We start from the raw sequence: 234,944 nt of genomic DNA, 5'->3' as shown, positions 1-234,944 counted from the left end.
CCACACAAGTTGGCAGGACCCACATTAGACTGGGGCCTGTGGGACCAGCTGACAGCACAACACAGCCAGCCTCCAGGATTCCTCAAAATCCCACTTTGAATCCTATTTTTCTCTCTGCTACTGTAGTTCACTTGATGCTTTTCCCTGTAGATTTTGATCCCTTCTCTTCCTTTCCCTGTATTTCCTTAAGTGGTATTAAGCATCCAGCAGCTCCCAGCCCAGAGCAGATTTGCAGGGAGATACCAGCTTCCACAGAGCAATTCTGCCTTGCTCTGGCAGAGGAAAAATCCCTCCCGCTCCAGCCAGACCTGATATTCTTAGCAGGGGAATGCTAAAATATTGAAGGACATGAATCTCAATCAGTCAAGTAAAAAATGAAGTCCCTGGAGGAGCAGTACAGTTCCTTCCTCAGAGAGCTGCTGATTAGCAAGGTTAATTGTGTACCTGCCAACAGCAGTCAGCACAAGTTTGCCCATGCTTTGTAAGGGACAAGCACCGGTAACAGCATCCTCGCTGTCCTTGGGTATCTAAGCACATGCCAGCAGCTATAGCTCCAGCTCTGCCACTGGACTGGGAATTTGTGAGCGAGAAGATCTGGAGCTGAGGTCAGGCAACTCGGTTCATAGCTGAGCCACACCAGTGCCTCCCACGGCCGCTTCCAGCACATCGCCTCTGCCCTGGGCACTGGCAAGGACAGCGCTGCTGAGCATGAAGATGTGGAGTGGTTCATACGAGATGAAGCCAAGCTTCTGCACATTTACACTTACACGGCTCTTGCACAGTTACAAGAAAATCGCTGTCCAAGTTTAGCGTTCTGAGCAGGGATTTGGCAGGCGAAGTTTTCCTGTGTTGAATCACAGGGTTTAAAAGCTCGGGCCCAGAGAAAGGTCCAAAGAATGAGCAAGGTGACAGCAGCCACTGCCAGGGCATGGCAGCAAGAGATGCTGGCCTCCACCTCCTCCAGGTGCCAGACACTGCCTGAGCAGGACTGCAGCCTTCACCGTGGCCCCGACCACTCGGGTAGGTCAGGAGCAGCTGTGTCCTCATGCACAACCACTGAAAGGCTTCCCCCTTAACATGCCTTTCTACAGGTGTCAGATTTTACTCACAGAAGCAGGATAACTGATTTTTCAGCATAATCTTTTCCTATCAGATAATAGTATTTCTTATCCCAAAATTTCCAAAGGGGATTGTGACAGTATCAATATCATTTTATCTTAAAAGATACAAAAAAGGGCATTTGACCTTCAGATGAGGATTTTCTGTTTGCAATTCAAAGTAACATATTTCTTACTTTCATTTATTTTCTATTATAAACAAATCAAATGCCATTTTGGTATCAAAACAAGACATCACCCAGCTGTGGTGTTTGCACTAACCTGAACTGTCACGTTGAGAGAAACCACAAACCCGACTGTCACACAGAGCAATAAATTCCAGGCACCAGCTACTATACTCAGCGGGTATTTCATGCTCTGAACACCCCAGCACTCACAACTCTGCTATCAGGCATAAGGGAAGAATTTGGAAACTTGCAGCCTCTGGGGATGCGGGAACTGCAGAGCAAAAGCACAGTGGAGACCAGGGAAATGCCCGCTGTATTCAGCCCAGGAGACTTGGAGACCTGAAGTACTTGCACTTGGCTTTGTCAAGGGCAATTGGTCTTGGCATGGAGCAAAGCCTGCAGTAAAAACAGCTCAGCAGGGAAAGCGCTCGAAGGCTGGGTAATGTTTTGGGTTTGAAAGCTGAAGCTGAGAGGGGCTGTTTCAACTGCTTATGGGTCCCAGGGAGCAGGCAAGGGCTGGAGCTGGGTGCTGTAAGGATACGAGGAGCAGAGCAGCCTGTCCCAGGGCCTGCCGCAGGGCTGAGCTGGCCTGTGCGAGAAGGGAAACTGAGGCACACTGTCTTCAGTCAATGGGTAACATGCATTTCTCTTACAGAGGCACATTTTCCAAGCCAGACGCTGAGCTTGTGTCCTTGGAGTCACAATTTGCCCATGCCTTTTTGGAGACACAACTTTTGTGAATATTTCAAAGTACAGGTTATCATGTCCAGCTCATACTATGGTGCAGATTTAGGCAACTGGACAGCTATGGGCCCATTCTACCTCACTGAATTGCCTTTGAAATACCAGAAACATATAAAACTCAGGTTTTTTGAGGCACCCAGAAGAACAGGGACACGTTACAGCCGGCATTTTTAGAGGCTGCACTAAAGCCACTTTGCAAATTCAGGTCCTGAATGGCTGATAGCCCTTCAGAAGCAGGGAAACATTTGCTAAACAGCCGAGTTGTTTGGACTGTGCCTGCCAGCCTGCACCAAGGCACCGTGCTGGGCTGATACCCCTCATTAGCAGCATCAACCCCCCCCAATCTCTGGACTCCAGCTGTGTTTGCATCTGTCACATTGCTGCCAGGGAGCCACCGAGCAGAGCAGAGCAGGCTGTGAGGCACCTACAAAGGAGGTTTCCACCTGGCCAACCTGGCCAGCACAGCACCAAGACCTGTGCAAGAGCTCGTCTTCCAGATCTGATCAACAGCCAGTGCAAGGCAGCACCCAACACATCTCCTGGAGGAAAAGCAAGGTTTCAGAACATCATCCTTTAACAGCAAAATAATAGATAGCAGCAAAAGGGCTGTTTGAAAATATAAATTCTTAAAATATTCTTATAAATAATGAAACTACTGCCTTTTTTTTTTAAAGAATGGATGCAAAAGCACAAGTTGGGTGGCTATCTATTGCTGCCATTCAAGCATATCTTGAATGGCAGCAATGGATTAGTGCTGCCACTCAAGATGAAAACCAGCAGCAAGCTCTACCCTTCAAGAATTAAGTAACCACAAGGCTGAGATAAAATTGGTTAATGAAAGGCCTCTGGGACACCCATAAAGAGTAGACTGGGACACAGCTGAGCTTCTCTTAGTCCAAGCCCATCTCACCACCTTTCTTCTCTGCTTTACATTGACATTTGCTGCACTCAAAGCAGGACTTCTATGTGAGCTGGGCCATCACCCCTCACATTGCTGCAGCATGTCCCAGGCCCTGAGAGCTGGAGATTAGCTGCATCATTGCTCATCACTAAGAGCCCTTCACAGCAGAAACTCCAGGAATTTAATCTATACACCTCAGCCAACTTATCAAAAGTGTTCAAGATGTTTAGGTCATTAAGCAGCAATAGAGAATAATGAAAAAAACCAAGCTTGTACGTCTTTACTATTAACTGCAGTGCGCTGTACAGTTTCAAGTTTCCAAACAAAATGCTGCATAGCAAAGCCAATGGAGGCATGAAAAGTGGAGAGAGTAAGGTCACTGAGAAGGTGAGAACAGACCCACGTCTGTCACTCGGAGCCAATGCATGTACACGACCTCTCCTGCAGCCTCTCTGCTCATTTACTTAGTCAGCTGTTCAGGGTGAATTTAGTGCTGGGGAATTCAAAGCCCAAACAGCAGCCAGAGACCCCAGCACCCCCTGAGGTGGGAGCAGGGCAGGTTTCCCAGGGCTGGCTGTGCCAGTGCCCTTTGCTCCCAACCCAACATAGCCAGGGGTCTTTCTTGAGCACAAGCTGCTAAGCTCACCCCACAAAAAAGCAGAGGTGGCCTGGAGAGATGACCCAGATAGCTTGTATCTGCAATTCAGCCTGCAGCAGTAGTAAGCTAGTGCATATACTTGCTGCACATACTTCAGCAAAGCTTGACCTCTCCCCACTGTGATCCCAAAGCACCGTGAGGCTTCCTTGCCTTCACAGCCCCTGTCACAGTGGGGTAACAGCTCGAGGAGGGCAGCAGTGGCTGCAAGTGGTGCAGCCCAGCACACAGGACCTGTCTGGCCACCAAAATGAAGCCTGCAAAGTCTTCACAGCCCCTGCCCAGGCAAAAGATTTTTGTAGTGTGCCCGGCGCTGCATACCCAGCGCCAGCTAGCACTAATGCAGGCTCAGGCTGCAAGCCGCTGAGAAAAAGTAAACCTCTGTTTTCCCGTGTGAAACTGCAGAAATTCTCTTTTTCTCAAAAGGATACTTAAAAATTTGGGTTTTCATCCTTTTTGTAAACTGAAAGCACGTACTTCTTTGGCTGATGGATCAAAAGTAAACTGGCTTTTACTAAACAAAATGAAAACAAACTCCCTTAAAATGTGGTTCTTCCCTGTAAAACTTGGATTACACTGTAGAAACATGTCTCACAGGGAAAAAAAGACATTATCAAAAAAATTATCAATTCTGTCCAGAATGCTCCAAAACTTTGCCATAGTCAGGGTAACTTCAGTATTCTCATAACATCACGCGTACGCTGAGAAAGGCAAAAGGGTGACACACTATGAAGGCTTTCAAGTAGATAGCTGAGAGCTTAGGTCCTAATCCTGGCCTTGGCACCACATGCCCTGTGCAGGTCGCTTCCCCTCTCCCCCATTTTGCCCCACGACAGGAGCCCTGTGGTCCCCACGTACCCCATGAGCTGCCATGAAAGCCCGCAGCAGCAGAGAGCTGAAGGGTTAACCTGAACATTTGGGTGTTTATTTTAAGACGACCATAAAACCCTGACAGGCCATAATTACAGTGTTGATAAGCAGGGAGAGAATATTTGATGTTTCAAATATCACATGACTAATTGGTGCTGGAACAGCTGTGCATGTAATTTGGGTGATGTGTGCGGCGTGTGTCACCGGCTCCGGCAGCGCGGCAGGGAGGAGGGAGCTTCACGCCAGGGCTGGAGGAGCACTCCTTCCTCGCCTGTGGTCCACGCAGCCATGCATCACCCTGACACCGCCAGCACATGGGGTGACCTTCCCCTTATTATATTGTCAAGCTGAATTAATAGAAGAGTAAAGAAATAAATGCCCATTTCTATTCTTTGATTATCTTCTTGGATTAGGCTTCTCACCAGAGCATCATGGGTACTCCACAGAGATGCTGATATTTTTCAGGCACTGGGCAAGAGACCACTCAGAGAGCCCTCAGAGGATGCCCTGGGCTGTGGAGGGTAAGGTGGAAGGCAAGTTTCTTTTGTTGCAAAAGCCACCATCATTTCCTCATTCAGCACACCAGTTTTGGTTGGGGGTTTTTTTGAGCTAAAAATGGTAGCTGGGGAGGCTGGTGGCCCATGTAGCAAAGAGCTCCAGAAACACCACCACAAAGCCCAGAGGGACAGGGACAATCCCTGGTGGCTCTTCGAGCCTTCCTGTGCCCTTCAGAGTGAGTTGCTTCAAGCCAGAGTGAAACTTCATCCGCGGTTCCTTCTGCATTTCTCTTCACTAGGGGTGTCTTTCCACACCCATCCAGTTGGGATGATAAATGAGTTTAGGCTTTTTTTTGGAAAGGGATGAATATTTCATTGCTGTGATTCTCTCCCTCTGCCCTTTCTCCCACTGACTTTGTCTCTCCAGATTCCCTCCTCCAGCCCTCCTTGGGAAAGGGCTTTCCACCCAGGTTTCAGAAGTGATAGGAAATGCATAAGCTTCTCTATCCTATGTTGCTTAAGAATTACTTTTTTCTCTGTAGTCCAGGGGGACTTGTGAACTATTTTTAAACCAGAGCTTGGTGTGATAAGAGCCTTTAATTACTAGATAAAACGTGTGCATCAGAGAATGAGTTTGACTCTTTTTAAGCTTCTTCAAGGAAAAATGCACTGGGGTATAATTGCGCTCATGACCAAAAATTTCTGACATCTACTGGTGGGAGCTATTTGCCTTACAAAAGGGGGAGAGAGTGCAAGAGAGCAGGCCCAGGAGCTGAGCACCTGGCCAAGGCCAAGTTGGGATGGGGCCAGCTACTTCCCACAAGAAGCTGCCCACAGCCCCAGAGACAGCCCAGTGTTCACCACAGCATGTTTGCCGATGCCATGGCCTCCCAGTACTGACCAGAGAACCCAGTTCACAGCCAGATTTTGGAAAGAGCTCATAGTTCTCCAGGTGCAAACCTGACTCTTTTCACACAATCCAGACCCACATGCAGATGGGGAGAACAAGGCCAACACTGGGGCACTACCTCCAGTATCACAGACACTTTCTCTAGGACAACCTGGCCATCCATTAGGATCTCCATGCACCCACAGCTCCCCTTTCTTCACAAACTTCACCTACACCTCTGGTGTCATCCAGAGACAAGAGCTACTCCCTACACACCTAGAGCTGCCAGTCCACCCACAAAACTCTAGTAGGGCCATATCCTCCTCATAACAGATGGATACAGCCAAAGGCAGTAGACAGACAGGTTGTGACCCATCCACAACATTCTTCATTAGTAAGCAGATTTGACTTTCCAAGGAGCACCTCTGGATTGCCCAACCACCTGCCGGGCTGGCTGGGCCATCCTTGTCTAGAGCCTTTAGCAATTGCTGATTGAGTCAAACCAATGGTCTATAGCTACAACAACTTATGAAGAAATTCATACATTTCTTAAAGCACTATCAGAAGACCTTTTCTACCAACAGCCCCCTCTCTGACTGCAGTCATAGCATAGCAGCATTAAGAGCACCAGATGAAGAACATCTAGGACTCTAAGATCACTCAGGCTTCCCATAGCATGGTACATACCTGATGAGCACCCCTAGGAAGCAGAAAACAAAGCACACACTACAAACAAGGCTAAAACCTTTCAAAGGAGGTATTTTTAAAGTGTGGGACCCTGAGTGCACTAATAAGCCTAACCACCCTAATCATCCTCACCTGGCATCCCACCCACACACCCCTGACCATTGGCCCAGCTGCTGCATTTAAGCTCTGTCCTTGGGTCTGTGCATGTTTGTTTCTGGTCCTGGTGAGTGGATGGGGCTTCATGGCCTCACCATGGACCCTCTGCTAGAGTGTGTTGTTATTCCCATGCAGTCCAGGTGCTGTTCTTCCTGGGGCACTCAGCTCCATGGGTTCTGCCATCCTCAAGCTCATCCCTATCCCGCCCTGGGGAAGTGCTAGGGGTCATGATTTCACCTCTTTCATTTTGCAAAGCTTGGTGTTTTGCTATAATTATGTTTTGGCTACAAACTGCAGAAGAGAGAAATGATTATGGGTGTTACTCTTAGAATTCAGCATGAGAGATGCAGAGCAGCTGTGGCTGAAATGATGAAGTGTTTATATTGCTGTTTTTCTATCACAGGTGTTTCTCTCCTAGTATAAAAAAATATTCACTCACATTACACTAATATGTAAGTGTACATTGATTAAATCTACTGGCACCTGGTCCCACAGCCAAAAGGAAAAACAACTTGCAGTTCATTCTCTATTCATATATTTATAAACTCACCACAGTTGATGTATGATATCATTATTCTATCTATACCACATGCAGAAGTAATGCGGAGGGGTTTATTCCACAAATAATGTTCCATCATGATGTTTTCACCAGTAACTCTCTGTAAGGTAAATCTAGAGGTCTTTACATAGCTTTGGGGAGGGAGAGGGAATTGTTACTGGTTTGTATATTTTTTTTCTGTTCAGGAAGTAGGATACATAATGCTGTACTCACCACATATTTCTTTGCATTGAAAACCAGTAAATTTTTTGTAGGAATCATTCTGGAGTAAATCCACTGTGACTGAAGGTGAGATAATTTAGTACTTCATTTAAAATCCACTAACATTGATTTCTGAATGCTTTTTCCTCCCCCAAGGCTACAAATCAGGAAAAGTCCTGTCAGGGTCTGGCAGCGCACCCATGTCATCAGCATCTCTTCCAGACCTCAGCCGGGATCCGGCAGCTCTGGGGAGAGCCCGTGCACCCAGTGTGGTCGCTGTGGGCTGGGCAGCTCTCCTGGACCTTCCACCCAGGCTTTACAGTCCTCTCTGCAGGTAAGGGGACAACCAACAAAGCAGCTGCTGGTTTGGCTCTGTTTGTCCTGGTCCATAGATATCATGGACTGTATCAACTTCACTCAAAGTAAAAGCACTGCTGTAACTCGCTGGGGCTGAGGATGCTACATCAGATTGTTTTTCCTGCTTCCTCACTTGCAAGATGCTCACTGCTCGAGCTTTTGAGGGCACGCACGTCTCGGCTCCTTGCTGAGGTGGGTGACATCCCTCTTCCAGGCACTGTCTGCTGGTGTGACTGTGGTTCAAGCTGTGCCTGCAAACTGGTGCGCTCTTGGGATACCCCGATCTTCCTCTGGTGTTACAGCCCCCACTGAGCTTTGCTCTCACCAAGGGGCAGATCTGACCAATGCAAGAGGGGAGCAATGTGCCACATGCCTCAGAGCCAGCCCAAGCTCCTGTGAGCAAAATGAAGAGCTGCTTCTCCCCTGACATCAAAGCATCTCTGGGGTGCTGAGCTCTCAGCTCCCCCCGTTACCATGGCACGGGGGCTTGGGGACGTGCCCTGAGCACTGCCCTGCTCCTCCCAGCCTCGCTCACGGGAACCACTCGCTGGTTCATGTGAGCAGGCGGAAAGGAGAGAGGCTCCTTTGGGGGGGTTTCTCTCAGGATTAACCTCTATCTGAGAGGGAGGATATCAAAGGGAAGCAAGTGGGCAGTAGGACAGCTAACATCCAAGACCTGTGGTGGTGGAGAAAAAAAGCTCAGCAAGGAGACAGAGATGACTAATGGTAGTGAAAGATTCGGGGGTGCTGTACTGTCTATAAGAATACGATGGAAAAAGGTGGGTTTACAGGTCCAAAAGCAAACCTCTTTGCATGGTTTGTGTAGCTGCCTAGACAGGAGACAAAAAGGGCAATAGGATGCGGAAGCCTACAGGTTCAAGAAGCGTACCAGGACTTCACATTGAATATTAAATAAGCATCCCCACTAAAAAAGCAGAATTCCTCACAGCTTGTACTTTGCTTTGGTGTCACGTGTCTGGTCCTTGTTTACCAAGGACCAACTTTCCAGGAGCTGCCCTGGTTACACCACCACCCACTGCCATGGGTCAGGGGTTGAGGTAGCGGTTAGACTGGGCTAGCAGCAGGGCTCATTCCTAGTTCTGATTTAATTCACTGAAGTTTGTGCAAGCTTAAGCTAAAAGTTAAGCTCAGGATGGTTTAGGAAAAACCTAGACTAGAGACACAAAGCAAGCATCTTGAAAGCAGAATGAGGTTTAACTACAGCTGATGATCCAACTTTCAAGCAGATAAATTACTTTGCAAAAAGACTAGTACAGCCAAGCCCCTTTTCAATTACAGAAAGCTAACTCAATCAGCTCCTATTCTTTTTAAATAGATCTGCTGGGTTTAAATGAATGTGCATAATATGTGGTCCATTTATTTCCAGGAACATTGCAGTGAAAGTTGCTTTATGGATTCACTGCAAAATCCTGAGTAAAGAAAAAAATCAATAGAAAGCATCCAACTTTCTTAAAAAGAAAAACCATTTTTCTCCCTAAAGTTAAATTCATTTTGCTCTGGCACTTACTGACCTTGATTAAGACACTTTTGATGTTTGTATAGGGGCTTGTCTTCAATCAGGTGGGCAGAAGTTTCTATTCCTTAAGCCACAGGGGTATCTACAGACTTGGAGGGACTTTGGCAGGGGGCAGGGGGCAGGGGGCAGGCACAAAGCTGAAGCTCATCTTTGCAAGTGAAGGGTGACAGCTTTTTTTTTGTTGTTATTTGGGGAGTGGAGTGTGAATGACCCTGTTTTCTGTATTGCAGCATCAGCTCCAGATGCGGTACTCCCCCCAGTCTGGCCAATATATATTTGGTGTGGCTGAATGGGGAAGACTGGCTAGCCCAGTCCAACCTGTGGTCGCCAGACCCTGCTGAGCATGCCTGCAACACTCCGATTTTGAGACATTTGCTAGGGTTTGGGGCTTTTGTGAGGCCAGCAGACCTAGTCATTGAAGCGTTGGTGCAAGTCCTGAGGCAATGAATTCAACAAGAGTCCTGGGAGCAGAATAATCCACTTGGTCTCTCTTGCTTAAATATTTTGCTTTGATTAGGCAAAGAAAAGAGGCCCCAGTGGTTTCCACAGCATCTGTCACAACAGCACTGGGCAACACGTCTGTTGTTGTTCAAGATCTAAGCATGAGTCACTGGCGCTTTGGGAGGTGGGGTGGTTACCAGCAGAAAGCAGAAAGCTCTGCCAGCTCCTTTTTATCTCTTTCAAGGACTAGCTTGGCTCAACCATAGTTATTAGCTAGCAGAGTGGATGGTTTTCATCGTTAGGCAGCTGTAAGCAGGTGGCTGTGCTCACTCAGAAATGAGATAAGACACGAAATGCATGTTTCTGGCGTTTATGTGAAGCTGCTCATTCCCCTCTACGTACACCATACACAGCGTGGCTCCTCGTAAAGGGCTGTGCTATATGAAGATGCAGAGCAATCGTACAGTGAGATAATGCTTTTTCTGTGGGTGGTAGGGTATCTCTCCAAGACAAGGGAAGAAATAGTGAAAGTACCGAACGGAGTCTTTGCTTGTAGCCAGCCTGACATTATCCTGTGTCTGTGTGTACAGAGTGAATGGAAAATGTCATGTAAATGCAAAAGCACCTGTACGTTCACTTCATCCACCTTCAAATGATGACACATGAACCAGATGCAGGCAAGAAGAGCCGTGTGCTTTGCAGAAGACTGGGTCTTCTTAAAATGCTTTCATTTTTTTCAAAGAAAGTCACAAATAACTTCAAGTTGAATAAATATTTGGAGAGAAATATTTTGCTTCAGTTTTTGAGATTTCCTTCACTAGGAAAAAAAAACCCACAAACTCAGTATTTAAAAAAAATACCGCTTAACTTTGATATAGCATTTTTCATTCTCTTTTGTTGGTGTTAGGGAGGAGGTCAAAAGAGAAGCACAAAGGCGCAAATGATTTCCCAAGATGACCTGCAAACCTGACAGCAAAGCTAAATATATAACTCAGACCACTCAAGTCCCTGTCTATATGGAAGTACATTGTCCACAATATATAGCAAGTAACTCTAATTTCTTCCAAGCTCCCAAGCTGTTTTAAATGAAGATATAATTTTTTTTTTTTTAGTAACAAGTGCCTCATATCTGATAGGTAAAACTATCTCTGGGGTTGGTGAGGGTAGATATCTCAGATTAATTATCAGCCAATTCAGAGATTAATGTGGGAAAGTATCTACACTAGCCTTAAAAGTGTGTGACTACTTTATATTAATTGGCAGTCAATTAAATTGTGGTAAAAAGTGCCCAGAGTGGACACACTCAGAGGAAAAGAATTCACTCTGCATGCTGTATATGTTAATTTAAAATCACTGTAACAGTCATTTCAAAGATAAGTCTTTCCCAGAGTGACTGGGGATTAATCTTCACTCGCATTCCAAGGGGGATAAGTACCTTGCTGTTAAACAAAGCCGTTTTTCAGTTTTCCAAGCTAAAAAAAGGAGTTATGACCTTTTGGTCAGAATATGTATCACAATTTTAGTTTTTAAGCGACCACTCTTTGAAGTTCTCCTCTGCAGACTCCCCACCAGACCTTGCAATGTAACTGGAAAACCCTATTCAGGGTGGGGATTTCCCCTCTCCCACACATTAGCTGCCAAAGGCAAGTGAAATACCCGAGGTTAGAGAGGAAACTCTCTTCTCTTCAATGAGACTGCTCCTGCTCCTGAGCACCGAGCACTGAGATTTCGTTTTTCTCATCTTGCTCAGAAAATTGAAAAGCTCAGCGGATAGAACGTGTGAAATAAGAATTAACAGCCAAAGAGGGAACTGTATATATTTTATTGCAAGAACTTTCATTGGGACATTAAGGGTATTTGCTTCACTGCGAACTGTTATTATGTACACAATATGGATTTCTTTTAGACCCTTTTCTTCATTCTTTACCTCAAAAAAAGAGAAGCATTAACAATGCTCCTAGCTATTAGGGAATCACTTTGTGGTGTCTGAAATTAATGTAAATCGAAATCAGTGCTTCGAGTGCTGAGGTGAAGTTCTGAAGTTTTCTATGATGTGAAGCAAAGAAAGAGCTGAAAAAGCACAAAGATACTCATCAAAACAGTCCATTTTAGCTGCACAGCTTTTTCTGTTTTCAAAAGGCAGCAGAGGTGAGATTATCACAGCAGTTAAGAGAAGAAACTGAAGTTTCGTTGAGCTGGCACATCTAGATAAATTAAACCCGGTTGTGAGACGTAAATGAATAAAGAAGACGGCAGAGAGGTGGAGAAGGGAGGGGGCCCTGCTTCCCCTTCCTGCCCCCGAACCCCCATCTCCTGCTTCGATAGGCAGTCCTGGCAAAATGTCTAGGTGAAGTGGTGCCAGGGCACCATGCTAGTGTTTTGTGGCAGCTGATGTTCTCCATCCTGCAGGAAAAGTTCTGCTTCTGTCAATATTTACTGATGTTTTCCACACTGGACAGTGCTGAGGTGACTGGGGCTTGTCCTTCAACATGCAGCAAAGAGGTTAGTAAGTAAGAGTGAGAGTCTTCTCCAGAAGCAACACAGGCACCCTTCATCTCCTTTACATACGTCTGTCTTTAAATTAATGCTAATAGTTTCATTCTGGCCCGGAGCTGCCTGTCTTACCTCCACGGATCAGCTGCTGGTGGTCCTTGAAAACCCTCTGGCAGCATGGCACTAGCTGCACTCTTTCTAGATGCTCACTGCATCTAAACAAACAAAAAATAGAGATTAAAAGGTCACTTTTCCACATGGACAACTGCTGTCCTTGTCATGAGGGTCTTCCATTGATTCAGATGAGGGAAAAGGAGAGAGGGGGTGAAGTATAAAGGTCTGGGAACCAAGTGGAAACAGTCCTTGTTCCCCCATTAACATACGGGACCCAGGGCAAAGCACAGGTTTCTGTCTGCCTTGGTTTCCCATATACAGAATTAATTCAAATGTACCACGTGGTTGTGAAACGCAATAGTCTAAAAAAATGGCAGGAGTTTAAATAGTGCAAATGTGACATAGGCTTTGGGGTCAGAGAAAAATAGGTGGCAACCTGAGTTTTCATGAATGAAAACAGACATTTCCAGAGGATAATCGCTATTAGATGGGGGAGGGATGTTATGAGAAAGTTGCCAGTGCTAGGCAATTTTCTATTCTAAGGCATAGGAGGTTTATAACAGCCCCATGTGCTTTGGTTTAGATCATCTAGTCTGTTTTGCTAGCAAATATCACCATGTGCTGATAAGCTAAATTTCAGCAAACCTTGGTACAGTCAGCAGGGAGCCAGGTTTGTTCTGTACTTTAACTTCATCAAAGCACATTCTTTCTTTCCTTTTTTCTTTTTTTCTTTTTTGACTGAAGTACTGCAAATACTTCTGATCCCAATCTGAATAAATAATCTTGCACAGCAAACACAGTCTGCGGTCCCCGGTACCTGCATTGCACCGTCCCGCGTCCCACTTGTCGGGTACTTTGGAGGAGTCATGACACATCAATCATTGCAAACTCCCTTTGTACCTCCTCAACATCCACATCAATTCCTTGATGTACTGCGCCCGGAGCAGAGTAAACCCGGCACTGTTAGGCACTGGCTTTCCAAGCCGCAGCATCCGAGCCAGTTATCATTCACTCCCAAGTGCTGTAATTTGCCTTAGAAACCTGCACGTCTTAATTTCTGGGCCCCAGCCCGGGTCTTGGTGGAAGTTCACTGCGTGCCAAGGTCACTACAGCCCTCGACAATCCAATGCAGAGGGAAAAGGAGGAAAGGCTCCCTTGTCCGTGGATACAATTAAATTTCTGACACTTTCAAGTTATTCATTTGATCGGAACAGGGCAATTAAACCAGCTGTGCTGGGTCCATTGTTTCGGGAGAGCCTCCTCCTCCTCCTCCAGCAGCATTTCGGAGAGCCTGTGATCATCGGTGGATGCAACCCAAATCCCTGGGGTCTGGCTCCCGCTCAGGATCCTGCCCAGCCTCTGCGGACCTGGCTCACCTCGAAGAATTCAAACGAACAACAGAGCGTGGCCGCGCTGCACCTAATTGATAGTAATGTTAAGAGGCTGATCGTAATTTGAACGCTAATTAAGGGAGATAGTTATTGACTTTAATGGGAGACAGACCAGGCTCTTGCACATCCACTAAATAATGAGAAAGTACTGAGGGTGCTGTCAGCGCTGGGGAAATAATCACAATAATAATGTGCTGAGAAAAATGCAGCTTCCTCTTGGTAAACCTTTAACAGCAGCAAGAACTTCACTAAAGGAGAAAGGACTTTCTGTTCACAGTCCCAGGAAGTTAACTCATGTCTTTCTGTATAATTTACCGTTGTTATAATAGCACTTAACAAACCCCAGCAAACAACAAGTATGGATTCCTTAGGAGGCCACCTACCACTAAGTTATATGGGTAACGGGCACTTTTAAGATGCTTATGTAAAATGTCATTCTCCCCCCACTCACAGCACCGAAAATTCTTTATTTTTAGTAAAAAATTTAGTAGAAAATTCTTTACATTTAGTAGCTTTAGTGTGAGCTGGGGTCCGCCCTCCTCTGATAGTACTACCTAATGCCCCAACACCCAGCAAAATAAAAAGGAAAAGACTGAGCTTCCGTCCCCTTTTCCTCCCATCTCTTTCGGGGATGGGGACTACCATGGCAGGTGCTGCACAAATATAACATAAAAGAAGGTCGCAGCCCGGTGAACTTGGACTCAATACAGAACATGAAACTACTGTCAGATGTAGCAAAAAAGAAGAAAGAGGGGAGCAAGCCAACAGAAAACAGTATGAATATGTATTTATTCACAGAACCCACGTACAGACATAGAGACATGATTTTGGGACAGTTCAACCCAAGCACCAGCCAGCCCCGCTGGCTTGGCCAGAGCTCCCCCCTTGGTGAGAGGAGCAGGGTGATGAACGGTGGAAGAGCCGTGTCTCTCCCTTGGCAACTAGTCTTGTAATTTGGGGCTGGAGGCATGTTGAGAAGGATTTAACATGCAGAGCAGCTCACTGGTCCTGGAACGGGCATCACCACCCCTCCCCGCTCTGGGTAAGTTCAACGCAGGGGCCCGCAGCACGTATTTCTGACAGCACGGGAAGTTTGTTCTCTTTACGTGTGATTGAGAGCATTCACAGTCAGAATGTGGTCTGTGATTTCAGGGAACTGTAGAGGGAACGTTATTTTACAGTGATATTTGGAACTCGGTATTTGGTTTACAAATGTCCTTCCCCAAAATTTAATGCCGTAATATTTCTCTTGACTCTCATTTTTACTTCTATCAATTCATCTTTGATCTATTGCTCCCTTTCTTAATAGCAAAGGGGAAGGGGAGGAGGAAAGCGGTGTTCAAATTCCACTCTATCAAGGTCCTCAGTGTAATAAGAGCTCAAAAATCCATAAAATTGGCCATCGTCTTTCAGCTGCAAAATCCACATCACATGCCAAGTATTGCCACAACAATAAAAACTTCTCCATCTTTATTGCCACAGAGCGTATTGATTCATTGCAATGTTTCCTGGGAACATTTGTATTTATGCACATGACTCTGTGAACATTGACCAGATAGGGTGGAAATTCTCCAAGCCACCTCTTTGGCCGAATGAGATTTTTCAGCTCAGTCATTGAGACTATACTTCGATTTTCAATGCTCATGCTGGCATTTTTATGATAGTGGCTTTGGCTTATTAACAGAGCGTAGTGAAACCAGCTTGTTGTTTTTCCCCTCCTTTTCTTCCCTCCGTTATACCAAGGGACATTTATTACTCTGTGATAAAAGATGCACACCCCTCCCTTACGAGAGGGGCACTGAAGCTGGACGAGATGGCTCCTGCCTCTGTGTATAACTGGGGAAGGGCAGGAACCAGAGTGTAATCATGCAATAAAGCAACAAAATACAGGACGGAAGAAAAAAAGCTTAGATTAAATAATTCTTCGATGTCTCTTATGCCTTCATCTATTTCTCAAAAGGCATTATGTGCAAAGCAGAAAACGGTATTACGGTTTGTATTAATAGAAGAGATGAATCATCTAATGCCATTCCACAGTTGGAACTAATATCAAGGTTCAGGTTTCACAGCTGGCTGTAAGAGAGACAGGAAAAACGTCGTACAGATCAGGAATTGTTCACATTTTGGGGAAGATCCATGTCCAGCCCCAAGGACTGTGACTCTAACTAGTAGTCTGAAATCGAAGCTCTCCCTTTAAAGCCTTCAAACTTAATTCTTGATCTCCTGAGCTCTAAACAGCCAGATAGAGCATTTTCAGGATATGCAAGGAGGGCAGTGTGGGCTCGCTGCCACATAGCCAGCCTCCAAAAACCCGATACTAGCTTTGGAAGGATGATGACAGGCTTCTGGGTGTCCGGAGCACCTCATCCAGCCAGCAGCAATCTCACGGCATCGCTACGAAGGCTGCCAAGAGCCAGGTCGCACACCGAGGGTGCAGCTCTCCAGCACAGCGCGCACCGGGGACTGGCCATCTGCTCTGCGGTGCAGGGACCACCTCCCACAGCCCACCAGGACCCAGGGACCTGGCAGGGTCTCTGTGCACCTCTGTGAGCTTTGGAGGAAGCCCAGGGTGAAAGGTGGTTCTGGAGCAAGGCATGAGTAGGTCCCCTGATAATGTCAGACCTCTTTCCCAAAGATCTGTGATTTTTGGGATGCTCACTCAGGTGGACTAAAGACTGAGGTGGCTCCTCCCCATGAATTCTCTCACATCTCCTAGAGGCTGCCTGGCCCCCTTGCACCATTGCTTGCTCCGTCCCTTGCACCACCGATACTGAATAACCACGTGAAGTGGCACTGAATTGTTGGTACCGGTTTGTCATAATACATTAAAGTACAGCGAAGCAGGAGCTGTTTCATGTGTGGTTCGGCTGTTTCTGCTACAGAGGTGGCAACGTAGGTACAAACTGCTACAGCCATCTGGGTTTAATCCACCTGCATAATCAGTCAGCGTTTTTGGAAAAAGCCTAGATGCAAGCCCACCAGTCCAGGACATTATGACTAATCATGAGAGGGGAAATAGAGGGAATGGCACACATGAGGAGTATGAGTAGTACGGTCTCCAGGGCAAGAGGAACTAATTGCTTGCATCCTAATTCTTTGCAAGGTGTGGAAGTCAATGGGAGGGAAGGATGCCCACGTCTTGCAGAATGAAGGTGCGTAAAGCCAGGGTCACCTTTTACAGTGAAACTTCATAGAAATTAGATGACAGACCATCCATGCTAAGAGTTTCTCCACATCAGAGGTTTTGAATTGCAGCAGAATAATTCCAGCATCTGTAATTAGTGCTTCCATTAAATTCTCGTTGCTCTCATATTAATTTCAGGAGTTTGGAACTGTCAGAAGCATTATTAAGGGATGCTATCCTTGTCAGGAGCTGCAAATAAAAGTTGAGCTCCTGATTAAAAGTTTAAGGCAGTCCTCATTATTTTCTGCATCAGAAGAGTAGTCTTTTTGGGCTACCCTTTCAATCAGTACTGTTTCATTACAGAGGGTCTCTAATTGTTCCTGCCTCAGAGCTATTAAAAAAAAAGACAATTTGCTTTTCACATGCTCCTCAGTGAAGCCAAATACAAAAATTCCCATTTGTGTTCTGAGCCAGAAAGGCACAGGGACACTGGGAAGGTGTTGAAGGAGTCACTGTTGAGTTTTCCAAATTGCCTACCGACTGGACCGACAAAGGCACTGGGAGGTGTAAGTCCCACGCGGATACTTAGCCTTCCTCGACTTCAGCAGCTAACTGCACCATCTCTCTTGCTTCTCACTTTGCTCTGCTAGCAAAGGTAGCACCACCCAGGCACCCCCTCCCACCCTTCCTCCAGGTGCGGTTTAGTCCCACGGGGAAGGGGGATTAACTGTCCCCTCTCATTAAGAACTACTGCATACAAGGACATACATTTTCATGTGAACCAGTATGATTCTTTTGACTTTAAAAATATACCCAGGTTCCTGACTCCAGATCTAGCCATGTCCCCAGCACAGCCCCAGCCACGGAGACCTGGGGAGGGGGGATTGTTAGTTTTGGACAGGGAACAGGCATTGTGTAACAAATTTCCCAGATACGGGAAACTTCTTATGCAAAAAATGGCCACCTTGTGCCATAAGGCTACACTGCCTATATGCAGTCTGCATACATTGAAAAATAGGTATACAGGCTTAGACAGGGAGGCAGGCTGGTGCTGCTGCCCAAGTGTGGCTGCTCTGCGGCTAAAATCAGGGCTCAGGGCTGCTCACCAGAGCAGCTGCAGGGTTTTCAGCTAAATATTTGGCAGGAAATAAAGATTCGGATGGACTTAACCTCATGGGAAACTCCTGTCAAACTTGTGTAATTGTTTTCATTGGAAATTGAAGCTTGAAAAATTAAGAAGTCACAAAATGCCTTATTTTGGATTATAAAGAAAGATTTCACTCCAGAAGGATCTTTTATCTTGGAATTTATGCATTTGTTGTTAAACACAAATTGAAAACATCTTTCAATTAAAGAAATATACATTTGGAGGGTTGAATAAGGTTTCACTAAATCTGATTTTTCCATATTTTTCTATACGTACAGAGTGACAATTCACAGCAATTATTTTTTTCAGTTTGGGCAGTAAACAAAGAAACTGGCTATTAATCCAGTGAGCTGTTGAATGCATTTTATTCTGTCTGATGCTGAACATCTCTGAAGACTGAGTTCTGTATTCCCTTGGTTACTTTTTAATTACATTGCAATAAAATTGCAAGGAATCTAATTTTGCCAGACGAAGCCCAGGGACTCTGAGGAAGGTGATCGGGGTCCAGCTATTTTATACACTAATTACACTAGCACAGGCCCAGGAATGCTGTGCTATTTTTATTCATTCATGAAAAAAAAAAAAGCCCTTTCGTCTAGATCTGAGTGACTGCTATTTCATTCTCAAAAATAGTCAATGCACTCTTCATTCCTCAAAAAACAGCTGCCCTCTTCTGTTTTCAGGGGATATTACCACCTTTCAAAATCCTAATGGGTGTGCTGTTGAAATCAAAATAAAATACCATCACTTTGCCTGCCTCAAAACAACAAACCAATATCAATAAAGCACTGCCACCTTTCTTAAAACCTCTGAAAATGGGGCAATATTAAATAAGAGCTTGAAATATGGGTTTAAGGAGGGAATTATTTGGGCTTTCTAAAAGTATGTCTGCAGTGCCATCAGGAGGTGTGATCACAGCATGGGAAGCTTGCCTGAGCTGAGGCTGAGCCGGCTCGGTTAGGCAGTACAGCCGTCAGGACAGACTGACGCTGGTGCGTGGACGTGGGGATGGGCACCCTGCACACATCTGTCAAGGGACAACTGCATCTTGACAGCTCCGGGGACCCATGAGAGCCACCACAAGGTACAGCCTCCGCAACCATCCCTCTGGCTGCAGCCAGGACTTCAGAGCCTTGACCCAGCTGAAGACTGATGGGACTTCTGCATCCAGAAGGCTCAAACACATGACAACATGTACTCTTCTAAGGGGCTACAAGACTTTTGCAAATTTCACTCTTGATTTTTTTGCTAGCCAATTAGGAAACCATGGCCTGAATCTGCAACGGGTGTGAGGCTGGGTAGTGCTTACCAAGCCGCACATCACAGCCCCCAGCAAAGCTGCTGGACCAGCAGGTAAGTGGGAAAAACGGAGCCCAGAGAGGTGGACACCAACTAATATGAGTTATTTCAGAATTATGAATTACTGTGACCCATTTCTTCCAAAACTGGTCTCAGTTCTGTATTGTTCTCCATTTTTTTTTACTTACTACAGCCATTTCTCCAGGGAACAACGATTAAACACTTGTTAGAGCATTTCAGGAGGGTGGCTCGTGATCTCACAACATGATTGTTCACTTGTCTCCTCTGCCCCATAAAATGCATCAGAAAAATGGCTGAGCTGCCCAGTAAAAGCCATTTTTAGGAGGATCAAGTGCCTCACTGCATTTACATGAACATTCAGCACAGTCAGATTTGCCACTCATGTATTACACCTTGTATATTATTTATATCCTTATGAAATAGCAATGAATCCAGTCACCCCACACTTGCTTTTTCCCCAGAAGGACAGGCAAGATTCCCCTGAGACAGATAAATGTCACGGCTTCACGAAGGTCCCATTAAAGAAAAAGTGGTGGCTCGAATAGGTGAAGACGGAGCAAACAGTTGCTTCCCGTTCTCTGCTCCAAAGGAAGGCTGGGCATGAGCACGCTGATTAAAACTGGCCTCTTGCTGTGTATGTGGAAATCTTTTCCAAGTAATAGAGCCTGCCTGGACTCAGGGCAGCTGGCTTTGTACATGTGCTGCAAATGAACAAGAGTGACCCCCCAAAATACTACATTCCGTCACCAGTTTAACTTCATAACAAGAACCTCCATTGCAGTTGGTGATTCAGGTTTAAAAAAGGTAATAACATAAAGGTAGAAAAAAGAGGAGTGAAGCTAGGTGGACGTACCCCTCCCCAGCTTGGCTCTGGACCAGCACAGCCCTAGCATCTCACAGCTCCTGTTTTGCTTTTCCTTCCACGAGCTTTACACGTGCACCGCTTGACTTTCAACGTTTCCCTGCAGTCTCAGCAATAGATTTCCATGCTTTGAGGGTGTAAAAGTGAAACTATTTGGAAATAGCCTCAAAGCACACAAAGCAGATGAAGACCTAACACACATTTAAGCCTACAAAGCCTTAATTTCTGCAAAGTGACAGGTTGCTTCGGTCATCCAGCAACTCCACAGAAGCAAAACGCTGCAGCCATGATTTTTCTACAGTGCTGTAGGTGGCACCAGCTGTATTGGGTTAAAGGCAGCACTTCCAACATAGATAAGTCATTTCTAATAAACAGAAATTGGAAAAGCCTCCAGCATCAAAACAATATTAAAGACTGAATTCTTCTGGGAAAGACACGTGGTATTTGTCTGGCAAAATTGCTGCCAGCCATCCGACACTATAATTGTAGAACATTAAGTTTTATCCCAAATGCCAAACATAAGTGATGCTCCTGTGTGATGTGACACAACTTCATTTCCTTCTGGAGGGAATCTAGATCATCTTCAGCAGCACCTGCTGAGCACAGGGTGACCGCAACCAGTCTCCAGGAAGACATTCAAATATTTATAATTTGACTGTCGCACTGCAGTATCAAGATGATGGGTTTCTATATGGAGCATGTAGCTTGAGACTGGTAACCAGTGCTGCACCCTAGCAGAGACGGGGACTGTCGTCTTTAATTTTGATGTAGGCAGTTCAGGCAACCCCATCTCTGTGAAGGGAATTGTCCTGGAAAACTCCAGCTATGCTCAAAGGCTACAACTGCCCCACTGCAGTCGCACAACCACATGCTGATGACTCTCCTTGGAGGGGTAAATTTTGTAAAAGACTAACTCACTTGGGTTTCTAAGCCTTGTTTTCAAAGAAGACTTGCAATCAGATTTACAAAAATGCTACAGCAGTTTAAAATGTCTGCTGAGATTTATGAAAACACCCAAACAGCTTAATGTGCCAAATATTTTTAAGTGTTACCCATGACCTATGCCAGTCTTGTGTCCAAGGGTTGGCAGGATCACCCAAGGGGAACTTCAAATTTTCTCTCTCTTTGTTTCTATTCTCATTTCTTCCACTGATTATTACTATTCCCTCTGGGATGTGTACATTATATTCTCTTTTAGGTATTACAGCCTACAATCCAGAGCCAAGGTATATCTTTGGGGCCTGATATTTTGGGCAGGCATGCTCTGATTTGGAAGACCTGTGCTGCATTCACTGTGGGAATATTATGTTGTATGCCGATGATAATAAATGCTGGCTGGCATTTTGTAACCTCAAAGCTCTCATGAACCATTTCAGAGAGCTTGGCTGCTCATCTGTTTACCATGCAGTTTGTTAAGTGGGCAGCCTGACAGTTGCAGTAACACAGCTTCACTTTCTCACAACAGCTTTAGGACACCGTTTCTTAAATCAAGACAAAGTCTTTGACGTTAGTGAGAGGAGAAGGCAATGCTGGCTTTGTTACTGCAATCAGAAATGCAAGTTAAAAGTATGCATGCTAATTGTCAAGACTGTTGCCATATAATTAGCATCTATAGTCTGTACCCAAATTAGAACTCCCTTGGAAGCTTATTATGTTCTAATATATACACAGCACGTATATACATATAGCTGTGGTCTGACCCATCTTTGCATTTCTTAGCAGCTGTGAGAAGCTGTGTGAAGATCAATGCTAATCTAGATTAACAATGTGTCTTCAGAAGTCTGTCCCACGTATTAGACACTAGGCAATGCATGAAAGGACTCCAGGCTGATGCAACTGTCTCTCTATCAAGAAACCTGTTAAAGAGGAGAGATACCACTCCACGCGTCGACATCCACCCTGGACTTCTAGTGCCTCTCTTCATACTCTGTTCACCCACAACCTCCAATGCTTCCTTCAAAGCTTCAGGTATGTAGCTACATCTTAGGTTTTAACAAGTGTTGTCATGTCTTCTGTACTGATATTAGGCTAACACACAGCCCACCCTAAGGACGAGGGTTTAACCTGGCCCTGCTGCATTTTGCCTCTGTGGGAAGAGAGTGCAGGAGAAGGTGCAGTTGTTTCAGTCGTGCATAACGATCCCCAAACCTTCTGCATCCTGCCTGTTGTCTGGGACTGCAGCAGATCAGCCTCAAGGGAAGAAAAATACAAACAGTCAGCAGTATAGCTTGGATTTTATTAGACATTATTTCAAGGGTATAACTGCAAATATAGCAGCTGAACATCCAGCATGTGTCTTGGGACTGTGGGATTGGCAAAAGACAGACTGGTACCATCCACTGCTGCCTCCCATTTCTACCTCCCCAGTTTTGTGTGCCACCACATTCACCCTGGGGTCACTGCAACCTTGAAACGTCTGTCTTGTTTTTATTTATATTCTTCTGTTACCACTTTTCTTTGTACTTTTCAATAACATTCATTAGAAATTACTTGGGCTTTGCGTAATAAAAATCTGTGCTTCACACAAGTAAACAAACTTTGATTTAAAGTTGTTAAACAAGCATTATAAAAGCTGTCCTATTAATTACATTTCTGACCGTGTGACAAGGTAAACCAAAGATAGACTAGTCAAAAACAGACCCCCAAAGACATAGTCACAGAGACCAGTCATAAGAGAAGGCATGAGAAGCACCCAGCTCTCGTGCCTGGGTACCTTGGTGCCAGCTACCAGACAGAGCAGCAGAATGTACAGCAGCCCATAATCCCACCTGACATAAATAAATGCAATACCCCGGAGACAAATTGCATTGTTCCTCTGTCTGAATTTGGACCTGCTAATCCAAATATGCTCCGAGTATCACTGGTACACGAGTAGCAGGTACTCACCAGCTTTTACAAATAGGAGCTACTTGCCTAAGACTCCCACGTATTTGGTAGTTTGGCCATTTCCTAATTAAGCCCAACATGCTGCTGCCAAGATACTGCAAACAGTATTAGAGGCAGCTGCAATAAGGAGCTACTGGAAAATGATCTCTTATAAATAGTGGATAATACCAAGGAGGAAGAGTCCTTAAAGGGATGGCTTCACAGGCATGCACACACATACACGGCAGGTCAAAGCGAAGGACGAATCCCTTAAGGCTACCGAGACTGCAGCGAGCCCTGCCTCGCACAGGAGCTTCCACCCTTTGCTGAAACAATCCCCACCTATACAGGTTCACACAGAGCAAAAATGAGCCGTTGTCATAAATGACATCTCAGCTCCCAAACTCTCTAGTCAGCTGCAATCAAAGATTTTTTGCATCATGCTGTTGTTTTTACAAGTCCCTTAAGTCTGAAGTATTCTTTATAGCCTCCCCGAAGCATCAGGTGTAACCCTTACGTCATCATCTCTTCTGGTGTGCAGGGATTTTGCCATTTGACTTTTCACAGGTTTTTTCACACCCACATTTCATCTTTTAAAATCCAGGGTAATACACAGGCTAATGTAGTGGTTTTCACACTATTGGTCTCATTGCATTTAGCCAAGTACATAGTCTGGCTTCTTCAGGTAAATACTGCATTCCTGCATAAAATTCCACAGACACATCGAATGCAGCATATTTCGTTTATCATGCAACCGTGTTCATTTCTTCTTACAACCCTACACCTTGTTCTTTCATTCACCGTACCTCTTTGTACCTTGATATTGAGGAACAAGCCTTAGATTAATACTTTTTGAACATCTTTATGTGTACAGCAAACAGCTGCCAAAGGCGCTCTCTAGTCTCAGATAATATACTGTGGATAATCTTCCTATCTCTCTTTACACTTGTGTAATTCCACTGACTTTAAATAGATCTGCTCTTGTTTCACGCAGGTAGAGGTGAAGCAAGCCCAGTGGAATAAGGCCAATTGCAAGCGTGTCACTCACTGAAGGATTAGGCCAATGAATTCTAGGTATTATCTGTTACAGCAGCTCATTACTATTCCAAAACAGACAAGCAGCATTCAATTCAAATGCTTTAGGAGAACTAGAAGTAGGAATAGAGAGAATTTATATGAAGTGGACATGAATGAATATGGAAGAGCCTCCAGAACCTGCACTTTGCAAACATGTACCCTCTACAATTCTCCTAAAAGCTGTTGTTTTTCCACCTCTCCACTAAGATTTAATGGCAGAAGCAATATTGAGAGCTCTCTCTGCCAAGTTTAATTATTTTTAAACCATACGCTAAAGTCCGTTTCCTAATGCACTGTAAAGCCATTATATAAACAACAAAAATCAAACTATTATTAATCAAATTGTTTTTAAAATCCAGTAATTTTCCTCAGTCTGTGAACTGAGAAGCTGAACAGAGATGTAGCAGGATCAGCAGCCTGGTATTCAAAGGCCTTGGGTTCAATCTTCCTTTTCAGCCACAGACCTTCTGGGCGAATCACATTTTTGCCAAACTTTACTTCCTCAGCTGTAAAATGTTGCAAGACAACTAAATGAGATCCTTAGACACCAGGGTAATTAGAGAAGTGGAAGGAGGGCTATTTATGCTTTCAAATCATACCATTAGTCTTAGATTTTCATCCATTTTTGTATTATTTCATTTGCTGCCTAATTTAACAAATGTCTGTGACTCTGAATTAGGTTGCCCAGGTATCTCTGCATGTCACTATGGTTTGGCTGTACCAAATTGCTATAGAATTGATACAGAATACAATTACCACATGTAAGTATTAAAAAGGCAGTGCTTTAACATCCAGCAACGGGTACACGCTGCTCTGTAGAGATTTGCTCCTCTCTGGTTCCTAGGATGACTGAAAGTAACCAGTCTGCATGGGCGTAAGACAATGAAGGGCTGGGGTGAGATTTAACATTAAGCTGCACTTAGAAGTTTTTATGACTCTATTTACTATAAATGAGAACACATAAAGCCTCCTGCATTTCATTGTTAGCACAGAAGTCACCTAAGCACTGAGGCAGCTCTCAGCCCAACAAAATGGTGAATCAGGATAATTCCACCATGGTGTCACTATTCTCTGTAATGGTCCAATGCCTTGAATAACAGAGGACAGGGCAGTGCAGGGACACATCCCTGGACACAGTTGCTTATACACTCAGAGCTGTGCCTCAACAGCAGTCACACACCCTGAATGTCTTACATGTGTCACCAGGATACTGCCCTCGAGGTCAACAGCTCACTGCACTAACAGCATGGCTGCAGCACCAACGAAGGGCAACGCTTTTCTCTTACCCAAGTTGAACCCAGCAAACCCCAGATTTTCTCTGCTTCAAGGCTCCAGTTCAGAATGTCCTTCCTGTTTGGAAAGTCATTTATGCTGCATAAGTATATGCTCTTCTGGAGCCCTCAAGTAATGAAAGAGGGAAAGAGCACACTGGCAAAAAATGTTCAAATGTAAGTATCAGGCTCAGCTTCTCCCCACCTTTTTGAAAGTCAGTCTGTGGTTCAGGCTGGGGCTGTTGCAGAGCTTGTGAGGTCTACTCGAGGGGAAAGCACAGCCAGAAACAAAGCCTTTCCCGTACCTTCTGGTTTCCATCCTGTCAGATGCTAAGCACTCCCAAGCCCTCCTGAAGCCAAGACAGCTCAGAGGGAGAATTCAGCTAGCTTTCAGTAAAAGTACACTGACCCCCCTCCAGATTAACAAATTCTACACTGGACTACAGTCCTTTAGCAGTGTATTAAAACATATTACTCACGTAGTCACACTCGATGCTAGGCTAAAATCAATTCAGTCAGACATATCACGAGCAGCAGCAATACCAAACACTAAGGCTGTACAATGATAAGAGCAAGATGATTTATTATATACTGAAGAAGAAAAAAAGAAAAAGAAAAAAAAATCATTTTCATCAACTATTCCCTCATGGGGGTCAGTACAATACAAAGAAAATAAGGATAAATGTACAAACCCAACCTGACAAGAAGGCTCTAGATGAAACACGTTCAAAGCACTTGCAAATGATGTTGCTGGACAGATGCAGAAGGAAATTAAATCAAGTAATTTTTCCCCTGAAAAACACAGACTGAAAAACTGATTTTCTTTTAAAAAATCCACAGTCCTGCCTTTACCTGCAGACACTTCAGGGAAAAGATAAAATTTTAACTGTAATACATTTTTTAAACGAGAGATTCCCAAAAATACTGTTTGACCACATTTATTTGAAAGTGGATTTTATTTTCACTTCCAACTTTATGCAGATGGCAAAGAAGCCAGCCCAGCTCAAAACAATAGGAGCTTAACCACTAACTTCAAAGAAACCAGGTCCATACTTCTCCATTTTCTGTTAATCCTTTGGCAACCATGGCATTTGTTTTTCCACAATCAGCAACACATCAGACAATCAGATGTCCATCTCATCCAGAGCATCCTTGTATATATGGTTGTAAAATTTAAAAAAAAAAAACCCAAAACACAAAACAAAAAATACATATATGAGAAAACATCAGCAGTATGAAATTCCTGAAGGGTTTCAAGGCTTGCTCCTACTCAACTAAAGTCAACGTACTTCAAACTATTTTAGCTGGAGCAGGACCAAATCCTTACAGAACCAGATACACATTCCTCAAAAAGCAAAACCTTAAGAGTGTTGTAACCCAAACATAGGAGTAAAAGACAAATTTTAGCAATGTACCTTGCCTGGCCCTAGCCAACATAATATATTTAGCTAGGGTATTTCATTTACTCCTGACTTGGGCAAGGTTCCCATTGGTTACAGTGAGAATATTACTTAAGTAACATAGTAAAAGGACATCATGCATTAGTAAGCTAAAATGTGAATCCGTGCTTATGGCAATAGCTTTCCCTTCTAATGCCCTATAATGGGCATCTAGAAAAGGAAAAAAAGACAAGAAGCTTTACAGAAAAAAATCTGCATTTTGTTACATTGATGACCATCCTAAGCAACTCCACAGAAGTTTTCAGGGTTCCTTTTGATGCACGTGAAGAAAGCAAAAGTCAAAAATGGACCAATGTTAGGCAAGATTATAACACATTTACTCATTAGTGCAGAATGCAAAATAACAGCTAATGCTTAATACAAACAAAATAGTATCACTTTCATACTCCTCACAAATACATAGATTCCACATAGTTTACTTCCTTGCCTTAAAAGAAATGCTCAAATGTAGTATGAACTTCATGTGTCTCTCAAAATATCACCCAAAGTTACCAAAGGAACCATTGGAGCTAAAAAAAAAAAAAAAAAAAAAATTAGAAATGAACATTTAAGAGCAAGTTGCAAGGAAATCCCCATTTTGTTTGGCATGAAAAGAAACAAAGAAGATCCACTGGTTGGATTTGGGGTTTTTTTGGTTTTTTGGGGTGGGTTTTGTTGTTTGGTTTTTTTTTTTATCAAGGGAAAGAAAACAATACATATGTGGGAGGGAAAACATTTTTACAAATATAATAAATACCTGTTCTGATCCAAAAGCAAAGTGCGATGTAGAGTTTTCTATTTAAACAAAAACAACCTACAGAATAATGCCTTAAATATTAACAAATCAAGTAGTGGTTAGCACAGTAAAATAAATATGAACACATTGATTTATATTTTTCTAGCAGCAAAGGTCATTAACCTACTGGCCAATGTGACAGCTTCACAGAAGTCCTGGTTTTGGGTTTGGTACTTCGTTTAACATGAGAAAAAGATTCAGTGGGTCTGGAAAATGGTACTACAGCTGTACGGTATTCTTCCCCAGCCTGTCTGTGTCAAACAGGGTTGGGCCAGGACATGTTTTCAATATGTGTTTTGAACACTGATTTGGAGAATAGCTTTCACCAAAAAAAAAAAATAAATCAGGATCCACCCAGTTTCTCATGCTGAAAAGTATGAGTTTGGATTGGCCTGAACCCTAATGATATTAGTGAGGTGGGGTGTTTTCTCTTTGCAGTCAACAATTTTCTATGCTGGAGGGAGAGTGGGAAGATCACAAACCCTTAAGCAATGAAGAGGGAGAGGCAAGCTTTGGTCACTTGTCGGGAAGGGCCACAACAGAGCACTGGGGCAAAGCGAGTCTCAGCTGCTTCTCCCAGCAAGAAATATCTTTCCTCCCATGTAGGAAACCTGTCCTACTCTGTCGCTCGAGTCCCACTGTCTGCTTTATACCTGCTATAGAACCCACCACTTTGCAATTCTCAAGATTCACTTCTTGTACTCCCTTGAACTAAACAAAGCAGCTACAGGCCTCTCTGTTCAGGACCATTCCTCAAAACCAAACTCAGACCCGTGCAGAGAGGGGGAGCCTGCAGGAACAGCCCCCTGCACCTTCCTCGCACACCCCCCCGAACGCACTGGTGCACTGGCATGCTGTGGCGCGTTTGCACCAGCTGTTACCAGTAGGTAACCACACATGGAGCAAACTGAGTTTTGATACCTCCAGCAGTCACAGTCGCTGAATGAGGAGCAGATCGCTGTGCTGGGAGCAGGAACCAAAGCAAAGTGGTGAACAGTTGATTTTTGGGGCACACAAAAGCAGACAAAAATGCTTTCTTGGCCCTAGCAATAAGCTAGACAACACCAGTACCTACAGCTCCTCCAGCTCATATTGTACAAAGTGTTGGTTTTCTGCTACTATTCTTGCAGCCTGTGGGAAATGCCATGCTTTCATGTACAGCAAGAGGGATGTTTGACCATAATGCAGGGATTGCTCTGGTGAAACACACTGTGGTAAGGCTCACCCAGCTCCTTCTGTCCCTGCACAGTGGTGTCAGACTAGCAAAACAAAAGATAGAACACAAAGAGAAAACCAGAGCCCTTCTTTGACTGCAAAAGCTGAGGGGAAAAGGCTGACGAGAGATTTTTGCAAGGGGAATGTTCTTCAAGGCCACACAGGGGGTGAGCCAGGGGCAGAAAAACACAGAAGAAACAGACTTACAGGCTGTCAAAACTGCTTAGCGCTTTGCAACCTGGGCACCTGTCCTCCTACCTTCTAATGTGTTCCAGTACACAAACCCTATTTAATTGGGCTTTGCACAGAGGAAGGGAGGGAATCCCATTCAACAGGATGTCCATTGCTCTTCCTGTATCTGCAGGGCAAGGATTAGCATGGAATGATGTAGGGGGTTGCTTTCGACTACTGTGCAAGAGCTCACCTTCCCTGGATTTAGGAAGGCTGTGTTAAGGTTGAATGGCTACCTGATGCTCAGGTAGCTAAAGATAACAATACTTGATTTCTGAGGAGCAGCCAAGTGCAACAAACCTTTTTGAGGTGGACTAGAAAAACGAATAAAAACTATCTGGATTTTTTGTTAGTTTGCTCATTTTTAATTTTTTAAGGCAAGCTGAAAGTCCTTCTGGAATGCAAGAGGCAGGATCAGAATGGCAAAAAAAGTGGGTGTGGGAGCTACCTTCAACATTATGCACTAGGTAAAATTTATCCCTGGTAAAATGCTACTGAAACCAGTGGAGCTGCATCTAATTCAACCTACTGCCTAAAGAGGAGTGAGGGACAAGCCATGATGCTTCCTTTACCCCCTCTCTGCACCTGCCACTGAAGTCAATGAAGCTATACCAGCGTATAGCTGTAGCAGCGCAGTGGTGAATCAGGTCCAACGGAGGTTACTTATATGCTGCACTTGCCGCTGGAGCCAATGTTTGAGAAACACTGTGAACTGGATTCCAATCACAGCTCCTCACATCTTCCCAAATGAGCAGAAAAATAAATGTCAGCCCTACTTCTGCTCTTTATCTTCTTTCTACTTTTGCTAAGGAAAATCAAAACAGACACACACCCTTCGGGTTTGTCTACACTTACAAAGTTGCTTAACAAGTTTCATGAATACTTCTGTGTGGCCAAAAAGCTGTTACTCAAACAATCATCACCCCTGACATTTACATACTACCTAACTTTGGATTTTTGATGGTCCCTAAAACAGTGAAGTTCACATCAAGGAATGGAATTAAAACCCGTTCTGAGATGGGAAAAGAAAGAGAGGAAAAAAATCATCCAATATTGGTAGCTCTAGTCCAAAGGAGCATTTCACCTCTTCTCTATAACCCATTGGGTTTTGTCCAGGGAATGGCATGGAAGCGGGACATACCAGTATCTGCTCCCCAAGGTCCAGGCAGCCCTGCTCTCCTGGAGCAATAGAGCTGCAGGCCAGTGACCAACACTTGCTCTCTTCTACACCAGTATGTAAAGAAATTACAGCTGACAGCTCCTTCCAACCTATTCTCAACCCACCCAGTCTAAAGAAGAATCAGAGCAGAGCATATCTCATCTGAGCAGGTTTGCTTTCCGATTCACTTAATTAAGCCATTGAGACCCCCACAGACTCTCTTCAGGGAGATGAGCTACAGCCATGGTGCATTACAGTGCCCAGCCAACAACAGTGAGAATCTTTTTTCATTGTTAACTGGTAGAAGAGAATATTTCTGGATGTGGCTAATCAGCGGATATCCAATGTCAGATCTTCAGAATGAAATCTGCATCACAGAGGAAGCAGTAAGAGGCATGACCCTCCAAGGAGGAGAGGTACGCACAACCTTTCTACGGGGATGCGGAAAGAACTTACTCTGGGCTGTAATGGGGGCCAAAGCAGCAATTTGTGGACAAGTACACCACCTAATTCACACACTCACAGGCCCCATTCCTGCCCCTCCTTTACAAGCTGCCCAGAGATTCAGTCTGCTGTAAGGGGGTATTCTGGAGCACTGCTCTGTGGTGTGCAAAGAGGGGAGTGGGCTTTGCACATGGTCCACCTGTGTGGTAGAACCACAGAAGTTCCCAGCACTTCTTGGGCTTTGCATATTCATGCAGAAGGCTAGGGAGAAGACATAAAGTCCTCCCTGCCACTCAATACAATAAAGAGCCTTAGATAATTAGCAAACAAACATCAAAAACACTTCATGTCCTGCACAGCGTCATCCTGCCAACTATGATAGAAAAAAAATCTAACCATACCATTAAGTTCGCAGGTGTTACATGTATAGCTCGAGAGCATACTCCTATCAAATGGAGCACAAAGCAGGGCATGTGGCAAACAGCAGGCGAGAGACAAGCTGCTCTATTTGCAAACTACTACCAAGGGCGGCGCATCATTGTACATAGCCTAGGTTCTCCATCTCATTCCTATACCGCTGTTCGGACACCTTGCTTTTATGCTGTTTGCTTTCTAAGTGTTGTCTGAACTCCATCTCCTCACTGGCCCCGGCGTTGCACATGGAACAGTAGAACTGGCCACTGGGGGTGACACACATGGCCAGATCCCGAGGAATCCTCTGGCGTGAGCGGGGATTGAAGTAGGGACCTGAGGAAACAACAGAAAAGCCTGGTTTATCTATAAGAAAGGAAAGCTTGAGGCAGCTCAGTGACAACTTCTAAGTCCAACAAATGTTTAAAAAGAAGCCAAAGATTAGCTTCTTTAACTGATTAGAGTCTGAACCTTATTTTCCCACACGACTTCTCCACTGAGATCCAGATTTACAGGGGTGTAGCACATAGGGGAGCAGTATTTGCTGGTATTTCCTAAAGCAGTAGAGTGGGCTTAGTGCCCCAGTCTTATTAAGAATCAATAGGGCTTTGAAAATTAGGAGTCTAATCATTTAAGTGATGAGTCAAGTCTTTTTTTTTTTCCCCCTTAACCCTCCAATTCCAGAATTAGAACACTCTTTGGATTAGAATAACCTGCCTCAGTTTAAAATTATCACAAAATGATACTTAATAGAACTTCAAAAGATTTATCTTTTCCACATGACAGTGGTTAGAATGACACGATTAAACCAAGCTTCACCAGGAATCAGGGTTTCAGCCAATATGTGCTCATAATACAACTTAAAATGAAAAAGAGAAACAGATGGTGGGCTGGACACTATAAAACACACTTTAAATCATAGTAAAGAGGCAAAGTTAGTATCTAACACCTGAGGAAGGACTCTACTCTAGGAACAGATGGTCTTAGAGACAGGCTAACATGCTCTCGCATTCTGGTCATGGGAGTGCAAGTACAGGTTGATGTGCTACAGTAGGAGTCAAAGCACCTGGCCACTTGCCAAGAAAATAAAGCAGGAAAATTGTCACCACTTAGAGCAGCCTTAGAGACAGACAGATGGTAAATTAAGTTACAAACTGAGAAACCGAACTAACACGCAGGCTGACAAAACAAAGCAACTTTAGCAGCTGGGAAAAAACATGCAGACATGAAGGATCAGCAGAGCTAGGACCAGCTCCTTTCACAACCTGTCTCTGCTAAAACAGACCTCAGAAACAGAAGAAAAATGAGTCTGTTTATTATTTATTATTATTCCAACTATAGAACAGACGCAAGCTCCCAGTTACCTGTGTTGTTTTGAACTGTATACATATTTCTTCTGTTCTGCATCATTTTATATTCATTCCCTTCTTTCCTTGCCCTCCGTTTGCCTAGTTCTGATGCATCCCTGAAGATTAAACAAATATGAACAGCTGCAATTCAGAGTTTTCTGAGAACAAGACTGCCAGAGACACTGCCACATGCTTTCAGCCTGAGCATTAAGTTGAACAATACCTACGAGAATGAGTTATTCTGTGCTTCTGCAAGACGCAGCCGTTTGGCATGGTTTTTCCCTTGGTAGTGAGCCTGTGCCACAGCCGGAGAACTAAACGAGGCATCACAAAGCTTGCAGTAATCATTCTCTGTGGCCAAGATCACTCGGCCACCTGGTTTACTGGATCCCATCTAGCAGCAAAGGGAGAGACAGCATGTGAAACACAAGAAGGTTAAATCATTGAAATATTTGAATCACAGGGACTGAGAGCAGTATCATCATCATCAGGCAACAAGAGAGCTGGAATTAGAGCATATGGATTAGGACACTCTCAAGCGCTCCCCAAACTTTTCTTACACGAACTTCATCTTCCCTGCCTCAGCCTCCAGGAGAATCTGCAAATTCCTTGAGATCTAGGCAAATCCCTGGCCTCAGATGGAGAGGAAAGCAATCTGAACAAACACCCTGTACCTCTGTAGTAATAGCTACAGAGACCTGTTTACTCCACAGCAGTGATTTAACTCCTCTACTCCTGACTGCTGGGAGCTGATGAACAGTAACTTTCACACTGAGGAAGACTCACTGAAAGGTAAAGGTGCTCCTCTCTCCTCTTTACAGTGTACCTAATCTCTCCACAGTATGCTGTCTCCACACAGCTCCCTGACCACACTAACAGATAAAAAAACAACAGCAGAGCTGCCAAACCTCTGATTCTTACCCTTCAGATAAGAGGGCACCTGGATCAAGACTTCAGAGGAAGGACCCAGCCTCACATGCACAGCTCCTGCCATATGAAGGATACCTTGCCGGTCTAGTCAGACCACACACTGATCGGGGCAGCAACCATGTCTCCTCAGTGTGTATCATCCAGAGAAAAGCGCTTTGTAAATAGCGCAGCAGCAGCGATTCATACAGCCATGTCACTGCGGCACTTGCCAAGTCCGGTTTCTTTCAGGTTTCCTTTGATGCTGTTCAAGCTTATAGACACACGCACAGAATTCTACTTCAATGTTACAACATGAATCCTCACATAGCCCCAGAGGGGTCTTTTTCTTGCCATGGACCATTTTCTCCATTTAAAAACGCATCAGATACCCTAGCAGGTACAGCACCTACATCCACTACCTAGGACTGGACCCCATGCCCTCTCGATTCAGTTCCATGAGCGGCAAAGTCATTTTACATGGGACTGAGTCTCCCTCTGGCAGCTCCCTCTGACAGCACGTATAACAGTCTGCCGCTTACGGCAAATGGTCTTTGCTTTTGTACAGACAACAGAGGCTTATGCTTTTGGAAGTGGCAGACATAGCTTTGATCCCTGCAGCCCAGCTGCTGTTCCCTGCACAGTCACATGCAAGAGCCAGGTTAGCTGTAAAGTCCCATGACAATCAGAAGTGATGAATTCTAGAAGAAAACAAAAATCTCTTTTGCCTCTAACGTGCCTGAGACAGAATTAATCTGGATCACTGAGGGAACCATCCATTCACCCTACACACAGGAATGAGCGCTGCAAAAGGCGCAACAAAAGAGGAATTAGACAACAGCCCAGGGCAATGGGTGTAGGCGCACCTAAGCACTTTTTCCATGTAGGCTTCCCTCACACAATGGAGGGATGATTGTGCAGAGCGGATGCCACACCCTCGCATCCAAATCCAGCTCCAACAATGCTGTTTTATACCTGCCCTTAAACAACCATAATCAGCAGCACATCAGACTTACTTAGGAATCAAAGTATTTGCCATGCAGAAATAGAACAGTTCAAGTCCAATATTCTGCTGCAAGGGCAGGTCAATATCTCTGTCTTCAAAGGAAAGCAAACAGCTCGCAACAGGCCATTTCCACCATCCTGTGCCATCACAATGAAAATTCTTTCCCAGCTCCTGCAGTAATCCTCAAAGCGTGCGATCTAGTTATCCTTCCTGGGGGTTAGGTGACAAGTAAGCAGCATGATCTCAGTCACCTTCCCATGCCTTACCTGAGCTGGAAGGGAGACAACCTGAGGTGGGGCAGGCTCAACCGAATTACTCATTCTGGCAGGTGCCGGACAGCTATTGGCAGCATAGTAATTTCGGAGTTTCTTACTGTGGTTTTTACCCTGGAAAGAGAACCCAGATTAATCACTGTCCTAATAATAGTATCTTACACTGAAAGAAAAAGGATCCAGAGACCGAAATGAGAAAGTGGCCATGAAGATGGCACCTCAGGTAAAGGAGCTGTCACTTAGAAAATAACAGCTCTGAACTTGAGAGATGCTGGCATCCCCCCTTTTCTCCAAAATGCTCATCACCAAAATGCCTCATTTTCAACTGATTTTCTCAAATCAGTAAGGTTACAATTAGTTCCTCAAACTGTTTCCATTTCACTTAAAACCAGTATTTTGTATTTTAGGCATAAAACATTCACTGCTTTGCATAGTTTTTTGATGAGCCTGCACACACACATACACACACACTTCTTCATGAGACTGCAAGCATGAGTTAAAACATGAGATTGAATGTAAAAAACCCTGCTTCGTATTTTATTTTCTCTTGGAAAACATATACTATAGTTCTTTTCAGTATTCTGAAAACCTGACAGAGCTACATTAGAGTATGTATATGCATTGTGGATCTATAGTAAGGCATATGCATAAATGCAAGTTATGTACTATAAATGTACTTCTGTCCTCTCATGGCAGAAATACTGCAGAAATCAGACGTTAAAAGTGTAACACTAATTCAACCTACCCCTTCATTGGCAGGATACCACTTTTTCAGGGCTAACAGCAAATCTGAGATCTGGGTCTGGTGTCCTGAGAATATGGACAACCACCCTTTTGGATTCACTGTTGGAGAAAGTCACTATCTCCACATCTCACACAACAATAGCACTAGGCAGAGAGGGTACTAGTAAAATGGGGTAATGTAAGACTAAGACATATTTGATCTCTCAGCAAAGAAGCATATGCAAATAGTCCCTAATCTATTTCAGACAAGTCAACCAGATCAGCTTGAACAAAACTAATTTGGTTTGAGCTGACCTAGCTAATGACAGTGTTTGCATAAATGGCCCCACCAGAGCAGTGTTGTGCATAACCTCAGAAAGGAGACAGTGATAAGCACATGGCAGCAGCCCCCCTTCCTAATCGCACAGCTGGATCCAGCAAAAAACATCTGTCCAGGCCTTACAAAATCACGTCTGTGGAATCAGAAGTTCAATTTTATTGGAAGAGTGTAGAGGTGAAAAATAGGTTGCATAAAACAAATGAAAAATCACAAGTGTCTGCTTTTTCACCCATGCCATCTTGGTACTACTTCTCTGTCCCTGTGGGCAAAGTTTTTGCAAAACACTACAGTGATGACACCTTAAATGAAAGCACTGCAGCATGTCTAGACAACCAGCAAATTCAAGCAGCGTGAAGATATGTCTACAGAGCAGTTTCAGTCCATTAGATGGTGCAGAGGTAGCTCCAGATGAGCTAACTCAAATGCTGCTGCTGGTGTGCAGCCACCTCAACACAGCACTCAAAACCCACTTGAGAAGCTAAGTTAGTCCTCGTGCATTAGCCCACACTTAGCTCTGTGCTACCACAGCAATGCTACTCACAGTGCACGCACTGGCACAGGTAGGTCTACACAAGCTGCAGATGCAGCAGCCCTGAAAGCTGTGCCTCCTGCTACTCTCCTTACCTGGTAATGAGCCTGGGCTTGTTGTGCTGAATTCAGAGTGACATTGCAAAGCTTACAGCACAGAGGCTTACATAGTTCCTCCAGCATAGGGTCCTGCTCCACCACCTTTGCAAGCTCTTCTTCTTGTGTGTGATGAAAGGAAGGCCCCAGTCCCAGAGATTTTGGTGGGGACAGTGGTGAGCTGGCTCTTGGCCTTGTAGCCACTGACATAGGAAGAGATGAAGGCTTCTCAGGATGAGGAAGAAGTCCTGCTTGCTGTAGAAGAATCATTGGCCAGGAAGTCTGTGGGCATGCTACTTCTGAAAGATGAGGAGTCTTCTTCAGATCTAGACCAAAGAGACGCAAATGCTGAAATAAGCAGCGCTAACAGGAACATCAACAAGCCAGGGCACAGTTTCTGTAACTTCACTGTCTCTGCTTTATGCCTTTTCACAATGCCAAGCAGAATAAAGTCAGTTTATAACACTTTGCCCCACAGGAACAGCAGCATCCTGGATAACCAGGGCCAGATTAAAAGATAGATGTATAAGAAGTGGATTGAAGTCCAAAATGTAGTTGTTAGTACCCCCCGGCACCCTCCTGGACAGGTGAAGATTCCTCACCACCCATAGTACCTGACCGACAGCACGCATGCCCCACTGCTCCATGACAGCAAGAAGATGTGACATACCACATGCATAGTACATACAGCTGTGTTAATGGGAACCATTAGCCACATCCTCTTTTGGCAGCCTAAGGACAAGCTCACACTCCAAGACCTAAACAAATATTACAATGTATTACTGCCATTGATGACTTAAAAAGAACCCAAATATTTCAAAGATTTATTTTATATAGGTAGATATAAAATACATATATATACGCACACAGCCCTCTCAAATACTCACAAAGACCTTCCTGAGGTTAACTAGAAGATATTCTACAGTTAACTTTTCTCAAGTAAGTCAACAAAAGCAGAAGAGCGGGAATCAACTTGAGCACACCTTGTTGTACACAGTCAGCTCCCAAGGGCTCTCTTCCATGGTCTTGTTGAATGACCTTGAGCTACTTCTCATTTTTCCTTTACTAACTACAACCGATGCAACATTTAAAGCTATAACTTCTTCTTCTGCAAAATGGAGAGCTTATCCCATATTAACCTTTATTCAATTATTTCTCAGTTAATTCAAGTTCTTAGAACTAACGCTACATTTCCAACAAGGGGTTCTGAGAGGCTTATTTAATTAAAGTTTATAAATCACATCTAAAGCCCGGATGAACATTCCTAGAATAATGTAGAGCAGTGATATTATGAATCAAGGCACAGCTACTTTTGTTAATGTCTTATTAGCTTCTTATCATAACAAATCCTGTTCACTGCTACACTGGGATCGAGAGAAGCATTATCTTGGCCTTTGCAGATCACTTCCAGCTCGGGCTGCATTGGTAGCAACCACGTTTACACTATGGGCTTTGTTCGTTTGTTTAAGCAAATAGTGAGCCACATAACATTTTAAAATAACACTTCTAGAAAATTAGGGAAAGGTAAACAAAATACCACTTAGGAACTTTGTTCTTGAGTCGCTTGTGAAAATAGAATTTGACTTCAAAAGCATTTAGGAACCTGGAAAAGCAGATAGCATTTATCTGGGATAACTTCTGGGATTTTCAATCTGCTAAAATTAGCAGGAGATAAATACCTTGCTACATTCAAGCTATGGAAAATCTCAGTTGATGCCTGCATTTTTAGGTACTGTATTACCTATGAAAGTCTGGCCCCAGAGAGGCCTACATCCTATTAGGGAAAATAAAAAATAACTTAAAAAAAAAAAAGAAAAAGAAAAAGAATATCAGTGGGACTAAAGCGTTCAAGTGACAAAAGCATTTCTGAAATGTTTACCTCTAAAAACAGACCTCCAAATAATACAAGATTGAAGGCAGTTCACTTATGACTAGTAACAAAAGGTAAGGAAAAAAATAAAAGAAAAAAAAAAACCCAAAACAAGAGCACACATTGCCTTGGGGACAAGCTTTTAAGACTTGCAGTAACAGAGCCGCGAGGAGTTTTTATTTTTTAAATAGCCCTCCACCATCAAGACTCTGAAATTCCAGGAGAACTACACCTAATATCATGTCACCATAAAAACAAAATCAAAACTGGTATCATGAAAACTAACTTAAACAAGATAAAATGGGATCCACCACAAAGAAGGATCCTTTTCCTTCTTTGCACAGGAATGGCATGGTGCAAATCATCTATCAGCAGTGTAAATTCTGTAGTGTTACCTAACTTCTCTCCAACTTTCAGTGTACATGTTCCTGGTTAAACAGAACTACAGAAGAAGATTTTGCTATCTTTAGTTTGCTCACGTAGTACTCTGTAGACAGTCTAATTAATTTCAGTGGGGCTATGGATGGAAAAAGTTGGCCTTGCTGGTTAAATAGACTTAAATTGGTTAAACATGGTTAAATTTAACCATGATGGTTAAATATGTCATAACGCAGGCCTATCAAGGCAGTTTAGATCAACTATGCAAGCAGGTAAGCATGCCATCCAATTTCAGAGTTTTATTACACCACCATAATGGGCCTCTTACCTTAAAATGGGAGTAAATTATAGCTAAATACTTCATAGAGCCATATAAAGAGATCTACAGTAAATGGCAATCAGGATCCATCTGCTTAATTTTGCATGAGAGTTTGTTGCATCAAGTCTTCCATACGCAACTGTCACGGATGGGATTTGTCATATACAAGAGAGAACACAGTGCTCACAGGATCTGCATCCACAGGGGAAAAAGTATAATGTAATAGTCTTCAAAAATCTTTAATTGTAAGGTCATTTACTGTTTCTTAAAGTAAGCAGTAGTCTGCAGACAAAATTAAGGCTGCATGGGCAATTTTAAAATTAGAACTTCTTGACTTGGCATATGCAACTCTGATTTTCTTCTAATGGTGATCTTTCATCATTGAAATTGTTCAAATTATGTTGATTTCTTTCTTACAGATATTATTTAAAAGAAAAAAAAGAATCACTCAAATTCATCATATTTACATGTCCCTTTAACCCTCCACTGCTGGTTGCTACAGATACCCTGTCCAGGAGAAAGTAACAGGACATCTTTGACTCCTCCCTTCCCTTCACATGAAAAGTTGCAAAATCTTTACACTAGAAAACAGCAAAAGAATGAGGACCCTCCATCATCAAGAGCTCGTGCGCATAACGGTACATCCTGTGGCAGCGTAAGGACCTGCAGCTCTCCAGGGTGAGCCGAGGAGACATTCTGCCTCAAGGCAGCGTCTCTCAGATCTCAGCCATGTCTCCTCCTACACGCCGTATGGGCTAGGATATACTTCCACTCCGTGCCAGTTGTCCTCAGGTGGATGCAAGGGAGACAGCCACACAGCTCTCCTCATTGCTTTCAGGTTGGGGCATCCCAAGGGCAGCACTGAAGGAGGAGACCCAGCCTCCGTGCCTCGAGTACCACAGCCTGGTAGCAGCCGGGTGCTGCTGGTGGCACAGATAACAGGGAGCAACCTCCCCAGCTGCCAACAGCACAATTCTGGGAAAGGAACTGGTATGGCCTTAAACCTGAGCACCATTGATGGGGAAGGCACATACACAATGTGACCTTCCTTGGCCGTAAGTGTAAAGCAGAGTGAGACGATCTATGTGCCACGTGTTCCCACCAGAAGTGGTTCTTAAACACAGTTGAGGCAACTAGTAACAGTGATAGAAACCTGTACAAATGATGAACAAGTTGTAGGTTTGGGTTTTTTTTCAAGACAGGAAGCATTTCTTCTCAAGTCCACTTGTGTCATGCATCATACACAATTCGACCTTAAGGCGCAGGGCCCATTAACCCTCTGCTGATGAGGATACATATTTAGCAACCCAGAAACAGAGGGCATTTATCATCTCTTACATCAACGGGGTACCAGAAACCACGGTGTAAATCCTGACATCCTAGCAGACATTTCTGCAAAGTTGTGTGCCTTGCAGTCTTGGTGATGGAGTCTAAGAAAAAAAAAAAAGCCCTGCTACCTACTATCTTGGAATAACTGCAACCTGAGCAAGAATTCAAAGCACCAACACACAGTTTTGGAAATGCAGGTATAAAACCAGCGTAGAAGAAAGGCAGACGCAGCCATCCGCATCACCGAAGTAGCTTAAGCACCCCTGAACACGGCAGAAACACTGCGCGCCCCCCGTAAACCGCACCGATAGGGAAAGCCGGCCCCCGACCCTGCTAAAGACCCGGTGCCCCCACCCACCCAGGCCAGGGCCGTGCCCCACCGCGCACACCCCCCGCCCCACGCCAGACCCCTGCGCCCCGCGCAACCCACGCGGCACCTACCGCGGCGGCCCCGACCCCCCGCGGCGCCCCTCGCCGCTTCCCCCGCACAACTTCAGCCGGTCCCCGAGGCCGCAGGAGGGCCGGGGCCGCCGGGCACGGCCGGGACCAGCTGCAGGAAGTGACCGCAGCGCGGCGCGGCGCGGCGGGGCGGGGCGGGGACTGCGCCGGCGGCGGCGGCGGCGGCGGCGCATGGGCTGCGCGGCCGGGCCCGCGGTGGCCCCGGGCCGCAGCCCCGCAGCGCTGCCGGGTGGGCTTATTCCTCCGTGCCTCGGCGGGCGGAGAGCCAGTTCCCGCCTGGAAGGGAGCTCTCCGGAGCTCAGCGGTGCCCCTCGGCGTCACAGTCCTGCACCGCTTGCGCCGGGGCTTTTAGCTTACGCGTGACCCTGGCACACTGCTGGACACCCTCGTTTTGTCCTCCAGCCCCAGCTAGCTGCTGGCTCTTCGGATCCGGCTTCTTTTGAAATAGTCTCACGGAAACCCGCGCTCGTCAAAACAACGCTTTTTGGCATTACGGGCTAAAATGCAGTTGAGAAGTGGCTCCAAATACCTAACTGCTCGGTCAGATCCTGAGTTGCGGTTTTGTACGAGGTTATTTCATCTTTCTTTGCTCTGGCACCTTCTGTTTTCGACAGCAGAAACTACAATTAACCTGAATTTGTATATATAAACATCTTCATATTCATGCTATTCATAGCCAGAGTGAGTTAATTTCCCCTCAAGCCACCCAAGACGGAAGCACAGGCCTCACCCTTATGGTTGGGCCACCCAGTTTCAAAACATATAGGGTTTCTATTGATTTTCTCCCATTTTGTTGGAACAGGAAAGTGCTGAGAACTCCCTACAAGCTGAAACCATCACAAAGACTTTATGGTAGCCATGAGCCAACCCACCTGGGAATCCATCAGTTAGGCCCACTCATTGCTGCTAATTTTTGTGAGACCTTAAAAAAATTCCCATTTATCAGATACATCACTACAGGTTAGAATCACAAACTGTACCGGTGATTTGTAGCAGAAGCAGCGAATGGGCAGTTTACAGCCATGCGCGTTCACGGGAACCACTGCTGCTGTGTGCTGGGTACGTTTTGCAGCGACCCCCGAGGCCGGTGCTCCCACCGATCGCCGGAGTCACCTGCAGCAGCTCAGCCTGCCCACGGCTGCGAATCGAGCCCCGTGCTGGGCCCTGGGGCTTGGGGCAGCGTTTCAAGGAAGAGAATTCACCAACGCCCTCACCACATTCACACCTGGCTCCGAAACTCGCTTACGCTGTCTCTCTTGTTGAGAGGATAAAAATCCCTTCAAAAACAGAGTGATTAACCAAGATGCCCGGCTGATTAGTCACCCAGGTTATCCCTGTTGCCTCCTTCCTGTCACCACCTCAATCCCGTCCTCACTTGTTGTGTCTTGCTGGCTCTCACTAGGCTGAGCCAGGCCAGCACTCTCCTTTCAGACCCTGAAGACCCGGCACACCAGGAGGCATACATTTTACATGTTCTCTCTCTTTGCTTTCTATTTTGTAAGGGTGCCGCTTGGCAGGCCGCTCTCTTTTAGGAAAATACTAGATTCAGGTACGGCGACTCGATCCCAGCAGCAGCTCAAATTTTAAAGAAAACTTCAGGTGTGAGTGGTGATCCAAGGGGGAAAAGGGACACGAGCGCACTGTACTCGGTCAAACCCACCCTTCTGTGCGTGGCGGGCAGCGTGACTGCGGACGCAGAGCCGCGCTCACGAGTTTACAACGATAAACGGGACGGAGGCACCGTCTGCTGGGCCCGCGCCGCAGCGCCAGCCTGTCACGCCCAGCTCGCCTGCGGTAGGACGAGCCCGTTATTCTTCTGAAAGCGCCTTTCCAGCCAGGTCACCTGCCGGGCCCCGGTGCTGCAGTCGTGCCGTACCGGCAGCTCCGGCAGGGGGAAGGCGGACGTCCCAGCGCCGCCGCCGCCGCCGCGCTAGGGGGCAGCAGGACACCGAGGCGGGGGGGCTGTGGGGGAGCGGCCGCGCGCTGGCCGGAAGGCGCAGACGGGCAGGCCCCGCAGCGGGAGCCGGGCGGGGCGTGGCCTGGGCGGCCGGTGACGTCACGCCGCGGCCCTCCGCTGGCGCACAGCGCGCGACCCCGACCCCTCCTCGGCGGCGCACGCGCGCTGCCCGCCACCGCCTTCCCCCTCCCCCTCCCCCCCGCGCGCCGCGGTTCCACTTCCGGCGGGCGGCGCCATCCCCATCCTGGGTCAGGGCCCCCGCTCCCTTCCTGTTATTGCCCGTGCGGGAGGCGGCTCTGTGGGAGCGGCGCGGGGGCTGCCGGCGCCGCTTCCGCCAGCGCCCGGGGCGGGGGGACGGTCACCCGCAGAGGGGTGCAGTGGTGGCTGTGGGGCGGCTGAAGGGGTTGCGAGGGCTGCGGGGCGCTGCCCGGCCCGGCCCGGCCCAGCCCTGCCCGTCGGGGCGGCGGCTGCGGGCCGGCTCGGAGGCGGGGAGGCCGCGCCTGTGAGGTGAGTGAGGCGGGGGTCGGTGCTGGGGCCGCCTGGCTCTCCCGCGGCACGGCAGCGCTCTCTGGGGCGTCCCGCGGCGGTGGTCGGGGGCTTCCCGGCGCTCTGGCCGGGCGGTGGCGGAGGGGAGCGCCGCTTTCTGTAGGCTGTGGGGCGTCTTGCTCGTCCTCGGCAGCCGGAGGGGGAAGCACGACCCTCGGGTGGCTGGGGGTGGGGAGGGTCGGGGCGCGGCTGCGTCCTTCTGGAGGAGCGCTGCGGTGGGGCTTCCCTCGGCTGGGAAAGCTCCAAGGCGTTCCTCTGCCAAATCCTGATTTGTGGGTCTCACCTCGTAGGGACGTCACCTGGGAGAGGAAAAACCGTAGTGGCTTGTTGCTTTCGAGTGTGGGTCCCCCCACCCCCGAAATACAGCTATTTTCTATAAATACGTTTCAGCAGTTCTTGTGATGGAGTGTTTGTGGGCTAGTTAATGATACTGGGAGCAGAGCCTCTTCCGACTGGGTGTGTGTATGAATCGGTGGCATACAATCTGTTTCCAGTTGCAGTCGACTTACAGTATCAGTGTCACATCTATGCTACCTGTAAAAACTTATTTTTTATTTCATACTATCCAGAGACGTGGTTTTATTGATATTAAATATGAAACTGCTGTTTCTTACCAGTACTTGTGTATTTTCTAGTAGACTGAATGCTAACAAAACTTTTACCAAACTAATACAAACTGCATGTTTGTCTTTCTTTGGGGGTTCTGTTGCTGTTTTCAGTATTCCGAAGTTATTAAGGTATCAGACCTGTTAATTCTGCTGCTGTTACTGGTATGTCTTTGTAATTTTTTTTCTCTAACTTTTTCTTGTTGACTTTAAAAATGTGATTGAACAGAGGTTGCTTTATAAACGGTGCATATTCAGAAGAAGCATAAGGAAAGTATATGTTTAAAAGTAGACAGTATGGATTATAAAGCTTTGCTTCAGTTAATTCTGCAGTTGTGAGTGTTCTGCAGCAGACTTGTAAAGGAGCAGTAAACTGGATTTTGAGTCTGGATTTTTGTAGTACTTAATAGAAGAAATCTGGACTCTGTTCTGTTAGTTACTTGTACCCTTGCATCCTAGCTTTGAGCTATAGCAGGCTTTCAAATGCATCACATTGGATGAAGTTAGAAACTTTCCCATCGTGATCTGAATCATTCTTGAATTCCTCCCACCTCACAATTAATTTATAGAGATGTTCTCATACTTGTTGCTTCCATGCTGCAATTCTATAATGCAGTGTAATAAACAAAGTCCACCTCTTGTTGTGTGTAAACATTGTTAGTTCCTAGGAATATTCCAGTACTTGGGATGATGGGATTTAATGGTTTGTCTACTATGTGGAACTGAGTAGATAAGCTGTTCTGAAATAAAGCCCCATGTGAACTTAAAGTTTCACAGTAAATAACTTTATTCTGAAACAATAACATTGGCAAGCTTTTCCAGAGTGGTTAGTTTGGAAGCATATTTTAGCCAATGTCATCACGTAGACAAACCACATGTCAACCAAGCTCATAGTGTTTCCAGAGGAATTTATGAAACCACACAATTCCTTATGTGATCCATTAAATATTCTGCTTTTTCATTAAGACAATAAATATGACAACTTCAGAGCTGCAGTTGGAGTCTGACTGGAGCAGATGCCCTGCATGTCATAGATGTTAACTTGATGCCATTCTTGGCAACCTGGAGACAGTGTTTCATGGGTGTTTTGTTTTTTTTTCAAAGCACACTAAGCCCAGCCTACAAATCCATGCCAAGGTGTGTTGGTTGTTAAGCTGCTTCAAATTGTCATTCTGTGTTAATGGCAAATTTGTTTTGCTTCTTATTGCAGTTTACTTGCATGAATAATGAAACTGAGTGGGGGGTTTTTTTGTGGAGTATTCTTTGGGAAAGGTGGTATAACTGAGCTGTTTACAAAGCAATTGTGCTTTATTGGAAGTCATAAAGTAGTTCAATACTTAGCTAACTGTTTCTCTGATAATCAGGCTATTCCTGCTTTCTGGAAGCAAAAGGGGATAATTCTTCCTGGATAACTCACTTTTTGAAAGTTGCTGGAAGCTTTAGAATAGGAATTTCTACAGCAAGCAAGAGTTTCACACTTCACCATTATGCTATTTCACAAGACCAAGTATATCGTAAGAGGTTTCCAGTTATTGGAAGAAAATCACACCTTTAAGAGGTGTTACTGCGTAAAGAATGGACTTCCTGATCACAGTTGTTCCTCAGATTCAAATGTGTAGTGTGCTTTTTAGTGGGTTGGTCATGTTTAATACAATTTTGAACAACCTTGATAATCATCATAGTTTTAACTTGGAAAGGACTTAAAGTTATCTATAAATGGCTAGACAACAAGCCTAAGGCTGACATTTAGTCTGCAAAAACTGCTTTCTTAAAAATTTTGTACATTAAAAAGTCAATTCATTATGTAGTCTTCTAGACTTTCAGTGCAGATTCTCTGAGTACCAGGAATACTCAGATATCTGAACACCTTGCAAATATCAGTCACTTCCAAATAGAAATCTGTTGCTATTGCTTTTCTTGCCTGTTTTGGGGGAAAGGAAATTGGGATGTTGATACATTAATTCCAAATAATACAAGAAATACTAGCATCTTGTAGATGGATATCATATGTAAGTTTGCTTTGCCTAGTTGAGTACATTAATCAAGGTTAACAAAGGTTGTAGTTAATAGGACATTTGAAAAAGTTGTATTTGGGTGAGGAGGAAGCTAAGATTTTTTTTTAAACTTTGATACTGATGAGGAAACTGATTTTTATGATTTATAACTGGAGCGGGAATAACACTGCAAAATTAGTCTTTCCAGTTTAGTCTTAAAATACCATTATAAAACTACATTTTGTCTTACTACTTACTGTTTTGTAATTACTGAAAAATGTGTGAAATCTAGTAAATCTCTCAGTTGAGGAAAAATGTGCCATATGTGCCTTTTTTGTGTGCGTGATTGAGTTGGAGGGGGAGCATTAGGGAAAGAATAAGCATTTGTACTTTGACTAACTGAAGAAACAGACTCATGGCTTGTAGTGTAAGCTAAGGTAGGCTTTGTTGGGGTTTTTTGTGGCTTTTTATGCATTGTGTTCCATGCTTGTAGGGGTTTTGTCTCATCCTTTTAAAAAGCCAGACATCCAGCTGCTCCAAGTGATGATGCCTGTCTGAAATTGTAGCTATGGCTAGAAGAGGCCACAAAAATATTTACTCTAAAACTGGATGGGAATTTTCTTTTGCCCTTTAAGTTGAATGTGTCATGGCAAAGAATTTTGTTACAGGTTTCTCTTTGTAGTTTCTTAATCCAAATGTGACCAGTGGAGAGAAAATAGATTTGCTTCTCTTGATATTTATTTGGACACCAAACATGTGAATTGTTTTGAGTACAGGGTTGGTCCAGATAACCTCTAGAGGTTCCTTCCAACTGAATTTATTCTACAAATCTATTTCTGAATGGTTAATAGAGTGTTAAATGATCCAGAAATAATACTCAAGTATTAACTGTTTGTTTTCCCTGCAGCACTGCTACAGTATTAACTTTAAAAAACACAAAACAAAGGAAAACCAAAACACCCAATGAACCAAACAGAAAATGCAACACAAAAGCAAGCCCAGCTGGGGGGTAGAGGGAATCAAACTGGTTTTTTTAAAAAAAAAAAACAACGAAAAGGCATTTTTATAAATCCTGTGAGTTAACTTGTGGACAAATGGAAATGCAGCAGACTTAGTACAGTCTATGTAATTCTGGATCTTCATTCTCAGTCTAAGCAGTACTTAATGGTTTTGCAGCCAGTATGTTGTTTGATTTTACATATCATGCATTTACACTTCAATTCTAGAAGAGTATTTTTCTAGTTAATTCTGGATGCAGATTTTGTGGAAGGCAGTCTAAGAAGCCTGTGTATTTCAAGCAAGAAATGTGAGGAACAGTGGATATAGTCACTTGTTCTCTACTAAGAGCATTCTTTTCTTAAAGCCAGTAAAGCAGGGAATAAAAGCACTTAGCAGGCATAATTGACCAAGTACACTTGCTGGGAGTGTTTGTAGTCTGTTTTTTCAAAACAATGCTCAAATACCTGAACTCTGGAAATGTAAAAATGAAATTCAAAGAAACCAGCTTACCTCTGGGAAATTGAAGGGGAGAGAACGACGGAGTACTGTTGAAGCTTTCACCTCCTTGGCATGTTGCTAACTTGCAGCAATAGAAGTAAATGGCTACTTCTGCAGTCTAGTTTAAGAACAGTTGGGTCAAACACAGAACTGAAGGTTCAGTGATCTCTTGTTTCATGCCCCATTGCTTTTTACCAATAGACGGTTAGATATACCTCAGAGATTGTCTTTTGGGTGGTTGGATTTTTTTTTTGTCTACCCATTAACACATTTCTTTAGATTAACTTATCCTCATGGATTTTATGTAGGAAAACTTTGGCAGTTCTGCTTACAGCTTCCGGTTAAATAAATGCTTGCAAATGTAGCTTTTGAGGATTGTGAACCACAAAGCATGTTTGTCGAATACAGGAGACTTATTGAATTGACTAAGAGTTACTGTAAAGTTCCCTGAAATTTTGAGACAGCTGAGTCATATTATTGGCTGTACATTGTGACCCTCTTCTAAGGCAAAGAAATGTAGAGAAACATCCCTTGGGTGTTTTCTCTCTAAGTCCAAACAGAAAAGAAAGAAAACTGGAAGGTTGCCTCCTAGATTGTACAACATGTCAAATTTATCTGTCATTGAAACTTAACTCTTTTTGTTATTTCCATACTAATTAGTCAGTCTGTTGCCAATACTTAATGTGGCAGTTCACAGTGATGAATGACTCTTGCCCAGTGTGTTCTAAGACTCTTCCTGATTTTTAACTCTTGCTGTTGACTTGGGTCATGGTCCTTCCAGAAGCATGGATTGTCTGCTGAGATTGCAGTTGTTGTCTTGGAAAAGTGTCTTAAACTATTAGCTGTTTAGCTGTGGATCCTTGCAGAGGACACTAAATCTATGAGCAAAAGTTACTCCTTGTTGCAACCTTATTCCATCTTTTAGCTATTAGCAGTCAACAAAGAAACAAGTTCTCGAACATCCTCAAAATGCAAGAAACCTTGAATGTTACTGAAAGAAAATATTCAAGATTCAGCATCTTGTCTGATCAACCATAAGTAGAAATACCTGCCTGTTCCATGATCTGAATCTAATAGAACAAAATTTTCTGTACCTTGGGACTTTGACATCTGACTTACTGTAAAAGTGATGAGACCTATCTCTGCAAAGATGTAGGCAAACTGAACACTTGAAAATACAAGCACAAAAAAAGTAAGAATGAGCAGAGATAAAATCTAGTTTACCAAGCAAGCAGAGTGGAGATGAATTTTTTCTTTCTCAAACTCAACAAATATGATTTGTGTGATGAGGTATGTTATTATCCAGCTTTGGTGCTTGTGCCATTAAGTTACTTTTCATTACGGCTGGAAAACACTTGACTCTTGACTACAGGAATAGTTTAAAAGATTAAAGTTAATAGTGCTAACATAAGGAGAAGTTCCTAGCTAGAGCTAGCTTCCTGTGGGAAAAGGGAAGTAAAAACTTCTATTCCAAATAATATTCTAAAATATGCTTGTTGTGGTCATTAAAATGCTTAGATTATAAAACATACCACTTATTCTTCATTTTTGTATTTATGTTCCCAGCTCTGAATAATCAGCAAATATTGTGGCTGGATTATAAAAGTGGAAGTGATACTAATAAAACTGAAAGTTGCTCTTCTGCCTTCTGAAAAGTTTATGTGGATGTTGAACAACCAGTTCTACTTAGCAGCTTAGCAAGGCAGTCTCCACTGGTGGGAGGAAAGTGATTAATATATTGTATTTTATCTTCTTGTAATTTCATGCTGTCACCTCTGAAATCTCCTTCAATTTTGACATTAAGTACTGTAGAAGAGCACTTGTCCCAAGAAAACCTCTAGCGTCTAAGTGGAAGAGCTAATTTTTAAGCAACATCCAGACATCTTGAATAGTCTTGATTGTGGTGTATAATTGAGGCTGTGTCCAAATAGGGTGCCTGTGAGTGCCACTTTTAGTCTAGCAAGCTTGTTACAAAGATTGATTTATAATAAATTATGTTTGTGTTTTGGTGTAAAATAATAATATGTGAAATTTGCAATGCTGTCATTGTAGATGATAAACGTAACCAGTTATGTGAATTTTTTGAGAAGTGGTCGCTAGCTAAAAGAAAGCACTTAAAGTTGATTTTAACATTTTAATTGAGAAGGTAAAGTTTAACTGTTTTTCTGATGTTTAACTGCTTACCAAGGTTGTGGTTGGTAAAATTCTAATAACTTGTCTTCCTCTTCAACTTGCTCTGAAATGGAGGATAAAACACTGATGTCGTTATCACTGCTCAGCAGCACTGCCTTGATCTTAGATACCTCCAACTTGGAATGTTTTGACATGTAGGAAAAGATGGCATAACTACCACCAAGAGATAAAGGATGAAAACGGAGGCCAGTGAGCAACGAAACGGCAGAGTTGATACATGAAGAAAAGGATAGCAAAACCTATTCCTGACTGTGGAAACTCTTCTTAAATGTGTTGTCAAATTACTTTGCAATCCAGCTCTTCAACTCTTCTTTCATCACCTCTTTTCCAAGCCTTTCATTGTACATCAGCAGACAGGATATCATCACAAGCAACTGCAAGGTGACACGAGAAGTGTAACCATTATTATAGCTTCTAATCTCTTGCTGTCCTGGTATGTGAGCAGGTTATTTATTTAAAGAACAAAAAAAGATGATTTGCAATATAGTCACTCTTCCCTAATTGTTGGGTTTTATGGGTTGAAATTAAATCTAAAACACTTAAGCTGTTGTGGTCTCCTGTTCTATCCCAGGGTTAAACCTCACCAGGCTGAAAACTGCTTTCAGTCTTTTTGAATATACACACCTACAAAAACATTAACAAAATCTTTCCAAAGAACCATGTATTAAAAATACTTCCTTGTTTGTGCAGATGTGTAAAGTTCTCTTAATAGCAGTGACTGACTACTGCCAGTATCTTTTTGGCTTTTTTTAAATAAAGGTCTTTGTTTTTAATGTATCCCTTTTACAGAGCTCTGATTGTAGTAGTAGGCAGCATGTGCCTTAGTCCTCAAAGCATTTAATCTGGATATGAAGGTGACTTTCCAAGCTGGGAAGTTGAGAAATCTTTAAACTATTGTGGAGATGTTGCTGGTATTCACTGTTTAAATACCTGTGAGCTTATGTCACTTTCTTCTCTGGAAAGTTCATGTTAATTGCAAACATCTATTTAGGCAAATATTAGCTGTTTCTTTCAGATGTAGTAAACACAAGTTGCTGGTACCCTGACCTTGTTAGAGAAACAATTTGGGTAACAGCTTGAAGTATAGGAAAAAGAGATGCACTGACAACAAGCTTAATGTCTTGGTAGCCCCATACTTGAAATCATGCTTTTGTGTTTGCACAACGTAGGGTTTGCAAAGCAGATGCTTCTAACAGATATGTACAGAAATAATAAACATTTGATTAAACATGCTGAAGAACCATTTGTCACAGTTTACCATAGCTGTTTTTATACTTCGGGCTGAAGCATGCAGGACCTAATGACATAAATAGTCGCAATGAATCATGTTTGTTTGCACTTCTTGAACACAAATGCAAATATGTTAGCGTCTGGACTCATGATTGTTGCTTTGGCATTCAACCTGTAAATGCAGAGAGGAGTCCTACTTAACCAGAGTCAATAGCTAGAACAAAAATAAACCCATGCTCCTTAAGGTTTCAGAGAAACTTTGGTTTCTTTGTAACTTATATAAAGCGGTCAAATATGCTTACAAAATCAGTAATTCAATTGACAGTATTCTTCTGCATAGAAGGCCCAGTTTTCTGATGCGCTTAGGTGCAATGCAACCTAAGTGATCTGTGACCCTTAGGGAGATGAAGCCTGAGGGGAACATGTAGTGGTGCTAAATGCTTTGCAGCTGAATAGTATTCCACTGTGCCTCTCGCACACTTCATGTGTGGGGTAGGCAGGACAGTTTCAGTCTGCTGCTGGAGTAAATAAAGGTCTGTTGATAATCTTATGGAAAACTGCTGGTGCTTACCTTTCAGCAGGGTTATCATCTACTGCTAAATAAATATTTAGTTAATCACCATTGACGCTGTATCACAAACAAGTCTACTAGAGAGTAGTGCTTTATTATTTCTAACTGACTCTTGAAAAGCCATGGTATTTTCCTGTTGTGATTATAGCTCGTGTGGAAGTAGGCAACTACTTCTACAGGACAGGGTTTGCAAGGAGCTGGATTTGTTTGTCTGCTGGCTTGTTCCATGTGTCTTAGTATAGGACAATTTGCTAAGAACTATATTAATTTCAGCTGTTTATAGGGCAAGAGTATTTAGCTGCAGAATTGAAATTTTTCATTAAGGTGGCTGTGCCTTTGCGTTAACTCTATCACAAACTTTGTTCTCTCAACAAATGGTTTTAAAAAAGGAGTTAAGGAATACCTCAATGGAGAAAGTATCGTTTCGGTTTTTTCAATTTAGGAGCTTAAACAAAGAAAAACCTACTTCCATGGCTTTTGCTGAGGCATGTGGTTCCTTACAAATGCTCTATCAAAAGTGAAGTTGCATCCCATCCTCTGTTTGCCAGTACATAAAAGATAATGACTTTTGCTAACGGAATTCAGTAAGTCCATGCAGACTAAACCCATACTTCTATAAATGCTGTTTGGCTACAGAAGTCAGTTAAGATAGAATAAATGGAAAGCTAATTTATGTTTGGATTACGGAACAGAAACTTCTGTCTTCCAGTTCCCTGTTCTATGCTTAATACTAAAAATCTACAAAGTTGCAAAAATACTGCTCTCCACGGCCACTCCAAAACTTTTTGCTTTTTTTACACATTAGTTACTTTCAGGGTCTGCAGTAATTTGGTACGGAAGAAACACTTATCTCAATTTAAAGTTGCTGTCGGACTCCATTCTAGAAATGTTATGTGGGAAGTACACAATATGCTGTGAGTCAGTCTGAGTTTGGTGTCTTTTTCAGATGCTTCTTAGTAAAGAAAGGGCTCACAGGGTGTATCTTTTGAGTAAAGATGGATGTAAATTAATAAACAGAAGTGGACCCAATCTCAGTCAAATTTTCTTAGGAACACACATTTCTCTCTGTGCCTTCCGTCCAGAGGAGCTGGTCCGGTCAGTGTTGTAGACTGAACCCTTTTGATACTGTTGCTTGTGGCAGAGAGGCAAGCACAGCGGTGGGAGGACTGCAGTACCTCCGGGGTTTTATTGCAGTTATTTCCCTGCCCTTCTAGGTATGGACAGTGGGAGAGGAAGTCTTTCATCTTTTTCAATACACCTGAAGGTTCATCTTGCTGCAGCAGAGGGAGTTACTTCTAAAAGCCAAGGTGACATGCCTAGGGGGATCAGCACCAGGAAAGGCCCAGTATCTGAGTTACAGCTCTGCTACACAGTGGCTCATGTTAGGTGAAGATTCAGACTAGACCAGAGTGCAGAACACCTGGATTCACTCTGCTCCAGCTCCTTGTCCTTGTCTGTGTGCCAGCGCTTCCTGTTTTTAAAGATCCTGTTTACTGTCTGGGTTCCAAATATCCCAGGAAGGTGGGAGGATGGGAAGAAACATGGAAAGAAAAGTAAACAGCATTATTTAAGGTGGAGTTTTATGTTTTTATATGTATATTCAGTACTTGTTACCTATCTATTCTAGTTTAATGACAGGCATTCTAGAGTAATCTTTTGTTTACATTGTCTTGCACTAATTTCCAAAAGGAGAACATCTCTGCATGTGAAAACTGACATTGAAGCCCTCAGTATTTATAGCAAGGAGCAGAGTATGGTTTGTGGTGTGCTTTTACTTCATGTTCTTTCTGATGTTCACATAAAAAAAAGTTTGTCCCCCATATTAAATAGAGTATTAAAGAAAAATATGTAATCAGAGGAAAACCTTATTTCTGTTGGTACAAAATGGCATGTTGCTCTGATTTTGTTGCTGAACTTTAAGGCTTTTGATTTAAAGAGCTTGAAAGAATTTGAGTGCCACTCACTGAACTTCGGAGTGCAAACCTAGCTGTGGAGGAACAGCTCCAACCGGAACACAGCCAGGTGGGAGAGTAATTCTCATCCTGCTACATAGCAAGCCAAGCTAATCATTGAAATAATGAGTAAGCAGATATGTGAAGCGTAAAGAGAAGATGCGTTGCTTTTCTAATTCTTTGTTGTGCTTTATGACTACTAGTCTTCTATAAATAACAAAATCCTGTCCTTTGAGGTGAAGCTAGAAATGGAATTACTGAATGATTTTGGACTAAAATGGAAGATTTAATTCCAGGCTTTCCTTTGTTTAACAAAGAGGAAAAAACTCTGCTTTTAACTGGAAGAAAATGTTCTAGGACAGACATTCTGCTTTTGGTATGTCATGGCATCCCTAGGGAACAAGCACAATCATAGTGGGAGTTGTAGAGGTCACCAGCAACTTGCAAATGTTTCTTTCTTGTGATCCTGTTTTCATGGCTCCCAGATAGTGAGTGAAGCTATAAACAATATGCCTGTGTGGATGGGTGAGGGCGAGCAAGGGGATTTGAAAATAAGAATTTAACAAAGGTCTTTTGGTTTTCTTGGAGAAAAAAAAAAAGACTCCAGCAATAGTAAATCTTTTTAAACTGTTCATCTTGTTTTCGTTTCGACTGTTTGATCCTATATTTTTTCATTAACATAACATACATGTATATCAGTTCTTGGACAATACTGTATAGTGAGTTCTTTTTTTTTTCAGGATGACCTCACCATTGATTTTATTCATGGTATCTGAAAGTCACTACAACCAGGATCCAAGAATATTATATTCTGAAACAAAAAAAAAATCTGCATGTAAGATAACTTTAAAGAAAACAGCTTTGAAATGTAGTCAACCCTTGTTCTCCTATCTAACTAAACTGAAACTTCTTTTCACTAATTTCCAGTGAGATTTTACATTCACAGGAAAGAATGATCTTGTATTTCTGCTGTACTATAATTCTACAGTTGTTACCAATAATGTTAGGTTTTTTAGCTGTCTAGAACAAGACAAAGGTACCTAGCACTGTTTTTTGCAGGGGGGAAGAAGTAGGTAACTACAGATAAAATTGGTAGTGTTTGGAAATACTTGCCTGTTTCAGAAGGAAATGAAATGCAAAGATGTGTTTTCAACTGTTAAATCCTTCTGTTTGTTTCCCTTGCGCTGCTGTTTGTGATCAGATAAGGAATTCTGTGTATCTGAGCCTTTTCTGTGAAATAACGATGAAAGTAATACTTAAGAAATGTGAAGACCTAACTGTAGTGTAACAGTCTCTTGCTTTCTATTCTAAGCAAAGCAATATTGCTACTGTTTAAATCTGTGTGTAACAATGTTTTCATAGAGGACAATTTCAGACATTTTTGTACTAGTCTTCCTGGATTTTGGAAAAATGCCAGCTTGGCAAGCAGGAAGAACAAAAGGACAGTACTGAAAATATCTAGTCTGGGGCAGTCTTACTGTTACCACACAGCAGGTTTGGACAGCAGCAGAATTAGACAGACGACTCTGCCCAGTTTTCTTCATGGTGAGTTTTGGAGTGCCTGATGTGTCTGAAGTTGAGAATAAAACATTTTGGTCTTTAGAAACTTTGAAATGTCTGGGACAGAGTGGAATATAGGTTTTGCATTCTGAAAAGTGTTACTCTTGTCCCAGGAATTTTTTTTCTTTTTTCTTTTCCCATAACTTTTGTTTCAGGGATTCCACAGAAGTTAAAAAAAGCTTATTTGGGGACATACCTGTAGTTGATACTTCTGTTAGTTTGGTCGAGAATCAAGAAAATCATGTAACCTACACATGAGTGCGCACTAAATTGGAATCTATAAACATAGTTGGATTGTTTAATGAGTAGAAGACTTTTTTTTAAGGCAATGCTCAGAGTCTAGCGGAAACTTCTACCTGGAAAAGAAATCAAATCTAGACACAAATCTTAACGAGTAGCTCTTTGATACCAAAGATACTGCAAATTATTATAAAACATTGCTATGTCCTGTCTATGAAAGCAATGTAATGGGATTTGTCTTGTGACTGGAAGAACTAGTGGACTTCAATTATAGTGTAGTAGTTTACTGAATGACTAATTCAGTTTCAAGTATGGACTGATAAAATTGTATTGAGTGTTTAGTCTGTCCTTTTGAATTGGTTTTGAAACACTAGTTGATAGCAATGCAAAATTATTCAGTTCTCAGTCACTGGAATGTGTACCTCTTTACATAATCATCCCATACTTTATACATTTAATACAGTATTACAGTACAGTACACTTCTGCTTCTTGCTTCCTTCTGTGCTTGCTACATTTCTTGCTAGTTGGTACATCATAGATGGAAGAATTGCCTTCTTGCAGAGCCTGAAGAATAACTGTAGGTGCTTGTGCTGATGACAGACAACCTTAACAATAAGTCTCCTAAAGTGAACAAAATTGTTTTTTTTTTCCTTAGACTGGCCCACAGACTTGCACAGTGGGTTTTCACCTGCTTTATAAGATGCATGTGTTAATGTTAGATGGAGCTCCTCTCTTTGGTAAACATTCTCACAGATAATTTACAAAACGGGGAAAAAGCCTTATCAGTTAACTGTGGTCTTTATATATTTTTATATATATATATATGTAAATTGTGAAATATTGATATTATGTGGAGTAGGTAGAATGTTTGTGAGTAATCTCTAGACTGTGAAAATCAATTCCTCTAATCTGTAAACAGATAATCAGTAAAAATGAGTGTTCTCTTAGCAAGGAAGGGTTCTCCACACTTTCTGACAGAATTGCTCATGAAAGGTCATTTCTCGTTTGCTTGTTTTTGTAACGTAGATTCCATCTGTACTGAAGAGTAACAGTCCTTCCTTTTAGCAAGACACACAAAACTTAGATCAGTGACGCTCCTGTTTGAGATTCTTCTGGCAAAATGTTAATGTACGAAAAACACTTACAGTGGAAAAAATACTGCCAGGGTGTCCTGCTGAGCTATAGATGCACAGGGCTTTTATGTGTAAAAGTGTGGTGAAAATAGCTGCAGTAGCTTCAAATGTCTTTAGGGGAAAATATATGTGGGGTTTTGACTCAAGTTAATTTGTCCCAAGCTTAGTTTGCTTAAATTATGAATATAGAAAATACTTCTTTGAGTACTAATTTTAGGAACCAACATTAACTCTCCTGCAGTACAATTCTTACTGAATTTCTCCCTCACTGAGCTCCATTCCTTAAGGGGAAGGAATTATTTTCAGAAGAAGTGGTAGCAAACTTTATGATGGTCTCATGTAAACCTTTTCAAAGTTAACATATGTGTATGACATCAAGAAGACATTAGAAAAATAATTGTAGGCTGTCACTTGTAATATAATATGCAATAGAATGAAATTTAGTTAACCATGCCGCTGCAGTTCTGCTCAGTTCAGTGCTGTGAGGTGATAAAACTGTCATTGTTTACCAAAACCAAATTTTCTAAACTTTGAATCCCTTATTCTAAATGGTGTAGTTGTTTGACTGTAGGGGATTTCTATCCTATAGGAAAATAGATTATATAAATTCACATTAATGCGATAAGTGTATCTGGAAGCAAGTAGAAGTTAGTATTTTGGGAGGTATGTTTTTTAACTTCCCTCATTCTTCCTCCATGTATATCTGTTCTTTTTGAATGGAGTTTCAAAATTTGATCCTTGCTAAGTTGGGTGCTCAGCAAGGTTAGTGATGGAGAATGTGCTGAATGGATCAGGAAGGCTGTAATGAGTTGAAAATAATGCATTTTCATCAGTGGGCATCTTTGAGTTTGGCCTTTCTGACCATCTGTGGCATCCCAAAGCTTTTGGCAGGGGAAAAAAGTTTGAGGTGTTTTTGGAAGGTCAGGGATTGCAGGTGTGATGTAGTGTTCATTTGAAGTGTTTGCGTGTATCCTTAGTTGGATTTAAATGGTATCTCTCTAGAATTCTCTTAAAATTGTAGTCCTTTTACTGTCGAAGAACATAATTGATTCTATTTATTCCAGGCAGCTTTCCAGATTTGAAAGTGTACACAGAAACACAAGCTGCCAACTATACTTCAAAACCGTTTCTGTTTACATTTTTGCTTTCCAAATCCAAACCCTGGAGGCGTGCTTACATGTGCAAGTAAAATGAATGTGCACACAGAATGACTATATGCACCATTCCAGCACATGTCTGTATCCCAGTTTAAAACAAAAGTTGCTGTTTTGTTGCAGTTGCTCTAAAAAGAATGTAGATTTTGGGGTGTCCCCTTTGGACTGTTTGCAAGTCTTTAAAGAAATGGTATTGAGCTGGCATTTAACGCTTGAAATTTTTAAAAAGCCAAGGTTGACATTTCTTTTGAAAAGATACTTGTCTAAAAGGATTTAATATGTATGTGTGTCCCCCAGCCCTGCTTCTGTTTCTTTGTTAGCCATTATTGGTGGAGAGGGAGGAAAAATTTGCAATGGAACCACCATTTTTGAAGCTGAACTAGCTCAGCACTGCTGTAGTTGTGCTCACTCTCCAGTGTAGATGCAGGCATTCGTCTCACTCCTTGGTGATCTCAGTAAGGCAGCTAAAATAGCAGAAGCTAACCCAAGAAGGGAAAAATGAGTAGTTCCCTGCCACTTTAATCCATCTGATCCTGTCATGAGCTGGCTCAGGGAGCACCAGTGCCAGCATGATGAAGAATGAGAACACATGCCTTGGGCAGGGAGAAGATGAGCTCTTACAACCATCGGTTCAGAGGAGCCTCAACAGGATTGTGGAACTGAACTTAAAAGGCTGCTGGTGTAAACTCAGTCTGTGTTGTGAATATTTAATTTTATTGTGGTCCATCTGTAGTATCATTGTTTGTATGTGTGGACAGAAAAGTTCTTACGACTGCATGTTCTTGTTTTGTTTTTTTTCATGCTGGTATATGCCTTAACAGTAATGTGTTTCTGCCTGTGCTTGTAATTAAGAAATGTAAATAAGCATGTGATTCACTGGTATGGAGAGGGAGTCTTGTTCATGCTTCGCCTCATCAAAAAGATGCTATTTAACCTTCTCTGTATTTCTTTTTATCTGTAAACTGAGGATAGTAATCAGTAATTCAGAATTCTCCAAGTTACTCTGGTGTTATTTGGGTTCATTTGTAATGTTTTGTAATTGGTAAGCTTTCCAAGTTTGCCTCTTCAACTACACTGTGAGTGTGCTTAGAACTTTCCATTTCAGCATCTGCTCACTGACACTATTACAACGATGAGGAAAATAAAGTAGCTTGTTTAAGCTCTTTTTTAAAAAGTCAGTTGCAAAGCCCTTCTGAATATGTATGAGGAGTTAGTGGAAAAGCATTTTTCTAAACCTGTAGTGGCACTTTAGAACTTTTGTTGCTATTTTTAAAAGCCCAAACTACAACTACAAAGGAGGGATAAAAAAAGACAACCCTACTGCTACTCAGAGTTGCTTAGGAAGCAGTGGATTTGGGAAAACATCATTTTCATTCTAATGCTTCCTTTTAAGAACTAAAGTGTGGCAAAAGCAGGTACTGGATGTACTTGGAAGAAAACTTTTCAGAAAATAAGTACCAAGGCGCAGAAATGCAGGAATGAGGATCATGATCTTATTTTTTACATATATATAATTTTATATCTATTTATAATTTCATATATTTATAGATAGATACATTATTTATATATTTATATTTATATATATATATTTAAAAATTGCTGAGCAAGGGGCAAGCATAGCATTCATTGCTTTTCCACAGTTGGAGCTTCCAGAAAGCTGATGAAACAGAAGAGATATGAAGCTGTTGGTTTGGTTTTTTTCCCTCCTTTCTGTTAAGAAAAGAAACTAAGATAGAGGGATAGTCCTAAGAAGGTTCTTGACTTAAAAGATGACTAAGAATGGCTTTAGAATTGTAGCCTGGTAGTTATCCTAGCCCTGTGCTTTCAGGACACTTGGTTGATGGAGGAGGCGTGATGGACGATGGACTGCTGTTTAGATGTCTGTTGATATTACCCTCTCTCATAATGTACATGCTGAAGTTAATGAAATTACGGGCTAAGTGTAAGTAATGCACTATTCAAGATTTGCATAACGTGTGATGGCCTCTGCAGTAACTTACTATTCTGCAATGAGAGCTTAGGTCTATGATATGTAGTTCAGCGAAATTGTCTTGCTGCTCAGTGACAGTCAGAAAAGCAACTTATTAGGAAAGCAATAGAAAATACTATGTCAGTATGTAAACGCATGCTCAGTTTGGACCTTGAATATGGTGTGCAGATATGGTTGTTTGAGGGGGAACAACCTTTGAACCTACCAACCCTTGCAAAAGGGTATGGTAAAAGTGGAAGAGATACCGAGAAGGTAACAAGGGTTAACAAAAATATAGAATGACTTTTGGGCAGAGAAGGTCTAAATAAACTGGGACTATTATGGAAAAGAAGTAGTGGGGAGAACTCGATGAATCTCTGTAGAATTAAGAGCAATGAATGCAAAGATAAGGAACTTTATTTCATTACAAGAAATCTGGGGTATCAGGTGAAAGTAGCAGGCTTCAGAACAAAGAAAAGCAAATATTTTATGACATGGAGTGTTCTTCACTCTTGTCACAGGATGCCAACGGTTTGTGTGTGAAAACTTCTTAGACAAACTCAATAGTTCTTGATGGATTTCTTTCACAAATACATAAATATTGCCTCTGGTTAAGGAACTTAAAAATAGATAGTGATTAGGAGAGTTTATTGATGAAGTATCACTGCATGCCTGCCTAGTTCTTCTGCTCTTTGTTTGGCATCTGTTCTTGGCCACTGGGCTGTAAAACATCTCTGCTCTGTCCAGGTACGATTTTTCTTGTACCTGCTCTAAGCTGGCATGAGGCAGCGCTGCTAGAAGGTCAGACACGTGTTCCTCTCCTTTCCTTTGGCTTGGCAAAGACATTCATGCGGCTGCCAAAGGGAACTAGGACAGGGAATTGATCCTAAATAAAACAAGCCCAACCAAAAAGTGTTAATCTCCATCTCAGTTCTTCTTTCTCATTCATGGAAAAAAGGATTTGTTGCTGTTACTGATCTAAAAAAGCTAAGGCCAAGTTTTGTGTGTACATGGATTCTTAAAATCAAGTTTAGAGGTTTTAGTAAATACCTATAACTATTATCTTAGTGGTGTTTGAATACTCAAGAGGTTTGGGATGAGAAAAAGTTTAAAAAAAAAAAAATTGAAGTATTGGTTTGGCTATTTGAGCAGAGCTGATGGTTTGTATTTCATCCAAATGATAATGCTTCTCTTGCCAAATTAAAAATGTGAAGAACTGCGTTTGAGATTTGCTTAAAAATTGTGTTGTGCTTTAGCCCCAGTCGGCAATTAAGTACCACACAGCCGCTCGCTCACCCTCCACCCCAGTGGAATGGGGGAGAGAACTGGAGGAGCAAAAGTAAGAAAACTTGTGGGTTGAGATAACAACAGTTTAATAATTGGAACAATAACAACAAAATAATAAATTGTAATGAGAAGGAAAACAACAAGACAGGGAGAGAGGAACAAACCCAGGAAAAAACAATTGATACAACTGTTCACCACCTGCCAACCGATCCCCAGCCAGTCTGCGAGCAGCAATCACTACCCCCCGCCCAACTCCCCCTAGTTTATATACTGAGCATGACGTCATATGCTATAGAATAGCCCTTTGGCCAGTTGGGGTCAACTATCTTGGCTGTGCCCCCTCCTGGTTTCTTGTGCACCCGGCAGAGAGCATGAGAAGCTGAAAAGTCCTTGACCAGTGTAAACATTACTTAGCAACAACTAAAACATCAGTGTGTTATCAATATTATTCTCATACTAAATCCAAAACACAGCACTATACCAGCTACTAGGAAGAAAATTAACTCTATCCCAGCCAAAACCAGGACAAATTGCTGTAATAGTAATTTGAATATTAGATATTTTTATCCCCCATGCTATTTAAGTGTTCTAATCATAAATTATAAACTTCAGGTAAAAAAGTTAATCCTCTATTTTTTTAAGACCATACGCATATTGGCTTTTTTTTCCAAACTAATATAATTCTGCTATTACCTCTTTTATTTGAGTAGATATTTATATCAAATACAAGTTCCTTAGACATCAGTTTTAGCAAGTCCTTTTCTTTTTTATGAATGTAAAATACAGCTTTGAATATTCATCTACAATTAAAGCGGTGTTTGAACAATTTTATCTGAAATTCGTTGTGATGTTTGTATTTTAAATTGTAATATTTAAATTTCTGATTTTTACTTAGGTTTACTTGTACGAATCACTGCTTGAAAAACTTCCAGTACAAAGTTATCTAAAGACTTAAAAATGCCTCCACGACCATCATCTGGTGAACTATGGGGCATCCACTTGATGCCACCAAGGATCCTTGTGGAGTGTCTTCTCCCAAATGGAATGATAGTGACTCTAGAATGCCTCCGTGAGGCCACCTTACTAACTATTAAACATGAACTCTTTAAAGAAGCGAGAAAATACCCTCTCTATCAGCTCCTTCAAGATGAATCTTCTTACATTTTTGTAAGTGTTACACAAGAAGCAGAAAGAGAAGAATTTTTTGATGAAACACGGAGACTTTGTGACCTGCGACTATTTCAGCCTTTTCTAAAAGTCATTGAACCAGTAGGTAACAGAGAAGAAAAGATTCTTAATAGAGAAATAGGTGAGATTATCTTTATTTAAGCATAACATAATATTTGTTTGACTGGCTTCTGCTCTTCAAAATACAAAACAAAGAATTGAAATGGGTTGTGTTTGTCACCTCTATCTGTCAAAGTTTCCATTTCATAACTGTCAGTTGCATCAAATGTCCAAAGATGCTGATTATAGTAAAGCTGACATTCGTAAATTGTGAATTAAACTTTTTTTTTTGCTGTTCTGTTTCATTCACATGTAAAGTCTTTGCTTTGTACATATTTGTAGTTGTACGTGGGTTAGAGGATATTTTTTCCTTGTCTCTTATTAGCAGGATTTCATACTATTAGAGAGTGAAGCCTGTTCTATTGTTTGGGAAGTCAATCTTAATTTGTTTTGAAGTTTACAGAATTGTAAATTCTGGATTTGATTACAAATCCTAAACCACATTTGCAATAGCACACGTTTTAATACTGCTCTATCTTGCTTAGAAAGTAAAATTTCAGAATGAGATGTTTTTACCCCCCTTTCCTACAAGAAGAGCATGGGGAGGGGAGACAAGCTGTAATGTTTTGAATCATCTCTGGAGTAGCTTATCATTTTCCATTATCCACTGAGAAAGCACAGGGAGAGTAGCGTATGTTTCAGCATGTAGGTTAAGTATCTAAATTCAGGCAGTACAAGCATATCTACTCCCTTTCAGTTGCTAACAGATGTACGTTGCAGTGGTAGAGACTTGTCAACTGGAAATACTTGTTCTGGGGTGCTCCTAATTGTTAAATTATTTAATTGTTATGAATGCATCATAGGTAAACTACTTCTGTTTTGTAAAGCTTAACCTGTTCAAGACTTAATGGTTAGCTAACTGTGCAACAGGACAACTGAAAGTTTCCATTTGAACATTCATGCATAAGTAATTATTTATGCAAGTAATCTCATTAAAGTAAATGGAATTGCATCTGAGACAGAGGACCTAAGAGAAATGGACTCTTCTACATGACTGTATGCCAAAGAGCTAAGTTCAGTATCTCTTGGAGTGCTTGTCACATTTTTAAACAGTGTAGTTCATCAGAAAAATTGAGTAGCTGTCATTCAGTTGTAAGCAAAGTTGATTATGGTCCTAATAGCTACCAATAGTCCTGGCAAGGTTTTAGAAAAAATCGGACATAACAGCTCCTCTGGTCCACTTAGGAAACTTTGTGCTGACTTCAAAGGAAGTTTATTACTGGGCCTTTTCTTCCAGGAGGAGTGTTAGCTGTGAGAGTGGTGACTTAAGGCTTCCAGGATCTTCAGTGAATGTACACCTGTCTTCTAACCTTTTTTGTGACTGCTGAGTGCACTGAACTTTAGAACTGAGTTTTGTTCTTGAATGAAATAAAACAATTATGTATACAAGTAGAAACCAGTGGTTAACACAAATATTTCAGATTGTGTTTTGCTTAAAGCATGCTTTTTCTGTCACTGATAGAAGGAATCTTTAGCTTTAATTATCAGTTACAATTATTTCCTCATGCTTCTCCAATACTGTAGGTTTTGCTATTGGCATGCCTGTCTGTGAATTTGACATGGTTAAGGATCCAGAAGTACAAGACTTCAGAAGAAATATTCTTAATGTTTGTAAAGAAGCAGTGGATCTTCGAGATGCCAATGCACCACATAGTAGAGCATTATATGTCTGTCCTCCAAATGTAGAATCTTCACCTGAGCTACCCAAACACATATACAATAAACTAGATAAAGGTAAGATAAATATTTACAGTAGAAACATAATGTTTTTTTCAGTGATTGAAATCAAAGAGTACAGCTGGTGACTGAGGTAAATCACTGTTTATGTACTGTATTTGGTGCGCTCTAGCAATATCTTACACCTTAAGTTATTCAGAATAACTTTCTTGATAGAGTGTAGATTCAAAAGGAAGGCAACAACACTTAAAATTACATTTTTTGCTATTGTAATAACTAAATCTTGAAATATAACTTGGTAAATAGAGGTGATTTTTTTAACAGGCAGAAACAGCTTGTTGGCTTTGCATTTTTCTTTTCTCTGATGTTCAGAAATCTGGAATTAAATGATGCCGAATCACTGAGTTATCCTGCAGTCCTCAAATATGAAACAGTTACTGCTGTTTTCTTGAAGGCTAAATAGTCAGTAGTATTTGGTTAATAAAAATATTCTTAGCCTGAAGGGGTGAAAGTTTGAATTTACAGTAGAGTCGAAAATAAATTGAGCATGCATAATTCCTTGCAGAAGTTATAAACTCTCTGTGAGTTTGGGCTGTGAATCTTGTCTACATCTTCTTTCAGTATTACTGCAAGCAGGTCTCTGTGTTGGGGGGGTAGGAGTTGTTTGTTTGGGGGGGTTTCGGTGTTTTTGTTGTTGTTGTTTTGAAACTGTTTTGAAAATGATAGGCCTAACACTATTTTACATTTATTCTAGGGCAAATTATAGTGGTGATATGGGTAATAGTCTCACCAAACAACGATAAGCAGAAATACACCTTAAAAATCAATCATGACTGTGTGCCTGAGCAAGTTATTGCTGAAGCAATTAGGAAGAAAACACGAAGTATGTTGCTGTCATCTGAACAACTGAAACTTTGCGTCTTGGAGTACCAGGGCAAATATATTTTAAAAGTGTGTGGCTGTGATGAATACTTGCTAGAAAAATATCCACTGAGCCAGTATAAGGTGAGTAACATAATGGATTTATTTCAAAATATGTTAAAATAGTCCAAATTTGTGAGGGAGAAAAGTGATCAATTTTATGACTGGCTTGTTTTTTGACTAAATTAATCCAAAACGTAGGAAGTAAGAGTTTATGCATCTTTAAACTAATTGGCTAGTGCATGAGCATAGTCTGCATATTTGTTGCTGTATGCACTTCAAAAGAGAGCGGGGGAGAAACGGTAACTTAAACTAGAATTTATATCACTAATGTAATTTTTTTTTCTTTGAATGAAGTAGTTTACTTCTAACATTAGTGATAAATCGGTGGTAGGTACTTTCAGAAATATTCTAGATTTCTGATGGCAAGACATGGGGTTGATGTAATACAAAAGGAAATTCAGTCAGATGTTAAATGATGAGGCAACCATTGCTACTATGAATCTTGTCCCTTCCTCCTTTAGGGGTGGAAAAAAATCTAAACAAACTATTTGTTTTCCTGTTACTTACATCTTTACATTTTTTGATCTTTTTAAAGAAGCAATAAACTTCCAGCACTACATAAATCATTGTTAAATCTTCCTTGTGGCTGTCTGTCCTTCATTGCCTGGGTTTTGTTTGTGCTGTGAGCGTGAGACAGAACTGCTGACAGAAGAGCATCTGAGCAGCCCTCTCTGGAGCAGACAACAATGTTACCCTGTAGATTTCCTGACAGACTGCTGCTGCTTCCTCTTTGAGGAATGTATTGTTGTAATAAACAGCTTCCATTCCTTCATCTAAAATGGTTGATGATCCACTCTCCAGAGCAATGGGGGAGAGAAGGGAGCTGGGGGATCCTGAATAATGGGAAAAGCAGCTCTATTCTATGGGAGCTGGGGAACAAGTGCAGGCATACATGAATAATTTTGCACAGTCATCTTGAGATCAAACACTAGACCTATTTGATCTAGCGTGGTTTCTTCAGAAGTATCTGCTATGCCTTTACTGTGCTGCAAAAGAGCTTGCTAATTACACTCCAGGGCTGGACCTGTCTTAACGCATTGTATTTTGTGGTATTGTTGCCAGGCTGAATGCACTCAGTCCTGAATGGACACCATAGAGGCTTACAGCTAGAGTCTGTCAGGCTCAGTGCTGAGCGTAAGATAGTAAGCACAACTGAACCAAAAATGAGTGTGACTGCTGTTTGTCTTGTGCTCTCTGCCTGTGACTAGGAGCATCAGTGTCACCTGTGCTAGGTCTGCACAGCAGGCTAGTACAGCAGCTTGCTATGCAAAAACAGCTCAACTGCTTCCAGGAACAGGTCTAATCTGGAAGCAGTCTGCTTTGTTTGTGCTGCACTGTGCTGGAGCTAAGGAGCATTTCAAGAAACCTGACTTGTCATTTTGTCAGCTCTGTTCTCTATCTCCAGTTCCACCTTCCAGTGTTGTAGACGTTACTCATATCTCAAAATCTGTATGAAGCACTACTGTGTGATCCTACCCAACAACATATTTAAACTGTTGGATGTTATAAACACTGTAAAGGGTGCACATGCAGGGACAATGATAAGCTCTTTAAATATGCTTTTACTTTTCTATTTTCCTGAATATTTTTAGGTATAAATTACCAAGGGTGTACACTTTGAAAACATACTGAATTTTGGTTTTGTTTTCTTGCAGTATATAAGAAGCTGTATAATGCTTGGTCGCATGCCCAATCTGATGCTGATGGCTAAGGAAAGCCTATATACCCAGCTGCCACTGGACACCTTTACAATGCCATCTTATTCCAGGCGTATCTCTACAGCTACACCCTATATGAATGGAGAAGCTACAGCCAAATCCCTCTGGACTATAAATAGTGCTCTCAGAATAAAAATCCTGTGTGCAACCTATGTAAATGTGAACATTAGAGACATAGACAAGGTAAAGCAAATGCTGTATGGCATTGTATATGGTTTTCAGCAACTCAGGGTTTCCCTCCTGAGTTTTCTGTTCTGTTTTTACATTAGAAAAGAGGTGTTATTTAACATGTTAGAAAATTAGACCACTTTGTTACTTAAATTTAAGCACTCAATTCTAAAAAAATATAGCTATGTGTTAGCATCTGAAAACTTTTGTGTACTAAAAAGGTGTGAGTTGTGGTATTTAGCTAAATATTCTGCCCGATAGGAGCAGAACTCAGTTTGCGTAGTTCACTTCAGCTGAGTATGTAATTGGATAGAAGAAATAAACCCATGTTGTTATTTATATTCTAAATAATTATTATGTCTAAGAATGTATCACAGTAATTGGGAATACTTTTGATGAGGGGATGCTGGATGGTGTGCTGCTATCTTTGTTTTTAAAAAGGGAGGTATGGGAAGATCAAGGAGAAAAGGCAGGTAAGGTTTAGTCCCATTGAAGTCATACTACAAGCCTGGATCTCTAACTTTCTCAGAATTAGTTTGGTCTTTTCTTTCACCATAGCTTGGCACAGGAAGAACCGAAGGGTTTTTTAGAGTTCATTTCAGGTTTGTTACTGTATTTTTAAGAACTAGTTTTGCAATTAATGATGAAAAAGACCAAAATGTTTTTTCTAGAAGGGTATGCTTATATACGATGCTTCACACCTTGCAGAGCATGAATGAACTGGGGGGTGGTGGGGCTGTTTGGTTTTCAGTTTTGTTTTTGTTTTTTACTTGATGGAAATTAAGGATTAATATGTTGTATTCATAGTCTATGTTGCTAGCAGTGAAAAAAATTGTTTACAGTAACATTTCAAAGATAGTACTAATATTAACATTGTTTTCAGATCTATGTTAGAACAGGTATCTACCATGGAGGGGAACCTTTGTGTGACAATGTGAATACTCAAAGGGTACCTTGTTCTAATCCCAGGTAAGCTAGGTACTTGAACGACTATAGAGAATCTGACTTCCAGGGCATCATAAGTGATAGCACGGAAGGAGTAAAGGCTCGACTTAGCCATTATTCAGGTAGAGCTCCTTGCTGGGAATTCCTTGCCTTAAGTTTTGTAAGAACAATTTTACCTAACCCTATATTTGTAAATAGAATTAATTTAATTCAAACATAAGTATTTTGTCTCATTGCATATAATAGTATAGTTTCTTTACTGAATAGATCTGTATTACATGTGCATTTGCAGTTGCCTCTGAAACTCCAATATAATTACTCATTAATGCTGTGAAATCAGCATAGCTCTGGGCGACTGAGCTCTGGTTTTGACTACGGATTAATAGCAGGTGTTCCAGTTGCAGGTTCAGATTTCACTTTCAGCATGAGGCAATGTGATGCAATGTAACCTGCAAATTTGTTTTGGTGAGGTTGCACAGTGTGTACCAAAGAAGAACCACTGAGTGTGGAGAGATAGGTATAATTTGCTAACATGGAAATCACTGCCAGCTCTGGGCTAATTATTTTCAGGAGATTTGACCTACCATGAATATTATCTGGAAAAATAAATCACATGAACTTAAAAGTGCTATGAGTGTGCAAAAAGAAGCTTTATATGAGCATATATAAACATATTGAGAAAAAGTGTCTAAAAGATGTTGAATTTCTGCCTGTAACTGACTAATGAGGAGGTGTGAAATTTCAACATCTGCTAGGATAAGATGCAAAGTATGTGTTCTGAAGTAATTCTTGACTTGTATTTTCTGTCTGACTTTATCTTTGAAAGTTTCAAAATGTATTCATATTTTTTGTCTGTACATTTTCTATTAATATGATTAGTTGTTATAATTAGAGGGCCTAATAATATACACAGTTATTGAAAAATAGCCTCTCCCTCAGAGTTTCCTCAAAGATAGCTATACTTGAACTGATAGTTTAACTGTTTTAGAGATAAAATCTTCTTGGAAAGGTGAAGGGTGCAGCTTGAAAGCATGGATATAATCACACAGATCTGTATTATATGAAATGAACACATAAGAAAAGTGAATTAAAGTTTATCTGCCAATTTCTTCATTTTTAGAGAAGGGCTTGGACAGTTATTTCTTTGTAAAACTCTGCTTTTAGTAGCTACAGACACATTGAAACATTAATGCTGTCCTTGGAAGCTGCTGCCTCTTCCAACTGAGAAAATTCAGCTTGGCAATCCGCTTAGGAAAATAAACTGTATTCAGAAGTTCCTCTTCAAAAGCACAGTTCTGCCAATTGGGAGAGAAAGTCTACTTAGAGAAGTTCATGAAAACAAAATGTGTATTCCTGTAGAACCAATCTGTGGTCTTATTACTATGGTAAATATAACAATATCTGAGTTAGGAATATTGCTTTGGATTTCTGTGTTATATTTCTGTGTTATATTCCCATCTTGCAGTTATCTTTCTATTTTCTAGCAGTTCAAATTTAGTTCAGTTCTGAAAGCTATGCCACATTTTTTCCCACTTGCTTTTTTTTTCCCTGAAGTGAAAAATATTTCACAAGCTAAACCTTATATTAGTGTAGCACATATACAGATTCATTATCTTTAGGTCATACCTATGCTGACAGTTACAGTCAGGTTTGCAAGAGTGAAAGTGAATGAACCTATTACTAAGTTTGCAGGAATTGAACCTAGCATGACTTTTTAAACAGTGTTGGTGCTAGAAGGCTAATCGGGGAAGTTTCCATTCCCAAAAGGAGTAGAGTGGTCAAATGCATGTAGGAGAACCCTTCTTCAGTAAGAAGGTGTACTTTATGCACATATACAGTTTAGATAGGAATATAACAAATGCTTTTTAGCATAACTGTTGACTGAATGCAGTTGTCTCCATGCTCTCCTTTAACCTAGTTTTATTCTGCTTTTTCAATCTTACAGATGGAATGAATGGCTATTGTATGACATGTACATTCCTGATCTTCCACGTGCTGCTCGGCTCTGCCTTTCTATCTGTTCTGTTAAAGGCCGGAAGGGTGCTAAAGAGGTAAAATACTTCATGGCTTTAATACGCTAACGACCAAAAGCTACTTAAGTCAAGTTTGGGATGATATTTGGTAAATGCTGTCCTGGCAATGAGTCTTAGTTCAATGTTTGATTTGAATCCGATTAAAATAGGGGTTTTTCTTTTCTTGTATCTAATTCAGACTACCACTTTTTTGTGGTCAAAAATTAACATGGAAAAAAGCTTATCTGTTCAATGCTGTAAATAGTGTCTATACTGTATTGCCAGACCCAAAGATCAGTGTTAGTCTTTTGAGGTGCAAGTGCCTTTAAACTCAAGTTTCTAAACCCATAAGTTACTTACCTATTTATTAAAAAAGAGCAATATTTATACTTGAATTTGGAGTTGATTTTTAAGGTAGAGAAAAACTGTGCTGCTTTAGCATTTTATGCAAGATTCCAAATAGTAATTTTTAAGAATCTACATATGGCATCAAATTCTAGCCACCGGAATCATTACATTCTGGGTTTGAGTGTGTGTCACAGGTACTATATAGTTTTTTGTCTACAACCAGGTTTATGCATCTTATAGAATCAGAGAATGCCTTGGGTTGGAAGGGACCTTTAAAGATCATCTAGTCCACCCCCCCTGCCATGGGCAGGGACATCTTTCACTAGATCAGGTTTCTCAAAGCCCCACTCAGCCTGACCTTGAACACTTCCAATGATGGGGCATCCACAGCTTCTCTGGGCAACCTGTTCCAGTGTCTCACCACCCTAATTGTTAAAAACAAAATAAAAAAAAACCCAACAAAACCACAACTTATGGTCAATCTAAACCTATTCTCTTTCAATTTAAAACTGTTGCCCTTTGTCCTGTCACTACAGGGCTTTGTAAAAAGTCTCCATCTGTCAAAAAAATTCCCCCTCTCTCCATTATCTTGTGTTATTTTGATGCAGGGAAATGTTAGCATGTGTTTGCAAGCATTTTGAAATTATTCTGCAAAATGACTGGCATGACAGTCATTCATAGAAAAATATGGTACAGCTTCCACAACCTGCTTTCAGCTAATCTGGGAATGTAACAGCTTGCTCTGGAGTGAAAATGTTATTTCTCCTAACTCACTCTGCAGTAATTAATAGATGACACTGAAAAATCATCTTTCCATCTCTTTAAGGAACACTGTCCATTGGCTTGGGGAAATATAAACATGTTTGATTACACAGACACTCTTGTATCTGGGAAAATGGCTTTGAATCTTTGGGCAGTACCTCATGGGCTGGAGGATTTGTTGAATCCTATTGGTGTTACTGGATCAAATCCAAATAAGGTAAGTATTTGCATGCCAGTTTCCTCTTTAGGAGTACCTTTTCAAAATATGCTGTATTATAATTAGTATCATTCAACAGAAAAAGTAATTTAAATTCCCTTTATATAGGAAACTCCATGTTTAGAGCTGGAATTTGATTGGTTTAGCAATCCTGTAAAGTTTCCAGATATGATGGTGATCGAAGAACATGCCAATTGGACTATATCCCGTGAACTGGGGTTTAACTACAGCTATGCAGGGCTGGTAAGGCAAACTCCCCTTCCAAGATTAGCTACTAAAATACGTCAGTATTATTTATTTTACTCTGTATATTAGTTATAACGAAAACTTTTTTCATGTATCCTGATTTATTGTAAAATTAAGAAATCAACTTTTTGTTTTGTGTTTAGCAAAGTGAGTAGTATATTCTCATTTCTTTATATTACCAGTAAACTGACCTAATGCTTCACAGAACAACCAAAACACTTTAAAGAGAAACTGTCTTACTGTGCAAACGGTTAGGGCCTTCTGGGCACTTTTATATTGCTAATTCAGATGTCTAAAGTACTTAGCTTAACTTTTGAAAAGTTGTAATTCTTCTTCAGTGATACTGTTTTATTTTGTTACAATTTCATGTCTACAGGTAGGCTTTCTTTTGTAACCTAGAGGTGCTTGTAACTCTTTACTGGCTTGTTTAATGGGCTAATTATGACCATAAGTACAGGGAATTCTAAGGGAATTGATTGGCATACACGAGTGCAGTCCTCTATCTCCTCTCTTCCATGAAGAAAATCTGTGCGTTGACAATTGGCTGTTTGGTGCGTTCTTAAAAGCTCATTTTTGATGATTAAAAGGAGAAAAAAAGAAAAGCAGTAGAGCTAAAAATGCTATGTATTTAAAGACAAGGCTGTGAAGTTAGTTAGTATGTTTTACATTTTCTTCTGGAGGCTGTTTCAAAGACTTGAGAGTTTCCCCAAGAGAGCTTTGTGGTCTGTGTGAAGGAGAGTCTCTGGGTGGAAAGTTTCGCTGTGCCAAAAAGTGCGTAGGTGCAATAAGCTTCCAGTCTGGGAATTCTGGTGATATTTATAATAGTCCCATCTCATATTTTGAACAAAGTGTTGTAGGTGTTTGATTTCTCTGGATACTCTACAGGAAGTTCATCATAAAGTGGCATATCTGCTTATGGTATATACTGTGACTGAGCAGTGCTGCAAGGCTCTTAAGTGTTTAAGGACAGCTGGCTTCTTGGTAAATAACATTCCTTTGCTATAACATAGCCTATTACCTGGGCTTATATATGCTCAGCTAATTGTTTTGTTCCATCTGTAGGCAAAAATAGAAAATGGTGAGGAGAATAAGCTCTCACTTCAGTGACAAAGTAATGATGAACTTACACTTTACAATTAAAAAAACCCCCAACATTCTGAGGTAGAATAAAGTCTCAAATTACTACCTTTTCTTTTTTGTGATAATCCTTACAATACTGTAGAAGAAGGTCATAGTGCTTAAATATGGAGAAAGCATATTTGCATCAATGACTAAGTTGACAGGGAAACTGTATATCACTGCTTTGGTCTCTCTTTCTCATTATTCATGCTGCTTTTCTTTCAACCCTCCTCATTGTCTGCCAAAATCCTTTTATTGCTTATCCTTTCTTAAATCATTTCATTAAATGCTTGGTAAGTTTGAATATCACTGCTTATATCTTAGTATTGTATTTGTCCCCTTTATCTTTTAATGTGTGGTATCTTCAGGACTGAAGCCAAATTTCTATATTCAGGTACTGTGCATATTTATAGCTGTTTGTAATACTATCTATATTTAGGGAGTTAAAAGGCAATGTGGTGTTACTCATTCAAAAATCAGATACTAGATTACTGTGTAGCATTGGCTATATCTGAAAGAGGTAGAAAATGCTTGTCTGAAATGGTCAAAATCGGCAAAGCAGTCACTGAGAGATGATTTTTCCATAAATGTTTTTGTTATGATGCAAAGAGCATAACTTTTTTTTGTTTAACCTTGAAATGCATTACACTGCATTTAAAATCAATTAATAAATACTTATAAGAGATCATTTATAGGTCCATTAATATCTCAAATATGAAAGAATTTTCAAATATTAAATCTAATTTACTGTCCCACAATTCATAGAATTTCAAGTTTTTGGTGTTGACCGCAACAGGATAAATGCATTTTCCTTCTGGGCTTGACCTAAACTATGATCTTTCTGACCCACTATGCAGGTACATTTTATACTTTTTTGACTTTCACTTACTATTTAGGATGACTCTTTGGGAATCAAGATGAATATGTACAATTAATCACTTGTTCAATATCAACTATTTGATGTTATGTCAGGAGTAGGGTGATTATAAAGTCATTTATCCATCAACTTCCTTACAGAATGACTCTGGCTTTGCTACTTGCACTGTATCCATCACCATAATATTTAAGAATGCGTTCTAGAAATTTTCCTGTGACACACAGATAATAGTCCTGAATAATTTTCCCCCACTTCTAAGTCCAGTCCATGTGCTTCAGAAAGGTAATAAAAAAACCATGGTGATGCACTAAGATCTCACTGTCACACTACTAACAGGGCAAGGTACTAAAAATCCTGTGAGTTGGTTGATTCATACCTTAATATTGGTGGATGCAAGCTTGAAGGCCAGAATATTCTTGTCCCATGTAATAATAGTGAACCCATCATGGGAACACGTAATTTATCTAATTAAAGATAAATGTAGAGTAGAGAACTTTCAGTCTCAAGTAGGTAGCATGTGGTATAACCTGACAACTGTTTCTATATTTGTGTATATTCTTAGAAATAACACTACTTCACCTTTTAAAGGGTGCCTTGATCCTCCTACCTGGAAATTTCAGATTGTCCTTTTCTTTTTTTCTTTTAAATCTGAATGTATTGGAAAGACTTTCTGTAAAAGACATGTAGGTATTTCTGCTTCAAAGTACTAGTTCAACCAGTTGAAAATTTCTGTCAACAAAACTGGCAGACAAAGCTCAGTTTGTTCTTGCTTATTATCTTGTTTAATGGGCTCAGTAGAAATTGCCTAGGGAGAGAGCAGAACAAGAGGTCAAATACTGTGGTTCTACAGTTTAAACAATCTGAACTTGGAAAAGAGTTGATCTTACTCTTTTGTAGTAGTAGGTATCATACAGGTGTGAAAATGTGAGTTCAGTATAAAACCACTGTTGAACTCTTGTAGAATTTTTGGGATAGCTTCATCTTAAGTGTCAAAGTTGTTTATTACAGTTGTATTTTATACTAAAGGCAATAATATAAGCTGCTTAAGATTTCTCTTTTTTGCAGTGCAATTGATTCTGTAGTTGAAACCTCAGAAACTGCATCATTTCATATGTTGCTTTGTGAAAAACACATTAAATGAACTAAGAAATGGAAAGTATAGGAGAAAAATCAAGTAGTAGTAGTAGTTCTAATTCCTCTGCCATTGGTCTAAGCTGGTTCTGATAAATGAAGTCTTAGATACAATTAATTTCAGCATGTACCAGTTCTGTTTTCTGTGCTCTTTGGGGAATATCTTATACTAATTCTTGTTAATGTTTTCCAGTCTTCCTGTTACTCAGGCTTTCCTACAGTGCTCTACCTTTCATTTACCTAGCTTCATGCCCCATTTTCTGCTTTTTCAGTTCTGATTCTTTTTCACTCCTTTCAGCAGCTCTCAACAATCTCAAAACTGGAGACACAAATGACCAGTTTCATTTTGTGCTGCATTATGTTGTTCATCGGATGTCAACTGCTGCTATTTCTCCACACAGCTGACTTAGTTGAAATGTACCGCTTGTCACAGTAGTGACTAAAAGCAGTTCTAGAAATCAAAGGCCTAGTCTTTCATCTCTCTCTCTTTAAATTTTAAGTCCTCAGTTATAACGAAAGGAAACAACAAGATAGTATTGCATAGGCTATAAGTGTTGCTATGCTGTTAAAATACTTCATGTATGTTGTATGACAACAGAATGAAATGTGCGGACGGTTACTGGACCACTTTCTCTCTGCAGAGTAACAGAATAGCTAGAGATAACGAATTAAGAGAAAGTGACAAGGAGCAACTGCGAGCCATATGTACAAGAGATCCTTTGTCTGAAATCACTGAGCAAGAGAAGGACTTCCTGTGGAGCCACAGGTATTTAAAAATAAAAAACAAACCAAAGAACAACTCTTGTTGTTACAGTCAAACTTCACCCATTCGCTCCAGATTTGTCATGATTGTCTTGGGTTTTGCTCCCAAAATTAGTTTACATTTTTCCCATTACTGCAGTCTTACCTTTGTGCATGGATCCTGACACCACCTTATGGTATCAATGGGATTCTGCTGACAAAGGAAGAAAAAGGTGCAAGACTGAGGGGACATAGTAGATGCTTATCGAAGCAAAAATGACGTTTTGTACATACAACTTTTTTCTCTTTTGCAGACACTATTGCGTGAATACTCCAGAAATTCTGCCCAAATTACTTTTGTCTGTTAAATGGAATTCTAGAGATGAAGTGGCCCAGGTAACATATAGCACTGAAGAAGTTTTACGTTTTGAAGAAGCTTTAAAATATGCTATTTTAAAGAAAAGTTAAAGCAAGTTAAAAACATGTTATGTGTGCATGATACATTGAATGAAAACTTAGATGATTCAAGTTGCCACTATAATTGACTGATCAGTCTTGTCCATTGTTCCTGTTCTTTAGCTCAGTCTCAGTCTTAGGATTTCCTCTTGGTGGCATTACTTGAATCCTTGTTATGTTGCTGATTTGTCAATTACAGTTAAAGGTGATGTTTTGTCTTCATTCTTTTAATAGTGGATAAAATAATAAAGTCAGCTGGCAACTAATACCAAATTGTTTATTGAGAGAGGACTGGCATGTAAACAGCTTCTACTCAGAAGCAGTTTGTGTCTGATGATACTTTCTAATGGCTGTGTATTACAACTTCTTCCTAATCAATGCAAATGTGTAACATGGTTGGACTTCTTGTCCACAGATGTACTGTTTGGTAAAAGATTGGCCTCCAATCAAGCCAGAGCAAGCAATGGAGCTTTTGGACTGTAATTATCCAGATCCAATGGTGCGAGCTTTTGCAGTTCGGTGTCTAGAGAAGTACTTGACAGACGACAAACTGTCTCAGTACTTAATCCAGCTAGTACAGGTATATAACATATTTTGGTATGCTTGATGTCTTCTGTACATTCGATAGTCACAGAGGCTTAAAATACAACAAAACTTATGATGTGAAAAAGGGTCATCAAAAGTATCTGTTTGCATTGCAGATTTAGTAGGAGGAGATGAAATGTAGTTCATTTTCTATAGTGCTGTGGTTTTGCTTGTTGATATTAAATGCCAAAATTTTGCAGAGATGCGGAACTGTTCTACCAGCTGGAACAGGCAGTTATTTCAGATGTCCTATTTCAGCTGTCCTTTACATATGGTAAAGCATGAGCAGAAGCATCTTCTCAAAATTTTGAGCAAGTTGAGGCTAAAATGTTTGGTAACAGCAAAGAAAGCATCAGATGGTAAGCTCTTGAAATAGAGGCAGCCAATGCACTGTTAGCAGATACTGTTCAAATCCTAACGCATGCAAGTATTAATACCAAGATCAGTCATTCTACAAAATTTAATGTAAAACATAGATTGCTTTTTATTTAACTGCCTTTAATCTGTATATTATTCATAGAAAGAATAACTGCAGCTGATTTTTTTTTTCCTCTTTATCCTTAACTAGGTTCTGAAATATGAACAGTATTTAGATAATCAGCTTGTGAGATTTTTACTCAAGAAAGCACTGACCAATCAAAGGATAGGACACTTCTTCTTTTGGCATTTAAAGTAAGCTTAATATCATGTTAAGGGGTGGTGGGATTCTTATTAGCTGTAAACAATTAGTTGTTCTAAAAGCTTGGCATACTAAATGTCCTTTTTAAGGAAAATATTACCACTTAAAATAACATTTATTTTATATTGGTTAAGAGTTTGAATGCATAGTTTGGTAACAGAAGTCATCCCTTGCAGTTTCAAAAGGTAGTTAATAATAATACTTAGTCTTGTACTTCCTTTTATCTAATGATGATTAATCTAAAAGCAGGATGGTCTAACTAAGCTTGCTGGAAGCCTCCCATATTGTTAGCTGTTTATAACTTTGACAGATTTCTGCTGTTTGAACTTTATTTTGTATGCCAGATCCCCCACCAGTCTTTTCCAGAAAATTTTAGAAATAGTTGAGGCCTAAAGAAAGCCACCCAATTTGATCAGATAAGGCTTTGAAAAATAACTGTTCATACATGCTTATTAAAGACTTTATGGAGCTTGATAGCCAAAATATCTGAGTGTTCTTCCTTACTAAGTATAACGTGGGCTTTTGTAATTCCTGGTGTTGAGAAGGCTGACCATAAATTAGCCTACAGCATACTGGATTGTAGCTAGGTCTCACCTAAAAATGCTGTTCTAATATAGTGTGATCAGACACAGAAATAGAAGCAAGGAATATTTGTTGTGCTTTCAGTTTTCTACTTCCCTTGGTAATCATCAAGGATAATGGAATAAGTTGCCTGATTAACTTGTTTGAGGGGATGTATTTTCAGACTGTGCGAAGACTGAGAGTAGGAAAGAACAAGGAGACTAGAGGGGCCACAGCCTGGGATTGGCTAAATGAGACAAGGCGAAAATGGAACAGGTTAGCTTTGCTCTCAGCAAAGAAATCTGGATCTTGAATTGAAAGCTTGAGGTTTACTACAGAGTTTCTGGGAAGCATGGATTTTGAATAAAGGCAAGGGGCAGAGAAGGACATAAATAAAGGCAAAGGGACAGGATGTATCAAGAAGGAATGGGGAAAAAGCCTATAAACTCTGTGCTGAATTAGTTGTAAAGGGTGCTGAAGTCTGATCCGTCCTGTCAAAAGGAGATGAGTTGTGGGAGGTCAATACAAGTTACTTACCTGAAAAGAAGGATCTCTAAGCAGCCCCTCAGGAAGATGTTACAGGTATAGCTTCATTTTTGGCACCTCTAAGTGGTCTTGTCTTTAAGCTATAACTGTTCTTCCTCTCTGTGTAGGTCTGAAATGCACAATAAAACTGTAAGTCAGAGGTTTGGTTTACTTCTGGAGTCCTATTGTCGAGCGTGTGGAATGTACCTAAAGCATCTGAGCAGGCAGGTGGAGGCTATGGAGAAGTTGATTAACCTCACAGATATTCTCAAGCAGGAAAAAAAAGATGAGACCCAGAAGGTATTATAAGCTGTCCACATACCAAAAGTGTTGCTGTTGAGTCACAGGAATTACTTAGAACTGTGTTTTATTTAATTAACTGGAAAAGTATTAATGCTAACTTCAGTAGATAGTGTGTTATCCTATCTGTTATTCAGTAGATAGTGTATTACAGAAGCTGTAATATTTTGAGTGCATTGCCATTGTCTACCTCCTTAAGGCAACAGAACTAAAGTTAAGGGTTTCAGTTTGTGTAATATGTGGCTAAGTGGAGTTGCTTCTGTTGGAACTGTGCAAAACTGTGCTTTAAAACCAAAGCTAAAATCTGCTACATACCTTCATTTACGTGTAATTAGTGTTCTCAAAATGTGAATGTGATTATTTATCAGGTGCAGATGAAGTTTCTTGTTGAACAAATGAGACGGCCAGATTTTATGGATGCTTTACAAGGTTTTATCTCTCCTCTTAATCCTGCACATCAACTGGGAAATCTTCGGTATTGTCTTCAATTTTGAAATTTGTCTAGATATTTAAGTAAATGCTTAGTAATGTTAACATTAACAATGTTAAGGTTTAATGCTAACATACTAAATGTTAGTTTAGTTAACTAGTTAGTTAATCTTCAAAGTTAACTGAATAAAATTTGTAGCAGAGTAATTAATAAAGAGTGAAGTAGTTTCAGTCTAATGGTTTAACAAATTAGGGAACAACATGACAGTTAGCTGTTCCTTTAAGGTGACAGGAACAATTTAAGTTTGAAGCTGAAAGTAAAAGTGGTTGATTTTGGTTACCTGTGTGTCTTTGATGCTAGTTCAAAGAGTTTGAAGAAAACAGGGAGAACTTAGTAGTATTACAGAAACATAGTATGAGAATCAAATTGTGCCTGTTTCATAGAAATCTTCTCTCTTATAGGCTTGAGGAGTGCAGGATAATGTCATCTGCAAAAAGGCCCCTGTGGTTGAACTGGGAAAATCCAGATATTATGTCTGAATTGTTATTCCAGAACAATGAGATAATCTTTAAAAATGGAGACGGTAAGGAAAAATAAGTGTAATCCAAAAGCTACATATCTGTTGTTTTCCCAACCTACTGTTTAGTATTTTTTCGAAGAATATAAAATACATATATTGAAAAAAACTTTAAAAAAAAAAATCATCTGAGCAAAGCAGTTTTCTTTTCCATAAAAATTAAGCATGCACAAATAAGTATTTGTCTCAGTCATGTACCAATTTTGTATGTTCTAAGATGCTCAGTATGTTGAGGTGGAACACGATACTATTTAATACTTTGGGTTTTTTACTTGAAAATGTCTTCAAGATATTACAGATACGTAATCTGTAATTCCATTGTTATGTTTTTAGTGTATATTTTTAACAGCTTTGAAATTGCCACCACAAATTTGTATTAATTCTCAACTATTTAAAATGTGCTTTTCTCTATTGAGAGAACAAAACCTACACTAAACTATGCAAGCCTCATTTCCTTTAAACATACTTTTTGAAGGAAAAGTAAAATAAGATGTAACAAAGTGTTCTGGTGTTATGAAATTTGCAATTTCTGTGTATTTGACTATTCCAGACTTGCGTCAGGACATGCTGACACTTCAGATAATTAGAATTATGGAAAACATCTGGCAAAATCAGGGTCTTGATCTTCGGTAAGCAGTAGAGGTCATTCTCAAGCAATACTGTTCTTAATGGGTTTTGCATTGGTTTGTTACCAGAGATTGCTTCTGTTCTCCCAAGGGTAATAAATGAAATGCTATAAATAGACATGTTTGTACACATTAGAGCGATTTTAATATATTTTTTTAATAACCTTCAGTTAGCTAAACTACTGGATTCTGTAAAGATAAGATTGAATTTGAAAAATACTTAAGTCTAAATCAAGTACATACGAATGATCTACATACCAGGAGGGGCTACTAGAGCTAACACACACTAGCCACACTATGGTCTACTGATGGTATCTGTAGGATTTGCTTTGAACAAGTTGCCAAACTTGCAGCCCTGTTGAGCGATAACTCTTTGCAGTTGGTATTTTCATTTCAGTACACCAAGTAGGTATTATCCAGTCTGATATGCATGCAGCTTCTCCACCTCTAAATAGTCTGTGGGTACAGTAGCTTCTGCAGAATGCCATTCAGTATAAACTATTCTGCTTCTGGAAAACTGATGCTAGACAGGTTACGCTTCCAAATATGCGTTTCCTGCGTGGTAGATTTTTAAGTGGTGGCATAACAAAGCTGCCTCTGCACTGTCAAACCAAGTATGTTCTTTGCACCCCCAGTTCTCATTTCCTCATCTAGATGAAAGGACTTGTTCATCTACATCATCTCTCATGTGTCTGGACAGCTATTTTATCTCTAGTATTGTAACATATGACAGAATTATGGCTTTGTCCACGAATGGTTTGCAGAGTTATAGTTCACAGTGCTCATGTCTTGAAGAGTAGCCAGCTATGGAAATCTGCAAAAATGCATCCTTTGCCACCATTCTTCTTAAAGAGGCAGCATGGAGCTTTAGAAGAGAAGTTCAATACGTATGGTGTAAGTGACAGCCTGATTTAAAAAAAAAAAAAAAAAAAAAAGACTCCCAGCTGTCTATCTGCTATACTGAAAGACTGAAATGAGCATGCAAGATGAGGCAGCTGATGAGCTCTGAATCTTAAGCAAGCTACAGATTACACTAGCAGACAAAAAGAAAAATCTTTTGAGGATGTAGAAATTGCGACTCATGCCACTAAGGCCACTAAACTGTGTGTCTCCATAGTACAGAAAGTCTAACAGTCCAAAGTTTATGCCACATCCTTAAGAAAATAGATGGGTCTCACTGTGTTTCTTTGACCTCCAAATCAGACTTTTATCTAAAAATGCAAGTATAGATAGATATAAATATAGTACTATATAGGTACTATAAAAATAGGTACTATGGGTACTATAAAAATAGTACCTGCGAATAAAGTGCTGTTAATCTAGAGAGGAGAAGCCCACCTCCACAGCAACACCACCAGTCAGCTCTGCCACTAGCTACACATTGCACTGGTGTTCCATAGATTCTTAGGTCTAATACAAAGCCATGATAGATTGTTTTTTCTAGGCTTTTTGCCATGGCATCACAAACAAACTTTTGACACCCTAGTGTTCCTAGAATGCTGTTTTACTCTATAGGTATGACACTTTCACTCCAAAAAGGAAACTTCAGGAGAGAAAAGGGCTGCTTTTAGGTACATGACCCTCTCTCCGAAATCTTTTAACAGAGGATGTTAAACATGGTAATGGCCATGTTTCTTTCAGTCTTTTATTCAAAGACTGGTTTTGACTTGGTTTTCTCAGATAAAATGTCTTGAACATAACAGAAGAAATACAGACTTTGGGGGAGGGTGAGAAAAGAGACCTGTGAAAGAAGAAGGAGGCAGAGGAATTAATTTCTTCTACTTGTAAAGAGAAAAATGGGCTACTGAGATTATCCTTTGAGTTTCACTTACAGATTACAAAAAAGTGATTTATGATGTTCTTTAGAGAGTCCATGAATAAACATCTGTTTACAGTTAGTCCATTAACATCTGGATAAATTGTAATGTTTCTGACTGTAGATTCCAGTTACAATTTCGTAATATGTTCAGGTACTATTTGGAAACTCATTTTGAAGGTCCCATGCTGGTTTTACATACAAAGTGTTACCTGCTACTTGCTTACAGTAACCCATGAAATCCTAACATTTGTTTTCTGAATGCTTTCTGAATGTCTCTAGTACTTCACTTTGAATATAGTTGAATAGATCTTGTTAAATCATGCTGAATGCCTTTTTAAGAGTTTTTCCAGTGTATTTCCCAAGGCCTCCAAGAACATGTTAATAAAATTTTGCCTTAACCTTTTGTCCCAATACAAAACTGAAGAACGACATTGGTGGATACAGTGGCTGGCATGTTACTGTACTAATATCTGGTACATTTTTTCCACAAGACTAATGATAATACACCTATAAAACATTAAAACAGATTTTCATGTCCTAAAGTAAGTAACAGATTATGCTTACCTAATAAGGGTTATCAGACATGCCTGTTGCTTGCTGTCTTGTCTTAAGTCTGTAAAAAAACCTTTGTCTTTCAGGATGTTGCCTTATGGTTGTTTGTCTATTGGTGACTGTGTGGGACTCATCGAGGTAGTGAGGAGCTCTCATACGATCATGCAGATTCAGTGTAAAGGAGGCTTAAAAGGAGCATTGCAGTTCAACAGCCATACGCTGCATCAGTGGCTCAAGGACAAGAACAAAGGAGAAATGTGAGATTTCCTGTTGCTTGTTTTTCTTGTTCATGTGCTCTTTTTGATGGAAACTGCAAGATAGCTAAAGTTCATCAAGTGGGAAATTATGTCCATCTGTTTTGGTTTGCCCCCCCCCCTCGTTTGCCTAGTATTCCTGCTTGTAGCTATTTTAATGAGTTTGGGTGGTTGTATGACTTCTCAGCAGTAAAGCATAAGTTGGAGGTAGAACTATGAAGAGTTCTAAAACTGGCCTTCAAAAGAGGGACAGTCACTTCAATAGCTGGTTTACTGTTCAATGATCTAACTGTAAGTACTTCTGTTTTCAGAGTATGCTGAATTTCTTCCTTACTTTGATAAAGTGATAAAGTTCAGGAACTCTGCTTCATTGAGAGAAGAGAGTAGACGTATGATTCTTCCTTAATGGGGAGGAGGAGAAAAAAAAAGAAAAAAATCTGCACTTTTGTATTATTAGAATATCTGTAGGAAAATGTCTTCTTTGTTTTCAATAGGTATGATGCAGCTATTGACTTGTTTACACGTTCTTGTGCCGGCTACTGTGTTGCTACCTTTATACTGGGCATTGGTGATCGCCACAATAGTAACATCATGGTAAAAGATGATGGACAAGTAAGACATGTTTTTCTAAAAACATAGCCTAATGTCATCTCTCACTTTGATATGAGTTTGTTTTTAAAAAACAATCCATCTGAACTATAAGTAAATGATCAATTTTAGTATGACGACATGTAAACAAGGAATTACTAATCTTAAGATACCTTTCTGTCTTTTCAAGCTGTTTCACATTGACTTTGGGCACTTCCTCGATCACAAGAAGAAAAAATTTGGTTATAAAAGAGAGCGTGTGCCATTTGTCTTAACACAAGACTTTTTAATAGTGATTAGTAAAGGAGCCCAAGAATGTACCAAAACAAGGGAGTTTGAAAGGTGAGCCTTTTTTTAAGCATTTAACTTCCAGAGTATTTTGTACCTAAAATGCACTTTACTACTGGTGACCTTTAATAATTAGCCCTTTTAACTGAAAAGTAGTATTTTAATTGGCTTGCAGTGGGTATGTTCTAATTCTTTAGTTGAAGATCAGCCATCCACTTGTAAATCAGTAGGTGATCTTAGCGCTTACATGGTGTTCAGTTCATGAAACCTCACTTTAGCTTTGCAGGGTCAGCACATGTGAATAAAGATAAATTTTTAAATATCTGAAATTTTTTTTGGTTTAACACTTAAAATCCTCTTGGGACTGCATAACTACAAAAACTGAGAATCCTTAAATGTCAGGTATAATGCGCATCAGAGCCTTGCTGGCCATTCAGCAATACTTCTCTCTCCTATAGCTGCTGTGATATCAGCTCTTCAGCTGGCCTGTGTAGTTCATGACACTCTGCAGAACCTGCTAAGGAAGGAGAACTTTAAAGTAATAATAATAAATAAATTCTGTTGCGGTAGGCATTCCTAATATCTGTCTTTCCAGAGATCCAGTCTTTGAGAGGTTTCAATTTTAATCTTAATTTCATTATGTTGGGAGCAGGGAAGACAGATTAAGTTATAGTGTCTGTCTGAATCCTGCAGTGAAGCTTTTTTGCAATTTTTTTTTCCTTAACCTGACTTAAATTAGTGATTTGAGCATAAAGGGGCATTTCTCACCCAATGTTGTGACATAGCAAATGCCCCTGTCTTCAATGCATTCTCCAGAGTCTCTAAGGAGCAACAGCTACTGCTCTCGTAAAACTACAGGAGAGAAGTGCATCTCTGATGATAACTAGGAAAGCTGAAATGAAATCTGAAATGTCAGTAGCAATGACTAAAATGGCTCTGTGAACTCCCATAAACTTGTGCGGAACACTTGCATGAATTGCAAATGCGATTTAAGGCTAGAAAGCCTGTCTTCAGTTTGGCTATTGTGTTAGTCTGACCACTACTAATTCTTACAGAAATTAAGATAACCAGAGTAGGAAGATGAGGATATTTTCTCAGCAACATTATGGTGTTCTTATTAGACTAAGACTGTCTACTTTTTTAGTGTCCAGTTACCTGCAAACTGTTTTGGAGGTAAAGAAGTAATATACATCTAATAGGGAAATACATTGAGCTTTTTTCCCCCTGTCTCTTCCAGGTTTCAGGAGATGTGTTATAAGGCTTATCTAGCAATTCGGCAGCATGCCAATCTCTTCATAAATCTTTTCTCCATGATGCTTGGCTCAGGAATGCCAGAACTGCAGTCCTTTGATGATATTGCATACATTCGAAAGACCCTTGCATTGGACAAAACCGAGCAGGAAGCTCTTGAGTACTTCATGAAGCAAATGAATGATGCTCACCATGGTGGCTGGACAACAAAAATGGACTGGATCTTCCACACAATAAAGCAACATGCTTTGAACTGAAATGAAAGCAAAGAAAACAAGAACTGATAGCCCGCTTTGTGGGTACTGCACTGTTAATACCTGTTAGCAGCAAAGACTGGTTGCATAGGAATTGCACAAACCATGAACAACATTAGAATTTATGGCAAGAAAAGAGATGAACTGTTCAGACAACTGTCAAAAAATAATGTAAAACAGGGTTTCAGATAGCACTAAAATTGTACACTTCAAAAATTAAGCTTTAGTATGATGTGTGACTTCATGTTATGCCTTAAGCCCAAAAAGGTAAACTTGGAAGAATGTTTCCTTTTTTCATTTGAATAGGATAAATTAGAAGGAAAAAGAAAATAGTGCTAGCATGAACATAGTCCATCACATATTACCTTAGATCTGGTACAGCAGGTAGAGACTATGCTGGATTGAGAAGAGTGGAAAGAGAATTCAAGTGATAGCGAATATTTAAATGCAGCATAGTTTGAAGGAAGGAGTTTTAAGCTCAAAGATCTAAAAACAATAGTGAGAGGACAGTGCCTTTTAAATGTGCTCAGAGGCATTAACATTTACGGGGTTTAGATGACCCTCTGATTTCTGGGTCTGTCATCTGCACAGTTTCTGAAAGCAGTAGGAAATAGGCCCATTCAGTATGGTGTTTCTTCTGCTCAGTATTTCTAGGGGTGCAATTCATACCTTCACAAAGAAACTCCCTATCATCCCCAAAAACTGACTAACCTGGAAACTGAATGGTCAGAATTGGGTTTAGTGCCACAGAGAGCTGTAGTGTTCATCTTAGGTTTGCTTTAATCTAACCTGAACTGAATAGATTTTTTTTCATACATGTTTTCCAGAACCTAAAGAAAGGTGAGTTATTAAAATTATTGAAAGATTATTTTTTTATAAAGGCTATTTATATAATAGGAACTATTATTAATATATATTCTTTATTTACATGATTTGTCCAATATTCACTCTTTTAATTTTGCAGCCCAGTTCTATCTGTCCAAGACTCCCGTTTCCACTAATGTCACTGAAGGTGACCAGATATACTCCTAGGACCAAATTCAACCCTGGTGAAAGAGGACACAAGTACCATTGAAGTAGTGGGAGACACACCCACTAATGCCAGAGGTGAACTTGGCCTAAGTCTCTCCAAAAATTTTTGGGCATCACTCTTCACATTACTGAAGTGATATGCTGGCTATTCAAGGAACGTACGTTTAAACCCTCAATCTTTGGGTCCACCATTTCTCCTCTTCCTTCCTCCTTTGGAAGTGGTTGTTTAATCCAGTAACAGATACATCAGAAATAGAAATTTAGATTTTTTCAATATGATCAATAATAAGCAGTTCAACATACAGCAGATACGCTGGCTAGCTCAAAGCATGTGGAGTTACCAAACGTTTTATAGCTTTGTCTGTTTTGTGTGTGTGTGTGTGCGTGTAATATATATTTGTAAATCTAGTTGTTGTCCTCTAACACAATTACGATGTGTGCAATCAATTAAATTGGCACCACTTTTTGAAACTGTTCAGAGTACCAAGGATTTCAGATTGCCCTTATGCACAACTTCAGGTAGGACTGTTTTTCTACTTATTAAACAGGTTTTTTAATTAGTGGAGCCCATGATTCTGAGGGTGATGTTCACCCTAACGTTTTAAACTTGCTAGCTTGGCAGCACTTGAAGTGAATTCCAAAGGTCTAGGGCTTTCGGGGGTTCAGCTTGTTCACTTGCAAACACGCACCAAGGTGCCACTCAGAAAGTGCAATACCACATGTAATATAAAATATGCTGACAGCTGGTGTTAGATTAGAATATAAGTATATAAATAAACTGTACTTTGTGCAGGCTGTACTGATGAGGTAATGAGTGGTTGGCTTCATTTAGCAAATTGTAATATATTAAAAATGTGCAATCAATTCCATTATGAAAGACTTTGGGGATTGTAAAGCCAAGACTTTGGTCTTTCAAGACACTTTCATAGTCAAGATCCTGCAGTTGATTGCTGCACACACGGATACTTGATGTTGTGGGGGGAAACCTGTTTTTGTGAAAACTACAGAAGTTCCAAGAGTAGTATGGGGAGTGTGAAGTTTTATTTCCTTAGTTCTACTAAATATTTTGGAGTAGTCCAATAGACTTCCCATTACTCTTTTTATTGACTGTTACATATTCCTTTCTTTTCATACAAATATTTTAACTCCTGCTAACCTTGGTCATACTTTCTAGAGCAAAATTACCCTTGTATGTATTACTTGGCAGTCAACACATTCTAATGGTTTAGCTCTTTTAAAACATGGCTCAGTTTCAGTTTAAATTTGGTTCACAAAATCTGAAACCCTGTTGGCTGTAACTCTTAATTTAACCGAGTAAAACTTGCACAAATGCCACATTAGGTGCTATGTTATCCTTATTTATCTGGTATTGAAACAATGCTTTACCTCATTTATCTAAGAGATGGTCAGCCTTTTCCAGCCTGGATGAAAAGATCAACTCAAATTTACTGGATGTTATGAGCCCAACTTCTTTTGTACTTTGCCCCTTCCTAGCCATTTACTTCTGTAAATATGAGTATAAATGTCTTTCAGTTCAAGCATACAGTGTTCTGCACCCTTTTTGCACAAACAGAAACATATGAGGAATCAGGCTCCGTTTCCAAAAGTTACTGCAACTAAATGCTGTGCACAAACTGTAGAAGTTATTATGAACATCAAATAGTAAAAGAAAGGAAACTTCATAGTGATACAGACACAATGTGATTTGGGGTAATTATAGCTTTTAAATAAAATCAAGGAGAAGCTTATGGGCTTTAAGCGGTTGTTCTTACCATAACCAGGATGGGCATTTGAAAAACGTTCTGCCAGTGTTTCAGGAAGAAAAAATCCTTTTTTAAGCTTCAAAGTGTTCAACCCTAATTACCTTATCCTGTTATGCCAGTTTTGTGCTGATGTAACTTCACTGAAGATAGTGGAGGTACTGTTTACTTACGTTGGTATAAATGAGAGGATGTCATCTGTTCTCGGTATCAGAAATAAGATCTGCTTTCAGACTGTGAAAGCGCCTGTAAATGAGCTCTAGATTTTTACAGTGATTGCTTGGAATTTGGATTTTTATTTTTTAACTATTCCCACTTCTTGGAGATTTGGAAATGTTCCCGTTATTCTGAGAGTCAGCTGCACAAAACACTAAGTAGCTTATTTTGAGCTTGAATTGAATCTGAACACCTTGCTCCTGCAAAACTTTATAGTAGGACTACCAGAGCAAGGAGCCCAGGATTGGGCCATATGTTTTGTTACAAAGTATTAGGAAATGGTGATTTAGTGACATACAAATCTAAAAACACTAACTCTCTCAACTGTGAAACCACATTTGATTTAATGACAGAACAGGCTGCTGCTGATTAGTCTTTCTTAAAAATATATTCTTTGCTTTCCTAAAGGTAGCAGAAAAAGTACCTGTACTGACTTATATATGCACACTTTTCTGTTCTGAAGGGGTGCATTAGTAGTTTTTTCATAGGTGAAACAGACTTTCAGTATAATTTTTAAAATAAAAAAAAGCATTTAAATAAAACCAGAATTGTTAGTGGTTTGGGGTCTTGTGGAGAAGATATAAGCCTGCATATTAAGGGCAATATAGAAATTACCAAGCTTGTAGAGAACTTTGTATGTGATGACCCTGCTGTTAGAGGTTTGGAGGGTTGTTTTGGGGGTTTTTTTTCCAACTTTCCTTTTTATGTAAAATATTAAATGCCCTTTAGTGGTCAGTAGCCCATGTTTGTTGACAATTTGAAGGTATTTTCTTTGCTTTTTCATTTTATAACTGGCATGTTCCAACATCTGTTCTTAATAATAATTGTGAGTTCTTCCTGTTTTGCATGTCTGTACAGGTTGCAGACCTGGGCTGGACCCATTCAAAAAAACAATTATCAAAAAAGCCACTTGAAATTACTATTTTGTTGATGTTTTTGATATCTTTAAAATGCTTCAAGTTAATGAAAATGGTGTGGTATTACAGAAAGAATTGTAACTTGCTGCTTCTAAGATTTTTTTTTTAAACTTCCATGTTTCTTTCTCTTGTTTTAGTTTTACTTGAATGGAAGAAGAACCACACTTGGGGTTTTTTGGTTTTTGGTTTTTTGTTTTTTTTTTTTTTAAATACTATATAGCTGTGGATGTTGTTGCAGATTGTTGAATCCCAACTTAATTTTGCAATACATGTTTCATACAAATAATGAATTTGTATCTTTTTTTTTGTGCTGAAAGTTGTCTCAGTTTAGGTAAGGCTCTGTCTGTCCAAAATGTGTAGGTCACCACTCCTGCAGTTGGTGTGTTTGGTTTTTTTTTTTTGGAGGGGGTGGAGGGGTGTTTTATTTTTTATATCTGTGTTAATGAAGGGAAGCCAACTGGAAACTGGATATAGAAGTTCTCTATCTGCATATACTAACCAAATCTATAGATGCTTTGGTCTTTGAGAAATTCTGATTTTACTTTATGCTGATAGAACACTGACTTCATCAGAATCACTCTGGATTCACAACAGCACATGAAATCAGAATTAGGCTATATGTATATTAAAGTCCCAGATTACTTATTCATATGATTCAGCATGAAAGGTGTTCTCCTAATGAGAGAAATGTTTACTAGCAGCCCAATTAAACACTTGACAATTTTACTTTGAAATAGTCTTTATTAACTAGCCTTTTCAGCTCTCCAATTCATAACTACTGTAATCGTGTCTACAGTTACTTTCATTCTTGAGACTTCTAGGAGATTTATTGCTTGCTGACTTAAATGTTTCCTCTTCCTGCTCTTTCATAGTATAATGACTTGTTGAACCCACAGTCAGGAAAAATAGTTGTTCTTAATTTGCAGTGCAGTATTCTTGACTTCTGAGCTTTATGGGGTAGGCTTTTAAAAGTATGAGGTCTTGCTGTGTTAGCACTCCTGACTCAAAGCCAGAGGTGGATCCCTCTGTCCCTATCTCTTCCCTTCCCTCTCCAACACCCCTCTCCCCCAAAAATGGACATGCCCGTAGCATAAGAACAACATAAAATATTTGAAAGAGAAGATCAGTTGAAGCAATGCTCTGCTTGTACTTTGAAGCTAGCATTCCCATTGGTTTGGATAAATGTGTCCTAAGTTTAAGTGTCCTTACTGTCACTTCTGTATGTAATGCAATATTCCTTCAGCATAAAGAAGGCCAAAAATACACTATTCTATCTTGACTCTTTCTGAAATTCTGGTGCCAGTTCCATAGTAGCTATAAACTGGTTTAGGAACCATTTAGTTCAGTGTAACTGCATTCAGTTTTGTTAGGAACCTGTTCCAGTAATAAAATTAATCACCATTAAACCTGACTTAATTGTATTGCTGAAGTTATAGAAAACCTAATTCAAGCAGAAGCTGTTTCTCCTAAGAATCTTACATCTGTTGTGGTTTAGTTAATCCTTAAGAGCCAAAACACAGATATTCATAGCTGCAATCTCATTCTGCTTTGTTTCTTTGGTTTAAGTACTTTTAATCTATTTCCAGGCTTTATTAATAGTGTTCTATATCCTGAATTATCAACTGCCCCAGGCTGTCCAAAGTTGTCTTAGTGTTTCATTTGGGACAGGGGAAAGAAAAGGAAGGGAGGAAGAGATCAATCTTCCTCTTGTCTTACAGCCACTGTGGTCCAAATTCTTCTCTGGTGAAGATAAATGTGTAATTCATCATCTGGCAGTATCATCCTTTCCTCTTGTCCCCTCACACCTCTGCAAGTTTTAACTGTGAATATCCACATACACTATCAAAATCCACTTCCCTGGTGTAGAGAAGGATTTCAAATGTCTGCAGTCTGATGTTCTGGATTCGCAGGCGTGAAATTTTGGAAGTATTGTTGTCATTGCAACTGGCACCACAACTGCAAGAACTTTCACAGAATCGCACAGAATCGTTGAGGTTGGCAGAGACCTCTGGAGATAGTCTAGTCCAGCCACCCTGTTTGAAGCAGGGTCAGCTAGAGCAGGTTGCCCAGGACATTGTCCAGTTGGGTTTAGAGCCTGTCCAAGAAAGAAGAGTCCACAGTACAAGTTTTTCCTTAATGTTTATATGAAATTTCTTCTGTTTCATTGGCTAATGTCCTTTCAGTGGGCAGCACTGAGAAAAGCCTTGCCTGTCTTCTTTACTCCTCTCCATCATGTATTTATATACATTGACAAGATGCCCCTTGAGCTTTCTCTTCACCAGGCTAAGCAATCCCAGCTCTCTCAGCCTCCCCTCCTATCCCTTCATCATCTTCATGGCCCTTTGCTGGACCTGTTCCAGTATGTCCATGTCTGGCTCGTACTGGGGAGCCCAGCACTGGACGCAGCACTCCAGGTGTGGCCTCACCAGTGCTGAGCAGAGGGGCAGGATGAAGGCTCACCTCCCTCGACCTGCTGGCCATGCTCTTCCTAAGGCAGCCCAGGATTCTGTTGGCATTTTGGATAAATAGAGCCCAGGAGGGTGTAATCTCTTGATGCTTGTATGTTACTTTGTTGAAGCTAGTAGCAGTTACATGTCTGCATCAAAAGGAGAGTATAAACACCCACTAGTGCTTGAAATATCTGTTAAAAATGAGACAATTATCTTTGAAATAACCACTACTGGGGGGTGGGGGGAATGTTGCCATGTGTATGTCATTCTGTAATAAAGGTCCTGTGGTAAAGTAGTTAGAAAGCAAGACATTTTTGGTAATAATGGGCCAAAAAAGTATTTAAGATGCAGCAAGATGCATGTATTGTCATACTGAAAATAGTCTTGCAGTACTTTAAAAAACAAAACAAAACAAAAAAAAAAACTTTTTCCCCTTCTGCTGTGCTACTCAAGTAACAAAAGTCTGGCCTATGATACTTATTGTAGTTCATGTTCATGGGAAGCTGTAAAAAGTCTGCTTTTTATTTATCTTCGCGGTCTGTATCACATGCTGTTTATTAAAAAAAACTACTTTTGGTTTTTATCACACTTTTGAGTGTTAATGTATATACTAACAACTAAATTAAAATAATATGGTTGGTACACTTGTGAATTCTGAAGTGAGAATTTAAGGAATCTTCAGTCTTGGAGGTGTGATTTGGTGTTGCAGCTCTGCTTTCGAAAAAGGCTGGAAGAAAGGAGATAGAAATTGTGTACATCAGTTAATTGAGGGGGGGACAGAAATAGAATTCCCATTATTTATGGATGGCAAGTCCTAGATGCACGTGGCATTCATTCTTGTACATGTGGATCCTCAAAATAAGTAACTTATTTTAGATGTGGGCTGTAAAAGTTGTTATAAGAGAGCAGATGTTACTGAAGTCTTTCAGCTGGATGGTTTTAAAGCCCCTGCTAAATCAATCTGTTTTGTTTTTGAAAAATATTCTTCATGCTTTCATTACCAACTAGGTAATGAAATTTTAAATACCAACTAGGTAATGGTATTTTAAAAACAAACCAACTAGGTTGTATTTTTGTATCCAATACTAGTTTTGAAAGATTGAGAAACGTATTTGGGAAATTACTCACGGGCAAGTACAAGAGCATGGGGCTGCAATGGAATTGCTTCTGTGGACATGTTGGTCACTTTGGACTTCGGTTGCTAACAAACTGTTATCGTGGGAGGGATTTGAGCTCTCTTGCTGAGAATTTCACTTTTTTGGAGGGATGAGGGAAGTGTTAGGGATTTTAATCAGGTCACTTCTACACATCTTTGTCCCCAGTAAGCTTTAAACTTTGTACACTGCTCAGTTCTGTTTCAGATCACCACTGCCTAGCTTTGAAGAGGACTACATTCCAGCAGGTGGATTTGAACTCCGTAATAAAAGGTGGACATCATTATCCTTACACTTAGTTTGAAACTCAAGCTGAGCTCTAGTCTGGAGAGCATGAATCAAAGTATGGCTAGTGATTTTGAAGTAGCTAGCTCAGTAACCTGAACTAGCAGATAAAACTTATGTTTCTTGCAGCATAAGGTGAGTCTTACCCTTTCTAGTAACTATGAAATGGTTAGGAGTGGTTACTGCCTTGTTTTAAACGCACAGGATGGTTCAGGGAAAGGGGATCATCAGTTCTTGTTCAAATGCAAATTTTAGACTTCACTGCCATTACCATGGTGTGATTTTGTGGTAGTTCTAAGTCTTGATCCCTAAAGCATTAAAAAATTATGGAAAACTTGCAAAATAATGCTGGTGAAAGAGAAGAATGGTTTGCAATGTGGGCAGTTTGCTTTAGCACGGGAATCTCAATGAGCCCTCCTGATTTTAGGCTCGGAAATCAGTCTGGTTTCCAACCTGCATCGGAAAGACTTGATCCAAAATCTGAACCCATGTAACAAAATAGCGGGAAAACTAATGCTAGATGGGCCTCAGATAACCTCCTATTTGTCCTTTTAAACACTAATGAATCTACCTTCAGCAAAGGTGATTATCATGAGCTACACTTACTGCTTTCATTGAAGAAAGGGTTTACTCCATTCTTCTTATTTTGGTAAGGATACATCCCTGCTAATTGAAATGAGCATGATCTGTGTGGTCTTTATTTAAACAATAAAGTGACTATCACATGGGCTTTTCTGTATTTCCAGTTGGAATGGGTTCTGAGCGATTAAAACCTGACCCAGAGGTGTCTGAGCATCCCAAGCCACGTGGAGGTTTAGAAAACGAGACTCATTTAGATCTTTCTGTCTAAAGCATTGATGACACTGATGCACATGACTTTGAACTGGATCTGTGGCTTCAAAGGGGATCCTCCTCAGATGTTTTTCTTTCACTCAAAGTCTTGTCTTTTTATCTGACATAGGTGGCGTTGGGCTGTGCTGCTTTGTGTGGAGAAGAAACCAATCAAAAGGTACAGAAGATGTGTTGTGCTTTATGTGGAAGTGACTTGGTTATCCTCATTCTGTCTCACCGAGCAGGACTGAATTCAAAGGAAAGGGTTTGGTTTTGGGTTTCTTTTCCTTCTTCCCTTGGCAAATTACAGCTTGTAAGTTCCCATTACTGCCCTCCGCTGGGAACTGGGAAAAGTGCCCTTTTTTTTTTTTTTTTATATTTACATGGAAAACTTTTTGGTGAATAGAGGGAGAAATATGTGGGCATCTACCCATTTGCGTGGCTATAGCCAATTTATGAGAACTTTAACACAAGCTGTCCTGGAGAACCTCAGCTCCTATGGCTGGAATAAACAGCAGAGAACAAACTGAACTGGGATGCCAGGATCTTGTTTGATTGGTAATTCAGCTCAGGAGATAACAGATACACCACACTTATTTAATTTCTGAGGGCTCAGCAGCGTGTCTTCAAAAGGATACCTTTGCTTATATTCATGCTGCTCACCAGCAAAAACTTCTGTGTGATCATAGGATGAAGCTATTGCTATGTGGCTCTAACCAAATCACATCACCCTAAAGCCATGTTTCCAACTTGGAAGACAAAGGCTAAAGGTAGGATTTTATGAACAGAGCAAGTCCAGTTTCAACTTTCAGTTAACGAATAAAACTGAGGCCAGAAGCAGGGTAAAATTTTTCTTACTAATCACTGGAGCAACAACATTAGGGATGTTATGGATTCTCTGCTAATTGAAAGCTTGATCTTAAAATTAGGTAACTTCAGGCTAAGACAGAGCAGAATAGCTCAGTGAATGAAATGCTGGGTAAAATTCCATGATCTGTTTTAAGTCATCAAATTAAGTGACTGTAATGGTCTCCCTTGTGTCTTCAAAATAAATTACTTATTTTTCAAAATAATAAGATGCTGTTTGAAATATTCTGCTTTGTGGGGAAATATAACTTATTACTCTTTACTGTGGCGTAAAAATAAAGTGAAGATGAAGTGAGCAAAAAGGGGAATTCTTTTGTGATTTATAAATTTGGAAATCTTTGAAAAGGGGAAAGTTGCTTATTTTAATTCTCCAACCCTTATTTTGCATTGATTCTCCTATACAGCTGCTTCTATGTTCATCCAAAAAGTAAATTTGTGTTTTATGAGGTTCTCACTTTGACATCAAGCTCTCTCCTGTGTAAAACACGAATGTTTGGTACGGTGATGGCACCCGCCTGCCCTCTGTAAAATGAGATCACATGCTGCCAGAAGCTTTACAAGCCCTGGACAAAGCCTGTGTATGACAGTGTGCTGGTGAACTTCTCTCAGCACTTGGTTTGCAGCGGTGGGATGACAGTATCGTCTACGAAATAAAGGATAAATTTAAGTTTTATTCTGCCCCCCCCCCCGCCGTTCCTATGGCGACGAGCGGGGGTCAGCAGGCGCCCGCCCGGCCGCAGCGGCGTGGCCACCAGGGGGCGCCATGTCGGCGGCCGCGCCCGCCCCGCCCCGCCCCTTCCCCCGCGGGGAGCGCCGCGTCCGGAGGCGCCCGTCGCGTCGCTGGGCGCGGAGCGGAAGGTGAGTCCCGGCGGCGAGGCGGGGGGGGGGGGGCCGCCAGCGTCGCCCGCCGCCCCGGGGAGCCCCGTGGCTCCGCCGGCGCCCGCCTCCCTCCCGCCTTTTACCCCGCCGGGCGCGGCCCGCGCGCCGCTGACCGTCGCCCCGCACCCGCCCCCATCTTACCCCTCGCCCCGGCGCCATTTGAAGCGCGAACCCGCACCCGCCGCCCCTCGTCCCCCGCGCAGGGAGAGGGAAATGACTCACGGTCCGCAGCGCCCTCGGGCCCGCGCGTCCCGCCCCGCGCTGAGGCGGGGCCGGGCCTGCGGCGCACCCGGTGGCGGCCCCCGGCTGGGCCCTCTCCTCGCCGCCGCCGGAGCGTGGCCGCGGCCTCGGCCTCGCCCCTGCCCCCGGCTCCGCGCCTCGCCGCCGCCCGCGGCCTCCCCGCCGCTGCCTCCGGGGTGGGGGGGGGGCGGAGCGCCGCGTTTGCCGCGCTCCCGCCCGCCGTTTCCCGCTGCGGCCCCCGGCTCCGGCCTCAGCGCAGGCCGCGGCCGGCTCGGCGAGGGGCTCCGGGGGGCCGGGGATCTCGATTCTCAGGGCGTTTGTGAGCCTTTCCCGTAACCCTGCCGAGCAGCTGGGAAAGATGTGCTGGGGAAAGCCGCTGGAGAGGAATAACAGGCGTTACTGTCCCATGGGCCGGTCCGTGGGGAAAAGATTGAGCCGCGTTACCTGGGGTAAAACTTGCTATCTCAGTATAACGTGGGTCTTCCCTCGCAATCAGAAAAAGCGATGAGGGTATTTGATACGTCTAGGCTGTGATACAATGTTAAAAAAAATGTTTTTTTCCATGTTTTCTCCCCTTAAAATTCTAATTCAGACAAATTGTTTCATACCATGAGAATAGCATTTACTCGATGAGGGGCCTTTTTTTCCTGCGTTCACCTCTGGTGGATGGCCTTGGCTTTAGAAGATCCTGGGCCCGTAAGTGCTCTAGTGTTGTGGGCAACCACATCAGATTCCATGTTTGCAGCCCCTCCTTCTTCAAAACTATTTGGGCCAATATATAGCTCAAGTATTTTTGGTGTTGTCTCCATCTATTTTTCTGTTGTCAGGAGCTGCCAACTGCAGCGAAAGCACTTGGGGCAAAAGGAAAACAAATATGCTAATGCATCTACCTTATTAATTTTTATACTCTTAAGCCAAAATTAACATCAACTTTTTATGTTGTTTTCTAGCTTCAATTTTCATAGCTTCATTCTTTGTAATACTTGTGTATCTGATTCTGTTTTTTTTTAATTTTGTGCTCAGGTTTTAAAGTGTTTCAAAATGCTATCACTCCATAGATGAAAATCTTCTCGAGCTGATGTATTCGCCACGTTTGGAAGCTGTACAGCTGTCAGCTTCTTAGCTGCTCTGCTTGCTGATACTGAAGAGTCTAGGATTTTTGGTAAGAGAGCGTGACCTTTGTTAGTATTTTCAGCATTAAAACTTTATCTGAAGGACTCTGCCTCAGAATATCTGGTCTCTGACAAAAAGCAACAGGGTGCTGGAGAACTGCCTTGTAGGTTACACTGGGTACTTGAGTGCCTAGAGTCCTGACCTGTCTGTCTTTTTGGTGAATGTTCTTTTGTTCCAGGGCAGGAATATGAAACTAGACTTCAGTACGTGTGTGCATTTAATGTGTTCTTAACTGTAACAAAATGGGCTGGGGGGCAAGAAAGGGGAGTAGGAAAAATCCTCTTGTGTTTAATGTGTGGGTTTTCAAAATGTTTGTATTGTTTCATAAAGTTATGAAAGATAAACTAGATACAAACAAGTCTAATTCTTGATTGTTTTCACTTTAGAATTAATTTAGACTATTCAAAATGAATGAACATCCTAAAAAGAGGAAAAGGAAGACTCTACATCCTTCTCGATATTCAGGTCAGTCTAGAGCTTGAGTTATATACACTTTAGTAAGTTTATTTTTTCTCAGAATAATTACTTTATGAGAAGGGACCACATGTGCTAATACATGGAAAATCAGTAACGTAAAGGGTAGGATAAGAAATCTTGGTCCAAATGTATTGAGTACCCACTCTGTGTGCTCCATTGTTAAGCCGCTTTCAGTCAGTGCCTCTGAACGGTTTTGTTCTGTACTCCCTGTAAATGGGGAAACTTGCTCAAGGTACAAAATGAAGATGACTCTACTAACACACAAGGGGAGGAATTTTGTAAAAGTTGGGATGGGTGTTCAGCACTGAGCAAACTGTGTTCCTGTCACTGTCTTCAGTGGGAGCAGAGTTTGATAATGACTGTATCTGATAGTCCGCACATCGGGAGAGCAGCTGAAAGTTTTAAATCACAACAGGAATGTTATCAGGCCAGCACAGAATTCTCACAACACAAGAAGTAAAAATGCAGCTGGTGAGGAGAATTTTGGTGAACATGAAATACATACGTAGCTACATCAATGTGTTACTTTAAAAACTTTTTTTTTTTTAGATTCTTCAGGTGCAACCAAATACATAGACAACAGTGGGATTTTTTCTGACCACTGTTACAGCGTCTGTTCTATGAAACAGCCAGATATAAAGTTTTCTGAAAACAGAGGTAAGAGTACATTTTGGTGTCTTGTTCTGCAATTCTTTACTAAGTGTATCGTGTTCCTATTCACAGAAGTAAATAGACTACATACAACATGTGGGGGGTGACTTCTGAGCATCATTGTGATCTGATATGCCTTAGACTGGGGAAGGTTGTTTAATCATTGTAATTGAAATACAGTTTTCAAAGTAGAAACGATGACAACAAAAAGATCCTTCAATTTTACAGCATTTCTAATGACAATTAGACTTACTTATCTAAATATCCACTAGCTAGGTAATGTAAAGCTGATGTAAATAATCTAAGAGTTCAGATGGAATTTACCAGCAATTGCATTGAACTGTACTTATGGAAAACAAAACGCCTTTTTATACATCCACTAATGGATGTAAAGTTTAGCAGAGCAAATGTGAGGATGGATTTTTATTATATTTATTTTTCTTTTCACTCTAATAAATTAGCCAGCAAGTCTCCTGAAGTCTTACAAAGTATTATATTTTAAAATGTGATGTCCTGAAATATTTAAGAAATTTTTTTTTAATTGTGTCTTTCAAATGTAAAGTTTTATTTAAGGATTTTAAGTTTTTTCCAGTATAATTAATTTACTATTTTTTGCTGAAATTCTAAAGACAGAGTTGCAACGTTTTGAATTCTTTTGTTGTCTTCTGTATGTATGGAAATAATTTCTGAGGTATTTATTGTTACTTTCTTCAATGCAGGTTATGATGTGATTAGCATATAAAGAGAAATTTATGCAACTAGAATAAGTAAATAGTAAATAAGATTTATAGTTAGAGAATCATGATGATGCTAGTATAGACAAATGATGACAAGAAAATCCTCCTTTTATTTTTGCAGGTAGATTCCACAGTCCTGTGCATAGCCTAGACACAGATGATGATGGGAGTCCAGTGCATGCTGGGACTTCTCAGTGGACTGGGTCACATTCAAACGTTGTGGGGTTGCACTATACAGACCCTAAAAAGAAGGATAAAGGTAAAGGTCAATGTGTATTTGCAGCTTAGGTGCTGGGAAGCTGGAGAGCATGGCTGCTGGCTTTTTATGTAACTTTTTTGCTTTGACAGAAGAGGCGAAGGATTTGTAATTTACATTATTTATTTATTAGTTAAGCATAATACATAGTCTGGCTGGGGAAAAAGAACTGCTTTTTGCATTTGTAAGCTGCTACAACTAACTGAAACGTTAAAATATGGACCCAGGTGTTTTGCAGAGTTTTTTTAACCTTTTGCTTTTATCTATTTCCTCCTGCAGATAAAGGCACTAATAATGGAATGTGCAGAGACTTATGTGATTCACCTATATTCAGTGACAGCCCTACAGAAGAGGAGAAACCTCTAGATATTCAAACTGTAGAAATTTCTACAACAGAAGTGAATGCTGTAGAAGTTCACGATATAGAAACACAAACTGTGTCACCTGAGAAGCTAGAAGCTGAGGACCTAGAGGAAATCCCTCTGGAAACCTGTAAAATCTTTGAAAAGAACCAGGCTTTGAATATCACAGCTCAACAGAAATGGCCTTTGCTGAGAGCCAACAGCAGTGGCTTATACAAGTGTGAGCTCTGTGACTTTAATAGCAAGTACTTTTCTGATTTAAAGCAGCACATGATCCTGAAGCATAAGACATGTACAGACACTCATGTCTGTAAAGTTTGTAAAGAAAGCTTCTCCAGCAAAGTGCAGCTCATTGAACATGTAAAACTACATGAGGAGGATCCGTACATCTGTAAATACTGTGATTACAAAACAGTGATATTTGAGAATCTGAGTCAGCACATAGCAGACACTCACTTCAATGACCACCTGTATTGGTGTGAGCAGTGCGATATGCAGTTCTCCTCGAGCAGCGAGTTGTACCTGCACTTCCAGGAACACAGCTGTGACGAGCAGTATTTGTGTCAGTTCTGTGAGCATGAAACAAATGATCCAGAAGATCTCCATAGCCATGTGGTGAACGAACATGCGTGTCGACTGATAGAGTTAAGCGACAGCTATAATAACAAGGAGCGCGGACAGTACAGTCTCATAAACAAAATCAGTTTTGACAAGTGCAAAAACTTCTTTGTATGCCAAGTGTGTGGCTTTAGGAGCAGGCTGCATACAAATGTCAACAGGCACGTAGCAATTGAACACACCAAAATATTCCCTCATGTTTGTGATGACTGTGGGAAGGGCTTTTCAGGTATGTTGGAATATTGCAAGCATTTAAGCTCTCATTTATCTGAAGGGATTTATTTGTGTCAATACTGTGAATATTCAACAGGACAGATTGAAGACCTTAAAACTCATTTGGATTTCAGGCATTCAGCAGACTTGCCTCATAAATGTACTGATTGTTTAATGAGGTTTGGAAATGAAAAAGATCTTTTAAGTCATCTTCAGATACATGAGACAGCTTGATTACTTTCTTTCCCTGTAATCAATTTTTTAGAATTGGAATTAATTTCCAGTCACTAAAATGTGGTATTAAATACAATTTTAACAGCAATTATGCAATTCTAATGTTTTTATATCAGCAAAGCATGTATAACGACTTGGTGTGTTGTGAATTTCCTTACCTAACGGTTTCAGTAGGAGTAATCACTTTACAGTGTGATGGACCAGATTTTGGGGGGAGGGACAGTGGGAGTAGTTGCATGTTGTAATGGAAGTTCTGATGGTCATCCCACACTTCACATCTAATGTACAAGAGCAGCTCTCTCGAGTTTAAAAAGGGACAAAGAGAAAGCCAACATCTAGTTCCATGCTGAAGGAACGCCATACTAATCTTAACTGCATATCCAGCTCATGTTACCCTCTGTGGCAGCAGGTCATTGTGCTGATGTTTAGCAAATTGCACCAGCCTGCCAAAGATAAGGGTGTTCCAAAAATTCCCAGGCATGGACGTCTCCAAATTCACATACCAGCCTGCATTTCCCACCTCGTACTCTTGATCAGATTTTAAAATTGTCCTGTTTTTCTCTTGGGGTACCTGTCCGACCTCATCATTCACTTGTTCAGTGTTTAATTTCAACTCCTGTCTGTGGGACTATCCAACAACCCGCTCTTCCACACATTTACTGCAGACCTCCCACATGATTTTTTGTCTCCTTTAATTCCTATCTTTTAATGCACCAAGTAGACACATATTGCTTGTGTGTAGATTGGGTCATGTTTTATGAAGTAATAGTAAGGGAATTTGCAACCTGATCCAGCTGAGAATGTACAAAGAGTGTGATTTTCGTATGTAAAATCCTAATTTAGCTCTCACTGAAATGATGTATGTCACCAACCTCATTTAGAGCAAGCCTCTATTAGTTTATATTATTATAATTCTGTATATTTATAATTAGCTTTCCACCACTAATAATATGAGGACAGTTATTTTAATTCTGGAAATTTTAAACTTCTATATACTGGCTTAAAACACTGGTACAGTAAAAAAAAAATTATTAACTCTAAGCACTTTCAAATGATTTCACACATCTGTTCAGATTAGGTAGTGCTGTCCTGCCATTATAATCATTAGAAGTGAATTTTTACAATTCATTCTGTAGCTATATTTCTGAGTGGATACTTGGACAGATAGAAATAAGGGTGAGGTCATTTAGATTGTGCTAGTTATCAGGGTGAAATTACCCATAAATTAGTGGTGGAGTTTACATTTCTTTCTGCATTGATTGTAAATTTGTAATGTAAGATTGTCTAATGCAAGCTTTGTATAGATATAATTAATGTATAAAACATTTCTTGGATCAGTGAGGTTTGGTGTTACCAGCTTCAAAGGCGTGCAAGGGTCTTTGCATTTCATTTTTAAAGGTAAGGATAAAAATTGGCTGAATATAGTCAGTTTATGGAAGTTCTAATTTCTAGAGAAGTATTTCTGGAAAGTCTGCTATGAACCAGTTAGCGTGTATTTCTTTGTAGGAGGCAAGACCCTTTTCGTCCTTTTGAAATCCTGATTTACTACTAAAACTTCTGTGTAGTCATTGAAAAGGGCAACCTGATGGTGTCCTGACTGTATTTTATTAGTCCATTGTATAGAGAATGACAGCGTCTGTGGTAGAATTGCTAATTTCCTGTTTTGAACACATTCATCCTGGCTGGCTTAAAATGGTAGCAATAATATAGTTAACAAAGCACTAATAAGAATTTTTTTATATATGGAAAGTTAATTTTGTTCATATGGGTATAGCTGAGAGGGGGGAACGCTGGTTCTCTTAAAACCCTGCTCTTGGTGACGACACACAGGTGGAATGGCACAGTTCAGCTCTGGAGAGAAAGCCGCTCCAAGGGACAGGGACAAGAAGGGGAAAAAAGACATTTAAAAACTCCAAAAAATAAATAAGTGGGCTTACAAAGTGTGTATGTTTGTATAGACCAGCATTGTGTCCCATACAGGAAAGGTGGTCTCTTGTAAAAGCACAGAGCCCTGTGATACCGAAAACTTGCTTGTTGATTCCTGAATAACTTCATGTCTATCTTTGAGTTGTGTTATTTCTAATCTCTAAACTGGGAATGAAAAGAATACCCCATAGGTATTGGTATGCTAAAACAAGAAAGATATTAAGTAGTAGAAAAAATAGGTAATGAGTGGAGTCTGTCTACAAGTTGGAAGGCCGAAAGGAATGACTGTGCATGCCAAGGACAGTATGTTGTTCCTATCAAAGGGAAGACAAGAGTTTGGTTTATTTACGTGAAGCATGTAAGTGGAAGGTCAGTGCTCTGACATTGCTGCACCGAGGTGAACTGAGAGCACGTGAATGCAGCTGGTCTGATACTGCCAGAGACTTAAGTGTTCTTTAACCCTATAGCTTGAGCAGTTCATCTCAGTCTTGAATGAGAGAAATTGACTGTAGTAATCAGAAGTACGCCAGTATCTTTTCTCTCTGAGACAATAAGCGTATCAAATTCAGTTATTCGTTATTCATTACACCAATACCTGCAGGGTTCATCTACTTCAGGAACAACATTCTAACTAGAAGCTATCCAAAACTATGCCATTGGTTTTGGAAGTATTTTGTATTTGGAAGTAATTTGTATTTGATTCTTTGCTTTTCAGGCTTTTGGGCCTTTAGGTTAGATGTGTCATGTGTTTCAGCTTCCCGGATCGTGTTTGTTATTGAACAAAAGAACTTTTTTATATGAAAGATTCTGTTGACTTCAAAACAAAATTTAAATCCCACCAATTACTGCAAGAACTTAAAATACAGCAAACTGGTAATTCTCAAATAATGTGTTCTCTATAATGCTTATTAAGTGTCATTGATTTTCATTGTTTGTGGTTCTCATTTTCTTATGCTCGTGTCAAATGTATAAACTTATCAGTGCTTTTTCACTCTTGAAAGTACTTGGTGTTTGTCATTTTAGCTGACTGATTAAACCATGGTGCTGACACTACGCAGGAATCCGAAGTCATGCTTCGTTGTCTTTGTTTTAGATTCCCCGTGAAAACGCTGAAGGGCTCAGAGGCCGAGTTTATCATTTCAAGCGTACAGGGGCAGACACCGTTTAAGCTCAGACGCCTTCTACCTCACGGGGCCTCCCGCCTGCCGCCGCACTCTGCACTGCGCAGCGTCCTCCAAAAAGCCAGATGGGAGCGTGCAGAGCTACTGTGAGCCGTCCTTGCGCGACTTACCCAGCTCCTCTTCCCGGGGCAGCGGGTCGGGACGTGGGGGTATTTCCCGTATCAGCCCGGGCCCGTCTCCATTTCACAAGCAGCCCCGCCACCTCTCCCCGCTCCTCCTCTGCCCTCCCTGAAGATGGCGGCCGCCCCGCCCCCTTGGGCCCTTAGTAAAAATGGCGGCCCCCGCCCCCAGGCGGGTCCGGGAGCGGGGTGAGGCGAGGCGGAAGCGGAAGCGATGTCCGCCCCCCGTCCCGGCGGCGGCGGGCCAGGAGGAGGCGGCGGCGGCGGGGAAGGCCTCGCCAGCGGCGCGGCGGTTGCCGGGTAACGGCGGAGCGAGACGGGGCTCCGTAAGTGACCGGGAGGGGGCAGGGCCGCGGGCCGCCCGGTGCCCCTGCGGCCTGACCGCTCGCCCTACCTGGGGCCGTGCCCACCTCGGGTCCTCGCCGTCCCCTCAGCGGCGGGCGGCCGCCGCGCCGGCTGGTGGCGGGGGCAGGGGCGGCCGAGGGGAGCCGCGGGCCTGTCCTCGCTGGGCCGAGGGGACAGCGCTGGTCTCCAGGCGGTGGGGAGGTTGTGAGCCGCGTTTTATGAGAGGAAGGTCTCGTATTTCGAGAACAGACCGCACCGAATCGGTTTTAAACCTGTCCCCGGGCTTCGTGAGCCGTTGTCGGCGCGTGTGGTGAGGGGAAGAGATAAGAGCTTGTCAGGGTGATAGAACCACTGTAAACTAAGCCTACTGGCGTTCAGTGTGGTTTGAAGTTTTGGGGTTGGTTTTTTTGGCTTTTTTTTTTTTTCTTCTTACATGTGTAGGTGAGAAGTGTACGACTTCTTACGTACCTGGGTGTACTGAGCGTTTTGGTCACTTTTACATAACTTTCGTTGCAGTTGCATAATGGCAGAAGCTACCGTCTCTCCACTGAAGCACTTTGTGCTGGCTAAAAAGACAATCACTGCCATCTTCGACCAGCTGCTGGACTATGTCACTGAGGGAGCAACTTTTGTGGAAGGTTAGCTTTTGACTTAAACACCAGGGTCTTGTCTGTTGCTTTGAATATGTTTTACAGCAGCACAGCGTATATGACGATATATATCAGTATGCTGTTTGTGTCAGCATACGCCTTCAGAAATAGTCACGTATTTCTTTTGGCATTGATTTTTTTTCAGCTTAGGCTAATGGGAATGCCTAGGATGGTTATGTATATGAAAAGCTGATTGCATCGCTTGGGCTGGTAGCCTATCCTCCTTTCCATGAGGGTGAAAGCTTAACCACTCCACTGTTTATAGTCCTGTTGTGGTTTCTTTAGCATAGAAGAAAGGACAAACAGGTTCTCCTATTATTCAGCAGGAAAATAGGTCAACATGATGTAATGCAAAGAACCACTGGTTACACCCTCAGAAGTTTTAGCCACGTGGAGGCACCTGTGTTGCCACATGGAGTTGGTTGCTCATCACCCCAGTGAGTTCTGCGGAGCGAAGGCAGCCCAGCCTACCTGGTGTATCCATGAGAGCTTTTCCTTTCCCAGCTTTCCTTTCTGAAGGAAGCAGGTGTTGCAAAGAGTGGGGCAGATCAGCATAGCAGGCTGTGTTCACCGGGTTATTGAATCCAGCAGCTAGATTGTTGATTAATCTGAAGTGATTTATGTCATGATTTCACAAGTGCTTGTGGTGGAGCTGTCAAATGACAAGGGCTAATATCAGTGGCTGTAGTGGGGTTTTGGTTGTTTTGTTTTATTACTACTGTATAATTGAAATTTACACAGATCTTTGTTGGCATGTGAAGTACTGATAATCTGTATCCTGGAGCACGTACTCTGTATGTGATTGCTTTTATGTTATTCTTTTTCTGCGTGTAGCAACATACAGGAACCCAGAGCTTGAACATGTAGCAACAGAAGACGAACTAGCAAAAATACAGGCATATAAAAATAAGTTAGCAGTCATCGGTGAGGTGCTTTCACGGAGACACATGAAAGTGGCATTTTTTGGCAGGTAATGAACGGAATTACCAGAACTTAATTTGATCTTTTTTTTTTCTCTTGCAGGGCTTAGGGTCCGTATTTCTAATTTAAATGCACTGGAATTAGTGCTTCATCATAGAATTATTGTTTGAAATATAATACATAAAACCGTGTTCACTCTTACCTAATTGATGCTGAATATTTCTTTGATGCCGTCTTGCTTTGTGACTGTAGATTAATTATGTATGTCTTGTTACATGTTTTCATTGATAAACCTTGTAAAATAATTATCCTATACATCCAATAATAATGTATAGATCCATTATTTGACTTGAGAAGGTCTGAGTTTGTAATCATCTTCTCCAGAATGGCTTTTCTGTTTTTTAATGTGGTGGTTTTATTTGTTTAATATCTTTGTTTTACTGGACTATTACTGTTGAAAACTTTTGTTTGTGTTTAATCACAAGTACTGAAAAACTAAACTTGGAACTGTTTATGTTTCTGTATATAAGCAGCTGAAGAAAAATAGACGGAGACAGTTGCCTTGTTGGTTGTATCTTTAGTCTGATAGATCTCTGTGGTGATTATAAGGGATAACAGTAGCAATGTACTGTATGGCTTACAGATCAGTCTGAATGAAGCTATGAATTTCTGCTTTCCTGAATCACTGATTAGGAGAAGTTTTAGTGCATAGTCCCTGATGCTATTACTACAGACCGAGTGTCAAACCTTTTGCATATTTCAATAGCATTTCCACAGTTATGGGTGATTTAAATTCATTTCTGTTCTAAAAACCAAAACAAATGTATTTTCAGTATTAGAAAATTTTAAACTTTGGTCAGTTTGGGATCATCTCAGCTATATTTTTCTTTATTTTTGCAGCAGGAAAAAAGGGAGTTAAAAAGAAAGCTATTTGCTGCACCTGAAATGTGTTACTACATAAGAAGTGTTCTGAAGTGATGCTGTCAGGTGTATAGACCTAAAGCACTGAGGTTTTATGTGTCTCTGCTTGTACATATTGTGTTTTGCATTTCAGTCTCATTGTAGTGGAAAAGTCTTAAGTTTTCAGTGAGAAATTTTGATTGGGTCTTAACACTTCCAATAAATGTCTGCATTCCAAACATTGTGCCATTCTGTTCCTATAAAATTTGGAGGGTGTAGAAAGATGATGAAAATCTGCCATACCAGATGTGAAGCCGGATATAAAATAGTGAAGTCCTTCTAAAAGACTGTGGTTCCAGTGCTTTCAAATGCTTTTATGTGCCTAGTTAGTCTGGGGTCTGTTAGTCCACTTTGCTTCAGAAAGATTGATTTTTCTGTGCTCAAATTTAAGCATGGGGTTACATATTTTTTCTGGAGTATATTTTAGTTCTAAAAATTCTGTAATAGTATTGGAAAAAGTGTGTACAATTGTGGTCTCACCTGAACTATTTTTAGCAAAATGAAGGTACTTAAAGAAAAACAATAAAAGGACCTGGGATAAAGAAATCAGTTATATCTCAGCCTTGCTATTTCACAAAGTTAAAAGTTGAATACATTTACAAGCTGTGATGTGTGATAGAAGTTGCTTTTGCAAAGGGCAGAAGTGCAGAGCAGGAAAAAGGGAATTTAACTCTCCCTCTGACATTTTGAATAAATTAGTAAACTGTTGTACAGTGAGCACTGAACTTTTTCCAGAATAAGTAGCTCAAAAATCAGTTATAGTCTATGTAACTTCATACTGTTGTGTAATAGTTAAACCTCAAATATTTATGGGTGAGGGGTAGAGGGTTAGTGCGAAGTAGGACATTGCTGAGAACTTCAAGTTCTTGCAGAATCTTGAGTTGGTGACCAGTTCCTTTTAATCAACAGGGTTTTGGTTAATGTAGCTACCTCTTCCTTCTGAAATAAGGACAAGACTAAGTTTCATTATTAAAGACAGCATTTGTATTATAAGGATTATGCACAAGAAATAAATTTGAGGGGTTTTTGCACATTGTTACGTGTCTTACTGTAGGAATCTTCATTCAGTTGAGATTATCATTCATTAAATTGTTCTGAGTTGTCATTGCTGGGTGTGATGAGAATTCCCAGACAGCAATGCTTTGAAACGTATCTGAAGGCAGTAGTACAGCAATGCTCCTTTTGCACCTCATCTCATGCCTAGAAGACTCCATCAGAAGCAGCAGTTCCTTTCTGACTGGTAATGATCAGACATTTCTCTAAAGACAAGTTAAGTTGCTGAGGTGGTAATTGCATGAACATTTTAAGAAGTCACCGTTGATTGCCACCACAGAGGGTAGTCCTTCCCTGCCCCTATCATGCAGCGTTCTCCTCGTGTCCTCCTCCAGCATCCCTGGAATTCCTTTAGCTTTGCTGTGAGCAGGAATGTGGAATTCTTGTCTGATCAGAACATAATTCTGCCCAAAATGTTACACATATTTTCAATTGGTTCTTTTCTACGGGAATGCTAGGGCTGGCACAAAGAAGAGGGCAGGCTTCCCCCTTATGTGGGACAGCGTGCTGTGATTTAGCAATTCCTTTAAGTTGATCTAAGGCATCTTTTTATGCTAGGTGCTTTTTCTGGTGTAGCAAAGTTGAGCCAGTATCTTTTACAAGTTCCTTACTCAGACTGAGGTATAACAGCTAAAGCATACTTACCAGTACAGGTTGGGCTTGTTGAGCCAGTACGTGTTACGCAAAGGAAAATTGGTTTTCTTGGTTGGATAGGCAATGCTGATACCAAGAAAGTTTTTTGGAATTGCTATTCAGGTGAACTTTTCCTGCACTTCCTATTCTTTTCTGGCAAGCTATGCTGTACTGGCTTGAAGCGCTCTCACCCAAAACAGCTTGCAATGTGTGGGTCTGATGCAATTAAATGGGGGTGCATTCAGTTCAGGACTAACGTATGTGTAATGCTGCTGTACTGTGCTCAAAGTGCTTTTATTTTCTATCCCTCTAGAACGAGCAGCGGGAAGAGTTCGGTCATTAATGCGATGCTGTGGGATAAGGTACTTCCTAGTGGGATTGGCCATACAACTAACTGCTTTCTTAGTGTGGAAGGGACAGATGGAGATAAGGCTTATCTTATGACAGAAGGATCAGATGAAAAGAAGAGTGTCAAGGTACGGTTTTTGAATGATTAATGCTGCTTTTCACAGTAACTATTTCTTAAAAGATTTATCTTTTAACAACAGTTTCAAGTCTAACAAAATTATGAGGCTAACTCATTCTGCATTTTTAAGCTCTTATTTAGGAGGGAATAACTAACAAACTAAAATGGTCAGCTTCACAATTTTTCTTGGACGTTTCAGAGAAACAACTAATGTGCGTCTGACTGTAGCGTAGCATATGTTGAGTGATCTGTTTTTATAGGACTGAGAGTAAGTTCTGTTACTTGTTAAAGATTTGGAATGTGCCTCTCGTTTGGCCTTCCGGTGCTTAGCTTATTTAGCTGCTCACATTGATATGTTAAACCTCTGAGGCAAATTCATGATGATGCTCAGTATCACACACTCTAGCCCTGTAGAAAATACCACTTTGTGGCTCCAAAGAAACTCCTGTCTGAGTTTCAAGGCACAACTCGTTCTTTAGGTGCTGGTGAGTCTTAAGAGGTTAAAAAAAAAAAAATCACAAGTATTCACCAGAAGGAAGTATGAACTCTGCTATCCTGTTCAAGATAGATCCTGTCCAGGTTTGCTTGAGAACCAAATTAGACTGGTATACGGACTTTTTTGTGGTGCATATTCATGTTTGTCTTCTCTTTATGCTCTTTATAGACAGTCAATCAGCTTGCTCATGCACTTCACATGGATAAAGATTTGCAAGCTGGCTGTCTCGTCCATGTCTTTTGGCCCAAGTCAAAGTGTGCCCTGCTGAGAGATGATTTGGTTTTAGTGGACAGGTATGCTTTCTGTTTTAGTAAATATTTTCTTAAATAAATTAGCCATTATAATGTTTAGTAAAGAGACTGATTTACTGATTGATGGTGTTTTGGTTGTTAGGTTGCCAAATTATTGAAAAGCTTTTTTTTTTGCCTTTTTTTTGAGAGTACAGAGTTTGTTCTTTTGCGTATACTGCTGCCTGTCATCACCCCACTGATTTTGGCCTTATAACAGTTGAAACAAACAAGTGTCTTGTGATTGAGCTGAATAAGGGACTAGCTTTTGGCTGAGGATACTTCCACCTTTAAAGCAAACAGTATGGAAGTGTGAATAGGGTTGTTGCAGCAACAACCTTTTGCCCATCTCCTGTCTTTAAATGCTTCAGACTGATCATGTGAAGTGTAAGCAATCTGGACTTCATTTTTAAAAGCTTCTGATAAGAGTTGCAGTGCCTACGTATCAAAGTAATGGGTGACCTCAAAACGTAATTGTGACTGTCATCTGTGTGTGCCTGTGTTTTGGGCTAACATTTCCTACAGTTTGTGTATTTAAAGAATTCTGAAAGCTGTTTTTTGCCGATGTCAAATGCCCATATTCCTGGCCGCTGTGAGGTATGACCTGGTAATGTTTTTTCAAACTGTTAGGTGATCTTTACCTAATGTGTGAATCAGTATAGATTGAATTTGTGAGTAATTCACTCAAGTATGAGTGAATTTGTGAGTACGATTTCTTCATATCCAGCAAAATAACATCCAGAGTGTATTTTGATAAATTTGTAGTGCTTTTTGTTGCATCTCTAATCTTACACCTTTGAAATCACTGGGAATTTGTCACTTTCTTGGGTGCAAGCACAGGTCCTGTTAGTCACAGAAAAAGCCAGCCTGGCTGGCACAGGGAGCTGGTTGGTTTGATGCACTGCTGGACTTCCAGGCTTATGCAGTTGTCCCGTCTCCTTGGGGACATGTGCGTAGCACAAGTGTGCTGGAAGCCCAGAAGGGATCCTTGCATAGATAACGATATAAGACATGATTTGATCTGCACAGTCTCAGTTGCTAGAGTTGAAATGTAAAGGGAAATAAACCAGCCTGGAATCTGAAAGAATAGGTACTTGTAAGGAGAAAATAATCTTTTTACTGTTAAATAGAGCAAATTAGAACCAGCAATAATTGAGGTGTTGCAAACATGACCTAATGCTCTTATTCAACTTAGTTTTTTAAAACTGACAGCACTGTAGTTTTAGCTTCATTTAAAATTGTTATTAAATCTATGCACAGCTTGTATAGCATATGGCTTTAAAGAAGTCCTTGATTAATGGAAAAAATATTTTATGAACAACTGTCCTTTTTGATTAAAATCTAAAACTTGGAATATGGGGAAGGGGACCATTCTGTGAGACTGCCTGGATTTCTGACAGACTGCCTGTCACTTTTCTTGGCTATTATGCTCTGCATATTTATTCATTATAAACTGCATTTTGGAATGAGTAGATGGTCCAGTGAGTGAGTGACTGATAAATACTAAATGGTAATTGGCTTTTGCTACGTTTGCATTAAGCTTGAGTTAAGCATCAGTCTAAAGATACAAAGCTTTGTATCTTCTTATAAGGCCCTTAGGCAGTCCCACTCTATTTTTATCAGTTTCTAAAAATCAAATGCTCCTTTGCTGGATAAATACGAGTTTGTGGGGTTTTTTTATTGTCAACAGCCCTGGCACAGATGTCACTACAGAACTGGACAGCTGGATTGACAAATTCTGCTTAGATGCTGACGTGTTTGTCTTGGTTGCCAACTCTGAATCAACTCTCATGAACACGGTATGATGTGCAATGATTTTATGTTACTTCTTCATTTAAATACTCAGCAGTTCCATAACTGAAATGGCTTCTCTTAAACCTTTAGTGAAGCATTAAACCTTTAGTGAATCATTGCACTTGGATCTTATGAATAGGATTTGGGGATGGGAGGCAGGAAACAATGTATGTCCCTCACTAGGGAAAGGAGAACCAGGTTTCTTGCCAGCTTTGCTTACTCTGACTTGAGCATCACATTTTTCCTTTCTATCTCAGTTTCTTTTTTGATAAACGGATGATGTAGTGCTTGTCTCGCTTTACAGTTTGTCGGTATTTGTCAGCTGAAGACACTTGTATTATCAAAGAAATAAATTATGGAGTATTTCATATCCAGAAGTTCAGTAAAATACACAAAGTAGGTGAAGGAAGTTGAATTTCTGTCTTGTTCCTCATGTGTTCTTGTCTGAGAAGAGGGTGAATTCCCTTGATACACCTTATGTCAAGGACAAGTGCTACAGGTTGCCCTCATTGGACTGTGTTTCTTCTTCTGAAGATGCTAGCGATAAGTATTCATGCTGCATGGTTCTGTGCAACATGGAGAATTGAAGATGTTTTAACAACTTTATTCTGTAAAGCCTTGTTTCAAGAGAGAGAAGGCTTCTGTATAGCTTGCAGCCTAAATATTGTATGACTCCTAGAAGGACAGCGTACAAGGTGGCCAAAGGAGCTGTTGTGATACTTGAAATACAAGAGCAGAGATTTACTTTAATTTTGTAGCGATGTCCACTTTTAACCAAACTAAGTATTGTGAAAGTAGACAATATCAATATAAGGTTTCTACATTATTGGAAGTGGGACTGCCAGAATGTAGTATAATGCTACTGAGAAATCTCTTGAAGACTTTTATTAAGCCTACTGTAGACAAATAAAATGCTCTGATTGTTCTGAGCATAGTTCTGACATACAGTGTCTGAACTTTCTAATTATTGAGGCAATTTTTAATATAATAAAGAACTGACTGTACAAAGACAGTATTTCCTTGCATTCTAGCAAATTAGAATAGTTTGGTAGAAATCTGAGAAAAACGTAAAATGAGTATAAAAACATTACATTCCGTCTTCTGAACCGAACCCACAAAGACTCAAATACAAAAGAGATGTGATTTAACAGGCAAAGAAAGAAGATTCTGACAACATCCAAGGCAAAGAGAGGATTTAGCACAACTATGGCTTTATCTTCTCCATTATCTCACGTGAAGGATGCTTTTTGGCTTTTAGTATGGAGGGAGTCTAGAAATTGTTTGCATTATGTGCATACCATAGTTGGTTTGTTTTTTTTAATTAAAAAAGGGAAGAAGAAAAAAAGATTGGGTTTTAGTGAACACCTCATTGCTATATAGAAACATGGAAACAATAGGGACCCCCGTGGCAGATTTCAGTTTGGTGTAATGAAGTAACAGAAAAGGCCAAAGTTGATTTGGTTCTCTCATTTGCTCAGGAGAAATGAACCATTAAAAACAATCTGACTGAGACAGTAAATATGCAGGAAAGATGTATAGGCTGTACATCTGCTGGAAGATTCTGTTAATTTTGTATTTGTCTGATCCTTAACACCCAGTCACGGAAGTGCTACTCTGCTTTTTAATGTGATTTTTGGCCAGTCTTTGTTCCTTGTCGGGCACGGCTGAAAGCTGCTAAAGAGAAATAGGTTAGTCTTTCAGTTTGAAGCACTAAAGTCTTGCTGAGTTTTTTTGGTTGCCATGCCTATAAATCCTCACTTAACACTGAGGACCTTGTAATTATTAGAATCTGGAAATAACCAGTGTCCAGGGTGTATATTGGAGGGAAAGGAAGTAGATCTTAGTTGTGATTGAGGCTTTGGCTCAGTAAACAGCTCTCGCACTCTTTCTCCTTTTTAATTCTTTCAGCCTGGTATACATGCATTAAGTTGCCTTTAACAATTATGTAACTGCTCTAAAGCATTTATATTTTGCTTTGCATTGTGGCAAATGGTATTTTCTTTCTTCACCTACACAAGTTCATCCTTCAGGTAAAGCATATGATAACTATGTTCTCATCCTCCTTAGGCATTATTTTTACCCTTACCGTAACAGGTCTGAGAATATTTGGCACTTGCTACTCAACCACAGATTTTTTTGCATAAATATGATTTTTCTAATATTCCCTCATAAATTCTCTTCAGACAAAGTTCTTATTTCTGCAACAGTAATCTTGTTTACACATGGTTACTCCCTGGCTGGTGGAGACTAATGTATCTCCAGTGTTGTGTCCAGAATATGTGGTGGTGTCCTGCTGCAGATTCAAAAAGCTTATGGCAGCACAGAGATATCTTCTGTTTGAGCTGTGCTGAGTAGGGATTCGCTCCATCACGACTTACCCATTATGACTACAAAAACAGCAATGATGGGTGGTAGGTACAGGCAAGGGACCTAAATACATTTTCAGGTACATGCATTTCTTATTTTTGAAATCGATACATTCGGCAATGACTTTTTTCCTGTAGCTCAAGCTCATATGGGAAATGTAACTTGTCTGTAGTTGAAGCTAATGTTTCCTAGTTGAAGAATATAGTCAGAGGGTGTTTTTCTGGATATAGAAACCAGATTTGGCAGGGTGAACAGGAGCATCTTGGTAGTGCAAATAAGGAACACTTCAGAGTTTTAGCCAGGTGTCTTATTTAAAACACAAAATGAGCAGATACAGTCATGTTTTGTGTGTTCTTTTTCCCTTCTTCTCTTCACACAACATTTTGAGTGTCACACAATTGCAAACAAATTTAATAGAGGGCTAGCAGTATCAAAGGAGATGAAGTTTTGTGACAGTAAGAGTGAAAGGAGGAAAAAAAAAAAAGACAGTGAATGACATGATAGATTTATAGAAAAATAGACTTTCTTTTCCAGTGTTTTCTAAACTATTTGTTTTGGAAGTTTTCTTAATTTGTATTGGTACGTGTTTTTAGAGAAGCTTGCAGTATCTTTGACTTTTAGCATTGGCATCGGTTTTAAGACATTTGATGACTTTTTGAACTACCATAAGCCTTTTTTTGTGTTGGATATCTGTGGTTTTTAATGCTAATGAATTCTTTTTAATAAACTTTTAAAAAGCTGGATTAACTGCAGAATCTGTTACAGAAGAATGCGTGACGCTGGTTTGGATGTCTGGGGAGTTTTCTGTTTGTGCTTTAATTCTTAGGAAAAACATTTTTTCCATAAAGTGAATGAACGACTTTCCAAGCCAAACATCTTCATCTTGAATAATAGATGGGATGCCTCCGCATCAGAACCAGAATATATGGAAGATGTGAGTGACTTGATGGCTCTTATTTGGGTCGATATATATATTTTTTTTAATATACATATATATATTAAAAAAAAAAAAGGCCTCCACATGCATTAAAGCATGCTAAATTGCCTAGGTAATACAGTTATTGATATGAAAACGCTAGCTTTGTCTTAGTAATAAAAGGATAAGTTATTTGGTCAGAAAATGGAAATAACTTACTCCTTGTTCAGCGCAAAAAGCAACCTGCAATTCAAACTACAGTATATGCAGGCAGGTAGTACAACAGGAAGCTTGTTTAGAACCTTTTTGCTCTGCAGTTAAGCTTGTTTTAAATCTTCTTTGTGTTACCTTTTATTTCTGTAATGGTAATGCAGCCTGAGGGTACAGATTATACATATATACATGCATAGAGTAGCTGGCAAAGTACAGCGTTAGATGGTAACAGTTCAGTGTGCTCTTCACATCTTTCCAACGGCAATTAGCTTACATAAATACAGACAGCTGTAGAAGAAAGTGTTGTTGCTTCCAGGGCTGTTTAAATGGTTAAAAGCAACTGCTGCATGAGTAGGATTAGAAGGCATCTGCTATCTAAGGAGTTGTCCAGCATCTCTTTCTGACTCCGATGTTCTGATTTGATGATGGCTTAATTTTTGTATTTTTCTCATGAGCTTTCTACCTTTTCCTCAGGTGCGTAGGCAGCACATGGAGCGCTGTCTAACTTTTCTAGTTGACGAGCTCAAAGTTATTGATCCTGTAGAAGCGAGGAATCGCATCTTTTTTGTTTCAGCAAAAGAAGTTCTGAGTGCCAGGAGACAGAAGGCCCAAGGAATGCCAGAGGGTGGTGTGTAGCAACTCTTGCTTTTCCTCAAATACAGAAAAATATCGTAAAACCTGATAAACAAAAATATTTAAGATACAGTCACTGCTGTGAGGTATTGCACTCTCCCTTATGGTCCGTTATGTTTCACAGGTGGAGCGCTTGCTGAAGGATTTCAAGCAAGATTCCAGGAATTTCAACATTTTGAGCAAATATTTGAGGTATTTATGATGGGCTTTTTAGACTGCCTGTTTTTAAGGCAAAGGTAGCTTTTGCTTATGCTTAGCTTAATTTTACAGTGTTAACACGTGGAGGAGTGTAAGGTATTCAAACAATGTGACAGCTTTGCCTTATCTATGGGCTCTGTTCATCCGTTCTCACCTTGAATAGCAGGTAGTTCTTGGAAAAAGAAGTATCGTTCAGTGAGGGAAAGGACTAAAACTGGACTCTTAGCTCATGTTTCAAGACCTCAATAGGAATATGGTCTATATAAAAAGAGACGATGCTCTTAGAAAGGAGCGTATCACTTAGAACTATGAGCTGGTGAAATGTTTGCTGTATAGTAAGCCTTATTTTGTTCTGAAGTTGTAGCTTTATAATTACTTATTGTAATTCAGGACACAAATAGTAAGAAATTCTGTTTCACCAATGTAAATCTAAATATTTACTTGCATTTTTAAAGCCAGAGTTTTGAAATTATCACCATTATCTACCTCTTAGCTCTGATACTCTGAACACTAACACTATTTTTGCATCCTTGTTGCTGTACAGAATCCATCCTTCACCCTCAGTTTACCTATATTTATAGTTGGAGTTTACAGTTTCTTCAGAAGTTGGACTGGCTAGGCAATTGAGTAATTTCTTTGTGATAGGATCCATTTGTCTTGCTGAATTTGATAACTCTAATTAAAGCCATTCTTGGACATCTTAAGGAGGCACTTTGGATATGCCTCGATGGTTTTGTGTGGTGTGTATCGGCATATTTCATGCAACGTGAGCCTGAACAGTATCACTGTAGTTTGTATACAGCAAATGCTCAAGACTGCTCTCGCATGCTTCAACCAGTAATTCCTTGTTTGGTGTATTTTAAAAAAATCAAACTGCCTCTGAAAAGTATTTCTTCTCCATTACAACAAGCCCATTTGACCTTAGCGAAACCAAGTTATGTAATGATGTGTGTATATCAAAAAGGTGTTAAAATAACAGCTTGATTCAGTCTTGCAAAAGCAAGAAAATGTCAGACTAAAGTTTAAATCTAGTCCTTATCCACACTCTTACAATAGATGACTGAGTTGTTGAAATGATTGGTTCAGAATACTGACAGGGCCTGGGTCCATGAGGCATGAAATTTCTTGCTTGTGTCACTAGTTGTAGCCAAACATGCGTTTTTGTTTGTAATTTTTGTCCTTAGAATTGTAGCAGAAAACTTTCAACCAGTAGGAAAAAAGTGGAAATTAATTTTCTAAATCAATTATTGTTCTTTAACATATTTTGCCATGTGCTGTACCCAAAGCTTTTTTGACAAAATCTCTTACAATTACAGTTAAGTACTCAACACTTAGGATATTTCAAGATTAAGGTGAATGTATGACATATTAAATGATGTGATGCTATAAGTGCTCAGCACATCTGTAAGTGAGATATCACAGTTTCGAGTTGGCCACCAAAATGAGAAGCATCCATCACAAGGTCACAATCATGACAAGTTTCTTTGGCAGAAGCAGAGACAAAAACCAATTCTGTGACAGCGCTGAATGGCCTTAAAACAACTTTTTTCTTCTTTCACATTACCCGTTTCATTTGTTGCACACTGTCCAACTCCAGCAGCGAGAGTGGATTCTGTAATGTTTTTCCCTGCTCAGCCATGTTTCATCCTGAAATCATAATGAATGGCTTTGAATAGGAGTGTGATCACATCACTTAAAGAGCATGACAACATGTGCTAAATTGAAATTGCCAAAGCAGTTTGAATTTCGAGTGTCTGATGTTGCAGCCTCTTTCACGTTCAGGTTTTGTGGGCAATTTCCTAAGTTATAATGGCATTTTATTTGCTTTTAAAGCAAGGCTGATACTTAAATGGTTCACCAGGTCTGAAATCTTCAGACCTAATACTCAAATGACTGTCACTTGAGCTGATAAAGTAACAATGACAATAGTATGCTAGTGTCAGTTATGTTTACCAGCACTAGGCTATAGCAGCTCATAAATTAATGAAGAATATCGTACATCAGGTAGAATTTTCTGTGTTCAGTCTGGGAACGAAATCCTACTTGATACCATGCTTTATGCACTGCTAGACCAAATTCAAATGCTGTTTAGCTGTGAGTACAGCCTAAGCACTTCTGGCTAAAGCGCTTTGCATTTACTCTGTTTCCTGACAGAGGAGCTGTCAGCTGTTAGATTACACTCCAGTGTGTGAAAGGGAAGGGACAAGAGCACAGATGCTTCTGTGTGTCCTCGTCAAATGCTGACCCCTTCTCTGCTTCAGTCTGTCTGTCTTGCCTTTAGCTCCTTGTCCCTCTTCAGGTGCCCTGCTTAGGCTTTCCAAATGTCTCTTGCACTCTTTTGTCCAGTTCACATCTCTAAGCTATCTCATCACGTCATTTAAAAACCCGTCCACATGTTCGATGTTTCCACTGGCTATATCTGCTGGTTTTGCTCCCCTGGATTCTCTCACCCTGCTTTTGTCTTCGCTAAATTGGACGGCTTCTTCCTCTTTTCCACAAGGGCTCAGAGGAGGAACTGTTACTTCTCCAGTGCTTCCACATTCCTGATTTTAGTATCAGTTCCCTGATGGGAAAGCCTGTTCGTCCCAAGACTGATATGAGCTCAGTATAGCTAGAATCTTTAAAAAAAACCCAAACAAACTAGAAACAACCCATCAGTACTAGTTTGTTGTGATATGGGAAAAATTTGGACCACTTTTGAAAGGTTTGTAACTACATTTACGTAGACTTTTGTGTGAGGGCAAAAGGCATTCCAAAAATAGATATAACATGTTCTTCTGCAAAGCACAGGGTGGTTAAAGTTGCTAAAAGAAAAGCTGGTCCAGGCATTACTAGAAACACTTGCAAGCAGTGGTGAAATTAAGGTTTTAGAGATTCATGTAGTAGTTTTAAAAAGGGATGTTACTATGTATGTCAGCTGTATTACAACAAAGAAAAAATATACACAGTCTTAAAGGAAAGGGTTGGATTAGTGGATCAATTCTGAATTTTTATATTGTGGAATAAGAGAAAGTAGTCTGTGTATCTTTCTTCTGAAATTTTACAATGAGATAAATAGAAATGCCTTATCGAAACAGCAAAGAAGTGCATGCACAGTGCACTGTATGCAGTAGTCCTTAGTGGATATTCTTCATAAAACAAAACCCCACTATGCCTCAGGTTGTAGTGTTTCCCAAGTTTCTTTAAAAAACTGGTAACAGAAATGGTGTGGGGAGAAGCGGAGGAGGGAGGCAGGATGGAATAGTAATTCCGGCTGTAAACTGGAGCGAATAACACAGCCTGAATTAGTACACTACTGCAGACTCCTACCCTAACTGCACAGGAATGTAATAAGCTGCGTGCTTAAAGACTGTCTTGCTATACTGGAAGTGGGCTGGAAGGTAACTGGTTTTGGTTACGCTGTTGAAACGTATCTTTTCTCTTTGTTTCAATAAATACTTATTTGCAGACTAACAGCAAAACTGCTGCTGTCCCCCTCTTATCTTTCCCAGTTGTTTAACTAACCTTTGTGTTTTTCCTAGTGCTCTAACTTGGATTTTCTGATTGTGTTGTGAGTGACTGTCATCCTTTTATCTACCACATACTAATGTTGGGAAGACTCTTTCCTCTGTGTCTAGTCTAGCTCTTACAATGTGCTGATATTTATGAAACTCTGGCCTTTCATTGCTGATTTCTAGATCTGCTTCATCGAGGAACAGGGAATATATTTTACCCATTTTGTTTATTTTGTTTTGATCCATTATTTTTAGATAGCTGAAATTTGTTATTTCAGCCTGTGACAGCGTAGGCTAAGGTCACAGGCAAGTCTTTTAAAAGCAACCTAAACCTGTTTGTGCTATGAAAGGTGCATCCATAGATTGAGAACAATTTTAAAAACCCATAGATCTGGTATAAAGAAACTAGCTGCTTGCTTTCTTCCCCTCAAACACAGAAGATGTTGCTACTTTGTGGTGACTTAGTGCAGGTTGAATTCCAACAGCATTTAATTGGCTGCCTAACTCAGGATGTGCAGTTGCTTGTAAAAAGTCAAAGTCTTAATTTATGGTTTATCACAATTGATCTGCTTTTGCCCAAATTGAACATTTGTATATCTTTTCAATCAGTGTCCTGTAATTTCTGAATCACTGTACAATATTTAAGATTGCAGATTGATTAGAAATTGTATCTTTAGAGCATTCTGTATTCACTCATTTAACACTTCAGTAATCTGCAAATAAGTTAATACTTTAAGGACTACTTAACAACTTTTTTTAAATCCTGTGAGAGAATCCTTGTTTCTTATTCCTAATTGTGTATTTTGTTCCTGGATGGTCAGTATGGACATGAGCATGTCAAATTTTATTGACAGAACTGTTTCTTGAAACTAAGAATATTTTTTGCAAGAAAGGAAACTCAAGCTCGGCAATATTGCCAGCATTCATGTTAGACATTTATAATTCTGAAGAGATAGTTCGTAAAAGTTTCTGAAGAGCTAGATTTATCTTACGTATTCATCTGAGTTTTCTTTTTTCTTTACACTATTAATTTATTTTAAAAGAATAAAAACCTATACACATTACTGGGAATGAACGTGAAGGTACGGATTTGCTGCTGTAGACTCATTTGAGATTTCAGTTCTGTTGTCTTTTAATTTCTATACACTTTCTCCCTTTTTATTTACCATTGGTTTAAGTTCATGGTAAAATTAGCAGCATGTGCTTTCTGACAGTGAAATTCCTGAATGTGTTGGCATGGAATTGCAGTAATGTGTTGTGGCTTGGGCCCCTCGCAGGAGTGTATCTCGCAGTCAGCCGTGAAAACCAAGTTTGAACAGCACACTATCAGAGCTAAACAGATAATAGATACTGTGAAAGACATTATGGACGCCATAAACGTAGCAGCAGCAGAGAAAAGGTAGGTTGGTTGGAGGGCTGGTTGGCTTTGGTTTATCCAGATCCTCTGAGGAGCCGTTTCTGTGCTGGTGATTTTCTTGGGCCATTATGGACTTTAAAATTCACTTTTCTCGCTTGGTAAGAAATAGAGAATTTCTCTGGTGTGTCAGTCTTACTACTCTTCACTTGCACCGCTCAGTCTTGTCCTTGGTCTGTGACTTCTGTATAGGGATCTTGGTTTACTTTGCTGTTCTTCGTTACTGACTTACAGTTACAAAGGCAGTCTGTGGGTTTTCAAATCTTTTTTCAAAAATACTTGAAATTTTAAGTTTTTCTAGCTGTATCCAGCACTTCAGAAGTGATGTTTGGGCCTGCTTTACCTAAGTTTTTTATTAACAGTAACACTGAGAAAATAAATGGGAGGATGTAGACACTTTAATTTGCAAGTGATTAGAATACTGTAAGGGATGAGAAGAGCCCAAGCTAAGAGAGGCTTGGCCTCTGGCCCTTTCCATATTGTATCCTTAAATATCTTTATTTTCTCTTTGCTCATGTAATCCTTTTAGTGCTAATGATAGCAGCTCATCTACTCTGTCTGATAGTTTCATATGTTCTTTGCTGTTTGCATATGTATGGCTTTTTTCCTCACTTTTGTTGCTACCTCTCGTGTCTCTCGTACACTGTGAACTTGCTGTCGTGTTTAATCCTTTCCATCCATCTCCTTTCTGTGTCTGTTAATAGAGTGTCTTTATGTTTCAGCAGACTCCACTGTGCCTGTCAAACACACTCATCTTCCTGAATATATCAGCTTTTAAAAACTGCGTGTTTACGTACTAACTTGTCTCACGTTGTCAGATCCTATGAAAACATGCTGTGAAATGTTTGAAAATATTCTGATATTCTACTTCTGTCAGTTGACCTGCCAAAACCTGTGTAGTGACCCCTCTTAGTCTGAATTGCTGTTTGAGTTTCTGCAGGCACTTCAAGATGTAACTGCTTTAGATTTTAAGCAATTTTTACTTAAACGATAGGTCAAGGACTTCTGAAGAGAGTTGTTTGTGACAAGGTTAGTTTCTGCTGCCTCCCCTTTGCTTTGCAGGGTCATCAGACCTATGTCACTTAAGGAATAGTTGAATGGTGCTGGTGAGCAGCAGTAGGACAGTTTGATCAGATTTATCCTTTTTCTTTTTTTTAATTTTTAAATCAGGATAGACTAAGTATTGAAGGCCCCTGATTCCCCCCCACCTTTTTTAGTTGTAATTATGTATAATGGTAACAATTCCAACTCCGAATGCTATGTTTGTAAATATATCAAAACCCAGTAATTTGAGTCATGTTTGATCAGTGCAGCCTTTAAATGTGCCTGTAAATGTAATACCTATATTGCAGTCATTCTGAAGCACTGCCTCTGCTTTGTTCAGGCAGTGTCACTGGTTTCTTTTTGGCTGCTCAGTAAATCGTCAGCTGGGTGGTCCATGCCTGGGCATGGGGCTTGTTTCATTTCTGGGAGAATACCTGCTGGTGATGGTGATTTCCTTTCTGCTATGTTAGAGTCCATTCAATGGAAGAGCGAGAAGATCAGAAGGATAGATTGGACTTTGTTCGAAATCAGCTGAACATTCTGACGGAAGATACTAAGGAAAAAATCAAACGTGTTACTGAGGAAGTAGAAAATAAAGTAAGTAATGGCAGTGTAAAACATCTCCCTGATTCAAGTGTTGTCTCTTCTGTAAGGCAGCTCCTTTAGGTGCCCACCCACCTTATGAAGTATGTTTGAAATGTCTAGTATGTTCCTTTTCCAAAATTAAAAAAAAACCAACCCTTCCACATGGCAGTCCTTCTTGACTATCAGGTAGTTGAATCATTGATTTTAACAGATAATGCAGTGGTCTGTTTTCACTCTGGCTGGAAAAGGTAGGAGAAACATTTTATGTATTTACCACGTTCTTCCAGGTCTCCTCTGCCATGACCGATGAGATTTGCCGACTTTCAGTTTTAGTTGATGAATTTTATTCAGATTTTCACCCTTCTCCTCAAGTATTGAAGCTCTATAAGACAGTAAGTTTTCTTGCATGGTTTGAATCTAGGCTCTTTGTCTTTCCTTTAATTTCTACTTCTGTATTTTCATAATTTGCGTAGCATTTTGTGTGACACTTTGTTTAAGCATTGCAGGATTTTTACTTTCTGACACATGCATATCTCTGTTTACCTAAAACTGGAAAAAGTTGGAAATATTTTCTGCTTTGTTTTTAGAAAGAAATTTTTGTTTCAACTGTCTTTTTACTAGAGTGGTTACTGAAACTGACATCCTGATTTCTAGTCTTCACTTCTGGTAAATAAAGACCTTACATAAACAATTTTCACCACTCCTAAAATGAAATCGATCAAAAAATAAAATGACCCTGCTAATACCCAACACTTTATAGGGTTTTTTTTGTTTTTCCTTTAAAGAAAAAAGGCAGTTCTTATTAAACTTCTATAAATTCTTCCTCAAACTTAGTATTTTAAAGGAGCATACACCTGTAAGTTTCATATTTTGCCTCTTATGCTCAGACTTTGTTGCTAATGAATTACTGCCTTAACTCCCATGTCTGTTGATCAGCTGGGAGTGCTGCATTTTCAGGAGAGTCTGTGCTGTCCTGGCTCTGCAAAATGTCTGGAGCAGACCTCCATGGGAGCTGATGGGACTGGTTTATCTTTGTGCAGAGCAGTGAAATTGGCTCCCATCAAATGACGACAGTAAAGGCTTTGCAGGGCAGTATGGTAGTGGTGTGCTTTTCAGTGTCACAGTTTATTGAAAATACAGACTTTTCCGTATGCCTTTTATTGATTACAGTCCTAGAGAAATCTTTCCTGTGTCACTTTAATTAGGTTTTCAGACACAGCATGCAATTTAAAAGCATGGTATTTCCATGGTAACATGCTTTTCTTCCCGCTGTAAATAACAATGCTTAGTGTTTAACATGTCTCTGCTCTGTATAATGTAATTGATTAGCTAAATATAAATTGATGAGCATATGTTCTTTATAAAACTTCAGGAACTGAACAAACATATAGAAGATGGTTTGGGAAAGAACCTGGCTGATCGTTGCTCCAGTGAAGTCAATCAGTCAATGCATCAGTCGCAGCAGGAGATGATTGGTAAGATGAGGAAGGAGGAATATTAAGACTTTTTGTTTAGAGCAAGACAATTTAAGAAAACTTGCTTGTAAAAGAATTTTCTTTCTGATCGTGATGTAACGTTAACACTATAAAATTATAAAGGAAAAGCCATCCTAGATCAAGACTGAGTGTCTGTTCAGCTTAGTAGCCTGTCTCTGATATTAACCAGTAGCAGATGCTTGGGGAGAAGAATAATGAACCAGGATAAATACAATGATCCATCCCCAACTGAGGGACTTCTGAGCCAAGATACTGCATCTGGATTAATGGCTTAAGCAAGTAGTAATGGACCTGCCCTCTGGGAACTTGTCTAATCCTTTTATAAACCCATTTAAGCTTTTGGCTTCCACAACAGATATATGAAATACACTAATTGTTAGATAATGTTTCTGCAGTATAATCCCCTCCCTAGGTCCCTCCAAATTCTGAGTGTAAAACAGAATAGTTTCACAAAGTATTTGTGCACTCCTTTTTTTCTTGTTTTCTTGGGGTTTTTTTGTTTTTTTTTTAAAGAAGTAGTAACTTTATTGCATACCCATATGTCTTTCCTGATCTGTTTCTGGTAATAAAAGATTCAGAGCAAGATGACGGAATTACATGAAGCCTTCTGTCATCTTATGCAATAATGTTGCCTTTTCTGTATGGCACCACAGAACTGCTGGATAAACCAACTTTTTCTTAGTCCATCCTTATCTTTTGACCACTGATGGAGGTCTTTCAGTTAATTTGACTGTTTTTTCCAGCGGTGCTTTCTCTATCAGTTGATTTTGCGTGATTCTTTTCTTTTATCAGAGCAATAAATTGCCTGCTCTGTTAGGATCAATGCTGCTAAAATGCCCACTGATTTTACAAATAAATAAATTTAAAAATTGGTCAGTTTAGATTCTCATAGTTCACAAAGCTGGTCAGCAGTGCAAGGATGCTACTTGTGAATATGCTGTAAAGCTTTTAATGTTAACTCATCTTTACTGTTCTGTTTTATTTCTAGAAAATCTGAAACCATTGTTGCCTTCTGGTGCTCAGAATCAGCTCCACTTGCTAATTCCATGCAGGAGGTTTGACCTTAGCTATGATCTAAACTGTCATAGTCTATGTGCAGATTTTCAAGAGGATATCATGTTCCACTTTTCCTTGGGATGGACTTCGCTTGTAAACCGTTTCTTGGGTCCTAAACAAGCTCAGAGAGTACTATTGGGACTAGCAGATCCAAATTTACAAGTGAGTGCTTGATTAGGCTGACATTTTAAGTGCCTTGTTTTACCTTGATGAGAATATATTGATTTTTACTGTATTTCCCTCTACTATTTACATGCTTGCTGCTACTCTCCCCTAGTCCCTTTGTGTGAAATATTTGTGGTGAGGGTTGTTTTTATCGGATTATATTCAGGGTGAGAATGGAACCAAAACCCTTTCGTAAACTTTCTGCAGCTGTTACCTGAGGTTCGTTTTCCTTTGGATTGAACCCTTTAGGTAACCTTTTCATTTGTAACTTTCGGATTCTTACGGCAGAGCCAGTCCTGTGTAGAACCCTTATTCTAACCCAGTCCCTGTTGGGCAAGGAACTGTCAAAACCTCCACTGCTTATCAGCAGCATTGTTCAGACTTCTGTGCTGAAGAGTTTTCTTTAAGTAAATCAAACCCTGAATATATGAAAATAAAATAAAACCAGTCTGCTGTGTAGGTCCTTAATGCTTTTTACTCAGGCTGCCATATTCCACTCTTCTAGATCCCTCATCCTTTAGCTACCACCCCGTCTGCTGCCAGCCTTCCTGCAGTAACTCCAGAGAACGTATCGCACGATGATTTTATGGTTCCTTTGGTAATGAGTTTAGCTTCGCTGACGTCACGGACCTCTATGAGCATCATCGTTGTTGGCGGAGTGGCAAGTAGTATTAGCAACACTCACTGTACTAGACGTGATGGCAAAGATCAAGCTGGTCTTTCCTGTTTGGGGTGCAACATGCAGCATGTAATGGACTTAATAACACTGGGCTGGATGAGCGCGTGTAGTACACAGGATACCTGCAGTCAGTGTGTAGTGAGAAAATTAGTCCAATTACTCTGAGCATAGCTGGACGTATTTTCTATGCCATATGCCTGTGTTCAGTTTCTGAATTAAAGGACGATTTGATGGTGCCTCATTCAGTTTGGATTTAGCGGGAGCTTTGCTTTTTAATGAAGGAGAACCTTCCTCCTTCATTAAAAAGCAGCGAGGCTTCTGTAACCTGCATATTCTCCATGCCACTGGGGTACCAGTTCATTTGAATATAGCTGTATTGCTCTGCAATAATAATATGGAAATAATATCTTTTCTTTAATCTGGTGAAAGGGCCATGAAGATGACTTAAAAAATGGGTGGAGTTAGGTTTTATTCTGTAGGACAACTTAAGCTAATGAAGAATCCTCTTTTTCAGATTTGGAGAACAGTAGGCTGGAAACTCATCTCTCTTTCCTTAAGTATGTATGGGTTGTTATATCTTTATGAGAGACTAACTTGGACCACTAAAGCAAAAGAGAGAGCCTTTAAACAGCAGTTTGTAAACTATGCTACTGAAAAGCTGCAGATGATCGTCAGTCTTACAAGTGCTAATTGCAGCCATCAGGTGCAACAGTGAGTATCACACTGGTGTTTCCCCTCACTAGGATAGGAAATCCATGTCAGTGCGGTACTGAGGTGTCCTGGGAGTGGGGACTGGCTGTACAGGGTGTGGGAAGGCAGCTTTAGTGTCCCTTGGCATTTATTGTGAGGGAGTTTTAAAAGAGTTTGAAATTACCACCTAAAAAGGTCAATACCTACGTCTCTGTGTGTGTATGTGCGAGAGTTAGTCTTAAGGTGTAGCTTATTTGTCCAGCACCTTACTATGAAGACGTGGGAGTTGGCTCAGTTCTAGTGGAGGCTGAATGGGTCTGCTTTTAGATTAGCATTGAATCAGCCCCGAGTCACTCCGATGGTGAGCATCTGTTCTGCCTCATGGGTTGGTATGGGCGAGTTCTAAGCAGCCAGTCCTGGCTCTTCTGCACTGCTGAAGAGGAACTTAAGAGCCTTTCTGAACTGTTCCATTTTTTGTGTGTCTCTTTCCCAAATACTTTTCCACCTGTCTCTGCAAAGTAATATCTGGGTGATTGCCTCCCTCAGCCTGTCCTGTTGAAACAGTTTGTTTTGATTAAATTATTATTTCAGAAAATTAGGCCTGCTAAATGAGACCTCTAACCACCAGGGTGCAGAACACCTCTCCTGTGTAGCCCAGGGAATACTTTACTAATACAAAGTTCAGCTTCAGCAGAGGAAAGAGAATCATCCCCGTGTCCAGCAGCTGTGTGTCTCTGTGAGGACATGGAAGAGCTGGACTCAAACCAATGCTCCAGTGAGGTGAAGTAGACAGGAGAGGAGACGTCTCCTCTCCTATGGGAGAGCCTGGTTGCTGGCCCGGGGTGGTAACTGGGTTTTTTTTCTTTGTGCAAGGAAGAGTCTTGGAACTCAGGTTGGGAACTCAGGTGGCTGAGGACGCAAATAGGATCGGGTGTCTCGGCAAGTCTGGGGCACTCCTCACACTCAAAGCGCTCACGTTCCCTGTGAGCAGAGTGCTTAGTGTGGCACGGGGGGCACTTGGCTGCTCCAGCATGTGTTACCGCCAGAGTCCCCATCTCAGACTTGTACCTGTTAACGCACAGTGAAAAATTGCCGGATGTGATTTTGGCGTAGACTGAGGTGCATTTTGTATGTTTAAGGTTTATTTTTTTAATTAAAAAACCCCACATAGTTCTCCTGCTTTCTGCTCTTCTGTAATCCCTTAACAGCTGGAGACTTCAATTGCTGTGTTCTACTGCACACTGCAATGCCATGTGATTTTTATATATTTATTTTTTCTTCTTAATTTTTTTTTTGGTAGCACAGGCTTCTGTTAAACCATGATTACAAACTTGTTTTCCCTTTAGGGAAATGGCCACTACCTTTGCTCGGCTCTGTCAGCAGGTGGATATCACCCAGAAAAACCTGGAAAAAGAAATTGCTAGGCTTTCCAAAGAAATAGATCAGCTGGAGAACATACAGAGCAACTCCAAGCAGCTAAGGTAAGCCTGGGTGTGACCGGCCACGAGCAAATCCAGTGGGATTGGTGCTTGCTGTTACTTTGAAGTTGGTGGGCACGGGTGCCGAACGGTATGGAGCAATACCTATTTTCTTTACTTGTAGCTGAACGGCTCTGGTTAAGTTAAATAAATGTATGCTTCTACCTAGGTGAATGAGCAAAGCTCCAAAAATATTCTTTCTTAGATCGTCTTTAGCTTTGTCTCTCTTTATTGTATGGGAGAGATGGCTTTCTCAAGAATAATCGTCTTCTATAGGTAAATTGGGGTGGCACCTTCCCAAAGAACCCTCCCCTTAGGAGAACAGGAGAGCAGCTGTACTGTGTCGAGTCATTCAGTGCAATATTGTTTTTCTTTTAGTACCAGTAGTAGGTGTTTACAGAAACTTCCAGCAATTGGTGGTTTAGGGACCTAGGAGCAGCCTCAGCCTCAGTGCTGTGTTCTTTTTCCCCTGCTGTAAGCCTGCCCTGGCTGCGGGCTGCCTCTTGGCCTCGGGGGTTCAAGATAGGATAGGACACAATGGGGCTAGCCCCATAGCGCACACCCCGTGGGACGGTAAGCTGCATGACTGGCCTGTGTCGGGAGCCCTGCTGAGTGCCCTCCTTGCAGTTGCAGAACCTCCCCCAAGTTAAGTGTTGAAAGGAGAGGCTGGAACCAGGGAAGTCCCAGGTGGACCTGGCACAGCCTTTGGGGAAAAGGAAACGTGGGGCAGACGGCTGGCAGCCTTCTGCTGCCTAGAACAGAGGAATAGAAATTAAACACTGATGTTGATTCTACTTTCTTTGTGATGTTACTGCATTGAAGTAAATCCATTGCTTTTGTTTGTTTTACAGAAATAAAGCCATTCACCTTGAGAATGAACTAGATCGCTTTACAAAACATTTTCTTCAAAAGAGTAAATAAAACATCGTTGCTAACTTTCCCGGTGATCCTTTGTAGGACAAAGTAGAAATTTTACAGATGACACGTCTCCTCTGCGGAGTCACATGAAATGATTTATATTTTAAATGTTACTTTGATTACACCTGTTCATTGTAGTAAAGCTTGGTTTGGACTCCGATGGTGAACCTGATGGTGAAGAGCTGTGGTACTCTGTTACAGTTGTTTTGCAGACTTTGAGTTAAAAATTATCTTTAAACACTAAATTTCTTTGGGCACTTGACAATAAAAACCCAAATCCTTATTGGTTTTCATTAGTATTTAGCAGGGGCAAGTCTCACTTCCTGGCATCCAGGAGTTTAGCCAGGGAGAGAGAGCTTATCACAGTTACCTGTGTCTCCTCTTTTCAGTCGCTTAGGAATTAGCCAGGGATGGATGATGCTGCTTTTTTGTGTGTGCATGTTTTTGTGTAATGAAGGGGCGTATAAACTCTAGCATGGGGAAAGCACTCTTGGACAGTTTTGAAAGCAAGTGAAATTAATTGGGTTGGGCAGCAGTTCTTCCTCCTGAAATGGAAGTGAAAGATGATAGTAAACTGCAGAGCATTCACTAATGAGAGGCAGTAGGCTCTAGTTTCCCCTCTGGCTACCACACTGAGACAAGATGGCACTGATTGATTGAGTAAAAATAAACCTGCTTCAACAAGCTTGTCAGGTTTCTTGCAGTTGGTCAAGTGATTGACCACTGCTAGAACCCATGTTCAGGTGAGCTGCAGGTGTGTGTCACTGCCGCCAGGCCAGCATGAGAGCTTGACTCCATTTTTGCATGTTGGGTGGGGAAGCTTAGGGTGTCAGGCTTGACCTTGGGCTCCTACTGCTGGGTTCACAGAGCAGGGAGAGGCTGGGGTTGACAGTTTTTACTCGTGCAATATCCTGAGCACTCCCTTGGTTCTGCTGTAGACCAGGTCTCTTCTAGGTGAGAGTAGTTGGAGTAGTTTACTTTTACTCACCTCCAGCAATGCAAAATGCCTCCTCATAAAAAAAAAAAAAAGTTTTTGCTGTTGCCATCTGCAATCATTTCACACCTACTTTTTTCTAAATAGACTTTTTAAAAATAACTTATTTTAAAAGAGAAAGCCTTTTCAGAATATTTATATATTTTTATGGAAGTGTTAACATGACTAAATGAAATGAAATATTCAACTTTAAAACTAAGACATAGGGCTTTGCTGTTTTCCAGTAAATAAGGGCTATCTTAAAAGGAGATAGGTGTAAAATCTAGTGCTAGAGGCAGTTAATTATTTGAAGACAAAGAAAGAACACCCTTTTCACCACAAAGTATTTTGGTGTTTGTTTCTGTGCTCTCTTGGGCCTTTCATTAGCAGTGTGGAGGAGGAGTCTTGAGGTTTTTGAGGGAAACTGAAATACAAAAATGAGTAACAGCCCAGCCTTCTTGTATATGAGGTTACAGCTGTGTATTAATGCTCTTTTTCTGGAGCATTTTTATGGACATTGTATCAAGAAAAAACTTTACATGCATGTGTTCTACAGTTATTTATTAAAAAAAATACTACCCCATTGCTCTAGTAAGTTATTTGGCAGCTGTTTCAAAGGTGAAAACCTACACCACAGCGCTCTCACCTTATGCCTGAGGTTGAATTAAAAAAAGCTTCTTCCTGCAGCAGACAAGCAAGCTGTGCACTCCATACAGCGGTGTTGATCAAGTTAAGGTTTTGGTGTGGGAGAATATAATTAATGCTACAGACTTAGAGAAGGAAGGATGTGAGGGTGTCTGCCCCTTCAGGGAGGGCAGCATTGTATGACTGAGTGAGCGTTCTAAACCCTCTTCTTCCCCAGTCTGGGAGTGGTGGCTAACCTCCAGCTCACTTCACCGTAGTATTCACACACCTCCCCCCATCTCAGGCAGAAAACATACAAAGACATACTGCTTTGGGGAAAAAAAAAAATCACCTTAATTATTTGTTCATAAGGGCAGTTTACTTGCATAACAGTTTGCTGTTTAACATGCACACACAACTGTTCAGTTCACTGCAACATGATAACCGAAAGCAAGAATTAATTGTTGTAGGTATGCAATGGCTGATCTCTCTGTTCAGTGCCACAGGAAGAATCTTCTTTAGGACAGGGGACGCTCATTATTACAGCTCTAACAACATTCACAAGTGACACAGTCTGGTTAAAAGCACTTGTTTATTGGTTACAATATCAACTCATGGCAACATCTTTCACTGAGCCACTGTACAAATACAAAGAAAAAGATCCATCGTGGAAAAAAAAAAAGCTATAAACAGAGTTCATAGCAAGTGATTTTTTTTTTTTTCACAGGGAAGTTTTTTTACAACAGCACTGTTAAAGAACAAATGGCACAAGTCCCTGGTTTTTTTAATAGCTTAAATAAAAGCTTTAAGACTGTTTCTGAATACATACACAATCCAAAGGCAGTGCAGAATCACTTCATAATTGGTAACATTACTGAAGTTTTCCAAAGTAGTCAGCAACAAGAAAAAAAAACCCCAAAGAAACATAGCTGATGAGAAATGCTGGAAACTGAAGGCAAATTAAAATCAAGCATGTTTAGAAGCATTTTGTTTTGGACTCCTTTGGATGTAATATGTACTACAAGTGTTCAGATGCTTTTATTTTAAAAAAAGGAGAAAAACACAAATAGAGCACCATTGTGTAAGTAAAACAAAGGCTCGAAATACCTAAGACTATTCCACCGAAGTCCATATTAGTTAAAACCTAAACATACTGTGTGGTATAAGAATGTCAGGCACATGTAATCTGTTATCAGTTATATCAATTAGTAACACTGTTCACACATTTACCATAACAACACTGCATTAACATTCTGCATGTATTTTACATAACCAGCAACTGGATAAAAGGCTTGTGGTGCCTCTGAAGTGTAGGAAGTAGTTTTACCAGCATGCATGCCAGATTACTGTATACAAAGTGCACCATCAACCCATGCTTAAATTACTTTTACAGGAAATGCTATCTCAAAAATCAGTCATTCTGCTACACAACCATTTATACCAACTAGTTGAATTAGCCAATAACTCTCACCAACATCTTAAAGCACAGCACTAAACCTAGTGGAGGTGACAGTGTCCTCAAGGAGGAAAGACTAAGCACTCTTGGAATGTTTTCACAATGTTCGTTTTCATTCCACCTTAAAGTAATGTGAACTTCATTGTGGGACAAGCGGTTACACTAACTGAATTAAAGAGTTAACTATTTCCAACCCATGCATTACAGTAAGCACACTAGGACCAGCTGTTACATCAATTCAGCTTTGCCAAGTCAAGGTCAGGCCCTCTCCTTAGGCAGGGGGAAAAGCCTATTTAATCCATGTTCCATTTCAAATGGCATACATTGTTGTCAAGACATTGAACTATCAGTTCTGCCAGATACTGTGACGTATCTGCAATTTAGCACTGCAGAGGATAGCGATGTTTGGAAGAAAAAAGGTCTGGAGACAGATGGCAACGGGCCCACATTACTGGAGTAAGCGAGTATACATCAGCACGATGCCACGTAGAAGCCTTTTGTGGTTTCCAGAATCTCAACTAATCTCTCTACCAATAAAGGGATGTCCGAGTCTGCATGGGAACAAGCCCGGGTTGGGCGCTTGCCTGATTAGTATTCTCTATTACAATGTTAAATCAACATTAGAAAGTGCCGACAAAAAATTGTACCTGAATAAAATAAATCTTGTTACACAAAGCACATAGTTCCACTTTCCAAGCCGTAACCGATGGACTTTTTAGAAGAGAGGCTAGGAGTTACCTCGTCACCATTTTGGCACAAAGTTCTTAGTTACTCCACTTCTGTAATTACACAAGCTATCTGAAATTCAGATAATGACGTAGTTTGGCAACAAACTTAAAGACAGGTTAAGATGTACCCACTAGTGCTGCAAAATCTGCTGTATACGAAATGAGCGTGCGGTCACGGTGCACAGTTAGAAATCACAAGCTGCATACCTGAGCCTACATTAAACTATAGGCACATACCATTTTCTTTGAGATTCAAAGCTGGGAATAAAACCTTTGAAGCAAAACCTCTGAAGGGTCGTTTTATTACCTGCCTCATATTAGGAGGAGTTTGAGCTTTTACCCTTAAAACCACATCCATTTTAGTAAGGGCATTCATCTTGAAAGGTCACTGATAGCTGTTTAAAAAAGGAAATAGCACAGCCTGCGCAAGTGCGTTATTTGGCCTCGTATAATAACAATGTGTTACATTATATCTGTAGGCTTTAAAAAAAAAATCTTAACTATATCAAGGAGAGTAATTAAACAGCAAACGTCACCTTGGCAGGATCTATCACAAGCTTTCTACAAGTTCCCAAGGAGCATCAGATAGCGTTTCCCCAGTTGCGCTCGGGCTTCTTCCACGTTTCCTCGTGCACCGACACAAAAGGAGCCACCTCAGGACCTGCAGCACTACAAACACTGGTTAACCGAATAGCAAAAGCTGGCAGGTATTTGTATGATGCTTTTGGAAACCTCATTATCAAGTACTTGGCATTCCTTATTATTTATTTTAAAAGCAGCTGAATCCAACAGACAATTGCCCATCAGACAATGATAGTGAAATTATTTGCAGTAATACCTGTATGAGAGCCATTACCATGCTTACAGTCTACCTGAACTTTTAAGAAAAGTTATATACATTTGTAAAATTGGTTTTGGACTTTCGCAAGTAGAAACTCGTTTTAATACCAGAATGTAAAAATGGCACCTGTCTTCGCAAAGGTGTTGACTAGGAAATTGGTTCAAAACACACTTCTATGGAAAAATTTTTTTAGAAAAAGAATACTTTCTTAAAATTCCTTAGTAACAAATTTCCAGAATGATTCACTCAAGGCAACTGTGAGTTAAAAACAAACAGACAAACAAAATCAAGTGCACCACTAAAAAAATAAACCAAGTCTGCAAGATCCCAAAGAGCTGCTCACTTAAGAGAGTAAGAATAATTCCATAATCGTTCTGTTCATGCAGACAGATCATAAAGCAAAACGCTGAGGAATTCCTGTGACATACAATATAGTGTGATTTTGGTCCTACACCACAGTCTGCTGTTAGTAAATGTATACTTTTCCAGCACAAGATGCGCCTTTTTCTTTTTTTAAAAGTGAATTTACTGTGATTGACTGGTACATTTATTGGCACCTTCACCATTATAGACATGGCAAGTTTACAGGCACAGTCTGGAAGTACTGAAATTTAGGATTACAAATGTCAGAAACTTGACAAATAGTCATCTCAGCCACAAATCTCTTTTGGTATATTACAAGATACCGGGCACTTATATTTACTACCTGACCCAGGGATACCCAGACTCCCCATAACTTCAGATGAGGGCAGATTAACATTATCTTCCAACCTGATGATTTAAAATCCACATTATCTTTAAAATAACTCACGTAAGAGAAGCCAATAGACTTAATTCCCCTTTCCAAAAAGGCCACAGACGTTCAGATTCCCAAGAGAACATCCATTGCAAGCACAGGCATGCTGCCAGGCACCAAAAAGTTAAGCAATCTTCCCAGGTAGTTTCAGATGGGCATCAATCACTTGATTTTCCTATATCTACACTCAACTGTACTTGATCAGAACCTAGCATTTATAAGCAACTGACATCAAAATCAGAATAAAATCAGGAACAGGAAAGGAAATGGCTATTTACAGTGTCAGAGCTGCAGAACAAGTAGCATCTAAAAAAGCCACCATGGTATAGACCTCTGTGACCACAGGAGAACAAGCAAGTCGCCAAGTTTATAGTATGAAGTTTCAAAGGGTCACACAGGTAAGTAAGGTTATTTGGTTCATTGTAAGTTACACAATTCCTTTTATAATTCACACTGCACGTAACTGACAACAAGCGCTTTTGGTTGTGGTATGCTTTGGCAACCCCCTAATTTGGAGGGGGATTATAGGCGATTAACTGCGCATTTAAATCTTCTTTAAGAATCTAAGCAAAGTCCTCCTGAATGTCTCAGCTGATTGTGGTAATGGAGCAAGCTTTGCAAATACACTGCTTTCTGCGCACTGAGCATCATGCCAAATCATTTTGTTAGTGCAAATCAGCTAGAGTGTGTGATGGGCCAAAACTACCTCATTTAGTTAGAGCTGAATTGTCAAAAGGAAAAGCACACAGCCACTTAACGACAGCAATGCAGGTCACTTGGCTTCCATACCCAAGGACTGCATGGAATAGCTGATGCGAAAAGCTGCAGTAAGGAAGCTAATACTTCTGGAACTGGATTTTTAAAATTTTATTTTATTTTTAATTATTTTTGCTGTTGTTGCAAGTCTGCCTGGCATTAACTCCTTGGTGTTTGGAGGCCATGACTGCCAATGGATGAACCAGGAACCACTGGCTTGAAGGAAGAACCCCCACGATTAAAAATAGGCAAGCAGGTCAAGAAGTAAGTGAATAAGGCGGTAGGTATTAACTGGGAGTCTCCAGGGCCTTTAAAAAAAAAAAACTCAAATGCCTTCCATTATAAAAACACATACATACCATTGGCTTCACTTTATCTACAGTAAATTCACAAAAACATTTAAAACAGCAATCTAGTTCATCCACTACAAAACTCAGAAGTGACATCTCAGGTTAAAGGCAAAGCTATAAATGTAGTTCCTTAAAAAATGCAAACATATTTCTTTACATACAGACAAATGTTACATGATCGGCTGCTATAATGTGTATATTCTGTTATGTACAAAAAAAAGTACAGGATTAGCAGACTGAGCACAAGCAAAAACCCTTCAAGGACAATCTAACCAAACCACCAAAAACAAAAAGACTGGCTCTTAGTTTGTCGGTCACCATGATTATGTGTGCTGGCCCCTTTTAAAAAGTCAGTGATTTCTTCCCCCCTCCCCTATTTCTTCACTTGATTTTTTTCTAGTTTACAGAAAGCCTTTTTGTGTAATAATCAGTGAATAGAAAAACTTCACCTGCAAATACAAGGTAGAAATGTTATTTCACAGCTATAGGCTGCAGCATTGATCTCTCCAGATCTCAAATGGAGAATGTACATGTTTGGCTCCCAGTTAATTCCAGATTCTGAGAAAACTGTCCCAAGACCCTGTAGCTACAGCCATGCCGTCATCAGTAACACCTAAACAGCTGACACGGTTGTCATGGCCAGCAAGGACACCTGGAAAAGAAGAGGCAATGAAAGTTAATATCCACAGGATGTCAAGGACTTCAGCTGTTACTCTGCTCTCCCAGGTAAGTCTTCAAAAATTTGCTAAAAAAGATGTAATGCAAGATCTAATCATCCTTTTTGTCTCCACCCTGAAGAACTATTATACATCACAACAGCCATATCAAGAAACTCAACAATGAGGTTTTTAAAAATATGTACACACAATATTGCCTCCATTTTTCTCTCTGCCCTTATGACTTCTCCTTCTTTCTGCCCCAAAGACCTCCTCATCTCTAATCAGGCTCTCTATTGTTTTTTCCCCTGTTTTCAGCAATGCCATCCACAATTTCAGCCATCAAGTACTTCCAAAATCAAGTACGATGTCTTCTGGCAATGCCTTGGATACAGGAACTACCTTGAGTTTCCCATGTTTTGCAAACCCTAAGGATTAAAAATCCCCCATGTATTGTGTCAGACTATTAGAAAAGCAGCACTGTACCCTGCCTCTTCCCACTTTGTTTTAGCTTTCCTTCTACCCATTCTTGCACTTGTCTGCTCTCCCAAGGTACCACATCCAGGTCTATAAAAACTCAGCCTGCCCACGTCCCTTAAGGAAAACGATATATTTTCAGTCTGAACAGCAGCATCAAGGTTCAGAACTGAACCAGGCCCCATAATTTAAATTACTGTACAAAGTGAGAAAGATGTAGCTATGCTATAAACATGCTGTCTATCCTGACAGAAGTGACTAATTCAAGGACTGAAAGGGTCCACTTCCCTGCTCTCCCAAGAGCAGAAAATTATGGTCCCCAAGGCAAAAACACTACTGTAACTTACTACTATCTCAATTACTTCCTCCAATGGGTGTAAAAGTCAAATGTATAATGGTGTAATATATAAATATATATATATATGTATAAATGTATAATTTTGTATTACTTAATTTCATACACTTCGGGGAAATAAATTTTCTGTAGACGTCACGTAATTTTGGAGGCTGTTCCTTAGCCTCAAGAGCTGGTATCTTCCAGCACACAGACATATAATGGCCAATACCCAAGAACAGGAGTATTTCACTGACTGGAGCATTTACTCCACACATCATATAGATGAAACTGTAATGCAATATAACAAGTGGAAAATATAACCAAATGCAATAAAATAAAAGGATGTCATTCCAAAAGAAAACAGTGTTAAAATGAAGCAAGCAGATTCCACACGCCAGCAATAGCATTGGCAATGAACTGGCTCTGCACTTTGCATAGATTTTGAATATCCATCTTCTGCTAAGGAAATTGAAAACTTCAGCTCATCGCAGCTACGTGTACTCACCTGCTCTCTCCCCTTTCAAAGTATCCCACACGTTGCAGTTGAAGTCATCGTAACCTGCTAGCAAGAGGCGACCGCTTTTTGAGAAGGCTACAGAAGTGATCCCGCAGATAATATTGTCGTGCGAATACATCATTAATTCCTGATCTGCACGTAGGTCAAAGAGTCGGCAAGTGGCATCATCAGATCCAGTGGCAAATGCATGTCCATTAGGGAAAAACTGAAAGTTTTAATTAAGAGACAGGAGTTTGACACCAGAAAAATACATTGTTCATGTGTTACTTCAAAAACATCACAGGATTATTTTGCCAGGGTGACCAGATAAAGGCAGAATAATTTATTTAAAAAAAATAATAAAATCTGCATGTTAAAAAAAATGCATATACACAGCTATGCAACAAAACACTTCTAGAATAGTACTGGTAACACCTGAATGACTGGAATTTTACCCAGACAGTTCCTGCATGCGGTATAACAGGAGTCAAATGGGATGCAACTAACTCCTACAAAATGAAGCAAAATGCAGTTATGCACATCCCAGCTGTGGGCCAGGAAGACCTGGGTGAAGTGGTACACAATGTTCCATCCTGAGCTGGTCAGCCAGGTTGGCTCAGCCAAGAGAGAAGACTGCAAGCAAGCAATTCAATTTCCAAAAAATCTACTCCAAATCAGAGTCATTCTTACAACAGCCATATTGATTGAAACGGGAATGAAAAGAGCTCAACACATCTCAGGATTCAGGTCTAAGTATAGGAACTGCATTTTTCTACTGGTCATGCTTTTGGTATTTTCTCAGCCTTAATAATTTTTCATGTTTATCAAAACCAGATGCAGCTTAGACTTAGATTTCATTCCCTATTTATCAGAGCTTGTATCTTGCAGATCAGAACATAGTGTTACTATGACAGAGAGGAAATATAATCCAGTTTATAAATATTACAAAATGATTCCAGGGATGAATATTCAACATAAGTACTGATTTTAACTTTGCTTTCCAGAATATTTTGCTGAAAGCTCTTTTCAACAGAAAATATCAAGTACACTTTCGCTCAACAAAAATCTTTAAGATGAGGATACTTGGCTGTTTTGCTCCCTCTCAGTAAATTGCATTTATCTACAATTTTCACTTTTTAACATATTGCCGCACTGCAAAAAGTTTCCCTCCTCCATTCTTTGCTTCTCAAAAAGAAGTAAGGTCTCAGTTACTGAACAAAAACATAGCTGAAACTATTCCAACAACACTTCAATGCATCATAGATAACAGTAATAATAATTCAGTTATAAACTAGATCATAAATTATTAGACAACTTTCTTCGTTAGATACAATATAACAGTCTCTACCCTAACAAAGTAACTGATTTTAACTCAAGGTAACCCAGTAGACTATAAGCTGAATTCATGCAACTATAGATGTTATCCTCCCCCTTTCTTCCCATGTGGAAATACAAATGATCACTTACACAAACTGCATTAATATCTGACACATGCCCTGTGAACGACTGCCTGCACATTCCATCTCGAATATCCCAAAGCTTCGAGGAGGCATCACAGGCACCCGAAACAAAAGTCCTCATATCTGGACTTAGAGAGAGACTCATCACATCGCCGGTATGCCCAGTGAATGTGGTGGTCTGTTGACCAGTTTCAATATCCCACAAAGCGCTGCAGATAAAGTGACAACATTAACACAATGTATGTGGTTATTTGAGCGTTTAAGTTTGAAATACAAATTAAGACATTGGAAAGAAAAAAAAAGAAACAGAAAAAAAAGGAAAGGAAAAAAAAAAGAGACCAACAGAGCTCAAAAACTCACCAAGTGGTGTCTCCTGAGCTAGTGACAATTTGATTGTCATCTAGAAAGCGACAACAGGACAAGTATCCTAAAAACAAAACAGTTATGTTAGTTTCAGATCCAGGAGTAATAACTGAAGTTTTAAATCCAAGAGCAGTGATTAAAGTTCTCCTACAGCTAGTCTGTAACCAACAAAGCTATTCCACAGTTCACAATACACCTCAAAGCGAGACTGTTTCATCTGATGCAATAAAAAAACCAAAGCTGATGCAAGAATATGGCTGACCTGTATGCCCTGGCAACTCTCGGCTCACTCTCACATTGCCCTCTCTGGTTTTCAAGTTGTATATGGAACAGATGTTGTCCAATCCACCACAGGCAACATAGTTTCCAGACGGTGCGTATGCGCAAGTCATCACCCAGGAGGATCTCAAAGGAATGGCGTGCATCTTCAGAAAGACAGAGCTCATGAATGCTACGTCACCTGTCAGCTTTCATTTTTCACTGACGTCGTTTGTACCAGTTAATGAATTATAGCAGATGAAACACACCAAGTAGATTGTGTGTCATAAGTTTCAGTATTTTGATTTTACAACATATTACAACCCATTTCATATTTATACATACATACAAGGATGAAAAATACCAGTAGTCTCCAAGGTAGATACACAGAACTTCAGTACAACATTATTTAATAGCAAAGCTATGCTAAACTTAAACATTTACAACATTTGTTTATTCTACTTAGATTTCTTTGTCCAATTCTTCTACATCTCTGAACTACAGGTTATAAAATGGGATGGTTGTACCCATGGAGACTGGACAGTTTACAGAAGCAGATCACCTCTCCACACTCTACCTAAGCTTTTCTCATTTAACACCTTTTTTTTCCTTGCCTTTTTTTCCTCCTCCTTTCTCTGCCCTCAAAAGCAAAGCACCCTTGTAAATTCTGAGGTTGTGTATTTCTACAATTTAAAACCATGTTAGTTTCAGAAGCAACACCACACAGGCAGAGAGCAATAGCTACAAGCTACTGCACTGGAAAATTAGAGTGAAAACGTTACATATTACCTAGAACTACTGCTTCTGAGAAAACAACCTACAACATTTCACTAGTAACCAGCTAGTCATGAAAGAAAAAAAAATTATGTCTGATTTAGAAAAAGACTGCTTCTTTTCATTTTTGCCTTGCAACCATAGAAAAATAGACACAAGTGCCCTCAAACACACAAATTATGCATCAATTATTGATATGGATTAGAAATAACTCTACCTTATTTGTTGTATAACTATCCCAAATAATTAATTTTCCATCTTGAGAAGCACTGACTAGTAGCCTAAATATAAACACAAAATAAAATACGTTAATATAAAACAAACCAAATCTCAAAACAGACATACATCATGCATGATTACCAAGTGATTCAGAAATTTCATAATTTCTTTATTACCCTCTGCTTTTTTTTTTTTTTTTTTTTTGGGGGGGGGGGGCAGTATTTATTGGAAAAAAACTGTGAAGTTCTGTATATTACCTGACCAAGGAATCATGTGTCCACAGGGACTCATGATTACCAACGGACAAAACCAAACAACTTACTGAAAACACATTTTATGAACTCTCTCCACAGCTGCTTTTATTTTTCATATACTAATATTTTGACTATACAGCTACCCAAAAATAAACAAGAAATTTACGGGAAAATAAATCTCATTCTGAGAGCAGATTCCAGATTTCTTTCTGGACTACCTGACAGAGAGGAGACCATGAGGCACTGTTAACATAGGACCATCAGTTGTTCTAAAGGCAGCATAACAAAACTCCTTCCTAGAGGCTAAGTAACTTTTCCTGCTATGTACAAAAGGATCTTTTTGTCAATGACATAAAATTCGTCCATAAAGTTTTAAAATCTCTAGTATCACAGAAGTTACATAATTGTTCAACATCTTGTAAAATACAATATCCATCATTCCAAAAATATGCCTCACCACATACCCTCCTCTGCTTAAATAGACTCAAAGAACTTAGTTAAAACTAAAAGAAGGAAAAGGCAAAACATCTGTGGTAAGACCAAGCAACGTACCTCTCCTTTCAATCACGGCTTCTCTATTACCACTATGCAATCCTCACTGGTTTTAAAAAGGCAAACTATAACTAAAGACAAAAAACCCACCACAGTCATGGCCAATGATCCCCCTGCAAGGGCACCAACACCATACCATATGGCTCCCAAAACCTATATTAATTCTGAAGTCGACAATCTAATTTCTAACTCTTAAACTGCAGGTTTAAGGATCACTTGTACAAACCTTGAGTCAGATCCCCAGTGCATAGCATAGATTTTGGCTAAGTGACCTCTAAGCGTACGCCTTGTTCGCATTTGAATTCGACCCACTGAGTCCAGACTTGTTGTGATCTAAAAATAAATAAAACAAACCCCTGAGATACTGAGAACTATTTTTAAAATACAAGATAACTAAATACATTTGAACTTTGATAGAAAATAATCTACCCTGGCATGCAACATAAAAATAAAAAAGATACTAGTGTACAACCCAGGATTAGGTCCATGCAACACTGAGGAAAACAGATTTTGCAGAAGACACACTAACACACTTCACAATGGCTATATCTGAAATTTCAGAATTCTTTTTAAAACATGACCATATAATACTGAGTCTATTTCAGATTATCAAATCTGAAAGTTTTCAATTAAAAGCAATGGAAGAAAATCCTCCAATATTTACTGCACTGTTACTTTTTAAAACATAGCAGAACTTCAAATGCAAAATAGTTTTGTTTCCAAAATACAGCTAAAAGACATTTATTCAAGTCTTTCTAAATATACTAAACACAACAAGCACACTCTATTTGAAAGGTAAACTGGAAGCAGGACCCATTAAGATGGCGAGGGTTTTTTTGACTCGTCGGGGGTTTTTTCTGTTTTGTTTATTTGTTTGGTTTTTTGGTGGGGTTGTTTTGTTTTGGTTTAAATAATTGTATAAATACACAGTGCATTTCCAAAGGCTTCTTTCACTTTATTCTTTCAGTTACTAAACAGGAACATGTTACAGTCATAAATTGTAGGGATTTTTATTATGTATCAAGTAACAGCCTATACACAGAATCAAGAACATACCTGAGCAAGAGTTGTGTCACTACATGCTTTCCTTGCATCCTGAAACAAAAGAATGGAACAATTTGAATCTAAAAGGCAACACTAAGCATCAACTGAGAGACAGCGTCTAAAGGAAAAATAACTCTTAAGCTACACTTCACCACACTCAAAAAGCCACAAGCCAACAACAACTTACATGCCAATATGCCTTCTGTCACCCTAATAAGTCTTATTGTCCAAGGAATCTAAAGCACTGGAACACAAGCTGAGGGGTAGTGGAGGAAGAGGGACTTCAGAAGGGACATGTCCCAGCAACCTTTGAGTCTCCCTTTCTACAGAACATATGATTCAAAGGCATTTGGAGCCATCCTGAAGTCCCAGCGCCTACCCTCTTCCCTGTATTCCTTCCCTGGTGTGGATGTGCTTGCTCAGGGTGTGCTGAGCACCAAGGGAAGAACTGATCCACCTGAAAAAGCAACCACATATTATACATGATTAGCAAACTTTGTGCTACATGAGGCTCTTGCATTAACGCCCTTGCCATTGCAAGTGTGACGATGCTAGTTATGAGAGGCAGGATGAAAATTAACAGGCAGGTTCTGGAGAGCAGGACAGACAGCAGGCTTACTGAAGCTTAAGCTGCTGATGCAGTTCATAGAAAATGAAGGAAAAAAATAGCCAACGAACACCCTCATTCATTTAATGGAACGGATGGTGCTCAGGTCTCCATACAGATACTCTGTCTTTTTTTCATCACTTCAGACTCTATGGGCATATGACTTGCTTTCTGCATAGTATTCAACCCTACCTAGAAAACAGACTTTACTTTCATTTGTATAATCAGAGTAACAGATTGGACACCTGACACAGGTGAGCACTACTGAGCTTAGTTTGCAACACTCCAATTTTGCAAAACCCGGTTTCAGTTACAATTGCGATTGCACTGCACTCCTGCAACTCAGGCTCCCGTCTTCAAAAAACAAAAGCAGGCACGCAGTCAGCAACCACTTCTGAGAAGCATGGTTTAAAATAATTGGCTTAAAATTAGACCAGAACTCTATAGCACAAGTTAAAGATAAAACTATCAACATCACCCACAAGACCCTCTCTAACTCCCTGCAATTTCTCCAAATGCCTTCCAACTTCTGTAACCAATGAAGCAGGCAACCCACAAAAGACAGATGCCCTTCTTCACCACTAATTTCTGTGTCCCCCCGCCCCAAGAAAGCATTCAATCTGTACACTAATGGCAATGTCCTCTTTGAGAGAAGGAACGAAAACATTTACTCACACATTTTGGAACTGCATCAACACATTCAGACTAGGATCTTAAAATTTTTCAAGCTCTTGCTTGAAAGTTACTTGACATTGCAACTTTAACAATTTTTTAGTGTCTGTTTATTTTGACCACCCTTTATAGCTTTCCTCCCAGAAAGCAAGCCTGAGAGTGGATTAAGTCATCTCAACTTATTTTTAAAATGTCTGAACTGTAGAAATATTTGTAAAATGTTGATGTCTGGAATCAGGAGGGGTTTAAAATACCAGAGCAGCAAATCCCCTACCACTCAGGACTCATTTCACCCACAGGAAGAAACACACTGGATTTTAAACAACTTTAATTGTTTAGTTTAGCTGAAATACTTGAAGATGTTCAACATATAATGAATTCTGAATGCAGCCTGAATTAAACAAAGCATTTTTTCTTAAAGAAAGAGCTATTAGCAACACCTGTACTTGAGGCTGTCTAATACTTGCCATACGATTGGTAAAGTTGCAGGAAAAGCAAAGTTTCAACAGGCTATTTTAATTCTCACATTTTAACCGTCATTTCTACATATGCATCATCATAACAGAATCATTACTGTCATAACATAAAAAAGGTCCTCTATATAACTGTAGATTTTTCTCAGTTCATACAGTAGACAATGCAGAATGAGAAAAATCTATCCGCTCGATCAATGTGCAGCCCCCACGATTTCCTAGCACACACACTTAAGATTTAATTTTTGTCCCCAAACTACATGTATTTTTTTAAATGTAGTGTCTTATTTGTTCAAAATGTCATTCAATTTCAAATGACACTGTGCCAAGTATGCAACACTTCCAAAAATCATATCCTGAATTTCAGTTCTCAAAGTGAGGACACGAATCACATGGGAACTTTATTATAGACAGAACTAGGAATCAACTTGAACCATAAAGCCATCCTGCTATCTAATACTTCATCATTCACTGATGTTTCAAACTTCCTGCACTAAAAATTCATGCAGACTTATTTTATCCCTCCAGCATAGTCTGCGTACAGAACAGAGCTACAGCTGTAGTAACTGCATGGGGAGGCAAAGGTACTCACATCACCTAGATATCGTTAAAAAAACTCCCCCCCAAAAAATCATTAACATTTCTAAAACACTGCAGACTACAAAAAGTCTATTGGGAATTTGACAGCTATGCACCACAGTTTATTCTACTTTAGGAAGCTGCTAGGTACAATCTTATCTGGAACTCACTTATAAGCACAAAGCTGATTTTTCGTGATTATATTGTTAGAGAAAATATCAGGCAAAACCCAAGAGATGTAAACAACTAAGATAGCAAACTGCTAGCTATATATAAAACATAAAATGCTGTTACTGACCTCACCTCTTTTTAGGAGTGCATCAAAAATAATTGCTGAAAATTCGCAGCCTGATAGATATTCCAGACACTTAAAAAACTTTTTTTTTTTTTTAGATCCTATATCTATCCTCTTACCCATCCCAAACAAAACCCCTATTTAGAAAGAAAACTGTAATATGATTTAATAAGGAAGATAAATAGTCACCTATACAAATATGAAACTGAATTATTCGGTCAGAAGTTTCATCAGGAGCATTTTTAATTGCACATTAATCTGAAATTAAAATTAAGCATAAGGTATCCAACCCTGCACTCACATCCAAAGAGGCAAACATGAATTGCCAATGCTGAGCCAAAAGATTCTAATGGCAATAGCCATGGTTACTCATGGTTACTCAGCTACATCTGTATAGATCCAGTTACAAGTTTGGGTGATAGAGTTACAAGGGAAATGTTAAATCAACCTAAAGCCACAAAATGGAGTCCTTATACAAAGTTCCAATCAGATTTTTATGCTCCAAAATTAAAAAAATCAAACATTCCTGCAACATAGTCTAGCTCTCTTACTTGCCTGGTATCTCTTTCTTCACACAACACAATTTTGCATAAAACCAGACTGACTGATTACTAACACAGAATTAAGACTAACTGGCTCACCCCAACATAATGTAATGAGAAGGTCTTTACACATCAAGCAGAGGAAGAACTGGAAAATTACGTATACCTTTTATTTGTGCAATGCCATAATAAAGCTTAAAATTAAGAAAAAGTTATTTTAAACTAAAATTCATTTGCATTCCTCTACAGAGCTGCTAGAAGGGGTACCTAGTGCCACAACACTGACTGATCCTTGCCTTGTGTTTCATTAGTATATTAAGTGAAAACGATAGGACACAGATCTCTCCTTGGATAATACTGAATGAACAGCCATGAAAGCAACATTTGCCCCAACACAGCTACTAACATGTGAAGTGTGTTTACCGCACGGCTGATACTAATAAGCAGCCTAACATCCACTGCACTAAGCAGCAGACCACCACAAAACAACTGCTGCCAGCAGATGCCATGCTAAAAAAGTCGGTGTACTTGCAACATATTCTAAGAAACCCGTACTCTTAGCTGATAGGAATGTTTGCAAATAAGGCATTCCCATATAAATCAGATTTATGAATGCTTCATATTTAGGAAAAGGAAATTTTGATGAAGAATAAACAGACTTTGAAGATCCTTATTACACTTTGTACTTTTCTCCCTACTGAAAACTGCATCACTGAAATATACAGGCGTGTTGCAACAGATTCCTGGTGAACTGACTTTGGGCATGACAGCTCATACTTGGTTTATCATCTTCAATGAGTAATTTCAACAAAAATTTAGCACATATGGGGGGATCCACATTTTCAAAAAAAGTAAATTCAACAGGAAATAAAGAAATAGAGCTTGTAGAAATGACATCCACCCCTGGAAGGTTTTCTCTCACACTCCATGCTTTGACCTGCATGCTTATCAAGAGTGGCAGTGCAGGGGTCACTTTTAGCCCAGAAACAAGCTTTTCTAATACTCTTAACGCCAACTTGTCGTGCCTAGGTTCTAGAAGTTTGCTGCTCCCTTTTTTTTTTTTAAATCCAAAATAAAGACTTTGCAGAGACACATACACCCCTAGTAACAAAACACAGCAAACTTCAATAGGAAAGAAAACATTTTGTTCAATAAATATTATGAATGCATTTCATTATACCAATGGTTTACTTTTCAGTTTTTTAAACAAATATTCTGAAAATATTTTAAGCTCTGCACAACTTAAACAGGAACAAGTAATAGATGCAATCTTTACATTTTATTCCCTCATACCATGAAAAATAAGCAATTAGCAATTCTTACTCTGATTTGATTTCGCAGCTGCTCTGCCTCCTGCCGTAACTGTTCCAGCTCACTCATCTTCTTCAGTCTCTATTTCTCACACTCCACTGGTGAAGAAAACCTGCCAATAAGAGGGAAGAAAAATAAGTTTCAGTATCACTTTCTCCTCTTTAAAAAACAAAACAAAAAACCCCACAAACCCATATATATTTATTCTGCCATTAGAAAGGCTTCCAAGTAGATATTCCCTTCAGTACACTGTCTAATAAATTTGGCAAGACCTAAATTATTTCAATTCCTGAATCACCATGAAAAGCAGAATTAAATGAAGTATATTTTGAATATAGAAGCAACTGTCAACAGAACCACCCACTGTGCTTCAAAAACCTGTTACTGAATGCATTTGTAGCACCACTCTTCTCACCCACCCGGAAACCTCTGCCAGCCTTCACCCGAAGATGGCAACAAAGAGCAAAGGCTGCAGTGGTCGCCTTAAACAGCTACCTTTGAGCTCAACAGTGCTAGCATCCAAGCACCTTTGCACATGACATTCAAGGCGGTTTTTGTTTTAATTAAAGATGGAAATTTTGAATCCTAGACTACAGCTGAAATAGCAGGTTTTCTACAATTTTTGTCCATATTTTCCTTGGGCAAGGCACGATGATGTTTTCATTTCAAAAGCACCCACACAGTGAGAAGGGATAGTAAAGACCGAACCATCCCTAAAGGCATCCTCATGCTGGTACAGCCCACAGCAGCCTAAAGCAGTTCGCATTCGAACAAGGACTCAAAGAAACCTTAATAAAAAGATCAATAAACAGTAAGACCACATGCAAGCACACTTTCAGGTTAGTAATTTTTTTCAATCAGATTTTGTATCTGATTTTTTCAGTGTGTTGAACAGTTTCCTCAGATCAATTTTCCTCTTTATCCCCACTACAGCAGTGCAGCCAAACACCACCACAGAGACCTCTTAAGTCTATTCACATACATGTGGACTTCAATATCCTTGCAGTGAAAGTAAAATAAGCTAGTAGTTTGCTCACAAACAAGCCAGGCACTTATTTGTATTTTTTTCATGATAGAAAAAGCACACCAGAAAGGTGGCGGTGGTGGTCCCACCACATCATCTACAAAGCCCAAAACACTCCTAGCTTATAGAAAAAGAAAGACGAAAGTCAGACTACTACTACTACATACTCACAAAATGAAAATTGAGGGAGGAAGGAAAAGAAGTGGGGAGAAGAACCTATTCAAAACATTATTCTAAGCTTTTTATTTAGCATGAGAGATAATACAGTAGTGTACCCCCAATTTAGCCCACTGAAAAATGGTGAAAAAACAGGGGAAGAAACATCACCATGTGTCTAGTAAGTTGTAGACCTCTAGGGAAACCTCTTTATTTGGTCTAGCTACTGGTTCTTTGGAGTTCAGTAGTGTTGTGCTCTAAAAGACAGACTCTGGAAGGCTTTTTTCCATCTATAAAACACGACACTTCATAGATGTAAAGAGTGAAAGGTTTTGGTTCAAAGTAACTTACTAATAAAAGATAATCACCCTTGGACTACCAGCTTACACAAGTGTTTCAGAGCTATGAAACTTCTCGTTACTCAAGAAGAGAAGTGTATCTTCATTAATTATCCATCTATTGTCTCTTTCTTTCAATCTGAACCTCCATGCTTTCCACAGATATCACTGCAAAGTCCATTTCAGAATAAACCCACAAACATACACAAATCAGATCACCTCCAAATCAAAATACATCCTAATCAGTAAGAGCATAGTGGTGACTTAGAAGGTCTAACTAATATTTTCAGCTATACATAAGCTAACTATGAAGTTCAGACCTTTCCCTTCCTTAAACCTATGCTCTGTTCAACTACAAAGACATTATAATCCATATGTGAATTTCTAAGAGACTACTTTATTTACCATCATCTTCCTATTTCAGAAGCCCAGACTACTTAATATTGCTTAATGCATAGCAGGCATAAAATAGAAGTCATCAACACTAGTGTCCAATTTCAAAAATCAAGCATTAAAAACTATAATCACTTTTGCATGCATGCTAAATCACATGCCTTTATAGTCTTTGAAGTTTAATTACAACCTTAATGTATTTGATTGGAATACTATACCTCTGTGAAATATAGCCCGACTTTCAGTTCCAACATTGTCAAATTATCCTTTTCAAAATGTTTTCACTTTTTTTGTTCTAGAACCTACACAAAGGTAACACAGACAAAACAATGGACTCAAATGTCTAAAGCAAGCCAGCCATGATATCTGCCAATGTTTCAGCAGTCTTGCATGCTATTTTTAACAGAAGATAAAGATTCCTAACAGAGAAGTTGATGTATCTCTAATTTTATGAGAAGGGAAGTCAGCTTCTGCTCTGTGATGTGCCACACACTTCAGTGCTCTGTAAACAGTAACTTCAACACAGAGAATAATTGATCATAAAGAAAGTGACATTACTATTCAACTGGAAGCATGCATGGCTGGTCACGAGTAGCTAAAGTCAGGGCATTTTTTTTTTATTGATTGGTAAAACTATGAGCATATTAGAAAATTAGCTGTAGCATTGCACTGGCACTCAAAGATCATCAATGACCATGCTGCACTTCAACCATAAAGTCAGCGTTAACGATTTTAATGTCATTCGTATCAGTACTGTTCATCATTAATGCCATTTCTGTATCAAGCTGGGCCAGCAGCTAAACAGATGTTAAGTTTAACAGCTTTAAATCGTGTCATGCCTGTACAAGTTCCTACATGGACATAATCCCGCTTCAGAAGCCTTCTCACCCACCCACCTTTAGCTTAAAAATCAATTCCTAAGCAAATTAAAGGACGATTATATTTCATACTTTTTTGAAAGAAATATTTTTTTTTTAGTTGAAAAGTCCTAACAACATCAGTATGTTCTAAATTTACAAGGTCATTAGTATTACTGCTCACCAGAAGTGTATCAGTGGTTCAAGGTCAAGCTATACCTCAACGAATGTAATGGCCTCCAAGCCAGTACGCATTTCTACAAAATCTAGATTAATTTTAGAACGGGATTATTCTAGCTTTAAGTATTAAAAGTTCCTTTCCAGTACACAGCAGCTGAACAGCAAACTCTGAGATAGTCTTAAGCTATAGATAAACACCGGGATACTACAGTAGCCAAACTAAGTGCACAGTTTAACCATTAAACTGAAGTGTATCCAACGCTCTCTGTTGCACTATCTGGCTGCAGCTCCCACTACAACTGCTCGTGTGTTCAGATGATCATACACCATAAAGTATTTAGCAGAACCGTGAGCAAGATGCTTCCACTTGGGACTTTTAATTGTTTATTTTAAGCACTATTTCGAGGTGCCCACAGGAAATTACAGAAATCGAGTGGGTAGAGAGGAAGCTCTCATGGATGCTTTTCCAGATTCACACTAACTCTGCAAGCAGCATCTGAACGCCTGTCAAACTACTGTGTGAATACCTTACTGATGCTATATACTCACAACAGCAACACAGGAAGATAAGCACGTGCTGGGAACTTGCGTGCACAGATGCTTCTTTAATGCTTCCCATGCTACAGTGATATGGTTAAAAGAGAGGAAAAGAAAGGAAGCCATACTCAAGATGTCATTATGTGCGTCGACCATTATCCAGACTACATTTACTTGCTGTAACACTGTTTTTTAAGTGTATCAGTGAGGTGACCAGTGAAGCACAGCAAGAACACAGCACTGAGATGGCTGGCAGCAATGGCAAAGCAGAGGCTACATCCTATAAACCTGTCCTCAGTGCACAGAAGCAGGTCATCACCACAACCTTGAAGTGTGCTATTTCCCAACGCTACCAGTCATCAGATAAAAAACAACTTGGTTTTTATCAGATTAAATGCTGGGACTGCTTTCACAGGGCTTACAGGGATTGCAAAGAACAGAGGTGATCTCCGTATTGAAAATTTTTCCTCATACAACAAATTACTGAAAGCCTCAGTGGATTCAACTCCAACCTGTACTAGGTTACAAAGGACACATGCCTGTTCATCCTCCCCTCCAGAAAGATCAAAATACCACAGCCAGGAAGGAGCACTGCTCCACAGCCTGGAAAATTCTTTATTCCGAACATGAACTTCCCCAGGAGCCCAGACGTATTGTACTCGGCCGTGCATGCAGCGAAGCCATCAGCTCTTGCACCTCTATGGGCATAGAGAGAGAGTCAGGACTTCTCCTGCCATATCAGGAGACTGGTGGTAACGTAATGTCTACCTCTCTGGCTTATTAATATTTTTATTAAATGTTTAGTCAGAGAAAAAAATATTCTGAGTTACCTTAGATGCAGAATAGTAGTAGTATCTGCTTTTCAACATTCACAGGTAGAAACCCCAGTGAAGAAGCCAGATGCTTCTCTTCAAATGCAATTCACGATGTGCATGATGTACTATGAATAATATCATCTGCTACGGCAAAGAGGCCTTGAGGGGATGAGCAACAGGAAGGGGAAGAACTTCTTAATACCATTGGTAGCCAGGGGGTGTACCGCTGCAGGACACCCAAGCGATTAGGAAATGGGGTCAAGGACACAAGATGCTTCCCATCAGAAGCAACAATACAGGGAGCTCGTTGTGAGCAATAACTGTTGTGTAACCAAGGCGGCACGTCTTTGCCCTCATAAAAGCAATGTCATTTGTAGGCTGAACTGCACCTCAGTGCAATTTTTCCTCAGCGGACTTGTACAAGTGAATTTAGTGATACCAAAATAAAGTGCCTCCCGAGGCAAAATAATTAACTAAGTCAGATTCCACAGCACATCTAGTGTCATGAAAGCCACTAGCAGGCTTGAGTGCTCCACAGACAAATTACCCCTTACAATATTCCTGATTCAGTAGCAGCATCATTTGCTAAGAGTTTAGTTCTTCATTATACAGGCAGGCAGTGACAAATTACCACAGGTTCTTGTCTCAAAAGTACTTTCTCTGCAACCTGTGGACTCAAACATTGTGGCTGGAAAAACACCCTTTTATCTGCAAAAACTCTCTCCAAATGCACTTGAGTACACAGTGTAAGAAGATTCACTGAGCCCAGGACCTCTGCAACACACCGGCCGGTGGCAGGGCAGGACACAGTGCTGACTCAAGCCGGGATGCAGGGTGTTCATCAGACAGGGACCTGCCGACCCCATGGCACTGAGCAGAAGGCTGATGCAGGGGCCCAGAGCCGACACAGCTCTGGAAAGCCAGGAAATGGGCTGATATTTGGCAGATTACTCGAAGCAGAATAGTGGGGCATGTAGTGATAGGAACCTTCAGTTCTGCAAAGCAGAGCTATTTCTGTCTCAGATGATTACAGTTTACAAACTATGATGCTAAGTAATTTGGTTTCTTAAAAAAAAAAAAAAAGCATTTTCACTTGCCTCGGCAAGCTTAGTTTATTCCCATGTAAAATCACCGTATAGACAGGAGGGAAAAAAAAAAAAGACTAGAGAAGTGTAAATATATCCCTCCCCACAACAAAGCATTGCTATTTTTGTGCCAAATATATAGAGATTAAAGGGACTGCAGAAAGAACAGTCAGACTGACTGGATTCATAAGAGCTATCGACTGAAGAATTATTTAGGCAAGAATTTTATTTTGTATCAAAAAAATCAGTCCTTTAGAATTGAAATAAGTGCTTAGCTATACATATCAACCTCAGTTTTTCAACTCATATGCAGTAAGATCTCACAAGGGATCAACACATAGCAGCAGAAAGTAAGAGAGGAAGTTTCACATAGCTTTCATGTGATCATCCCTACTAGTGATCACACAGGTGGCTAAACATAAGGAACACTAACTATAGTGCTTTACTAATTATAGGAAAAAAGACACCAAGAAATACTCCAGATCTCTCTCAAGGGAGCTATATTGGTAACTCACACACATTCAGTCTTCATTCCACAAAACCTGTATATGCTGAAGTCGCTTCTGTAAAGTTACCTGCTTGTCTTCTGTAACTGCTGACAGCATACGCAGGCTTTGCTGTCTCAGCTGGGGTTCTGGCTCTGAAGCTGAGCTCCGGCAGCATACACAGTCTAATACTTTACATATTCTGGATGTGCCAAATAAGATTTTGATAAAACATTTCCTCATTTAGTGACGCTAATCAAGACTTCGGCAGCTTTGCCCACTCATTTATGTCTCTCCAAAGCCATGAATAGAGAAGAAAAACATACAGATTTTTTTTTCTTACAGTCTGAAGGGAATGGATTTGACATATTCAAGAACAGTTCAAATTCTATAGACTTTGACACAGTGGACAAAGCCTTACATAAAGTGAAATCTCTGCCTGCACAGCCACCATTTAAAATAAATGCATTAATGCTATACCGTAGTTACATACCTTCATATATAAAAAGTATTTCAGTTGGAATTTTATGTAATATATTTACTGTGGTAGAGCTGTTTGAGGACCACACACACACTCAGCTCTCCACTGAGGAAAATAAAATATTTAATGCCTTTTTTTTACCTGTATCTTGGCCCTAGGTTGTCTCTCCTCCGTTTCTCAGAGACCTTACCAGCTATTCAATTTCCCAAGAATTCTTTGTTCTGATTTGTAGCTGTATTGCATCAATAAACAAAGACAACAAAGCAAGGAGCTTTTATATTGATCGACTAATACTTAAATCCAAGCAGAGAGAGGCGGAAGTTGAAGTAACAGTATATAAGGGCTGTAATCGTGCCACTGTGTACCTTGCTCTTTCTTGCTCTCTCTCCTCTCAAACCTCTTCAGTGCACCTCCTTCCCTTCTGTATCTTTAACATATACTTTTGAGGGGTGCATTAGTTGCAGAACATCTTCGACATTTCAGTAAAGAAAGAGAATAATGGTTAATTTTTTAAAAATGGTTACCATTTAGAAAACAAGCTTGGAAATACTAACTGAATCTTTTCCTTAAGATTTTTAAATTTTCATTTTGTAAGATGGAATTAATTGTCACTGATTTGAGCCCCCCTGCCCATGTAAAGGAGAGTTCTCCCATATTCGGGGCCTCCGGTCTCCCCAAGAAGAAAACAGGAAGCAGCCTGGGTGTGACCTCGCTCGCTGAGGTCAGCGCTATTGTTGCACTTCTGCACATTTTGGAAGTGTTTTAAAGTGATATGTCTCCATTATAGCTTTGGTACAAAAACAGGAAATAATCAACCAACGCCTCTCGAGAGGAAGGGTATTAGCAGAACTTATTTAAACATCCATTTCTCTAACAGATACCATCCCCAATTTTAAGGAACCGATGAATGTATGTGCTCAAAATTGCATGTACAGCTGGAAAGGAAAGGTCCCACAAGAGACCCACGAGCAAACAACAAATCAGTGGGATATGAAAGTAGTCTTGCCTCTTTGTGTGCCAACATGCCCCATGCAGTTACATCACAAATACAACCCCACCCACGAACTGTGCGGCAGAAGCAGTTTCAAGCCAACAATATTGCTCCTTCCTTCCTCCGCCAAAACACCTCGTACCCCTACACATCAGAAAGAATAGAAATATGTGCCACTTCATACACACAGTTACTTAGCTTGTGATTTTAGTATAACTTTGAAATACAGCCTGCCACATAAAAATGTTTGTATTTAACGCAACAAATACCTGGAGGTGTTAACAGAAGTAATTTGAGTCAGACAAATATAAATATCTGTGTTCACCTTCAGACTTCAGTACTGAAAGTATTAACCTTTAGTGTTTTCCACTAACAGAGGAGAGCAGAGGAAGCGGCAGCTGGAATGCGTCTCACAGTAGTGCTGCTGGGGTTAGAAGTCAATGCCATTTTACCAGCGCTGCCGACACTGCGCATGAACAGCTTGCAAATGAGAGCGCAAACCCACACGGTGATCGGGTCTTAACAGATCACGACACTGTCTCCATGTTTGATCACTGGTTTGATTACGGTTTCCATGGAAGACAAATAGACCAACAAATCCTGACCTTGTTAACAGCAGTCACAAAATAGACAAAGGAAATCACAGTTTCGAAATTAGAGTGAAAGAATTCTTAAGCTTACTAGTAAAAAATGATCAGTGACTTTAGACTTTTACCCTTCTTCATACAACAACTCAACAGTTCACTAGACCAGCGTCTTAAGCTCAGAAATATGAGAGCTTATTTCTAAAACGCCAACTTAAAAGTCTAAGCCAAGTACATTCATAAAACACATACAGAAAGCCCCTACTCTTCTTTGCCCACACACACAAGACTATAGAAAAAACCAAGAAGTTCACTGTTAAGCATAAGCCTGAAAAAAGCACAGGAAGGAAGGAATTTTTAAAAGTCATGAATATTCCATAGCCCAAACAGAGTGCTTTTTCCAAAAGTAACATTCTTGCATCTTATATTCATTATGTTCATTTCCAGGTCAAAATGTTTTGGTACGTAAGCACAGATTTATTTTTATCACACTCCCTGCAAACAGAACTTCATGTGAAATTCAACTTATGTTGTCTTTCGTGACTATAATAATGATTCTCCAGTGAAAATTTGGTTCACTGACCACAGGACACTGAACAAATTACTATCGGTTTTGCAATTCAAAACATGTAAGAAGCAGCAAGAAAGACCTTAATGAAGCAAAAAGATATAGCCCTAAGTAACAAAACAGACAGACATGGTTCCAGTCCAATTTATTCCTTGGGGACAGACAGGTGGACACAGACACACACAGAGTGAGCCAACATACTACATTATTTGCCTCTTCAAATACTCAGCTACACCCAGAAATCATTCTAACAAGTTTTGCTATGAAAAGTGTACTGGAGCGTATGACAATTCAAAGTAATTTTGAAAGACAACTTACATTTAAATCCATCTCTAAACAAGTTTGATTTTGAATTTTTTAAGGGGCTAGTACATTGATATTTACTGAAGTGGCACAGTACTCTTGCATTTGTAGGGCCAAGCAGTATTATGCATATGAAATCTGGTCTGGCACCTACATGCACAAAGGATTACTTAAGCAGCCTCCTGTTTTCTGAGAGTGTGCAGACCGCACAGTATGCATAAAAGGCACTAAGTACACAGAAAATTTTAGGTTTAAAGTCAGTGGAGAAGATACCCGTTAATAGAAACTAACACTGTCTACAGGAAAAGTGTCTCGATTCAACTATTCTGACTGTTCACTTGACTGACATAATTTCTGGCTGACAGTTTTTGAAAGTGGAGCATTCTTACACACTTCAGGAGCAGAAAGCCCAGCAGTACCAGTTACACATACACATTGCATCCTTTCAAATGTAACACCAGCTTGGAAGAAAAAAATGCATTTGATCTATACATAGTCTTCAGCACCCTTCCCTCCTCCTCACCATTCAGCACCACACACATACTCCCTTGGTACCAAAGTTACAGCGAGGCATTATGCAGTTCACATAATTATGCAGCTGTAACATTTAGCATACAGCTGTTCTCTTTCATAAGAAAACAAAGGAATATAAACATTTGCTTTTTTAAACTGATTATCCAAAGATCAGATAAAACTATTGCCCTCAGGTCTAATTTTGATTTTGCTTTTGGTTCACAATACATTTCTGGTCAATTATTTGTGATTCTAAGCCACAAAAATTAAGTTCTCTTCCAGACTAGGGTTCAGGCTACTTTAGTAGGGTTTTTTATTTTTTTTAATTTTTTTTTTTTAAGATGCAGATTATCATAGGCCTTTAAAAATCTATCAAAAACCTCACTTTACAGAGAACCACTGAATTATTAGAAATCACATATTAGAAAATGAAAACCCTAAGTACTGTTTTACACCCCTACTAATGCAATACGGGATTAAGAGTACATATGCTGTGTAACTACTTCAGGTATCACTTGTGATGAGATCGGTATATCTAATCTATACTCTTTTGATGTTTCTCATGAAGTATTGCCTTTTTTCAAATGGTCACTTATTAAAAAAGAAACTACACCAAATACTTAAGGAAGATGCTATGTTAAAGCAATATGTATCACTGCTTCTAGATATCTTCACACTTGCAGGGTTCTCAAAGGCTGTCTTTATAGTAGGAGTATTTTTAACATACTGATTATATCTGGCAGAAAACTTTTAGACAAGATAAAAATCTTTCTTATAAAAAACCTATCTAGAAAAAGCTGGCATTATGTTAAAAGGAAGTTGTAAATTAAACTTGTGATTCATTATTTTTCATGCCCTTGCAACATATTAAAATCCAAATGTATTCATAGCCCAAAAAGAAAAAGATATTCAGGTCACATAAACATAGAGAGTATAGAGGCCAAAAGTCAGAAATTACCTACTTGGCTACTGGAAGGAAAATGGCCCTAGATTAAGTTTCCAACAGAAGAGGATGGAAGAGAAACAAAATGCTGAAGGAAAGTAGTACAATATTCCTACAAGGATCAGTCTTCCCCAAAGCGTCATTTTTTTTTTTAATACAAGAACTTTTCAATGAAAACATGACACTCACTAGGTTATAAATAGCAGAATTCCCCTGGGGAGACAAGGCCTACAGTTATAGACAGGAATGTATCTGCCAGGCACTGTGGCCACAAGAGAGCCCATAACCTGCTTTGCTGGAGGTTATCTTTCCAATCCACTGAAAATTCTGTTCTTGTAAATACTTCCTACATATCCCAGGCAAAGTGAACTGGGTCAACAGCAGCCTAGCTAAGTACATTGTCTCTGCTTCTAGCCTTCACCAAGGAGCACTTGTTCTTACAAGTCTTCTGGTTTCAACATTTGGGATACACATATTACCATTTTGGAGTTTTCCTCAGCAATTGTGACTGAAAGATTAGTAAAAATGACTAAATTTTCTTAAAATCCTGCTTCCAGAAACTAAGTGCAAAGCAAAATGATATCTGACTCAATGAAAAAGCAAACATTAGCCATACCAATGAAACTCTCGAGCAATTTAACTGTTTGCTTAGGATGTTGGCCTTTCAGCTGTCATCTTGTCAAAGTTACTACAGAGGTCTACGATTCAGGGCCACAAGGTTTCTGTAGAGATTGAGAACAGAAAATTGCTCAAGCTTCTGAAGCAACACCACTAGGAAAAGTCAATTTTCTTTTCTTCATTTCATCCTTTTTCTAAGTATGTGTTTGGCTTTTGATGCCCATCTATTTGCATCTATAACAAACTATAATAGATGAGAGAAAAAAATGCTTTAATAACTTCCTGTCTCCAGCTACCTGACCTTCCCAATTAGCTGCTTTTTCCTAAAGTCTGGAGAACAGCAACAAAGCGCTGACATTGTTACATACTCATTTATAGCACTTTTACTTTGGACTTGTAGTACATTTTTATCCTGCTGTTAAAAAAAAAAAGTAATCTGGCTCCTTTTTTTGGGCCGCTTCTAAGACAAAAGAGGAGTTTCCCCTTTTCTGTTGCATATCTTGGAGATTAAGGTTCTGTTTGTAGCACCCAAAACAGTAGTTTTACTTCCTGGACACCTCATTCTCCATACTTTGGCTTGTTTTTTATTTAGACACCTTGTATCCAAACTACTAGAAAGAGCAACCACAATGGAGAAGTTTCTTGCCGCACAAGTGTCAGTAAGATTAAGAGGCATTTAATAGCCTATAAAATGCTGCCACACTTCCCTGCGGACCACTGCTCTTCTCCCGTAAGATTGTTAGGAGCACCCAATATCCATGCCATGTCCTTCCTACTGATCCAATGGAAGGAAAAATTGTACTAACATAATTATTAATTTCTTGAAATTCTAGGGTATCTGGACTTAATCTATTCTTGGAAGCTTTGCTGTGCCATTTTGTGAACTCTGCCTATTGTACCTAATGTTGAGATTGCTGCAAAACTTGATAAGCTCTTCTACTTCCTTTCCTTCCTGCTACCAACATGCACATGTAAAGGAAAGGAGTCCAGTTTAAATTCTCACACAAGATAAATACATTTGCTTAAACCTAATTTATAATTTTTTTTTTTTTTTTTTTTGGGGGGGGGGGGGAGCTTTTATAGAATAAGCCTACCTAAAACCTAATATACCACAGATATATTAATTTTTTAGTACGCTGACATTACATTGCACTGTCAGAATCTTTAACACAAATCACCAAAACTGATCAAAGTCCCTAGATAGACGCTGACGCTCCAAATTTAGTGTGTTAAATCAGATTTTGACAAGCATAGCATCTATATACTCAATCTGAATATTTCTTTCAGCTCAATAACAACTAAGCTCAATTTAAATCAAGAATCTGAAGGAAGGAAAATGTCTTCCTTTTCCAAACTAGGGATAAAATTGGTTTACATGAACATTCACTTAAAGCAATTAGTCATGACAGAAAGGGTCACCAGAAAAATACTCAGATCAAATATTTCTTTTAATCGGATCAATTTTAAATACCACGTGTTATAACACTAGATCGTTAATAAGCATCTTTAATTTTAATGCAAGACTTCAAATGTGTACAAATATCACATAAATTGCATTTTAATATAAATATAGAAAATGACACATGCAATTTATGTTAGAAATAATTACTACAGTAAAAAAATATATAGGGCAGCAAAAATTTATACAAAAATTAACCCCACAAGAATCAAATCATCAAGTTACCCTGAAACTGCTTGAGTGCTCTGTGCTAGACAAGATGCTGAACACTTGACTAATAACTGCACTATGAAAACCAACCAAACAGGTCCAAGAGTTCCCACCACTGATTGTGAGGACGTTATTTGTTCTTGTCAGAGACACCAAACCAGTCATCAAGAGCAGCTCCAAGATCTTCTGTCTCATTTAAGAAACACATTCAATCCTGGGATTGAGATGACAATTTCATTTTGTTCCCCTCCCCCCCATTTGAAAATTAAAATCTTATAAAATAATTTTAATCTTAACATTACTCAGCTCTTATGTTTCAAAACAGTAGGATTCACAATGACTCAAACATTTGGCTTACGTTGAAAATCCATATGATTAATATTTGTCTGAGAGCTAACATAAGGAGGGGAAAACTACAGCTTCTGCAAACTGGCAAACCTATTTCACCTCCTAACAACTAATTTTATGTAATAGGTGGAACTTGAAAGTGCCTTTTGCTCTACATTACAGTCAGGTACGTCTATCTTTCCCCTCCTTTCCAGTGTAAGTTATTTCAGAAGGCAACAGACTGCAAAAGTTATAGTAACTGAATCAGAATTTGTTTTACTGCATGTCAGCATACTTTTGGAAGCTGAGACATCTTAAAGGAAATGAAACTATCTTCACTGAATAGCATAACTATTTGCTAGTCAAGGTCCATCTATATTTGTTTTAATTCTGTTTTTTATAAACATTCAGATAAGTTCTCATTCACCTTCTCATTGTGGTATTTCACCACACTAACTATAGTAATTAATAATAATCAGAACATTGAGTATCATTGATGGCATCCAAGCTGACATCCATTCAAAACATTAAGAAGTTCACCTCTTGATCTTTTGTTTCAGGCTCTCTGCAAAGATGGACTGTTTCATGGTTCACACACTGCTGAACACATTAACACAATCCTTAACAGTACAGATTTTTTTAAATTAAAGCTGCAGCTTTGTCTAGCACTGCCTTGTGTTATCTAGAAAGCTCTATGAAGCTCTCTGCTTTAGTATCAGATATCAAACCACAGCCTTAAGAGAAGAGCATACGTTCATGTTTTTCGTGATCATTTGCTTTAGTTCTGTTTAGCGTCTTTCACATAAATTCTGTTACAAAACACTGGGTTGCAAAACACAGACGTTTCATACAAGAACAAAACAGTAACAACTAAATTTAATTACACACTTCAGAAGACGAAATAAGTGACAGGTCTGCATCCAATTAAAGGAGAGAAAAACTTTGGTGGAACTTAAAAAATATTTTATTGATTAGCAATACTATGCATATTTTCTAAACAACAAGTTCCAGGCACTCGGGAACTGCCTTAATCTGAGCATTGATATTCTCAGACAGTATTAAGTACAAAACACAACCACTGCGTTATCATTGTCCCTACGTATTTACATTCCATGAGCAAGCATTGCACATCAAGCTCAGAGATGCTGGATTTCTTACTAGTTTGATGAGACTTTTTAAAGTGACTCCTGAGATAAAAAACAATAAATCAAATGACGCTGTCTTCAATGACACAACAGTCTTAATTTATTACTCTGGCAGAGAAGACAGTAGCTGAGGAAGATGTACAAATGCATTGCATATTGTGGGGTTTTTATTTTTTTTATTTCTTACTTCACCTTCAAAATCTTATATTCATAAATTTTGTGTCATTTTTTAAAGTTGCATAATGTTCTAGGAGAAAACTATGCACAGTTCTGTATTCAAAAATATTTTTGCAAGGTTTTCTAATGAGGTTTTTAACTCCCAGGTTTTTCTGTAGAAACTGTTTGGAGAACTAAAATACTTGGACAAATTAAAAACTAGATGTATTAGCACTCAGCTAAGCAACATGAAGATATAGAAACTTTCATTATCCAACATAAATATAACAGATGACAGTCACAGCCAACAATCTTCTGCTTAAGATTTAAATGACCTGAGCAGTCTATCGAGACCAACTTTTCAAGCACTCGGGAAAGGGCTGAACAAGAGAGAGAGCACCAGCTATTTGCTGTACCACTTTAACAATATGGAAAAAGACATCCCTCTAATGTGAAACTCAATTTTTTCATGATTAATAGACAAAAGATTAGTATATATTATTATTATTATAGCCGTGATTCTCAACATATTAAATCTGTGTAACTCATCCACATTATCCACTGTAAAAACTGCTAATTGTAAAGAAATAATACGTAATTCAATATTGCTTACATTTTGCCATACTAGACACACAGCAAGACATATCCACATATTTATGATCTCCCTCTTTTTCCTAGCCCCCTTCTTCCAACATAAAATCAGTCTGTTCTTTGGAAGCACAAATGAACTTCACCACAGCTATCAGGCATAAGAATCACAAACACCCACTGAAGATTCTCATCCCATTAAAAGACACTCAGGATTGTACGGGTTTGTCATGTGGTTTGTTTCATTTTAATTTGTTGATATAGTTATTATTCCTGTTAACATTACTTCAGACTTTCCCCAACTTTAACTAGTAATTACATCTACTACATCTGTTACTTAATTGTCAGATTAGTGACCATCTTTTACATCACTTCCAATATTTCTAGCAGAAGTCAGAGAGCAGCTTTAGGTTTTCTTCTGCACACTCAAATGACTTTGCAGGCTCACATCCCCCAATATTCCCACCACAAACCCAACAGCCACTTACTCCCCACAAGAAGCACTAAAAATCTCTGGATCCTCTATTTATACTTAGGGAAGCATACGAAATTCTGGAAAGCACATCAAATGCTCTTGCGGTTAACTCTGTAGGTGAAGCACGGCAACCCCTACAAACCAGAACGAGCTTGTGCTGACAACTGGCACAAGAGGAAAAACACCCAGCTACCACCGGGGAACCGTTTCTCACTGAGCAATCGCTCTGATCTCTCGGTTCAGATTATCAGTAGAAAACGGACAAAACATTTTTCAAAGCAGAGACCAAAGTAGAACACAGAACTCCAAGGAACACATAAAACCCACCAGACTCAAAAAACTAGTTTTCAACTCTCCCAATGCTTTTATAGGGGGTTTTAGAGGTTGGTTACCTGTCTCCTCTCTCTAGACTATTTTGCCATTCTTTTCCCTTCCTTTCCTTATGCTCTCTACCCAGCAGAGAACAGCTACTATTATGTTGCTTCTGAAATTGATTGTATATAATCAAATTAAACTCTAAGCAACTTTTTCCTCAACTCATACTTTGCTTTGAGACTTACCGTGCTCCTATTTCAGAACTGAAAACCAGCCTGGAAAATAGTGTATTTTCCAAGCTGCAATAATCGGTCTAATAAAAGATAACATGTCTATTCCCAAACTGCATAATTAACAGGAGGGAACAGATCAGAGGCTTATTTTGCATTAGTTCAGATAGTATTACAGCATAAACTAAACTTGTTGTCTGCCAGATATAAGCAATTTGTCAGACACCAAACCAGTCATCACAAGATAAAAGCAATGCTTTTCACAATTTCCAACGGAGATCAAACTAAAAATTAAAGAAGCTGATAACCTCAGCAATAAGTGCAAATTAAAAAAAAAAAAAAGCAGATTTTGAAAAAAAAATCTGGATGTGGAAACCAGCAATACCTATGAAGTATGACACAAAAAGCATCTAATGACTTTGCACTTTTCCTACGGACAGCGATTTACCCTTGTCACGACACTCACGCAATGCACTTAAGTCATAGCCTCTTGCCACAAGACGAATTTATGGAATGCCGAAATCCAAACAAGTTGGAGATAAGTATAGAAATAAAAAAGAAAAGAGAGGAGAGTTTCCCTACATATTCCATAAACCTGGAAACTGCCTGTTGCTACCAGCTGTACAGACTTTTAAATCCAAATTGCTGGACTAGTTGATACTGTTGGGATGGCAGGAGCATTTTGAACACCCCCGCGCACAGCTCGACGTGCCACCTGCATCGCTAATCCTATTATTTTTAGCGCCAGGTCTGCCCTTGACGACCCCCAGCAACAAGGAGGTACTTCCCAGGAGAGAAGGAGCACCTTGGCTGCAAGCCGATCTCTCTGCGACCTCCACCCACGGCTGCTCTCACAACTGGCAGCAGCAGGGCTGTAGGTCCCGCGGGCTCCCTTCGGCGGAGCTGGCGGCACGGGGGACACGGTGCCGCCGACTCCCCAGGCGGTTGAAGCCCTCCGCCCCGCTTCTCGCCCCCCAGCCTGAGGAAACGCCGGAGTGACGAGCCTTCTCTCCCCCCCCCTCCACCTCCGGGGAGCCCTCCCGAGGCCGCGGCGCCGCGGAGGCCTAGCCCTGCCGCGGCACCACCCTTCCCCGCGGAGGCTGGGCGCGGCGCCGCGGCATGCCCGCGCTCCGGGGCGGCGGGGGGGGGAACGTGACGGGAAGCAGACGATGCCGCCCACCCCCGCCGGGCCCGGCCGCTCCCGGCGGACCCCGGCGCCCGCAACCCTGAGGCGGGACCACTCCCCTCATCCGCCCGCCGCCTCAGGGCGGCGCCCCGGCGGGCCCCCTCCGCCCGCAGCCGGCGCCCCGGCGGGAAGCGCAGCCCCGGCGGCGGGGCTTTACCTGCTGGCGGGGTCGCGGCGGCGCTGCCGGCCGGGCTGGGGCCGCTGCTGGCGGCGACGCCCGCGGCCGCCTCAGCGCTCACCCCCGCTGCGGCTGGGCTCTCCCCGCCGAGCGCCGCCCCCTCCCCCCGGCGCTGCGGCGCGGTGGTGCCGCCCATGCTCCCCCTCCCCCGCCCGCGGGATGGGGCCGCCCGCGAGGGGCGGGGCGGCGGCCGGCGGGCGCGGGGCGGCTGCGGCGCTCCCGAGCGGCCCCACCGGGCTCTGAGGGGGCGCGGCGGCGGGCAGAGGCGGAGGGGACGCCGGGGCTTCCCGCCGGCGCGACCCTGCGGCCCTCCCCGAGCGCGGGGAGCTCCGCGCCCGCCCGGCCAGCGCTGAGGGACGGTGGGGCCGAGCCCGCCCCCAGGCTCCGCGGCCCGAGCAGCGCCGCCCCAGACGGGAAGCGCGCTGGAGCCTTCCGCCCGGCCGGAGCGGCCGCCGCCCGCCCGCACCCCCTCTCCTCCGCCCCGCGTGCGGCCGAGCGCGGCGCGGGGGCGGCCGGCGCTGCCGCCGGACCAGGAAGTGAGGCCCGCGGCTCCCCGTAGCCCGGCCGTGCCGCCGCGCCCCGCCCGGCCGAGGCTCCCCGGCGCCGGGGCGGGGAGCGGGCGCCGCCGGCCGCCCCGCGGGACCAGCCGCCGCCCTCGGGCGGCCCCGCCGAGCCCCGGGGGACGGTCAGAGCCGCCCGCCGGCCAGGCTTCGCCCCCCGCCGGCGGGGCCCCGGCTCCGCGGGCATCCTCCGCCCCGCCGCGGCCCGGGCGGGAAATACCTGCTGGCTCGCCGCCGCCGGGTAACGGTCCGCGCGGGTGTCACCGAGCCGCCGCCTCCATGGCGCTCGGTCGCGGCGGGAGGAGCTCCTCCCCCTCCCGCATGGACCCAGCCAACGTGACGGCCGTTGCCATGGCTGCGCAGCGCTGACGTCAGAGCGCTTAAAGCGACAGCGCCCCGGAGGTCCCGGCGCCGATGCCTGCCGAGCCCGCCGCGGTATGGGGCGGCGGGGCGAGGCCGGGCCGGGCCCCCTCGGCCGCAGTAGGGCGGGCACGTTGGGTGCGGGGGAGCCTCGTGTGAGAGCCCCAGGGCCTGGCGGCCCCGGGCACCGAGGAGAGAAGCCGTCCCCGCGCGGTGGCGGCTGTGCAGCCGTATCGCCGAGTGCCGCAGAGCCCGCGGCGGCCGGGCGGCAGGAGCAGCTCGGCTGAGGGCTGGCAGCGCGTGCAGGTTACGTTGCCTGCACTCGGCAATGGCTCTCGCCTCCTGGCAGGGCGCCCGGCGGGGGCTGCGGGCCTGTCGGGGGTGGCAGGGGGTGGTGCGGAGCACGGGGCAGAGGACGGACAGGCCGGCGAAGCACAAGGCATCCCGTGGGGCGGTGGGTCAGCACCCGCTCCCGGGGCGGCTGCTGGCCCAGAGGCGTCCACCGAATCGTTAGCGCAGATGCGGCCAAAACTTCTCCTTTACGTGGAGCCAAGGGGAGCACACGTTTTCCATAAAGCCTTTAACCTCCCGAGCACCCAAACGGAGGGCTGCTCTTCAGCGGCCCCCCGGTACTCGATGGCCACGTTGCCTTGCTCCACTGGAGTGGCCTGGGGAGGAGTGTGAGGACCTGGCCTGGCCGGGAGGTGTAGGCCAGGGCTGGAGAGACCCCATGGAGCTGCTCATAGGAACGGACTCCAGGTGAGGCCCCAAACCCCGCATTTTCAGATGCCTCCTCATGAGCAGCACTGGCCTTTGTGGATCTGACCAATAAAAGCCATATCTCGCCCTCAACGCGCAATGGACTGCGCTGTTTCTCTTTGATTAGTAGCAAGGAGTAACTCCACCGAACTTTGTAGATCAGTAACAAAGTAGCAGTGATGTGTGTGAATGGATACTCAAATCTCATGTACTCCTCACAAAGCTGCGATCCTACATCCCTTAATGGTGCACCCATCCTTATACCGGCATGTGGAAAGCAGAAAGACCATCAGAGACTGACCGCCAAGGTTGCATCAGTCTCATCGCAGATCTGTCTGCCCTTCCACGTCCGATGCTCAAATTACGATCAAATTTCCAAACTACAATGACAGCCAATGTGAGACCTGAGAATATACGGAATAGCTAGTTTGTGGGATGCTCCGGCCACAGCTTCTCAGAGTCTTGCCTGCTCCACTGACCTTGATGCCACAGGCACACCTCTGTAGAAGTCATTGCCTCAGCACAGCCAACATAAGGCGGCCCTGGTCAGGACTCCGACACTAAAGATGGGACACCTGCATCATCCATCTTCTCAGCATGGGTCTGCCACACCATCAGCACCACAAAGTCTCAAGATTTTTGTAAAATATTTTACATGAATATCATAACTACTGTGGGTAAAGCAATCTTTGAGCTATTAGTGTATTGCTGATAAATGGCTCAGCGTTAATGGTAGTACATACTGGAACGTACAGTCCGTACTGGAATGAAACAGCTCATTGCTTACCTTAAATCAGTTTTGAAAAACATTTATGCACTTCCCTTAACTGACTCAAACCTATTATCTTAATAGCTTTGTCCTGGTTGCAAAGTCTACATTGTGCTTTCCATACTGCAATACATCTGGCCTCCATTTACCCAAAGGACAGCTGTCATTCAGCAATATGTTTACTTTGCATTTAATGAGTGATCACATAGCAAAAATCAACAAGGAATGAGTTTGATTTTGTTGGACCATACTTGAAGAGGAAAAAAACTTTCTCAGAATCACTGTATCACTGTAGAAGTTGCTTAACTTTTTATAAAAGGGAGAAATTGGCACAACGATAGTTCTCAAACTATGCTTGCTCCCTTACATTTTTCTTTATTCAATATTCAGATCTCTGAGTAGTGATGACTGACAAGATATGGTCCCAGAATGAGCACATAATTTCTTATCTTCTGTTTTGAAACAGGTCTGGTAAGTAACAGGCAGTAAGCAAAGCCCCAGAAAAGTTCAGATGGTATTTAGGTAGTTACATATGATGAACTTATCAGTCTTTGTCCTTCCAGTGGAGCAGATTAAAACATTTATAAAAATTACATAATTTAGCCTCACGACTCATTTGGGAGACAGGGAAGTTTCTTCAGTTGCAGACTGGGAAAATGAAGCATGCAGGGGACAGTTCTCAGCGGGGGAACTCATCTTGCAGGAGTGGCATTGCTGCAGCTGTGGTGGTCCAAGGCTAACAGCAAAGCAAAGTTTGCAAGGAAGAGTATCTTTTCTAAGACCAACCGATACAAATAGAAGAAATTGTCTCTCCTTAGAAAACTCATCCCACCTATTGTGTAGTCTGTTTAGTCATTTACATTAGATATTTATTATACGAAGAAGTTAAGAATTCCTAATGAAACAGAAATCCCCAGTCCTGCTACTGGCAACATTTTACAACCAGTTTTTATCCAGTTCTGCTTCTGATCACTGGTTTCATATGCCAAACCCTACTCTGCAAAATCAGAGCTACCCCTAACAGAGCTATTCTTACGCCAGTTCAGCAATATGCTTCGTATTATTTTAGAATTTATATAAGGAATCAACTTGTTCTGCAGTGAAAGAGAAATGTTGAGATACAGTGCCAGACGAGTTTTTAAAATCAGTATCTAGATCAGTTTCTCTAACATGTTATCTTTGAATTATGAGTTACTACAGCCAACACAGCAACTTCGGTTTCTGATAGACTAAACGCTACTGGAGGCCCCCAGTGCTTGGATTCCTGCCCGATGAGTCTGAAATGTCTCCAAAGGGAAGGTAGAGGAAGGGAACCTGTTTGCAGATTGTGCTGATTCAGCTGTAACTGAAAACCTCAGCCAAGATAGCTCCAGCAACACCCTAAATACCCTTTTGATGGAAATTTTGTGAAACACTGCGTGTTAGTACAGTGAACGGCTACTAAGAAGCAATGAGACATTTTCTAAAAAACTCCCCAGTTTTGGCAGGGCCTGAGACCAAAAGGCATAAAGATGGACAGGCACACGTATAATCTAAACGTCTAAAAATACCACTAAAGTCTATGCATGTCTCTTCTTGGTTCCAGGGAAATGCAGAGTTCATTGTCAACCTGGTACTTTCCATCCCAGAAAGCCCCCACAATTCATCAGCCCATTATCTAATTCCTTCCCAAAACACTTCAGGATATACATGAAGTAATCAAGTTTGTTCAGGAGACAAGTTAAAGAAAAAAAACCAAAAATACCCAGATAACTAAGAGACAAAGATCCAGAGGGAATGCCCTCCATTGGTGGGACTGAATCACACCACCCCTTTGACTGACTTTAGGAAAAAAAAAGAAAAAATAAATTGCTCATTCAGACTTCAGAATTAATTTATTGACATGGCAATCCACTGTCTTGACACCTCTGTAATGGCAACGCTGGTTTCCTTTCATCATTGTTTTTTTCATTGGTTCAGTTGGGCCACTCCCGCAGTACGTACACTTTCTTTTTGCTTTGTCCTCATTCTTTGTTTATGTCTGACGGCACTTCTGCTACTGCAATCCACGCAGCTATTCAGGTGAGATATGCTAATCTACATATTTTTCCCCTTGCATTTCCATCTTTCTCTTCAGATCTAGGAATTAAAATGGTGATTAACTCCTTACTAAAAAGTGAGCAATCTCATGTCATTCTTTTTTCAAGCCTTTTGAAGAGCCAGAGACTTAAAAGTTCACTTAATTTACTGATACAGTTTAATTACTCTGTTAAGCAGGATTATACATATTATCTTTATTTTCTATATACAGGATAGGAAAACATGTCCACCTTCAGATATTCCTGCCTCAATTTATTCCTAAATATGAAAGCAAATGTTTTACTGCTTTACCTTCAATCTCCTGTTTTTATTCTTACTGAAGTCTAACATTCATTCATTTCAAGACCCCCCCCCTTGCTCAGCTGCACAACTGAAGCATGACAGATCATCTTTTGTCATTCTGTCAGTGATTTAGCTTACGTATCGGTGACCTTTCATGGTACCAAGGAGGGGTGATCTCTCTGCACACCAGCTGATGCTCTACATGAAATGCATCTAAGGTGGCAGTTTAGTTCACATGGTGTACGTGTCTCTCTCGAAGTCCCAGAAAGAATGCATATGGTGACTGCACTAGCTGCTCAGCACCAGCTCTGGTCTTCGGCTCACTGTTTAATTGGGCAGGTGGAGGGGAGTATCCTTGCTGTGTTTTACTGGTGTCCTTGTGCTACCAAGAAACAATGAACTTCAGTTTCTAGGGCCACCAATCCAGCATAATTCAGTTCCTTTTATATCCACATGCTTATTCTCCAATAATTAATTCAAATAAAAATTCAAGGAAAGAGAATGTAAGGAGAAACAGTAATAACATTTTTCTTGTTATTTAGGAGACTGAAGAAACAGTGGATGTCAGAGAGTGCATTTGCTTTTTGAGGTCCAGTAGAACAATGATCAAGCTACACAGTTGGATCACTGTGCAGCTACAGTTTTGAGTCTAGATTCCTGACTCCAGAGTGAGCCAGGTGACTCATCCTTTAAAGAGAACTGAACAATCACTGAACGCTATTTAAATAGAAGAAAGGGAGTGGATATATATACATAGATGCTTTACATATGGCCTATATATATGCATGTATTTATGAATAATATATATTAATATTTCTTTCAGACAAAACGATGAAGGATACTTGTGGAACCGCTGAAAGTGCTCATCAGAGAAGAACAGCAACAAAAATCAAATGGGCTGAAAATGCCATTTGATCTATACTGTTCCCTTCTAAGACCAGTTGCAACACTGAGAGATCAGTAGCAGGTTTCACGTGCTTACTGTAATTTCCAAGGTACTTCACCGATGTTTAAGATCACTAAGTGAGGCAAAAGACAATGCTCATATTAATCACCGTGCTTCTGCACATTCTCTGATGCTGCAGTCCAACCCACTTGTAATAATGGCATGTGAGGGCTGAGAAAACTCTACAGCATGTTTTGGAAATTCTTTTGATTTCTTCTGGAGCGGGAGAGGAGTAGGCAAGCAGAAGAAGGGGAATCTGTATTTAAAACCTACACAGAAAAATTTAGGAGTCTGCCTACAAATCCCAGACTCAGGGGATGAAGCCTCACATCAGCTGTAACTCTCTGGCAGCAACTTTGCTTGAAATGTCCACGGAGAACGCTCCTTTCTACCAAGGGTGTGGGTGTGGAATTGTAATAGACGCTTCCATAAACTGCTGTCTGCTCAAATGTCATGATGTTGGCTTTCTGCCCCATTTTCAGCTGCAGAGAGCAGCAGATGGGAGGGGCAGAAACAATGAAGATCCCTTTTTAACTCTCAATTACAAAAATCTCCCAACCCTTTTCAGCCCAGTAACTCTTCTCCTAACTATTATGAATGGTATTTTCTAGATCCTGCTTTGGAAATTACAATTACTTTACCATATACCTAACCTAACCCCAAGAATTTTACAGTGTGTGCAATAAGGAGCAAACAGGGACTAGTGTCATGGTTTAACCCCAGCTGGCAACTAAGCGCCACACAGCCACTCGCTCACTCCCCCCCGGTGGGATGGGGGAGAGAATTGGAAGAGTAAAAATGAGAAAAAAACTCGTGGGCTGAGATAAAGACAGTTTAATAGGTAATGCAAAAGCCGTGCACGCAAGCAAAGCAAAACAACGAATTCATTCACTCCTTCCCATGGGCAGGCAGGTGCTCAGCCATCTCCAGGAAAGCAGGGCTCCATCACGTGTAACAGTTACTTGGGAAGACAAACGCCATCACTCCGAACGTCCCCCCCCTTCCTTCTTCTTCCCCCAGCTTTATATGCTGAGCATGACGCCATATGGTGTGGAATATCCCTTTGGTCAGTTGGGGTCAGCTGTCCCAGCTGTGTCCCCTCCCAGCTTCTTGTGCCCCCCCAGCCTCCTCGCTGGTGGGGTGGAGCGAGGAGCAGAAAAGGCCTTGACTCTGTGTAAGCACTGCTCAGCAGGAACGAAAACATCCCTGAGTTATCAACACTGTTTTCAGCACAAATCCAAAAGACAGCCCCATGCTAGCTACTATGAAGAAAATCAACTGTACCCCAGACAAAACCAGCACAACTAGTTAGCTGCAAGTGATCACTTTTTGTTAGTTTTCAGTTACTTTTTCAACAAATGAAGAGCGTAATGTACATTAAAGTTGTGTTCCAGGTATAAAATGGAATGAGTGGAGACAAAAGAGAAAATGTGAATAGTCACGAAAGGAGCTTAACAAAGTATTCAGTAACTGACATGGGTAGGAAAAGAGCATGGAATTAGGAAGAAAGAAGTATTAAAGAAGTATTTTGTCCAGCCTGTTCAGAGATTGTTTGGCCCTTTTATGGAACAAGATAGGAAGCCAAATAAAGCAGCATGATCATGTCCATTATTAGCTCTAGAAATTCTTACAAATACAAGCTAGTTTCCAATCACAACAAAATCAAACTACTTTTCACGTTTTTAATGAAAGATTCTTGCATTCCACTGCTACCCAATATCTTAGAAAATTATAGGTGCAATATTTTTTAGCATACGTATTCGCATAGTGCCACCAACAAATGAAGGCATTTACACAGCCAAAACCCCCTGTATATAAATACAATACTGTCCCATTGAACGCAGTTCAGCGTTGCTAATTGCCAACTGCAGAATACCAGCCTATCAGGTGTCACACTGGCAAACGCTTTGGTGAAGGTCAGTAAATAAACTAAGGATTGAACTCAGTGAGTTGCAGTTGCATTACGGTAAAGATGGCAAAGGCTATTTATTCTTCAGCTTTGGAATCTAAGCTAACCTCCAGGTGTAGTGCAGCAAGAAATTTTCACTACAGTCAAGTGTTGCATGTTAGACAAATTACAGATATATTTCACCTTCCTCTGAACTATGAGTCTGAGCTTACACTGAGTTGTAAGGAGCATTGCTCAAGCCTGCAATTTTTAAGTTTTGTCATTTAACTTACAGAAATTTTGGTACCTGAAGAGTTTTATGATAATGAATGAGGAAATCTGATACAAGAGGCTGGGTTTCCAGGTCTACAGAGAGACAGAGACCATTTTTAATAAGCTCTTCAGCATACTGCTGCCACTGGCTCTTAACCTGCATCTGCATCAACATTGTTGCTATGACCCCAGCCATTCCTGAGGGAAAAGGGTTTAGTTATAGTGAATTAATGATACTGGAAATGGCAGCATGGCCTAGGCAGAGAAACGACACTATTTCTACTGTTATCTGCAAGTTTTAAAAGCCTGTAAGTAATATAAAATTATACAGCAACTGTGCCCTTAAGAAACTACTGTGCCCTGTTGGTGGACACTTTATCCAAATTAAGTAGTGGCAGGGAATAGAGAGAACATTGAAGTTTAGGGAGACAGCAATACATACTCCCTGCAGTGCCAGTTCAGATCTGTACTATAACTGTGTTTCACTAGTTACAAGGATTTGCTACTTGCATATCACATCTGTTAAATGGGCTGAGGAATCTAGAACGTTTTGGATTTTTTACAGTTTGAAGGCTAAGATGTCTATAGTGGTTTGGATGTGTACATCGATGATGACTCAACATTTAGACCCAATTCAGGAAAGGAAAATGAAGAACAGAGGCTTACTGGGCTTAATCAACTCATATACACTTTAAGGAGCACATGGAATAAAATACTTGGTTTCATTTGTGTTTTCCTTCAGTAAATAGCACTAGCAGATGCACAGTTCTTTTTTGTCAAAGATTTTAAACTGTTCTTCAACTATGAGTCTCTTTCTGTGGGAAAGTAAGGCACAGAGTGGCGTAAACAGCTTGCCAAGCAACCAGTGGCAGAGCCAAAATCAGAATTCAGATTGCCTGCCCACCTGCCTTCCTTCTACCCTTGCTGCCGAGCAAGTTACCCAACATGAGAGCTTTTCAGGTGGAAGAAAAAATGAGCAAACAAAGGAGTGAAATTAAATATAAGCAAAGTGAAAATGACCAGTACGAGAGTCCAAATAAGCAAAATGCAAAAAAGAAACAGTAAAAACATTATAAAATAAAATTAGAGATTACAATAAATAAGTCATTTCCATTTTAATGCATGATTGCTAATGGTGTGTTAATTATTTTCTTCATATACACTGGGCTTTGGTCCAAAACTCTGAATGAAACCATTCATGTTCTTTCGTGTCTCTTTTACCAGAAGGTATCAGTCCTCCGTAGCCAAGGTGCTCCTTATTTTTGTTCATTTTGCTTGCCTGTTTTCACTGCGTGTCATTTCAATGCTGGGGAAAGCATCAGCTTGACAGCTTCACAGGCTAACCTTCTCTCTTTGCAGAGACGGGAAGGATGTGTGGCAGCGGAGGAAGCTTGCTACAACAGCGCTCAGCTGCATGCCTCAGCTCAGCTCAGCTCAGCTCAGCTCTGCCCCAAATGAACCCGCTGGCACAGCTCCGTACCCCGTTGCTTGCAAGAGAGTCAGTTAGGGACAACGGCTATACTGGTTTCTGTGATACTTTTTCTGCTAAAAACTGGACTTGGACACAGTTCACATCATCCATCAGACTGTGTTAACATGTGTAGTTACTAGTTCTGGTCACTAATGACCTGGTCTGGATTTGACTGGGCAACAGGCCATAAACAAGAAAGCCTCCCTAAACCATTATCAGCTCCTCTGAACCATTCAAACCTCTGTAATGCTGGCAAAAAAAAAGAGGCACTTTTTAAAATAAAGCTTCTCACAACTGACAGAGAAGCAGTCGCCCCCGCACGCACCTTATTCACTCACTGTACTGAACTGGCATTCCTTCAAGAGCTGGGAAGGGCCCAGAGCTGCTGATTCAAAGACATTTGGAATAAGAACTCAATAATTGAAGGGTTTTGTTCATTTCTGGCTTCTTGCTTCTTTCCTTGGCCTGCTCTGCCTGCCCATGCTGAATGTCAATCAGCAGAGCAGTAGCACCTTTGCAAAGAAGTCCCAAGTATCTTGGCAAATACATTTAACAAGCATGTGAAAAAACCCAAGGTTTCCACAACTCCAAAGAAGAAAAGGCTGGTTTACAGTGGTGGAGGCTGAGCGACAGACAGGGACAAAGGGTCAGGAATCAATGAAGTTATACAATCTTGTCTAAACTATAACAGACACAGAGGTGTCTTTTTCAGAAAAGACTTCTAAATGATCCTCGTAGTGTGTCCACAGCTTATTTTCAGAGACATTTGCTTACATCAAATACCCCTGGAAAAATTCCTGTAAGGAAATTGGCAGAATCAGTTGCTATCTGCACTTGCAGAGAATTGCATCTTATGTCAAAGTGGTTGTGATCAACCCAAAGCATTTCTCAGAAAAGGTAGTTGCATTTTTATTCAAGTCTCTGCCACCTTCTAATTGGCAGCTATTTGATGTTCGGTGCCATCTTGGAATGAGTGACAGCTCAAAAGTTCATTATGAATTTCTTCTGAACCTGTGGTTAGGACCAGCCTAAGTGAGCAAACAGAAAAAACTGGTTTGAATTCAACAAATTCCTCCCTCTGATGGCCAGATGAAACTGGATGATCTTGATCTTTTATAACTACTGAATAGCTGGGAATCTGTTTCTTTTGCAACCTGTCAGCTTGACAGCTACATTTAAAAAAGGAGCTGTTTTCCTGATGATTACCATATGACGCTCTAAGTGACTGAGCATTTCATCTTTCCCTTTTAGCAAGCAAATGTTGTATTTACTATGTTTAATAACATTTTCAAGGTCAACATAACAGGATATTCCCTACAATTGTTTAAATTATTAATATAACATTTTGAATCTTAAAAATAAATACAATGGTTTTAAGATGGCTGGTCAAATTCTGCAGCTACATTGATTAAAATCCTAAACAATTCCATTCACTTCATGAAATTCATTGCAGTTTCAAGCATCTGTAACAGGGAAGAGAATTTACCTATTTTTTTCGCACTGCTAAAACAGAAAGAGAAAAGAGCACTCAGTAGTGCTAATATGAACCCTAACATTGCTTCCATTGGGATGAGGCATACTGTAATAAAAAGATATTTAATCTTTTAAGGCTAAATCATGTTCAACTATCGCTGTTACAAAGGCAGGGTAGGCCTCTCAGAGCAAGTATGAGAAGAGGTTTGGTTTTCTTTGGACTTCTTCAAGTTTCCTGGTAGACCCCACCGCAACAGGAAACTGGGGAGTTGAGCAATAGACCTGGCACAATAACCTCATTGATCTCTCAATTATTTCTGCTAAAAGAAAGAAAAATAAAGATGGCAAAAGGAATTGGAGAAGTCAGGATATGCTGGCTTATGCACGCATTGTAGAAATGATTAGCTAAGGTAGAGGGAAAGAACATCAAATGGGATAATGTCCCTGCATGATTATCTTGAGACTACTCTGATTAGTGACAAATAGTAGAGAGCCGAAGATCTATACAAATGTCATTAGACCAAGGGTTGTAATGTGATTTAGTGACGCGGCCACAGCGATAGCTGGTTCCCTTGACACAGCAAAACAAATAGTGTTTTAGCATTGTTGGTTCACTATTGTGCTAAAAAGCAAGCATCCAACATAAATGTTTGTCTGTCTGAGTAGGCAAGCAAGGAATTGATGCTTATTTGCACCACTGTGTATTAAACTGATGACTTAAATTGGCATAAGGAGAGTCAGGTCCTAAGACAAAATGTACTTCAAAACACTGCAACAATGCAATGCGGTTTGATCTTTCCAGCACACCAAATAAAGATTAATTCCTTCTCCCGCTGTTCCCCTTCCTGTTTTTCTTTCATTCCCATTCACCTTGCTTTGTCTTCAACTCTCACAGGCCAGGCTATCACTGGCTTCTCTAGGTGGCACTTGCTGGGGGATGCTTTCTGCAGTGGCAGCGGGCAGCAGCTTCTGCTGCAGAGTTTTGTTTCGGGGGATCACCAGTCACAGTCATACTGGCTGGGCTCCAGCTGGCTGGGCTAGTTCTCAGATTGCTTTTTCTGGCTATCTATTGGGCAGTCCTCATCCCATAATAGGGCAATTTTTAACTCTTCTCTCAAGGGAAGTAGCAAGAAATAAACTTTCCTTGGGATAATGAGAGATAATGCTGCTTTCAACCCCATAAAACTTTTGGGGTTGCTTTTGTAATCTTAATTATATCCTGGTTGATTTAACCCAGTGGTCTCTGGGATATAGCAGCATCTCATCTACTTCAGGGCACCATACCAGGAGAGCCAGAAAAAAGTCTGTAGGAAATTGTCCCAGTCCTTTTCTACCCTTCAGCCAAATTAAGAATGACAGAGACCCTCTTCAATGACTGGAGGATAGGAGTCTGGGTATGTTCAGTGCAGCAACCTAAATGCATTCATAAGCAAATGGATTTTTGTTATTAAATGATACAGTTTTATGAATAACTGAATCTTAATATAGTAATTTCCAACCAACTTCTATCCATCAACAAAATCAACACAAAAAGACATTCTTAGTGAGTATATAGGACATAATGAAGTTAACTATTTGAAATCTTGGTTGTCAAATTCACATTGGTGATTAGGTTCTCTACAGATTAATTGCAGCTGATCTCTTTATTAGCATTTTACGGTATGTCTGCCATCATCAATCTACAAAGCATATGAATACAATTTTCTGTTTTACAACCTTGATTTAATTTCATTTGTAAGTGCTAGGAAACAAATTTAGCAGCATTGTGCAACTGATGAGCAAGGCCCTGAAACAGAGTGCACAAAAACATATTCCCTCTAACTTCTATCCATCTTCTGGGGGACATAATGCAGTTACTGTTCGCCTTCTTTCATGGTCATATTGTTCATACCAGTGGGAGGACGCTCCCTCATGACATATGACTGGCAAAACATCAGTGTGTATTGAAAATAGATACTCTGCAACAGTCTTCAGACACTCTGCATCTAAGCAGAGATGAATGGAATGAAAATATTCTCAGTCTAAGATAGGAAAGGAGGGAGATGGTTCATAGGCTTCAGCACCTCCTTGAAGGCCTTCATGAGATAAATAGTAAATTATGTACCTGATACTCTTGAACTCGTTGACAAAGCAAAGAACCAAGTCCTCAGCACTACTTTTGAGTGATCGTTTAACAAAACACTATTGCTGTGATCATTTTGTTTTTCTACAATATTTGTAAATTCACAAGGGAAGGAGGGAGCTCAAGCACAGAAGACAGGACTGTGCTTTCTGTTTATTCTGGACACAAAATAACACCCAGAGCTTCCTCTAAAATCCTGCTGAGAACATAGACTAAAAGAAAGCCTCCAAGAGGAAGTACTGAAAAGTAAATAGGCAGGGCAGGCAACACTGCTGAGACTCACTACAGAAAGTCAGTCAGTGTGTCAGAGTTCTGGTTAATGCCCTGAACATAAGCCTGGGAGACAGAAATTGCCATATAATTCTTTCTGCAACATATAATTACATTCTTAACCTCTTTGTCTTTTTTTCCTTTTTGATAAAGAGGAAATAATTCATTTCCAGGAATACAGGTGGCTTTAATTCACTTGGATCAAGCCTCTTTTTTTTCTCCCCCCCCCCCCCCGATTCAGTGCCTGACTCAGAACCATCATTCTTATTGCTTCTGTCAGACTATTCCACATTTCCCACTGGTTTTCACTACTGCAGTTTGGAAGCACTCTTTGTTCTTATAGTCTCAGTGCCTACTAAGGCTTTTCTTTTCATGTTCTTTGACGTTTATTCCCTAGGAGCCGGATCCTTGTGTCCTTACATGTGAGCCAAATCTCCCAATGAATTTGCAAACGTGCAGGATCAGCAACTTAAAAAAGTTTATTTGTTCTTCAGGGTTCTCTATGTTCACAGGAAAAAGGACGCCTATAGGCAAACACTGCATCACTAGGTTTCATCTTTACAAAAAGGAAGCTTAGAGAGGAAGGAAGGCACAAGAGTGCATAGTTAATGATTAAAACCAAAATACAGCCTTCTCCAGTTTTTTTCCTGAGAGGCTGGTGGTTACGGATGCAGTTACAGGACACTGAACTTACATGTTTCTTGAAATACGTCAAAAGACTCCTTCACTGGGTTGGCACAGTGTCAGCAGTAATAGCTGATTCCAGAGTGTTGTCAGAATAATATATATCTTTCGATATATTTTCGAGACATCTTTCAACGTGGATATCTATATTACATTTACATTTAGGCACCTGACATTTCTAATGGTCTGACACCTCAGGCTGGAAAACACTGCCTGCTCCCATTTACTTCAGCTTTGGTATCTGCATCAGAGAATGCTGGCCTGGAGTGTTAGAAAATGTAATGTATTCAATTTATGTCCTACATAAAAGTTGAGATCAGCATCAACGACTAGATCCAATCTGCAGCTTTAATTCAAACAAACAGCGCTGCTGACAACACTATTTCTGTGGATAAGGACTCTGTCTCACAAACTTACACATTAGACAATCTTCAAATTTCACTTTAATGTGGATGTCCCTCTTCTGATGTCAGAAATTTTATGGCAAGTAGTCTTGGTGATGAGCCAAGATTTGACATGATCTAACTATCTAATCGTGTGAAAATTCGTGGTGAGACAGTGCCGTTAACATCTTCTTATGCAGCAGAATGAAAACCTTTTCTTGTTCTCTGTCTGCTGTGCACATATAGGACAGAGCTATTGCTATAGACTCATGTATTTTCCAGCCAGAGAGATTATTCCAATCTTTTAGTCTGACATTTTACAGCAACAGAGTCAACCGTATTCCCTAAGTAGCTCCTACATGAGATCCTTTAATTTGTTAATGTTAATTCAGATTACATGTGTGTAGTCTTATGCAGACAAATGCTCAATTTACTATGCATATGAAATATCACATTTCTTGTCTAGATATGCTAATGTTTAATGACCCACACTAATAGACACATATACCTTATTTCCAGTCTGAATCTATCTGGACACAGCTTCCTGCTATTGGTTCTAAATACATTCCAGGCACATATTTGGTTGAAATGTCCATTCAGTGTGATCTAGCTTGGGGTATGTAAAACTGATAAATATGTACTTCCACAGGTGTTCTACAAAGACTTTTACCCTAATTTTATTGATTATTTAGGTCCACCATCCGTAGATTTTCTACAAAAATCAGGTAGATCCATTCACAGTCAGTTACACAGTTCAGTTTTCTATATTGCTTCTATTTAAACTGAGGTAATTTCCATACACAGCAGGTTCATTTGCACACAAAAACCATAGCACAAGGGTTTGAATGCGCAGATGAAGTCAGACCTAAGGCTCAGGTAGTTCTGCCTCTTGCTGAGAGTATTTTGTACGCTTCTTTGTTTAACCTTGAAACAGAACATGCAAGATACAGTGCCATCACCTATAGATGATGCAATAAGTGCATGCCACATTGGCACTACTTTGCCAACATTCCAACAGGAAATTATATTTTGTAGAGGATATTTTATTGTATTGGCATTATCACCAGTGTCAAGGCCATCAGTGAAAGCATTAAGCAGACAAAAAGTCTGCCAGAAGATCTCCGTTGTTTGTGCTACTGCATGTGCCTTTATCCCTGATGGTATCCCCCAAACCAAGAAAGAATAATCTTTTTATGAATAAAATTACTTTAAATTCAGATCGATGCAAGCTAGAGCAGTGAGATGCTCTGGAATACTGAAACAGCTTGTGAATGGAAAAATCATTCGCTAGTACAAAATAAGGGCGTTGCTGCATTGTCTGCAGGAGATAGCAACGTTCAGCCTTCTGGGGGATACAGCAAGAAAAATTTAATGCAGCAGGAAATCTTTCCAAATAAGAAGTTGGCCACCTGCTAAAAAATGCATTTTATGTTGTAAAATCTTCCCCATATTTCTCTTTCTTATTACTGTTCTCTTTCAGATACTACTCCTTCAGGTGGTTTTAAGGATTCACCTAAAAATAGTCCTCTTCCTTAAAAAAATAAATCTCACAAATCCATGCAAAGAGGAAAAAATCTTCAATAAGGTTTTTTTGTTATATTATATTTTGTCCCTCTGGCCACCACCATGAAATATAGAATTTATTCCTTTTGTGTGTGTGTGTGTGTGTGCGTGCCTCTTTTGCAGACTGAAGAAAATGACTGTAAATCAGTTTGCATTCAAAACACCACACTTACAACTAAAAGGACAGGTTATTATACCATTAAAAATAAGATTCAGTATAATGGTAAAAATTTTGTGACTGACAGAGGAGCACCTTTTGAGTCATAAATTCTCATTTTTAAAGGACAAAAGGGATAATCACAATCACTGTCTGAATTCCTACACAACAGAGACAATGCAATTTCACGCAATAATTCCTATGTCAGTCCCCTGCCTTCTGATCTGCAAGAAAAACTTCTACTTTACATGTCACACCCCACAAGCAAAAGACCCAGGGATTCTTCAGCTTTATCCATGACAATTATCAAACAGATTTACAAAAAACATTATCAGCAACAAGGCAGAACCAACTCCTGGCTCTAAACAACCTTGAATGTAGATGAATCAGCACAAGGAAATAATGATAGAATGGGAATATCTTTTAGAGACATCATCTTTTACAGGATGAACACAGGGTAAAATCAAACTACTTTATACTTCACAAAGTTCCTGTAATTGGATCTTGCAAAATGGATAAATACTGTAATGGATCTGTTGCTTCATTAGCACGCACTCTGATAACCTGCAGTACAACATCCATCAAGCTCTTCGTTCCCTCTGGGGAAGGCTGCTGCAAGTGGTTGACAGAGACGCGAGTCAGGCTCTGTAGGATCAGAGACTTGTGTTTTTAGCTTGTGTACTGGCTGCAAACAGGAGACCAGGCAGTTTGGAGCCAGGGTGCAAAAGCTGGAGGGAGAGCAGGTTGTCCTCCCTGATAAGGGGACCAGTGGTAGTTACAAGTGATTTCTGATGTTTTTGAATCACCATTAAGCTGTTGTAGGTGACTCCGGATGGGTGAGAAAAAGATTATACTTTGGCTAAGGGAGTTTCAGGCCCATGGGTTAGCATTTGTAACTTGGAACGAGAATCTCTGGTGTTTGTCTGGAAGAGTCACAGCTTCATATTTCTACCCCTGCCTGCCCTTAGACAATAAGTTAAGAAGTGTAGAAAAGACTGTTTGAGTAGGTCAGCTTAGAAAATCTCCTAACAGCACTGATAAGCCTAGGTGAACATTTCTGTCCATGGCCTAATTAGTATAAAAAACCCAGGATGAGATTTTCAAAGGTTGTGAGACACCCAGTCCTATGTCAATCTTAACTTTCACATTATACTGCTTCTGTATTTATATATTTTTTTATTAGATCACCTTTAATTTGGAGCAGCTTAGTATCTGAAACACCTTGCTAGTACCACAGAAATATTAAACAGAAGTCTACATTACAAAATTGGAATTAAGTTAAAGCCTGAAAATGTGACCTCTGTCTTCAAGCCTGTCTTAGCTCGCAGATGTGTAATCAAGGCCTAAAGGTCATAAGTGGTGTAAAAAAGAACTTGCACCAAATAGCCCCAAAACACATGCTGAGCAGGATACTTTCCTGAACTCGGAGACCGGAGGCACCATTTATGCCTGCATATAGTTTTTACTGTACATTATTTCTTAACCTTTGAATGAACACTTCATTTTACAATATGAATATTGCTTTGTGTTTTATTTTTTCATAGAACAGTGGTTATACTGGCAGTAACACTGACATCATTCTTGTGCTGTTGAATCCCATAGTTACATTAAGGACTGCAAAACACAGATTACTCAGATCAGATAACCTAACCAGTGGGAAATAAGCACAGAAAGCTCACTTACCATGACATTTTTGGAATTGCACCAGGGATGAACTTGTCTCTGTGGGCTCTCCCAGCTCACGAGTCCTAAAGCATCATCTGGAATATTTGCCAGGATTGCAGTCCAACATTGTTGCCCTTGCATTTAAATAAAAAGCCCCTCAGGTGAGGTCTCTCTCTTTACCTTCCCATTCACTAGTGGTTTAAACAGACATTTGATTTTTCTATTCTGTGTTTGCCTGTAACTATTTTTAGCAGCTAATAACTGACACCCTAGGGAGCATGATGTCATCACACTTCGCACTTACTGAGCTCTTGAAATTCAAAACCAGACAGCAGCAGCTGTCATCTTGGTGAGCTTGCTCATAAGGCAAGGGCAAGGGAGTGACACCACCAGAGCTGAGTTCAAAAGACCAAACAGGAGGAAGTTCAGTAAGATCTCGAATAAAGAATAGTTCTTTCTTTTGTAAGTAATCTGCAGCCAAGATTTGAAAAAATGGTCCGCATTTTTTAAGGCTGCTGAATACTTTTTACAGTACTAATAAAAATATAGTCTTACTGGCAATCCTCTTGTCAGTGTCACATGCAAAAGTTTGTGGACTTTTGGAATTAACACCAGTCAACTATCCACATCACAAAAGAAAACTGCTGAACATGCAGCAGTTGGCAGCTTTGTTAGGGATCTCAGCAGAGAGGCTAAGGACTAAGTGATCATGGACACTGATTTGCTCCCAGTATATTTAATGATTCATCACCCTAGAAACCTTCAGTTGGTTGGGTATATGAGGCATTTCTGATTTCCCTTCAAAAGATGGAGCTTCCTTCCCTTGCTCATCCTGTAGCTGTTCTTTGCACCTCTCACAGTTTAAGTTCATTTGTCTGAAAATAGCTAAATACAACTGCATAAATACTCAAAAGGAGTTAACACTCCTTGTAAGATGGTACCAATATTTCCTTCTCTCTCTTAAAAAATTCTCACCTTCCAGGATTGCATTATCTTTTCTACCATAATTATATTCCATTGTCTAATCATATTCATCCTTCCACTGACAAGTACACTCAGATTTGTTTCCAAATCTGTTACTTCCAGTTCATAAACCCCCAGGTTATAGATGAAGTTATTATTGAACCCAAAGTGTATGGCTTTGTACAGTATGCTACTTACTTATATGACGTTACTAGCAAGCTAGTAAAAAAGTTAGTCTAATTCTTTTTGAACAACAACCCAGTCTTCCTCAGCATTGGCAGTACCTCCCAACTTTGTTTGATCTAGGGATTTCACCTCAACACACCGGTAAATATATTAAATACAACAGGTCCCAAGACTAACCACAGAGAAACACCACAAGTAACGTTTCTCCAGCCTTGTCACTTTCTTTTGAATATTATTTTCAGTCAGCACTTTAGCCAGCTCACAATTCTTGTGTTCACCACCATCATTTCCAAATTGAAGAACAATTTCCTGTGGGATATCAGTTACCAGAATCTTAGTGGATAAAGCTCACTTTTATTACTCCTAAAAAATCAATTATCATATTGAAATATATTGAGCATTATGATTTACCTTTGATAAAACAATGTTGTAATTTATTCCAAAATAGGTCCACACTTGCTATTTTCCAGTCACAGGAAAAAACAACAAACAAACAAGAAAACCCCAACTTCCCAAAGAACCCCAACAAAACAAAACAAAACAAAACAAAACACCACTCACTACAAACCCCACATTACTGCAGTTTCTTCAGCATTCTAGAAATTACCTGCATCACCTAAATTTGTCTTACCAGTAAGCTTTGCTTTGATGCCAGCAGCTGTAATTTCTAGTGCATCATCCTAATTCGTATGATAGAATTATCACTGCTCTCATCCACTATACTGATAACTGAGGCTAAACATTAATTTGATATGTGGGTCACAGCTACCAAACTATTCATCTGTATCCTAGCCTTTGTATGAGGCATCCCACTTCCTTCTTATTTCACACCGAAGATAAATTTTACATGCAGTACAACACACCTTGTTTTGTACGTGCACACAAGGTGTAACAGTTGCTTATGCAAATGACAAGTATCAATACAGTGACCTAACCAGGAATACCAATTACTGAAGAAATGGGATGTGATATTTTCATTCAGGATTATCCCTTTATTAACAGTTTTCCCTTTTCTCCCTAAATGTACTTGACACCTTGAGCACCTGGAATCTCATGCACGTGGCTGAAATTCACGTGAAACATTTTTTTCTCCATGAACAATTAAACACTTTGAATTTACCTTGGATTTTGTTCATTCTTAACCATCAGACAGTAATCTCCTGAGGCAAAAATCTAGACAAGGATGTTCTAAATCTCCTTTGCACGCTGGGTGCACAGTCTCTCAAAGTCCAAGATGAAAAGGTCCCTTTCAAGTACCGAAGATGATGTCCCCTAGAGAATCATGCTGTGCTTCTTTTGCCCATTCCTTTGAGAGGCTATAGCAGGAAACCTCCTGTTATCAGTCACATGAAAAATACCAACTAGTCCCCAAAGGTGAGCTGACGTCAAAGAGGGACATTTAAAGGGTCTGTCTAAATGCAGCTGAAAGGCTTGTTATAAGACACAGTGTAGGAGCACCCACATCAGACAAGTACAGAGGAATTGCTGGCACCAGAAATAACGGGATGACACAGTAGTAGGCCTAGGGATGTGGAAGCATGCTGCTCACCAAGAGTTTTGCCTAGAGAAGAACATGTTTGTAACTATGATTGCTTATTCTCTCCTCACAGTCAAAAAGTATATCAAAAAAAGACTGGAAAGAATAGTAAAGCTTAACAATGGTGCAATTAGTAGATTTAGATGTGTGTGTATTTTCTTTGGCATTAGAAGAGTTTAGCACCAACACAGATAAAGGTTGCATGCATTTTAAGGGCTTGGATTAATTCATTGTTTATGAATATGCATCAGGGAAACAGAAATTTTCTCTCCACAAAACACGCATCCATGAACAGTGTTAGTGTATTTTTCCACTGAATTCATGACATTTCTCAACCACAGGGTTGAGGATATTTTGTGTCTCTATGTATAACTTTCCAAAGTCATTTATTACAGTAGCTATATTTAGAAGTTAAGTCTACTTGCTAGAATTTTAAAATGCATTTCCCTTTAGCTGTCTTTGCCACTACTTTGCTTACTTTTTACAAATGTTTGAGTGGTTCACTGAACAAGTCTTGCTTTATAAGTTTAAACCATTTCTTTGTTTGTCCTTGTGCTCTTTCCCTTGAGATTTTCTTTTAGTCCAATTTTTTTTTTTTTACACATATTTACGCTTATTTACATATGCAAGAAAATAATACTCAAGATTCCTAAATAAAAAACTGGCTTCATTCTTTTGTCATCTCCAAGACTGAATTACCATACTGCATAAACATCTATTTCCTTGCTCAATTCCTAATTTTTCTGTTTTGGGGGAATATACCCACTATGACTTAGCTACTCCATGCTAAGTATGAGGGATTTAATTTCCTCATTTTCTGGCTGAGGGCATCTCTGGTCAGTGTTTCTGATTTTTATTTTAACTGAAATTATTTCTCTCTCCTCTGTATTACAGAGTACTGTAGGACCACAGATGATCTGGTTAATCAACCGACCTTGCAGCCAAAACTGAGAATGAAAAAGGACCTGTTCACACAAGAACTAAACATCAAATAAAACGAAATTACAGAAAACAATTAACATATTCCTATTTCATCCTTCAGCTAATGTGAAATTGTTCCTTAACACATATTATGTAATATTTTCTGTCCAGGCACTGGTAAGTCCAGTAACTGGTCTTTCACTAAGCCATTTTAGAGAGTCAGTCTAGCAACAGGGTTTCAGAATGGTTTTGTGGCATGCAGCACACAAAATTCCTTTTCAGATTCCCTCTCATAACTCCTAAATCTAACACTGATCATACAGCGATAAAAACTCTAACCAGTGAGTCTGTCCCTAATTCTGTCATAGGACCAAGCTGAAATTCATAGCATCATTTCCGAGGCAAACTGCCATTTTTTTCTTCTGCAGCAGTATTTACACTGTCAACCTGATTTTAAATATTACACATACTTCCTGATTACATTATCAGATGAATTTGATCTTCTCTGTATAAAGGGCCACTTAATAGGAGGAGGAAGTTTCTTCTTACTACTTTATTTAGGTACGGTGAATGCTTATGCAAGAACTGGTGATGAATGTCAGCCAAAAGGAAGAAATCCTTTCTTGCACCAGGAAACATATTAATGTCATTGTCTCCCTGCTACATTTACGTTAAAAATAGTTTCCTATTAATATTACGTTAAATCAGAACAGGCTTTTTTATGGAGATATATACAAGGAAAAAAGCTGGTGCTTATATTTTTAAGTCCTGGTTGCAGCAGTAAGTAAAACATACAATGAGTATCAGGATCAAATCATAGCATCTGTCTGTAAAGATTTGTTGGTATAGAGCTGTCACCCACATGGCTTCTTGTCGTGTATTAAACAAGACAAGTGCAACAGAGAAACATGAAAAGTGTTAATAGTGCTGCAAGTCAGGCGCAAAGGATGGAGAATTCAACAGATCTTCTGAAGCTAGGCCCTGGATGCAAAATTTTCAGTAACAACATTTGAAAAAAAGTATTTTTAACCATAAATAAAAAATTTTAATCCTTTTTGAGTTAAAAAAAATTCCTCCATTTTAATTAAAAGCCAGATTTTATTTATATTCCTTTTCAAGTAAATACTGCTTTCTTATTCAATCAGATATGGCACAAAAACTATTGCTCTTGTTTTGATTATGAGCTTTTTTCTATTTTTCAGAGATCTTATGGAACTAAACAGCACAATTTATGATTTTGCCAGGGACTTTTACAAAAGCCAGTCCTGATTAGAGAAATAACCTCCCATCTCTAGGAAGGAACATAGAAGAGGAGAGTCCTTGAGTCTGTCTGACTTTAGATTCGGTTACAAATGCAATGCACAGATCTAAGGTACTCTCTTCCATTGACTTTCTTTGTCATTCAGACAAACTATTCAGCCTCCGCACATGAGATCTGAATGTCATATAAAGAACAGAAAGAGAAGTCTGAGGGGAAAACGGAAGTTTCCCAAGGTGATGGCATACAAGGAAAGAACATTATCAATATTAGGTTTGTAGTCCTAGGTACAAAGTTGCCTTTGCAATGACCCTACATGGACTGGGTTTTTAGCACTGCTTAAGTTTAATAGCTAACTCAGGGGCTTAAGGTAGGCACTTAGTTTACCTAAGTCTCCTACATAATCAGTGAAGAGTGTCAGGCTCCTCCAGATGTGCTTCAGAGCAGAAGCCATACTTGTGGATTCTGAATTGCTTTCTGAAAGAACATCCTCTGCATTTAATCTCTCAATAGCCCAGGAAAATTTGTCTTCCTCATTTAGGCACCTACATTAGGCATGTAAGGTTAGGCAATAGGAACTGCCTTACACATCTCTTTCCCTGTGTTTCTGCACTCCATTTCTATTACTTTCACAAATTTTGCTGAAGCTAGAAGTAGCAGATTTTATCAGTGCACTAACTGGTTCAACCACACTCTTTCCTGCTCTCATACGTCTGGTTGTTTGCATGTCTAAACAGCATCTCAGTCTTTGATCCCCTCTAGGGAGCATGCGCTCTTAAATTTGACTATTTTTAGTACCTCATCTATAATCATCTTCTCCAAGATGAAAGATGTCTCCATCTATATAACATGGGAAGATGATGCCTACGTAGGGTTTGTGAACTGCTTACATACTGATGTGTGAAAATCCCTATACAGGCATAGCGTATTGTATTTTTATAATTAATCAGATACACAGTATGACTATTACAGTCTCCTGTATTTCACCCGAATATCAATTTATTTACTCCTTGTAATTTTTCACACTCCGATAAAATCAATTTCCCATTTCTGAGAAGACAGCATACTGATTAATAAAAACTCCACTCCACTGCATGTCCTCCCTCCTGTGATTTGTGGGCATGGAAAACACTGATATATTTTCTTCGCTGAGCGAAAAAATTCTGTAACAACAAGTGACACTGAAAAGAAGGCTTAAATGTTTTGAAGCGAAAAATTATAATAAAATTCTTCTGGAAGAGCCAGTACATTAAGCATGTGATTTCCTGCCAATGGAAACAGTCTACACAGACTATATAGATAGACAGCAAAGAGTGTAATCACTGTTTTGGGATCAGACAGAAATACAAGTCAGGAGGCTCCAGCAGCTTGGTTCCATCTGCCTCAGAGACCCTACTGGACACATGGGGTCTAGATCCAGCATGCAGGTTATAGTATGGACCACTACCAAGTCTTTTAAAAGTGACCCAGTCACAACAGCTGGTAGCTACCCAGAGGAGGAAAGGCATAAAAGAGAAGGAAACCAGGCTCGCTTTGTTACGGAGCAGATGTCAGTATCTCTCAGGGAGGTCACAGAGATGTAAATGGCTGCAGAAAATATTCCCAGCTTCACAGTGGTCACTTTACAAGGGGTAACGTGGAATCTGTCACGCTAAGGATCTATAAAAGGGTAAAGACACACAATATACAGCAGAGTACCATATATTCAGGAATATCCATATCTCAGTCCCTCTGGAGACAAAGTGAAGAATTTGCACAGTACTGAGCAGGTCTCAGGGGGCTGCTCATGAAACCCTGTGGGTATTCTATCCAGCCATCCTCCTACGTAGGAATTTCTGTTATTCTTAGCAGGGTAGTACCTGAATGCCTGCTTGGATTACTCATGCTTCTGGGACACAAATCTATCTGGGCATTTAGGCAGGAATTTGTATGAAACCACAAGGTAGGAAAATCTGATCTTAGGTACTCACTTCCTTTTTCTGTGCTTCCATTTCTGTAAAATTAGGCCATGATATTGACCTTCATTATAAAACACTTTGAGATCTGTGGATGAAAAGTACTCAATAAGAACTAATTATTGTCATTAGGTTGGATCCAGAACCAAAAGTCATCAGTTTTCTAGTTCAGCCTTACTTGTGACTATAATTATAATCTCATCAGAAGATTTTGGCCTAAAATGGCAGAAATCTCCTAAGGATAATTCCGAGTATTTTAGTGCTGTTCTATTAGAAACCCTAGCTTTACTTGAAACTCGGGTCTTAAAGTCTAGCCTTACCTAAGCCTCATCATCTGTGTGTCACCATAATTTTTCATAGCTGCATTTTGCTATTTAAGAGTTAGAATGCCTGAAAATAGAATTACTATTTGCTCTTACAACAGTTGTTTTCCTCTTTACTACAAACTGAATGAAAACAAGGCAGATACAAATGGACGGTTATAATTTCAAGCTGACTAGATTTTATAAAGCTATTCAGAAAATTAATTAAAGTAGATTCTGTGTTTCAGTAAGACCAAAAATATTACCCTTGATTCCATAAGATCTCAGCTTTTTCCTGACAACCCCACTGCTCCTTTTGGATGGTTTTTAGTCTTTTTTTAAACCTCTTTAATAGGCAAACTGAATCCTGCCTCCTGACAGCATACCAACATACCTAAAACAAGAAAGTGTATGTGCTGAATGTTTCTTTTGCTACAAGCTTCAGATCAAGCCTTTGACGAGAAACACACATTCTCTTTCTCGAGTTGAAACACTTCAACAAACATTGGTGCAATATATCTGCTTTATTATGAAGAAAATCCTCTTTAAGAAAGGGCTGTGAATTCAAATTCCCAATCCAAACTGTGCGTCACAGTCTGAATTTCCTAGTCTGATAGCACTACTAAAATGCCTCCCAGAGACTTAATTCAGGTTTTGTCTGGCCAGCAGAGAATTAAGGAAACCCCACAGCAGAGCCTAATGGCTCTAACAGCTTCTATGCTAACTCCCATATTCCCTCCACATAGAAAGCAGCTGGGCAAAGGAGCATTCCCCAAAACCAAATGTTTAAGAGGAAGATGAAAGAATCCCCATCCAAAGTGGGCAATTCAGGAGTATTCCAGCTCTAGATGATATTTCTTTTAACCTCCATTGAACATTAATGACTACAACTCTGAATTTCTAACTTGTTTTATGATGTTCTTACTACATTACATCATGCTACCCTGTGTATAAAAACAATGGAATGAAAGCCTCTAATTTTAGCTGTCATAAGTTAAAGAATAAATGGCAGCAGAAGCTTTCACTTATAATTGCAGGATTTTAGGTAGCTACAGAAAAAGTTATCTTTTCTGTATGTGAACAAATGCTCAACTGTTTAAACAAAATTTCAGAAACTGTAAGAAGTTGTGTGTGCTTAAGAGTTAATGGTGAAGGTGTCACTACGCTCAGAAACGGAGCCGACTTTTCCATGTCACATTCAGCTTATTAATAACCCAATTATTTCTGTCGCAATGGCATATATCTCTCTTTGCTTTTTTTTATTGTTATGCAACTAGAATAGCTTTCAGAATAATTTTTGGCTGAGCTTGAACAGGTAAACTATGAAATTCAGCTAGAATAGAGTTTTATGCTGAAATGCTATTGAAATTCAATAGATGAATGTTGAGTGACATAGAGTATGCAATTATGCAAGAAGACTGTTTGCAACAAGCCATCTTGGAAGTACTTCCATTTGTGAGAGGATTTTTTCATATTCTGAATCTGAATACATTAAAAAGCCTGTAATCAGTTAATAAAGTCAAATCTGCAATTCTTAATTCTGAATATCTTCTGTAACAAGATGAGCTTCTCAATTCTTGTGATTAACTTACAAACAAAGCCAAATACAAGAAGCTGGTTCAGAAAAATCAATGCAGGGAATCATTGCCAGTTTTCTCATAAATATTTCTCCCTTAGAAACCACTGAAATTTACACTCTCTTTATCATGTGTTGTATAGGGTTATACGCAATTACAGCACTTCCTACATAAAATACAGATCTGGGTAAGATCTTGCATAAATGGATATAAAAATTATATGCAACCTCCTGGCCAATTGCCAAAGTGGCCCTTGTGCTTACAAAATAGTGCATCAATCTAATCTAATCTCTGTGTGTACACATGTATGACAATATTGCCGCAAAGCTGCTTTGTTTAGCTGTGTATTTTCATGACCTTGAAGCTCAGGATAATGTATTTTTTATTCTTTTCAGTATCTTCACACAAGGATATCTACAATCGTTATAAAAAAATCTCCAGTCGGAGGAGTGGGGAAAAAAAAGGGACTTCAACTGCTCAGTTTCTAAATTAAGCTACATCTGAAGTTAAAAATAGCCCTTCTGCCTGAAGATGCTATGCTGCCTGAATTTAAATAGCCCGTTTCTTTCCCTGACAGATAACATTTATTGTGCTCTCTGCTGCTGCAAAAAAATGCCTCCTATAAGGAGACTACCTTTTTTTTATGTCCAGTTTCACTTCTCCTAAGATGACAGAATTAAATAGTCAGTCTTCTAGCCAGGATGTGTATCAATTTTCCCACAGATACATTTCTAAAATTTTACTAAATAGACCTAAAAATATGCATGTGTATATGTGTGACTTTTCCTAGCTCTTTCTGCAGATTCTGCCGGGAAGATCTATAGTAAGAATATATGGCCTGAAATGCAATCAGATTTCTACAATACGTGTCCTAAAAGTGCTTGTGCCCTTCCCTACCAACCTCTCGTTTTCATTTACTTGTGTATATATATATATATATTTCTAGATGTTCATTGCTGATTCTAGATAAAAAGAAGTATTAAATGCAATTACATGCACTATATGTGAAATGGTTTACTCACTGTTTTTCCTCAAAGCACTGAATGGAAGAGTGGAAACTGTATCCCATTTCTCTCTGGTCCTAGCACAGAGCCAGCATAAGGATTTCTATCCTATCCATATCCCTGCCGTGATCAGAGGCTGAGCGGTCAGCATTAAGTTACACGAGGCCTGCCTGTGCTACTCATGTAGAGTAACGCAGGCACTGGCTTTATACTGCATGCAGATTAGAAAGGTAAAAAATCTTTTAAGCCATCTAGCCCCTTCTTGCCAAAGCAGGCTAGTTCTTTTTGTTAAAATTTCTAGTGGTCTATCCAGTGTAGTTTTAAAGTTTCAAGCACTGTATCCATGCTTGCCCTGGGAAACTGTTGATTTTCCTCAGTATTCATTCTAAATTTACTATGCCTTAATTTCATCACTTTATGAGAATTAAAATTAATCAGATTCACTTCTACATTTTAGGGAAGAAAATATGAAAGGCATACTTCTAATGTGCAAAAATGAAACTTGAATCTTGCTATACTGAGACAACGCTACTTTCCCCCTTTTAGTTAAATTGCCTATTTTATATGAGCACTCCCAAAGGAATAGCACAGAAAGACTCAGGAATAAGTAAATGAAAGATGAGATGGATATAAGTACTCCTCTTACCCCCCGAGCAAGACTTTCACATTGCAGTCAATTTGTGGACTAAAAGCCTGAAAGATCCCTGAAAGCTTTATAAGCATCAATAATATTTGCAATGATGTAAGCCAAAGGCAATGATCTAAATTCTGCAGTCCCTAATTGAATAAAACACCCATTGAAGTCAATAGGAATTGCACTCAATTCAGCTGTGCAGTATTTCACGTCTATAGCATTTTACATAATGTTACTATGTAGCACCTACGAGTAGTTTTATTTGTATAGGGCAAAGATGCAAGCCTCTGTGAAAGTAGACAGGACTGGAACACCTATATGTAGTTCAGTTGTTTAGTTTCAGTTGAACTGAACTGCAGTCATCAATCAACAGCACATTAAGGTAGGATGCCTATTCACTTATCGAGGTGAAGCTATAAGGCTACTTTGATTTGTAGGCCTGAAACAGCAGGGTCAGTCATGTTATAGGGGGACTGAATTTGACTCAAATTTTAGCTAAAATGGGAAATAAAATTAAATCCTTGTCAAATTTGATGTGCATGTCCATAGCCCAAAATACTCATCATCAGAGTAATATAATTTCTCTAAACACTTTAACCCAAGCTATAGTCTCAGCTGTTAAACACTTACAAATAAACAGCCACATGTGGGGCACAGACCTATCATGTTACAAGCTAGTTTATACAAGGTAAACTTGTGTCAGGACTTACAAGCCTCTGGGACTTCAGCATTTGTTAGAGTCCTGAGCTGTTACATCCCTTACTCAACTTTATTACCAAGCATGTGAAATGAGAGCCACATGTGTTGCCACTGAGGAATCGGAGAGGAATGAGAGTCAGTCTGCAGCTCTGGCACTGCAGATGGTTTGGTACCACTTCTGCTTCTGGGGAAGAGAGGATCATGGCTGCCAGAAACCATTTGCATTGCTCTGTGTCAGAGAGCTTCACAAAAGCATGTAATAATACATGTAATGAGTCTCCAGAATCATGTTTGTGAGGCCTGGAGAATGTTTCTCTTTGCAAATGTGAACTACTGAGTCATCCTGTTCATGTGAGACAGACTGTATTCTCTTCCCAAAGAGCGCCTTTGAATCACTGTTACCACCAGATAACAGATGTTGCTCTCCAGGAAAGTTTTTCATACAAGCTTTTATAATCATACGGATTATTTCAACTTGACCTTGTAAGTACAATAGAAAAACAAGATGAACTGGTGGATCTCAGAGGGCTGTGTGTTGTAGTACTTTGCATATCTAAGTAACTAGGCTCTGAACAACATGACTACTCAAAACACTACACAAAGTATAACAGATAGCATCCATAGTCTTATAAGGTAAATACTACTTATTCCCAGCTTACATATGGGAAGAAGCAAGCCCTAAGGTGTTTAATGGACTTGTCCAACATCATACAGTAAACACGTAACAATTCAGGAATAAGTGATCCAATGTTCAAAAGCATCTGTCTCTCTGAAAGTTAGAGCTTACAGACGTGCAATGAAACTCAAGTCATTTGAAAATAGGAATAAAAGTATAAATTGGAAGCTTTTAGTAAAGTGCTTTAAAATGCCCATCTTCTGACAACCACTTCTGTTTTAAACCACAAAACACTTTCTCTCTAATTACTTCTTCAAAGTGAAGCTTAACATGCACTTTAAAAGAGACATTGAATAGTACTGTAATACATACTAAATTTCAAACTTTCCTAACTATGCATACTTCTGGTCAAGTAACAGTAACTTTCTTTCCACATGCCTTTATTGTGTTCCTGGATTGCAGCTTTGGATGATAAAGCACATTTTCACCACTCTTTTTCAAAAATGCCAGTAAGTGGCAATTTAAAATCAGACATTTATATTGTAACTGTTCCTGTGCCTTCTGGTGCAACTTGAACTAAGTTCATGCAATTAAATTATTTCTTTAATACCCTGAATATATGCATTTCATGATTTCACATCAGAGTTTTGGAGTTATGTCACCAGACCCCAGAATTAATAGAGCTATGCTTATTCATAGCAGTAGACAGTCAGGCCCAGGTAATGCAATAACAGCTTGGATTCCAAACAACAGCAACAAAGTACGGAACCGTAGGGCTTTGGTTAGATAAAAATGAATTAGTAAATTTTTCATCAGATGGTCTCATTAATCACTACAATCACTAATTAAAACTCACAGTATTCCTTTAAGAGAGATACTGTTCATTTTAAAAAAGAAACAAACCCAACAAAAAAAGGTAATGCCAGATCATGGACAGACAACACCTATCAGATAAAATAATCTATCAGGTCTCAGGAGAATTAACCTCTAAGAGCAAAGGCCACAGTTTAGGCTGAGCTGTCCAGTGCAGTGATAGTACTAATATTGTTATCAATAATGATTTGCTTTGTCATACACTATGTTTAGAAACTATTGTTCACTCAATGATTATTCACATTAATTTATTTTTTGCCTTCTGTTTCTCAAGAGATGAGGACTTTGGGCTACTGAATGTTTTTATACTTTCTTGCACTTATCCAGCATGTCTCAATCATTTCTAGGATAAGCATTGCTTCTCTTTTGTCATCCTAACTTGTCTTCCCACTCATGAGTATCTCCTCGTTTTCCAGCCTGTGCCATACTTTTCCATCCTGGTCTGAAGCCTGACTTTTCGTCAGTGGATCAATTTGTGCTGTTAATTCTTCCTCTTCTTTTCTATGAATTCTATGAATCAAAAGTAGAAGATAAAGAAACAACTGAAATTCACCACTCCAAAGTTTCCAGCGATAGACATGGCATTAACACAGTCAAATTGCTCGACAGCACTTACGTCATGGGTACATACTGTATCCCAAACTTCAGTGTCTGTCTGTATCCAGTCTATCCTCTCCAGCTTACCACCCCAAACCCTGCATACCAGCTTTACCAAGATGCTCCAGGAACCCTGTCTCTTCCTAGCCTGCTCCCTGGACCTCTCTACTACTTGGTTAGTTTACTGCATTCCCAATACAAGCACCGCTTAAACCACTTAGTTCCACCTAAGCTTACAGCTTTTCTTCATTACTCCCAGTCTGTTTGTCTCCTGATTTCTCAGACTTGTTGCTGCAAAATTGTCTGTCTCCTGCATCACTCCTCAGAGCCACAAATACCTTGCCCTAATTCTTGACAGACATTATACTGTGAACAAATCACAGTGCAACTTTATTCCCTTCTGCTCCCTTCAGCTTCTATCTCTCTGTCCCACTGTCTGAACGTAAATGCTATTCTCTGCATAATAAAGCCACAGGGCATTTTCAAGTTGGAGAAGCAGATAGACAGGAAAAAGGTCAACAGAAAGACAAAGACCGAGGCTTGCTACCCACCATCTTCTCCAGAAAGGCTTATCTCTGAATCTCTCATTTGAAAACCTACTTTACTAATTAACATGCCTTATCTAGTTGTCATCATGTTATTTTTCTGCCATAAGACACCACCTAGAATAATACAAAATGATATTTTTGTGGTTTTGTTTCCCAGATTACTAAAAATGGTGGAATCATATGGAATGCTGATAAACTAGGAACATTAGATAATGATAAATTTTCTTTGAGCTTACCTATTTTTTTTTCCTCCAGTGTAACCATTTAACTATTATGCATATCTTAAACCACTTAAAAGTGATATTCAGAACAAAGATGTCAAAAAAAGGGTAACAATTTTTAGAAAAGGGAAACAGGTCTACTTTCTGAACAAACATATTTTCTCAACAGCCTGATGAAAAGATAATTTTCACCTCAGACTAAAATTGTAATTCTCAATTTTCTTCTCTCTCATATATACACATCCAGACTCACTGCTGTGCTCCAGTTGTTTTGATAATGCAAAGCTATCATAAAAACATCTGAATACATAGCAACATCTAAATTTTAGCAACTGGAATTTACCATGCTAAATTAAATGCCCTAAATGCCCTATTTCCACTGGGGAAAAGTGTGAGTCAAACTCACACTCTGTATGCATTTGCAATAAGCAGGAAATAGACTGAAATAAATATATGTGCTTTATTCTGGTTAATATATGTCGTGTCCATCCTGACATGTAAGATTGCTAGGATGTGAAGCACATGGAAGCTATGTGTAGGTGCAAATATATTAAGCAGTAAATAGTAATTTTGATGAGGCAGTTACTATTTTGAACTTTGACACCTTAGCAATTCTACAGAAAAATACAACCACCTCTTTTGTCCCTTTCTCCCAGGAAGCCGGCACACAAACAGGGGACTGTACCAACAAACATGCTCTTGACTCAAAATAATTTCAATGTAGCTCATTTAAAACAAGAACAACAAACCCCTCACACCAAAAAAATCCCACCCCAAACCAATCACTTCCATCATATGTGTCATAACCCAGATTACACCTAAACACTTCATAGAAACTTCTGAGGTCATTGGGAACTTCTAAATGTATTTTTTTTGCCTTCTTTCCTATGTATTATTTATGTGCCCTCACATGCAAAAGAACAAAATTTGATCCCATACTGCGAGGCACTTGTCATTACCAGCTTCTACTGGTAGGATCAGCTCCAGAAAAAATTCTGCAGTTTGGAGGCCTTATTTCTTATTGCCCACAGGTGAGCAAAGAGTTAGCCTATGAGCCTGCAAGTGTCTATTTAATAGAAAAAATTTAAAAACAACAGGAATTCAACATCTTCAACATCCTACAGGATAGGGCTCAACTCTGGATTTTCAGTTTTTCAGTTGATGGGGCCTGTTATATACATAAAGTACAATGACGACTATTCAGAACTTCCCATTTGCCTTAGAGGCAACCACAGTTAATGCTCTGTAATCTGCATTACAACATATTGTGGGGGGTTTTTGTTTTTAATTAATTCTTCCAAAAATATTTTTGGGATGAGTGGATATATATGGTGAATGTAGTGGTGAGAAAGGCTGTGAGATTCATAATTACAAAGAGAATAAAATTCTGACCTGCTGTATATGCAGCACTACTAAGATTTCATTGTTCAAATTAGGCAAAACCTCTCTGCTATTACTAATTTCAAGGTCAGCTACACATATAGCAAAAAAAATTGGTAATGATGCTCCGTGTTTTGAATAAATCCCGACAGAGCTGTTAATAAAATAGAATAGAAAAATCCTCACTTACCTCGATAGTTGTAAGCTGTTATTTCATACTCTGCAAACTTTCACTCCCTACTATCTAAACAAAAGTTCTGCAATCTTGATGCTAGAATAGCTCTCAAATACATACTGCAGAATACCAAAAAAGAGAAAGCCTATGTTGTCCTTACTAGCAGGCATCTCTCCAGGGATGATTGGTCATTACCCTGGCAACCCTCACAAATGGCAAATGACGTAAAGAGAGTGGGAAAAAAGCCACTGAGAGCAGAAAGCACTATATGCATTATAGATAGTTCTGAGAATCCATGCTCATATATGCATTAAATGGCTTCAGAGGAGCACAAGGGACCTTCCATTTTGCAGAGATGCCTGCTGAGGTGAATAAGAAACTTTATAATTTTTTTCTTACTCAAAGCATTGGGAGCATCTTTAGGTCTTTAATTGAAGCAAATTGGTTTCTAATGATTTTAATAATTCAGACACTGTTTTTAATATCTTTTTTTCAATCCTGTTAAAATTTCCCATTAAAATAGCTCACAGTCATATTCAGACAAGAGTGGATGTATTTTTAATTTTCCTTTTCACTTTATTTATTGCTACGTAAAGTTACTTATTATTATATTTATTCACATTAGCTCTCATACCCTTATTTTTCCCTAACAATGCATTTGTACAAATTGTACAAGAGTTCTTGTGTTTATGTCATTAGAAATAAACACATTAGCAGTTGTATTTACTGTTACTGATAACTACCCTGTGCCTAAAGAAGACATGATTCTAGCCAAACATCAGAGAACAAATTAAAAAGCATTTTGTTATTTTTGCACAGCATGATCACAGTGAATTTGACCACACTATGATGCGTATATCACAGAGCTAGAGAAATTTGGGTGTGGTTAATTCTTCCACAATTAGATGGAAAAAATCACGAGTAAGATAAAAAGGAAATCTGCTTTGAGATTCTTCAGCATCTGCACCACTCTTCTTTACCCATTAAGTAAAACTGAAGGAATTCAGGTTATGAAAACCAAGAAAAGCATCTTCCACTCCTGCTTGCATATGTTACAAATTACCATTCAGGATCAGGCATCCTTTTACTTGCTTGTCTTTTGACCTCAGGATTTCTGGATTCCTAAATGCACATAAGCCAACTTTCAAAGAGCATACTGGAAAGCATTAGCACTCAGATCATTTTATAACCTAAAGGAAAGGGCACAATTCTCAGAGATGAAATAAGAACTGAGGAAGTAAGTGAACCAAAGTAGCTGCTCTGACTATTTAACTATCACGTAGAAGTTGGATGGGAATGGCTCTACCATGACAACTGAGTTTTGTGCTGAACTCCTGATGAAAACACATTAGATGTATTTGAACTCTGCCCCACTTCAAACCTGAAATAAAATAGAAGTAACCACCAGCTGCAACTAGGATATTTCTGTACCTATCTGCCTAAATTCAATTAGTTAAAACTTCTTGGAGTAAAATTTAGCACTCATGGAAATTCAGATGCATTCAAATGTAGGTATCTTTGAAGAAGAGGATAGGCAGGCTTTAGAAGCCCAGCTTGTTCATACAAGAATAAAGGCAAGAAACTTTGCCAACACCTAAGTTAAAAAATTACATCTAGGTCCTTAAAGAGCAGACAAATTATAAAGGTAGGAAGAATCAGAATATTAAGCACAGTGTACACATTTCTACCAAAGAAATCCTGTTAAAAATATGATTTTCTAAGTGTAACAGAAGAAAGACTCTGAACTGATAATTGTACAGAGAAGTACATGCACTACTTCACCAAATAACGAAGTTGATGTAAAAGAAAAATCTTTGTGGGAACAGTTGCTCTGGAATAGTGAGATTTCCTTACGAACGTAGCAACACTTACAGCCCCCCAGTTTCAGGATGTGGCAAAGGCACAACATTGCTGCACCATGGCTCTCCACCTGGAAAGAGCCTACTGACACCAAGCATGAATTAGCTTTACCCTCTGGCTGCTTTTGGTCAGACTGGAGATTTGACCGAATCTTGTACAGCCCCACAATTTGAAAGCAGAGTAACAAGAGGAAAGACAAGTATCTTCACTCGTTCTTTTTTCACTTATTTCCAGTCAGTGTTAGATCTATATAGAATCACCATCTACCTGAGAGAAAACGTAACTAGATCAGCAGCAGGGCCCCTGATTGTCCTCATGACTAGGGCACTGAGCTGAGATTTAGAGACCCAAGTTATTCAACTCAGCTATACTACTAGCTTGTTGCATTAGTTCTCACAAAATGTTTCCCCAGCTGTACAATGTGAATAAAGATTCTAACTCCTTTAAAAAGTGCTTTCAGTGCTATCACTGAAAAGGTTTATATAAGAAAGGGCTTCATTTTTATCATGTTCAAAATCTACTATCCTGCTGCAATCAGGAAGAAGGCAGTACACTTGTATCATGACAATTTTCCAAAAAGGCTGAATAAGCCATTGCAAGTGACTGAATTTTGTGACAGAACACGTAATGAACAGAAAAGATATTCAAAAGATAATGCTCCATTTATTTATTTGCTGAAGACAACTCATTTTTAATTATTTAAACTCCAGCAACCTCATACTAGCAAATGTTCTGCTGGGTTATAATTGACAGGCGTATCCTGATCTGAGCGAAGTGAAACCTCACTATAACATTACCTTTGATATGACATTTTTTCCTGACAGGAGAACAGAAAGCATTATTTCACGTTTAGAAACCACCGAAGGCAAAGTTCACCAATATGTAGATGGCCAATGCATGCTCTATGCTTCCCATAAATCTTCTCTTCGATGGTCCAAATCTAAGCTTCTCATTTTTTTTCACAATTGCCCTTTGCAGAAATTTAGATCCAACTACAAACTTTCTACCTACCTTCCACTCATTACCACAACTGAACAAAAATCTTACCATCAGTGTTCCCAAACGTGCTTTTTAAGAACAAACGTGGCCTGTCATGGACATACTTTGTATGAAATGCTATTACTATATAAGACCAAAAAGTATTTTTAAATATACAAAAATTTTCTGTGTTTTTGCAAAAAGATGGTCTTAACAAAACCTTCATCTTTTTTAATCATATCCAACTCTACCAACTCGCTTTTGTCTCAGCATGTGAGATTGACTCATGTGAATGTTCTGGGCAGCACAAGGGGGACAAATCCAGTCAATGAATGAGGAGAAGGGGAAGACACTGGTGCAGAGCTGCAGTCAGGGAACAAGGCTTCTAGTGGAGTCGTAGGAAGAGGCACAATGACTGAATCTTACACCCGTTTTGTGACATGGTGTCAGCCATGCTGCTGAGTCTAACATATGCAGTGCCTGATGGAAAATTGGGTTGCCGATCCTTAAAGAATCCTTTCCATACACTGATAAAATTTGCCAATATATTAGAAAATTAAATTAAAATTGGTCAGTACATTAAAAAAAGATTGGAGACAGAAATCATCAGATAAGTAAGTTATTACTGATTTTATTCTAAGTGATTCACCCCAGGAAAGGATCAGCTCGCTCAAGTCAGTGGGAGTTAAAAGTCTGCAGCGTTTTTCTGGACCAACCATTTAAATGCTTGTGAAATGCATCATGTTGCAGAATCCAGCCACTTAAACATGCCTGTAGTCACCTGGCGTGAAAGACAATCACACAGGGCCTTCTTGATACTTTCCAAGGTCTGTCCTTCCTCTTATGTGTGTCTGCTCTAGTCTGTTTTTTAGCTGGAGAAAATTAGCTCAGGTTTTAGCAGGCCCAATGCACTATATGCCAGAGAGTTACAGAAAATTAAAAAAGAGTATCAGAACATACTATTTCTAAAAAGGCCCTTACACTGTCATGTCATGTAAACATCAGAAAGGGGTGAATGATGATCTTTGTTTCCTAAGCTATGAATATGATTCTGAACAATACACTGTTAAGTAAGCAAAACATTTTTTTTTCTTTCTCTGTCCTTCTAGAGGACAGATGTGTGCCTTGTCAGATGAGTCCAAACCCATTATTAGTGTCCTTGCGCTTCTCCATTAGCGATATTGCAGCTAGACTAGCTGATGTCAAGGATGTCCGTGTTGAAAGATAACAACATTCCTTAGTAGCAGAAACTATAGGCTTTCAGCATTCTCTGGCTTTCCCATGATTTAGCTTTAACTGGGAACATTGTTACAGTGAAATTCAGAGAGATAAACTAAAGAAAAGAAAGTACTAACATTCAGAAAATGCAAACATCTGAATATGAACACACTGCTGTTAGTATCCTTTAGTACTCAATTTTAATCAAATTCACAGACACAGGCTGCTCTTTAACACAGATGCATCCAAAACCAGCAATTCATTAGTCTCACTCCATCTTTTTTCCAGTTCCAGCATATGTACTGTAGCACCTTTGCGACTCAGACCAGTCTCTCCTGACCCCATAAACTATGTGCCAAAATATTCCAACAGGTGACAACCACCTAGCTGGGAAACCCTGGGGCAGGAAAACTGGGGTAGTTCTGACAAGAGAGGACAGCGGCAAGTCCAACCATTCCAATACCAGACAGGGCAAGGTCATATGGGCCACCAATGATGGTGATACCTGCAGTCTGTGCTGAATTACTTTCAGAGCTGGTAGTTAAGATTAATCATCAGCTACTAAGTCAACTGAACCAGGCTTCTGGTACATGACACAGCCTCAGGATCCATACAGCACTAGAACTTCTAGTACACAATATAGATCTATAGATCTTAGGACTGGCTATCTCTGGGCTAGCACCAGTGAGCATGAAAGCACTAGTATACACTTAGAGAAACGGGGTTTACAACTTTGTTTAAGGCAGATCTAAACAAGCCGTTGAAAATAAGCAGCTTCTGAGAAATATAGCTTAAAAGGCCTGGTTTCCTCCAGTTGTGTTTCATGTTTGGATTCTTTTGTGTGTCTCAAGAAGCAAAAATTTCTGATCAAAGCTCTTACTAGGACAAAGGTATTCCTGCAGTCTGTTTTCTAGATGGATTATCTGTTGTCAACTAATATAATATAGCTTATGCTGCAACCTTATCATCTGTGGAAGCAATCAAAAAGGTAGCGTAATCCCAGTTTCCTAAATGCACTAGTTGAAAAATACCTGAGACTTGCTCACATTAGTTCTCCCCTACCAGAAGCATCCCACAGTGCTAGACAGTTTTCTATCTCTATTTTTCTTGATTGTTCAAAGAAAACAAGTATCATGACTGATAATAAAACTCTCTCCTTAAAAGCCTATAGTTAAAAGGTTCAAGAAATTAATAAATACAAAATACCAAGACTGTCATGGAGTGGTGCTCTTATATGCTGTCTATGTCCTGCAAGAAAGAACCTCCTAGCCAGTATTCCCTATGCCATAGCTAATTTTCATATAAAGGAGTAAATAATGAGGACTACCCACACACATAAGCTGACATATCAGGACTCAAGGAAAGCTCATCATCTGCAGATCTTGCCAAGTTCTGCACTGTACCACATCTTTTCCTGACAACACTCAGAAACACTGATTCGTCTCAATTTCACTTGCAAGGAAGACGTCTTGGGCCTGATGCACCCCTTGGCTACAATTCTGCTGCACTGAAATAAAAGACACTGTGCCAGTGTAAAAGTGGTGAGAGAGAAGAACTGGACTCCAAGATAACCAAATAAGTGGAAGAAAAAGGGATTACAAATTTGCATGTGATATAAAAATCAGAATTCTTATAATAGTTATTAAAAATGCCATGAACTTACCTGTTACAGCAATTTCAATGATCATCAAATAATGCAAAGATCTTATCTACCACCCCAACAACTTTTTAAAATGGAGCTTATTAATACAGATGTGTGCTGATGCTGTAATTTAGCAGCTGATACTTTTGAACAGTAGTAGCGTGACTGCCCTAGAATACAGATTTTCTGTGAATAAATATTCAGATAAAGCACTGCAATCCTAAGCTTCCCCATATAATTTGGCGTCTCCTGAATAAAAGCACATCCTTTTCTGCATCAGACTTCTTGATGCAGTGCAATTGCATTGCTCTACATACTCATTTTGGATGATAAAGTACATACTTCTCATAGTAATGACCTAAATGAATTCAGGAAAAAAGTGACAACCCCTTTGCAAACATGCCCATCCAGCAAATATACTATTATTTTTCCTCGTTGACCTACCATTTAATAATTAAGTCTATAACAATCTCTTTTTTTTGTGATACAATCATACATAAATCTAGAAAATCAAGCTAATACCTTGGTTTTTGAAACCCAGTAGAAATAATGCTACTCTAGTTTGTATTCCAAAACCTGCTACATTGATGTTGATTGCCAGTGTCTCTGCCCCCTGCTTTCCCTATGCTCTCTCCTGGTGGTAGAACAAAGGTTGCACAGAATAGACATGGTTACACCAAAACCTCTCCTTCACAACAAACATTTCCAGATGTCAAGTGAAAACAGCTTTCTATAGTAAAACAGGCCAAGATTCCAAGCCTAACGGGGTTCCAAAAAGGTAACATAAAAAATGTCACGACTCCTATAAGATCATTGATTAGCACACCCTTACAGCTCTACTCCCAAGACTGCCTTATTTCACCCAATAAAGAATGCATATGCAGAAATAGGGACTTGGGGCTCTTCTCTCTCAGAGGAGTAGGTTAATCAGCAGGCTCTCCTTCTGGATTCCTTACCTCTGGCTGCACAAAGCCATGATTCTTAGCTGCATGGTATCACAGTTTGAAACTGCTAGTGAGGCAACACAGCACTCTCCTGGAAAGTTGGGAATAGAAATTTGAACCTTGCAAGGCTGAAGACAGAGCATCTGACCAAGAAACAGGAGATCCGTACTCCATGCTACCTGCTCAGCTATTATAGCCAAATTTCCATTCTAGCAGTGGGAAGCACATGGAATCAAAATGCCTCATATAATGGTAAGGCTCAGCTGACACAAAGATCTTCTGTTCACCAGCCTAAGCTGGCTTCCCAACTGTAAGTAGCTTTGTTTCTACAGATGAGAGGTACTGAGCCAGGTCAGGTTTGGCCCAGCTGCCAAGCAAATAAGCCCTGCAAGAATCCAAAGTGACTACAGACCAAGCACTAAGCCTGAAACAGTAAATTGTGCCAGATCTGAGCCAAATGAGACATACGTACACAAGAGACTCATTTGAGAAGGGCAATACAGGCACACTTAAGTTCTCGCCAGGGCTGGCTTAGCCCAGCAGACCTATAACCTCAGAACCAGTTCCAGGCAAACGTTGCTGTACCACCTTCACCGCTAATCTGGCTCTGTGAATTCATACTATGCCTGAGCTAAACAAGGAAAGTGGTCCACAGTCCTCCAATTTGGTTTCACAAGAACCACTTATGGTTCAGAACAATAAAGCAGCACTAATATTATGTGGGTTTTTTCCCCATTCTCCAGTGTATCCTAGCCACTATTATTACAGCCAGTCAGCTGGAATCTCAGCATGCATTCTTTTTTATTTTTTTCCCCTCTCCGAAAACTAGTCAGGCCATCTATTGGTGATGGAAAGTTGACTGTATATTAAAAGCAAGCACCATCACCTCTTCCTTCAGTCATGTTCTAAAATAAGAGTGAGTCACAGGTCTTTTACAAAAGGACAAGTTAAACACACCAGCTCCAAAAGAAGATTCTGGAACATATATCCCTGTGACTGCCTTGCTGGAGTCACAGACAGATCTCAGAATTTCAGACATATCTCCTCTCCTCAGCATTTTCAACCGCTAAGCCCAAACACCCTGTACAGTGGTTATGCTGTCACAAATCCAGGTTTAAGGTCTTTAGCACATTTTATATGACACTTAATTCAGCGCTTGGATTCCAATCTGAGGTAAGAACCTAAAGGTCATGTGTGGCAACATTGAGGCCCCTTAGTGAGGTTCAGCATTTACTTTGTGTTCTGGCTCTTTCTCTGCAGAAGGAGGATGATAGCATATTTATACTCACAGCATCCCTGTAAAGAAGGGAAGTATTAAAATTGACAAAGTACCCAAGTACTTTAGCAAAGAAAGTGGAAAGTTGAGAGGTCATACAAAGTGCTTGAGTGAATGGGTATTAATGATTATTTTGCTTTTTCATCTACAGACGCTTTTTTAGTTCACATAAACATTTAAGACCTCTTCTGAAAATAAGAAAAATAAAACCTTTAACATGCATTTTGCAATCAAGAAACAAGGAGGAACACAGACATTATGAATAACCCATTGTCACAGCCAGTCTGCTGCCACATCTAAAAGCTGGCACTGCAGTCTGGGAGATTGACTGGCAGTTGTATGGCACTGTTCAAAAGCAACAGGCCATCAGCCACCCAATGGGGAAGTGCAGCTTGTTGAGAAATAAAAAATCATTCTGTTCAGTTTTGGCTTGACATATACATCACTTTCTATGTTGCTTTATATTACCAGAAAGGTGAATGCACTTGCTTGAAACCATTACATCTTAATGAAGTTTTAAAAACCTCAAAGCAATAATCAGGAAGCTTCAGATTCTCCAGACTATCACTGATGAAATTAACTTTTGCTTACTAGCAAGCATCATCATTTGGAGTCTTGATTCATGCCTCACTTTTAAAATTATTCTTCTGTTTATTCCTGTGGACAATTTATGTTAGTGCCTAACTCTAGTTATTATATACAATGTCACATACAGTAAATCAGTATGTGATATTCCCATGAAAAGCACATAGTTTGCATTATACCTACACCTGCAACTCCTGCTGAGATACTGTGGCCATTTGTACCAATGTGGGAGCCTAGGTAAAATACATTCATTCTTTCTATCTACTTTGATTTTATAATCCTTGCTCTGAGGAAACTAAGCAAAAATACTTAAAAAAAAAAAAAAAAAAAAAAAAGGATTTGGGTACGTTACAGACAGTGGTGGCAAAACTCTAGATTTTACCTGCTCTTATGCAAACACAGAATAATGTGCAGGAATTCACTGAAACAATCCTTGAGTTGCATCTCTTTAAGCAAGGTTGGACTCCGCTGAAAAAAGATGTCTGGAGTCTATTCCTCTTGTGCATTGAACTTTGTCGGGTTATCCTCAATGCTGTAAAGCAAAGTCACTGTAAAATGTCATCAAACCACAGTGATGATGTTCTACACATTTTCCACTGATGTAAATGCCTATAAAAGTGCAAGGCAGAGAAAAGTAAGACCGAGACAGTTGTCAGTCTAAATTTCCTTCCCCATATCCTCCAGGCTTCTTGAGGATTACACAGATTTGGCTTTATTTCCTTACGCTTGTCAAATCCTGAGGCTTCTAGATATCAGGATGATTTCCAGTGCACATTACCTTGCAGTTCTTACTATCGGTCCTGATCAGCCACTGGAGCAGTAAAGATGAGTCAAGCGCAGGCACGCCCTCTCTCCACGCCTCACACAGCCACAAGCCTCTTTACCTGGGCACACATTTCCTGATAGCATCACCGGGAATTCTTCTGTGTTGAAGAAATACTGGAGAAAAATAAAGCAGCAGAAAGCTGGTTTTGTTTCTGGCTTGCAGCTCAATCATAAGTAGCTCTTGTGCAGACAGCAGGATCTGGCTCAAAGTGACAATTATCATATGAATACAGTGAACCATTACTTCAAAACAAAGTACAAGCAGGAGCTAAATGAAGATCCTCTAGCATTGTAATTCCAAATTTTCTGAACTGCTTTTCCCATCTGCAATTAATTCCTCCTCTTCAAACAACTCTACCTTGGCTATTAGTGCCACATACTGGAAATCATGATAATACATTAACTTTAAAAGATTTCATAATACAAAATTGAGGTGCACTGATTTTATGAGGTATAGTTAGTGAAACAGCAGTATTTATATTTATCTTCCTAATGCTAGCATCCATACTTCGTAATTGTATTGTATTATAACTTACATAAAAGCTTCAAATTTCTTAATTGTATGATAAAATTATGAAGTTTCCTCATTAAAGAAACAGAGAATCAAACTGTGTCAAATTAAATTCCTTACCCTTGAGAGTTAATAAGTCCAACCACCTCCTGATATTCTCATAATTGTGCTTAAAAAACCCCACTCAATTGTTTGTTCCCTACTGTTCGATTTTACTATTTTTCCTGTGTTTTGATTAAAGGGGGACTGCTGGTCACCAGCCTAACGTTAACTGCAGCACCTTAGGAGCTGTAGGCCAAACACACATCTAGGCTGCTTTTCTCCTTCACTGGCATAGAGTTTGCTGAAATTTGTAATGATCTGTTCTATTCACAACAGCTTTACAAACCTCCTGAATAAAACTACTGGGTACACCAAATGTAAATTTTATCTCTCCTCTTACGTCACTGATTAAATTTGGTGTTGTAAATAAGGAGATATAATTGAAACTTGTCACAACTTAGAAAAAAACAAAGCTTTGTAGGAAGTTCTGAACTCCCTATCAAAATAAGACAATGCAAGACTCATAGCACTAATTTTTGTGTTATGGTGAAAAATATTAGTAACTTTTTTTATTTACAGTCCAATAATTAATTGCTATTAAGACCACTCACTATGCTATGCAACACTTCATAGGTAAATGTAACAGTAATAAATAAAACATCATTCTATTATGCGGACAAAATCTAATCACTTGGAGATCCTTACTACAGTATTACAGAAGCAAGCTATACATCTTATGTGAACTTGAAAAGAACATTCGTGATTATAGTAGGCCACACACAAAAAAACCCCACCAAACCACCCCCCCAATCCCCTCCAAAAAAACCCCTCATATAGGAATTCAAAAAGGTGCACACCAGGAATGTCTGCACTTTAAGCCAAGTCCCCTGTTCTCCAGTTAGAATTTTAGTCTTCTCTAATGCTAACCTCTGCTTATGTCTGAGGTCTCTTTCTTTTGTTTCCTTTAATTCCTACAACTTCATATTTTCCTCTCTCTGGTTGCTCTGTCTGAACGCCAAGTTTGGCTGAGAACTCTGACGCCAAACAAGGCGATCTGAAATCCTAATGACAAGTTCAACTGCTAAACAGGCAGCTGAGCTGGAAAATCAGAACTGCCCCACTATCCAGACAAGCTAGCCTCAGGGATCAAGGTCTGAGGTGCAAAGGAGTGCCCCAAGCGAGAAGGGAACACCACAAGGTTGGGATATCAAGATATATTTTAAACACGTTTTATTCTCAGTGGAAGAGCCCAAAGGAGCAGTGACAGTAGCAAGGGAAGGACTCAGGGAAGGCCCAGCTGCAGTAAGTGTCGCTCCTTTCCACAGCCGGCCCCTCTCTCCCAAAGGCTCTCCACTCAACCCACTCTTCCGTATCCCCTCATGCGGCAGCAAGCCCACCCCACGAGCCCTCAGGACTCCCAAGCTACCTTTCTCCACTCCGCCGCACGCAGCAGCCTTCCCTTCAACCCTCCCCACGTCATCTGCCCTCCCAGGCCTCACCAGCCCGCTCCTCACACCTCCCCGCCTCGCCACTCTCCTCACACCGCCGCTCCCGCACACTGCACCTACGCTTGCTAGATTGCTTACCCGCCCTCCGCTTCATGCCTCAGAATTGGCTGCCCGAGGCATGGCCCCGCCTCCCGCCAGTCGCGATTGGTCCTTGTGCCCGAGCGGCTGTTCGGCGGGGCGCCTCGCGGTGGGCGGGCGAGCGGCAGCAGCGTTGCTATTGGCGGGAAGGTAGCGGCCTGCAGGTTAGGCTGAGCGGCCGGCGGAGAGAGGGGCGAAGGTGCTATTGTTGCCGGATCGCCGAGGAGAGGAGCCGGTGGACACCGGGGCCGGGCAGCGCGGCGCGGGCCCAGCGGCAGCCATGAGTGGCGGCGTGTATGGGGGAGGTGAGTCAGGCGCCGCCTCGCTTGCCCGTCCTCCCCTCCCCCGCCCCGCGACCGTTGAGCTCGGCGCCGTCCCGTGAGGCAGCGCGTGCGAGCCTCCCCCGGGCGCTTCCCGCCTCCCCGCCGCTCCCTCAGGCCCCGAGCACGGGGGGCCGCGGTCCGGCTCTCCCACAACTCCGCAGGAGAGCCGGAGCCTTCCTGGTTCCTCCGTTTCTTAGACGCGGGGGGTGGCAGCATGCGGGAGGAGGAGGAGGAGGAGGAGGCGGCGGCTGCAGGCCTTGTTTATGTCCCTCCCGGCGCCGTTTCGCTGAGATGCTTCCCCCGGGGACCGGCCAAGCCGTGGCCTTGGGCTGAATTAGTGCTGCTCGGGTGCCGGGTGGCCCGAGAAGACCCCGCGCTTTGGAAACTGGGGTGTAGTTTCCTCCCAGAGCACTTCTGTACACCCTTCCGTGAGGACTAAAGGCCAGGTGTTTTGTTTCAGCCTTTGGTTTTCTTGAGGGTGTGCAGAGCATCTCAGTGAGGATCGGGGCCCACAAGGATGAGGGTGCTTCGTGGTGTGGCAGCCTTCTCTGACAGAGTTGGTGTGTTCAGGCCCACCTTTCTAATTCTGATCACCTCCAAGAGGTCTGGGCTCACCAGCATTTACGTGACTGTTAAATTAGAACTTGTTGAAAGCTTTGTATTGTAATCTATTTAGATGCAACTATGTTCTCCCTCTTCTGTTAAAATTCCCCTTTTACTTATGCCAAAGGAAGGTATTGCAATGTCCCAGGTAAAGCCTATCTGCAGTCTTCTAATAGCTCTCCGGTAACTGGAGTTCTGAACGGAGAAGTTTCTCTTTGCCTTGAAAAAGATGCCTTGACTTGCTTTTCTTCTTTTGCAAGCAAAACGGATGGGGCAGGGAAAGGTCAGGGTTGTAGTAGAGTGTAATAACCATTCACTACCTCTTTATTAACAATCTTTTCAGATGAAGTTGGGGCTCTTGTTTTTGACATTGGCTCATATACGGTGAGAGCAGGCTATGCAGGCGAGGACTGTCCAAAGGTGAGAATCTGTGTGACTCAATAGAAATGCAACATGAATTTATGTCTTAGATCTTGTTTGTTAGTTACGGGTCTTCAGAATACGCTGGTTTTTGTTCTGACTGTATTGTATAAGGAAAGCTCTGAACTTATGAGCAAAAAACCACCCAAAGCAATAATTTTCATATACTGCTTACCTTTTGCCTTACAGGTTGATTTTCCAACAGCCATTGGTGTGGTGCTGGAAAGGGACAATGGCAGCACTCTGATGGAGATAGATGGTGACAAAGGCAAACAAGGGGGCCCGACTTACTACATAGACACCAATGCCCTGAGAGTTCCAAGGGAAAATATGGAGGCCATTTCACCTTTAAAAAATGGAATGAGTATGGTGCTCTGTCTTTTTCTATCTGTTTTTAGAATAGCATTGCTAGGCTGCAAAAAGTCATAGCTTTCATGTAAAGAGATGCTATGTATGGCAACAGAAGCCGTAAGAATGGATACCCGATTTACAAATTGCGTAACATATAGTTGGTTTACAATGCTGGTGGACTTTCGGCATAATTCTTGAAATGTTCTGATCATGATGCTTGCAGAGGAAGAGAATTCTGCAAAGCTGTTGAGGTGTACATCTGCTGAGGATAGCTTTTGACTAAAGAGCTCTATGCAAAAAGCACTCAAAAACCTTTATGTATTTATGAAATGGACCAAACTTAGAAGTAACTAATCTGCTTGCTTCAATGTTGTTACAGTTGAAGACTGGGATAGTTTCCAGGCAATTTTGGATCACACTTACAAGATGCATATTAAATCTGAAGCAAGTTTGCATCCTGTCCTTATGTCTGAAGCACCAGTGAGTAAAAGCAGCTTCGCATTTTGATAAGTCTTAACTGTATCTTCTTGCTGACTTTACAAACAGTAGTCTTGGACAAGTCTGACATTGGCTTGTAGGTTACGAGTGTTAAAACTTAGCTACAGAAATAACAATTTTAAAATACTTTGCCAGGTTCTGGAAAGTATCTGTTTAAGAAAAATTACTAAAAAAGAAAACAATTTGAAATAGTTTGCATGAGTTGTATTAGAAAGTATTTACAACGTGCTATTGTTTTTCACTTATTGAAAATAAGTCAAAATTTAAAAAAAAAAAGTAAATCTCACTTTACTGCCTAGAATAAAAGCAAGAAGATGTTTGGATGGTTTATTATGTATTATGTTACACTTAATAAAATGCCATTGAAAATCTGTCACTTCATTCAGCCTTACAACTAATATTACATGACAGAGAATAATATTTATAATGGAGAAGTTTTAATTTTTCTGTCTTCATTTCTGTAAATGGCCCTGTAAGGTAAGTGAAGTGGATGAACACACGTTTCTGGGAAAATACGTGGACAAGGCTTCTGTCATTTAATAACGCTCAGCATTTGAAGCGCAGATCTTAAAGTCGGAATACAAAAGGTAGACATGCCATTCAAAGAAAGGCATAACTTTTGTTAAAAGCTTATGAAAAGGATTTTCTTTTTCATTATTCCTTTGTGTTGAATTGTATCTTGTGGAGTATGGATGAATTTGCAATGGTTATTTCATGTTTGATGGCTCAGTGGGTGTCTGAATAGAGGTTCCCATTAACATTCTCCTTACAGAACTAATCTTACTTTAACATATTGGCTTGGAAAAAACTTCATGTTTTCAGTAATGTGTAGAATATTTGAGAAATATCCTGGGTTAATCACAAGTACAATAGAACTGTAGGAAGATACCTTGGAAACAGGAAGATCTGGATTTATTTTTCTTTCAGCTGGGCAAGTTATTTCATGTATCTTTCCCATTGTAAAATGGGTATGTTACTTGTTTTAGAGAGTTCTTTGAGAGATTGATACTGGAAGAGCTGTAGAAGTGTAAAGAAATCTCTATTGTAACAGTAAAAGTGTATTTCACTTTTAATTCTGTGTAATAGATAAGCATTAATGTATTGTAGAATTGGGATAAAAAAGGTTCTAAAGAAGAAACTACTAGAAATCTGTCTATAGAATTTTGATATGATTTGAAACCATGGCTATAGTAATTCTAATTACTTCTTTATTGTGTTAACATTCTTTTAGTGTGCTGTAATGATCCTCAAGATGACCGTTTTCCTTTTGGTTACTTATTTGTGGTTTGGTTCTTTTTTTTTTTTCCCTAGTGGAATACTAGAGCAAAGCGTGAAAAACTGACCGAATTGATGTTTGAACACTACAACATCCCTGCTTTTTTCTTGTGTAAAACCGCTGTTCTAACAGCGTATCCTTTGGAATGCTTCACCACTTCCCTTCTTCTGCTCCCCCCCCCCGCAAAATGAAGGTAAACTTTTTCTAGGCAATTTCTAGTATAACAGCATGTTTAACTTTTCTTCTTTCAAATTAATTTTTCGGTAAACATCTAAGAAGGAAGTAAACAAGTTTCTGAACTTTAAAGCTTTAGGGCTCAGTTTTGAAGTTCTCCCAGTCTGACTGTTTTCCTTAGAGGTGATGTCTTTTTTTTTTTCTCTTGTTTTTATTTTTTCGCATTGTATACCATGGGTAAGAATATCACAGACCTGAAATGGTGTTGTCCAGACTACTAAATACAGCAATTAGAGCTTGAAGTTCCCATAGCCTTAAGATGAATATTTGTAATTATTTTAAACTAATAACATATTTTCAGCTTCAGAGTCTAAGTGAGTTGGATGTACTTAGAGCTTGCTGCATAGTATTGACGTTAAGTCTCACCTTTGTATGTCCAAAGTTCAAGTTAGTTCACAGGTAGAACTTAAATTTCATTCTCTCTTTGAGGTTGTGCACTTCATGGAAAGAAGATATGTGCTGGAAAACAGCAAATCCTTTTGTAGAGCCAAGGAATAATATAAGGGCCCCCATTCCTAGTTATGCTCTAATTGTATGGCAACGTTTTTTTCTGAACTGAAAGTTACAATATTTTCCTTAATCATTTTGGCTAGTTTTGCTAATGGGAGATCTACAGGTCTTATTTTGGATAGTGGAGCAACACACACCACTGCTATTCCAGTGCACGATGGATATGTACTTCAGCAAGGTAAAAATTTTCATGGATTACAGCATTGCAGTATCAGGGTCGGGTTAGCTTTCTTTCTGCTTTTACACAGATTTAAAAACAACAACAAAACTGTATCCCCTTAAATATGGAAAAAACCCCTAATGGTGTTCACTGACAAATACTTTGTTGGGAGAGTTTATTCATGATTTCAGTGCTTTCTAGGTTGGAGGGGGGGTGTGTGGTGTTTTTGTTTCTCTCTCTCTTTTTTTTTTTTTTTTGTTTGTTTGTCTTTTAGGTATTGTAAAGTCACCACTTGCAGGAGACTTTATTACTATGCAGTGCCGGGAATTGTTTCAGGAAATGAACATAGAGATAATTCCTCCATATATGATTGCTTCAAAGGTGGGAAAGTAACTTTATTTAGTAACTTTTAGTGTTTGCTTGGGGAGAGGCTTAAATGGTTAACTGATGATCATGTTTCCTACAATCTCAGGAGGCAGTTCGTGAGGGGTCGCCAGCAAATTGGAAGAGAAAAGAGAAGTTACCCCAGGTCACTAGGTCCTGGCACAACTACATGTGTAATGTAAGTAGGTAATTTTTCCCCCTCTCAAACTCCCTAGGTGTCCCATAAAGAAGTTTTGTTTGCAAGTATATCAGGTTTTCCTCTTGAAGAACTAGAAAATCTTTAAAAAGTCAGTATCAATTCTATAAATTCTATCAAATTGAAGACTGAAATTCTTATAACCATATTATTCTTAACTCCATAGTGTGTCATTCAGGACTTCCAAGCTTCTGTCCTCCAAGTATCAGATTCAACCTATGATGAACAGTACGTCACTGTTTTCCTTCTTGTAAAATAATTATCAGTTGTGCATGGGATGCTCAGCCTGTTCATTGCTGTTGGCTGGTTTTATTACAGAAGAAGCTTTTAGATAAAATCTGCTTATTTCTGAAAGTAGAAATACAGTGTACATCTAGGTGATAGTTTTTTATTTAATATTCTAAGATGCATGAGATCATAATAAATATTACCGAAAGTGTAAGTCATATCAATCACAATATTCCAGTTGAAACCTGGGTTTATAATGCTACTTAAATAACTTAACATCCTGTTTACATTGCACTTTAACATGTTACTTTCTGACTAATGCTTTAGGGTAGCAGCACAGATGCCAACAGTTCATTACGAGTTCCCCAATGGCTATAACTGTGACTTTGGTGCTGAGCGTCTAAAAATCCCTGAGGGATTGTTTGACCCTTCAAATGTAAAGGTAAAACAACTATGATATGTAATAATTGGAAGGCTTTAAATTACTAGATTATCACATGGCTTCCTTTTGTATGATGTTCTTAATTTCATGATTTGTGTGTGTATATTTACACTGTGGGGTTCTCTTGGGGGTACAACTTGCCTGTGTTGTTTTAGGGTTGGGCTAGCAAAGGATGAAATGTAGTTCAAAATGGGTGGTGATGAGCTGAATGGGAAAATAGGAATTTTTTTTTTCCTTCCCTAAAAGATGCTTAGCTCCCTCTCTAGTAATATTTGTAAATTCAACACATTCAGGGCTTCTATATGCCTTGCTCTTTTGAAACGATGATGTGTAGATTACTAATTTTAATTCTAGGGTTTATCTGGTAACACGATGTTGGGTGTGAGCCACGTTGTCACAACAAGTGTTGGAATGTGTGATATAGACATCAGGCCGGTAAGTGTTAGTCAGACATGTATTATTTTAAGGCATAGATATTTTTGTGCTGATATCATTTTTTGGGACTAGAACATTGTTGATGAAGAAATGCGGATTAGGATGGAAATGTAGGATAATGAGAAACACATTAGAATAATTCTCTAAGTATTACATATTTGTATATAGGAATATGTATAATTACTGTTTTGTCTTAAAAATGCTAAATCAGGATTTTTTATTTTACTCTGTGTTTCTACCTACATTTAAATAGCTAATGTCCAGACTTGCATAATGTGCACTGGATTGGGTTCAGATGAGCATTTTATGTTCATAACTTTGAGTGTTATCTTCAGACTTTTGGGCATGGCAGATATACTTTCTAAACATAACCAATGATATGGAACTTTTGTAGAGAGCAGAAGGAAGAAAAGAGTTTTTAAAGGAAAACTTTCTTTGTAAAACTTTGTTCTAACTTTCTCAGTTGTCAATTTGAAAAAATATTCAAGTTTGATATGGACTGTATGGGGGCTGTTTAAAAAATTTTTCCTCTTAACTTGCATGTCAGGCTGGCTTTGTAGGCCAGGCCATGATTTGTGTTCACCACCAGCAGCATTAATGAGATTAAAAACTGTTGCAGCACTGTGGGGTTTTCCTTTGTGGTTGGAACATCCAGCTGTAAGGAAACCAACAGTTCAGATACAGGAGATAGCTGTAGGTGTAGGGTTCTCTATAGTAGAAAATATTCTGTGAAATAATTTAGAATCATCGATGACATAGCTTCTGTCTTCCTTGTATAGTTTAATATTAAGCTGTCTTGAAATATTTTTCAAGTGATGAAAAAATTAATTGGATTGGGAGAGGTAATATTGTTGGCATCAAGTGATGTATTGTTGCTGTTGATTGTATGTACTTGTGTGCCATTCCTCTCTGTTCTGTGAAACAGTTGTTTTCAGAACTATTTCAGAGTTAATATTGTAGGCTGCTTATTCTCTTTTTAGGGCCTCTATGGCAGTGTGATTGTAGCAGGAGGAAACACTCTAATACAGAGTTTCACAGACAGATTGAACAGAGAACTGTCTCAGAAAACTCCACCGGTAAAACAACTCTTTAAATTACTGCATTGCGTTACTTATCGTTTTCCTTTTCTGCTGCGTAAATACACAAGCATGTATCGTAGCTTTGACTTTGTTAGGAACCCAACAGCTGAAGAGATTTCTGTGGGGTAAGAAATCTTCTCCTTCTCTAAAGAAAAGAAAGAAGTCTTGAAAAGTTCTTACATGAAATTAATTCCAGCAGATATTATAACTGCTTTCTGAATATCTTACTTCTCCATTCCTGCTTTCAGATTGTGATTCTAAGTTCTGTAATTGTCCCTAAGTAAGTCACTATTTCCCTTGATGGCCTCTCTTCTGAAGTGTTGCTGACTAACTTGAGGCACATTCAGTTATTCTGCCTGAGGTCTTGTCACTTTGTCATGGGAATTGTTCTTCCTGGATTCTACAGACAACTCAACCTACTCATAGATAAAACCTGGTGATTTAACATACTTGGTTTTTTTTTTTTTGATCACTTGATGTCAAAGAATGTATTGATACGTTACACCTGTGTTCTTGAGAGCACATATAGCTTATGATATTTCTTGAATATTCATATTCAAGAAAAAATGTTCTACTTGTAGCAACTCTGAAATCATGAATGTTTTGAGAAACTGGGAAAGGTAGTGACTCGCTGCTTCTTATGACAGCTGAGGAGGAAGCCATTGAAATACAAAGATTTTATTGCTACAAGGCGTTTTGAAAGCATAAGGAATGAATGGGTCCAAAAAGGACTAGATTAATTAAGTTCAGCAACATTAGACATTTTAGTCCCAGTACACATTTTAAGTAGCCCCGTGTTAGAGACGACAATATATACTGTGAGTGTTATTGCTCTCTACCTGCCCTATTTCTAGCCTTAAGCATTTGCTGCTGCTCCCTGTTGGAGGCAAGATAAAAGCCACGCATGTTCTGTTCCACTATGGCTATTCTTGAATTCTAAGTACAAGGCAGATAAGCATTATTGCAAGTTTAATAAAATTGACCTTTCTCACCTGCATGTTGGTATATACACCAAGTTCCTTGTGCTGTCCTTCGCTTGTCCGTAAAGGTCGCCAGCCTACAATTTGTCTGATTGTTCTTTCATTTTACCTCCCTTTCTATTCAGAGCATGCGCCTGAAGTTGATAGCGAACAATACAACAGTGGAGCGGAGGTTCAGCTCGTGGATTGGTGGTTCAATTTTGGCTTCTTTGGTTAGTAAACTTGTGTTACTATGTTACTATGCTAAGCAGCACTGTTGCCCAAAAATCTAATGCTGTATAAGTGTGCATTGCAGAGTTTGTGCTACTGTAACAATCACAATCTTGTCTATCCTTGTGGTAAAGTGAAGGGAATCTATTTAAAAAAACAAGACATGAGCATTTCCAATCAAAAAATAACCTGCCACATTCTCCCATTTTTAACGGCAAGGTGCAGGCTTGAAATATGGTATGTAGAAACGACATGTATATAGTACACCCTGAAAGCAGCAAACCTGTTTCTGCCTCATATTCCTGAGCTTGATTCTAGAAGTTACTGAGCACTGAAATGGTTTGTGGGGATTAGTTTAGCAGTATGGGAAAGGGAGACTGAAATCAGCTTTCAGTACTGCAGCTTCCTGTCTTAGTTTAATCACTAGCAATATAAAACTCAAAGGAGAAGATAGTTAAGCAGGTCAAGTCCACTTACCTCATTTAATGTAAAGACTTGCTTGTTTTTCCTCCTAGGAAAAGCTAATCATGTTTCACTTAACCTTCATTTGTTTTCTGATTTATTTTTTTTTTATTGTGTGTTTTGGTGTTTTTGGTTTTTGTAGGGTACTTTTCAACAGATGTGGATTTCTAAACAAGAATATGAAGAAGGAGGGAAACAGTGTGTAGAAAGAAAATGTCCTTAAACCTCTTACTGTGAAAACTGCTGCCTGCTCAGTGCTCCTTCTGTTTTATAGCTTTAGCATACTCAGGAATGGGATGGACTCTTTTTTGTAGAAAGTTTGTATTGGATTTTTTGCATAATTCAAGTTCCATTTTAACCTTAGAAATTTTGAGACACCTACTTGGTACTATCATAGAAAAAGTGTTTACATCCCTTGTAAAGCAATAATTCATGTAACAAGCATTTTATAATTTTGTACAAATGTCTATTTTCTCTAGTATCTTTTCCTGGGAACAGCTTTACAGGTTAGCTAATAGATAGAGGCATAACCTTGCAAATGCCCGTGCAAATTTATTAAAAATCTCTTGTCTACTTTCACATATTAGTCTTCCTTGCTGGTACTTTGGCCTTAAATTGCTCTTATTTCTCTCTTAAAAAATAAAATTTGGTCTTTTATATTTGAGCAACTTTGTGAGTACTTGCAGAGAAAATTACTCCTCTGTTTTAAAAATGGAAAGTTTGTATTTAGTGATTACTATATGTGACTCAGTTCAGTGTAAACTTTTACTGTCTAATGGAAGTGTTACATTCCACTTAGTGAATGTTATATTAAGCACTGGTTTGCTAATTTTCTATTATGGGGCAATTTCATTTCAGTAAACAATCAGTGCTTTCCACCTGAGCTGTAAGAATGTATATAATGCCTTTGTGATGTAGGTGAGAAGCAAAACTTGTTCGAGCCAGGGAAGTTAAGGCAAAGAATTGTCTCTCCAAGCTGAGGAGGACAGTCATAGAAGACCTCAGGATGTGGCTTGACATTTCAGAGGGAGCTGTAGCTCAAAGGGGCAGTCACTACTTGTTTATTGCTGGTATAGCTCCCTCGGCTGACTCATAGCAGGGTCAGTAAGTGCCTGTGTTTTGCATGGGGGGTGTGCACTCAGGGTCAGAGGAAGTAGGATGATTTTTTTTTTTTAGCAGGAACTAGCTGTCAAGATGCAGCTCTATGTTGCTGTTAAGCTTACTTTAATTTACAACTGTGTGATGTTCTGTATTGGAACACAATGAAGTTTTGCTCCTTATTTTAAAAGCTGTGGAAAACCAAATAGCATTTAACTGATTAAAAAAAAAACCCAATGTAAACAGTACTGCTACACTTTTCATATTTTAAAAGACCTTGCGGGTAAATACTGATGAGGCCTCTAGTTGAAAACAGTTTCACATTACCTCCAACCAATAAAGTAATTTATCAAAACAGACTGCTTTTGTCTTATCGTGATAACCATTAGTTGCTTTTGAGACAAAGTTGCCTGCTCCAGATTTTCAAAGCTATTGACAAACCATATTTCTCTCACAAAATGAGGCAAACTTAAGTCACCTACATTAGGTGATGTAAGTCACCAGCTATTGTTGTCATACTGGAAGAAAAAGACTTAAGTCTAGTTTGCATTCAAATAGAAGGTGGAATGCCAACTGAACTTGTATTGTAGCACACAGCAATGAGTAATGCTTTATATAAAGTTACTGTGGCACCACTGAAATACTAAGGCTGACGGGACAGCTTGGAGCTAGAGGTGAAGATATAAACTAGGCTTTTTTGGTTTCTCTTCATGAAGCTTTCCTTCCGTGTCATATGCTTAGGTTTCACTATGTCTAATCAACTTTTATCTTCTGTGTATCTTCTGAAGAGAATTACAGTATGATGGTAGTGTCTGTGAATGTTCTAGCACTATATGGAGAGCAAAACACTTTCTGGGGTTTTCTCACCACTGTAAAGAGTTTCTGTTTAAGAAGTGGGTATTTTGTGTGATGCAGAGGAGTGACTGAAGATGATGAAGATCAAGACAGATAAGTCTAGCTCCTACAGTTTTGGTTCCCTTGGAGTTTCCAGTGTTTTATCAGATTATATTACATAGCACATTTGCTTCCTGAAAGACTAGTATTTGTGATTTTATTCTAAATTTCCTCACAATCTCAACTGAACATTAAAAGCTTTCCTGAAGTAGGTGTTTACCATCAACTGAGAGCAGTAGCAGTACCTTTCTACTTCAATTTCATAGAGTATTACCAGTCTTCCTTCAAACATTTTGCATGCTGCAAAAAAAAATTGCACAAGTGATAGATACCTAGAAATCTCAGTATATTAAGACTGTATTATTAAAAGTTCACATGCTAAATATTTCATACTTTCTAACAAAGCCAGACTTCAAGCAGGGAAAAAGTTCCTCGTAGCAGACTGAAGGGTATATTTTCCCATGCTTTTATGCAGAAAGCACATGTAACTTAGGTGACATACCCATAGCTCAGATAATCAGGGAACAAAGGCTAGTAAGTGAGCTTCAGCAGCTCTCCTGTTTCTGTGCGGTTTTAATGCATATTTGTTAAACTAAACCAGGTAAATATTATCCCTACACTTTATACTTTCATCTGGCAGTCAGGTGCTGCTTTTCACTGTTAATGATGTACGTTTCACTTTTGTAATAGCTGGTTAATACGTCATTTTTCAAATGTTTCTAGAAACAACTGTTAGGATTAATTTGAGTTATGCACCAAAGCTGCATTTTAATTGAGGATCACAAGTTTAATTTAGGTCAAATGTGGGATTAAAAAAAAAATTATGGAGACTCTCAGGAATGCTCAGTCACGTTGTTCGCTGGTTTCAGAACTTGTTTCATGTTCCAGTCACAAAGAGACAGACCAATTGCTTGCAGTGCTCTTCCAGCATGTTACTGGCTCTGAGATTTTACAGCAAGGTGAGGGAACTTCCTTTCCAAGACCTTCTGCCTCGTCTTCTCTAGGTTTTGCCTTCTCGCTCTTCTACGTAAAGATTTTTCAAGTCTGAGCCTGAAATAAAGAAGTCAGTGTGGTTAATGTCTAGCTAGCTTGTACCATCCTTAATGAGCTCACCCCCCTAATCAAAGAGAGGCTCCCAGTGATTAACAACTTCAGTATTAATTTGCTTTTGATAAGCAAAAATGCCTGCAAAGCAAACTATATTTTTTTTCCTTCTGCTTTTGAATTCTACAGAAACTTATCCTCTGGGAGGATCTTAGGTACTCTGCATGTAAAATTACTTTTATAGTGCAACTTCATAGCTAACCAAGTCTCTTAATAACTAAGATGGGAACAGCAATAAGAAACAGAGCACTCTGTAATTTTAAAAAGCCTTCTTTTCAGTCTACTAGCCGTAAAAACAACAAAACAAGATTACTACTATTTTTTTCCTTACAAAGTGGTATAAGGAGGACTGAGGAACAGATCAGAAAATAACTTTCAGTGTCAAAACAATCTGTTTACCTGATGAAGTGATTCACATGAGGTAAGTAATAGAATTTCCTCTTTTTGTATTTTTTGTTCAAGTACCATGGTATTGGCCATTCCTTGTAAGTGTACCTGTTAAAGATAGATAAAAGTGATTATAGAACGTATACTTTTTGTCTTCATTCTTGGATTCTACCAGTTACACTTTGTTACAGTAGGGTAATAAAGTGGTCTGACCCACATGCAAATTTTGCAATCTACTGGGTATTTACTCTCAGCTGTATTGCTGGCTTGGTTTGTAACTCTCTCATACGTAGCTCCCCATCTTTCTGTGTAAAAAGTGGTCTTGCTTTAAAAACTGCAGATGTTTGAAGAGAGGGCCCAATATAGATAGGGATTCTTTGAATTTATATTTTAAAGTTACTCCTCCATAAGAAAACTTTCAAAAGCTGATGGGAACAAACTATGTATGACAAGACTTTTGTTTCTACTACAATTTTTGTTTAAATGCCAGTGTTTGAGTGTCATGTCAAGTGCAAATCTGCCTGAACATAAGTCTTTCCCTCCAAATATAGCCTCTATTATTTCTGTTTGGGGTTTCTTTTGCATATGGGCTGCACAGATGGCTTATGCAGACTTACCTACAGACTCCAGTGCATCCAGATTGTGTCAGACCTACTATTATGTGTATTGAAGAGTTTCTGCATGTGCTTAAAGACCATTTCATGCCATCTGCCCCTCCCCACCGCTTTAACTGGGGACTGGACTTCCAAATATATGGGCAAACCCTTCTTTGCAGACAATGTTTCCAAGCAGAAGAGGTGTACAGAAGCCTTATCCGAGATGTAAATCTAGTGTAAATTTAGTACTCTGCTGATTTATATTTAATGGGTAAACAAATGGATAACAACCCAAAATTCACCATTAATATAGTGTGACCTTCTGTTATCTACACTGCTACTGCAGGGCTGAATACTGTAATTATTGCTTCAACTGCCAATATGATGAGGGTAAAATACTGGTTAATGAAATAGCAGGTCCTGCCAGAGCCTTCAGCATCATCACCTGAAATTACAGATTATTGAAAGTATCTAGACAATAAATAATTCCAAAGGTAGAAGCTTTTAAGTTAAATATCTACCAAGACTAGTAGAGAATTCCAACGGATGTTGGAATGCAACACTTTGGGTGGTGCAGTCAGAACACAGTTGTCCAATATGTGAATTTTGCATTATAACTAGGGAAGTCCAGACAGTTCAACTTGAACAGTACTCCCTAGCTCATTCATGTGTTACAGAATCACTATAGTAACAGACATCCTCTGAGCACAGAAATCATTAGTTACATGGAACTAATTTTGTTATAATTAATGGTAGAGTTTGCCATTTAATTATTTAGCAACAATTGTAACCACATTTAAAAAACCAAAACCCAAAACTCAAGCAGCACCTGAATGCTGACCAGAAAACATGTTTCCTTCTATAGAATATATGCATCCTTTCTTGATTAGATATGGATTTTCTGCTAAAGAGACATACCACAAGAAACATTCACACGTATGAAAAAAGTTCTCTTTTCCATACCAGTAGGTGCGTCCTAAGAAGTCATTTCTCCACTCGCCAGGTACTGGTTTTTCATGGCCAGTTTGTAAAAGCCTCAAAGCAATTTCTCTTTCTCTGACAACCAAGTCTATATTTTTCATAGATTTTTCTACCTGGAAAGAGGGAAGTGTCAGGATGAGCTAACAAAACACAATGCCGACAATTTAAAAGATCTCAAATGAAGATCTAAGACAAAATTTAAAGGAAAAGCAAAAGTAAAACACACTCAGAGTTCCATCATGAATAATCTCACAGTTGTGAACTGAGTGAAACAGCTGAACTGGCCCTGTGTACTAGAACAGTAAAGCATGGGTGCTTAAAAAAACTAACTTAGAAGTAGAAGAGATTAAATAACTGACAGTCCGAATACTCATTAAAGACTACCTGGCTAAATACATAAAGCCAGATCTAATGCTGATGCTAGAAGTATAGAAAGCTCTAAGGCAGGAAGAAAGTAGGAGAAGCAAATAGAAGATAGGCTGTATGTATTTCCATCAGGGGGTTTGTAATGGCTGTTTGTTATTCTAGTTCACACTTTTGAGGCTGTGACCAGACTCCATAACCAGCCTGTTGGCTGGTTAGGAAGCTGCCTTGACCAAACCATGACACTTGAGTTGAAGGTTTTTAGTCAGGTCTGCCACATAATATTACTGTAACACACATTACATATGGCAACACGTTAAATGCTCTGGGAAGCCACCGCTAGCGCCAATTTTAATAAGCAGATTGCTGTATTTTGTCTTGGTGCAATCATAGTATTTAACTGCTGCTTGACTTCTACTTTTCTTGGGCTTCAGCCAAAACCAAACAGGCAGTTAGTAAGATTTGAGTTTTGAAATGTTGGGGCTGCTTAACAAGTTTCCTCCCAAAACAAGTTCTACTCTGATTTGGAGTTTCTGAGCATGGATATGTAGGTAGGACTAAGCAGAAAATACTCTTCAGAATGGGAATCACACATCGCAGTTGAGAAACTGTATTATAAATTAGAACAAGATACACTAGAAGATCCAGGAGAGTTTTATATTGGATCTTCCCTAATAAGTACAGCGATGAAATGCCAAGAGTACGAAACCAAATCCATGGCTGACAAAAAACAGAGATCATAACACAGATGCATGTGATGGCATATATACAGTTAAATGATAAACCATACAAAAAAATTCAGAGGAACAATGTAAAGGTCAGACTTTTCCCAAATTAATTTGGATAAATAGGGGGGTATCTGACAATATCTCTCATGTCAAACAGCTGGATTATTTAACTGGCCAGTGAAGGTGTACATTTCTATCTGTGAGACATAAGCATAGAGATGGCAGTCGATTTATAAGTAAATAAAGTTTTCAATGGTAAAGATACTGAGGAAAGAATTTAATAAATTAGTTGCAGAATCACAATAATGCAAAAGAAGGAGGGGATGACAAAAGTGAGGACAGCAAAGAACCAAAGGGCACAAGTTTGGAGAAGACAACGTCAAGCAAGAAGTTGGCAACAGTTAAGTGGATAAAAAAGTTTGTGAAGGGTTTACTAGGAAGTTTCTAGAAATCCTCTAGTGCAGTTTCAGGGCATGAAGAAGGCAAAATATTTCTTAACGTTATAACAGGTGGAGAGGCCTTTCCCATAATGTTGCTTGAGCACAGTGTTTGTGCTTATACTAAAATCAGGGAAATACTTTAAAAATGGTCTTTAACAAGTTTACAAACACTTTACCTTTCACTCAGCAATTCTACTTAGAGTTATATTTTTAGCTAGCGTGAAAAAGTTACCTTTTCTAATCGTTCTGGACTTGGCATAGGCCTGAGTTGTCGTTTTGATTCTTGCTCCAAAGTTAAAAGCATGTTTTTTTCCTTCAGTAGGACATACCTACATCAGAAAGCATAGTACTTCAGAAATTATTTCTAGATGCATTGGCAATTATTCACACACTACCCTGCTGGATAGAGCACATATAACCCCATATCCTGTACCTGATAGCTTCATATAAAGAAGCAAAAAGATACTGACCACCTGGAGAAAGCTCAGAGGTGGGCAGGGGAGGGCTAACCTACAGGACAGACAAGGAGAGGCTGAGGTACACAGGTTTACTTCACCTGCAATAAAGGCAGCTAAGGAGGGAAGAGGTTAACACTAAGTAGTCTTCCACTACATGACAGAGACAGACTCTTCTTACAGGTGCACAGCAAAAGGACAAGATATAGCAAGGAAAAAACTGTTCCAAGTAATAAGTACTAGTTTAGCCCTGGCACAGGTTGTCTAGAGTAGTGATGCAATCTCCAGCCTCAGAGACTTTCAACATCGGAATGGATGCAGACCTGAGCAACCTGATCTAACTTAGTGGTTAGCCCCACCAGAGGTCACTTCCAGCCATGTCTGTCCTGCAGTTCGAACAATCCCCCCGCAAAGGGCTCAAGCTCAGTCTCTTCGTACCAAACGTGAACCCTTTGTACTGAACACAACTGTCACACAACCACCTGCAGTACAGCTTTTGTATTCTGAGCAGTACCTGAACTTGGGCTGCTCCAAGCCCAAAGCAGCCTTAAGCATGCAGAGCTGTGTGGCAGACTAAATTTACTGGCTAATAAGTTCACTAGCCACATTTTAATAAAACATGCAGAGCTGCTTTGAAAGAAGAAAAGCTACTTCACTAAAACTTACTTACCAAAGTTTGTGCAAGTCTTCGCTACTCTTGCCCCTTAGCTGCTTTATATTCCATGCATCCCCTGTAAAAAAAAAAAAAGTTCTCTTATTCTGAAAAAAAAAGTGCTTCTATTAGCAGGCTCAGCTGACTCAACAGAACAAGGATCACTTTTTTAAGAAATACTGCCCCTTGGAAAGCTATCCTTGTGGATAATCAGCTTTCCTTTGAATATACCAATACATTAAAAAAACAATGACATGTACTGTTTTTGTGTTTGTAAAAGGCCGGAAACAGGGAAAGCTATAAGATGAATCTTTACATTGAAATATTTTTCTTCCATGGTACTGTTTATTTCGTCAAAGAATGTCTCTTCCGTGATACACTCTCACTTAAGAGCAAGGCAGAGGATTTACAGCAAAATATTTTGCTGCATAATAGCTATTTGCTTTCATAAACACAGAATACACAGAAAAAAAAAAATTAACAGGCATAAAATGCACAAGTATATTTATGTACATATACATATAAAAAATAAGTTTTATGTAGCTATGAATACTTCCTATAATGCAAAATAGGAGGTCAGATCTCAGCTGAGCACAAGTGGCTCAAAGATCACTATCAGAAATGCTAAATATAACTCACCAGACTTTACGTTTTTTTCTCCCCAGTTTCTTGGATCATCAAAAAACTCCTCCAGACCTTTCCGAGACAAAGTAGTGTGCAGAAACTTCAACTGATGGAAGGGCTCAACTTTTGCTAGGTTCTTGTGGAATAGATTGAGCATCAATCTGCATAAAAATTAGAAGGAAAGCTATAGATGATAAGGAAAATAATATTCTGCTAAATGAGAATGTTTCTTTCGTTCATAAAGGCACAGGTCCTACAGACAGATGAATACCACAGTCTAGGGGGAAAAGGTACGGGTTCAGTTCTTCATAAAAATGTCACCTCAGTGTTGTTTTCTCCTCCCCGGGGCTCATCTAATTATCACTTATCTATGCTCAGAGATAAATAACAATTTGAAGATTAGAAGAAAGAACAAGTTGAAGCTACACTATACAAGAACACGTCCTCCTACGTTGGCTTCAACTAAATAGCAAAAGCAGTAAACATGGCGTAAGCACGAAAAAACCCCAGGCTGGAAGCATAACGAGTGCAAAACAGCAACGTGCACAGGGAAGCGCTTCATACTACACTTAAACAATGCCTTACAATACAAGGCACTCTGCAGCCCTCGGTCGAGGTTTCAGAAGCCAGGACACCCGGACAGCCTGCCGCCTGCCTCCCGCCAACGCGGAGCGCTAAGGGCGGCTCTCCTTCCTCCCGGGAACCGCGCTACGGCCCGCGACGCGCCCATCCCCACTCCAACCGGTTCCTGAACCTCAGCCTCCCCGCCCCGGTGCCTACCCAGGGAAGCCGGCAGCCGTCGAGCCCGGCCGCGCTCCTAACACCCGCAGCGCAGCCGTGAGGCGCCCGCACAGGGCGGCCATCGCCCCGGCGGCCGCCATGACCCCACCGCCCCTCCCACAATGCCTGGCGCCGCGGACGGCGTCCTGCGGGGGCGCCGGAAGGAGAGTGAAGGACCTGCCCTTTGTCAACATGGCGGCTGCCTAGCTTCACCCCGCCGCGGAAAGTGGCGCTGGCGGCCCCGCCCCCGTGCCAGTTCCAGCTATGGCGGCCATGAGCCTGCTGCTCCGGGCAGCGGCTGCCTGGGGAGCTCGGCGGGCGGCGAGCGGCGCGGCGGGCGGCGCTCGCCTCCCCTGGATCGCCGGGGCCGCCCGCCTCCCCGGCATCGTCGGTAGGGCCTCGGTGGCGGGAACGAGGGGGACGGGTGTGCCAGGGGCGAGGTGACCTTGGGGGGCGGAGGAGAGGCGTCCTCCTGAGGAGAGGGGCGCGGCGGGCCGCGGGGCCGCCGCCTCAGGGAGGTTCGCCCGCCGCCTCAGGGAGGCTTGCCCGCCGCGGCCGGTGCGAGGCGGGGGCCGCGTCTCGGCGGCACAGCGGGCGCGGGGTGGGTGCCTCCGTCTCGGCTCCCCGGCTCGGGGCGGTCGCTGGGCTCGGGCCTTTCCCCGCTACCTTGGCTGTGGGGCTGGGGCAGAAGGCGGAGCTGGGCGGCGGCAATTACAGGCTGCTGCGGCTCTTCCTTGGCGGAGCAGGTGTAGGAAACCCATTCAACGCGCAGGAAAATCCCTCGAGGGGTGCAGCGTGTATCACCGCTCCTCTGAGAAATTACATTTCTTGGGTAGAATATGGATCAAAACTAGCGGCAGGTCAAACTTCCTAATATACTAATCTGTGAATTTACTTGGCCCTGTATAATGACATTCAATGATTTATTTGTTGTGACTTACAGGTAGAAATATAACTATGTCTAAAGTTAGAAAAAAAATAGGTTCATTCTAGCAAAACAGACAATTAGTTCAGGCAGGCTTTTAGGGACATTGATATCCTCTAGAAAACCAGCTTGTAACTACTCAGCCACTGCTGTATGCTGCCTTTTTTTTCCCCCACATGTGTTGTTGACCTTATCCTGGCACAAGCACCAAAGGGAGAAAAAAACATAATACTTTGGTTCCATTTTCAGCTCCTGTACGACATAGCAGCAGCCATGGGAAGAGAATGTTTATTATCAAGGCAACAAGTTTTTATGATACTCGATTTCTGAACTTGTTGGTGAGTTAGAAACAAATTTATTACATTCAGTATAACACATCCCTTGCAAATGGTGTAGAGGTGTCTAAAATACAATTTTCTCTATTGTTTACATGACAGCATCTAAAATGTGGTTGGCACTATTCACATAAACAAGAGATTCCAGTCCTCCTCCTAAATAATTTTTTGTCATATGTTGTAAAATCAGGGTCAGATGAAGTAAAACGATTGGCTAAATGGCAAAGATTGTGATAGGTACTCAAATTAATACTGTAGTAGCATTCTTAAATTATGTGTCTGTGTTCATATATGCATAACCTACAAATGCTTTCCGCTCCATCCTCCTTTCTAAAATGTATTAGGTTTTCCTACTCTCCTACAGGGTTTGCCTTCAGTTACCTAAACCATTAATACCAGAGATTAGACTGAGGAAGCCTGACCTGAGTTCGACCCCTAAAAAGCTAGGTTTCGGGTAAAGCCTATTATGAGGGCTAACAGCCAACTTGATACAACTCCCTTCGTGTGATCAGGCTTCCTTTATCTGCCTTCCACAGTTACCAAAGCCAGCAGTGGTTGTATTTATGTTGGATTATATTGCACTGGTGTTAGTGCCTCATTACAGTTAAATGCTGAAGCCAGTCATCACAAGATGCTGAGATGGCATTCAGGGGAAGCGTTACTGTCTCCTTCTGCAGAGACTGACCTCTCCGGGAGGTTGAAAGCTGAACTAAATAGGCTCATGGACTGACACAGCATTGCTGTTTCTGTATTCTAGTTTGGTAATTAACTCATTCTAAGCAGCAATATGTCTTTACGTACAACATCCCTATCTAACCTATGAATGCAAATCTAAGAATTACTGACTGTTACATCATTTTCAGACTAACCTCATCTAAATTTTGTCAGGCTTCTGAGTTTCCCATACTGTTTCTTTTTCTTTTTATGCCCTATACAGAGATTCTATGTATTTCTGACAGGAATACCAGTGGCACTATTCATAACATATGTCAACATCTTCATTGGTGAGTGCTCTGTCATGGCTAAGCTAAGTACACAGTCAAAATTATTAAATGGAAACTAAGCATGCTGGATAGAAAAAAGAGGTCTTTTAAGACTTGCTCTTTGGAAGACCATGAAATAGGCCTAACAGTTACAGTAATATTGTGTAAGTACATAGACGATGTTCCCAGTATTCTTATTTTTCTGTAGTTGTTGCTTTTTTTAAAAAGCTTTCCACATTTTTAAAAATGGAAAAATTCCATCTTTTGACAGTCTTTCAAACATTAGTGAGGTTTAGTGAACAGTTCTGTATTCAAATGAGAAGCTGGTATTACCTTGTTTTACATACCTCTTTAAGAAGGCTGCATACATTGCAACTGTTGCTTTTTATCTAGCAAAAAAGCCAAAATTCTGCTTGGCAATACGTGTTTTAAATCTACTATTGTAATAATATGGAATTAATTTAATAGAGAAGTTAGGAAAAATCCATGCTTTCAGCTCATATACTTTAAAGGGCATTTTTGTGGACTTGATCTTAGTTATTTCTTCTGTATAGCTGCTAATTTCACCCTTTTGTTCTGTGGCTTAAAGTCTATGAGCTAGATACATGCAGTGTGAAGTGTCTGGAAAAATTACAAGTCCAATTTTTCTGAATAGAGCTCAGATTGAGGGATTAAGTACTCTCCATGTGAAATAATGACCTTTTCTTAATGTGAAAGGAAGAATATAAGGTACTTTGAAAAAAAAAACCAAACCTTGTATGAAATGTTCCTCCCCTCCTTTCCTTGTCAGGTGAAGCTGAACTTGCAGAGATTCCCGAAGGTTACGTTCCAGAGTACTGGGAATACTACAAAGTGAGTGTAACATATAAAAGGGTGGCATGTTATGGACGGCCTTCCCCTTGATGATACTTTTGGGAGTAAAATGTGTGGAGTATGATAATGAGGATGGCCATATCCCTGCCATTAGGTATCAGTGTAGCAGAACTCCAATTGTGCAGTTACGGTTTTGGTAAACTTGCTTTTTTTTTCAGCTTTATGGAACATGCATGTTGCTGTAGGAAATCTGTTTATTGACACAAGTAGATGCAAATGATCTGTAACTTCGTGCAAGTAAACTGCTGAAGCTATATGCCAAGAATTCTTTTATAATATTCCTAAATAGTAAGAACAGTCTTTCATTCTCTTTATTCTTAGCATGCAGTCTTTGTCTTTATGTCTTGCTCTGGAACTACAACTTAAGATACTGGAGTTTAAAGTGACATTACTTCTTTTGTATTGTTTGCTAGCGTTGTTTCAAAGTCCATTATCACACCTGCTTTTATATCTAGAATTGAAGATTTTTGTAGTCAGAAACTCAAGGTTATACTTTTTTCATTTAATTCATATTTTCCTAACATTAGTCCCTGGCTTCTTGCTGCAAGCACTTTCTTGTTTTTGAAAGGAAGTAATCGAATTTAGCAATACTATTATGACTGTTTCAACTCATTTAGACTTTTGTTCCTAGTGAAATGACCTCTATGTGGAAGCAAAACTTTAAAATGTTACTGATTACGGTAAGAGGTTTGGAGTCCATTTCTGTGATTACAGTGGCAGTTTAAGGAACTTTATGCCAACAGAAAGGAAATAAATCACGTCTTCCATTAACTTTTAATTTTGTTACAGAATAGTAGTCTGCAGGTTATCTTGGCTTTAAAAATGGCAAAAGAAATACAGGTTTTTAGGGTTCTGATCTTAAAAATAGTTGAGCATGTTTTTAACTTTACTATTGTGGTTTGAGTGGCAGCACCCATAGTGTTGATGACATGTTTTCAGGACTGGGAACATGCAAAATGATTTAGTTATGATGACATTTCTACGTGGAAATTGCATGAATAATGTCTGGTTTTATATTTTCCAGCACCCTATAAGTCGCTGGATAGCTCGTTACTTCCTTGACCCCCCTGAAAAGAACTATGAGAAAGAGATGGCTTTGCTTGATGTTGAAGCGAAGAAAACTGAACTGAGGTATGTTACGTAGCTGAGGGTTTTAAAATACTGATAACATACTGTAGTTGACTCTTTTACCTTGCTTAACAAACAGCGTTGGATGCTGACATAACGAGTTTACTCATGTATCACTTGACCCTGAGGGCTTGCTGCACTGGCTGGTGGCAGAGTGGAAGTTCCGGTATCTGTAGTCCCTGCCTTCTCAGTATTAAGTTTACCAGAACTGGAACAATCCAAGGGCAGTCTTGTAAAACAAGAGTGTCTCTTCAAAGCAGTTCATATTTATAAAGGATATAGCTCTGTCTTCCTGAGTCAGGAAATGAACAGCTCTTTTTGCCTCTGCTAATGCTTATCACTTAATTGAGTAGCTAAATGACAGTTTACAGGACTGGTCATATTCCTTGTTGCTGTTGAAGATTTTGTGGGCAGCAATGACATCCTTGTACTGAGTTTATTCTGTACTTACTCAGAGTAAACTGTGGTGGTAGAAGAAATTGAGTACCACGAACTGTTGCTATTGGGACCAAGACAGCATAGCTCCTTCTACCATCACATTTACTTCTGATTTTCTTGCTCCTATTTATTTTTAGTTGAAAGCTGTATGAAAACTGTCTAGCCCCTTACTAGGCAAGAACCTGTGACAGAACTCCTGCAAGTATTTTTAGTACTCTTTTGTGAGATGACTTGCTGAAAAAAATAGAGACAGAAGGATGTTTTAATTGAACCTTCATATTTTGGCATTACCTATGTTTCAGTAGTATTTATAAACCATGGAAGCTAAACTCATTGCTGTTGTCAGTAATGATGTTAAACATTGTATGATCAAAACCATAAACTTCATGTTTAGTGTGTCTGTTGCTCATTTTTTTAGGCTGATGGAGTTGGAGGCACGCAGACTGATGAGACACAGGGGAGATGGACCTTGGTATCATTATGAAACACCTGATAAAAATCTTATTGACAATTCTATGAAATCCACACCTGACAATTAAACAATTTTTAAGACAGTATGCACGGTCTTAAATGCATACCGACAAATTGTGACTGAGCTATGTAATATACATCCTGCTGTTTACCGACGGAAATGAATAAAAACAATGTTTGTGTTGATTCTGATAATTTGAGAGAAACTGTGTGTCAGTTAAGCTCATATAGCTGTTTAGGTTGTTAATCAGAGAAAATGCCTTATGTCAGTTACCAACAATTATGCCTTTTCTCCAGAACATCAATGTAGAATGGGCTTTGTGACCTAATATATGTGAAACAAGTTGGTAATATTAGTCTTCATCATGTGATTTCTAGTATTTAAAGTTTTAAATGAAAGGTACAGAAAACTGTAAGGCTTTTTTCTTTCACAATGCCTTGTGTCAGATAATTTGTGGATGATGAACTAAGTAAGAAAAATACCTTCAGATCTTTCGAATATTACGATTATATCTACTTTAGACAAATACTTTCTTTCTCATTACTTGTAGTCACACTCATCTCTCACTATTTTTTCCCAACTTGCCTGTTGTTCAACATCTGCTGTCATTTTCTCTGCATTACGTCAAAAGTTTCGCTTTAGATATCTGTTAATACCCTTTGTCCCTAATAGTGTCAGACGTGCTGCTTCTTCACTAGTTTTGTCACCAGTTTTAAACTTTTTTCCTCTTGTGTATGTGTAATTTATGCTTGTCTGCTCTTTCATTTTCTCCAGTCTCTCCTCCTATACAGTCTGTGTCTGTAAAAGACTTCTTAAAGATACTCTTCAAAAAAACCCCCAACAATATAAAAAAAACAAACCACAGAACAAACCCCCAGAAAACTCCAAAGATGACTGACTTCTGTGCATTTTTCAGAACTGGACACTTCTCTGTGTAGATCATCCAAAAACTGGTCTTTCTAGAACATCTTCCTACATTGTTCTGCTGGGGTGGGGGTTTTTTTGCTTGTTTTTTTAATGATTTGTTCTCAAATGAAGTTTAAAAGCATAACGGGTACTTTCGCTATGATGTATGCTTCCTATTGTATATGGTAATAGATCTAAAACAGAACCACATATTCCTGTGTGGCAGAACAGATCTTCATTGATGCAAACACAGCCAGTGCTCAGTAATATGTTAATATTTCAGAAAACTTGCTGAGAGGTACCTAACATTGTCACATAATTTTCATGTTTTATATATATATATCTCTCTAGTGACATAGAGAAGTGCATGCCAAGTAGTTGTGGGGAGGACAGTCTTTAAAATTCATTTTAGCAAGGCTTTGGTTTTATGACCTCAGATATCTCCTGTGTTTTCAGAAGGCAGAATTAAGACACAAGTGCTTGCCTAGACCTATGACTATCTATACTGTCAGATGTAGGAGTAGAAAGCAAAGGAAAAGTTCTTAAATGTTTAAAAGTGTGCGTTGCATGTACATTCACATTTTAGTGATTTTAGGGGGTGCGAAGTCTTTCGTGTTCTCTTGAAAATATCCCAAAGTTCCGAGGCTAAAGTCTATGCTCTGTCATGTAAAGCTTCTCATTAATAGGAAGAATCTAAGTGGACAAATATTAAACTAAGTATTTTCCTAGTAACTGCTGTATATCTAACATTTTTAGCAATAGTTATTGATACTGGTGTTTGCTTTCTACTTCCTGTAACAGGCTTAGTAAGATGAAGAAGGGAAAAACAGAAAACTGCTTAATGAAGGTTGTTATGAAAGGATTGCTAGATGTCTGAAGAGCAAGGACCAAGCCAGGGAGAATGGTATAGGTTGACATTAGTTAACGGCTTTTATGGATCATCTTATGACTGCTGGGTGAACAGATACCATCTTCTGCTGTGTGATTACACAGCTTTTAGTACCCAAAAAGGTTAAGTTTTGACAGCAAAATCTCAAGATGAAAACTTCAAACTTTATACTTCCAATGCATTTAATGTAGAGAGGCCACATAAGCGGTTTTGGAGGTGAAAATGGTAAACCTTTCCTCATAGTATTCAGGATAACTCAAAGGCTTCTTTTCCAGAGTGAACTGGAATTACAAAAGCAAAGCCAAAGAGTTTATGTAAAAAAACAAGTGGAAATGTGCCATCCAACCGTTATTAACCGAGAACAAATTAAGAAACACATAAGGCAAATAAGGCAAGTTGCACCTGAGGACATCCACACATGTACCTGCCATGCATCTTCAGAACTGTGCAGCTATTTTTCTGCACCATTTCTGACAACTACGTATGGAATCTAGAGGGTACTCTCTTTATCTGGCAGACTTTTGCCACTAGAGGGATGTGTTTCCTCAGGTTCTACTGGCCATGGCATTTCTCTGGTTTTAATTCCCTCAAGAGAGTGATGGAAAGTGCCTCTTACAGTTTGTGACCCTAAACTATCTGTCCATATTCAAAATTCCCACTTTTTTAAGGAAATAAGCTCAAGTCCTTTATTAACCCGTGATCATCTTGTGGTTTCAAGCTGTTAAAAGCCATAATGAATTTCTTTCTTTACATTAAGCAACACTGCACAGACTATTTTAAGCAAAGACCGCCTTGTTTGCTGTTTCCTAGCACTGCCAAATATTAGTAAGATTCTGATTGATTTTGTATCAGGCTTTGTATAAGTGCTTTGATTTGTCATTTTTGTTTGAGTCAATCTTTCAGGTTAGACGGTTTGTATGTCTTATTATGGCTCTCATTGTTTATACCTGCTGAGTAAATCAGAGGCCATTAAAAAAGCATGAAGCCTTCTCAGGCAAAATAAATCTGTCTGGTCACACTGTATTAATTTGTGTTTTCTATCCAGCATCCAACGATGCTCACAAGTCTTTGAGGTAATGTCTGTTCTTGAGTAAGTCTAAAGCCATTTAATTGACATCAGATTCTGCTCTCAGTATTTTACATTGTTCCCAACACTTGATTTTTTGCTAGAAAAATTGCTGAGAACAGACTGCACTGGTCTGCTCACTCTCACAGCCTGTTTCTTCATAGCTGGATACAAACTTACTTTTCAATTCTGTTGAGATTTTACTAGAACTACCTTTTGAAACTTAATTTTTGAGGAAAAAGGTGGTTCTAGCAAATCTGGCACGTCACCTGCTTGGAAGTGATCGATGAATCCTTGGATATAATGTGGACTACAGGTGGAAGGCTATTTGTCTACATTATATGTCTTCATTTTAAATGGATCAGTTATTTCTTTAATCCTGCTGCTGTCAGGCATATGCAATAGTTACCAGATATTTCTTGAAAAAAAACATTATTTCAATATTTTTTTCCTACAAAGTTACTTCACTCTATTCCTCCTTCCCCTAACACTATTCTTTTGAAGTGAAAAGCAAAGAGAAACGCAGCAAACGCCAAAAAAAGGTCATTTTAAGCTAAAGGTACTGTCTCTCAAGACATGAAATCTGGGTTTGGCTACTGGCACTGCCACAGGCTTCCTAGGGCATCTCGGGCTGGGCATTCCCGCTCTGTATGCCAGCAGCTCGTCCCTCCGTACCAACCTACCTTGCTTGCCCTGGCAGGTTACGAACCGCTAAGGCCGGGGCGGACCGGGCTGCGCCGAGAGACACTACCGTCAGCACCGTGTACAGCGGGACCGTGACAGACTCACTCGTACAGGCTGAGACATCTGTACCCAACGGGCACTGCACCGCAGTTAATTATAGGTTAGCGACTTCGCAGTCAAAAGTCTTATTTGAGGCACGTGAAGTTGCTAAATCCTTGCAGCTGAGAATTTTTATATATATATATATATAGTATACTATATATATAGTATTTAATTGCTTAAAAAATAAATAGAAGAGCCGGTACTAGAGTATTACTAGTCAAAGGGGAACCTGCTCTGAGCTGCACAGGGAGACCAGGAGAGGAAGCCCCCATCCTCCTCTCATGGAAACGGAAGGTTTTCTGGTAAAACGCGTGAACAAGCGTGCGCGGTCCTTTCCCCCCCGCCCGTAAGCACACCCCCGCGGAGGGAGCGCAGCGCCCCGGCCGCGCAGGGCCGCCCGACCCCTCCGGCTTCCCCGGGTGCCGGCCGCGGGGCCCCGGCGGGGAAGCAGGGCGGCCGCGCGACGCCGGCTGCCACCTAACGGTCGCCCGT

General features: G+C 40.2%; 8 protein-coding genes and 2 long non-coding RNA genes across 26 annotated transcripts; 5 read left to right on the top strand and 5 right to left on the bottom strand.

The window, feature by feature from the left end:
• Window positions 1–26,001: 26,001 nt before the first annotated feature.
• ZMAT3 (zinc finger matrin-type 3) lies at window positions 26,002–40,834 on the bottom strand. 7 transcript variants are annotated; one of them, XR_012043382.1, is made up of 9 exons: window positions 40,696–40,821; window positions 37,029–37,116; window positions 36,359–36,684; window positions 34,666–34,785; window positions 32,715–32,881; window positions 32,503–32,603; window positions 31,317–31,474; window positions 27,331–27,412; window positions 26,002–26,594 (listed from the first exon to the last, which is right to left on the bottom strand). XR_012043382.1 is itself a non-coding variant. In XM_072867428.1 (8 exons), exons 2-8 carry the CDS (start codon window positions 37,042–37,044, stop codon window positions 27,392–27,394), a joined length of 909 nt encoding a protein of 302 aa, XP_072723529.1. In that variant the 5' UTR covers window positions 37,045–37,116; window positions 40,696–40,821; the 3' UTR covers window positions 26,002–27,391. The 7 variants fall into 7 exon arrangements, 6 of the variants coding, with proteins under 6 accessions (XP_072723529.1, XP_072723528.1, XP_072723533.1 ...); XM_072867428.1 differs by having other exon boundaries at window positions 26,002–27,412; XM_072867427.1 differs by adding an exon at window positions 38,935–39,117 and having other exon boundaries at window positions 26,002–31,474; window positions 40,696–40,818.
• A 1,956-nt stretch (window positions 40,835–42,790) lies between these two features.
• Window positions 42,791–89,263, top strand: PIK3CA (phosphatidylinositol-4,5-bisphosphate 3-kinase catalytic subunit alpha). Of its 7 annotated transcripts, XR_012043276.1 has the most exons (23): window positions 42,791–43,177; window positions 59,175–59,288; window positions 61,498–61,911; window positions 63,414–63,623; window positions 64,321–64,571; window positions 66,206–66,451; window positions 67,320–67,405; window positions 69,327–69,432; window positions 70,568–70,720; window positions 70,829–70,963; window positions 74,735–74,859; window positions 75,149–75,230; window positions 75,706–75,870; window positions 76,444–76,547; window positions 77,769–77,940; window positions 78,309–78,415; window positions 78,832–78,953; window positions 79,498–79,576; window positions 82,031–82,201; window positions 82,693–82,810; window positions 82,977–83,128; window positions 84,312–85,419; window positions 85,544–89,263. XR_012043276.1 is itself a non-coding variant. In XM_072866630.1 (22 exons), exons 3-22 carry the CDS (start codon window positions 61,560–61,562, stop codon window positions 84,580–84,582), a joined length of 3,207 nt encoding a protein of 1,068 aa, XP_072722731.1. In that variant the 5' UTR covers window positions 42,791–43,177; window positions 59,175–59,288; window positions 61,498–61,559; the 3' UTR covers window positions 84,583–89,263. The 7 variants fall into 7 exon arrangements, 6 of the variants coding, with proteins under 6 accessions (XP_072722731.1, XP_072722734.1, XP_072722733.1 ...); XM_072866630.1 differs by having other exon boundaries at window positions 84,312–89,263; XM_072866633.1 differs by lacking the exon at window positions 59,175–59,288 and adding an exon at window positions 43,936–43,986 and having other exon boundaries at window positions 84,312–89,263.
• A 2,280-nt stretch (window positions 89,264–91,543) lies between these two features.
• On the bottom strand, window positions 91,544–95,332 carry LOC140653914 (uncharacterized). Its single transcript, XR_012043277.1, has 3 exons — window positions 95,193–95,332; window positions 94,547–94,734; window positions 91,544–91,681 (listed from the first exon to the last, which is right to left on the bottom strand). It is a non-coding gene; the product is annotated as an uncharacterized lncRNA (long non-coding RNA).
• A 191-nt stretch (window positions 95,333–95,523) lies between these two features.
• Window positions 95,524–99,941, top strand: ZNF639 (zinc finger protein 639). Its single transcript, XM_072866641.1, has 6 exons — window positions 95,524–95,659; window positions 96,269–96,372; window positions 96,770–96,848; window positions 97,410–97,517; window positions 98,370–98,507; window positions 98,784–99,941. Exons 3-6 carry the CDS (start codon window positions 96,791–96,793, stop codon window positions 99,929–99,931), a joined length of 1,452 nt encoding a protein of 483 aa, XP_072722742.1. The 5' UTR covers window positions 95,524–95,659; window positions 96,269–96,372; window positions 96,770–96,790; the 3' UTR covers window positions 99,932–99,941.
• A 3,046-nt stretch (window positions 99,942–102,987) lies between these two features.
• MFN1 (mitofusin 1) lies at window positions 102,988–129,664 on the top strand. Of its 3 annotated transcripts, none has more exons than XM_072866638.1 (18): window positions 102,988–103,124; window positions 104,019–104,140; window positions 104,987–105,122; window positions 108,033–108,195; window positions 108,850–108,974; window positions 110,659–110,767; window positions 113,956–114,063; window positions 114,733–114,886; window positions 115,016–115,083; window positions 119,861–119,982; window positions 121,512–121,638; window positions 121,914–122,018; window positions 122,999–123,101; window positions 124,111–124,340; window positions 124,849–125,004; window positions 125,537–125,733; window positions 127,059–127,193; window positions 128,042–129,664. In XM_072866638.1, the coding sequence occupies exons 2-18, from the start codon at window positions 104,026–104,028 to the stop codon at window positions 128,109–128,111; spliced, it is 2,223 nt and encodes a 740-aa protein (XP_072722739.1). In that variant the 5' UTR covers window positions 102,988–103,124; window positions 104,019–104,025; the 3' UTR covers window positions 128,112–129,664. The 3 variants fall into 3 exon arrangements, with proteins under 3 accessions (XP_072722739.1, XP_072722740.1, XP_072722741.1); XM_072866639.1 differs by lacking the exon at window positions 102,988–103,124 and adding an exon at window positions 103,313–103,457; XM_072866640.1 differs by lacking the exon at window positions 102,988–103,124 and adding an exon at window positions 103,336–103,483.
• A 614-nt stretch (window positions 129,665–130,278) lies between these two features.
• Window positions 130,279–164,045, bottom strand: GNB4 (G protein subunit beta 4). The gene is made up of 10 exons (XM_072866375.1): window positions 163,922–164,045; window positions 146,014–146,113; window positions 141,535–141,573; window positions 140,705–140,811; window positions 139,671–139,734; window positions 138,684–138,846; window positions 138,419–138,485; window positions 138,066–138,267; window positions 136,608–136,824; window positions 130,279–135,284 (listed from the first exon to the last, which is right to left on the bottom strand). The coding sequence occupies exons 2-10, from the start codon at window positions 146,068–146,070 to the stop codon at window positions 135,178–135,180; spliced, it is 1,023 nt and encodes a 340-aa protein (XP_072722476.1). The 5' UTR covers window positions 146,071–146,113; window positions 163,922–164,045; the 3' UTR covers window positions 130,279–135,177.
• Window positions 164,046–167,478: 3,433 nt separating this feature from the next.
• Window positions 167,479–207,720, bottom strand: LOC140653819 (uncharacterized). Of its 2 annotated transcripts, none has more exons than XR_012043230.1 (4): window positions 207,672–207,720; window positions 205,573–205,733; window positions 205,177–205,403; window positions 167,479–167,707 (listed from the first exon to the last, which is right to left on the bottom strand). It is a non-coding gene; the product is annotated as an uncharacterized lncRNA (long non-coding RNA). The 2 variants fall into 2 exon arrangements; XR_012043231.1 differs by having other exon boundaries at window positions 205,177–205,326.
• A 162-nt stretch (window positions 207,721–207,882) lies between these two features.
• On the top strand, window positions 207,883–218,006 carry ACTL6A (actin like 6A). Of its 2 annotated transcripts, none has more exons than XM_072866360.1 (14): window positions 207,883–208,063; window positions 209,028–209,104; window positions 209,294–209,468; window positions 209,835–209,935; window positions 211,265–211,362; window positions 212,057–212,151; window positions 212,408–212,514; window positions 212,606–212,695; window positions 212,880–212,941; window positions 213,269–213,383; window positions 213,738–213,818; window positions 214,799–214,894; window positions 216,003–216,089; window positions 216,692–218,006. In XM_072866360.1, exons 1-14 carry the CDS (start codon window positions 208,039–208,041, stop codon window positions 216,770–216,772), a joined length of 1,290 nt encoding a protein of 429 aa, XP_072722461.1. In that variant the 5' UTR covers window positions 207,883–208,038; the 3' UTR covers window positions 216,773–218,006. The 2 variants fall into 2 exon arrangements, with proteins under 2 accessions (XP_072722461.1, XP_072722462.1); XM_072866361.1 differs by lacking the exon at window positions 207,883–208,063 and adding an exon at window positions 208,170–208,527.
• Window positions 218,007–219,303: 1,297 nt separating this feature from the next.
• On the bottom strand, window positions 219,304–225,795 carry MRPL47 (mitochondrial ribosomal protein L47). The gene is made up of 7 exons (XM_072866362.1): window positions 225,652–225,795; window positions 224,887–225,032; window positions 224,266–224,326; window positions 223,373–223,469; window positions 221,592–221,722; window positions 220,045–220,140; window positions 219,304–219,591 (listed from the first exon to the last, which is right to left on the bottom strand). The coding sequence occupies exons 1-7, from the start codon at window positions 225,750–225,752 to the stop codon at window positions 219,474–219,476; spliced, it is 750 nt and encodes a 249-aa protein (XP_072722463.1). The 5' UTR covers window positions 225,753–225,795; the 3' UTR covers window positions 219,304–219,473.
• Window positions 225,796–225,842: 47 nt separating this feature from the next.
• On the top strand, window positions 225,843–233,623 carry NDUFB5 (NADH:ubiquinone oxidoreductase subunit B5). The gene is made up of 6 exons (XM_072866363.1): window positions 225,843–226,042; window positions 226,826–226,914; window positions 227,849–227,915; window positions 228,685–228,746; window positions 229,792–229,898; window positions 230,752–233,623. The coding sequence occupies exons 1-6, from the start codon at window positions 225,916–225,918 to the stop codon at window positions 230,870–230,872; spliced, it is 573 nt and encodes a 190-aa protein (XP_072722464.1). The 5' UTR covers window positions 225,843–225,915; the 3' UTR covers window positions 230,873–233,623.
• The last annotated feature ends 1,321 nt before the right edge of the window (window positions 233,624–234,944 follow it).

The sequence above is a fragment of the Ciconia boyciana genome, chromosome 7, assembly GCF_034638445.1.
Source record: "Ciconia boyciana chromosome 7, ASM3463844v1, whole genome shotgun sequence".
In the NCBI taxonomy this organism is placed as follows: domain Eukaryota; kingdom Metazoa; phylum Chordata; class Aves; order Ciconiiformes; family Ciconiidae; genus Ciconia; species Ciconia boyciana.
The sequence above is the reverse complement of the archived record's forward strand: the minus strand, read 5'-3'. Positions and strand labels throughout refer to the sequence as shown.

Bases quoted from the DNA above. Each gene is read 5' to 3' on its own strand.
- ZMAT3 (XM_072867426.1), bottom strand. The intron at 34,786-36,358 runs GTAAGGAGAGTA...TTCTCTTTCCAG, and splicing joins AAGCCCAGGCTCATTACCAG to GGTAAAAACCACAGTAAGAA. The intron at 32,882-34,665 runs GTAAGGCATGGG...CTTTGCTGCTAG, and splicing joins TTGTCTCCCTTCCAGCTCAG to ATGGGATCCAGTAAACCAGG.
- MFN1 (XM_072866639.1), top strand. From the start codon at position 103,372: ATGTCCGCCCCCCGTCCCGGCGGCGGCGGGCCAGGAGGAGGCGGCGGC. The intron at 108,196-108,849 runs GTACGGTTTTTG...TGCTCTTTATAG, and splicing joins ATGAAAAGAAGAGTGTCAAG to ACAGTCAATCAGCTTGCTCA. The intron at 124,341-124,848 runs GTGAGTGCTTGA...CCACTCTTCTAG, and splicing joins TAGCAGATCCAAATTTACAA to ATCCCTCATCCTTTAGCTAC.
- MRPL47 (XM_072866362.1), bottom strand. From the start codon at position 225,752: ATGGCGGCCGCCGGGGCGATGGCCGCCCTGTGCGGGCGCCTCACGGCT. The intron at 221,723-223,372 runs GTAACTTTTTCA...CCCTCTTTCCAG, and splicing joins GTCCAGAACGATTAGAAAAG to GTAGAAAAATCTATGAAAAA. The intron at 220,141-221,591 runs GTATGGAAAAGA...TATCTTTAACAG, and splicing joins TTCTTAGGACGCACCTACTG to GTACACTTACAAGGAATGGC.
- ACTL6A (XM_072866360.1), top strand. From the start codon at position 208,039: ATGAGTGGCGGCGTGTATGGGGGAG. The intron at 212,696-212,879 runs GTAAGTAGGTAA...TTAACTCCATAG, and splicing joins GGCACAACTACATGTGTAAT to TGTGTCATTCAGGACTTCCA. The intron at 213,384-213,737 runs GTAAAACAACTA...TTTTAATTCTAG, and splicing joins TTGACCCTTCAAATGTAAAG to GGTTTATCTGGTAACACGAT.
- ZNF639 (XM_072866641.1), top strand. From the start codon at position 96,791: ATGAATGAACATCCTAAAAAGAGGAAAAGGAAGACTCTACATCCTTCT. The intron at 96,849-97,409 runs GTCAGTCTAGAG...TTTTTTTTTTAG, and splicing joins ACATCCTTCTCGATATTCAG to ATTCTTCAGGTGCAACCAAA. The intron at 98,508-98,783 runs GTAAAGGTCAAT...TTCCTCCTGCAG, and splicing joins CCCTAAAAAGAAGGATAAAG to ATAAAGGCACTAATAATGGA.
- GNB4 (XM_072866375.1), bottom strand. From the start codon at position 146,070: ATGAGTGAGCTGGAACAGTTACGGCAGGAGGCAGAGCAGCTGCGAAAT. The intron at 138,847-139,670 runs GTAGAGTTATTT...GTCTTTCTGAAG, and splicing joins ATAGTTATACAACAAATAAG to ATGCACGCCATTCCTTTGAG. The intron at 135,285-136,607 runs GTGAGTACACGT...CTTCTTTTCCAG, and splicing joins TTTGAAAGGGGAGAGAGCAG to GTGTCCTTGCTGGCCATGAC.
- PIK3CA (XM_072866632.1), top strand. From the start codon at position 61,560: ATGCCTCCACGACCATCATCTGGTGAACTATGGGGCATCCACTTGATG. The intron at 69,433-70,567 runs GTAAAATACTTC...CATCTCTTTAAG, and splicing joins GCCGGAAGGGTGCTAAAGAG to GAACACTGTCCATTGGCTTG. The intron at 82,202-82,692 runs GTGAGATTTCCT...TGTTTTCAATAG, and splicing joins GACAAGAACAAAGGAGAAAT to GTATGATGCAGCTATTGACT.
- NDUFB5 (XM_072866363.1), top strand. From the start codon at position 225,916: ATGGCGGCCATGAGCCTGCTGCTCCGGGCAGCGGCTGCCTGGGGAGCT. The intron at 227,916-228,684 runs GTGAGTGCTCTG...TTTCCTTGTCAG, and splicing joins ATATGTCAACATCTTCATTG to GTGAAGCTGAACTTGCAGAG. The intron at 229,899-230,751 runs GTATGTTACGTA...TCATTTTTTTAG, and splicing joins GCGAAGAAAACTGAACTGAG to GCTGATGGAGTTGGAGGCAC.